Raw genomic sequence first — 276719 nt, 5'->3', positions numbered from 1 at the left:
CCTTGTTCTCTGCCTGGCAAGGGTGGGGGTAACAAGGTGCTCATTGCAGGAGCTTTTGAGCCAGGATGAGCCCGGAGAAGGAATTTCAAAAGATAATGTCATCAGTTAAGGCAGAGACTGGCCATTTTCACTTCTTTTGTGGTGGAATGTCATCAGTTAAGGCAGGGACCAGCCATTTTCACTTCTTTTGTGATTCTTCACTTGCTTGGGGCCATCTGGATGTATAATGTAGGTCACAGGGGATACGATGGCTTAGCTTGGGCTGAGAGGCCTGACACTAGCAAGGATTTTTTTTCTTCATTCGGAAAGCATTCAATGCTAGCAATATTGTCATGAGATGGAGCATTCTCATACATGGTTAGTGAGAGAATATTTTGTCACTTGGGTACATTAAATATGAAAATATAAAAGAAAAAATTTAAAAAGTATTTTGGCACAAACCTTTGGTAAAATTTATCGAGAGCCTTTGAAAAGTATTAAATCTTTAGTCATGGAAATAATCATAAAGAGTAAAGTGCAGTGACTGATTCACAGATGTTCATAACAGCATAGCATTATGTCCAACAGTAAGAAAGCAGCTAGCCACACTGAAATATAACTACAATCGAATAACATTTTGACATTAAAAATAATTACAAAAATGTTATAGGCAACGGCACAGAACATCTTAAGTGCAAGTACAAGTCAAAAACAGTACATACATAGGATCTCAACAGTATAAAAATAAGCACAGAAGAGCATCTGGTAGGGAATACACTAAAATAGTAGTAGTTTATATTTCTGTGGAGTTGTATTTTTCCTATATTTCCCAGTTTTTAATAATAAATGTTTTTTTAGGTTGAACTTAGCAGTGAGCTATAAAGATTCCCTGCTACCTCTTAATCAGCCTCATCTTGGAAGTCAGAGTAAAAATTTGGATTTTCTGTTTACTGTCCCAAATACACGGGTGCACATGCACACACGCACACACACATTTATACACTTAAAATTTCAAGCCGTGATAGACATTCTGGTTAGGTAAATTAAGCAACCCCCTTGCCCCATCTTCTATAATGGTCAATCAGGATACTGAATCAGTCTAGCTGGTTCTCACTTTCCTCTGACAACTGGTCTAATGTTGAAACTCTTGGCTAGATGGGGCAAGAGTCTTGCAGGTTCTCTCGTGGATATGCTGAGAGGCTATGGATACCTCTGGCTATCTCTAAACAGCTAAAGGAATATGAAAGTATAGAAAGGTGAATCCAGCTAGCAGCAAATGACATAGAATCAACTATGTTGTAGGTTTTGTGGGAGCAACTCATTCCGGCAGAGTGGTACAAACACTTCCTTTACGAATTATGAGGACTACCAAGAAACACTCCTGGTGGGTAACAGTGGGATTTGGGACTCATAATTGGAACCTGACATAAGATCTAATCAGTGTTCATGTATTATATTTTAACAAAATTATTGTTTCTCATAATATGTCTTCAATGGACAAGTTGATATCCGTTGACTGGGTAATCATTGTAGTTGTTTCTGGATATGAGCTTGACCCAATAGAAATGTAGTACTCTTAATTCAATCTTTAGAGAATTAGGAGTTTCTGACACATTTGGCCTTTTCTCCAAATGGGTATTAACAAAGGGAATTCCCCTCCTCATCATGGTAATAACCTTTCAAAGGAGCATTAACTCCCTGCTGTATGCCCCCTTCCAGAGTCATACTGTCATATCTGTATTCCTCATAAAGCCATTTAATCAGAGAAATTATGTTCGGGAGGCTGAGGCAGGAGGATTGATTGAGCTCAGGAGTTCAAGACAAGCCTGGGCAACATGGTGAAATCCCATCTCTACAAAAATTAGCTGAGCGTGGTGGTGCATGCCTGTAGTTACAGCTACTTGGGAGGCTGAGGTGGGAGGATTACTTCAACCCAGGAGGTCAAGGCTGTGATGAGCTGTAATTGCGCCACTGCACTCCACTCTCCACGGCACTCTGGGTGACAGAGTGAAACTGTTTCAAAAAAAATTTTTTTTAATTTAAAAATAATTTTTTAAAACTAAAACCATTGCAAATAATTGCTAAATACCTCAAAAACCGTGAACAGAACTAGAATCTGATAACCTAGAAGGTTGTGCTATACAGCAGTGGCCCCCAACCTTTTTTGGCACCAGGGGCCAGTTTCATGGAAGACAATTTTTCCCTGGATCCGGGGGGTGAGGGGATGGTTTCAGGATGATTCAAGTGCATTACATTTAGTGTGCACTTTATTTCTATTATTATTACAGTGTAATATATAATGAAATAATTATACAACCCACCATAATGTAGAACCAGTGGGAGCCCTGAACTTGTTTTCCTGCAACTAGATGGTCCCATCTAGGGGTGATGGGAGACAGTGACAGACCTATCAGGCATTGATTCTCATGAGAGGTGACAGCATGCTGGCAGCCCTCGCTCGCTCTCTGTGCCTCCTCTGCCTGGGCTCCCACTTTGGCGGCACTTGAGGAGCCCTTCAGCCCACCGCTGCACTGTGGGAGCCCCTTCCTGGGCTGGCCAAGGCTGGAGCCGGCTCCCTCAGCCTGTGGGGAGGTGTGGAGGGAGAGGGTGAGAGGGAACTGGGGCTGCGCCCGGCACTTGCTGGCCAGCTGGAGTTCCGGGTGGGCGTGGGCTTGGCGGGCCCCACACTCGGAGCGGCCAGCCGGCCCTGCCGGCCCAGGCAATGAGGGGCTTAGCACCCAGGCCAGCGGCTGCAGAGAGTGTGCTGGGTCCCCCAGCAGTGCTGGCCCACTGGCGCTGCGCTGGATTTCTCACCGGGCCTTAGCTGTCTCCTGGCAGGGCAGGGCTTGGGACCTGCAGCCCCCCATGCCTGAGCCTCCCCCGCCTCCTTGGGCTCCTGTGCAAACAGAGCCTCCCCCACGAGCGCCACCCCCTGCTCCACGGTGCCCAATTCCATTGACCACCCAAGGGCTGAGGAGTGCGGCGCACGGTACGGGACTGGTAGGCAGCTCCACCTGTGGCCGGGTCTGGGATCCACTGGGTGAAGCCATCTGGGCTCCTGAGTCTGGTGGGCACTTGGAGAACCTTTATGTCTAGCTAAGGGATTGTAAATACACCAATCAGCACTCTGTATCTAGCTCAAGGTTTGTAAACACACCAATCAGCACCCTGTGTCTAGCTCAGGGTTTGTGAATGCACCAGTCGACACTCTGTAGCTACTCTGGTGGGGACTTGGAGAACCTTCGTGTCCACACTCTGTATCTAGCTAATCTAGTGGGGACATGGAGAACTTTTGTGTCTAGCTCAGGGATTGTAAACACACCAATCAGCACCCTGTCAAAACGGACCAATCAGCTCTCTGTAAAACAGACCAATCGGCTCTCTGTATAATGGACCAATCAGCAGGATGTGGGTGGGGCCAGAGAAGAGACTAAAAGGCTGCGTGAGCTAGCAGTGGTAACCCGCTGGGGTCCCCTTCTGCAATGTGGAAGCTTTGTTTTTTTGCTCTTTGCAATAAATCTTGCTGCTGCTGACTCTTTGGGTCCACACTGCCTTTATGAGCTGTAACACTCACCGCGAAGGTCTGCAGCTTCACTCCTGAGCCAGCCAGACCACAAACCCACCAGAAGGAAGAAACTCCGAACACATCCGAACATCAGAAGGAACAAACTCCAGACACGCCGCCTTTGAGAACTGTAACACTCACCGCGAGGGTCCACGGCTTCATTCTTGAAGTCAGTGAGACCAAGAACCCACCAATTCTGGACACATAAGGAGTGTGCAATGTACATCCCTCACATGCACAGTTCACAGTAGGGTTTGCCCTACAAATCCCACCACCAATCCAACAGGAGGAAGCGCTCAGGTGGTAATATGAGCAGTGGGGAGCAGCTGTAAATACAGATGAAGCTTTGCTCACTAGCCCACAGCTCATCTCCTGCTGTGAGGCCCAGTTCTTAACAGGCCACAAGCCAGTAACCAGTACTAGTACCAGCCTGTGGTCCGGGGTTTAGGGACCCCTGCTATAGAGGATACATAGGATATTTTGTCAATTTAATCCTCAGTCCAATCCAGTGAGGGAGGTGTTCTTCTTTCCGTATAGGTAATGACATAACTGAGGCTTGGAATAAATAACTCGTCACAGACCTTTCTTAACAAGTGGAAAGAGTTGGTACTTAAACACGGCTTATTTCTACTCCTTAATCTAGTCTTAGTTACTCACAACAGATATATAAAAGGTACTGTGTAGATAAAGATGAGGAAACAAACCCAAATAAAGAAGTTATCTGTAATGAGGCCAAGTGAAAATGGTTTCTATATTAAATACCCCTATTTTCTAAAAACTGAGTGATTTTCTTGAATGACAGGATTATATGTAGACCATTATGCTTACTCCAGGGAATTTCACGCAAAGTGAGCCATGGGGACTCTGGTTTTCTATGGTTACTTTACTCACTACTCATGCTGCTTGACCTCAGAGAAGACAGAACAGCTGCAGAGCGTTCCTGAAATGAGGATTGTTCCTGCTGGATCACGAAGTCCAAGCTGATGGTACACCTGCCACTCACAGACGAAGTACCCAAACTGCTAACTTCTCAAGAGACTTCGTGTACAACTTTGGAAAGCGGGAGTTCTGACCCAAACTTTGAATATGCTTGATTTCAGAAGATAAGAATCAAACTATATGTTGCAATTTCTCATAAAACATTAAAGAGGTAACTTAGTGGTCCACGAAAATTTTAGTGATGTCCATGTAATTGCGATGTTATCTTTCTTACTAAATAACAAATGGCCTTCATTGTAACATGAAAATCCATGCCACTTCTCATTTGTGCCTAAAAGTTATCAAAAGGCTTTTCATTTGATAATATTTTTATACTTTTGGATTTCAAAAAGCAGTGGTACAAGCTGAGTGGGGTTAGCTTTTACACTAAACTTCTCATTTTACCAATAAACAGTTTAAGCGTTGATGTGTAAGTAACAGGGTCGGGGTCAGACAACTGTAGTGACCAAGCCAGGATTGGGTTCCAGCCTTTGGAATCTCACTTCTGCTTTCTTTGAGCCCGGGGCTGTTTATGTTTAATTGATTGGAGTCCAGTGTGTCTGATGTAGAATGGGGGCTCTAAGAATGGTAGCACTTACCTGGTAATTACCTATTCCACGTGTTTTTCCTATATTAACAATTTTAAACCTCACAGCAAACTATGAGGAAGAAACATTTGATATTACCCCATTTAAGATAGGGGAGCTAAAGCACAGGATATTACCATACCTAACACCATGAGCAAAAGATTTGGAGTTGGGCAGACTGCTCCAGAGTCCATGCTGTGGTCAGCCACTGTACAATCCTGCCAGCAAATGGGAGAATTGAGATGTGGGAAGTGAAAGAAAGTGGAAAGACAGAAGGTAAAAAAGGAAACAAGGGAAAGGAAAAAAGAATTTTAAAAGGTGGAGGGCAGTAAAGAAAGAAGGAAAACAAAGCTAGAAAATGTAAAGAAAAATCTTATATTTGTATTTTGAATATTGATAGACATTTTCTAGTTTTGCATCATAAATTCCCAACAACGTATTTTGTATCTTTTATTTTTTTCATATACCCGCCTTTTCCTTCCCCTCCTCCACAAGATAAGGTAGTGAAGCCTGTTTTTAATGACTTGATCTACTTGAACTGAGTGTGTTGAGAAAGGTTTGGTTATGGACTTTGTGGCCTGTTGATTGGGAAATTAACAAGAATAGTTGATTTCACAAAGACAAGATACATTTTAGAACCAAGTAAAGGTCATACTTGAAGTACTGTGATTTTGAAGCCCCTCAACCTATGTTTTGCTTTAGATACTTGAAGCCAAATCATAAGGTTGGGTTTTAAAAAATATTGAGATACAACTGACATACAAAAAAACTGCATGTATTTAAAGTGTATAATTTAATAAATTTTGGCGTGTACACCCACGAAACCATCACCACAGTTAAGGTAACAAACATTTTCATCACTTCAAATGTTTCTTCATGCCCCTTGGTAATCTCTCCCTCTTGCATCTCTCTCTGCAACCCCATTCCAAATAACAACTGATCTGCTTTCTGTCATTATAGATTACATTTTCTAGTATTTTATATAAGTAGAATTATGTGTTATATACCCCTTTGTCTGACTTCTTTCCCTCAGCATAATTATTTTCGGACTCATCCATGTGGTAACATGTACTAATAGTTCATTTCTTTTCATTTCTGAGTAGTATTTTATAACAGAAATATACCATAGTTTGCTTCTCCACTCATCTATTGATAGACATTTGGCCTGTTGCCAGTATTTGATTATAACAAACAAATCATCTATGAAAATTCATATAAATGTCTTCGAATGTACATATACTTTCATTTCTCTTGGATAAATACCCAGGAGTAGGAAGTATGGTAGATGTATATCTACCATTATAAAAAACGGTCAAACTGTTTTCCAAAGTGGTTTTACCATTTCACATTCTCACCAACAGCGTCTGACAGTTCCGCTTGCTTGACTTTCTTGACAACACTTGGTAGGGTCAGTCTTTTTCATTTTAGCTACTGCACTAGGCATGTAGTATATCTGATAGGGAGTTTAATTTGTATTTTTCTAATGACAAATGATGTTGAGCATTTTTTGGTGCATTTATTTGTCATCTGTGTATCTTTTTTGGTGAAGTATCTATTCAAATATTTTGCCTATTATTTAAATTGAGACGTTTTGGTTTTTGTATATAGTTTGGAGTATGGCTTGAACTTTATTTGTTATAAGTTATTTGGATATCTAATTATTTCAGCATTTACATTTACAAACTTGCAATCTATCTAATACTCTATAACATATCTAATGAAGTTTTGCCTCCAAATCTGCTGAAAAGACTGTTTTTTCTCCATAGACTTGCCTTTGTACCTTTCTCAAAATCAGCTTTCCATATATGCATGGGTCTGTTTCTGGACTTTCTATTTTGTTCCATTGATCTATTTATTGATCTCAACACCAATACCACATCATGTTGATTAATGTAGTTTTCTAGATTTGAAACCAGGTAGTGTTACTCCTCCAACTTTGTTTTTGTTTTGTTTTGACTGCTCTAGGTTATTTGCATTTCCATGTGAATTTTAGAATTAGTTTTTAAAATTTCCATCAAGAAAAATGTGGTTGTGATTTTTGATTGTGATTACATTGATCAATTTCAATTGACATCAGTTTTAAGTCTTGCAACCCATGGATATAGTATACCTCTTAATTTATTTAGGTCTTTAGTTCCTTTCAGCAATATTTTGCAGTTTTCAATGTACAGGTCTTTCACATTCTTGTCAAACTTATTCCTAAGTATTTCATATTTTGATGCTCTTATATATTATATTTTCAATTTCTGATTTTTTATTGTATATAGAAATGCAATTGTGTACACTGATCTTGCATCCTGCAGCCTCTTTAAACTCACTTATTTCTGGTAGCGTTTTTGTAGATTCCATTAGATTTTCTACTACTGTGATTATATCAGTTGTGAATAAAGACAGTTTTACTTCTTTCTTTCTAATCTGAAGGTTTTGTTTTGTTTTTGCCTTATTGTACAGGCTAGAACTTTCAATACACCATGGAATAGAAGAGGGCAAGCATTCTTATTTTAATTTCTGATCTGAGGGGAAAGCATGCCATTTTTTGCCATTGATCACAATGTTACCTGTAGGGTTTTTTTGGAGATACCCTTTTTCTGGTTGAGAAGCTCTCTTTTGTTCTTATTTTGCTGAGTTTTTTTTTTATGGAATTAATACTGAATTTTGTCAAACTTGTGTTCATTGAGATGATCATATGGTTTTACTGTTTTAGTTTATATGATGAATTATATTTGAATTTTAAAATATTAAGACAGCCTTGCATTCCTGGGATAAAATTAACTTAGTCCTAATGTGTTATTCTTTTTATTGTATCAGTGGATTTACTAACATTTTATTTTAAATTTTTGCATAAATATTTACAACGGATATTGGTTTGTAGTTTTCTTGTAAAGTCTTTTTCTGGTTTTGGTATCACAGTAATCCTGGCTTCAGAGAATGAGTTGAAAAGTACCCTCCCTTCTTCATTTTCCTTAAAAACTTTATGTAGAATTGATATCGTTTCTCCCTTAAATGTTTAGTGGAATTCACTCGTGAACCCATCTGAACCTGGAGTTTTCTTTGTTGGGGGAAGTTTTCAAGTACAATTTCAACTTCAGTTCTTTTAAGAGATACAGGGCTATTTAGATTATCTTTCTTCTGGAGTGATCTTTGGTAGTTTGTATCTTTCAAAGAGTTTATCTATTTTTCTATTTCATTTAAGTTGTCAAATTTATTGGCACAAATTTAATAATATTCCCTTATTCTTTTATTATCTATAAAATCTGTAGTGATGCCACCTCTCTCATTCTTGATATTCGTAATTTGTGTTTTCCCTATTTCCTGTTTTGTATATTTCCTGTTACCCTACAGGTAACATTATAACCAATGGCTGGAAGTTTATCAATGTTGTTGAGCTTCTCAAATTAACAGCTTTTGGGTTCATTGATTTTTCTCTTTTTCTATTTTCTATTTCATTGATTTCCACTCTCAACTTCATCATTTTCTTCCTTCTCTTTACTTTGGGTTTTATTTACGCTTCTAATTTCTTAAGGTGGGAGCTGAGGTCATTGATATAAGACTTTACTTCTTTTCTCTTTTTTTTTTTAAATTATACTTTAAGTTCTGGGATACATGTGTGGAACATGCAGGTTTCTTACATAGGTATACACGTGCCATGATTGTTTGCCACACCCATCAACCCATCATCTACATTAAGTATTTCTCCTAATGCTATCCCTCCCCTAGTCCACTTCCTTTCTACTATAAGCATTTAGTGCTATAAATTTCTAAGTACCACTTTAGCAGTATCCTACAAATTTTAATATGTTATATTTTCATGTTCATTCAATGAAAAATAATTTCTAATTTCCATTTTGCTTTTTTCTTTCATTCATGGGTTATTTAAAAGTCTGTTTCGTTTCAGGTTTTTTTTTTTTTTTTTTCAGGTATCTTTCTGTAATTGATTTCTAATTTAATGCCATCATGGTCAGCAGTTTGTACGACTTGAATCTGTTCAAACTTGTTGAGACTTGTTCTGTGGCCCAGAATATGTTCTATTTTGGTAAACATTCCATGTACACTGAAACAGCATGCATATTCTTTAAAGGTGAATTACATCAAGTGTCTTTCAAGCCCTCTACCTGCTTTGGTCTCCCCATAGCCTCAGCTCTGTCTCTCCTCAGCACGAGGAGATTTCTGGACTCCTTTTGTGTTTCTGCTCCATACACAGACCTGGATGCTCTCTCAAAGCAGTAAGCTGGGACAATAAGAAGGTTCATCTTGTTTGTTACCCATCTCTCAGGGGTCGCTGTACTTTCTTTCTTGCTGTCCAATGTCTTGAAAACCATTCTTTTTATATCGTGTCCCTGTTTTAGATTTTGAAAGCCAGAAGTTGTAACTTTTGAAAGTTGTAACTTTGTAGCATTGTAATATTTTAAAAATCTGCTCCTCACCACACTTTCCAGTCCTATAAACCATTATTTTATAGATTAAAAACACCTCGAAAGTATTACATTTCTTTTTAAAACAAGTTTTTATAATGTTTCAAATGCTTCCACTCGATAAAATAAAGCAAATTGACATACTTGTACTATGGAATTACTTATTAAATTAGACATTGGTTAGAGCTCTGAGACAATTTTTTATTTGTCCATTTTTCAATAGTAACCTTGTGCTTTGACAAATAAAATTGCATGTGGAGAGTTAAATTATACTTTTCCTCCTTCTTGAATACTTTATATTTATACAACCCACCTAATTTAAAATTGGGAAACCTAATTGGGAAAATAATCTGCTGAAAATCGCATGTGGAAATGCCATTGGAAATTATTAATGCCACAAAACTGTGGCATTAATAGCTAAGCCCTAATTGGACTGCCACTCTCAGACAGACTGGCCCCACCATGTAGAGTGTGGAATTCATCTGGAGCCCAACATTGACTGTCCTGATCTTTAAAACATCCCAGATATAACGATAGTGACTAACTTCCCAGCCAAGCCACTAATTCATTTATTTATTTTGTCTCTGTTTGAAATGCATTTTATTTCCCTTGTGTTCTTCAGTCCTCAGAGCTCAATGTACTTTGCAATTGTAATTAATCAAACATTTATTGAGCTAAAATTATGGGGACTATCCAGAGGCTGATCCAAATTTCAGGGACCCTGAAGCTTACACAATTTGGAGAATCTTTAAGAAAAAGAATACAAATTACAAACACAAAATTAAGTATGAAAGTGACTATTTATTTAGAATGCAAAAGACAGCATGACAAATTATAAAATTTTCAAAGCTGACAAATACTACAATTATCACATCCAGAAAAATAACATTTTATTATTATTTATTGACTGCATAGTACATCTAGAATACTTTCTTTTACTTACTCTTTGTTTGCTTCATCATATGGCATTAATTTTAATGTCATTTTCTATTGAAAGGATAGAGGATGAAATATTGTTTTTTCCACTAACACAATTAATTGACATTTTTCTTCCTTATTATGGATCATTTAGAAAAGCTCCTCTCAGCTTCACTTCTTGCTAGTAATGGCATGTAGCAACTTCCTCAGCAGCCCTTCTTCCCAGGGTGAGCCCTCCAAGAACTCCAGCCCTTCGAGCCTATTAAGCTGGGTGCAAATGGCTGCGCTGCAGCCTCTGGTCCAGCTCTGCCTGCTGCAGCCCCTGGGCCAGCTCTGCCCAGCCTCTGCACCTCCCATTCCTACCCCCATCTCACCTCCAATTGTGGGAGGGTCCCAGTAAGAGCCTTAGTCATTGTGGGCTCTGAGCAGGGAACCAAGCAAGCCCCTTTTTATATCCTTCTCCTTGGGGGTCAAAGTCAGGGTCTGAAGCTCAATGCAGGCCCCCAGAAAAAAGCTGTAACTGGAGCCAGCTGATGTGGAGGTTGGAAATTGCCTCCTGACCATCCCCAGAGCCAAATCTGCCATGGCTCTCTCAAACCACTTTCCTGAGGCTGCAGCTGTTTTTATGTGGGGCAGGAAGGCAAAGAACAGGAGACTGGGCGGGCACATATCCATGCAAATAAAGTCCTGTGAGTAAAAGCAGACTAACAGCAATATTTTCCCATCTTCCTCCACAATGCCTACAGTATAAAGGCTGAAGTTCTCAGCAGGCCTTTTGTGTACCCCACGCTCCCACCCAGTCTGCCTTTCCAGCAGATCTCCAGCATCCCCAACTGCACACACACACTGTCTACATTCCAGGCACACGGGATTGAGTGCTGCTTGAAACCCACCTGGCACTCTTCTGCCCTTTGCTTGGTTTTTATTCTGCCTTTGGGGCCACCTTCCCCCATGCCCACTCATGGAAATCTCCCTTCCCACTCAAGGCCTGGCCCAAGGGATGGAAGTTTTGCCACAAAACCTTCTGATCCACATAGCCAGTTGTGCTCTCACCCACCTCAAAGCTCTGGAGCATTTTTTTGCGTCTTCGTTTAGTTTGACCTACCCTAAGATCTTCAATAACGTGAGGACAAGGACCTCGTATTATTTACCTTTGTATCTCCTGCCTGGCAGCCTGTGCTCAATTTGTTAAACCAAATCAAACAACTCAAGAAGAAGAAAAACATTTCACGTGTTCCTAAGTTTCCTTTAAAAAAAAAAAAAACTAAAAGTAATTTCTACCCTCAGATATGATGTGACAGGGAGAGAGTGGAGAAAGAGGGAGAGGAGGACTAGGGAGCAGGGAGAGTGGAGGGGAGGGTGGGGCAGGAAGTGGGGAAGCCTAGCAGATCAGGCACAAGAGATAGTGTATTACTCCGTTTTCATGCTGCGGATAAAGACATACCCGACACTAGATAATTTATAAAGAAAAAGAAGTTTAATGGACTCAGTTCCACGTGGCTGGCGGGTCCTCACAATCATGGCAGAAGGTGGAAGGCAAAAGGCACGTCTTACCTGGTGGCAGGCAAGAGAGAATGAGAGCCAAGCGAAAGGGGTTTTGCCTTATAAAACCATGAGATCTCATGAGGCTTACTCACTACCACGAGAACAGTATGGGGGAAACCTCCCCCGTGATTCAATTACCTCCCACCAGGTCCCTTCCACAACATGTGGGAATTATGGGAGCTATAATTCCAGTTGAGATTTGGCTGGGGACACAGCCAAGCCGTATCAGACAATGAGTCTGTGACAATGCCAGCACCAGCCTTAGACCAAATTCATGACACTCTTTTACTCCCCACAAAAACATGACAGATCTGTGTGCATTCTACTTTATTTTTTACTGTTACACCCTTCATTGGATGAAGTACACACCACATATGAAGGTTAATCATTGTATCATTTCTCTGACCCAGTTGCTTGCTTTTGTCTTGAAATTATAATTCTTATCCCATTTCTAGGCTTCAGTTCCCAGGCTGTTGTTTTAATAATAAAGTAACTTCTGCAACACCTCAGTATGCAACTTAAAAAATATTTAGTGCAGTCACAGAGGATCATTCTTAACAACCTGTTAAGAGTATTGGAAAAGTAAAAGATGACTGATGATTTTTATTGCTTTAGAGATCCAGTCCTTAAAGTGAAAGCACATATATTATGTTTACAACATGTTAAAAGTTTTCTTTTAATTGTAAAAAACTGGCTTTACATGGATTTTTATTAAACATTTAATTTTTCAAACTGTTACCACATCCAGTATTTCAGTGAAACCTTTTTACTCACTAAGATAGTTTAAGAAAATGATATCACCATCATTTGACCATGGAGAAAAGTGGTACAAAGGTTAGATTTGCTGAAGGTCACACACTTTGTTCCAAAGACAGTGAAGACTAAGCCCAGGTGGCTGACTTCCAGCTCTGGCCTGCACAGCAAGAAAATAACCACATTCAGAGCCATACAATGTCTTAAATTATTTAAAATGTAATGTCCTTAGGGAATTCTTGATTGTTTCCTTTTCCTTTGTTTTCATTTTTCTAAAAAGTGCTTAAGGCAGCTAAAAAAGATAGACTTCTAAAAAAAAAAAAAGACTTCTTGAAATTTGCTTAATTGGCCAAGAACATTTGTTTAATTGGCCAAGAACATTTAAGTGTCTCCCATAGGGAGGGAAAATGGTTCATTGGAAAGGAAAACAGTAATTTAAGATGGGCCTTGGATAGGAAGTTTGGTTTCTAAATGAGATAATTCATGGGAATGGCCTAGTAAGGTGCCCTGTACTACTTAAGGAACCCTTATTTGCACATGATGCTGGCCATTTCTCCACAAGAGAGTTGCTCATAGTCATACTTTGTTTCCCTTTTTTTTTTTTTTTTTTTTTTTTTTGAGATGGGCTCTTGCCATGTTGCCCAGGCTGGAGTGCAGTGGCCATTCACAGATGCAATCATAGCTCACTGCAGCCTTGAACTCCTGGGCTCAGGTGATCCTCGCACCTCAGCCTCCCCAGTAGCTGAAACTACAGGTCCCTTTCCCACCTCCCAGCCTCCCCTACCAGTGCTTTGTTTCCTTTTTTATTTTGATGTAATGCTGTGAATTTTCACTTCTACAGAACTGTAATTTACATTTCATAAAGTAGTTGAGATTATGATCTACCTAACTGTCACAAATCCCCTCCCGCAAACAAACTCTTCCATTTGTCTCCCTGAACTGGCCAGAGAAATCTGTGGGTGAGAGGAAAGTTTATCTGGGTTTTCCTACATTCACTCAACCAAGTATTAGTGACTATTATTAACACCTGGCTTCTTTACAAAGAGAAGAAATTACTGGAGGTGCAGAAGCAAAAGATGCACATCCTCATTTGAGCTCCCTTCTCAGTTTCAAGGCTGAGCGTGCTTCCTGAGCAGACGCCTTCCTCGGGATGCCCGGAGCCCATGAGGAATGCAGTGACCTAACGCTCCCGGAACACAATAATGAGACCTCAACTTAAGTTTCTTGCCCAAAGAAGGAGCCCATAAATTGAGTCAGGTCTCAAGAGAATCATACAACAAAGCAGATTGTGCATAACAATGCCCCTGCCTATCACTCAGCCTCAGTCTTCTAAAAAAGAAAAAAAGTGAGTGCTCTCTCTCTCTCACTGGTTTACCTGTCCCTAAAACCCATTCATAGAAAGAGTGCCTCATTTTCTTTTTACATTAACTTTATTGAGGTATAAATTACATACAGTAAAATGCACAAACTTTAATTGTACAGTTTGATAGGTTCTGACAAATTTTCACACCAGTGTAACCCCTACCACAACCAACATATAGAGCACGGCCATCACTCCAAAAACTTCCCTTGGCTTCCTTCCCCTCACTCTCCCACCTACCTGCAACACAGCCTCAGGCAACCACACATCTGCTGTCACTATAGATTAATTTTTTTACAATACCATATTAATGGAATCATAGAATGTTAACTGTTTTAAGTCTGTCTTCATTTGCTGAACATTTTTGAAATTCATCTATGATATTGTATATATCAATAGTTCATTCCATTTTGTTGCTCAGTAGTATTGCATAGCTTGAATATCCCATAATGTAATTATAAATTCACCTGTTTGGGGTTGTTTACAGTTTGACATTATTATGAATAAAGCTGAAATAAACATTCACATACAGGCTGGGCACAGTGGCTCATGCCTGTAATCCCAGCAGTTTGGGAGGCCGAGGCAGGCGGATCACCTGACATCAGGAGTTCAAGACCAGCCTGGCCAACATGGTGAAACCCCGTTTCTACAAAAATACAAAAATTAGCCAGGCATGATGGCGGGTTCCTGTAATCCCAGCTACTCAGGAGGCTGAGGCAGGAGAATGGCTTGAACCCGGGAGGTGGAGGTTGCAGTGAGCCAAGATTGCACCACTGCATTCCAGCCTGGGCAACAGAGCGAGACTCCGTCTCAAAAAATTAAAAAAAAGAAATCACATATAATTATTTCAGCAGACATGTTTTTATTTTGGGTCGGGGGCAGGGGAGGGGAGACATAAAAACCCCAAAGTGGCATTGTTGTGTCACACAGTAAGTATACATTAGATTTATAATAAACTGCCAAACTGCTGTACCATTTTACATTCCCATTGAAAATATATGAGAGTTTCAGTTGCTCCATGTTCTCGTTAACACTTGCTATGGCCAGTCTTAGTCTTTAATTTTAGCCATTCTAACAGACATGTAGTAGTATCTCACTGTGGTTTATTCATACTTCCCTGACCAGTGATGTCAAGCATCCTTTCATGTGCTCATTTGGCTTCAGTGACACCAAATTTGAAAATTCTACAGCCAAAAGCACCTTTGTTAGTTACTAGTAGATTTTTACTTTCTCTTTCTTGCCTTAACACTGGCAGTACATAAACTAGCTAAAAGTAGCTCTCCTTTCCTTCCCATCCCATGGTGAGATCATCAAAACCTTCAGAAACCCCCTTTATAGAAAGTCAAGCAGGCTTGACTAGATTAAGCCTGTGGTCTCAGAACATTGTTGGTGGAAGGGGGATGAAATCATGTGTCCTTCTACCTCTCTTGCTCTGCTATACTTAAAGAAACTCCTAGTGATACAATCCCAACAATCAGTCATGAGTTCTCTGACCTTTCACAACACCATCTATGTTTCTTACATTGTTATCCAATTCTATATTTTTTGAATTGTTATCTACTCCATATGGACACACATTCATTCTCCGCATAGATTAAAAGACTACATCTGATCTTGCTTCTGTGCTTTCATAGGGCTCAATAAATACTTTTAAAGTTGAATTGAATTTGCGATATTCACTATATAATTAAGAGAGAAAATTTGAGATCAAATTTACTCTAGATTTCACGTCAGTCATTTCATGGGAATCCAAACTTTCCATGTCCAGGAATTCATGAGATTCCTCCCCCAACCTCCTGCTCTTGTTGACAATGTAAAACAAACCACAGTTAGCCTGGGAATTATCTTTACGGAATATATCAGCATATTGTTTTGAGTTTTTGCACTGCATGTATTAATCAACCAAGAACACATGTTTTGGTTCAGTAAAAATTTGCAGAAAGCCAGACATCCCATTAAAAGAATCTGTTGATGTTTATCCCCCCAGCTAGCTTTTCCTATTTTGTAACTACAAAGAATATTAGTGTTTCTTTACTTTTCAGAATCATGTACTCAGAAAGACTTCTAGCAGTGTCCTCGACAGGAAGTCACCACTGTGCTGAGGCAAGGCAGTGGGTCTTTAGGAGGTCAGGTTTCTTCCCACCCTTTGACTGCTCTGCCTGTAGATGTGTCAGCTCTTATCCCACTTCTGCTGAGAAGAGCATCCTTCAGCCGTGACACTAAACTTGTGTGAGGATGATCCAGAGAGGCTGGGCCCAGGCCACATAGGCTCACCCTCTACCACTATCTTGGACATATTAGGTTCCTGCATGATGGGGAGATCAGGAGGGCTAGGGGAGCCTAGTTATAGTTGCTTTATTGGAACTGTCTGGCATAGAAGAAGACATTCAGAGGGCTATAAAGATCAGACTTTTTCAGAGGCAAACAGGTGAACTTCCAGTGATTTATTCTTAGTTAACCAACCTTCAACCAACTGATAAGGTAAACAGTATCCCTAATGCTGATCCTAAAGCATTCGAGATCCTGAAGTATCTTCAGCATTATCAAAAAGGATTAAATTGTATTGTGGTAAACAATGATATTTTAATTTTAAAAATTTATTATAATCCTCTAAACCTATGCTCTCCAAACTTTCTTATTTTATGCTTGAATCAGTTTTAAAAATTGGCATCCCCTAATATATTTATATTTATTTATTTATTTATAAATTATATGTATTAATACCCTACTAAAATTTTCATGATAAAACATATACAAATATAAAATATTTTAAAGGGCAAGAATGTTTTCTTGATTTTAAAATCTCCTAAAGTAGAAATAAAGGAATACTGTTTTATTATTTTAAAAAAAGCTTTTTATCTGAGCTCATCATGCCTACTAACAAAGTATTTAGAAGCATTTATGCTGAAGTAAGGACAGGAAAAATGACACTGTCACTACTATTATTGAATATTGTTCTAGAGATACTAGCTCTAATTAGAAAAGACAAACAAATTAGAATATTTGAAAGTAATACATTAACAGAGTATGGTAAGTATCATTTATGTTGGCAAATAAATTCACGTGTGAAAAACCTGAAAGAACGAACTACGAAACATTCTTCAACAATAAAAGAATAAATATATAGAAATCAGTAGCCATGACAAATACAGATGACAGCCAGTTAGAAGGTGTACTGGAAGGTAATGCCTCATTTACCCTAAGAGTAAAACAAGATCAAATATCTAGGAATAAATATAAGAATCATGTCTGATAGGCAAGCAGAAATTGAAGGAACCCCAAAAGTTTGAACAAATAAAAAGACACACTATATTTTGATTAGGAAGACAGCATCCTAAAATTATCCAATATCCTTCAATTAATCTACAAATTTGATATAATTCCAATACAAATACCAACAAGATTCTTTTTATGTTCTAAGGTTCAAATGGAAAATCAAACAAGTAAGAGTAGTTGTGAAAATACTGAAGAAGTCAAGCAATGAGGGGCAACAATACCTACCAGATAAGAAAAAATACATAAAGCTATCATACTCAAAGAAATATGAATGAATAGACAAATCAGTGAAATAGAATATAAAGTCCATAAATACATCCTAATACACATAAAAATGTATATGATAAAAGAGGCATGTAAAATGAGTTATTCAATAAATGAGTCCCTGGAAGATAAGGAGGGTGGGAAACAGATAGGATAGGCTATGAATTATTAAGCAACTGGTTTATATCTAGTTTAACCAGCAAGATGCAGGAGCATCTTCGACTTAGTTTTCTCATAGCACCATGATGTCCACAAATCCACTTACAAGCAATAATTCTGTCTTTCCCAATGTTACATTCCAAGCATTCACAACCGTATCTGGACACAGAAACTCTACCATGGTACCAAACAGTAATTACTCTGCAGAGGTAATAGGTGCACACACTATTTAGGTCTGAATACCATAGCAGGGAAAGGTATGCCAGCTAGGAAGGAAATAAAATCTCAGGAAAAACGAGGGCAAGTAGAAAAAAAAAAAGATGAGAGGAACTAAATAGCCTCACTGGGCACATACTCATGGGAACCCTGCTGATGTTGCCCAACTTGAAGATAAAGAGATGCCTATGATATAGAATCATGAAGATCTCATCTCAGAGAGATCCGTGATATGTCACCCAGGAGCATCCGTCACCTGCAGGAGCACTGTACCAGGAAACCAGAGGCATGGTTCTGTGTAATCTCGAGCAAGCTAAGTGGCCATGATGAGAATGCTTCTTCCTGCTGTGCCCAGCTACAGGATTTATGTAAGAATGACACGAAATGACAGATGTGAGTACACTTTGCAGCTCTGATCAGTGGTATCCTAATAAAGACGAATTGTTAGCTTTGAGTTGAGCCTTGTTTGTAACAGGCACTCACTTCACTGTTGTTGCCTTTTATGTTCAGGAGTCCTGCATGATATGGACTCCAGGATAGCAAGAGTCCACATACCCCTCCCCAAGAGAAATTAAGCTGGGAGCCATGGAATTATCATCATCTCCTTGCCACCCTGTCCAACTGCAGGTCGTGGGAAGCTGAATTTACCCTGTGAGACTTCTGCTTCATTTACATTCATCTTGGCAGGCAGTGGGGGGTCGTGGGGAACCTGCTGAAAGACAGAGCTCAAGCCAGAGCATGACAGCAGTGAAGGCTTTCTTACATGCTGAACTCACATCAAAGCTCTTTTCTTCTGTGCTGACACATGTAACTCTTTACCAGTCTGATGATAACACATACAGAGACAGACCCTCGGGTTCCTGCTGGGGAGAAAACACAGCCAGAGATATGCTGTACTGAGCTGGGAAATACAGTGTTCTTTCTGTTAAAATCTGATGGGACAGTAACTAGGCAAAAATCCACTGTGCTGGCTACGGTACAAAGATGACCAAGGCTGTCTCAGGTATCCTGGTGGCTTTATTGTCTATTTCCAGGAAAAGAGTAGGTAGGGATCAAGAGCAAAGAACATGGGAAAATGTGCTGCTTTGTCATTGCAGTTCATTTATTTCCTAGAAATTTTGGCTTCTAGGGAAAGGCAGCATGATATAAAAAAGAAAAAGGTACCGGACTCAACCTGATTTAAATCCAGACCTGACACTTTGCTACCTGGATGAACTTGGGTAAGTGACCTAAGCTCTCTAAGCTTCAGTTTCCTCATCTGTAAAATGAGGATGAAATTTTCTATGCAAGATTTTGTAAGGAAGATCAAATAAATGGACATAAAGCAATTGACACATAAATATGGAAACGATTTCTCAGCTTTCCTCCCTGAGGGACAGAGACTCTTCAGGCTACTTAAATTCTCCCCAGACTTTTCCAAGTTGCTCTTTATCCTCATACCCTGGCCACACCACAAAAGCTGCCCACATAAAAGAACTTGGTGAAGACTTGCTGACTATTCCCCTAAATTCTGCTTGTTTAATAAACATCTGCAGAGCCAGGCTCAGCAATGGGCTCATTGTGGAGAATCCCAGAAGTGTGTGGCAACACCAAAGGAATTTTCTGAAAGTCCCAGGAGAGAGAAACTGTCGTTCAAGTCATCACATAGCAAACTGCCCCTAACACGTGCTGCACACACATTAGGTGGTGACTCAGTTTTGGTGTTTGACTTGAGTCTTAAAACATAGTTCAGAACCTGATGATACTTCCCTGAATTCCCATTTTTAGTGTGAAAGTGTGTTCAGCTTCCCGTTGGCTATTGGGAGCTTGAAAGAAATTCAAGGAAGGAGACCCACAGACTGCTTATAAAAGATACTGCGTGAGCTTTATGCACTTCGGCTCTTTTAATCCATTCCACAAGGCCATGATGCCCATTTTACAGATGACGAAACTCTTTCTGAGGTTAAGTAGCTCACACGGTGCCACAGCTAGCGACTGCGTGAGCTGAGTCACATCCAGATCGTTCAGTATGAGAATTTTAAGAGAAGATAAACATGTGATTCTCTCGAAACTCGGTGTTCTGTAGCCTGCAAACGTCTCTGGAGCCTGGTGTTTGCTTACTTTGCTTGCAAGCCTGACCTCCGGGGCTCCTGCCATCTTCCTTCCCTCTTCTCACCTCCATTCTCCCCTTTCCCGAACCGTTTCTTTCCCCCATTCCTTCCCCATCTAAACCACAGAAAAGCACTTCCAGGCTCCATTTCAGCCAGCAAAAATCTCAAGCCCAGGGGAGGGCTTCCGGGACTTTCCACTGGAGGCTCTTAGACTTAGACGCAGCGTCCTCTCCTGGAGGGAGCGCAGCGTTCCCCGGGCGCAAGGGGGACGCGGTCAAGCGAGGGCGGACGCCGACTGCGAGTCTCTTTGTGCAGCACTTTGTCTTTCTCTCCCTTGGGGTGTTTTTGGGATTCCCCAACAATAGAATGAGCTGAGTTCTGCGTTACTGATTCAGTTATCTCGGTACAAGGCGGAAAGTGCCAGGAGGAAAACTGATACCCCGTATTGAGCAAGCTGTTTTCTGGGAAACTCCGAACTGTCTCCTGCACGGTTCAGGCCCGGTTACCGCTGCCTGCAACCCCCGCCGCGGAGCCAGCTGCGCCTGGAGCTAAAGCCTCAGCTTTTTAAGGCATGGTTTGCACTCTTTTATAGTTGCTGAGCTACGCTAGCGCCAAACCAACCACTCATCATCAACCTCTATTCACAGCATCTAGAATAAAACCTGCCACATGGCAGGCACCCAGTAAAAGCCTTTTGGAATCGGAATAGAAGGTGGGTTGATTACACTGGGTGCTTCTCACAGCCCACAGGGTTGGGACTGACAAGTATTCCGGCATTAGTAAGGGCAGAGACACTTTGGGCTGGCCAGACCTGATCCTGGGGAGGATCACCGGGTCATTTCTTGGCATCTCCCATCCCATCCCTGCCCTGATAGGTTTCGCCCCTTTCAGCAATCGGAGGGCCAAGCTGGTGGTTCCCATAGAGGTGTACCGCCTGGCAGTCAAACAGGGAAGGGTGTTCCCTTCTGCTTAGTTTTGATTTGAGCTTTGCAAGTGACAATGAAAATAATATTTTTGAGCAACAGTTTAAAAGCCAGACGCTATACACACACACACAGAGAGAGAGAGAGAGAGAGAGAGAGAAAGAGAGAGAAAAAATGTTCATGGATTAAGATTATATATTCATATAATTTTAACTATATTCATATGGATTAAAACTAATCCATATGATTATGGTAAAATAATTTAGTCACTTGGGATTGTCCTTATTTTACAAATGAGAAAACTATGGCTCAGAGAGGATAAGGAACTTGCCTAATTTCACTCTACCGGTGAGTCACAGAAATGGGATTCTAACTCACACTTGGCTGGTCCCGAAGCCCATAGATCAGCCTCGGATGGAAGCCAACATAGAGTCTTTTCAGTTTTTCCTTGGCACCCCCAGGCACTCCATCTTCCCATTTCTCAGAAGTCGCTGACCCTTCTTTTATTTAAGGAGCACAGTCGCTGCTATCTACAGCCCCCGCTTCTCTGGGAAAATACAAAAGGTTCTGATATATCATTTCTGCTTTGATGGGAACATTCACCCTCGCCCTGATTTTGTCATTTTTCTGCCTTTTCACTCCTATCATTAAGTAGAAAGCCCTGACTCCACCTGGAGATAAATTAGGTTTGAGAACAGAAGAAGGAAGTTGTCTCTCTCTCCCTTGCCAGAAAATCACCCAGTGTCTGAGGCTGCAGAATGGGTTCCCTGAAGGTGCACATGGGGTCAGAAGTGACAGATGGGAAGGGTGCCAGGCTGGCCCTGCCCTCCCATGAACCTAACTTTTCCAGTGTCGCCATCTGACCCAGGATGTCAAGAATCGGACCGTGCCATAAGGATTAAATGAAACAATAAGCACAAAGGTACCCAGGACAGTGTCTGACAAATGCACACTGTGTTCCCTACCTGCCCCTTCCTACTACTTTTTAGCATCTCCTCCTCTTTGGTTTTCTCCTGTTTTCTTCTAGAAGTTGTATAGTTTTGAATTTTACATTTAGGTCCATGATGCATTTTGAGTCAATGTTTTTGAACAGTATAAGGCCTGTGTCTAGATTCATTATTATTATTATTATTATTATTTTGCATATGGACATCCAATTTTTCCAGTACTACTTGTTAAAAGACTAGTCTTTATTGAATTGCCTTTTACTATTTGTCAAAGATCAGTTGACTATATTTGTGTGTCTATTTCTAAACTTTCTTACCTCTTCCATTGATTTCTGTGTCTATTCTTTTATCAATACCACGCTGTCTTTATAACTTTATAGCTGTATAGTTAGTTTTTGCTATGGTCTGCATGTTGGCATCCCCCTAAAATTCACATGCTGGAACTTAATGCCCGATATGATGGTATTAAGAAGTGGGGCCTTTGGAGAGTGATTAAGTCATGAGGGTTCTACTGTCATGAATAGGATTAGTGCCCTTATAAAAGCAAGCTCCCTTGTCCCTTCATCATGTAAGGACACAGCAAGAAGGTGCCATTTATGAAGCAGAACAAGTCCTCACCAGACACCAAATCTGCTGGTACATTGATCTTGGACTTCCCAGCCTCCAGAACTGTAAACATAAATTTATGTTGTTTATAAATTACGAGTCTAAGGTATTTTGTTGTAATAGTCAAACACACTAAGACAGTCCTGAAGTCAGGTAATTTTAGTTCTTAACATCATTCTTCAGTATTGTATTGGCTATTCTGGGTATTTTGCCTTTCCATATAAACTTTAGAATCAGAGGGGCACTATCTAAAAATAGTTTACCTAGATTTGGAGTGGAATTTCATTAAATCTACAGATCAGGTTAGGAAAAATTAACATCTTAAACACTATTGAGTCTTTTAATCCATGAACATGGGATAGCTCTTCATTTATTTAGATTTTTTATTTCTTTCATCAGAGTTTTGTACTTTTGCACATATAGATTGTGTACATATTTTGTTAGATTTTTACCTAGGTATTTCATTTTTGTGCTATTGGAAATGCTATTGTGTTTTTAATTTCAAATTCCAATTGTTTATTACAAGTACATAGGAAAGCAATTGACTTTTGTATATTAACCTTGTATCCTGCTATAATTGTTTATTAGTTGAAGGAGGTTTGGGTTCATTTTGGGGGGTTTTCTACATAGCCTAACTTCTCCGGTTTCACCATCTGACCCGGGATGTCAAGGATCAGGCCTTGCTATAAGAATTAAATGAGACAATCAACACTAAGGCACCCAGCAGTGTCTGACAAATGCACACTGTATCTACTACCTGCCCTCCTCTCCTACTACTTCTTAGCATCTGTTCCTCATTGATTTTTTCCTGTTTTCTTTTAGAGGTTTTATAGTTTCAAATTTTATATTTATAACCATGATGCATTTGAGTCAGACATGTCGTCTACAAAGACAGTTTTATTTCTTCTTTCCTCATTTTTTTTTATTGGTTTTTTTTTTTTTTTTTTTTGGACGTTTTGTACTAAGTAGGACTTCCAATATGATGTTGAATAAGACTGGTGAGAGGAGACATATATACTTTGTTCCCAATCTTGAGGAGAAAGTACCCAGTTTCTTACCATTAACTATGATGTTAACTGTAGGCCTTTTGTAGATCTTCTTTATCAAGATGAGAAAATTCCTCCTTTTTACTGAGAGTTTTTGCTGAGAGTTTTTATCATGAATGGGTGTTGGATTTTGTCAGATGGTTTTTCTGCATTGATTGATATGATTATATGAATTTTCCTTTTTAGTGTATTAATGTGATAGATCATATTAATTAATTTTCAAATGTAGATTAAGCCTTGCAAATCTTGAATAAACCCCACTTGGGCACAGAGTATGGTTGTAGTTTTTTTTATACAGTGTTAGATTCAGTTTGCTTATATCTTCTTAAGGATTATTTTATCATTTTCATAAAAGATATTGGTTTGTTGTTTTTCTTTCTTGTGCTCTCTTTGTCTGATTTTGGTACTTGAAAATGCTGGCCTCACAGAATGATTTAGGAAGTGTTCCTTCTGTATTCTACAAGAGATTGCAGAAAATTGGTATAATTTTTTCTTTGACTGTCTGGTACAATAACCAGAGAAACCATCTGAGTCTGTTGCTATCTGCTTTGGAAGGTTATTTATTATTTATTGCATTTCTCTAGTAAATATAGGCCTACTTTAAATTATTTATTTCTCACTGTGTGTGTTTTGATAGTTTGTGTTTTTCAAAGAATTAGTCGAGTTCATCTAAGTTATCAAATGTGTAGGCAGAAAGCTATTTATACTCTTTCTTTATTGTCCTTTAAATGCCTTGCGATCAGTACTGATAAACCCTCCCCAAACTCTGATATTAGTCATTTGTATCTTCCCTGTTTTTTCTCTTGGTGAACCTGGCCAGAGATTTATCAATCTTATTGATCTTTTCCAAAACCTCCCCCACACACACACACACACCACACACACACACACACACACACACACACACACACACACACACATCAGGTTTTGGTTTAATTCATTTTCTCTATTTTTCTAACAGCAGTTTTGGTTTCTTCTCTAATTTTTTTTTTCTGCTTTCTTCTGGCTTATATTGTTTTTCTTTCTCTAGTGTCATAAGGTGGAAGCTTAGATTGCTGATTTTAGATCTTTATTCTTTTCCAATATATGCATTCAGTGCTATAAATTTCCCTCTAAGCACAGCTTTCACTGCATCCCACAAGTTTTGATTAGTTTTCTTTTCATTTTCATTTAATCCAAAATATTTTAAAATTTCTCTTGAGATGTCTTCTTCAATTACTTTGTTATTTATACATTTTAAATTTATTCCTAAATATTTGAATTTTCCAATTATCTTTCTGTTATTCATTTTTAGCTTTATTCCATTATGGTCTGTGAATATGTTTGTATGATTTTTAATTTCTTAATTTGTCAAGGTATATTTTATGGCCTAGAGTGTGGTCTCTCTCAGCGAATGTTCCATGTGACCTAGAGAATAATGTATATTCTGCTCTATTGGATGGAGAATTCTATATCATTTATATCAAGATGATTGCCAGTGCTGTTTAAAGTTAGCTATATCCTCACTGATTTTCTGATTGTTTTATCAGTCTGTTGTTGAAAAGATGTTGAACTATCCAGCTATAAGAGTGGATTTGTCTATTTCTCCCTGCAATCTTAACTGTTTTCGCCTCACATATTTTGACAGTCTGTTGTTATGTGTGTACACATTGAGGATTGTTATGTCTTCTTGGAGAATTGTCCCCTTTAAAATTATGTAGTGACCATCTCTGTATCTCTGACAATGTTTCTTAGTCTCAAATCTGCTTTGTCTGAAATTAATATAGCTACTGCAGCTTTTTAAAATTAGTGTTAGCATGATACATCTTTCTCCATCCCTTTACTTTTAATCTGTGTCTTTATATTTAGTGTAGGTTTCTTATGGGCCACATATAGTCAGATCCAATCCACTCTGACAGTCTCTGTTTTTTAATTGGTATGTCTACTACGTCATTCACATTTGAAGTGATTGTTGATATTGTTGGATAAATATCCACCTTGTTTGTAACTTATATATTCATTGCACTTGTTCTTTGTTTCCTTTTTTCATCTTCCCCTCTTCTTCTGCCTTCTCTGGCTTTGAGTATTTTATATGATTCCATTTTCTCTCGTCCTTTACTATATTATGATTCTTTCAAGAAACATTTTTATGGTTGTCCTATGGTTTGCAAAATACATTTGCAAGTAGTCTAAGTTAACTTTCAAGTAACACTGTATCATTTCATGGGTAGCACAGACATCTTTTAGTAATACATTCCAGATTCCTCCTTCTTATCCTTTATAACATTGCTGTCATTCATTTTCCTTATCCATATGCCATAATTGCCCAATACATTGATGCTATTATTACTTTGAATAGTTATCTATTAGATAATTAAGAATAAGAAGAATAAAATGCCTTATTTTACCTTCACTTGTTCCTTATCTGATGTTCTCCTTTCTTTATCCAAGTGTCTGATCTATATCATTTTCCTTCTCTTTTAGAAATTTCTTTTAATATTTCTTACAAAGGAGGTCTACTGACCTTGCAATAGATGTTAAAATATTTTACTGACCTGCCTTGCAAGAAAATTATCCCAGTTTTTGTTTGTCTAAGAAAGTCTTATTTTTTCCTTCCTTTTGAGGGATAATTTCACTGGATACCGAATTCTAAATTTGTAGTTTTTCTTTTTTTCTTTCAACACTTTAAATATTTTACTCTACACTCTTCTTCCTTGATAAGAAATCTGATGTAATTCTTATTGTTGTCTCTCTACAGGTAAAGTATTTAGTTCCTCTGACTTCTTTCAAAGTTTTCTGTTTGTCTTTGGTTTTCTGCAGTTTGAATATGATATGCAGATTTTGTTTTCGGTATTTATCCCTCCTGGTTTTCTCTGGGCTTCCTAGATCTGTGATTCAGTATCTGTCATTATTTTGAAAACAGTTCAGTCATTAGTACTTCAAATATATCTTCTGCCCTTTTGTTTCTTTTCCTTTTGTTATTCCCATTTCCCATTATGCATATGTTACACCTTCTATAATTGCCTCACAGTTGTTATATGTTCTGTTTGGGTTTTCTTTTTTTTTTTCATTCTTTTTTCTGTTTGCATTTCAATTTGGTGAAGCTTCTGTTGACATGTCTTCAAGGTCAGTGATTCTTTACTTGGTTGTGTTCACTCTGCTGATGAACTATCAAAGAATTCTATATTTTTGTTACAGCGTTTTTGATTTCTGGCACTTCCTTTTGATTCTTTTTAGGGTTTCCAGCTCTCTGATTATATTACCCACCTATTCTTGCATGTTGTCTACTTTTTCCATATAAAGTGCTTTATATAAATATTATGAAATTCCTTGGTAATGCTAGTATAATGTAGGAGTAATGCCCAAGTAAAACCGTAGTCCTAGTATAATAGGTTTAATTACTTGATTTGGCAAGTGACACATCCAAATTTGTGTAGTAAGAGCTGTGGTGTAATATAGCCCCATGCATTCAAGCTCTTATTCTAGATATTTTTTTTTCCGTTTTATGGTATCAAATAGTAATAACATGATTATTTTTGTCCTTTTTGTCAAGAGTAGGTTTATATAACTCTGTATGTTAATTTATTAAAAGAGAAAGATCCCAATGTATATCTAAATTTCATTTGAAAGTGCAATAAAAAATACATAATTTAAATAATATTTTGGCTTTAGAATGCAGGCTCCTGATGAAAAGTTCTGATTTTCTTCTCTGTATATGCTTTTCTTTTTATTTATTTCCCTATAAAAGAAAATTAGTAAGGGCTTTTCAACAGTCGAACCAGTTTTGCATTTCTATGACTATCAGAGGAGACAATGCCTGTAACACTCTTACACTCTTAGCACAGGCTTACAGAAGAAACTGCTGCATAAATGTAGGCTCCTGTTATACATATTAGATTTATAAATTCTATGCATATGTTTTTAATCTTGATGTTTGCATCTCATCTCACCTAATCTTTAAAAAGGAGCAGGCAACTTCTTCCTCACCTTTTAGAATGGTGGAACAAGGAGCTTTAGAAATCCTCTTCCCAACCACCCTCCACCAAAATAATGATAAAGCTAGATAAAATTGTAAAAAAGCCATTTCAGAATAAAATGATCAAGGAAATTGATCAAATACATAAAAAAAATTAAGAAGCATTAGTTAGAGTAAAATCACTAAAGCTTAGCTAAGAACAATGAGCATCTGAAGCATTTTTGCCTGGAGCTGCTCCCAGCTCTCCCGGCCCTTCTCCCCCAGCTTAGTTGGTATGAGAGTTCTACCAGGGTGGGGCGAGCAATAAAAGCTAGTAGCTTCACAATTGATGCTGCAGACTTGATTTGGAACAAAGCATGGCAAAGCATGTTTATGAACAATAAGTGTTGCTGTAAACTGTGACCTTGGTGGAAAACAAACATGAAGGCCAACATTGCAACTAGCCCGAGGTTGTGATCCTGGTTCAGGCAAGCAACAGAAAGACAGACTACCCAGAAATTTATCAGGATGACTCAGGGAATGAGGTCGCCATTGTAGGTTCTCATATATTCCTGGTAGTCTGGAAAACTGCACACATACCCAAGGCTACGCATCCACTCAGACCAGAGATGGCCCTAGCTATTCACATATCCCTGACTGAATATGAAGTTTTCCACATGCACAGAGAAGACACATAAGAACTTTCAAGACAGTAAAAGTCTGGGGAAGACTTGTAAACTGTCTGACCTTTGAGTACATATCCCAACCCACTCAAAGATTCATTACCAAAGGATATAAGCCTTACTGCCTGCAAGTATTTGAGCACAATCTCTAACCCATCATCAGCTGACTGCTAAACTATGCTGTTCCAGGGAAACCCCAAAGAAACCATGCTTTAAAATAAGAACAATAATAATATTTTTAAAAACTGAGTGGAGATAGCGGCAGCAGAGAAAAAAAAGCAGAAAAATATCTGATGAAATAATGACCAGAAATGTCCAAAATTTGATGAAAAACATTAGATATCTATGAGGCTCAAAGAATTTAAAAAAAGATAAACAAAGAAATCCACATCCAAGAGACCCACATGCTAAGCACATCATAGTCAAATTGTTAAAAACTGACAACAAAGGAAAAAATCTTAAAAGCAACAAGAGAAAAAAAGACTTCTTATATTCAGAAGAAAAATAATTAATAGCTAACTTCTCATTAAAAAAATAAGAGTCCAGGCCCGGTGCGGTGGCTCACGCCTATAATCCCAGCACTTTGGGAGGCTGAGCTGGGTGGATCACAAGGTCAGGAGATAGAGACCAGCCTGGCCAATATGGTGAAACCCCGTCTCTACTAAAAATACAAAAATTAGCCAGGCCTAGTGGCGGGTGCCTGTAGTCTCAGCTACTCGGGAGGCAGAGGCAGAAGAATCGCTTGAACCCAGGAGGCGGAGGTTGCAGTGAGCCGAGATTGCGCCACTGCACTCCAGCCTGGGCGACAGAGTGAGATTCTGTCTTGAAAAAAAACAAAAAAGAGCCCAGAAGATCAGAGGAAAGTGGGAGGAAATATTCAATATTATGAAAGGAAACAACTGTCATTTGAGAATTCTATATCCAACAAAGCTGTCCTTCAAAAATGAAGACAAAATAAAAGACATTTTCAGATAAACAAAGACAGAGAGAATTAATTGCTAGCTGAGTTTCCTCAGAAGAAATACTATGTTTTTAGACTAAAAGGAAATGACATCATATGGTAACTTAAATACACATGAAGAAATAAATAGTACTTGAAAAGGTAAATACGTAAGTAAAAATAATTCTCTATAAATATGTTCGTATAAAGATTTGTATGTGAATATTCAAAGCAGCAATATCTATAATGACCAAACAGTAGAAATAATACAAATATCTATCAATTAGTGACATTAAAAAAGTAGTATATCCGTATAATGGAATATCATTCAACAACAACAAAAAATGTACTACTGATACATGCTACAAAGTAGATGACTCTTCCTAACATTATGCTAAGTGAAAGAAGCTGGATGCAAAACAAACAAACAAAAAACACATATATGAGTTTTTTGATTTATGAACATGAGATGTCTTTCTTACCACTTAGGCCTTCTGTGATTTCTTTAAACAATTTTTTGTTGTGGTTTCCAGAGTATAAGTTTGCACTTATTTTGTTAAATGTATTCCTAAATATTGCATTCTTTTCTATGTAAATGGAAAAAAAGTTTGACTTTCTGTATTTTAAACTTTAAAATAAAAAAAACCTCTCCCATGACGGTTAACTGTTTGCATCTCATGGCAAATCCTTGAGTTCCTGAAGTGAAGTCTTTATAGCAGATATGTGTGGCTCTTCTTTCTCTTTTATCATCCCAATCTCATTCATTTCTTCTATTTCCTTCTATGTCTTCATTCCACTCCTTCCTTATATTGTTTACTGCACTTGTGGGAGACAAAAATTTTGTCTGCTATTTCTTACCTAAAATACTCTGATCACTCTCACTTTAATCAGAAAACTCACTGAAATGAAGGATTGAGGTTAGCCGGATGTGCTGATTACCTGAGATGTAACACAACTTCCTTTCATTGAAATCAAAGTTTCAGATCTATCATTCTAAACTTCATTTCTCCTTCTTTGGCAAGTATGTTTGTGTGAAATCAGTTGCTGAGATATATAGGAGGCAGTAAAATTGGCTTTGCTACAGTCCTCCCTGTCTGGGACTTCTGTATGTGCTACATTTTCTTACACTCCTTCTTCCTAAAGGTAGAGTGAAATGATTGGGTCCATTTCCATTTGAGTGTATACAGCATGTGCTAAAACATAAATCAATAACAGGCCTGGGATATGGGCCCCAGAAGAACACCGGCCTTTACTGAAGTGGCTATTTCTTAGGCAGGACTTTACAAATTTATCCTTGTCCCCATTCCCTGACTCCTCTGGAGAAAGGAAAACAGCCTCCAGGGACTTCAGGAAGCTTTCAGGATTACCTGTGGCTTCATGCTCCAGAGAGGGGCACAGGAGAGCTATTGTGTCCTAGAAATTACCTGGCATGTGAGCTGGCCCGGCCCTTCTCCTGTACAGCAGGCCCAGAGCTGATCTGTGAAAGTGTGGATCTAGACTACCTCTGTAAACAGAAACCTGAAGACTCAGAGTTGGAGTCAACACATCTGGAAAATGACCTCCGACAAACGACAGAACCACCAGGTAGTCAGGGATCCTTCCCAGTGAAATCTGCTACCTTTGGGACTGATCTGCAGAAGAAGCAGGTCATGGAAACATCTGGACTGCACCATCCCACATGGACGATAGAGAAGGGGTGGAGATTATTAGCACTGTCGCAACTTAGAGGCAGGGAGAACTACAAATCTATGAGTTGGCAAACCTGAGTTCCATGTGCAGTTGCACAAAAGATTTTAAATATGGCTTTAATTGATTGACTAACTCATTATGATCATTCCACAAACAGGTATTGAGTACCTGCTTACTGTTAGACATGGTATTTGGTGATAGGGCCATAAGATAAATTAAACTTAGCCAATGCTGTTTAGGAGCCTGCTTGTTGACATTTTAAATCATTCTGTTTATTTTCTAGTCTGTAGAATATGGAAAATATAATCCCATTTGTTTCCCAGGAAGCTGGCTATCAAATGAGTCTAGTTCCCTCATAGTTTGAGGGATTGTTTCTTATTACACGGTCGCCTAGGATGGAGCAAGTTAGACCTGGAAAGTCTACCTCATTAGGAGCCTTCCTCCTCCATGCGGGAGAAAGAAAAGGGAGTAGAAGGAAGGAAGGGAAGTTGGGAGGGAAAGTTAGGACCATCAGTCAGAGAAGCAGCATGATCAGCAAAGCTCTCACAGTGGACTGGACCATCCCAGGTCAAATGGACATCTAGAGGCCCTGTCCTGTGTCCTCGGAGATAGCACCCCAGGCTTCTCCCAGACCTTCAAATCCCTGCTAAGAGTGGAATGTGAAGGCTGTGGAAGTGATGATTTAATTCTGTGTTTTATTACCATTTTTTACACATTTCTCTCAAACACTAGATTTTCATATCCTCAGTCACAGACCATGGTTCCATGGTTTATACATCATTTTGAAATTTTTTATTGCATTTTAGAGCCAAGGTCTCACTCTGTCATCCAGCCTGGAGTGCAGTGGTATAATCATAGCTTACTGCAGCCTCAAACTCATGGGCTCAAGCAATCCTCCTGTTTCAGCTTCTCAAGTAGCTAGGACTATAGGCACATGCCACCATGCCCAGCTAATTTTTTATTTTGTAGAGATGGGGTCTTGCTATGTTGCCAGACTGGTCTCGAACTCCTGGTCTCAAGTGATCCTCCCACATCAGCCTCCCAAAATGCTAGGATTACAGGTGATTACAAGATTATTGATGGTTTATACATTTTTTATCATCTTGCTTCCCCAGCCCTGTGCCTAATACTGTCAATAATTATTATTGTTACGGCTAATTATTGCTGCATGCTTACTTTATTGTAAGTACTGTGCTTAAGCTAATAGCATGTGTTATTAACTTGAATATTTGCAACAATCAATGAATTTGGGACCTTATTTATCTCCATTTTACACATGAAGAAACAGCCACTTGAAGAGGTTCACTTGCACAAATTCCCACATTTCTACAAACTGGCAGAGAGGATTTGAACCCAAGATTTAAAGAAAAGTTTTAAGCCTACATAAAATGAACTCTGTGAGACCTCACACCGTGGCCCCACGTGATGTGCCTCCCCTCCTCTCATGCCTCCTCAGGGACTTCACTTCTACAACCAACTTTTATTTACCCTGTCTCATCCTTTTCTGTCTCCCTGCTGCACCAATCTCACCAGTGTACACACATGCCTAAGTATCCCCTATTAAAAAAAAAATAATAAAATAAAAAACCTTCCCTGACCATATATCCCCACATACAGCCCCAATTTCTCTGATTCTCCTTTTGTGTTCCTGAAAAAGCAAACAATGTCACTAGCCCATCATATTTTTTCAGGTCCCAGACATTTTTGCAGAGCCTTAAAAAGCCGATAGGGACTATGTGCTTGCTGCCAGACTGGGATGCAATATAGTTTTAGTTGGGCAGAAAAGCTGACTTAGATATCCTACCATGGTTCAGTTTCCAATAGAGCTCCTAAGACAGAAAAGGATGAGGCAGGGCAAATAAAAGTTGGTTGAGAGAAAACACAATTCTGCACGAACTTCCACATATATTAATGTAAGAACAAAGAACAATCTCATTACATGGTGGTTGTTTTTTGTTTGTTTGTTTTAGTTTGTTGTTGTTGTTGTTTTTTCTGAGACGGAGGCTCACTCTGTTGCACAGGCTGGAGTGCGGTGGCACGATCTCAGCTCACTGCAGCCTCCGCCTCCGGAGTTCAAGCAATTCTCCCACCTCAGCATCCCACGTGGGAGCTGGGATTACAGCTGTGCATTACTACGCCCGGCTAATTTTTTGTGTTTTTATTAGAGACCAGGTTTCACCATATTGGCCAGGCTGGTCTCAAACTCCCAACCTCAGGTGATCCGCCCATCTCAGAGTTGTGAAGAAGGAAGAGCAAGCTGTAACATGGCCTAGTGGGGCTGGCTGTGCCCCGAGGAAAGAGCCTCTTTAGGAAAGACATCACCAACACCAGTGACAAGGATTAAGCTAGACTTGAGGGCATGAAACCTCAATAAATCAGGCTTCATTAATCTGGAATTCATGCAACTAGGCTGAGTCTGCCAACCCTTTCTTCGGAGTCATGCAAATTCACCGTAAAAACAAAATTGTAAAAGGAGTGTTTAAGAGGTAGTACATCCCTCATATTCAACTAGAATGTGTCTGGAGGCACTGGTGAATGGTGATAGAACTTTAAATTCCCTCTGTACAATGCAATCAGGTGGAAGGAAAAATTTTGAGTGACTGTTCTTTTTTTAGTTTTTTATCTATTCGTAGTATTTGTACATGTTTATGGGGTACATGTGATATTCTGACACATATAAAATATGTAATGATCAAATTGGGGTATTTATGATATCCAATCACCTTTAACATTTGTCATTTCTTTGTGTTGGGAACATTTCAAATCTTCTAGCTATTTTGAAATATACAATATGTTATTAACTATACTCACCCTTCTGTTTTCAAATACTAGAACTTATTTCTTCTGTCTAGCTGTATGTTTGTACCCATTAACCAACCTCTCTTCATCCTCTCCCCCTACACATACCTTTCCCAATTTCTTTCTACTCTCTCTCTCTACCTCTGTGAGATTAAAGTTTTTAGTTCCCACATATGAATGAAGACTTGAGATATTTGTCTTTCTGTGCCTGACTGATTTCACTCAACATAATGACCTCCAGTTCCATCCATGTTACTGCAAATGACATGATTTTTTTTTTCTATGGTTGAACAGTATTCCATTGGGTATATACCACACTTTTTAAATCCATTCATCTGTTGATGGACATGCAGGTTGATGAATAGTGCTGCAATAAACATGGTGCAGGTATCCCTTTGATACGCTGAGTTCCTATCATTTGGATAAATAACCAGTGGTGGGATTGCTGGATTGTATGCTAGTTCCATTTTTAGTTTTTTGAGAAATCTCTGTACTGTTTTCCATAATGGCTGTACAAATTTACATTCCCACCAACAGTGTATAAGAATTCCTTTCTCTCTACATCCTCACCAGCATCTGTTACTTTTGGTCTTTTTGATAATAGACATTGTAACTGTGGTAAGGTGATATCTCATGGTGGTCTTATAATAATTTGCATTTCCCTGATGATTAGTGATGTTGAGAATGTTTTCATATACCGGTTGGCCATTTGTGTGTCTTCTTTTGAGAAATGTCTATTCAGATCCTTTGCCCACTTTTTAGTGGGATTATTTGGTGGTTTTCTTTCTGTTTTGTTGAGTTCCTTGTATATTCTAGAAATTAGTCCCTTGTTGAATGAATAGTTTGCATATATTTTCCCTCATTCCACAGGTTGTCTCTTCATTCTGTTGATTGTTTCCTTTGCTGTACAGAAGCTTTTTTGGTTTAATATAGTCCCATTTGTCCATTTTTGCTGTGTTGCTGGTGCTTTTGGAGTCTTAGCCGTAAAATCTTTGCCTACACCAATGTCCTGGAGCAAGTAGTTTTATAGTCCCAGGACCTTTATATTCTTAATGATTCTCTATAGTCATGTATGAACTTGGCTAAGGATGCTTATCCTCAGACAACTTGTCTTTTTACTGCCATCACCAGCAATTGGTGTTTTTTTTCTGGGGCCATTATCCTCAAACTTACTTTTCTCTGTTCCCAAGGATTACAGGAACTCTGAAGTCAAGTAGAAAATGTTAATGCTACTTTGACATGAGGGGGTGGGCAATGCTGCACTCACTAGCTAATGGATTCACTCCCATACACTAACCTTGCTGTCCACAGGATTCAAATTTATGCCTCAGCAAAAATCACTGTGTGGAATGGATCCTCAGTCACTAATTCCATGACTGCCAAGTTTACAGATGTCAAGGCTGCCAAATGTCAAGGCTCTGTTATAGTTCAAGGTAGCAGGTTTTAATCTCAGTTGCATCTTAATTCATTGTGAGATTTAAAGTAATATTTTTTTAAAATGTACCCACAAGTGTAAATAATTCCCATTAAAAATAAGAGTGAGGGTGGTTGACTAAAGATTATCCCTACAATAACATGATTTTCTTACTCAAATTATGATTTTTTTTGGAAGGAAAAAATAGTGCTGTCTAAATATAATTGCCAAAGACCCACAGCCTCACTTACCTAAGACCAAATATTCAACAAGTGATCATTATGACGTTATCATTAGCAGTTGGGTATTTTCAGTATTATTGGTTAAAACTTCCTGAGAAGCTTTTGAGGTTTATGGGAATGTCAAACACGCACACATTATCTACCATATGTGCCACAGCAGAAGAGAGCTTTAGAAATGCTGCTGAAGAAAGTGTATAAGCTATTTTCAAGGGCTCCAAGAAGTTCCAGTTATTTATCCACAGACACTTAAAATATTAAATTAAAAGTCTCATCTAGTCCACAAAACAGTTTGCAAAGAGCATGTTACTAAGGAAAAATTTACCTGAATGAATTTTATTAATTCCAATAGTAACTCAATTTAACTGTAATAAAATGCATTTTAAAATTTAGATCCCAAATGGTTCATATAAACGTTTCTAGGCTAAGTTGAATTAATTTTCACTATGTGAGCTGTTTGATCTTATTCAGTGGTTCTGAAATCTGGCTGCATATTAGCATTTACTGGGACACTCTGAAAAAAATACCAATGCCAGGATCCTACCCTAGAGATTCTGATTTAATTTGCCTGGGGAGAAAACTCACAAGCATTATTTTTTTCAAAGTTCCAGGTGACTCTAATGTGCAGCCAGCACTGAAAACCTCTCATTTTAAATAGTTATTTTGATAGACAGAGAGTTAGAGGCAGTAAACCTACCAAGAACGACTCATTCGTTGAATTTATTATTCAGATATTCTAGGAGTTTTATTGATTAATTTCCAGTTGACCACTTATCAGATTACTGTACTCACCTCATTCCTATGAACTATACTAGTAGATGCCCCACACTCTGAACACTAATGGCCAGTGGGCTAATCTTGACTTAGCCTGTGCACTTCTGCTTCCTCAAGTTGAATTCTGTTTATCTAGAATCATTTGGATTTGTTTTATGAGTATTATTCCCAAAATTACATAATTTAATTTATTAAATAGTATTAAACTCATCAAATAATACTGTGAAAATAAAGAGCTGCTGTACTGATGAACACAAAAAAGATGAATGCTTTGGAAAGACTCAGTAAAGTTGACATGCTAAAAGTATTTTACTGTTAGATTAGGCAACTATAAAACATTGGAGAAAATATAGAACAATCTTAAAAATTCTACATTCAAACTGATCTGCAAGTATTTTTTAAATTTTTGCTCCACTTTAAATACACAGAAACTACACATCATAGGTGATGCATTATGGATATAGTTCACTTAAAAAAAATACCCCAAATTCCAAAATGGAGATGCATGGTTAAAGAAAAGACTAGAGTCTTACCTCACAAGATTAATAAATGAATGCATTTTCCTCCATGTTTATTGTTCCCTCCTGTGTGCTTTGTTGCTCCAGGGTTCAATTCTCTGTTTCTTTTGGGTCACTCTGTGGCTTGCAGCATGACCACCTACCCATTTATGAATTCTCTTCTCTCTTCTCTACCATCTTTCTTAAGGAACATTTCTGCCATGATTTGCCAGCCAGCTCCATGCAGTCAAACTACCCAGTGCACGACTCTGGACACCTCACTACTGGACCACCCCTCTTCAAGCCCACACTCAATATAGAATACAGCACAGGACGTGCTCCATAGTAAGGGCTCTGCTCTCTCAAAAGGACAGGGGGACAAAGGGCTCCAAGTGTCCCACTAGGAAATTATTTGGATATCATGTTATATTTGTAAAACTAATAAAACACATTCAGAAAGTTACCAGAAATATCTTATGTACCATAAACCATATTTTTAGAACAGTATATTATCAGTTTTGTATTGCAAGCATTGCTTATTATATCTCTGAGATGTCTTTCAAATCCCACTCCTTCTCTATTTCCTCAGTGAGGCCAGGACCAGGTCTACTTTCCCTCTTGCCTAGATGATTTCATAGCCATCCCCCCTTGATGATCCGCCTAGTTTCACTCCTTCCCTCTAAGCCATTGTCACATCTTGCAGTCAAAGTTGCCGTTCTAAAGCACTTGCCTGTTTTAATTCGTCCTGTGCAACCCACCCCAGGATCCTATGGGAAAAAAAACCAGACTCCTCAACCCAGCATGTAGCCTTTGCAGCCTGCCTCAACCTACCTCCCCAACCTCACCCTCACCCTATATACATAGCTGACCCATCTGTTAAAATGTCTTTGGCTCTTAGAACCAGAAATAGAAAATCCTTACTCAACTGTGTCCTATAAAGGAGGAAATTAGTTGCCTCACTTTGGAGGAAAATCAGAAGCGTAGGAAGCTCTAAGTTAGTTTACTTAATGGCTTGATGACCCCATCAAGGACAAGATCTTTGCATCTTTTCATACAGTCATTTTTGAAGTATCAGCTTGGTCCTCAGGTTAGCTCCCTTCTTGACTACAAGATCACTGCAGGAGTCACATCCAGACACAATAGCATTCGACAGAGGAGGATGCACTGTCTCTTACTTGTGTGTGTGTCTTTTAAAGAATAAAGAAACCCTTCAAGCAGCCCTTCAATAGACCTTCCCCTTGCAACTCATCAGCTGGAATAGATTGCATGCCCCTGTCTACACCAATTACTGCAAGGGGAATAGGAATTTTATGATTGATTTAGGCTAGTTAGGATTTACTCTGAGTTGAGACAGAGTCATCTTCCCTGAAGACTGGATAACTGGAAAGAAATCAAGGTTCTGTTAACAAGTAGGGTGATGGATATTGGGTAGACATTAACAGTACCTGCCACACTCCCTCACCCTGACACACACACAAATACACAAACACACTGCATGCAAACACATACGTGTGCTCCCCATCTCACCTGGATCATTGCCACCTCCAAGCACATCACATTCATTCAAACAGATATTTTATTACTGAGCACATGGGACGGGGCAGCACTGTGCCAGGCACCCGGGACCCAGTGGGGAGCAGGTCCTTTCATCACGGAGGGCGTTGTCCAGGATCCTCTCATCCTCCCTCCCTGATATTGTGTCTCTCTAGTCAACCCCTAAGCATCTAGGCCCAGCTCATAGGGCATCTCCTCTATGGAGCCTTTCCTAACCCTCATGTCCACACAGTCTCTGGGAGAATTACGTAGTTCTTAATCGTTGTTCCCAAAGCACTTCATACACACTTACTACAACATCAATCACACTGTGTTGGGGCATGCCGGTGTGTCTCCTCAAACAGGAAATGAACACCTCTGCATCAGGGCATGTGTTTATTTTTATAACAGTTTTATCTTAGAATAGTATCTACTAGTGCTTAACAATGCTTAGAGACATAATAGATGCTGAATAAATGATGGCCTGGATGATCTGAATGTATATAAAACTATATTACACTTGATTTACTGTGCTCGGCATGTAAGAACATATAATAATTCTCCCAAACTTATTTCAGGGTGTCCCATGTGACTAGATAAGAGGATGAATTTTGTTTGATTAGGTGCATTCTTAGGCTATGTGTAAGAATTGTGAAATTATGACATACCCCTAAATGATATAAAATGATGGAGACCCAATTAGGAAGAAGAACTTAATTAAGCAAGGGTTTTAAGTCCTGAAATTACAAGCTTTTTTCAATTTTGTTTTAGTTATGTTATTACACTACATGGGTCTGATTTTTTCCTTCCATTTAACTGCTGCATTCTCTAGTCTATGCTAAAATGCCTCCACTTGCAATATGGAATATTGCCTTTGTGAAAAATGCCTTTGACCTGTTTCTGCTTCCTAGTGCCTTATTTGGGGTCTTAGCTTTGTGGGTTCATGACTCTCTGTGAAGCAGCATCAGCTGTCCAGGGCTCTAGCACAGTCCAGGGCCATTCAAAACAGAGGTGGAAATGATGCACATAGAAGTGATTTGTCAACCATAAAGTGCTTTAGAAACATGAAGAGGTTGTTACTATTACTAGTTGGTGCTGTGAGAAATAGATGGTGCAGACCAGGATCGGCAAACTTTTCCTGTAAGAGCCAGGTAGTAAATATTTCAGGCTTTGCAGGTGCCGTGTGGTCTTTGTTACAACTACCCAACTCTGCTGCTGTAGTACAAAAGCTGCCATAGGCATTACAGTCAAATGAGTATGGTTGTGCTCCAACATAACTTTATTTATGGATACTGAAATTTGAATTTCATAAAATGTTCATGTGTCATAAAATACTTTTCCTCTTTCAATTTCTTTCTACTATTTAAAAGTGTAAAAATAATGCATAGCTCACAAACTATGGAAAATGGGTGGTGGACCAGATTTGGACCATGGGCCATAGTTTGCTGACCTCTGCTGTAAACCACAGGAGATTCATCTTACCAAGATGCTGGTAGCCAATGGAGCCTGATATAGAAACCACTTTATCTGATATGGTTTAGATCTATGTCCCCACTCAAATCTCATGTTCAATAGTAATCCCCAGTGTTGGTGGTGGGGCATGGTAGGAGGTGATTGGATCAATGGGCAGAGTTCTCATGAATGGTTCAGTACCATCCCCCTTGGTACTGTATAGTGAGTGGATTCTCATGAGATCTGGTTGTTTAAAAGTATGTAGCACCTTCCCCCTCCCTCTTCCTTCTGATCCAGCCATGTAAGAAGTGCCTGTTTCCCCTTTGCCTTCTGCCACGATTGTCAGTTTCCTGAGGCCTCCCCAGAAGCAGAAGCTGCTGCTATATACTTTCTGTACAGCCTGCAGAACCGTGAACCAATTAAACCTCTTTGCTTTATAAATTACCCAGTCTCAGGTATTTCTTCATAGGACTGTGAGAACGGACTAATACAGAGCCCATTGAGGCTATCTGAACAGTAGCAGAGTAACTACCCAGGAAAATGTCCGACTCATAATAGCAGCATTAGAAAGCCACCTTAACTCTTGGAAATTTAACCTTTTTTCTTTGGAAATAATTGTGCTCCTCACATGCCTTGTTCTTTTGACCTGAGTTTATTTTCTACTGGAGATGTTGACTTCTCTGCCTATGGGAAAAACCCAGGTCAATGTGAGTCAGCCCTGTGGGCTAGGGAAGGGGGTGAAGGAGCCAGGGTGGAAAAATCTCAGGTATCTGAAAAATAACATTCAATCACTCATCATCCATTGACATAGCTCTTTAGGTCAAGCCTTCAAGCTTTGCCCTGCAGGAAGAAGCAGCATGAGGGGAAGACCCTCTTTGAACTTTAATTCCCAGCCTTGGAAGGGAAGGCTTGGAGAAGCAACGCTCCAGATTCTGTTAGCCCTCACCAGCTTTTCTCAGCTCTGCTCAGGCAGGGGACTTCAGGACCAGAAATGTGTGTGTCTGCAGGTGTGGGGGCTGCTTGTCCCAAGGCAAAGGTGAAGGACAAGCAAGAGCAGAACCCATAGAACATAAGGAACCATAGCTTTGAATTTCCTTGTTTGGAGTTAACTTTTCCACCAAAATATAACCTTATGTGGATCGTCTTCCTTACTTTTATCAAGGTGTTCGTTTTCTGTGCTTCAGAACTGAGGTTATGGGCAGTTTTCTGTTTCAGACCTACCTACTCTAAGAAGCTTTCTTTTATTTCCTATTGCGACCTGAGTTTATTTTCCACTGGAGATGTTGGCTCCTCTGCCTATGGGAAAAAGCCAGGTCATTGGAAAACGCAAATCTCTCCTTTCCTTGAAGCACATTATCTGAAACTACCTGAAAACTCTTGTGTATGTATCTTTATATTATATTTATCTTCACACTCACATACTCGGAGGAGGGGCCCCTGAATCCTCCCTGAGTATTTCTCATGATTCTTATCATAGTGTTTTACCCAAAGTAGTAATAAATAGTTACCAATTGAATAAAAGTAAAACGTCCAATAAATTGAAATGGATTCAATTATAGCAGCACTGTCCAATAGAACTTTCCACTATGATGGAAGCGTTTTATATCTATGCCTCTCACAACAGTAGCCACTATCCCCATGTGGCTTCCAAGCACCTGAAATAAGGCTGATGTGAAGAAGGAATTGATTTTTTAATTTTTTTAATTTTAATTAATTTAAATTTAAATAGCCATATGTGACTAGTGGCTACTACATTGTACAGCACAGGTCAGTAGGACAATAAACAGCTGGCTTAACTAATTTCTTTTTGTGAGTAGATTATTTGGGCAGTGATCATACCATCAGAATTTAAAATATAATGCAAACCAGTGGTTGGATAGTGTGTAGAAAATCCAGCAAGATGATTGGATATTCCACTTTCCAAGGAACATAAAAATGTCCACCCCTGTAGAGTTTATATCCTGGGAACTGGAATGGGGACGGAGACAGACAGTAAATCATCATCAAAATGTAAAGGTTATTTTATGTTATATTAACAGGAAATAAATGTTTTATGTGTTGGCAGCATAGGGAACAGAAAAAGTAGAGCAAGGTAGGCATGTCGAGGGAGCTTGTGGGGGCAGGCTAAGTATTAAATAATGTGGTCAGAGGAGGCTTCATTAGAGAGATGAGAGATGAACTCAAGCTAGACTGATGTAGGGACGTGGGCAAAGAAAATGAGAAAGGTGCTGACCTCTGCAGAGCCAAGGGCAGGTCTATATGATGACCTAAACTCCCCTACACTCTGTCGCAAAGAAAATAAGCCCTGGCGGGGCACTGAAGAAGAAGGACAGGGTTTTGTGTGTGTGTGGTTTTTTGTTGTCGTTGGTTTTTTTTGTTTTTGTTTTTTTGTTTTTGTTTTTGAGACGGAGTCTCGCTCTGTCACCCAGGCTGGAGTGCAGTGACTCGATCTCGGCTCACTGCAACCTCCGCCTCTCAGGTTCAAACGATTTTCCTGCCTCAGCCTCCCGAGTAGCTGGGACTACAGGCGTGTGCCACGACGCCCAGCTATTTTATTTTATTTTATTTTTTTTAGTAGAGACAGGATTTCACTGTGTTACGCAGGATGGTCTCGATCTCCTGACCTCATGATCCGCCAGCCTTGGCCTCCCAAAGTGCTGGGATTACAGGCATGAGCCACCACGCCCGACCATTTTGTTTTTTATTAACAAGGCCTTGATAGACGTTTCCAGAGCTATCTCTTGAAGTTAGAAATCAAAACAAGAGAGCAGGCAGGCTTGCCCGTTTTTACAGCAATCATTCCTGGAAACCACATTGGAAAACACACAGTGAAAAGTTAACCTTATTCTTCCACCGCTTTGTCCAGCCTGTGTTTCCCCACTTTTTTCCTCAATATCAGTGCCAAGCTCTAGAATGCCAACTGGATTTGCTTGCGGGCTGTGGGAATTGCAGAAGAAGAGTCTCAAATTTAAATACTGATTGCTGGGATGTGCAGTAAGAGAACAGAGGTGGCCCTTTGGCCTTCTGAATGTGAGCAGGGAGAGTGACAGGGGAGGTGCAGGAAAGACAAGCTCAGAGCATCCTGGGATTCACAAACATCCACCAGATCCAGTGGACACCAGCAGCTTTCAGTATTGTGGGTCTGGGAGCTGAGTGGTGCTCTCAAAGCTGATATGACCTGACTTGTGGGGTCCAATGGCCTAGATAATGGCCAAGGGCTGTGGGGTTAAACAATAAAGTTAGAGACAGCCAGGAAAGCATGCTGGGTACACAGTACAACACCAGGGGATGGGAGATCCCCCCCAAACAGAACACGAGGCTGCCTGCTTTTCTCAGCAACCCCACTGGGATGAGGGTGGACATCTTTTTCAATCAGATATAATAAAACTTTGACTCAAAGGCTAGACATAGTGTAGAAAATGTTCCAGGAGAAGTTCCATTAAGTGCTTAAAAGAATCAGTGTGGAGTCCTTTGGTGCACGTAAAATTAAAGAATCATCAGGCCATTTAAAATTATATTTAAAGGCATTGTTGAAAAGTATGTTAGTTCCAAGAGCCTGTTTGTTCTCTGGTTATTCTTTAGGAGCAAGTGAGTAGTCAGGGAAGTCTTCCTGAAGGAGGCAACACCAAGGAGTGGGCATTAAGGACAAGTGTCCTCCTACATCCTCCCCATGTGAAGGAAATGCAGGCACTGAGTTATCAGATTTGCTTCAGTGCTCCAAGGGGAAGATGATTGGAATGAGCTCAAGAGTCAATGGCAGGGAATGGTCTGGACCCACCAATGTCATCGGCCAAGCCAGAAGCCAGTGCTGATTATGGGCCAATGTCATCTGCTGTGGAGTGCGCTGAGATTATTTTACTTCAGACTGCCCTGATTTTGTGACCATAAGGATCAATTTAACGAATTGCAACCCTCTTTTTTTTTAAGGTAATTATATTATCTGGTAACTCAGTGCCTGTATTTCCTTCACATGGAGAGGATGTAAGAGGAAGCTTGTCCTTAATGCCCACCCCTTGGTGTTGCCTCCTTCAGGAAGGCTCCCCTGACTACTCATTCTAAACAGTGCCCCCTCACACACAGTACACAGACACACACACACACACATACACACATACACACACACACACACACACACACACACACACACCACTTATAATTAACTGAAATCTTATTTTCTCTCCTGCCACCCATCCCACTAGAATATCAGCTCCATGAGGTCAGGGCCTGGGTGCCTTGTTCATTATTATATCATCAGTGCCCCAAACAGTGTCTGCCTACTAATAGGTGCTCAATTAACACTTATGACATTGAATTAAAATTGCCTCGGCTGGGAGGTTCCAGCTGTTGCTCATCCCAAAGGCTGGTGTTCTGCCTCCTGTTCTGCTCTGAGAATCTGGCACCACTTTACCTCTCCTGCAAGGACTTCAGCACAGGCCATGATCCTTGTTCACATCTCTAGGCCTGACCTTCTTTGTTCAGTGTTGCCATCTCGTTTCCTTGTCTGCCAGCAGCTGCCGTGCTACCTGCCAACTTCAGTTCAGCTTCACTTAAGTTCATTTGCACCAATTCCCCTTTAACATTTTTTCCAATCACTTTTCATCACTTTTTGGTGTAGTTGTGTGAATTTTAACACATGTATACATCCATGTAACCACTGTCACAATCAGAAAACCTTCCAAAACTCCACCAGGCTATCCTTTTGTAGTACCCTCCCTCCCCTTTAACCCTCGACAACCACTGATCTACTCTTCATCATGACACTTTTGTCTCTCAGAGGCTGTCGTAGCAATGGAATTGTGCAGTGTGTAACCTTTTGAAGCTGACTTATTTTACTCAACATAATTCCCTTGAGATTCATTCAAGTTGTTGTGTGCATCAGTGGTTCATTCTTTTTTATTACCGAGTAGTATTCCATTGGGTGGATGTAGCAGATTTTGTATAACTAATTGCCCTTTGAAGGAAATTTAGGTTGTTTTCAGTTTGAGGTCATGATGAATGCAGCCGCTGTAAACATTCATGTATAGCTTTTCTGTGAATGTGTTTTCATTTCTCTAGGATAAATATCCAGGAGTGGGGTCATACTGTAGCATTTTTTTTAATTTTATTATTATTATACTTTAAGTTTTAGGGTACATGTGCACAATGTGCAGGTTTGTTACATATGTATACATGTTCCATGTTGGTGTGCTGCACCCATTAACTCATCATTTAGCGTTAGGTATATCTCCAAATGCTATCCCTCCCCCCTTCCCCCACCCCACAACAGTCCCCAGTGTGTGATGTTCCCCTTCCTGTGTCCATGTGTTCTCATTGTTCATTCCCACCTATGAGTGAGAACATGAGGTGTTTGGTTTTTTGTCCCTGCCATAGTTTGCTGAGAATGATGGTTTCCAGTTTCATCCATGTCCCTACAAAGGACATGAACTTATCATTTTTTATGGTTGCGTAGTATTCCATGGTGTATATGTGCCACATTTTCTTAATCCAGTCTATCGTTGTTGGACATTTGGGTTGGTTCCAAGTCTTTGCTATTGTGAATAGTGCCACTATAAACATACGTGTGCATGTGTCTTGATAGCAGCATGATTTATAATCCTTTGGGTATATACCCAGTAATGGGATTGCTGGGTCAAATGGTATTTCTAGTTCTAGATCCCTGAGGAATTGCCACACTGACTTCCACAATGGTTGAACTAGTTTACAGTCCCACCAACAGTGTAAAAGTGTTCCTATTTCTCCACATCTTCTCCAGCACCTGTTGTTTCCTGACTTTTTAATGATCGCCATTCTAAATGGTGTGAGATGGTATCTCATTGTGGTTTTGATTTGCATTTCTCTGATGGCCAGTGATGATGAGCATTTTTTCATGTGTTTTTAATTCAAGATGGATTGAAGACTTAAATTTTAGACCTAAAACCATAAAAACCCTAGAAGAAAACCTAGGCAATACCATTCAGGACATAGGCATGGGCAAGGACTTCATGTCTAAAACACCAAAAGCAATGGCAACAAAAGCCAAAATTGACAAATGGGATCTAATTAAACTAAAGAGCTCCTGCACAGCAAAAGAAACTACCATCAGAGTGAACAGGCAACCTACAGAATGGGAGAAAATTTTTGCAACCTACTCATCTGACAAAGGGCTAATATCCAGAATCTACAATGAACTCAAAGAAATTTACAAGAAAAAAACAAACAACCCCATCAAAAAGTGGGCGAAGGACATGAACAGACACTTCTCATACTGTAGCATTTTGCACTCTCCCAAGCAATGTATGAAAGTTCCAGTAGTTTCACATCCTCCCCAGTACTTGGTATATGTTACCAGTTTTGTCATTTTTAAAAAAATTTAGCCACTATGATAGGTTTGTAGTAGTATTTCACTGTGCTGCATTTCTTATGAAAAAAATTTAAAAATATATTCCATCACAGAAAACAATAGTGAATCCTGTTTGTGTGTGTGTATGTGTGTGTGTGTATATATACATACATAAATATATATCTATGAAGTACACACAATCACATGCAGAGATATGTACTAAATCATGTAAAATATATTGCATACTGTGAGGCTATGGTTTAAAAAATTGGAAGCCATTGAGTTGGCATTTCTGCTTTCTTCATAGTGACTAAGCAGAAACCTAAAAACCTTGAATAAGCTCAATTTGTAAGCAAAGAGAAGAAACTGAGATTAGGGGCCGGGTGCAGTGGTTCACACCTATAATCCCAGTACTTTGGGAGGCCGAGGCGGGTAGATCAGGAGTTCGAGACTAGCCTAACCAACATGGTGAAACCTCGTCTCTACTAAAAATACAAAAATTAGCCAGACATGGTGGCATATGCCTGTAGTCCCAGCTACTCGGGGGGCTGAGACAGGAGAATCACTTGAACCTGGGAGGCGGAGGTTGCAGTGAGCAGAGATCGCACCATGGCACTCCAGCCTGGGTGACAGAGTGAGACTCCATCTCAAAAAAAAAAAAAGAAGAAAGAAAGAAAGAAACAGGTTAGACTTCAAGAGTACCAATTGAAAACTGAGTCATGGAGAAGGTGAAGAGATCATCAGTGCTGAGAAGCAGGCGCGACAAAACTCACTCCCCTTTTTTCACCCGTGCTTCTGTATATACAATATGATTCCATAACAAAATTGTTGGGACTTAGTCCCTGCTTTTCAATGAATATACCATCGAATAGCGGAGATATGATGTAAACACAAATATGACTACGGGAAGTATTGAAAAATGAGGGTAGATGTCTTTTTCCTCATTAAAAAAAAAATCTATGTAATGCATCTCTCTCCCAAGAGGATATATTTCATTTAAAAATAAAGAGGTCATGCCATGTGTTGGTGGGGAAGTGGGTACAGCTTCCCCTCATGCACAGCTGATGGGAGTGTGGACAGATTTGGCATTCTGGAGAACATGCAATATTTAAATTACATAACGCACTCACTTGCTGACCCAACACTTCTAATCATGCGTATGGCATGCATTACAAAGTTTACATAGGAGGGCAAGTAAACACATACCAAGCTGTTCCTTGCTGCATCATTTAGGGACTCATAAAGTTGGAAGTTATCCAGGTATCTATTCCCAAGAGAGTGGATAGAAAAAATGTGGTGGATAAGTACCATGGAATACTAGGCAGCAGCTATAAGCTATGGAATTACACAGGGATGGAGCTGAGAAAAGATTAAGCAACAGGATGAGATATGTACAGCACTTACATAAAGTAAAACATATATATTCAAAACAATAATACAAATTTTGCTGGAACACGCAAACAAAAAGTGCATATTAAGCATATTGTAATACTTATCCATTGAGAGAGAGAGAAACAAATGTAAGGAAATAGGAATAAATTTAAAAAAAAAAAAAGAAAAAGAAAGAGGCTGGCTGATTTTTCGGGCTTGCTCAATGACTCTTAGCTCTGACCCAAAGGGATCTCAGTGCTGTTAGGCTTCTGCTGTATAACATTGTCTCACCTGAAGGGGCCTCAAATGATTCAAAACTAGTTCTGGTAGGTCCAGTCATTCTGTTTGCAAAGGCAAGATTCCCATCAAAAAAGCTTGTTTCGTGCCTTGGTTCTTCTCTCTCCCTCTGGCCAGTGCTCACGGGCTCTGAGAGACAGAAGGGTTCTGATGAGCCACATACACCAACACTTAGGTGATGCATGGCTATCAGATGGACAGGCCATGTCCCAGGAAACTGGACCAGCCTAAGGATGGCCCTGGCTCCAACAAGGATCCTTGGTCCAGACAGCTTCTAGGACAGATGTTTTAGGATTATAAGACAAAGCATGACTGCTTGTTTGTTTGGCTTTTGGTTTTGCCTAAAGAACAGTTTAAAGGGGCTTTTCTCAGAAGAGAGCAGTGTGGTGAGGATTCCCGCACAATGTCAGTTACTCCCTGACTGTAGTGTGCAGTGTGCCTTAGACAAAGGAAGTAAATTGCTTGCGAAACTCCCAGGATCTTATGGCCTAAAAAAATAGACGGACTACCCTATAAATCCAAACAGGCACACTGGGAAGGGACAAACTAGAGTACAAAGATAATGGGCTTTGAATTAGTTCATCTCCAGGGAAAATCTGGATGAGAATACTTCTAAATATATAATTTTGGCCCATTACTTTATCGCATCCCTCTGAAGACTGTTGGGCAATAATGCATTAGAGTTTAGCACAGTGATGCAAAAATTGTAAGTGCTCAACATATTTTAGTTCCATGTCTTCCCTCCATATCTGACACATGTTGAAAAGTGTGCATGAAGAGCACAGCATTTGTCCTCAAAGCCTGTATGTCGCTTAGCAGAGGTGCTACAAGCATGAGCTGTTACCCATAGCGTGTCCATACCTATGTAAACTAGATTATTTTCCTCCATAATTCCAAGTTAAAAAAATTGCTTTTAAATGTATTTGAATATATTTAATTTTTTTCTTCTTTCCTTTTCCCTTTCTGAGATTTATAACTAATAGACTGAAACTGGAGAGCAGAGAGCATGTGAGAGTCACTGAGCCAAAAAACGGAGAGTTAACAGCCAGTGAACTTCTGTTGCACTGGTGCAGAAAAACAGACTGGCGTTGAGGTTGAAGAAACAACCTCTGTGAGTTTCTAACAACCACGCCTGTCTTACTTATGTCCAAAGCTGCATTCATTTCCCACCGTGTACTCCGGTCTTATACTCTGTTGGATTGATTGGGTAGAATCCAACTCTGCTAGACAGTTGTGCAAAAACTGGCCCCAATTATAATTATTTAAAGGAATATTTTTCCCATGAAAATATTTCCTTCACTTATTCTTAACTGTCCTGACATTTCCAAGATCCTACTGTCATACATCTGGAAAACTAGTGAGTATTCTCTTAAACCACTCCATAGCCATACCTTCTGGCTGCTAAAGTGAGGTTCCCACGCCAAAGTTTCAATGCCATTTTGTGCAATTTTTACTTCTTTTCCTGTTTTCACAGTAATAGGAGCTGTAGTCTGGAAGATAAAGAGCCTTTGGTACCGCAAGCCCTGTCATCTGTGAGTGTGGCACAGTGAAGGCCTGGAGAGTCATGACCTAGGCCCTGTGAAGTCAAGTCTTTTTACCAAGTAAAAAGATTGGCAATAAAATATTTCCACATAGTACATGACAGAATACTTGTACCCATCTTATTTTATTGGACATTAATTGCACTTATTAAGGCACATGTACCTTTAAAAAAATGAAAGAAGAAAATAGAGAAAGGACTGGTATGCGGCTGAGGAAGAAAAATGTGTACTGCATTCTTTAGATGAAGCAGAAATCGATCAGCAACTTAAAGTCGCAATCTATTCAATCTTTCAACATTGCAAATTAATTCTCATTTGGCTTGATTGTTCGATTGAAATGTAACCTCCCTGCTGGTTCTTAGAAATTCAAAAATATAGAGATTAGAAATTTGGTTGATGAAAACCTACGGGGAAAAAAAGCATGTGGCCTCGGCCTGAAATGTAGAATGGACAAATAAAATGTTTACAGTGCAATATTTTAATTGAATAATCCATAGTAATAGTTGAAATAAAGTAATACATTAGACTATATTTGCTACAACATAAAACTTCATAACAAGATTATGAAAGTGACTTTTATTATTTTGGTAATGGTGTCCCAGTATAAGTAATGAGATACAATTTTTTTTTAATTTGGTATATCAAACAGTAAAGGCTACATATAAATGTTGTTTCCCCAGAATGTACTTTGGCTACAACTATGCACTGTAGCTATTATGCACACACTAAAAGCATTCATGATAAAGTACAAAAATGAGAAAAGATTAAATAAGAAGGTATCCTTGAGTTATAAATGTCTACTAAAGTATACCTTTTAATCACACAGTTGTGTCACAGCTAAAAACACACAAATTAACATATACTGCTCTGCAACTATTTGATCTAATATAGATCTACTAGGAAAATATTAAGGCTGTAGTAATACTTCACAGGTAAAGGCTAAGTTCTGGGACATGAAAGCTTTTAGAAAATTCACAAAACAAACCTGAGACATCTTTTTGTTTTGGAAAAAAGCAATTTGCTTATAGAGTCAAAGCTTTGACATACAAATGAAGCATTTAATAAACATTATACTTTAATGCAATAAACTGGAGTAAAACTTCTGACTTTAATGGTTGTCAGCAAATACATTCTCTCTCCGGTAGAAACACAATGAGGCTTTCTGATTAAAGCAGTAATCTGATTACTCCAGCCTCCAAATTCAGTTATTTTTATTCGTTTTTTGTTTTCTTTTCCTTTCTTTAACTAGGTTATAAGCATATTAAATAAGCCAGGTAAACTCCAAGCACCTTACTTTCTTCTATATAAACACAGCTTTCCTTTTGCCGCAAGCATCTGATGACGACTGGGCCTACATACGTAAAAACAGATTATAGCACATCTGGACCTGGTTGACATAATGAGGCATCCAGATTGGTTCATGATTATTTTTGCTGCTACACATTTCTCAATCTAAAAAAATAGGCTACAGCAGCCCAAATTCACTGTCTCGGCCTTGGTGGGGCATAATATTTTGGAATGGCAAGTGCCAAAAAATTTAAATGTACTGGGCAAGCCTGCTTTGTGTAGTTGACTCTAATGCCTTTAAAAATACTGGCATGATTTTTTATATTCAAGAAGTACAGCTATGAAATTTTAAAATAAAATTACATGAAGTTTTTTAATATTCCAAACCACAAAACAGATCTGCTATGTTGTAGACTTTTTTAATAGCCTATTTGAGATTTAACTCTGCTATGCCAAACATCTTTCTTCTAAATGTCCATGCTTTGAATTTTGTGCTCCAAATTAATTAATTCAGAATGAGTGGGAAAATGTTTAACTATCTTTCCTTCTTTTCAGTGTTTCTCTCTTTTCTCTTACCATCCCCCCCACCCCACACACACATACACACAACTATCATAAACTCCCTTTTTAAAAATTTTGGTACAAAGATTCCAAAAAGCTTAATAAAATGTAATAAGCACTTAGCACTTAGGACACTGTAGAACTTTCTTTGGAAGTTTAATTGCAATGAACTTTAAAACTTGAAACTTCAATTCACTTTTCTAAATGTGAATGCATACATTTCATTTGAGCTTTATGCTTTCCCAGCTACCAAAGTAATTGCCATCTTAAAAAACACAACTGACCTCATCTCCACTGTCTTTTCCAAACAGCTTCCAAGACTATCTTCTGATTCTGACTTTCCAAAAAGCAGACATTAATGTTAACTTTCAAAAAATCATCTAGAAGAGAAACTTGGTCAGTTGTAATGGGAGTTCTGTCCCCAACTCTTGTCACCTCGTAAAAAGAACATCCAGGTAATTCATGGCATTTTCCATTATTCATTGGGCAGACACAGCTTAGATTTCTCTGCCTTCCACAGGAGAATGTTCAGATTTCCACTAACTTCAACTGGAACTCAATAATCAGAATGGCTTTAAAATTTAGTTAAAATTTAAGCATGCCATGAATTTGGAATTTTAATATATTAATTAGGTTATTTTCAAAACAAGATTCTGTATTATAAATAGAATTTCAATAAAGATGTTATAAAAATAAGAACACATCTTAGGATCTAATTTTGAGATTCACCAAAATTTGAGTGAAGAAAACCCTGCTTCATTTCCATGTCAAAAATAGGTGGTTGATTTAATCAAGCTCATTTTTAGCACACTTGGTTGCATTGGTTGTACTTTTCAATTTTCAATATTATACAAGGCATATATTATTCAACCTTTTCCTGAACAAGATAATACTAATATACTGCTTACGGACAGTTAAGTAATATATTTCACACTATTTGGTGACTTTTTTTTTTAACCTATGAGACTTACTGAAATCAGTACATTACGGTCACCTAATTTAAAGCTTGGCTGGCTTTTTTTTTTTCTTTGCTGATAATTCAAATTCTGTACTTTGGCAAGCAAAAGAGGTACAACATCACCTTGGAGTTTTACAATTTAATAATGCATACTTTAAAATTCATGATAAATCATGGAACCCCACTATACTCACTAATTCAACTATTGATTTCTTTTTGAGCAACTGACTTTATGATTTATCCTTAAAAGTAAGGAAGTATACCAGAAGGCAAAAGGATAAATCCACCCATAAATACTAGAGTCTAAGTTATTTTCCTGAAAAGGTGAAAAGGGAATTTCTGGTCTTTATCTTTTCCCTTATCACCTTCAATCACACACTTTACACTGAAATTACTTGTCTCTGTCTCTTCAACAGTATACTCTGAAACTTTGTTTAATATACTTTTTGTCTATTTCTGCATATGGGAGACCAATCTTGGATTCCCACCAAAAATGGCCTGGTTACCAAAATACTTCTTTATTCAATAGTTTGGTGTAAGTGTTTGGGTGTATGTGTCTGTATGTGCATTTTAACTCCAAAGAATGCTACCTTCAGAAATAACCAAGATGCAGTATGTGTATAATAATTCATTGGGCCCTTTAAGTCTTTGACTAAAAAAAATCTCCCAGAAGCTCCTGCATAGCCCACTACTCATGAAGAACCGCTGGGTATGGAGCACACCTCACCTGATGGACAGTTGATTTATGCTCACCTTAAACGCTAATTGAGAAGCAGCACAAAAGAGGAACTGGACAAAAACTGAATTTTACTCCTCATCTCCGAAGATGTGAATATTTCTAAAATTTCAGCTTGCCTCTTGCTTCTTATTGGCAAGTTTCCTTGGCTTGTAACTTTTGGACAGCACTATCAAGGAGCTCCATGGACTCTCTGAGAGTGACATTGACTTTAAATGACTTGGGTTTAATGGTTAGACCATAACTGAAATTCATTTTCGCAGGCTCATTTGGGTTGGCCCTGAAATTGCACTGGTGAGCCAGGATGGAGATGAAGAGAAAAAGCTGCATCTTAGAAAGTTCTTCGCCGATGCACCGCCTTTTGCCCACTGAAAAAATCATCACTCTGCTGGTCAGGTCCTTGTTGATGAAGCCGTCCTTGTCCAAGAATCGAGCTGGATCAAAGTTCTCCGGGTTAGGCCACTTCACTGGGTCATGATTCACAGACCACTGGTTGACAAAAACCACAGTGTCCTTGGGAATGTGGTAGCCGAAGACAGAGGTGTTGGCAGTGGTGGCATGAGGAATAGTGACAGGCACAAAGCTGGAGAAGCGCATGGCTTCATAAAGGAAGGCCAGGACATAGGGCAGGTTGGGCTGGTCACCCATACAAGGCAGACGGTCCCTCCCCACGACCTGATCCAATTCTGCCTGCACTCGAGTCTGCACATCAGGATACCTGTTTGGTGTTTAATGTGGAGAGAGAAAAGCAAGTGAGCAAAATTCTTATTTCATCTAGAAAGCACATTATAATTTATTTTAATTCCACTTTTCCTTAAATAGGCTATCTAGCTCAGTGACTAAATTAATATTTCTGGGAAAAAAATCTAAAACAGCTTCCTAATTTCTCACTAAATTACAAGATGGACTTTAAGAATTATATTTCCTATAATAGGCCTTGCATGACTAATGCTGTCTTTCCCATTATAAGTCAAAAAACTCTTTAAGTTTTCCCAGCCTCAAAAAGCACAATAGTGGATAAGGCCGACTTTTCCATTGGGTACTGCAGGGACAGTGCCTAGGGCTCACAACACTTTTTAGGGGCCCATGAAAATATTTTTACGTCTTTTACAATCTTCAGACCTAAAAAAACTCACTTTTAGGTAGAAGAAAATATTTTCATACATCATTTTAATGCATTCATCTTTATATCAGGGTAGTCATGAAATTTAATTTTTAATTTTTTTATAGTATAAGGAATCTACAAAGGCAAAAGCACCCAGGGCCCACGAAAGTTACAATGTGAAAGTAAATTTTTTTTCTCCCTCATTTCCCTGGACAATTCCAACAGACATGCTGTTCTCATTTTATACAAAGATAATTGGTGTCCTGATGGATAAAGCTACATACTGTATTTTTTAAATTTAAAAGCAAATACCCAATGTTCATAAAATTATGGTACAAACTGTAGTACTTATTCACTGTTGATGATACAAACTGATACAATCTTTTTAAAAAACAAAATCTTAGTACAAGGCAAGAGACATGAAGGTAACCTCTTCCCGCCTCATTTTAAACCCAGTAATCCATGCCCAGAAATGTATTTTCAGAAAATAATTTAAGAGATACAAAAATATGTAACCACAACAGGACCTAAAATTCTAAAAATTAGCCAGGCATGGTGGTACACGCCTGTAGCCCCAGCTACCTGCCAGACAGCGGCGGGAGAACTGCTTGAGCCCAGGAGTTTGGGACCAGCCTGGGCAAGGTAGTGAGACCCTGTCTCTGAGGTAAGTAAATACATAAAATTAAAATAAAAATTTTAAAAATGCAATCAAGGCCAATGACCAACATTAAAGTTCAATAAATGATTATATATAACTATACATAATCATGGCAAAATACTATGTAGCCATCAAAAATTACCAAAATAAATATTAAAAGATTAGAAATGTCCACTACCTTGAGTCAAAGTGTTAGAAGTCAAAAAACATGTAACTGATTGTTTGCAACTCCGAAAAAAAGGTATACACGTATGTGATGAAATGGAGTTATTTTTAGAATCGCTTCTTCAACATTATATTGCAGGAGTCTGCCAGCTTTTTTCATAGAAACATGTATGGTGGGGAGAGCCAGAGAGTATCTATTTTAGACTTTGTGGACCAAACCCTCTTTGTTGCACTACTCTGCTCTGCCTTGTGTTGTAGAGTGAACGCAGCCATAGACAATGTATAAATGAATGGGCATGACTGCGTCGATAAAACCTATATACAAAAACAGATCGTGTAATTTGCCAAGCCCTGTCATACTGTCTTTTCACTAAAAAGGAAAAAAAAGTATCAGCATATTGAATTGAAAGTGACCTCCAAATTGTTTTATTTCTTTTTGCCGCCTAATTGGAGTACTCGGAGAACTATTGTGGTTCTAATGAAAAACAAAGGCCGTTTCAAAAGTTAAAATGCCTGTCTTGGGGATGCACAAAAACCTATGGAACCTATTCCGGGACTTCCTTTCCCCTGATCTCTGGTTGACTTTTCTTTATTCGATTTCTGCCTCTCCCTCACCCACCATGGGTGTTTCTATGATTTTAATACTAAAAAGCCATTTTAAGTATACAGAAACTTTTAGTTTGTGAAGGTAGCTGTACAGTATCTAAGGAAATATAGATTGCAGTGGATTTTAATAAGAAAAGAGTCATTCTCTGCCTTCCAAACACCTTTCTGTGGCGCCTGCAGATTCAGCATCTCCAACTGCTCACTTGTGCTCCAAGAAATGACACAAAACCAGGATTTCTGGTCTCTTCGGCAATGAAGATTTGCCTTGCGAAACATTTGCCCCTAGGGATAGTGTTTCCACAGTAAATACTACAGGCCGCCCAGTTAAATATGGATTTCAGATCAACAAGGGCTAATCTTTTAGTGTAAGTATTCCCGTGTGAAACTTACTTTTCTTTTGCCAAATCTGGCAACCCGACACCAGGAACCTGTTGAATCCGTGCTTAGTAGAGACCAGCGTGGGCATCAGGGGGTCCGCTAACTGAGCCAAGCGCAGGGGCCAGAAACGTCTGCAGGCGCCTCCTGGATATCCCATCTGCCTTTCTGAATGCTACTCTGCACTCGTAAAAGTGACTGCTTCTTGTCTTCTACCCCGGCATTTCTCAAACTCCTAGTGCGGAGGTTTTATAAACCTAGCACTGCCCTCTAGTTGTGGCCGCCTTCTGAAAGTTTCTGTGCGGGTTACCTGTCGGCTGGCCCGGCCTCCATGGGCTTCCTTGGCCTGGAACAAAGCCCTGACGGGCGGCCCGCTTTTAGCGCCAGGGCTGGGCGGCCTCGGATCCACGCCGAGGACTAGCCTAGGAGAGGCTGCTGTGTTTAACATATTTATGACATTACCTTTTCTTTCGGAACTATTCCAGTTCTGCTTGTACTGCGCCAGGGAGAGAGATATCAGGGCTCATCTCCAAGCACTTAAAAACTCTTGTTTTTCCGAGGGGGTGGAGGGGTCTTTGCAAATGTGTTCTCACTCGCAAGCAGGGGAGGGGAGGATAGAGACAAGATAGGAGACCGAAGGGGTCGGGGCACCGCTGGGTGGGGCGCGTGCGCGTGTCTCAGCCCTCACTGTCAGTCCCTTTACCGACGCGATCTTGGTTTTGAGGGGTGGGGACCTGGAGCGAAACCCCAAACCCGGGGCGCTGCTTGCAAACTCAGCATATTCTGTCTCTACTCCGCCTTTTTCAGAGGAGAAAAGACCTGGCCCACGCCTCCCAGAGGCTTTACCTGGTGAAGAGGAGGAGCAGCCACTGCAGCGCGGTGGACAGGGTGTCCTGGCTGGCGCCGAAGATGTCACTGACAGTGGCCGGTACGTTCTCCAAATCCAGCCGCGCGCCACCATCGTCCGAGTCCCCGGCCGCCTTCTTTTCCGCAGAGAGGATAAAGGCGTCCATCATGTCGCGGGGGGCGGCCCCGGGCCGAAGGCTTTCGCAGTGCCTCAAGAACTTGTCCAGGATGAAGTTGCTGAAGTTGCGGTTGAGCTGCTCGAATTCGCGGAAAACGGTGCGCACCGGGTTGGGGAAGTACTGCAGCCAGGGCATCACGTCCACCAGGCTGCCCGCGCCCACCGTGCGCCCGAACTCTTCGTTGTGGCTGAGCAGCTCACGGAACTCGGGGTCGTCGTGGCTGTAGCGGCAGCCGAAACACACGGCACTCATGACGTTGGCCACGGCCACGACGGTCAGCGGCCTCGGGTCGAGGAAGGCGCCGTCCGCGCTGCCGCGCACCAGCAGCGCCACCAGCTCGCGCGCCTCGCTCAGCACGTGGCCCTCGAGGACTTGGCGGCTGCGCGGCTGGCGCGTGAAGAAGTTGCGCATCATGCTGTGGGCTGCGCGCCGCTGCACCTTCCAGTGCTCCGAGTAGTGGCCGAAAGCCATGCTGCGGCCGCCGGACACCACACGGAAGGAGGCGAAGGACGGCCGGTCGGCGAAGGCCGAGCCCTGCTGCACCAGGGCCTGGTGGATGGCGCGCTCGCCATTCAGCACCACTATGGGGCAGCTGCCCAGGCGGATCTGGAAAACGTCGCCGTAGCGCCGCGCCAGGCGAGCGAACGAGAGGTGAGCCGCCTGGCCCACCGCCGCCGCGTTTCCGATCAGTGGCCACGCAAACGGGCCCGGGGGCGCGGACCCGAGCTGCCGCCTCCGTTGCCTCAGCAGCCGCTGGCCCACATGCACAGTGGCCAGCACCGACAGGAGTAGCAGGAGCGTGGTCTGCTGGATGGACAGCGGGTTTAGCGGCCAAGGGTCGTTCGGGCTGAGGCTGGTGCCCATGCTAGGGACAGAAAGGAGAAGGCGTGACACTCAGGGGTGCAGAGACAGGAGCGGGCGCCCCACGCCCCTACCTCAGCCTCTGGGGACTGAGTGCCGTTGGGTGGAGAGGTCGGAGCTGACTCTCTGGAGAAATGGCCGAAGACGCCCCTTCCCATCCCCAACCCACTCTCCCTTGGAGAAGAGAAGGGGCGTGTTTCCACCTCGCTGTAACCCAGCGCCAAACCCTTCCCCTCCCCGCAAGGCGCGTAACGGTTCCTGCAATTTGGGGACAACGCTGCGGGCATCGAGGCGGTGGCGCTTGATTTCCTTTAAAGTACCTACCACGCCACCCGCTACCTGCAATAATCCATCTGAAGAGGTCGCCGGGCAGCGGCTCGGCAGACAGACTGACCTGCGGGGAGGTGCGGTTTCCAGTGGCGCGGGACAGCCGGCTCCGAGAAGGAACTGGGACCTTTGCCTAGGGCAAGACGTCAACAGGAACCCGCAGGCCCGGCCAGGACACCTGCTGCCCTCACTGGAAGCTTTAACTCCCACTCGAGCCTCTTGGCGTCGTCAGTGCCAGGAGCGCTTGGATTGGGATGGGGACGGAGAAAGGTGCCTCGCTCGCCGAGCCCCGCTGCACTTGGGGAACTGGCAAAGTCGAGGTTTCCTCACAGCGTTGAGATTGAGACCGGGGGTCGGTGAGTGGCGTCAATTCCCATGCCCTTGCGGCTCTCACAACTGGCGTCGCAGAAGCGCTCGCTCCCACTCCCACTCCAGAGTCAAAGCGCGCCATCCCGCTCCTCCGGGTTTTAAGGACTGGGTAGAAGGAGGGCAGCGCGACCTGGCAGGGCGGGGCCTGCGGGGGGCGGGGCGCGCCGCACACCAGGCCGCTTTGACCCGGACTCCCGTCCAGGCGCACCGGCTGGCCTCCGAGCTCTACCAGCAGGCTTTCATGGGAGCGGAGGTGCCCACGTTTCCATTGTGCGGTAACCGCGCTTCATCACAGCCACCTCCAATCGAGGCCGCACGGTGTCCCCAGAACCACGCTCGGTACAACCTGCCCCGGCCGCTGCGCTCGACTTGGGAGCGCGCCCCGCCCCGAGCGCACGACCTCCCTTCCCTCTCCGCGACTTGAGCTTGCTTCCCGGAAAGCCAGTGTAGTGGCAGCGGTTTGCCTCACAGCGCCCCTGGTTGGTTGTTTAAATTTTATCTTAGGTTCTCGCAAACAAATTGCCACCTCAGTGGAGGCTCTTTGGCGTGCTAAATTTTTTCCAGTTCTTGCGGCGAGATCAAGAATCCCTAAAAGTAGCCGCTCCCCCGCCCCGGGGCCCCGACAGTGCTTGGGCACACAAAGGCTCCTGGGGCGCAGCTGGCCCTGAGATTTCCCGCGTAGAGGCCACTCCAGGTGGCGCCGCCCGCTGGTGGGCGCGGGGCCGCCCAGGCTGCGATGGAAGCCGTTGGCGCAGGGCGGGGAGCCAAGCTGGGGCGACTGGGGGGGCCTGGGGGAGCTAGCGGGGCGGGACCCGAGCGGGGCGGAGAGTGGCGGGAGGAGGCGAATCTCCGCGCTCCGGCGAACTTTATCGGGTTGAAAAGTTTCTGCTGTCGCCTCCCCTTTGCGTGCGGAGCTGGGCTTTGCGTGCGCCGCTTCTGGAAAGTCGGCTCCAGTCATATCCCTGGGCGCTGCCTGCGGCGGCCCCTCCCGCGCTTCTCACGGCACCTGACACGCGGAGGCGGTGGCCGAGGGTGGGGTGCCGGCCACCACCACCCTTGGCGTGGGGTGCCGGCCGCCACCACCCTCGGCTGCGCACGCACAGTCGCGCCTGCCAGGCCAGCGAGGCGGACGCTTGGGCCACCACCCGCAGGCCGAGCCCGGGCGCGTATCGCCACCTCGCCGCGCACCGGCGGCTCTGTGGTCTTCCTGGGCGCGCTTGCGGTCGCGAAGGGGGCGCTCCCTTTATAAGGGAAGCCGGAGGCGCTCGGGCGGGGGTGGCTTCCCCCGCCTGGCGCGCCCTTTCCTACATGCTGATGCATAGGATTTTCAAGACAGCTAAGAGAACAAGGACTTCACGAGGCGGGGGGAAGGGCGAACTCGAGGGAAGAGGTGGGATGTATCTAGTTAACCAGGTAGGAATTGTACTGGCTTCATCAAAGGATAAATATAAAAGTGATAGGTTCACCAGGGACAACCCTGCACTTTGAGCTCCACTCGCGCTGCGAATCTCGTGCTATTATTGACCTGTTTGCAGATGAATAAACTAGGGTTCAGAGAGGTTGCGTGACTTAACCCAGGTCGCGCAGCCATCAAGAAGTGGAGCCAGGGCTTGAAGCCACCAAGTCCCACTCCAGATCCTTCACATAAGTTTACACGGAAGAAAATTGCAGATAAGAGGCCCAAATGCCTTCTTTCCTGCCTCCCTTAAAAAAAAAATGCACGTGGGGCTAGGCACAGTGGCTCACGCCCGTAATCCCAGCACTTTGGGAGGCCCAAGCGGGCGGATCACTTGAGGTCAGGAGTTCGAGACCAGCCTGGCCAACATGGCGAAACCCCATCTACTAAAAATACAAAAGTTAGCCGGACGTGGTGGTGCACACCTGTAATCCCAGCTACTCGGGGATCAGGGGGGAAGGCAGCAGAATTGGTTGAACGTGGGAGGCAGAGGTTGCAGTGAGCAGAGATTGCACCACTGCACTACAGCCTGGGCAGCAGAGTTTAAGTGAGACTCCGTCTCAAAAAAATTAAAAAAATCAGCTGGAAGAACTTTTTAATTATTGTTTTTGTTTTCATAATTGAGAATTCTGAAAATAGCAGAGAAGAAACAGTATGCTAACCCTTTGCAATTAAATTGCTTATGAGGGAGGCCAGGGGAGTGTGCCTCATAGCTGACCCTGGAATGGCTGATTACATTGTAAAGAAACACAAAGGAGTGTCTGAAGAGAATCTGACTTCTTGAGAGATTGAAACCAGCAATCAATTTGCTGACCTGATAAAGAAATGTCTTTTCGTGATGGCTTTTTTTATTTTTATTTTTATTTTATTTTTATTTTTGAGATGGAGTCTCACTCTGTCACCTGGGCCGCAGTGCAATGGCGTGATCTCGGCTCACTGCAACCTCCGCCTGCCAGGTTCTCCTGGCTCAGCCTCCCAAGTAGCTGGGATTACAGGTGCGCACAACCACACCCGGCTAATTTTTGTATTTTTCTAGTAGAAATGGGGTTTCACCATGCTGGCCAGGCTGGTCTCAAACTCCTGACCTCAGGTGATCCACCAGCCTGGGCCTCCCAAAGTGCTGGGATTACAGGCATGAGCCACCGTGCCCGGCCTGTGATGCCTTTTATCCGGTATCTTTTGAAAAGTTTTCTGGAAATGATTTCACACACCATGATGGGGAACTTAGATAGTGATGGAGTTTTAGTTTTTGAGCAGTTGCATTGGTTTAATAATAAGCATTGGTTTCCCAGAGGTGAGTTGGCCTACATAGCCTTTGAAATGAGTTTCATAGCAACCTTCCCATGTCCAGCTTTAGCAAGATCCTTGCCTAATAATTCAAGACTCTGGTGCATGCATCAATCTCTCATAGACTTTAATTTAGTAGACGGGAATTATCTATGAACTAATGCCAATCCTGAGCTGTTGACATTCCTGAATGCCTTTATCACAATACCTCTGCCAGAATGAGAGCAGATGGAAGTTGCCTTTAAGTAAATTCCTATTTTTAAAAAGTATAAAACGGGGTTGTTCCTAAGACCTCCTGTCCAACTCCTCAATAATGCCATCTAGTTTTTAGATCAACTAGATGCACGCTTTCCTGCCATCGCAGATAGATCAGATATATCCTCCAAGCTGTAGTTCCTTGGGCTCAGCTCTTTTTCTAGGACATGACTCAAAAATCAGAGGAACCAGGTTGGTAAGTGCTGTCAGAAAGATAAGCCCTTATCAGTTATGGCAAACCAAAATGACTGGCTATGGTAACACTTTTTGCAGAGAATCTTCAAGCCTGGAGTTCTTAGGGCTTTATGGTGCAAACTTCATTGAATGCCCCATCCGGTACCCTGATAAGGACTTTGGATAAATCCAGAGCAGCCTGTTGGCACCCCGACCCAACTCAAAGCAGAGCCCTGCCTCTAGTGAGAATCTATGCAGGCTCTTTAATTATCATCACAACTTCTCAACCAAAGCAGGGACCTAAGGCCCAGGAATCTCCTTTCAATCAACACAGAATATGGGCATTCTGCCCTCCCAAATCTCAAACTTGAGTTGTTTGTTGCAAATAACTTTCAAAAAGAACAGCTAAGCTAGAGGGATAGTTTAAAGTAGAGAGAGGTTTAAAATATCTTATATTGTATTGATTCGAAGGAACAACTTAAGCTTGTTTAAGCAGAACAGGAATGCACTGGCCCATGTGCAGAGAAGGATAACTGTGATGCTTCACAGGATGCAAGGACCCAGGCCGCTCTACCGGCTCTCTGCCTATGCTGGTCTTTGCTTGGGCTTTCTCTCTTTGCATGGCAAGGAAGCAGCTTAAAATTAACAAAACAAAGAGACAGAGAACAGCTCTCTTCCAGGGTCCTAGAAGGACTCCAGGGGGCCAGGCTGGCATCAGGTTTTTATCCTGTGGGCAAGGGCTTGTTCTGTCATCAGAAAAAAAGAGATGGCAGAACATGCTAGGAAGCCAAAGAGCTGACCCAGTCCACTCCATGTATACATGTCTGCCCACTGGTTTCTTTGGGTTGGAGGATAACCTAAGGAAACCCAAAGCCATTATTGTTATTATTATTTTAAATCAGCAGATACATGCATTGCCCTTAGAGCCAGTAGCCCAGAAAGCTCTGCCCTTCTGCTGTCAGGCTGGAACTCAGTTTTCTTCATGGTCTTCCTCTCTAGTGTGACCCCTAAGTCAGTTTAATGGGTAGCCACTGTGCTTTTCCAGTCATCTCCAAACACACATACCCACAGGCATTGAGGAGAGTGGAGGAGAATAAGCCATCTCTGGTAGGCTCTTGACATTTGGGTGGGCAGGATTCAGTCATCAGGCACATGCTGGTAGGCAAGAGGAGCAGAAATAAGGAGACACACCAAGTGGCTGAGGGTGCGATAGAGGGAGGAACTGTAGGATAATGCACACCATGGGCTGGACCATGAAAGGAATCTTAGGAATTGATACCAAAACCCTGTGCCTCACCTGAAACGCTCCACTTCCTTCCTCCTGGCAATACACAGGCAGAGAACCACAGAGCTAATAGAAAGGTATTTTATCTAATCTCAGAAGCCATCATTTGTAGGATGCACCCTTATTTTTATGTACTAACATAAAGAAAGGAAGCTACCAATTATAATTGCATCATCGACTCTAAGATACATCCAGATTTCGGAGATGTAAAATGGAAAGTTGAGGGTATGATTTGGAGCTGACAAAGCATTATACATTTCATGCGCGTCCGTGTGAAGAGACCACCAAACAGGCTTTGTGTGAGCAATAAAGCTTTTAATCACCTGGGTGCAGGTGGGCTGAGTCCGAAAAGAAAGTCAGCCAAGGGAGACAGGGGTGGGGCGGTTTTATAGGATTTGGGTAGGTAAAGGAAAAAGGGGGGTTGTTCTCTGGCGGGCAGGAGTGGGGGTCACAAGGTACTCAATGGGGGAGCTTTTGAGCCAGGATGAGCCAGGAGAAGGAATTTCACAAGAAAATGTCATCAGTTAAGGCAGGAACAGGCCATTTTCACTTCTTTTGTGGTGGAATGTCATCAGTTAAGGCAGGAACCGGCGATCTGGATGTGTACGTGCAGGTCACAAGGGATATGATGGCTTTGCTTGGGCTCAGAGGGCTGACATTCCTGTCTTCTTATATTAATAAGAAAAATAAAACTAAATAGTGGTAAAGTGTTGGGACAGCGAAAATTTTTAGGGGTGGTATGGAGAGATAATGGGCGATGTTTCTCAGGGCTGCTTCAGCGGGATTAGGGGCGGCGTGGGAACCTAGAGTGGGAGAGATTAAGCTGAAGGAAGATTTTGTGGTAAGGGGTGATATTGTGGGGTTGTTAGAAGGAACATTTGTCATTTAGAATTATTGGTGATGGCCTGGATACAGTTTTGTATGAATTGAGAAACTAAATGGAATAAGAGTAGGAGAAAAACAGGTATAAAAGGTCTAAGAATTGGGACAACTCAGGACATCTGATTAGAGAGTGCCTAAGGAGATTCAGCATAGTCCTGCCAGCAAAGATTATTTATTTACTTCAAGAGTTGAGAGTGGCAGTTTGGGGATAGCACCAGGAGATACCAGCTGTGATGGCTTGGAGAAACAGCGTAAACCGGCAGTGTAAATAAGAGCAGGGCGTGTATGAGTAGTTGAGAACAGTGAATAGGAGTATGACTAGACAGAAGATAATAGGCATGAGAAGTTTTTTTGGGGCACAGTCTAAGTTGGTCTGGTGTCTGGAATGAGACTGGGGCCTAATAAAAAGGAGCGTCTATACAGGAGCTCAAATGGGCTGTACCTTGTAGCATTCTGAGGACAGGTCTGACTTCTGAGAAAGGAAAGTCGTAAAAGTATTGTCCAGTCCTTTTTAAGTTGGTAGCTGAGCTTGGTGAGGTGTGTTTTTAAAAGACCTTTAGTCCGTTCTACTTTTCCTGAAGACGGAGGACCATAAGGGATATAAAGGTTTCACTGAATACTAAGAGCCTGAAAAACTGCTTGGCTGATTTGACTAATAAAGGCTGGTCTGTTATCAGACTGTACAGAGGTGGGAAGGCTAAACTGAGGAATTATGTCTGACAGAAGGGATGAAATGACTGCGGTGGCCTTCTCAGACCCTGTAGGAAAGGACTCTACCTATCCAGTGAAAGTGTCTATTTAGACTAAGAGGTATTTTAGTTTCCTGAATTGGGACATGTTGAGTAAAGCTAATTTGCCAGTCCTGGGGAGGGGGGCGGCAAATCCTCAAGCTTGATGTGTAGGGAAGGAAGGGGGCCTGAATAATCCCTGAGGAGTAGTAGAATAGCAGAGGGAACACTGAGAAGTTATTTCCTTGAGGATAGATTTCCATGATAGAAAGGAAATGAGAGGTTCTAAGAGGCGGGCTAGTGGCTTGTACTATAGCATAGCCTGCCTTTGCTGGTGTGTGGCGATTAGGCCTGGTGGAACTGCCATCAATAAATCAAGCGTGATCAGGGTGAGGAACAGGAAAGAAGGAAATATGGGGAAATGGGGTGAATGTCAGGTGGATCAGAGAGATACAGTCATGGGGGTCAGGTGTGGTATCAGGAATAATGTGGGAGGCCGGATTGAAGTCCCGGCCAGGAACAATAGTAATTGTGGGACTTAACAAAGAGTGAGTACAGCTGAAGGAGCCGGGGAGCAGAAAGTATATGCATCAGGTGTGAGGAAGAAAATAGATTTTGGAAGTTATGAGAAATGTAGAGAGTGAGTTGAGCATAGTTTGTGATTTTTAGGGCCTCTAAAAGTATTAGGGCGGCGGCAGCCGCTGCATGGAGACATGATGGCTAGGCTAAAACAGTAAGGTCAAGTTGTTTGCATAGGAAGGCTACAGGGTGCAGTCCTGGCTCTTGTGTAAGAATTCTGACCGCACTAACCATGCCTAGGAAGGAAAGGCATTGTTGTTTTGTAAGGGATTGAGGTTTGGGAGATTAATCGGACACGATCAGCAGGGAAAGCACATGTGTTTTTATGAGAATTATGCTGAGATAGGTAACAGATGAGGATGAAATTTGGGCTTGACTGAAGTAATGGGGGCTGTCTGTGAAGCCTTGCGGCAGTACAGCCCAGGTAATTTGCTGAGCCTAATGGGTGTCAGGGTCAGTCCAAGTGAAAGCAAAGAGAGGCTGGGATGACGGGTTCAAAGGAATAGTAAAGAAAGCATGTTTGAGATCCAAAACAGAATAATGGATTGTGGAGGGAGGTATTGAGGATAGGAGAGTATATGGGTTTGGCACCATGGGGTGGATAGGCAAAACAATTTGGTTGATAAGGCATAGATCCTGAACTAACTTGTAAGGCTTGCCTGGTTTTAGGACAGGTAAAATGGGGGAATGGTAAGGAGAGTTTATAGGCTTTAAAAGGCCATGCTGTAGCAGGCAAGTGATAACAGGCTTTAACCCTTTCAAAGCATGCTGTGGGATGGGCTATTGGCATTAATCGGGGTAAGGGTGATTAGGTTTTAATGAGATGGTAAGGGATGCATGATCGGTCACCAAGGAGGGAGTAGAGGTATCTTATATTTGTGGGTTAAGGTGGGGGAATACAAGAGGAGGACGCAAAGGAGGCTTTGGATTGGGAAGAAGGGCAGCAATGAGATGTAGCTGTAATCCAGGAATAGTCAGGGAAGCAGATAATTTAGTTAAAGTGGCTCGCCCTAATAAGGGAATTGGGCAGGTGGGGATAACTAAAATGAGTGCTTAAAAGAGTATTGTCTTCAGTTGCCACCAGAGTTTGGGAGTTTTAAGAGGTTTAGAAGCCTGGCTGTCAATACCCACAACAGTTATGGAGGCAAGGGAAACAGGCCCTTGAAAAGAAGGTAATGTGGAGCGGGTAGCCTCCGTATTGATTAAGAAGGGGACGGACTTACTTTCCACTGTGAGAGTTACGCGAAGCTCGGCGTCTGTGATGGTCTAGGGGGCTTCCGAGGCAGTCGGGCAGCATCAGCCTTCAGCCGCTAAGCCAAGAAGATCTGGGAAGCAGTCAGAGAGCCTTGGACCAGAGTTCCAGGGGCTCTGGGAGTGGCTGCCAGGTGAGTTGGACAGTCCGATTTCCAGTGGGGTCCCGCACAGATGGGACACGGCTTAGGAGGAATCCTGGGCTGCGGGCATTCCTTGGCCTGGTGGCCAGATTTCTGGCACTTGTAGCAAGCTCCTGGGGGAGGAGGTTCTGGAGGAACGCCTGGCCGCTGCGGTTCAGGCGTTTGGAAGTTCTTGTGTGCTGGAGATGTGGCTGGGGTTTGTATCACAGTGGAGGCAAGGAATTGCAACTTTTTTCTATTATTGTACACCTTGAAGGCGAGGTTAATTAAGTCCTGTTGTGGGGTTTGAGGGCTGGAATTTAATTTTTGGAGTTTTATTTAATGTCGGGAGCAGATTGGGTAATAAAATGTATATTGAGAATAAGACGGCCTTTTGACCTTTTAGGGTCTAGGGCTGTAAAGTGTCTCAGGGCTGCTGCCAAAGGAGTCACGAACTGGGCTGGATTTTTATATTTGATGAAAAAGAGCCTAAACGCTATCTAATTTGGGATAAAGAAAAAGGAGCATTAACCTTGACTATGCCTTTAGCTCCAGCCACCTTTTTAAGAGTAAATTGCTGGGCAGGTGGGGGAGGGCTAGTCACAGAACGAAACTGTAAGCCGGACCAGGTGTGAGGAGGGGAGGTGATAAAAGGATTATAGAGTGGAGGAGTGGAGGCTGAGGAAGAATTGGGACCTAGCTCGGCCTGGCGAGGAGCAGCCTGGGGAAGAGGGGAGAGGTCAGATGGGTCTGTAGAAAAGGAAGATTAGAAAGACTCAGCGACGCTTGGGGTTGGGACTGAGGGGACAGGTGGGAGGGAAAGAAGGAAGATTTGGGATGAGTTGCATTGGGAACAGAGACTAGAGAGGGACCAATGTGTAAAAGAATGCCTGGATGTCAGGCACCTCAGACCATTTGCCCATTTTACAACAAGAATTATTTAGATCTTGTAGGATGGAAAAATTGAAAGTACCGTTTTCCGGCTATTTGGAACTACTGTTGAGTTTGTATTGGGGTCAAGCGGCATTGCAGAAGAGAATAAGATGCTTAGATTTTAATTCAGGTGAGAGTTGAAGAGGTTTTAAGTTTTTGAGGACACAGGCTAAGGGAGAAGAAGGAGGAATGGAGGGTGGAAGGTTGCCCATAGTGAAGGAAGCAAGCCTAGAGAAAAGAGAGAGTAGAGACATGGAGGGAAGGGGTTTGGGGGTTCTTACCTTCCAGAAAAGCGGGAAAGGGGTTGGGGCATGGAAATAAGGGGTTGGGGCACAGAGAAGAGGTTGGGGCACGGAAATAAGGGATGGGGGCGCAGAGATAAGAGGTTGGGGTGTGGAAATAAGGGATTGGGGCACAGAGATATAAGAGGTTGGAGTGCGGAAATAAGGGATTGGGGCGCAGAGATAAGAGGTTGGGGCATGGAAATAAGGGATTGGGGCACAGATATAAGAGGTTGGGGCGTGGAAATAAGGGATTGGGCGCAGAGATAAGAGGTCGGGGCACGGAAATAAGGGATTGGGGTGCAGAGATACGAGGTTGGGGTACTTGCCCCTCCTCTAGACAAGCAGGACTTGCCGCTCAGGGTGAAGGAGAAGGGGTTGGGGATTTCTTGCCCCCCCAGAAAGGAGGAGAAGGGGTAGAGACACGGAGAGAAGGGGTTGGGGTACTTGCCCCTTCCCCAGAAAAGCGAGACTTGCCGCTAAAGGTGAAGGACCAAGGCAGGCTTCCCTGCATGGTCTGACACCTCTGAAACCTGGGTGAATAATCATTGCAGTCCCTGCAATGATTAAACACCAAGGGAAGGCTGCCTTCCCAGTCCCTGACCGGCGCCGGAGTTTTGGGTCCACGGATAAAACGTGTCTCCTTTGTCTCTACCAGAAAATGAAAGGAATTGAAATTAAGAGAAGGGAGAGATTGAAGAGTGGAAAGGAGAAAGTGGTTGAGGGACAGGGAGAGAGGTTGGAGAAGAGAGTAAGAAGAGGCCGCTTACCCGATTTAAAATTGGTGAGATGTTCCTTGGGCTGGTCGGTCTGAGGACCTGAGGTCGTAGGTGGATCTTTCTCATGGAGAACAGGAGGACGGGATTGCTCTCCCAAGGGAGGTCCCCCGATCCGACTCATGGCACCAAATTTCATGCATGTCCGTGTGAAGAGACCATCAAACAGGCTTTGTGTGAGCAATAAAGCTTTTAATCACCTGGGTGCAGACGGGCTGAGTCCAAAAAGAGAGTCAGCCAAGGGAGACAGGTGGGGCCGTTTTATATGATTTGGGTAGGTAAAGGAAAAAGGGGGGTTGTTCTCTGGCAGGCAGGAGTGGGAGTCACAAGGTACTCAGTGGGGGAGCTTTTGAGCCAGGATGAGCCAGGAGAAGGAATTTCACAAGACAATGTCATCAGTTAAGGCAGGAACAGGCCATTTTCACTTCTTTTGTGGTGGAATGTCATCAGGTAAGGCAGGAACCGGCGATCTGGATGTGTACGTGCAGGTCACAGGGGATATGATGGCTTAGCTTGGGCTCAGGGGCCTAACAATACAGGCTGACAAGGATTCTTTCTTTGTATTAAGCACTTTCTAGATTTCTTGGAGTGGTTAGCACCAAGGGTATTGGCTACCAATCCTCATTTCTATTAATATTACTTCATGTAGACAAATGTAGACAATTGATGTTTTCTCAATCCTAGGTAAAGTTGGTGAGAAGGTGATTTAGAAGATTCTGCTATTTTTATTGACCTAAATTAATCTAAGAAAAGATAGTCACTTGCTAAGTAGTTGCAGCTTAAAACAAGTTTCCTACTCCTGCTCCCCTTCCAGTCTCATTGCCCATGAGCTCTGTCTGGTATTAGTGAAAGCCACAGAAATACATGTAGTGAAAGCTACATGTATTCTAGTTCCTTCACCAAAATGCATATTTAGAGGTAAAGGGGTGCAGTGTCTGCCACTTACCCTCAAATGGCTCAAGGAAAAAATAGAGGGGTTTGGGGAGAAGGAGAGGGAGGGAGAGGAGAATGAGAAAGTAAATGTGGTCAATGTTAATTGGAGAATCTGGGTAAATGGGAGTTCTTTGTGATTCCTTGAAACTCTTCTGTAATTATATCAAAATTAAAAGTTAAATATAAGAACATAAAAAAAGATCTTCCCAACATTTTGATCTCACATTGCCTTCTTAGCTTCTCTTGAGGGTTTCTTGTAAGCAAGGACAGTGGAAAGAAAGTGGAATTAGTCTGCTGTTCAGGGTCCCGCATCTGATGTGTCACTCCTGGAGTTCAGGACTAATAAAAAGTTTGTGCTCAATTGCAGTCTTTCTCCTCAGCACTATGGATTATAACCTGTACTTTCTGTGGCGTCCTTGTTCTTTGAATGGCTTAAGTGTATCTTGTCTCTTTTAGGCTTTCTTCAATTCCTTTTGAAAGCAGAAGAAATATGATATAAGGCAGTGTCATGCCCTTAGTTCTACTGTGCCCCTGTGTTAAGGTGCATAATCTACTCAGGGTTCTATGTGCTTCATAAATGCAGCAAATGGTGCTGTGCTTTAATGGTTTTTCCCAGCATCATTCCCAGTTCTTTCCTTCAGTTTGCTTCCTTCTGCCCTTTTCCTTCCCCTTGCTTCATCCTTCTTTGTTCTCTCTTTCTGTCTCTCATTTTCCCTTTCTCTGGGTCCACTCCTATCTTCCTCACCCTCATTCCCTCAAGACCTCCACTCTCGTCTCAGGTGCCCCCTTTTCTGTTCTGCTGTCTCCCTTCCTCTCTTCATTCTCTCTCACACAGAAGAGTAGAGTCAGGGCAGAGGGGAAAAGAGTGAGGGAAATAAGAAGAGGGAGCAGAGAGATACAGCAACTAAGAAAAAGAAAAAGAAAAAAATACCCAGCCCTGGGGCTAAAAGATAGTCATGGTGGTCAGTCACTTTGTCTGGGCTCTCAACTGGTGTACTTACCTCTCCTGCTCAATGTTTGAGCATGTGCCTCTGCTGCTTAATATTTGTGGGGTGAAGCTCCCACCGACTTGGCACAGTGATGATTCCATACGAAGGGAAGGGACGCCAGGGTCTGTGGTTGTTTTTGTACGTTTGTTCTCTGAGCTTCTACTACCACCTACTCTACTTCCTGAAATAAACTTTTCTCTCCTTTTCCTTCTCCTTCTTCTTCTTTCTTTTTTTTCAGAGTCTTGCTCTGTTGCCCAGGCTGGAGTGCAGTGGCACCATCTCGACTCACTGTAGCCTCCACCTGCCATGTTCAAGCAATTCTCCTGCCTCAGCCTCCCCAGTAGCTGGGACTACAGGGGTGCACCACCATGCCTGGCTAATTTTTGTATTTTTAGTAAAGGCAGGGTTTCACCATGTTGGCCAGGCTGGTCTCAAACTCCTGACATCAGGTGATCCACCTGCCTCGGCCTCCCAAAGTGCTGGGATTACAGCCATGAGCCACTGCGCCCAGCCTGAAATCAACTTTTCTAACAGTGAAAGAGGGAGCCTACTGTCCACAACTTTGGTCAATAGGGAAACACTTTACTTCCCTAATTCTTTGACCAACCATAGAAAACCTTTAGGCAGATGAAGGATACTAGTTTTCCTTTTTATTTTCATTTTCTAAAAATAAATATTTACCAGGTTACCAAGAAAATACATAAAGCAACAAGTAAAACACCCCACCACCAAAAGAATGTACATTTGGGCTCAGCTAAGATCACAACATCTAGCCATGGACATGTTGACTGGTACAGCCTTCAGGTTTTTGGATGTTTAGCATCCAGATTCTAGTCTTTCTTTCTCTTTCTCTCTGTCTCTCTGTCTGTCTGTCTGTCTGTCTCTCTCTCTCTCTCTCTCTCTCTCTCCTTTCACCTCTTAGTTTTTAGCATTAGATCTGCATTCCCTCACAGGTTTTTTTCTCTTTCCACAAATGGACCAAAATTCCGGTTGAAAACTCTGGGTGTATCCAGGGTTTGAGAAAATAATTGATAGCTAAATAACTTAAGTGGTTAGTCCTCCCCTGCGTGATCCCAACGGAGAACACAAAGGCTGGATAGTTATACGTCAGCTTTTTTGACCATTGACTCCCAACAGGATTTTTCCCTTCTACTATTGAAATTATCATTTCTCAACTGTTGTCTGTTCTATTGTTGGACTGCTTTGGTTAGAAAGCTCTAGATGCTAGAAGGTTCTTCCCAATATTAAGAAAAATTCTGGAGTGAACTTTCTTGCCTTCTGGTAAATCTAGAGCTATTCTTTGGAGTGACATAAAGCAAGACTCATTCTCCTTTCCTGTCACATGTTTGAAGATGGAATTGTGCTGCTTCTGAGCCATCCTTCCACCAATTAAAAATGCCCCAGTTCCTTATCTCTGCCTTCTGGACAATGTGCTTTTTCAGTATGTCCATCTGAGTATGGGCCTGAAACTGAACATAGTATCCCAAATATGACATTCTGTCTAGCCCAGGGGGGTGTGGTTACTTCCCATTAGACATAGTGTTACTTTCAATGCAAACAAAGTTTTTGCCCTGTTTTAATATATCTGCATCCCACTATTAAAACATCTATATTCTACTAAGATTGTGATAAACAAAAATCTTCATCCTTTAATATAGGACTTGGTAGCTGGCTGAGTCTTCAGTTGTACTTGTATTATTGATTTTTCAAAAAAATACTACATGTGAGATTTTACATTTATTTCTATTAAATGCATCTTGTGGCTTTAGGATGGTGTTCTGGCCTACAGAGGCCATGTTGATACTCCCAGGAGCACAGACTAGGACAGGACAGGAAGACTATCCAGGGAAAGCATGGCCCAGTCTGGACTACTTCTAGGCAAAAATCTTTGGACTGCGGTTTATGTTATATAGTTGCATCATTATACATCCAGAATATTATGCATATTAAATTACTTTTCTCTTTTGGCCAGATATTTATTCTTAAAACACACACACGTAGTAACATAGATTCTTGTTGCAAGAGAGTCAATCAGTATATAAAAATATGCAGAAAAATGAGAATAAAATGAGAAAACTCATACTCCCACCCCTTCCCAGAGTAACCATGGGTACCATGTGCCTTCTATTTATGTACATGCATACGGTTGTACATATAGATAGATAGATCTACTTCATGATTTTAAACTACTGCATGGTATGACCATGACGTTATTATTATCATTACTATTATTATTGAGACAGGGTCTTGCTCTGTCACCCAGGCTGGAATGCAATGGTGTGATCTTGGCTCACTGCAACCTCCACCTCCCAGACTCAAGCAATCCTCCTGCCTCAGGCTTCCAAGTAGCTGGGACCACAGGCTCATGGCAGCATGCCTGGCTAATTTTTGAGTATTTTTTAGAGATGGGGTTTTGCTATGTTGTCCAGGCTTGTCTCGAACTCCTGGACTCAAGCCATCTTCCCACCTCAGCCTCCAAAGTGCTGGGATTATAGGCGTGAGCCACTGCACCTGGCCAACATTATTTTTTTCAACCATCAACGGCGACTTAGATGGTCATTTGTGTTGTTCTCAACTCTATTATTAGAGACTCCACTGCAGTGATTTCACTTTTCTGTGCAATTCTGAATCCATTTGCAAATGTTCCCCCAGTATTGATTCTCAATAGAAATGCTTGAGCCATAGGGATATATGCATATATGCTATATCCTCACTGTCTTCTAAAAAGGTTTGCCAATTCCCATCTCTATGAACCTTGGCTTTGTACCAAGTAGAATGTACCTAAATACTTTCCCTTCTATAAAGGATGCTTACTTTGACTTAGGTTTGCCAACATGGAACAAAACAAACAAAACAAATTTTACTTGTCTTTCAGACCTATTTCTTCTCTTAAAGAATACATATGCCTGTGTTCAGATGATCTCCTCTTCCTGACAAATGAGGGAAATCCCCAGATGAAAGCTGATAAAACATTAGACGGGGGTAATTCCGGATCTCCACATCCCTATGGAACACATCACAGAAGCCAGGATTGGAGAGCCAACTCCACACACCTCCATATCCCCTCCTAGATGAATGGCAATTCTTTGCAGGCCCTGGGCGCAGGCCCAAATGCCTTCTGGGCTTGTCTAATCCTCCAGAGGAGATCAAAGGCAATACAGCCAGCATACCCAATCATTAGGAGTTTGGCTTCTGGGACCAGGTACTCTTGGGTGTGAGCACCAGCTCTCTTATTTATAAGCTGTAACCTTGGCCATGTTATTTAACCCTTCTGAGCCTGACTTTCCTCACTTGTACAAGACAGGTAATATACCAACCACAGAGGGTGGTTTTGAGGATTAAATGAGATATTGATTGTAAGAAAACAAATAGCATAGTTGATGGCAGAGTGAGCACCCAATAACAGTTAGCCATTATCATTATTACTACTACTTACTAAGTCCTTACTTCTGTCCAGTAAAATCCAAGGCATGGCAAGGACTTGAACCTCGCAGGAATAAAAACATGGCCCACTTGGTTCAGCGTGACAGCTCTCAGGGTGGCGTGCCATTACCCACCTGCAAATTCCTAACAGCCCAAAGTGGCACCAGTCACTTCCTCCTTGCGTTTCTCAGGCAGCACATTGAGTGGCTGCTAGCATCACTCCAGAGCCAGACTGAATCTGAATCTGGCTCTCCTACTTACACCGGAGTGACTTCCATGCTAGAAATCACTTCTCTGGGTCCAGCTTACACTTAAGTGAATGGGGATGTAAAATGGAGACGATACCAGTACCGATTATGCAGAGTTGTGGTGAGGACTGAATGAACTAATACATGTAAAGCTGTTAGAAGGGTGCCTGGCATGTGGTGGGTGCTCAGGCATCATTAGCTGTTATCATTATTCTGTGGGAGGCCATTTGCCGCTGCCTTAAGAAGGCTGATCTCACAGAAACATCTGCTGTTGGCAGAAGAGCTCAGCACCAATAGCCAATTTGTGTTTCTCTCCAACTCCCAGATGGCAGCTCTGCAGCACTTTCTCCTCATCTAATTTCTCCTCACCCAGACGCGCTCCACATCAGGACCCTTAGGTAGTACAGAGACAGTTCTTTAGGCAGGGGGATGCCATGTTCCCAAAAGAGCCTGATGAGGCCATACTAGGCCTCTTCCACCAAGCTATGCTTTCGGTCAGTCCCTCTGTGACTGTTACGGATGCTTTGTAGCCCTGTGGCAATGAGGCTCCAGGACAACACTCATGCAATTCCCTGCCGAGGAGAGTTCAGAAAACTCCATGCTGTGCAGTGCAATTGGGAGGAAACTCAAGGGAGTGCTGTCGTGGGACCTCCCGGTGCTGATTTGTACAAATGAAGCAACGCTATCCAGCTTCCCAGAAAACACCGCCTTTTTTTCTTACATTACAGCTCTGAGTCAAAGTGTACTGTGGCCTCAGACCTGGGGCATACAGCCCATTTGGCAGCCACAATGAGGGAAACAGCCTACTTCTGGAGCCTGTACCAGAAGGCAGAACGGAAGACTCTCCCTTACTAAATGCCAGGGAGGAAATTGTCTCTAATGCTCTCCAGTCCAAAATGGAAAGTTAGATTCAATGGTCTGTACTCTTGGGCTGACTAACCTCCGTTTTTCCTTTTCCCATTGTGCTGAGTCAGCCACGGGTGGGTTGTGCATTTTAAGGGTTTGAATGCAGAAGGAAGGAAGGCTTCCCAGTTTCTGAGCCTTGAGAAGGTGGCACTGTGGCCTCCAACCAGCAGCCATGCCCCCAGGCACCTCATTCTCCTACACTATTTCAGGGACTTTCTGGTGCAATAAGGATGTGACTGAGCCCTGAGCCCCCAGGTTACCAGCCACACCCCAGTGGAATCCCGGGAGCTGTGGGGTGAAATGGAACCCTCTCCCACAGCAAGTGCACAGAAGGGACTCAGGGCTGGTGGGAACCTCCATTTCTGCCCTCATTTACTCTGGACTCTGAACCTAATACCTGAGGCTTCCTGCAGCAAATCAGAGAGGTGAAGAGCAACTTACACGTATCTTTTTTTTTTTTTTTTTTGAGACAGCGTCTCTCTATGTTGCCCAGGCTGGTCTTGAACTCCTGGGTTCAAGGGATCCTCCTGCCTCAGCCTCCTGAGTAACACATGTCACTCAACAAGGAATAAACACCACAACGATTTTGAGTACCACAGTCGGAGCGCTGTGTCCTGCTAAATGTGAGGAGCATTCTCCTCTCTGATGTTATCATCATAAGGCCAGGGCCTGTGGCTTAAGCTCCTCCATTCCCTTAGAGTCTCCCACACCACACAACAAGTTTGGAGACAGAGAAAGTAGCTAATATTTCCCCCTAAGTGCCAGGCACTGTTTTCTATTCTTTACATTGACAGTTTCATTTATTTCTCCCAATCATCCTAAAAATATTGGTATATTTAGCCTGCTTTATATACAAAGGGATTAAGGCTCAGAGACAGTAAACTATTTGCCAAATGTCACAGAGGTTGCAAGTGAGAGGGGTCAGGATTTGAATTCAGGTCTGCAGGCACCAAAGCCCATCTATACCACACCAGTGCACATTTGTTGACTCACTTCCTATCATCTTAAGTCTTACAGAAGCCCCACCCCTCTAACTACAGTAACTGTAGAGGTCTCTAGTACTGTTATGCCTATTAGGGACCTGGGCCACCCCACTGCCTTCTCCTGCCCTGTGAGCTTACTCCCTCTAGGAGCCCAAGACCACAACAAGCGAAGCCATCTCGTTGCCAGAGCCTGATGCAACTCACACCCTCTTCCTCCCCTCCCCGTGCAGAATATCGTTGGTATCTGCCCAGCAATTTAATCTCCACAATTTACAATCAAATCTTGGGATGGCTTAGAAAATCTTCCTTTAACACAGTGGCTGGAACATGCAGAGAGTTGGCATTCAGCCTCCACATGGGCTTCATGACTAGATCTGCTACACTCAAACCCATTATATTGAAATTACCATAAAATTCACACTATTCCAATCCTCAGAAATGATGGTTTTATTTAGAAGTAAGTGAGCAAAAGCAATGATTTCATAGGCCCCAGTGCCAAAATCTTAGCTCAGTGTTTCTCAAATGTTTTGTTTTCAGAACCTCTTCAAAGTCTTAAAAAATATTGTAAAGTCCAAAGAACTATTGTTTAGCTAAGTATCTATCAATATTTATAATTCTAGAAATTAAAGCTGAAAAACTTATAAAATATTTGTTAGTTCATTAAAAATAATAAACCTAATACATGTTAACATAAATAACATTTTGTGGAAAATAACTAGTTTCCAAAATCACAAATATTTAGTCAGAGTGGGCAGTTTTAAAAAAATTGTTAGAAATCTCTTTAATTTATGACTTAACAGAAGATAGCAGGTGACTCACATCTGTTTCTGCAGAAAGACCCCCCAGTAAATTTGTAAGAGAATGAGAGTTAGAAATGCAAATAATGTTTTATTCCCACAGCTGTAACCTTGTGGGTTTCCTGGAAAGGGTCTCAGGGGCCATCCCGAAAGGGTGCCTGGACCACACTTTGAGAACCATTGTCTAAACTTAAGAGTGTGTTTTTTGGGCCGGGCGCGGTGGCTCACGCCTGTAATCCCAGCACTTTGGGAGGCCGAGGCGGGTGGATCACGAGGTCAGGAGATCGAGACCATCTTGGCTAACACGGTGAAACCCCGTCTCAACTAAAAAATACAAAAAATTAGCCTGGCGTTGTGGCGGGCGCCTGTAATCCCAGCTACTCAGGAGGCTGAGGCAGGAGAATGGCGTGAACCCCGGAGGCGGAGCTTGCAGTGAGCCGAGAGAGCGCCACTGCAGTCCGGCCTGGGCGAAAGAGCGAGACGCCGTCTCAAAAAAAAAAAAAAAGAGTGTGTTGTGTGTGTTGTGTGTGTGTGTGTGTGTGTGTGTGTGTGTGTGTGTGTGTGTGTGTGTGAATGTCTCTTCATCCAAGAAAAATCTAAATGGGCTATTGTCTTGGCGTAGGAAGTAGGTGAGGGTGCGGTGGATTTCAGAAAAAATAATGTCCCAGTTACCGATTTTAAGAGAATAGCCCTGAGACAAGTGTGGGCGCATTGAAACACCACTGCAACCCTCTAAACTATTGCAGAGTTGCCACCACCAGGTGTCTGGCTAGAAAGATGTCATCTTCCCAAGACAGCTACCTGCCCAGATGATGTGCCTTAGCCCCAGGAAGGAGGAGGAAGAAGAGGCAGACAGAATGATGCCCAAACCCCTGCGGCCCGGAGACGAGGTGGTGCCTGAGTCAGGAAGCTGGGAGAGCCCAGCTCAGTGGAAGAGGCATGTGGATCCCGGTTAGGTGTGAAGCCAGGAGGGCTTCTTAGCCACAGCCTGAAATCGAAGCCCAGGATCGAGCCACAGTCTGAAATTTTTGGATGGCAACTCTGCCAATTAAACCAATGGTAACAATAATAATGTACTGTCATATATGTAAGAACTGCCATATATGGAGCATTTTGAGCCAGGCAACGTGCCAAGCACTTGACAGAAATCATTTCATTAATCCTACACAGCCAACCCTTTGAGATAACCATTGCCCTCATCCCTTTTTTACAGAGAAATAAAGCAAGGCAGGAAGAGTTGGAGTTATCAATCAAGGTCACACACACTATGTTGGTTGAGCTGAAATTTGAATTCAGTTCCGCCGGGCTGCAAAAACTCTCTGCTGCTTCCCAGCTGCACCAGCTAGGCAAACTCCTGCCAAAGGAAATCTCACAGTTGGAGTGCAGTAGGCATAGATTTCTCCTACTTAACTTGGGGGAGGCTGTAGTCACAGCGAAGGGAATACTATTGTGTCCCATGGGAAGAAACATGAAGACGGAGTGGACGCTTCATTCCTACTCCAATCAGCCATCTGGAGGGTTCAGGGCTGAATTGTAGTGGGGGCATCACAAAACTTAGGGAGGTGAGGAGCCTCCCTTAGGGAGGTGACAGCCTGAGTACATGGCCCCCAAACTTTCAGATCCCTTCCTGCACCCCTCCCCACCTAGCTCTGCACTTGGCATTGTTGCTACTAGCCAGGAAGTCTGAGATCTGCGCAAACCCCGCCCTTCCCCGCCGCCCCCCGTAAGCACTACCATCCCTTCAAAGTTCAGACGTGGGGTCCTTTGGAGCCCTGCTCCCTAGAGGATCGCCTGGCACATGGCCACCTCCACATCCCACCCCTTCTGAGCTCAGCCTCCCAGAGGTGTGAACTTCTTACAAACACACACTATCACCCAATTCCCTGGAAAAACAAACAGGACAATTGTGTGAAAATTCCATTCTAAGGCATCCTCCCTTCTCTGTAACCAGAGGCTCCAAGGAGTTCAGCATAGCACGAGCTTTTAATTTGCGTGCAGACGAGCACAAAAGGCACAACCGGATATACCTGTTATTTCCCAATGACCTGAGAGCCCGAAGTTTATGTTAAGCCTTGGGTTATGGCACAGCTTGCACGCAAGGCTCTGCAGCTCCTGCAGGCAATTGAGAGGTGGTGGTGTACAGGACAGAGGAACGACTCTGAAGTGACAGCACATAATTTAATTCCCCCTAAGCTTTCCAAGCATGCAGACTGTTCCTTTTTTGTCAGCGTATAACCTAAGTGATTTGTTCTACTCAGGCAAGAAATGTCTAATTTAAACCACATTGCAGCTAAGCCCTTAGTGAAGAAGGAGAACTCCTTGAGGCTTAGCCGTGCGTGGTTAGGCTGGTGGCAGCTGAGGCAAAGCAGACCCCTTTCAGCCCCTGTATTTCTTACTCAGGTCATGACTGGAGATACGTGGGTTGGGGGGGCTCTAATCACCACACTCACTCTTCTGTCTCACACTTCATCCCTCGTGAATGGGTTTAGTTTTAGTAAGAATGTTTACAGGAGAGTGTTGGCTACATGTCCCCAACATGCCGGGTTTGAGTCCCATCTGAGCCACCAGGAGTTGGGTGACTTCAGGGAAACCTCTTAAACTCTAACCATTGTTTTTTCTTCTCTGAGAAACAGGACAAATCGGTAGTGGGGGTGCACAGATTGGCACATTTTCGTGGCAAGCGATCTGGCTTAGGAAGCAAGAGATCTGTGCTCTAGCCTAGCTTTGTTCCTAACTAGCAGTGGATTTGCAGCAAGGAACTTTTCTCTGGGCCTCAATTTCCTCATCTGTAAAATAAGTAGGCTGGATGAAATGGTCTTTAAAGTTTCTTCAGCTATAAAATACTATGTATGTCTTAAATCACTTGGAGTTTGACAAAATAATAGTTATAATAATTTTAATTATTATTGTGATTTCTTCCTACAATCCCAAAGATTTCACTAGCCATGCAAATCTTTTAAAATTCTTCTTTAAAAGTACTTTTCTTGGCCTTACTGACATGAAACAAAGAAGGATTCTAGGCCCCCAGATGGTAGGATTTGGGGTAGACATTCTGTGTCTGTCTCATTCCCCATGGAATTATCAAATTTACCCTCTAGCCACGCCAGACTGCTAAATGGTCTCTAAGTATAGCTACATTTCAAGGCTGTTTCCTCAGCCAAAAATGCCCCTTCTCCTTGTCTGCTGTGAAACTCCCTTCCTTTTACCCTCCTCTTTCCATTATGGGACAGTTTTCTCTTCTGGGCTCCCTTGAGCACTTCACACTATTATTCCATTGACTTCACGCTGTTATTTTTGGTTTTGTATTCAATATATCTTTGCTCAACTAGACCCTCAGGAACTCTGTCATCTGTACCACCCAGCCTCTCCTTCCCAGCCTTCCCCAGCACCTGGTACACATTCATGGAAGAATTAACTTTTGAACCCTGTGGATTTCATCACAATAGGATAAGAATGCTGCATGGGTTGAGGATAGACGTTCACAATCTGAGATGAGCAGTGCTAGCCCCAGTCCCCAAAGGAAACCTAGTTAGGGTGGTGATTAGAGACATTTTGAACAATTACTTCAGGAAAGGATCAAATTCATTGAAAAGCTGCTTATCTTAGTGAAAATGTTGTAACTATGGAAAGACATAAAAGACAAAAGGTTCATAACTGTATCCTTGGAAGTGCCTTTTTTTAAAGAATAGGAATCATCTCACCAAAGTATTTGAAGAAGAATGTGTGTGGTTGTTTGCATGTAGCTGCCTATAGTTAAGAATGTTACATATTTCATTTCTCCCAGGATCACTCAGCCTAAGAGAAGAATTCGAGGTTACTTTTAGGGAGGAAAGGACATTTACACTGGGAATTCAATCGATGGTAGTTAAGCGTCCTTTTTCTTTAATAATTGGGATAAGTATGACACATACAACTTTACATAGCATGCTCGGGGAGTGAGGAGAGAAGCTAGAGAAGACTGAGATGAGTGAAATGCAGGCTTGATTGAGAAACTAAGCAGAATTTCTACTAACAGTGAGGATTGAGGGAGAAGCGTTCCTGTAATGGAGGGGAAATGAATAAAACCTCGACTCCCAGCTCGACAGGGGCCTTTCTTCTCCTAGCCAGCTGGAATGCAAGCTTTAAAAAAAAAGGAAGTGTGGGGAGGGCTATTTTTTTTAATAAGACATCTCAGAAATGATCATGAACACAGTAAAGCTGGTTTTCAAAAAAGGAAAGTGAGAAAAGTAGTGACAACTTGAAGCTGGTATTTGAGGAAGAAGGAGAACTTCTGAACCCATGAAGAGAGTATACCCGGTTTGGGTGGGCAGGACTCCAAAGCCTTTAGGATCGATGGACCAGAGAAATGAAAATGCAACAAGAACAGCTGTGGGGAAAAGGCAGAAGGGGGGTAGGAAGCGAAGAGGGTGTGTACTTTTCCTTTCTGATCTGAGAAAGGGAAATTTTGTGCTGGGAAGAGTTATGCGGGAGGAGGAAGGAAAGGCGCCAGGAAGGCCTGGAAGGTATATGATGTCTGACCTTATGATCTCCTGCAACAATTTCTACACCGATTGTGTCCCTTCACCTCTGCTCTAAAAATGTTGTTAGGTAAATATCTGTTTTATTAACATTGTGAGAAATTAGCCTCGTTTACAGAATTCCACAAAACAACTTGCAATAATGAGAGGCTGCTAGGATGTAGGTGATACTAGGAGAAGCAATGCCTTGTCTGAATTCCCAGGGCTCTGGAGGCACCGCTTTGGGTTTAAAATCTTTCCTTAGTGACCTTGAACATAATGAAATAGGAGAGAACGTTGATCTCAGAGTAGTAATAGCACAAACCACAGCCTTAATGCCCAGCAGGCTTAGTTGGCTGGAATAATTAGCCTAGGAAATGTATGACTTAAGATGTCCACACAGTGGCCCCCACAAAATCTGAAGGGGAAACAAAGAGAAAGCCAGAGAGCCTTTCATAGAAGGGAACCAACTGCGTTTACATGCAAAACATCCATCTCCTGTGGCTACCTAAGAGCAATGACTCTCTGGGGGTGGAATAATTTATACATGTGTAAAAACATTTATTTTTCTACGTATTTACTTCAAGCGTGTGTTAAAATATCTGCAAACAACTCCAGACCCCCTCCCCATCTTATTTTTATCCTAAAGGCAGTGTTACATGGATATCCAAATGTTCTGAGAGGACAATCTTAAATATACAAAAGAATAATAAATAAATAAATAAATAAAAGATTTCCTAATTTGTCACCATTTGCATGCTGGAAACCGACAGCGCTAACTTGGGTAACATCCTTTTAACTCTGATTGAATTATATGTTAATTCCTTGTGGTGGTCTTAGATTTCAGACACTATTAGCAAATTATGGAGGAAAAGCAAGATCGTATGATTCATGAACTATCACAGCAGCAACAGTTTCTAGTTTCACCCATCCTCTGTGTCATGTGATATGTTTCAGAAACTCACTTAAAATTGAGAAAATAAGCCATTCCTAATTGTACTTAAGTAAGGAAATAGCTCATTTATGAATCTAAGAAGATTAAAGAATATGGCTTTAGTGTGTTTGTTTAGAATTTATGCCAAAATTTTGTTCAGAAGCATAAATCTGGTTTTTTTCTTTTCCTTAAAAAAAACTTTAATAAAGCCAAAGAAAGAAAGAAAGGAAAGAAAGAAAGAAAGAGGGCTCCACATTGCAGTTTCAGCACTAAGGGATCCTGACAAGTAATTCACCTCTGCTTTGAATGTGGGATTTTTGCACTCTATGATATATACCTTTGGAGTGGTTTTGTTTTCTTTGTGTTTTTTTTGTTTGTTTGTTTTTTGTTTTTTGTTTTTTTTGTGTGAGACAGTGGATTTTTTTTAATCCATCATTGCATTATTGGAGTTTTATGTGATTTAATGTATGAAAAGTGAGGCTATTCTCCAACTAGTTGTTTGGGTTTCTGTAAAGTTCAATTTCCACAGTTTACCTCAAGAGGTCTTTTAAAAATGAAATTTCAAGCATATTGCTTGATATTCTTTAACATGTTCTCAATTAATTTGCAATAAAGTCCAGCCCCCTTCCTATTGCACACTATTGTACCCTTCCTGCCTTTTTCATGCACTGCTTTCCACCCACCCTGGCTTCCCGGCTTTGCCTCCAACGTCAGAGTGATTTCTGGGCTTGCTTTTTTTTTTTTTTTTTTTTTTTTTTTTTTTTTGCCTGGAAAGTTCTTCTCTGAAGAACTTTCAAATGGCTGCCTTCTTCATGTATCTCCTCTCGGAGCATCATTCCCTGACCTTCCTTTCTAGGGCTCTGAATCCACCCCATTGCTGTCTATCCAGTCAGTCTCTCTTTTCTAGCTGGCATCCATCACAAGCAATCTGCTTATCTTGTTTTTGGTGAGTTTATATCTGTTTCTACCACTGGATTATAAATACTTCCAGGATAGAGATCTAGTTTATATCACTCACCATTCTCTTCCCTTAGTGCCTGGTATGTAGTAGGTGTTCAATAAATGTGTACTGAAAGAATGGATGAGTGATATGATATTGATCTGTACCTATTTTTTCTTTTTAGTCTATCTTTGTTGAGTTTTGGTATTGATTTTATGTGTCAGTACCTGAGAAGGAGAGAAGTCCTTGAGTTGTTTCGTAAATGTGGCTCAAGTGAGATGCTGAACAGTGCCAGCCATGTGGACTCTGCCACAGTGAAGGAGGAAGGTAGAGAAAATGGGTTCCAGTGTGTGTGTATGTGGGGGTGGGAGGGGTGTGTTGATTTAGGGGTGTACAGAAAATGGTGGTGTGCTTCATGCCTTTTTTTTTTTTAAGAATGAAACCAGGACATCAACTGAGCATATAAGAGGGGAAAGTGGTGCAGTAGGGTTAAGGCATAATGAAAAGATTTAGAATTATCCTAAAAGAGTAGGAAAGCAAACCACGTAGAGATGTATAATAGAATTCCAGTGTTGAGTTTCCATTTTATCGTCATGAATTTGAAGTGAGACAGCTGGAATTTGGGATTTCCCTAACACTTGAGCTGGGAAGGTAAATTGTTAATCACTTTTATGGAGCCAGTGTCCTTTGACCAAGCAATCCTAGTCTAGGAATTTATCCTAAAGACAATTGGACAAGTTTGAGAAAATGCATATACAAAGTCGTTTAACAAAATATTTTATTATAATTGACAACAAATAAATGGAAAGTACCTAAATATTCAGCAATATGGGATTGGATAAATTCTGAAACATACAATGGGATATTTTGCAGCTATTAAAGACTGTCTGTCTATATTCATTGATATGATGAATAGGTATGATGAGTTATTGAGTGAAAAAATGCAGTTTTCAAACTAGCACATAGTGTAAAACCCTTTTTTAAAAGTCATTTACACTCATGTATTTTAGCATAAAGAAATACATGGAAGGATGTTCACCAAAATGTTAAATCTTCTCACCCTCTTCTATGTATCTTTTTGAATTGGGTGAAATGTTCTATAATGAGTATTTGAAAACAGAATAAACAGAAAAAAAAAGATTTAATTAGATCCCATTTGTCAGTTTTTGCTTTTGTTATTGTTGTTTTTGGTGTCTTTGTCATGAAATCTTTGCTAGTTCCTATGTACAGAATGGTATTGCCTAGGTTGTCTTCCAGGGTTTTTATAATTTTGGGTTTTACATTTAAGTTTTTAATTCATCTTGAGTTGATTTTTGTATATGGTGTATATACAGTCTTCTACATATGGCTAGCGAGTTATCCCAGCACCATTTATTGAATAAGGAGTCCTTTCCCCATTGCTCGTTTTTGTCAGTTTTGTCGAAGATCAGATGGTTATAGGTGTGCAGGCTTATTTCTGGGCTCTTTATCCTGTTTCATTGGTCTATGTGTCTTTTTTGTACCAGTACCAGGCGGTTGTGGTTACTGTAGCCCTGCAGTATAGTTTGACGTGATGCTTCCAGCTTTGTTCTTTTTGCATACAATTGCCTTGGCTATGTAGGCTCTTTTTTGATTCCATATAAATTTTAAAATAGTTTTTCTTTCTAGTTCTGTGAAGAATATCACTGATAGTTTGATAGGAATAGCACTGACTCTGTAAATTGCTTTGGACAGTATGGCCATTTTAATGATATTGATTCTTCCTATCCATGAGCATGGAATGTTTTTCCATTTGTTTGTGTCATCTCTGATTCCTTTGAGCAGTGTTTTGTAATTCTCATTGTAGAGATCTTTCACCTCCCTGGTTAGCTGTATTCCTAGGTGTTTTATTCTTTGGTGGCAATTGTGAATGAAATTGCATTCCTGATTTGGCTTTCAGCTTGGCTGTTGCTGATGTATAGAAATGCCAGTGATTTTTGTACATTGATTTTATATCATGAAACTTTGCTGAAGTTGTTTATCAGCTGGGATCTAATGAAACTTAAGAGCTTCTGCACAGCAAAAGAAACTACCAACAGAGTAAACAACAGTGATCTACAGAATGGGAGAAAATATTTGCAAACTATACATCTGACAAAGATCTAATATTCAGCATCTATAAGGAATTTAAATTTACAAGAAAAAAGCAACCCCATTAAAAAGTGGGCAAAGGACATGAACAGACACTTTTCAAAAGAAGACATACATGTGGCCAACAAGTGTATAAAAAAAGCTCAATATCACTGATCATTAGAGAAATGAAAACCAAAACCACAACGAGATACTATCTCACACCAGTCAAAATAGCTACTATTAAAAAGTCAAAAAATAACAGATGCTGGTGTGGTTGTGGAGAAAAGGGAATGCTTATACACTGTTAGTGGGAGTGTAAATTAGTTCAACCATTGTGGAAAGCAGTATGGCAATTCCTTAAAGAGCTAAAAACAAAACTACCATTCGACCCAACAATCTCATTACTGGATATATACCCAAAGGAATATAAATTCTTCTACTATAAAGACACATGCACACATATGTTTATTGCAGCACTATTCATAATAGCAAAGACATGGAATCAACCTAAATGCCCATCAGTGGCAGATCAGATAAAGAAAATGTGATACATATATACCATGGAATACTATGCTGCCTTAAAAAAAACCAGATCATGTGCTTTGCAGAAATATGAATGGAGCTGGGGGCCACTATCCTTAGTAAATTCACGCAGAAACAGAAAACCAAATACCTCATGTTCTCACTTAAAAGTGGGAGCTAAATGATGAGAACACACGGACACAAAGAGGGGAGCAACAGACATTGGGGCCTATTTGAGGGTGGAGTGTGGCAGGAAGGCGAGGATCAGAAGAAATAACTTTTGGGTACTAGGCTTAGAACTTGGGTGATGAAATAATCTGTACAGCAAACCCCCATGACACAAGTTTACCTAGGTAACAAACTTACACATATACTCTTGAACCGAAAATAAAAGTTAAAAAAAAGAAAAAAGACTCATCTGTATAGTGCTCTCTCTCTCTTTCTCTTATTTGGTTTATTCTCTTCCTTATCCATTGCATGCATTAACCCTTTAGAACTTCTGGTGTTCTGGGGACCCTGAAAGATCAGCTAGCAGGATTATTGCCGGGCTCAGTGTAGTGATGCAGAGGCCTCCACCGGCAATCCTGAAGTTGAAAGAGAATATCCACCTCCCTTATGCATAAGGGATAGATTTGGGGGTGGCACTGAAGGTCTTTCATTTTGCTGGCAGCCGTAGCAATGCATTGATTAGCAGGAGAGGTTTTCTCTCTAATGAGCCAGAAACTAACACTTGTGGAGTTCCTGCTATACACCAGCACTGTGCAGGGTGCTTTACATTTAAAAAATAAATCTGGGCCGGGCGCAGTGGCTCAAGCCTGTAATCCCAGCACTTTGGGAGGCCGAGGCGGGAGGATCACAAGGTCAGGAGATCGAGACCATCCTGTTTAACACGGTGAAACCCCGTCTCTACTAAAAATACAAAAATTAGCCGGGCATAGTGGCAGGCGCCTGTAGTCCCAGCTACTCGGGAGGCTGAGGCAGGAGAATGGCGTGAACCCAGGAGGCAGAGCTTGCAGTGAGCCGAGATTGTGCCACTGCACTCTAGCCTGGGCGACAGAGCGAGACTCCATCTCAAAAAAATAAAAAAAAAATAAAATAAAAATAAAAAATAAATCTGTTTAATCTTCACAGTAATTCCACAACGAAAAAATTGTTATCTCCATTTTATAGCTGAGAAAAAAATGAGGCACAATGAAACAAAAGCACTTGCATAGCACACAATATAGGAAGGAGTGGAGTGAGAATCTAAAGTCAAGCTTACAGCATGCTGTTTTCAAGGCAAAACTACTTTCGATTTAAAATCATATTCTTTTCTCTCCCCAATCTCCTCCAGCTAGCGTTTCATCCGTGTGGATTTGTCAGGAGACAAGGAAAATCAAATTTCCAGCAATGCGTATCTAGTGTTTAACAATCACATCATTACGCATGAAAAAATTTTGAAGCTTGTCAGATCACCATTGTATGAAATATTTCCCACTTGGGACCATACAGCTCTGTATTTTTCTGATCACTTACAATTTTTAGGATCTAATCTTTATCCCAGAGACCCAGATCTGTGTATTCTGTATTCTTTTGTACCCTGTGTTATTGCTTCACCAAGAGTATACTCCAGGTGATTTTTTTGTGTGTCCTTAATTTTGTCATTTTGTGGTCATTAATAACATCGGTTAACAATAATATTATTAAACTGTCCACTACAATGTGCGTTTGTGAGCACTGGCAACAATTTAGCAGAACAGAATGAGTTAGATTCCCAATTGTGGTAGATCACGTGGAGTAGTGAACAGAGCACAGAAACTCCAGATCCTAATTCTTGATTTCCTGGCAGTGATACCTTCCCATTCCATTACATAAGGTATAAGTGGCAGAAGATCAGGGAGAACCATAGGGCTGTAAGATATTTTATAAGTTGTTAAATAAGGGGACACTGCTTTATTTGGGGCATGTCACTCAATCTCTTCAACATTGTGTTAGGTAGGTATCATGAACTAAATTGTGGCCACCCAAAACTCATACCTCAAACCCCGGGTACCTCAGAACATAATTGTATTTGGATATGGAGTCTTTAAAGAGGTAATTAAGTTAAAATGAGGTTGTTAGAGAGGGCTGTAATCTAATATGACTGGTATCCTTATAAGAAGATTGAAAACACAGATGTGCACAGAGCAAAGACCACGGGAAGACACAAAGAAAACAGCCATCTGCAACTCAAGAAGAGAGTCCCAGAGCACATTGTGATCTCTGACTTCTGGCCTCTAGAATTGTGAGACAATGAATTTATATCGTTTAAGCCACCAGTCTGTTGTACTTTGTTATGGCAGCCTGAATGGGCCAATACAGTGAGGTTCCCTGGAAGACTTTCAGATGGGGACTTGCATGCAAGAAGTTTAACAGGGAGAGCTCTCAAGAGCAACCCCCGGAGGGAGCGAGTGAGGAAAAGAGAATTGGGCAGAGAGAGAAGCTGACCTCTGATGCAGCTGCTACAAGGTTCTCAGCTGATCCTAGGGTTCTAAGCTGATCCTACAGGGTGTTCTGGAGCTGGGATGGCCCCGTAGAGTTGCCTGGAATCAAGGCAGGGCCCAGGGAGGGAGATAACCTTGGCAAAGGCAGCTTCCTTCAGCGGGGGAATTCCCAGTGAGGGACTCAATTGTGGCTGTTTGCAGTGGGCACTGGACAGCTGGGGAGTGAGTTTCTCTGCCCTGACGAGGGGTCTGGGTGACATCTCACAGCATCCATCGCAGACCTGCAGCTCCTAGTCTGCAGACCAGGATAAGCACAATGCCTGTGCTGCATTTCCCCGCAGGCGGCTGTGAGGAGCTAATGAGATAATGGATATGAAAATGCTCTGCAAACTGTAAAGACTATCAATATGCTGTTATGCATCATTCTCTGTTGCTATCCTGTCCTTTCACCTTCCCCAGGCCGGAATGATCACATTTTCTCTTTCCCTAGCTTTATTCCTGGGTCACTAGCACAGGGAAAAAATAAGAAGAAAAATCAGAGTGGAATTCTGAAAAACAAAGGTCCTGTGCTTTTCTGCCTAAAATATGTACAATCCTCAGTTGGCACTGTCAGGAATGGGGACCGCCCTCATGGAGAAGTGGCACTTCCACTCCTAGCCAGCCTCTGTGTGAGCTGGACTCTAAGGTCAGGAGAATGAGGAGGCCGTGAAGGTCTTGGCCGTCTCTTTTTCCCCTCATCTCTACTGGGACATAGATCGAGACAGGAACCCGTAAATCACCTTGGAGTTAAATCAGGGGAAAAAAGAAAAGCCCTCTCAGGCAACAGCATTTCACAGCAGCAACAGGAAGTTGTAGGGAAAAGAGAAAAGTCAAAACTCAAGTGAAAATCTGAGTCATGGTTCAGAGAGGCCACAAATACCTTTCTTATGGAGAGTCAGAAGAGAGAACACAGAGAAAACTGAGAGGTTTTTTTGGTTTTTTTTTTTTTTTTTGAACTTTTTAAAGGAGAATTTGTTTTTAATCCTGTGAAGCTAGTAAACATCTCTTTAAAGAATGTGTGTGGTCACACAAGTTGAAGGGCTAGAAAATTACCTCCTCACAGCCCAGATGGTTTTAAGTGGGAACAGATAGGAAGGAGCGTGAGTTAAACCTCCCACCCACACTACAGGACTCTGCTGTTCCAGCCGCTTTCCTCTGCCACTAGCTCAGGAAGAGCGAGGGCTGCCTCTCAGACACAGGGAGTTTCTGCAGGCTGACTTCAGGCACTCCAGAATGAGGTGTCCGTATTTTCCTAAGTGCTGAGGGTCACCCTTCCTCCTCCTCTTTATTAAGATTCTCTGAACCACTCAGGAATTGATACACAAGTTAAAAATAAATTACTTAGGCAGATAGTGAGGGTATAGAAGTCCTTGGTAAGGTTTTCCTTTTAATGAAAAGCAGCCCCAAATACTTTTCCTTTCTAACAAAGAGCAGCCTGTGAAATCAAGCTACAGACATAGATGCCAGCAGAGGAATACCACCTGTTCAAAATGGCGGTTCCATCTTCTCTTCCTTTTTTTTTTTTTTTTTTTTTTTTTGGTTAGTTAGTTTGTTTTTGTTGTTGTTGCTGTTGTTTGAGACAGAGTCTCGCTCTGTCGCCCAGGCTGGAGTGCAATGGCATGATCTCCACCATGCAATGGCATGGTGGAGGCTCATTGCAACCTCCACCTCCCAGGTTCAAGCGATACTCCTGCCTCAGCCTCCCAAGTAGCTGGGATTATAGGAATGCACCACCATGCCCAGTTAATTTTGTATTTTTAGTAGAGACGAGGCTTCACCATGTTGGTCAGGCTGGTCTTGAACTCCTGACCTCGTGATCCCCCTGCCTCGGCCTCCCAAAGTGCTGAGATTACAGGTGTGAGCCACCGCGCCCAGCCCATCTTCCTTTTCTCTGTGCCAGCCACGTGTACATTAAGGAACAGACAACATGGCGCCGGTCAAGTGGAAAGCTCTTTTGCATAGTAAGAGGAGGGTGAGGTAGGCAGCCTTCCTCCTGCTATGTAAACATCACACCTAATTGAACCGATCTGTGGGCCCTATGTAAATCAGACAGCGCCTCTTCAAACCTGCCTAAAAATTTGGAGAATTCCGCCCCAGCAAGTCTTTCCCTTTCAGAAGCCCCGCTCTCTGGCTAGAGAGAAAGCTGTTCTCCTTTCTCTTTCTTCTGCCTATTAAACCTGCGCTCCTAAATGCCTCCTTTGTGTCCCTGTCCTAAATTTTCTTGGCGCCAGGTAACGAACCCTGGGTATTTACCCCAGACAACGAAGCCGCTTCAGAATGACAAAACAACAGACATGGGGACTTCTGGCAAACAATAAACCACAAATGAACAGAGAGAGATTAGAAAACAAATCTAACCACAGCAGAGGAGGAGGGGAGAAAATGGCTTCTCTTCCCAGAAACACAGGAGAGACAGAACGCAGGCTGCCCTGTTCTGCGCTTGCTCCATTCTCCAGTAACATACCGTCCTGGTGTAGTGAGACTTTTCGCATTATAGGGCCCAACTAGAGATCCAGTCATTTTTACTTACGCTGTGAGCCAAGATTCTGAGTAAATAGGTTTATCTTGATTGTAGTTAAAGTGTCTGGTTGAGCACATCCTAACATGAATATTATACCAACAATAAAAATCGTGGAAACGTGGGGAAATGTCCACGATATCTTCATAACTTAAAGTAGGTTAGCAGTGCATTGTCAACGTAAATAAAACAGTATATTGAGTGTGATTCCAATATTGAAAAACAAAGAGCACTAAATCTGCCAAGTTCAAAGACCAGAGTGCCAGATGCAAAATGTTAAATGTTTCTTTCTGTGATGGGATTATTTTTTTCTTTATATTTTTCTGTATTTCCTGATTTTTTTCTACAATAATCATGTTTCTACTGTAATCTGAGATACAAAACATGAGAAAATTTGGTCAGATGAGTTGTTCCAGGATTGTGATTATTTCTCCACAAACAGATGCTCCTCAACTGATAATGGGGTTTTGTTCCTATAAGCCCATCATAAGTTGAAAATATCGTATGTCAAAAATGCACTTCATACACCTGACCTACTGAACATCGTAGCTTACCCTCGCCTACCTTAAACATGCTCAGAACACTTAGATTAGCCTACAGTTGAGCAAAATCATCTTATGTAATTTATTGACTACCATACCGAAAGTGAAAATCGAATGGTTGTGTTGTTCCTTGAAGTATGGTTTCTACAAATACACATTGCCTTTGTGCCATCATAAAGTCAAGAAATTGTTAAATCATGAGTGAGGGATCATCTGTACATTCATACACGGTATTAATACATGGGGGTGTGTGTGTGCATGTGTCTATGCATGTAAATGTGTGTTTCAAAGCTCTGGGGTACTTCTTCCTTCCCAGCTAGGAGCCCCTTTTCCTCTGCTGAGCTCTCGAATCTTGCATAATTGCACACCACATTTCTGAAAAGACAATCTCTTGGTACAGCACCCCCAGCCTTCTACCAAGGGATTCCAGCAGATGTTCACTCCCAGCTCAGCTTGGATAGGGCCACCAAGGAGCCTGCCTTTGGTCTCCACAGTCACTTCCTGAGGTAAGATTGAAGAGGGTGGGAGCACCATGGTTTGTTGACCTCCAGCTCTGCTTGTATCTCCTTTGGCAGAAGGGGTCCCAGGTGGTGCCTACATTCTAGATTTTAGAGAGGACACCACCTCCAGAGAGCTGAACCCAAAAACTGATGAGCTCCAAAGACGTGAAAAAGGACAGACCCTGCCAGACGAGCACCCTTAGGCTGTTGGCACGGAACTGAGGGAGGAAACTGGGACTACCCGCCTGATGTTGCAGCTTTTTTATTCTCCCCTCATCACTGTGAGAGGTCTGGACTTCTTCTGACATAAACAGCCTCCTTTCATCAAAGGATCGTGCCATCCTTTCTATTTTCTAAGCATTAAAAGGCAGTTTAAACAGATCAGTGAGTTAGGCAAACGTTTATATTCTCCCTTGCCCTTTTCTTTTTGCGTCTGGTAGAATTTCTCCTGTTCTATTGTTGATCTCTTTGTAAAAGCCCGTACATTCTTAGCTGCCAGGGCATGTCTTTGGAAGCATTACCACATACCTGTGAATGATTAATAAGCTGTGTTTGGTTAATAAGCAACATTCAGCTCTCGTATTAATCACAGATTTTTAAAGTTAGACACAGCTGGTGACAATTTAGTGACACAGGGTCAGCTTAGCTTTTCTTGAGCATTAGCTCGGAGGAGAGGCTGAATGCTGCCAGATGTCACCAACCAAAAAAAAAAAAACCTAACTGGGTCCTCAGAGAGGACCTGGGGGATGCAAGTGCACACACACACAAGAGCAAGAGATCCCTGTTCTTTTCAAGGACTCCTTTTCTGGAGGACTGTCACCTCTAGAGACCCCATGCTTCCTCCTCATGGTTATAACTTTCCCCAACTCTTCAAGTGTCTAGAGAAAGCACATTTTCTGAACCAAAAATCAGGGTTTATTGATTGGCCATGAGTCCCAAATTAAGAATGCCCTGGAAAAATTGGAGAAAACATTGAGGCATTAGCGGCATTCTGCATAGGCTATATTTGTTCAGCCACATTGAATAACTTACTCTATGCTTAGTACCTCCAGAGAGTGGGGTTACAAAGAAGAATACCCACTGTCTAGTGGGCCTTCACTGGTGTGTGAAGCTCCTCTGGGCAGGAACTCAATGCTGATTTGTGCAGGTTGCAAGTGGAGGGTAGGCCGTGCTCAGCTGGGCTGATGGTTTCCCCTATTCGAGCCCTTCCTGGCACAGTGTGTCTCCTCTGATTTCTCGTTCCCAGAGCCTTTCCTCAAGTAGGGATTGCAGTTCTTGCTCTCAGTTCCTTCAGCTAGAGAAGTGAGGTCCTTTCACTGGCCCTCTTCAGATCCTGTTCTTGAGCTCAGTCCAACAGGACACCTGGCTTCTCTGTTCACATAGGATCTTCTTTGGGCCAGGCCAAACTTTCCTCTTCCATCTCTCAAATTGGCCCTTCCCTCTCTCAAGGACTGGCTACTTCTCACGGCCCTCTTCTTCATCTCTTCATTACTCCCAGTCTGACAGTGGCTTTGCAAAAATCTTTCACATTTCTCCTCACCATGGTCTCTCTATCGTAAATGAAGATCCAGAAATGTCTTAATTTATCTTTAATGGATAATATAGAGGGTGATTCCTGTCTTCAATCAAAGAGAATGAGGTATAAGGACAATACACCCAGGCCATTTCACCTACAAATGCTGACCTTACAAAAGACCATTGGTTGGGACAGGTGAGTGAAGGTCCTAACCCAGGGCTTCTCTGTGCTGGGAAGTCACAGTTTTTCTTTTCTTTTCTGTCTTTTACTTTAAGTTCTGGGATACATGTGCAGAAAGTGCAGGTTTGTTACATAGGTAAACATGTGCCGTGGTGGTTTGCTGCACCTATCTACCCATCATCTAGGTTTTAAGCCCCGCATGCATTAGGTATTTTTTCTAATGCTCTCCCTTCCCTTGGCCCCCACTTCCCGACTGGCCCCAGTGTGTGATGTTCCCCTCCCTGTGTCCATGTGTTCTCATTGTTCAACTCCAACTTATGAGTGAGAACATGAAGTGTTTGGTTGTCTGTTCCTGTGTTAGTTTGCTGAGAATGATGGCTTCCAGTTTCGTCCATGTCCCTGCAAAGAACATGAATTCTTTTTTATGGCTGCATAGTATTCCATGATGTATATATGGCACATTTTCTTTATGCAGTCTATCATTGATGGGCATTTGGGTCAGTTCCAAGTCTTTGCTATTGTAACTAGTGCTGCAACAAACATACATGTCCATGTGTCATTATAGTAGAATGATTTATAATCCTTTGGGTATATACCCATTAATGGGATTGCTGGGTCAAATGGTATTTCTGGTTCTAGATCCTTGAGGAATTGCCACACTGTCTTCCACAATAGAACTAATTTACACTCCCACCAACAGTGTAAAAGCATTCCTATTTCTCCACAGCCTCGCCAGCGTCTGTTGTTTCCTGACTTTTTAATAATCACCATTCTAACTGACATGAGATGGTATCTCATTGTGGTTTTGATTTGCATTTCTCTAATGACCAGTGATGATGAGCTTTTTTTCATATGTTTGTTGGCTGCATAAATGTCTTCTTTTGAGAAGTGTCTGTTCATATCCTTTGCCCACTTTTTGATGGGGTTGTTTTTTTTCTTGTAAATTTGTTTAAGTTCCTTGTAGATTCTGGATATTAGCTCTTTGTCAGATGGATAGATTGCAAAAATTTTCCCCCATTCTGTAGGTTGCCTGTTCATTCTGATGATAGTTTCTTTTGCTGTGCAGAAGCTCTTTAGTTTGATTAGATCCCATTTGTCAATTTTGGCTTTTGTTGCAATTGCTTTTGGTGTTTTAGTCATGAAGTCTTTGCCCATGCCTATGTCCTAAGTGGTATTGCCTTGGTTTTCCTCTAGGGCTTTTATGGTTTTGGGTTTTACATTTAAGACTTTAATCCATCTTGAGTTAATTTTTGTATAAGGAGGGGGTCCAGTTTCTGTTTTCTGCATATGGCTAGCCAGTTTTCCCAGCACCGTTTATTAAATAGGGAGTCCTTTCCCCATTGCTTGTTTTTGTCAAGTTTGTTGAATAGCAGATGGTTGTAGATGTGTGGTGTTATTTCTGAGGTCTCTGTTCTGTTCTATTGGTCTATATATCTGTTTTGGTATCAGTACCATGCTGTTTTGGTTACTGTAGCCTTGTAGTATAGTTTGAAGTCAGGTAGCATGATGCCTCCGTCTTTAATCTTTTTGCTTAGAATTGTCTTGGCTATACAGGCTCCTTTTTGGTTCCATACGAAATTTAAAGTAGTTTTTTCTAATTCTGTGAAGAAAGTCACTGGTAGCTTGATGAGAATAGCATTGAATCTATAAATTACTTTGGCCATTTTCATGATATTGATTCTTCCTATCCATGAGCATGGAATGTTTTTCCATTTGTTTATGTCCTCTCTTATTCCCTTGAACAGTGGTTTATAGTTCTCCTTGAAGAGGTCCTTCACATCCCTTGTAAGTTGTATTCCTAGGTATTTTATTATCTTTGTAGCAATTGTGAATGAGATTCACTCATGATTTGGCTCTCTGCTTGTCTATTGTTGGTGTATAGGAATGCTTGGGATTTTTGCACATTGATTTTGTATCCTGAGGAAGTCATAGTTTTTCTATGTGCAGTTCCAAAGCCCCTGAAGAATGATTAAAGAGCAAATCACTTTCTCTTTTGAAGATTAAAAAGAGACTCCTTTTTAGCAAGATCAGAGTTAACAAATTGCTGGCCCCATGCCCTTTTCTACCCATGTGGAGTCCTCGCCTTGCATCAAAAAGGGCAGCTAACCTGCAACAAGGGAGCAGCCACTGCCAGGAAGAAATGCCTTTGTGCCTTCCCTCTTCTTGCCCTGCTGCCTTCTTCCCAAGTCAGCACTCCTCTCTTCCCTTTCCACAGGCTTCCTCTTTCCCCTCTTAGGAAAAAAATATAATATTGGATCGGCTGTGTGTCAAGCATCTGAGGTTCTCACCATAGCTCCATTACTACCAGTCCGTGTGACTTGGGGAATGCTGCTTACCTTCTTTGAGACCCAGTTTCTTCATTATAAGATAAAGAGCTTGCTAGGTGAGCTCTGTGACTCCTTTCTACTTAAACATTTTGTGATTCTGCGTTCTTAGACTTTGTAATAATTCTCTCTTAAGGTATTTGTACATTAAGTTTTACATGTCATTGTGGAATGAACAGATTTATCTCTAGTTACAGAATCCCAAACTTCAGCAGAAGGTGTAGGGAGAACCAAAGAGGTGAGGGATAAAGAAAGGGGCTCCCCCAAACCATATCTCTCACTCATCTTGTTCTTGAATTACCAGCCCTCTGGCAGTCAACTTTCTTAACTGGCTTCCTTCTGGAGCCCAGATTTGTTTTTCCTTGCTCTCTTAATCTCTGTTTACTATTTTCTATAGAAATTACTTTAGAGAGAAACCCTCTTCCAATTGTATTTAAATCCACCCCCCAAATATAATTTATTCTCTTATGAAGCTTTGAAATGGAAACTTTTCCCCAGAAGTAACCAGGCATTGTGCAAAGTTGCATCCATTTTGAATACCGAAGCAGCTGTAACAAATAAGAGATGACAAATGCCATTGTGTAATTTAGTTCTTCATATCAGTTTGTCATTCTGACTCCTTTCTATTTAACTAGATGCTTTGTCAGACTTTGTAATCTAACCATGTGAAGGGCAGTGAATAAAGGATTAACAAAACCCTTTCCAGTTTTGCATGAGCATTTGATTTTTGGCTAACTTCCTAGCTCTGTTCCCATGGAAACCTGATAAAGGAAAGTACAAGTGGGCCCTGATTGGTAAATCCTATCTGGATTGGGAAAACTATAAATACCAGAGAAGAAGCCATATTTTCGAGTTTCCCTAAGTGCAGTGACCCTTGTAACTGGCATGACCTTGAGAAGACCATGAAAGTTATGGCCATGGAGTTCCTCCAAGAGATATTAGCTGCTGTGAAATACAGGGCCTCTCATATAGTGTGGCCTCCACACCCCACTGATGTGAGTCTCATTTCTTCACAACTCAGTCCACATGGGGGCCAAAGAGAATAGCTTCTGCCCACTGTGTGGATGGCTTTGTGGTCTGCTGCGAGGTCCCGCAGAAGAGGAAGTCTGGATGTGCCCTACTGACATGCTCTGCCTCCTGGCCTATGAATCTTCTGGGTCAACTGCTGTCTAGAGTGGGCCTTGGCAGTCTTGTGAGTTTGCATGTTTAATAGAGCTTTATGAGACCTCCTGGTGGGTCTTGTGGATGGAGGTTTTCACTTATACTGGTTTGAATGAGTGCATTTGCCTGTGAAGCTGTGAGCATGAGACAATGTCCAGTCTTATGGTTTTTACTAATTGCCAGTTTTTCTTTACAAATTAAAAAATAATTTTGTAATGAAAATTGGCAGGTCCCACTTGAGAATATTATACTAAGTGAAATAAGCCAGTGACAAAAAGACAAATACTTTTTTCCACTTCTCTGAGGCACTCAAATTCATAGAGATGGAAAGTAGAATACTGTTTGCCAGGGGCTGGGAGAGGAGGTAATGGAAAGTTGCTGTTTAATGGATGCAGAGTTCCACCTTTGCAAGATGGAAAGAGTTCTGGAGATTGGTTGGACAACAACATGAATGCACTTAACACTACCGATTGTGCACTTGGTTTAAAAACTGCACATTTGTAAAATGGTTAATGTGGCAAACTTTATGTTATATGTATTTTACCATAATTTAAAAAATTTTTTTAATTGACAGTTTCCTCTAAATATCACACTTAAATCATGTTTTCAATACACAGACTAATTCTAAGTGTTTCCAAATTTCCTTCTAAGTAATATAGGAAGATTTTGTGTTACTTTTCCAATTTCATCTTGCAACCATGGTTAAAAATCACTACTATTTACTTCTTACCATTTGATCTGTTGACAGTTTCAGCCATCAGTCACTGCTGGCTCCCACTTCATTTAGCTATCATGCCCCTCACTAACACAAGATCGCCGTCTAGGGGCCAATCGTAGAACTACAGGCTACACAGAGGAGAAGGGAGCCAGGCCACCTTTCCCATGCATCCCACTCCTTGAACAGAAAGAGCAACTAAAAAGGGAGGCAGGAGTTCTAAGCACCATCTTTTTTTCACCATTACAGTTTCCAAGATCTTGCTGCTATGAAAATAAAGATCTCCTAATATTTATAGTACTTGAGGTTAGAATAGTCTTCTAGGTAGAGTACTAATATCTTGCTGATAAAGCTTTTGATGCTGAATCCTTGGTTATTCTCTTAATATAATATCTTCTGTGCGAATAAGGCTAAAATTCTTGCATACACTCTTGTACTCACTTAGGAATGTAATAGAGCAGTTTGGGAGAGTGACTGAATGCTTCTGCTTTTGGCAAATTTGCCACAAAATCATATTATGCAATCACAGGGTCACAGAACATTAGAACTTAAAGAGCTTTAGAGGCCCGTGGTCTCTAGCAGACCCCTTTGAGAGTCTGATAAAAATTAGAGGTTTACGTACCATAAAATGCTATTTCGCACAAAGCTTTGAATACCATTTTAAAATTTCATCATAGATGAAGAATTCCAGCTTGAATCCCACCCCATAATTTGGAAGTGAAGTTTCTGAGAAGCATCCTATGTGAAGAAGCAGCTAAACAGAGGGGACTGGGAGTCAGAACTGGATGTTGGAAAGAGATGTGATCCCACAGACAGTGTAATGCTGGGTTGGAACCAGCCCTGGTCAAACCCATTCCCCCGAGTGCACATGTGTTCCAAGGAGAAGCTTGCTGGGTAAGAGAGCAGCAATTTGCCCACCAGAGGCCCAGATCTCCTGGGAGAAATCAGCTGCCATGGAACAGGAGTTTTTCTTCATGCTGGAAAGGGAAAAGAACATGAATAAGTGGCAATCCAGAGACAGCCAGAAGGAACCTGGACAATGGCTCACCGGCTGAGCAGAGATAGAGTTGCAGTGGGTGGGTGGGGCGGGGGCGGGGGGCGGTTGACAGCAGCCTGGATTGTGAGAAAGGAGCACGAAGAAATAATAATTGAAGTAGCAGAAGGTAGCAAGGGGTGCAGACCAAGAGCACAGGCACTGCAGAGAGAAGTCTGGATTATTTGTGAGGACTTTCCCTAGGGACTTCTAGAAAGAAATCACTAGTGAGGTCTAAAAGAAGACTGGACTTCCAGTGTGGTGATAGGAACATTGCTCTTTGAGTTCTTGCTACAAATGGGGAACTTTGATTTGCCAGGAAACAAAGGGTTCAAAGAACCAATTGTGATATATTTTGGCTTAAATCCCCCCCACTGAAATATGACAGGAGTCAAACTGGGGTACCAGGTAAGTCTTGTGAAGGTGCTGCCTGGGGAGTACCCAGCTGTCTGGCACTTTCATAATATCTTTCTGAACCTCAGTTTCCTCATCTACGAAATGGGATTAGGACTTGTTGAGCATCAAGGTTCCTTCTGACTTGAAAAATCTTCTGATTCTATGACCAAATTGGAAGGCCTGGGTTGGGCTCTCTTAGTTCTTCAGATTTAAATGAGTCATTTCTGAACTGTTGGCATAAGGCCTATCGTTTTCACTCAAATATTCCCTTGAGGCATCATTTTTTTTTTTTTTCAAAATTGGGAAAGCGAAGGATACAAGAAGTTGGAAGGAAAGCCCATGAGAGAAAAAAACATTTACTATAATTAAGAAAGAAAATTAAACAGATGATGATCAGAACTGGGGTTATAAATTAAAGTTAACTGATTCCAAGAGTGTACGCCATCAGAATTCGGTCTCATAACTGGAAATTTAGAGGCAGGGCAAGCTTCAAGTTTGCCTAATTCAGCAGTTCCAATCCCATTTCCTTGGGATTCTCAGCTCTGCCTCATCTGTGTTGTTTAATTCTCAGGCTGGGGATAACATGGCTATTGCAATAATAGGGCCAAGCTTGACAACATCCAGAGGGAGAGACTCTCTTTTCCTATGGCCCTCTCTTAAAGGTGGAGAATTTTCCAGAAGCCCCAGCAAACTTCCCCATAAATCTTATTAAACCTAATTGGTCCATATGCCTATTCCTGAACCTCTCACTGGCAGGGGGATGAGATTATACTTAGACAATTTAGGCCTAACCTGGAAGTACAAAGACTGCAATGGGGAAGGGGTGAATATTTGAAAAAAATCAGGGTTTGTTGGAATGAAGTGAAGAATGGCTGCTGGGCAGACAGTCAGCGGTATCTTGTCAGAATCAGCTGTTGAAATGCAATGGGGCGTATGACCATGCTCCCCATTTAACAGATGGAGTAGTTAGGCCCAAGGTCCCACAGTTGGGTTAGAGCTAGGGACAAAGACCTTTCTACTCAAAACCCGAGGCTTCTCTATGTACATTTCAAAAGGCTTAAATTTTGGCTTATCTTTTTACCCAGAAAGTCTACTTCTGGGAATTATTATAAGGAAATAATGGGAATAAAGAGTTAGAAACAATAATTTTTACCCCAGTATATTTTTGTGAAAAAAAAATGGGAATAATGTGAAAGTCTAATAGTATGCAATTAGTGAAATCAATAATGGTACATACATACAATGGAATACTATGCAGCCATTACAATTATACCATAGAAGAAAAGGCAATGGCCTGGAAAAATGTTCATAATATATTGTTACATAAAAAGTAGGCTATAAAACTGTTGTTAAACAAAACAGATCTAGAAAGATTAAGAGATGTATACAGCAACATTTTACCTGTAGTTTCCTCTGCATGATGGAATTGTAGATGATTTTAATCTCTTAGTTTGTGCTTCTTTTTTCCAGATTTCTTTGGTTGAGGATATGTAACAAAGAATATCTTTGGTGAGAACATTGCAATCAGAAAAAATGTCCGTGTAACCATTTTTTTAAATTAATTCTATTTTCACTAAGAACACTGATTTTCAGACATAGCTATAGGTATCACGGGGTTCTATATGGAATTTCTAGAAATACAGTGGGGAGTTCATAGCAACAGCCTTCTCAAGGCCTGTCTTCCATGCCCACGAATTCCTAGGATAAGAAACAACACTCGGGAGGTTTCTAAAGTTCCTGACCTCAACTGCCCTCAGAGAGGGGTCATTATATCCAGGGCAATGTTAGTGAGCCACAGTATGTGCGTTGGGAACCATGTAGAGAACAAGAAACTACAGATGCTTTTTAAGACACTTATGAGAATAGTTCTTTCTAAAGTTTAAAGTCCCTGGCACATATTTGGTGCCTAATACTGGCTAAATAAGGAGATGTTGGCTGTGCGCAGTGGCTCACGCCTGTAATTCCAGGACTTTGGGAGGCCAAGGCGGGTGGATCACGAGGTCAGGAGATTGAGACCATCCTGGCTAACACGGTGAAACCCCGTCTCTACTAAAAACACACAAAAAATTAACCGGGCATGGTGGCGGGCGCTTGTAGTCCCAGCTACTCCGAAGGCTGAGGCAGGAGAATGGCGTGAGCCCAGGAGGTGGAGCTTGCAGTGAGCCGAGATAGCACCACTGCACTCCAGCCTGGGCGACAGAGTGAGACTCTGTCTCAAAAAAGAAAAAAAAAAAAAGATAAAATTACCAGAAAATATTAAACAGGTAAGTATTTATTTACCTGTTTAAAAGAAAAATTACTAGAAAATATTAAACAGTGAAATGACCAGTGTGTCCTCAGCACAACACCTTCTACAAATTATATTAGGAGTAGAAAACAAGGCAGTGGCTCACACCTGAAATCCCAACACTCTGGGAGGCTGAGGTGGGTGGATCACCTGAAGTCAGGAGTTCGAGACCAGCCTGGACAACATGGTGAAACCCCGTCTCTACTGAAACTACAAAAATAAGCTGGACATGGTGGTGGGCACCTGTAATCCCAGCTACTCAGGAGGTGAGGCAGGAGAATCACTTGAACCCAGGAGGCGGAGGTTGCAGTGAGCCGAGATCGCGCCACTGCACTCCAGCCCAGGCGACAAGAGCAAAACTCTGTCTCAAAAAAAAAAAAAAAAAAAAAGGAGTAGAAAACAGAATGACTCTCAGGCACTCCACTTTTTCTGGAGTTGTTCCTGGGTCTCCTGACCACCCAAGTCTGACTGAGTTCTCCCACATTTATCCCAGCTGTCACGGATGAGAGGCACTTTCTCTTCTGCTGACCTTATGGCTCCTGGTGATACTGTCTCCTGCACAGATGGAAAGTACCCAGGAAACAGCATAACAACAACAACAAAAAATCACATTTTTCAGCTTCAAAGCAAACACCAAAGTTAAAAGCCCAACGCCTGAAGGAATTTAAGGACCAAAGTTATTTAGGGCAGAAGCTAAAAGGAGGTGGCCTACCCCCTACCCACGGACCCCAGGCTTCAAATAGGTGAAGGTTGGAGGCTGCCAGGCCCTGAGCAAGCATCATCAAAGAAGAGCACATCCAAGAGTACCCCAGTGCTCACTCTGCTTTGAAGACAAACAGCCCTCCTAATTAGAAACAGCTTCATTCACATGCCAGATGTCCATGCTTCCCTTCCAATTATTTTCAGAAACATCATAAAGAACCATTAGCGGCAGTACAAAATATCCTGGGTTGTTTTTTAAAAGAATTTGTCCATTCTTATGAGTTCAGTTTGATATGAAGAAAATTGCAATCCGCTTATTCCTAAGAGGTTTTTGGAGCAGGAGAGGGACTCAAGATAAGGATGTGTAAGGATTTGATCACCAGAAATACTACCACATATTTGGTTTAAGCATAAAGAACAAGCATCTTACAAAAATGTTAGCCAAATGTCTCTTTACATCACACACACACACACACACACACACACACACACACACACACACACACGATTAGTACACCCTGAGCATTTGTCTAAGGATAACATGAACAATCAAAAGTTTTTGGAAGCAGAGGATCTAGATCATGAGTTATAGTTCTGAACTCTGTGTTGGTCAGACTACTTCGAAATACATTGTCCACTTCAGGAAACCACATCTGGAAAGGGACATTGACCAATTCAAGAAACCCCAGAGAGTGGGAAGAGCACAACCATGGTGGACCATAGACTTCTTTAGGGCAGCGTCTGTGCCATGCCTTTGCTCACCCCCACTGCCCTGGCACAGTGCTTTATACATAGACCATGCCGTAAGATATTTGTTGAATAAATGAGTAAATAATTCATATGTCATGCATAATTGTTGAAGGAAGTACAGTTGGTTAACTCAGAGAATAAAAGGTACAGAGGACATGACAGCTCATGTCACATACCTAAAGGGGTACCACAGAGAATAGGGAAAAGATGTATTCTCTCTTGGTCTTTGGATCAGAATGAAGACTATTTAGTGAAAGCTACAGGAAAGCAGCTTTGACCCAGGATTATTATTATTTTGTGTATCCACCATAAATAACTGTGTGAGGCTCGGGTACATTCTCACACTCAAACTTTAATTTGAGCATTAGAGGGATATAGAAAGAAATTTGGGCTTGTGGCCAGATTAATAACTTGTTCAAGAAATCTTTACTGAGATAGTGCCAGAGGATGCTGAGAAGCAGGGTGAATAAGTAACCAAAAAGGCAGGGTTTCTTCCTTTTTGAAGCTTCCGGTCTATTCAGGAATGCAGACAAGTCAGCAGGTAATCACGGTGTGCACAGGTGAGATGGACTGTGATAAGGGAAGTTCGGGCGCCTCCTGCAGTGGGTGCTCCAGCATCCCAGGGGGCTTAGATGAAGCGAAAATGGGGGATGTGATAGGGGTGGAGGATGATCCAGCATGCATATGAGCTCTAAGGCAGGACAGAGTGGCACTTTGGAGAACCCTCCACAGTCCTTAAACCAGCCCCACTTCCCACTTCCAGTTCTACCCACTCTTGGCTTAGGAAATTTTCTCCTCTTTTTGCCCTGAAAATTAGCCTTGGTGGCTGAGTTTTGCTTTTCAGGTTCTCATTGCTAGTGTTTATTTTGAGGCTTAGTGACCATCTCATTCCTACTACTGGCCCGCAGTAGGGAATCAGACCTTTAGTAGACACGGAGCTCTTCAAATACAGAGTGAACTTGGGGCATCTGATCATGTGGGTCAAGATGAACACTACACGAGCAATAGCACAGAATACAACTGAGAGCCACATGTGAGTGAAGCTGTACTCGAGTACAGAATGACAATACTGACATTCAAAAAGCAACAGGATGATGAGAATGTTCTGGAATTAGAGGGTAGTGATAGTTACACAACCTTGTGAATATTACTACTGCACACCTTAACATGGTGAATTTTATGGTACGTAAATTACATCTCAATAACATTAAAAAAAAAAAAAGCAGCAGCAGATGGCTGCTGGAGGAGGCTGAGCTTAAATACCCCTGGTTACACTTCCTCCTTTCCTTGTATTTACTGGAAGGAGAAGGATTTGTCCTAAGATGAATACTTTTTTCATCTTCAGAAATTCCTGACAAGCTACTACCCTGTCAAGGCATGAAAAATTTGATTAGTGCTGACTTGGTACACAGTCTATTAATTAGTACCTAAATAATTGCATGTTGCCTCTGTGTCATGATTTATAATTGTATGCATGCTTTGATCTTTCTCATCACAGGCAGCACTGAGAAGTGAAGGAATATTTGGGAGGATCAGAAGCTTGGTCCTGATTTTGCCATCAACAGGAACTTGATGACTTCAAGGGAGTCCCCAAACCCTGGGTTTCTGTTTTCTCAACTCTAACATGAGGGGCTAGATGCATCTGGTTTAGTTAGTCTCCATGATGGTTTAGTTCGTCTCCATGATCCTGTGAATTTCAGATGTTGAAAATCTTTGGAAAAGCCCTGAAAGATGAACAGGTAGGAGTTATTGTCTATATTTTACCCATGAGGAAACTAAGGACCTGGGAATCTAGAGGGCTCATTAGCTTTTGAACCAGTACTAGAAATGAGTTCATCTGAATTCTGGTCCCAAACTCCTAGCATGAGAGAAATGTGGACCTTTCTTTCCAGGAGTTTAGCATGTAGGAGGTATTCAGCTGGTGAGGGATTAAGGCAAGGTTACAGGTTCTTGAGAAACATAAGCGACACAGACAAGAACATCAGAAAGGGCCGCTGTGACTCGGGTCATGGCTGCCGATGGAGCTCGTAAGTCAGGAGAGGTTGTTTGCTGAGAAGCTTGCATTCCCTAGAGCCCAAGTGGGTGTTGCCAGGAAACCCTGAGTTTTCCAACTTGGCAATCAGTGCGCAGCTGAGTTTTTATAGGAAATTGCCCAGCTCTTTGGAAATTGTATGTGGTATAAATATGGTTTTGAAATTCTATATATTAGCTTAGCAAAAGGCGGAAATATTTTGAAACCCATGGATTTGGGAGATCTGCTGGCATTGCTATTAAAATGACTTTCAGCAGAATTGTACACTGTGACATTATATTGCTCAAAATGACTCAATTTTCTAATCTTTGAGACTTCTTAAAAAGAAATGAACCCCAAGTAGAGTGAAGGTGGACTGCAAAAAACAGCTTAGTCTGAATGAAAAAAATTCATTCTTGGCTCTGCAGCTAAGAAACTGGCTGTGTGTCCTCAGACAATTCACTTAATGTCTCAGATCCTCAACTTCTTCAACTGCAAATAAAGGGGTTAGAGGAGATCATCTTTAAAGCCCAACTCAGCTCTAACATACTATGATTGGATACCATACACTTGTCCACATTCTTTTCTCTAGCACTTGGGGATTTCTGCTCTTCCAGCCTTTACAAATACAACCTTTCACTGTCACACTCATTCTTCCTTGTCCTTAAAACAGAAAGCCCCGGCATAGTCTGATGCCACTTCTGAGGGCTATAGCAAGTGGCATCTAGTGTCTCTATAGTAACTATCTACACTCCTAGGGAAAATTATCTCACAGAAGCATAAAGAGCCTGACCTTGTCTATAAAGACAGTAAGGTATAATGATTAAAAGAATAGGCTCTAAAGTCAGGCAGACCTGGGTAAATCTGCCACCTACTAGAGAGCTTGGGCAAGCAAGTTCACCATGCCTGGTACCTAGTGAGTGCTGTGGGCCTCTATTCTGGAGGGACAGCAGGGCCTTACGAAACCAGCATGAGATTGTAAATGCCTTGCAGGCTGGATTTTCAAGAGGAAATGCTACCCCCTTTTTCTCCAACATCTCTGGCAAAATTGCTAACCCAAAGGTACTAGGCCCAGCTAGTTATGAAGGGGATGGAAGTGATCTCTATCCAAGGGAAGAACATTTGAATTGATGTTTAAAGGAGTTGTTTAGATTCTTATGAAGGAATAGAGGAAGAGTAGAGGCAAAGACAGAGAAGGGGATGGATGAGAATAAAGAACAAGAAAAGAAGCAGTAGGAGACAAATGAGAAGGTTAAAGCTGATAATTTTTCCTTTATGATAAAAGGAATTTCTAAGCAAATTCTAACCATTTTATCAAGAAGAAACAAATTCACTAACATATTTCTGCTTAAAGAAATGCATGGGCATTTTCTTTGCATGTGGAGTTTGTTTAAAAATTAGGCATTGAATGCTTTTTAAAAAATATCTAGATCTATTCTGGACATGCACATTTCAATTGATAGATAGATCAAAATGTCTGATTTTCTTACTGGTAACTTGGCACCAGTTGCCAGTGGCTTCATATGAACCTATCAGCTGCTGTGGGATGGCAGAGCAGTTAAGAGTCCAAGACTAGTCCACGCAGGCCTGCAGCTCCCACATTCTGATGCATCAAAGCCACAGCAAGTTCCTAAAACATGGGCTCTGGATCCAGATGCTTTTGGTTCAAATTTTCACTTCATTATTTCTCAGATGTGTGACTTATGGCAATTACTTACTTCTCTAAGGCTCAGTTTCCACATCTGTAAAATAGGGCTAATGATAGTATTTGCTTCATAAGATTGAGGATTGAATGGGATAATGCACTTAGCTCAATACTCACCCATAAACTTTTTTTTTTTTTTTTTGAGACAGAGTCTTGCTCTGTTGCCCAGGCTGGAGTGCAGTCGTGCGATCTTGGCTCACTGAAATCTCCACCTCCCAGGTTCAAGCAATTCTCCTGCCTCGGCCTCCCATGTAGCTGGGATTTCAGGCACACACCAACACCCCCGACTAAATTTTTTGAATTTTTAGTAGAGACAGGATTTTACCATGTTAGTCAGGCTGGTCTCAAACTCCTGGCCTCAAGTAATCCACCCACCTTGGCCTCCCAAAGGGCTGGGATTACAGGCGTGAGCCACCACTCCCAGCCAACAATATTCAATTACATACTCAATTACTATGTTCTTTTTCTGGTAACTAGAATGTAGGATCTTATGATTGGCCCCAAGTTCAAAGATATGGGCAAGTAAGTATAATATAAGAGTGTAGATACAGATTTTGTAGGATATATGCCATGGCCTCTGTCCCATATCAATTTAATACCTATTTTCCAATGTAATGCCCTGAAATCCCAGAAGAGAAAAAAAGAATTTTTTTCTAACAATTAGAAACATGATTAAAAAAACTATCAAAGGTATATTCATTCAGCCATGCAAATTGTAAAACCATAGCAATCATTCTATTTGTTTGGTCACAGTTTAAAAAAGGAAATTTGCTATAAGAAAAATAAATACAAACAAACACAAAAAGAGTTGAATGTCACCTGCAGAAGAAGCACCAATCCAACTATTTTACCCTGCCCACATTCACCATGTTTCTCACAATTGCCTATAAAAAGTAGTCACCATTTATTGTACCAGGCAGTGAGCTAAGTGCTTTATGGACCCTGTCTCATTTAACTGTCCCCAGAGTCCTATGAGTAGGTATGTTAGTGCCATGCCCATATCACGGATAAGGAGATATGCCAGGTCAGAGAGGTGAGTTGGGATTCACACACAGCAGACTTGCTCCAGGGCCTGTGTTCTCAACACTGCATGGTGCCGCTTCTGATCTGGATTGTTAAATCTCAGCACCCAGCACTCCTGGCTTGGGTAGAAGGGAATGGGCCCAGAGGTGCTGAGAATGGATCTCATGTACACCTAGGGTCGAAGTTGGAACACAGAGTATGTGGAGAGCCTTGGCTAAGACTGAAGCCGCCATGATGAAAACCAAACTCAAGCAGTCTTGTTTTTTAAAACCAATGGGAGTAGTAAAGTATAAATGTAAATCTCAGTTATCTTATCATGCCACCCTATAGGTGTTTCCAGTAGTTACTTTAGAGCTATCAAAGATACATCTGAAATAATGGTACTGTGTATATACTTGAGTCCTCTTCCCCAGCTTGACACTCCTAGGAGTCAGGTGTTCTCTGGGTCAGATCATTTGCCCACAAACATAGCAATATGCCTAGCCTTCTCATTATATAAGGTCCCCATTATATGGGGGACCTTATATAATTTCATCATATGGATGAAAAATGGGATTATTTTATTATTTGACTCTTCTCTCTAGGATTCAAAGTGCTTTTATTTATAGATTTTCATGATTTAACCAATTCACCCAAGAAGTAGGAAGAGGGCAGCTTTATTATTTTCAAATTGTGGACTGAGAAACTGAGATATGCAGAAAGAAATAAAGCTGCTCTGCAATTTGGAAAACCATCTGTGATGCTATAAAAACGTCTCACTGTACTCTCAACCACATAAATCACTATTTTTATTGCCTTCTCTCTGGATGAGATGTGGCTTAATTTGAGAGAGCTGTTTATCATTTGGCAAGCTGAAAGAACCTAATTTCAAGTCTCCATTCTAGTGGGTGGTAAGAATAAAGGGAATTTGCTTTAAGGGAAGAGGAAATGATAAGAATGGGAAGGAAACGGTTAGACCTAAAAAAATCGATTTTGAAACCCTTTGGATTATCATGGATTTAATTTGCCAAGCATGGGTGAGGGGTCACATGGAATGGGTTTGAATTCCAAGGCACCATTATGACCACTCACTTAATGTTTCTTCCTACCACTCCCATTCTACAGTGAGCCCATGATTAAGATAACAACAGCTTAAATGAGTTAGTGCATAGTATGGTTTGGCTCTGTGTCCCCACCCAAATCCCGTGTTAAATTGTAATCTTGAGTGTTGGACGTGGGGCTTGGTGAGAGGTGATTTGATCATGAGGGTGATTTCTAATGGTTTAGCACCATCCCCACAGTGCTGCCTTATGATAGAGTTCTCAGGCGATCTGGTTGTTTGAAAGCATGTAGCACTTCCGCTGCCCTTCTCCTGCGGGGCATGTGAAGGTGTGCCTGTTTCTCCTTTACCTTCTGCCATGATTGTAAGTTTCCTGAGGCCTCCCCAAAAGCAGAAGGCTTTACAGCCCACAGAACTGTGAGCTGATTAAACATCTTTCTTTATAAATTACCCAGTCTCAGGTAGTTTTTATAGCAATGCAAGAACAGACTAATGAAGAAAATTGGTACCAGAGAAGTGAGGCATTACTACAAAGATACCTGAAAATGTGGAAGCAGCTTTGGAACTGGATAATGGGCAGAGGGTGGAACAGTTTGGAAAGCTCAGAAGAAGACAGGAAGATGAGGAAATGTTTGGAATTTCCTAGAGACTTGTTTAATGGTTTTGACCAAAATGTTCATAGTGATATGGGCAGAGATGGCCAGGCTGATGAGGTCTCAGATGGAGACGAGGAACTTATTGAGAACTGGAGTAAAGGTCACTCTTGCTATGCTTTAGCACAGAGACTGGTGGCATTGTGCTCCTGCTCTAGGGATCTGTTGAACTTTGACCTTGAGAGATGATTTAGGGTATCTGGCAGAAGAAATTTCTAAGCATCAAAGTGGTCAAGATGTGGCCTGGCTGCTTCCAAAAGCCTAACTCATCTGCATAAACAAAGAAATGACCTGAAAAGGGAGGCAAAGCATAAAAGATAGGAAAATTTGCAGCCTAGCCATGTGTTAGAAAAGAAAAACCCATTTTCTGGGGAGAAATTCAAGCCCAATACAGAAATTTGCGTAAGTAAAGAGGAGCCAAATATTAGCAGTCAAGACAATGGGGAAAATGCCTATGAGGCATTCCAGAGACCTTTGGGGCAGCCCCTCCCATCACAGGCCTGGAGGCCTAGGAGGGAAAAATGGTTTCATGGGGCCAGGCCCAGGGCCCTGCTGCTTTGTGCAGCCTTGGGACATGGCACCCTGCATCCCACTTGCTCCAGCTAAAGCTGTGGCCAAAAGGGCCCCATGATACTTCTCAGACTGCTGCTCCAGAGGGTGCAAGCCACAAGCCTTGGTGGCTTCCATGTGGTGTTAAGCCTGCAAGTACAAAGAGGATAAGAGTTGAGGCTTGGGAACCTCCACCTAGATTTCAGAGGATGTATGGAAAGGCCTGGATGTCCAGGCAGGAGTCTCCTGCAGGGGCAGAGCCTTCATGGAGACTATCTAGTAGGGCAGTGCAAAGGGGAAATGTGGGGTTGGAGCCCCCACACACAGTCCCCACTGGGGCACTGCCTAGTGGAGCTATGAAAAGAAGGTCATCATCCTCCAGACCCCAGCTTGCACTGTGTACCTGGAAAATCCACAGGCACTCACATCAGTCCATGAAAGCAGCCACAGGGGATGTACCCTGCAGAGCTGCCCAAGGCCTTGGAAGCCCACCCCCTCCATCAGCATGGCCTGGGTGTGAGACACAGAGTCAAGATTATTTTGGAGCTTTAAGATTTAATGACTGTCCTGCTGGGTTTCGGACTTGCATGGGGCCTGTAGCCCCTTTGTTGTGGCTGAGTTCTCCTTTCTGGAAATGGAGTATTTACCCAATGCCTGTACTCCCATTGTATCTTGGAAGTAGCTAACTTGTTTTTGATTTTACAGGCTCATAGGTGGAAGGGACTTGCCTTGTCTCCAATTAGACTTTGGACTTGGACTTTTGAGTTAATTCTGGAATGAGTTAAGACTTTGGGGGACTGTTGAGAAGGGATGGTTATATTTTACAATGTGAGAGGATATGAGATTAGGGAGGGGCCAAGGGTGGAATGGTATGGTGGGGCTTTGTGTCCCTACCCAAATCTCATGTTGAACTGTGATCCCGAGTGCTGGAGGGAGGGTTTGGTGGGAGGTGATTGGATCACAGGGGTGGCTTTTAATGGTTTAGCGCCATTCCCCCAATTTCTTAGGAAATCTGCTTGTTTGAAAGTGTGTAGCATCTCCTTTGCCCCTCTCCTGCTGCTCATGGCCTGTTTCCCCTTCACCTTGTGCCACGATTGTAAGTTTCCTGAGGCCTCCCCCCAGAAGCAGAAGCCTGTACAGCCCACAGGAACCATGAGCTGACTAACCATCTTTTCTTTATAAATTACCCAGTTCTTTATGGCAACATAAGAATGAACCAATAGAGCGCATCACTAGGGTAGCACAAAGGAGAGGGCCCAGAAGCAGACGAGAGATAAACAGCTCATTTTTTTCATCTTTCTCAATGTTTCTTGCTCACTCTCTGTTGTTGGCATCCATTTTTCATTTCATCCCATTTCCTCTTTTTTCCCTTTCATTTCCTCATTTTGGGACAGCAAGAGGTCATGTTCTTGCTGCCAACAGTTACGACATTTTCAGTAGTCATGACAGTCACAAAGCCAGGGCTGGACTTGTCCAGAAGTCTGATCTGCAGCAGGAGGGAGTCTGTAGTGTGCAGGGGGTCTCCAGCTGTCACTTAGATCCCAAGCTGCCCCTTCACTTTTAATTTTGCTGATGGTGGCTTTTGTCAAAGGCAATTTAAAATTTAAGGCTAGGTAGTCTAATCTGTCAATCTTTTCTTTTCTTTATGGTTTCCAGGTTTGTGTCTTACTTAGGAGGGCCTTCCCAATGCTAAAATTATATATATATAAACAGATATACCACAATTGCCTAAACAGAAATTTGGGCAAGCTGGCACATTTGAAACAGGGCTGTCTCCTAAAATTTGGAACGTGTGGATAGCGTGCATATGCTTGGACTCTAGGATTTACTTTCTCTGGAAAAATCCGTCTACCTTCCTCACTCACTGCCTCTGCCTCCCAGCTCCAGCCTAGCCATTTCATCTTATGGTGGGGGAGCACTCAGTTGCTAGGGCCAGAAACCCACTCAGAATAACTTAAGTAAATGGGGATTACTTGCACAGTGATAACGGAATACTATGAAACCCAGTTTGAAGAATTGCACCTGGATCACTGAAGGGCTAGAGTCTGGAGCTGCTCTTCCTCCTCCCTTTCTCTCAGTTATCTTTGTCTCTGCTCCATCCTCCCCCTTCGTCAAGCATACTCTGTTACCACATGTCCTTAAATGACTGTCTAACTCAGTCCTTGAGCCCACAGAATCTTGTGAGTCTAGCACTCACAGATAAAAAACACCCTCAGGCTTTCTGTGTCCCAACTCCAAGTTCTACATAAAGATGTCTGATTGGTTAAAGTGGGTCATGTTTAAAGTGGGTCTACTCCCAATTCAGTTATTGGTGGCCAGGGCCATGAGCCACATGGTTGCCCCTTGGGGCAGTGGGCAAGGTAAAGTTCACAAGATGTGGTGGGGAGGAAATGACCACTGTACCTCTGTGGTCCAGTTCCCACACCCATATTGTGATTTTTGCTCCCCTTCAAGTTTGCCCTTGATGTTGTCTCTAACTGAATTCTGTTTTCTCCCATGGTTAGATTTATACCAGATCCAGGACCTTTTAGGGAGGGCTGTGGTCCTGTCCCCTGGGGGAAGCTCTGATCTAAGACTACTCCCTCATGGAAATTAAGGAGAAGGGGAAAGCCTAGGCTACAGATGGAGAAAGATGAGTCATTCCAGCAGCCATGGCCAAGGGAACTCCTGGAGACGTAGGGACTGTTTATGTGGCCACTCACCATCATGCAGGCCCCCAATGGGGGAGAGGCAAGGAAGGACATAGAAAGACTGCTCAAGTGCATTTCTGGTTTTGCTTCCTACTGCAAACGACTCTTGTCATATGACTGGGGGAGTGTGGTGGTGGCAATAAGCAGAAAAATTTGAGTCTAAGAGTTGCTTTCTGAATTCTCTTATTAGGGTCAATGTAGTCTAAAGAAGTTGACTTTTGAGAAGATAAATCTTTTCTGTTTTCTGCAGCCAGACTAAGGATTTAGTGGCGAATGGTAGGTGGGAAAATAGTGGGACTCTGACTGGTCATACGGCCTCTGTGAGGCTCAATTCTTTCATCTCTAAAAGAGAGAACTGTCTACCTGGTAAGAGAAGATCTTTTGGGAGCCCACTAAACTCTAACATAATGTTATTATACAGTAAGTTCTCACTTAATGTCATCGACAGTTTCTTGGAAACTATAGCTTTAAGCAAAAAGATATAACAAAAGCATTTTTTTCTCATCAATGTTATAACAAAACGTTAAAGGAAGTGATATTATTTATGAACCTGCTGTATGTTGTTTTGCTTAAAGTTACAGATTCCAAGAACCTATCGATGACATTAAGTGAGGACTTACTGTACTAGTATCATTTATAACTTATAAAAATGACTTAATTAATATACCACAAAATATGCAGCTTTCATGTTAGAGACCAGATAAATATGAATATTTTGTTAAAATGTCTCTCTTCTCTACTTTACCAGTCTTCACCAACCTCCTCCCTCCAGAATATTCCTCCAGAATATAAAATGCCTCATCAACATGAGACAACAGCAGGAAGCACCCATTTGTAGTAATCCTCTGTATGGAGGAGGCTGTTACATAACCACAAAGGCACAAAGCTGCAGTTTTGAGAACATCTTCCCACGCCAGTTCTAAACATTGACCTCAACTATGGTTGCTAACACAAGAATCGGCACTGGTGAGTTTTGAGCCATCAATCATCCTTTCCTAACATACGATTCTTTTGGAAAAGTATGTGAGATTGGAGATTACCTGTGATGGTTTGGATTTAGATTTTGCCTCAAGGTTTAGGCAATGGTAAATAGGCAGGAGTTTAATAGGAATTAAGGTTATTTGATAATTCCTGGGCCACTGCAAATAGAAAGTTTGGCAATTTTGTCTTTTGGGCTGCTTCTGATTGAAGGCACAGGACTGTTTCATGAAGTTCTGAAACATGAACCGGCTGTATCTGCGTCAAAGTCAGTGGTAACCAGGTTAATAGCACTGATAACCATGTTCATTTTACAGGAAACACAAACATGAATCACTTGTTCTTACTTTTCTTTTACAGTGGTCTCAAATAGTCAAGACCCTCTGCTGGGAGGAGCTATCCTGCTCTTTGGAAGAAATGGGCATGCCAGATGCCTGGAAGATCAGAGGCTCACATTCCAGGTGGGTCACCCTGGTTCTTTTCATCAGAATCAACTAGAGAGATGGGCTCCCTCTCCATCCCTACCCAGGGGCATTGGCCAAGCTGAAAGCAAAGACAATCCATTGCCCCCAGGAGAACTGGTCTTACTCTAAGTCAGTGGCCTGCAAACTGTTTATGTGGATGTCCGGATAGTACATTTTTTGCCTGTGTGGGCCTTCCAGTCTGTCTTAGTTACTCAACTCTGTGATTTTTGAGCAACCATTAGACAGTATGTAAATGAATGAGTATGGTCCCATCTGGCCCTCCACCCACAGGCCATAGTTTGCTGACTCCTGCAAGAGTAAAACCCTTTATGAACTAGAGAGTTCCAGGCTTGAACATGGGTCCAGAAAATGTGGGAAGGCAAACCTCACACATTTGTGGTTGTGTGCCTCCTAAGTGCTTTGTGTCAGTGTTGGCTTCCAATTCCTAGGAAGGGCCTTGGGCACCAACCGTATGTTGACCCAGGGAGAAAAGGACTTTTGGGAGTGAGAGTCAGAGAATGGGTACCACGTACCCTTCAGATCCCTCAGCTTTCAGATTGACACAGCAACAGATCATAGTCTCCTAAATTCTCTGGCTTAAAGCATGGAGCCACACTTATCCTGCCAGGCTGGGGCCCCAGTTCTTAGATGAGGCTAGCAGTAGCCATGAGGAGTGGGCATGTGGCTAGTACAAGAGAAGGAATGCTAGGTGGCACTTGGTCAGCAACTTTCCAATATTATGTTTCTTAATTGTATCACCAAATGTGTATTATGGTCCTGTCTTTTTTTTTTTTTTAAATTATTATACTTTAAGTTTTAGGGTACATGTGCACAACGTGCAGGTTTGTTACATATATATACATGTGCCATGTTGGTGTGCTGTACCCATTAACTCATCACTTAGCATTAGGTATATATCCTAATGCTATCCCTCCCCCCTCCCCACGCCCCACAACAGTCCCCGGTGTGTGATGTTCCCCTTCCTGTGTCCATGTGTTCTCATTGTTCAATTCCCACCTATGAGTGAGAACATGGGGTGTTTGGTTTTCTGTCCTTGCAATAGTTTGCTGAGAATTATGGTTTCCAGTTTCATCCATGTCCCTACAAATGACATGAACTCATCATTTTTTAGGGCTGCATAATATTCCATGGTGTATATGTGCCACATTTTCTTAATCCAGTCTATCATTGTTGGACATTTGGGTTGGTTCCAAGTCTTTGCTATTGTGAATAGTGCCGCTATAAACATACGTGTGCCTGTGTCTTTATAGCAGCATGATTTATAATCCTTTGGGTATATACCCAGTAATGGGATGGCTGGGTCAAATGGTATTTCTAGTTCTAGATCCCTGAGGAATCGCCACACTGACTTCCACAAGGGTTGAACTAGTTTACAGTCCCACCAACAGTGTAAAAGTGTTCCTATTTCTCCACATCCTCTCCAGCACCTGTTGTTTCCTGACTTTTTAATGATCGCCATTCTAACTGGTGTGAGATGGTATCTCATTGTGGTTTTGATTTGCATTTCTCTGATGGCCAGTGATGGTGAGCATTTTTTCATGTGTTTTTTGGCTGCATAAATGTCTTCTTTTGAGAAGTGTCTGTTCATGACCTTCGCCCACTTTTTGATGGGGTTGTTTGTTTTTTTCTTGTAAATTTGTTTGAGTTCATTGTAGATTCTGGATATTAGCCCTTTGTCAGATGAGTAGGTTGCGAAAATTTTCTCCCATTTTGTAGGTTGCCTGTTCACTCTGATGGTAGTTCCCTTTGCTGTGCAGAAGCTCTTTAGTTTAATTAGATCCCATTTGTCAATTTTGTCTTTTGTTGCCATTGCTTTTGGTGTTTTAGACATGAAGTCCTTGCCCATGCCTATGTCCTGAATGGTAATGCCTAGGTTTTCTTCTAGGGCTTTTATGGTTTTAGGTCTAATGTTTACGTCTTTAATCCATCTTGAATTGATTTTTGTATAAGGTATAAGGAATGGATCCAGTTCAGCTTTCTACATATGGCTAGCCAGTTTTCCCAGCATCATTTATTAAATAGGGAATCCTTTCCCCATTGCTTGTTTTTCTCAGGTTTGTCAAAGATCAGATAGTTGTAGATATGTGGCGTTATTTCTGAGGGCTCTGTTCTGTTCCATTGGTCTATATCTCTGTTTTGGTACCAGTACCATGCTGTTTTGGTTACTGTAGCCTTGTAGTATAGTTTGAAGTCAGGTAGTGTGATGCCTCCAGCTTTGTTCTTTTGGCTTAGGATTGACTTGGCGATGCGGGCTCTTTTTCGGTTCCATATGAACTTTAAAGTAGTTTTTTCCAATTCTGTGAAGAAAGGTATTGGTAGCTTGATGGGGATGGCATTGAATCTGTAAATTACCTTGGGCAGTATGGCCATTTTCACGATATTGATTCTTCCTACCCATGAGCATGGAATGTTCTTCCATTTGTTTGTATCCTCTTTTATTTCCTTGAGCAGTGGTTTGTAGTTCTCCTTGAAGAGGTCCTTCGCATCCCTTGTAAGTTGGATTCCTAGGTATTTTATTCTCTTTGAAGCAATTGTGAATGGGAGTTCACTCATGATTTGGCTCTCTGTTTGTCTGTTATTGGTGTATAAGAATGCTAGTGATTTTTGCACATTGATTTTGTATCCTGAGACTTTGCTGAAGTTGCTTATCAGCTTAAGGAGATTTTGGGCTGAGACAATGGGGTTTTCTAGATATACAATCATGTCATCTGCAAACAGGGACAATTTGACTTCCTCTTTTCCTAACTGAATACCCTTTATTTCCTTCTCCTGCCTAATTGCCCTGGCCAGAACTTCCAACACTATGTTGAATAGGAGTGGTGAGAGAGGGCATCCCTGTCTTGTGCCAGTTTTCAAAGGGAATGCTTCCAGTTTTTGCCCATTCAGTATGATATTGGCTGTGGGTTTGTCATAGATGGCTCTTATTATTTTGAAATATGTCCCATCAATACCTAATTTATTGAGAGTTTTTAGCATGAAGGGTTGTTGAATTTTGTCAAAGGCCTTTTCTGCATCTATTGAGATAATCATGTGGTTTTTGTCTTTGGCTCTGTTTATATGCTGGATTACATTTATTGATTTGCATATATTGAACCAGCCTTGCATCCCAGGGATGAAGCCCACTTGATCATGGTGGATAAGCTTTTTGATGTGCTGCTGGATTCAGTTTGCCAGTATTTTATTGAGGATTTTTGCATCAATGTTCATCAAGGATATGGGTCCAAAATTCTCTTTTTTGGTTGTGTCTCTGCGTGGCTTTGGTATCAGAATGATGCTGGCCTCATAAAATGAGTTAGGGAGGATTCCCTCTTTTTCTATTGATTGGAATAGTTTCAGAAGGAATGGTACCAGTTCCTCCTTGTACCTCTGGTAGAATTCGGCTGTGAATCCATCTGGTCCTGGACTCTTTTTGGTTGGTAAGCTGTTGCTTATTGCCACAATTTCAGCTCCTGTTATTGGTCTATTCAGAGATTCAACTTCTTCCTGGTTTAGTCTTGGGAGAGTGTATGTGTCAAGGAATTTATCCATTTCTTCTAGATTTTCTAGTTTATTTGCGTAGAGGTGTTTGTAGTATTCTCTGATGGCAGTTTGTATTTCTGTGGGATCGGTGGTGATATCCCCTTTATCATTTTTCATTGAATCTATTTGATTCTTCTCTCTTTCTTTCTTTATTAGTCTTGCTAGCGGTCTATCAATTTTGTTGATCCTCTCAAAAAACCAGCTCCTGGATTAATTTTTTGAAGGGTTTTTTGTGTCTCTATTTCCTTCAGTTCTGCTCTGATTTTAGTTATTTCTTGCCTTCTGCTAGCTTTTGAATGTGTTTGCTCTTGCTTTTCTAGTTCTCTTAATTGTGATGTTACGGTGTCAATTTTGGATCTTTCCTGCTTTCTCTTGTGGGCATTTAGTGCTATAAATTTCCCTCTACACACTGCTTTGAATGCGTCCCAGAGACTCTGGTATGTTGTGTCTTTGTTCTCGTTGGTTTCAAAGAACATCTTTATTTCTGCCTTCATTTCGTTATGTACCCAGTAGTCATTCAGGAGCAGGTTGTTCAGTTTCCATGTAGTTGAGTGGTTTTGAGTGAGATTCTTAATCCTGAGTTCTAGTTTGATTGCACTGTGGTCTGAGAGACAGTTTGTTATAATTTCTGTTCTTTTACATTTGCTGAGGAGAGCTTTACTTCCAAGTATGTGGTCAATTTTGGAATAGGTGTGGTGTGGTGCTGAAAAAAATGTATAGTCTGTTGATCTGGGGTGGAGAGTTCTGTAGATGTCTATTAGGTCTGTTTGGTGCAGAGCTGAGTTCAATTCCTGGGTATCCTTGTTGACTTTCTGTCTCGTTGATCTGTCTAATGTTGACAGTGGGGTGTTAAAGTCTCCCATTATTAATGTGTGGGAGTCTAAGTCTCTTTGTAGGTCACTCAGGCCTTGCTTTATGAATCTGGGTGCTCCTGTATTGGGTGCCTATATATTTAGGATAGTTAGCTCTTCTTGTTTAATTGACCCCTTTACCATTATGTAATGGCCTTCTTTGTCTCTTTTGATCTTTGTTGGTTTAAAGTCTGTGTTCTCAGAGACTGGGATTGCAACCCCTGCCTTTTATTGTTTTCCATTTGCTTGGTAGATCTTCCTCCATCCTTTTATTTTGAGCCTATGTGTGTCTCTGCACGTGAGATGGGTTTCCTGAATACAGCACACTGATGAGTCTTGACTCTTTATCCAATTTGCCAGTCTGTGTCTTTTAATTGGAGCATTTAGTCCACTTAAAGTTAATATTGTTATGTGTGAATTTGATCCTGTCATTATGATGTTAGCTGGTTATTTTGCTCGTTAGTTGATGCAGTTTCTTCCTAGTCTCGATGGTCGTTACATTTTGGCATGATTTTGCAGCGGCTGGTACCGGTTGTTCCTTTCCATGTTTAGTGCTTCCTTCAGGAGCTCTTTTAGGGCAGGCCTGGTGGTGACAAAATCTCTCAGCATTTGCTTATCTGTAAAGTATTTTATTTCTCCTTCACTTATGAAGCTTAGTTTGGCTGGATATGAAATTCTGGGTTGAAAATTCTTTTCTTTAAGAATGTTGAATATTGGTCCCCACTCTCTTCTGGCTTGTAGGGTTTCTGCCGAGAGATCCGCTGTTAGTCTGATGGGCTTCCCTTTGCGGGTAACCCGACCTTTCTCTCTGGCTGCCCTTAACGTTTTTTCCTTCATTTCTACTTTGGTGAATCTGACAATTATGTGTCTTGGAGTTGCTCTTCTCGAGGAGTATCTTTGTGGCGTTCTCTGTATTTCCTGAATCTGAACGTTGGCCTGCCTTGCTAGATTGGGGAAATTCTCCTGGATAATATCCTGCAGAGTGTTTTCCAACTTGGTTCCATTCTCTCCAACACTTTCAGGTACACCAATCAGACGTAGATTTGGTCTTTTCACATAGTCCCATATTTCTTGGAGGCTTTGCTCATTTCTTTTTATTCTTTTTTCTCTAAACTTTCCTTCTCGCTTCATTTCATTCATTTCATCTTTCATTGCTGATACCCTTTCTTCCAGTTGATTGCATCGGCTCCTGTGTCTTCTGCATTCTTCACGTAGTTCTCGAGCCTTGGTTTTGAGCTCCATCAGCTCCTTTAAGCACTTCTCTGTATTGGTTAAATTTTTTTCAAAGTTTTCAACTTCTTTGCCTTTGGTTTGAATGTCCTCCCGTAGCTCAGAGTAATTTGATTGTCTGAAGCCTTCTTCTCTCAGCTCGTCAAAGTCATTCTCTGTCCAGCTTTGTTCGGTTGCTGGTGGGGAGCTGCGTTCCTTTGGAGGAGAGGCGCTCTGATTTTTAGAGTTTCCAGTTTTTCTGTTCTGTTTTTTCCCCATCTTTGTGGTTTTATCTACTTTTGGTCTTTGATGATGGTGATGAACAGATGGGTTTTTGGTGTGGATGTCCCTTCTGTTTTTTGGTTTTCCTTCTAACAGACAGGACCCTCAGCTGCAGGTCTGTTGGAGTACCCTGCAGTGTGAGGTGTCAGTGTGCCCCTGCTGGAGGGTGCCTCCCAGTTAGGCTGCTCGGGGGTCAGGGGTCAGGAACCCACTTGAGGAGGCAGTCTGCCCGTTCTCAGATCTCCAGCTGCGTGCCGGGAGAACCACTGCTCTCTTCAAAGCTGTCAGACAGGGACATTTAAGTCTGCAGAGGTTACTGCTGTCTTTTTGTTTGTCTGTGCCCTGCCCCCAGAGGTGGAGCATACAGAGGCACGCAGGCCTCTTTGAGCTGTGGTGGGCTCCACCCAGTTCGAGCTTCCTGGCTGCTTTGTTTACCTAAGCAAGCCTGGGCAATGGTGGGCGCCCCTCCCCCAGCCTCGCTGCCGCCTTGCAGTTTGATCTCAGACTGCTGTGCTAGCAATCAGCGAGACTCCGTGGGGTAGGACCCTCCGAGCCAGGTGCGGGATATAATCTCGTGGTGCGCGGTCTTTTAAGCCTGTCGGAAAAGCGCAGTATTCAGGTGGGAGTGACCCGATTCTCCAGGTGCCGTCCGTCACCCCTTTCTTTGATTAGGAAAGGGAACTCCCTGACCCATTGTGCTTCCCGAGTGAGGCAATGCCTCGCCCTGCTTTGGCTTGTGCACGGTGTGTGCACCCACTGACCTGTGCCCACTGTCTGGCACTCCCTAGTGAGATGAACCCAGTACCTCAGATGGAAATGCAGAAATCCAATCCATCTTGAATTAATTTTTGTATAAGGTGTAAGGAAGGGATCCAGTTTCACCTTTCTACATATGGCTAGCCAGTTTTCCCAGCATCATTTATTAAATAGGGAATCCTTTCCCCATTGCTTGTTTTTGTCAGGTTTGTCAAAGATGAGATAGTTGTAGATGTGTGGCATTATTTCTGAGGACTCTGTTCTGTTCCATTGGTCTATATCTCTGTTTTGGTACCAGTACCATGCTGTTTTGGTGACTGTAGCCTTGTAGTATAGTTTGAAGTCAGGTAGCGTGATGCCTCCAGCTTTGTTCTTTTGGCTTAGGATTGACTTGGCAATGTGGGCTCTTTTTTGGTTCCATATGAACTTTAAAGTAGTTTTTTCCAATTCTGTGAAGAAAGGCATTGGTAGCTTGATGGGGATGGCATTGAATCTATAAATTACTTTGGGCAGTATGGCCATTTTCACGATATTGATTCTTCCTACCCATGAGCATGGAATGTTCTTCCATTTGTTTGTATCCTCTTTCTTTTATTTCATTGAGCAGTGGTTTGTAGTTCTCCTTGAAGAGGTCCTTCACATCCCTTGTAAGTTGGATTCCTAGGTATTTTATTCTCTTTGAAGCAATTGTGAATGGGAGTTCACTCATGATTTGGCTCTCTGTTTGTCTGTTATTGGTGTATAAGAATTCTTGTGATTTTTGCACACTGATTTTGTATCCTGAGACTTTGCTGAAGTTGCTTATCAGCTTGAGGAGATTTTGGGCTGAGACAATGGGATTTTCTAGATATACAATCATGTCATCTGCAAACAGGGACAATTTGACTTCCTCTTTTCCTAACTGAATACCCTTTATTTCCTTCTCCTGCCTAATTGCCCTGGCCAGAACTTCCAACACTATGTTGAATAGGAGTGGTGAGAGAGGGCATCCCTGTCTTGTGCCAGTTTTCAAAGGGAATGCTTCCAGTTTTTGCCCATTCAGTATGATATTGGCTGTGGGTTTGTCATAGATAGCTCTTATTATTTTGAGATACATCCCATCAATACCTAATTTATTGAGAGTTTTTAGCATGAAGGTTGTTGAATTTGTCAAAGGCCTTTTCTGCATCTATTGAGATAATCATGTGGTTTTTGTCTTTGGTTCTGTTTATATGTTGGATTACATTTATTGATTTGCATATGTTGAACCAGCCTTGCATCCCAGGGATGAAGCCCACTTGATCATGGTAGATAAGCTTTTTGATGTGCTGCTGGATTCAGTTTGCCAGTATTTTATTGAGGATTTTTGCTTCAGTGTTCATCAAGGATATGGGTCTAAAATTCTCTTTTTTTGTTGTGTCTCTGCCAGGCTTTGGTATGAGGATGATGCTGGCCTCATAAAATGAGTTAGGGAGGATTCCCTCTTTTTCTATTGATTGGAATAGTTTGAGAAGGAATGGTACCAGCTCCTCTTTGTAACTCTGGTAGAATTTGACTGTGAATCCATCTGGTCCTGGACTTTTTTTGGTTGGTAAGCTATTGATTAGATTATTGCCTCAATTTCAGAGCCTGTTATTGGTCTACTCAGAGATTCAACTTCTTCCTGGTTTAGTCTTGGGAGGATGGATGTGTTTGAGGAATTTATCCATTTCTTCTAGATTTTCTAGTTTATTTGTGTAGAGGTGTTTATAGTATTCTCTGATGGTAGTTTGTATTTCTGTGGGATCGGTGGTGATATCTCCTGTATCATTTTTTATTGCATCTATTTGATTCTTCTCTCTTTTCTTCTTTATTAGTCTTGCTAGCGGTCTATCAGTTTTGTTGATCTTTTCAAAAAACCAGCTCCTGGATTCATTAATTTTTTGAAGGGTTTTTTGTGTCTCTATTTCCTTCAGTTCTGCTCTGATCTTAGTTTTTCTTGCCTTCTGCTAGCTTTTGAATGTGTTTGCTCTTGCTTGTCTAGTTCTTTTAATTGTGATTTAGGGTGTCAATTTTAGATCTTTCCTGCTTTCTCTTGTGGGCATTTAGTGCTATAAATTTCCCTCTACACACTGCTTTGAATGTGTCCCAGAGACTCTGGTATGTTGTGTCTTTGTTCTCATTGGTTTCAAAGAACATCTTTATTTCTGCCTTCATTTCATTATGTACCCAGTAGTCATTCAGGAGCAGGTTGTTCAGTTTCCATGTATTTGAGCAGTTTTAGGTGAGTTTCTTAATCCTGAGTTCTAGTTTGATTGATTGCACTGTGGTCTGAGAGACAGTTAGTTATAATTTCTGTTCTTTTACATTTGCTGAGGAATGCTTTACTTCCAACTATGTGGTCAATTTTGGAATAGGTGTGGTGTGGTGCTGAAAAGAATGTATATTCTGTTGATTTGGGGTGGAGAGTTCTGTAGATGTCTATTAGGTCTGTTTGGTGCAGAGCTGAGTTCAATTCCTGAGTATCCTTGTTAACTTTCTGTCTCATTGATCTGTCTAATGTTGACAGTGGGGCATTAAAGTCTCCCATTATTATTGTTTGGGAGTCTAAGTCTTTTTGTAAGTCACTAAGGACTTGCTTTATGAATCTGGGTGCTCCTGTATTGGGTGCATATATATTTAGGATAGTTAGCTCTTCTTGTTGAATTGATCCCTTTACCATTATGTAATGGCCTTGTCTCTTTTGATCTTTGTTGGTTTAAAGTCTGTCTTATCAGAGACTAGGATTGCAACCCCTGCCTTTTATTGTTTTCCATTTGCTTGGTAGATCTTCCTCCATCCCTTTATTTTGAGCCTATGTGTGTCTCTGCACATGAGATGGATTTCCTGAATACAGCAGACTGATGTGTCTTGACTCTTTATCCAATTTGCCAGTCTATGTCTTTTAATTGGAGCATTTAGTCCATTTACATTTAAAGTTAATATTGTTATGTGCGAATTTGATCCTGTCATTATGATGTTAGCTGGTTATTTTGCTCTTACAGTTTCTTCCTAGCCTTGATGGTCTTTACAATTTGGATGGTTTTGCAGTGGCTGGTACCGGTTGTTCCTTTCCATGTTTAGTGCTTCCTTCAGGAGCTCTTTTAGGGCAGGCCTGGTGGTGTCAAAATCTCTCAGCATTTGCTTGTCTGTAAAGTATTTTATTTCTCCTTCACTTATGAAGCTTAGTTTGGCTGGATATGAGATTCTGGGTTGAACATTCTTTTCTTTAAGAATGTTGAATATTGGTCCCCACTGTCTTCTGGCCTGTAGAGTTTCTGCGGAGAGATCAGCTGTTAGTTTGATGGGCTTCCCTTTATGGGTAACCCGTCCTTTCTCTCTGGCTGCCCTTAACATTTTTTCCTTCATTTCAACTTTGGTGAATCTGACAATTATGTGTCTTGGAGTTGCTCTTCTCGAGGATTATCTTTGTGGTGTTCTCTGTATTTCCTGAATTTGAATGTTGGCCTGTCTTGCTAGATTGGGGAAGTTCTCCTGGATAATGTCCTGCAGAGTGTTTTCCACCTTGGTTCCATTCTCCCCATCCCATCACTTTCAGGTACACCAATCAGACATAGATTTGGTCTTTTCACATAGTCCCATATTTCTTGGAGGCTTTGTCCATTTCTTTTTATTTTTTTCTCTAAATTCTCTTCTTGCTTCATTTCATTCATTTTGTCTTCCATCACTGATACCCTTTCTTCCAGATGATCGCATCAGCTACTGAGGCTTGTACATTCATCACATAGTTCTCATGTCTTGGTTTTCAGCTCCATCAGGTCCTTTAAGGACTTCTCTGCATTGGTTATTCTAGTTATCCATTCGTCTAATTAATTTTTTTTCAAAGCTTTTAACTTCTTTGCCATTGGTTTGAATTTCCTCCTGTAGCTCGGAGTAGTTTGATCGTCTGAAGCCTTCTTCTCTGAACTCGTCAAAGTCATTCTCCGTCCAGCTTTGTTCTGTTGCTGGCGAGGAGCTGCATTCCTTTGGAGGAGGAGAGGCACTCTGATTTTTAGAGTTTCCAGTTTTTCTGCTCTGTTTTTTTCCCATCTTTATGGTTTTATCTACCTTTGGTCTTTGATGATGGTGACGTACAGATGGGTTTTTGGTGTGGATGTCCTTTCTGTTTGTTAGTTTTCCTTCTAACAGGCAGGACCCTCAGCTGCAGGTCTGTTGGAGTTTGCTAGAGGTCCGCTCCAGACCCTGTTTGCCTGGGTTTCAGCAGTGGTGGCTGCACAACAGTGGATATTGGTGAACTGCAGATGCTGCTGCCTGATCCTTCCTCTGGAAGTTTTGTCTTAGAGGAGTACCGGGCCATGTGACGTGTCAGTCCGCCCCTACTGGGGGGTGCCTCCCAGTTAGTCTACTCAGGGGTCAGGGACCCACTTGAGGAGGCAGTCTGCCCATTCTCAGATCTCAAGCTGCGTGCTGGGAGAACCACTACTCTCTTCAAAGCTGTCAGAGAGGAACATTTAAGCCTGCGGAGGTTAGTGCTATCTTTTCATTTGTCTGTGCCCTGCCCCCAGAGGTGGAGCCTACAGAGGCAGGCAGGCCTCCTTGAGTTGTGGTGGGCTCCACCCAGATCGAGCTTGCGGCTGCTTTGTTTGCCTAATCAAACAACTAACTCTGCCATGGCCGGCACCCCTTCCCCAGCCTCGCTGCCACCTTGCAGTTTGATCTCGGACTGCTGTGCTAGCAATGAGCGAGACTCTGTGGGCGTAGGACCCTCTGATCCACGTGCGGGATATAATCTCCTGGTGTGCCGTTTGTTAAGCCTGTTGGAAAAGTGCATTATTAGGGTGGGAGTGACCCGATTTTCCAGGTGCTGTCTGTCACTGCTTTCTTTGACTAGGAAAGGGAATTCCCTAACCCCTTGCACTTCCCGGGTGAGGCGATGCCTCGCCCTGCTTTGGCTCATGCATGGTGCGCTGCACCCACTGTCCTGCACTTACTGTCTGGCACTCCCCAGTGAGATGAACCCGGTACCTCAGTTGGAAATGCAGACATCACCCGTCTTCTGCATCGCTCACGCTGGGAGCTGTGGACTGAAGCTGTTCCTATTCGGTCATCTTGGCTCCTCCCCCGTCCTGTCTTAAAGAGAAGAAATATGAGTCTCTCCTGCCTGACAGAAAGTTCCAGGCAGCAGAAGCATGACCTTGGCATTATGGCAGACAGAGAGGTGTCCTTTTCTTGTGCCTTTCCTTCAACCTGCCTGACCCTGGCTCTGCTCAGCAGTGACCCGTGCTCTCTTGACCACTTGTCTCCAGCAGACCTGTGATTTGTCCACCTTGCTGCATCCTGGGCTGGTGGAACTACCTTGTTTGGGGCTTCTCCTCCAGGGGTTCACCCAAGTTTAGAAAAGCAATAAAATAGCCACCATGCTGACCAGCCTATCCTTTTAACAAACGTCTTTGAAGCTACCATGTTCTAAAACATTTTCAGCATGTTTTGAAGCTTTTTATTATTACTATAGGGAACACTCTGAAACTAATGCTATGGTTATAAGGAACTCGGAGCCATCCCCAATATGATTCCATTTCCCAACGAGTTCAAGAAACAGAATCCAGGCACGTCGTATATGAACAATGCCAAAAGATGCAACCAATACAGCAAAACTTCATGGTGTTAGAGACATGAAGGAGGTTGGAAATTACCCTCTAAGTTTGTTCTTTTAGCTCATTATTTACTTTTAAAATACTGCTTGTGCAGAACCCAAGGACAGCTGCACATTTATTGCACATTTATATTCACTGCTTCCTGATGATATTAAATGTAAACGCCTGCAGCAGGGTATTGGTAAACTGTCCAGGGGAAGCACAAATTAGAAAAAATACAAAATAGGCTTCCCTGAGCCCATGAATTTACCATATCAGGAATATGTAAGACACATTAATTAGTTCATTAGTGGGCTCCAAGACAGACATTGCAGATGGTGGGGAAGGTGGGGGTGGGGGTAGGTGGGTGGGCAGGCACCACTGACTCAAAAGTTATTGTGTGTGGGACACTTTGCCAAACTCTGGGGCCTGTGTGGGTTGAGGCACATATGTTGGGGCCTCCATCAGGGCTGGGTGGAGGCCAGGGCCGGACACAGTGGTCTGGAGCTGAGTAGTACAACGCACAACTCCACAGGAGCCTCAGAGTTTAGCACGTGTGCAGGGTAGCATGTTTGGGCAATGTGTGTCTGTCTGAGAGTCTTCTACAGCTGAGAGCCTGGGGTCCCCAAGGAAATAGGGTGATGTCAGCAGGGAAGAGCCAAAAACGCTAATCAGCCTTCAAAATTCAGCATACGCTAGGGACCTCATGATTCCAAGCAGAGAAGCTAAAAGAAATGCAGTTCACCAAGGCATGTAGTTCAGGTGCCTTCTCCCAGGACCTATGTAGCATTGAGACTTTCCTGAGGTCCTTTTAATTATGCAATTATCAAGCCTCTTTTGAAGATCTTTTAAAAATGATTTTTCTTTTTGCATTGTCTTTTGGTTTTCAAGGAAACATAGGTTCTTTGGTGAACTGTTTTATAACTACAGCATTTGCTGTAAGGAGGTGTTCGTATTCTCTTAGTGTAATAACATCAAGAAGCTGAAAGAAGTCCGAGATCTCTAGGAGGGAAATGGCTTCAGAATATGCCCCTCAGGCTACCATAGATCTGACACCCCAGAAATATTTGGAAGACAGACTGGAGTTAGATTCCATAACTCAGGCTATGTGGCCTACCTGCTGGGGCTCCTATGGCCTTCCCTACCTCCACTCCCCAAGTTGTGGCAGAGAGCCGCTTCCAAATTGTCCTGGGTCTGATTAACCTCAGTATGTTAGAAGACAGGGGGTTGTCAAAGGCCAGGAAGTTCTTTGCTGTCTCTCATTGTGCTGCAGTTGTTGAAGCCTGGAGTACCAACCGGGATTTCAGACAGCTTGGATAATGTCCCTTCTGGTTCTGCAATGGGTTCTCTTATTTGATGGGTAGCTGAGAAAAAGGGAGGCAAGGGGGCTTTAGATCTTCTGGAAATCTTGATTCTTCAGAGTTGATTGACTCATCTCTTCCCTGGAGTCAGCGACAGGCAAATTCACAATTTCACTCAATGCTTGCACTGAATAGCTAAAAAATGGCCAGTATTCTGGGCTAGAACCTGATGACAGAAAGAGATATGGAAGGAAAACTGTGTTCTACCACAAAGTAGCAAAGACACATTGCCTTGGTGTCAACACACTTATACTTAAAGCTTGGTTCTGCCATTTATAATGAAGTTGAAGTGACCTACTGCTAATTGTTAACTTCTCTGAGTCTCAGTTTGCTCATCCATAAAAATAATGCCTCAGTGTTGCAGTGAAGGCTTAGTGACCAGCAGGCAGCTAGACATAGTAAGTGGTTGGTGCAAAGTAGCTGCTGTTGGGCTGCTTTTCATTCGGTTTAAGTACTCATCTAGAACTGATGCGCTATTAGATCTATTTGACTGTCCTGTGAACAAAAGATAAATTGTTTCCTAGGAGTATTTTATTTTTCTAAGCTAAACACTTGATGCATATGAGCTTACCACTTGCATGTAATTTTCTTGTTTTGTATAAAATAAACTGAAAAACCGGTTCTTTTTTTGGCTGAATTTAATCATCAAACCTATTTTTAAAATGCTCTTTGTGTATTTTCTTTCCTTTTTATAAAATTCCTTTTGGTATTTAGGAAAATGTTTAATTTTGTTCTAATGGTTACCTTTGTAGTACTCTTTATTACCTTTTTAAGAATTTTTTAATCTTTTACCATATCTTTTGGCTATTACTTATAGTGTAAATTCAATGATCTTATTCTACTTTCTTACCCACTTCTCCCATTTTAAAAATTGTACTGTTTCTATTCTGTTAGAAAACGCAATGTTTAACTACCATTCTTATACCCATATCTCCAACCTTGTGTTAGTCCTAGATCTATATATGAAATGAATGCCCACCTTCAATCCTCCTGCTGAAGTGTCTGCAGTCAGCTCTTAGTTGAATAAAGTACACTTAATTCTGCAGTGGATTCGTCAGGAAGGACACGTGGGCACAGTATTCTTGTGTTCTTTCTTCTTCAAAACTGCTTTTCTATATTTTTAACATTTGAAGAACAGCTTGGCTAGATATAAAGTTCTTGACTTGCATTTTCTCAAGCTTCTCAAAGTGCTGCTTCACTCACGTCTTGCTTTATATGTTGTTGTTGAGAAATCCAGTGTCAGCCAAATCCTCTTCTCCTTTCAAGCTATTTTATGTTTCCTCCAAAAGGCCATATGGATTCTTTTCTTTCTCTTTAAAGCTTAGCAGTTCTACTAGGATATGCCTCTGATATAATAATGCCAGGTTAACTTTTTCAAGTGAACCCTTTCACTTGTAGATTCAATTCCTGATTTATTTCCAGAAAGTTTTCTTGGATTATAATTTTAAATAATAGTTATATTCCATTGTTTTGCTCTCCTCGTTCAAGAACTCCAGTTGGACATCCTTGGCTGGTCTTCCACTTCTATCACTTTCCTCTGACCTTTTTTCTTTCTTTCTTTACCTCCCTTTTGCTCTCTTGTTTTTTCCTGCTTTCCTTCGATGCCTTTTGTTAAATTTCCATTTAAATTTATACTCCCTTGGGCCTCATAATTTTGTCTACATTTCTGGTATGATTTTGCCATTTTCTTTGATATTCTTCCTATGTTCAATGACTATCATTTCATTTCTTCCTTTTCTTCTTTCTTGATCTATTTGTGTTGCTGAGTTTTATATTTCTGATTCAGTTTTATATTTCTGATGCTTTTTACATATCTCCAAATTCTATTTTGAGGAAAATTAATTTTTGTGGGAGTATTATGTTACAGTTTTCCTCAGCTCATCGTTCCCCCCACCACACCCTGCCCCTGAGGTGAGGGAGTATTTTCTTCAGCTGAATTACCTTGGTTCACTTTTTACAACAGTTTTATTTGGATATGACTGCTGTTTTTCTGTACCTCTTCATTCTGTGGAGAGAGTTCATCGTGTGACATCAGCATTTCCTTTCAGTTCTGCCCTTTTCTGTGAAGTTTCTTTTATGGAAGATGTTGATGGTGAAGTTAGGAAGAAAAAGAAAGGGACTACTGTGTCTTTTTTCCTAGAAAAACTAATTTTATCTTTTCTTTTTTCTTTCCTTTCATTGCTATTTCACCGAGGAATACCACCACTTCTCTGTATCTCATTCTCCCTAACAAGCGGTGCTTCTCCAGGGCTGCCACTTCTGGGCCTCACTCATTTCAAATCTTTTCCCTGCAGCTGGTGGTGTGAACTTCCAAATTCCAAATTGTGTAGAGCATTTCTTAACTTAGTTGGGCTTTGAGAGTGTGCATACCTTATGTAAGTCCTTAATGCCCTCTACTATTTTTGATACCATTCTTTAATACTTCCCTACTTCACTTTCCATATCCATAGGCTTGAAGCAGTAGGCAAAAGGTAACTGTTAGAATATGATGCATTTTTCTACTTGCTGATCATTTACAGCTTGTAGTATTCTCCAATTCTTAGTAATGCTAAAGCCATAATGTTATTTTCTGTTTTCACTCTATTTATTTTAAGGGTTTTTAAAGTTTTATGGGGAGATTTGAAGTCAAGCAGCTGCCATCATTTTCCATTCCTGTTTGGTGTTCATTGAACTTCTTGGATTTTCATGTTGATATTTTTCATCAAATTTGGAAAAAATTTTGACTGCATATTTTTTCAAAACTTTTCTATCTCCAATCTCTATTCTTTTTTTTTTTAATCTCAAATCTCTCTCTCCTCTTTTTCTGGGGCTTTAATTACATTAATATTTGAACCCTTAATACCATTTCACAGATAACAGAGACTACCTCTCTAGCCTTTCTTCTCTTAGCTTCAGTTTGGATAGTTTCTACTATTCTGTCTTCAAGTTCACTGATCCTTTCTTTTTCAGTGTCCACTGTGCTGCTAAGCCCATCCAGTGAACTTTTTATTTCAGATATTTTATTATCATTTTCATTTCTCTACTGAGAGTATCCATTTGTTTACTCATTAGGTTTATCTTTTTATTTAAACCTGTAAACATATGCATAATGGCTGTTTTAAAGTCTTCGTCTATTAATTCCAACATCTCTGGGTCTGTTTCTATTTTTTGTTAATTTTTTTCCTGGACATAGGTAACATTTTGCTACTACTTCACATATCTAGTAATTTCTGATTGTGTGCTGGTTATTGTAAATTCTTGAAACTCCCTTCTCTTGGCTCCTGTGACACAATGATCTCTGGGTTTTCCTACTACTTCTTTGGGATTCTGTCTACCTTCTTTAACACTCATTATCTTCTACTTGATTTTTAAATGTCATAGATCCTCATGGCTCAATCTTATATTTGATCTTTTCTCACACTATATTTTCTCTTTAGGCAGTCTCATCTACACCCTATGCTTCAATCACCACCTACACACTGATGATTCAAAACCATATAAATTCAGTTGAGACCTCTTCTTTGACTAACTTCAGACTAATTGCTACTTGTTTCAATAACACATCTATCTGTGTCCAGAACCAATATTGTGATTTCTCTGGCCTGCCTGCATGTGCAAACACACACACCCACCATATGAAATAGGAAACTTCTTCTAGTGATATAAATTTCAGTGAATTACACCACCATCACTTCAATTATGCATGTTTGAAATACAGACACTTTGACACTTCTTCCTTCCTCCTTCGCCATATATATTCCATCTTGCAATTTTATTGATTTTAAACTTCCACTTCTCTCCATTGCCATCTCTCTCTGCCACTATCCAGTTTTTAGCTCCCACCACCTCTCACTTGCATTATGAAATAGCTCCAAATTTATTGTGCACATCTAATCTTTCTGTCCCTGCTATAATCCATTCTCCAAATCATTGCCAGCATTACATTTTAGAAATGCAAATCTAATTCATTCTCTCTCTGTATTTGTCTCTCTCTCGCTACATGCACACACACACAGTTTTAAAGAAGGCTAAATTGTTGTCCATTGCTTTTTGGATGAAAACAAAAATCATTAACATGGGCTGGTCCCTACCTGACTCATGTTACCATGCTTTCCTTGCTCTCTCCTATCCCTCTCTGTTGTCTTGGTTCTATCTGTTCTGGATTTCCTGGAGTGTATCTGCCTCTGGTCTTTGCCTGTTAAATGCTCTTTTCTCTCCTCATCACCTCCTCAAAACCTGAAATCAATTGTCCTTTTCTGGGGGGAAGCCTTCCCTGAATTCCTTGGCCAGTCAATCTCACACTTACGCTCACAGTGGCACAATGTACCTCTCATTTGTAGTCCCTATAACATTTGTAATTTCACATCTATTTCCATGATTCTTTCATTCAGGTATGACACCCCTACTGAATTATAACTGTCATGAAATCAAGAATTGTGTCTGTTTTGGCACATTCATATTTCCAGTATCAGTCATAGTGTAGATGTTTAATAAATATTTACTGAATCAGTGAATAATGAATAAAAAGTACTCTTCCATGAATCTTTCTTACACTCACGCTTAGCTGTCACTCTACCTTTCTAACAAATGGCCTAAGCAGAGGAAGATGCTAAAGGGGCTGCTAAGGCAGCAAGAAAATCAAGTAACACAGAAACAGTCAGTTGGTTCTTTGCACTTAGGATTCTCAGAAGAATTTTTTGCTTCTGCCTTCAAAATTAAACTGGAATATTAAAACTGATCTTTTGGTCCCTGGAAGATGAAGTACAAACCATCATCAAAAAGTATCTACTGTTGGGACTGGTGACTCACTTTGTCCTTCCCTCCTGTAAGCCATGAGAAGGAATCAAAATGATTCTGTCATCAAGAGCATCACAAATCCTGGATCTTCACCCGATTTTTAATGCTTCACGTCTAGCACAAGCACTTTCATTTTCAAGGGATTCCATACTATATTGTCTAGCCCCTGGCTGGGTTGGGATATAGTTATCTTGGTGGCATAGGATCAGCATGTGTAAGAGCGGGATATTGTTGGGCACTGTATTGAAAAGAGTAACCCTGGGAAGGTGAGGGTGATTATTAAGACCAACTCTGAAGCAATGACTAGTGACCAGAAATGAGTTGATGTCAGAAATTTCTACAGAGATGGTGATAGCTTATAAAGGTGAAAATCCAGTAAATAGTCTGGGGTTTAAAAACTCAAGTAAGGGATGAAACAAGGGATGACGCAGAAATTATGTGTAGTAGAAAAGGCAGATGTCAGGGGTAGAAATACATCACCAGGCAAGTAAGGCCAAGTACGTGCCCATCTGGAACACAAGGCAGAATCTCTTCAGTAAGTTGGCTTTATTGGTTTTAGTCATTTTTATCTATTGCTGATGCTCATGTGATACTTTGTTTCTTGGGTGAATTTCAGTATCTCAGACAGACACATACAAGGAGAAAGAACAGAAGTTCTTAGGTAGTTTTTTAGTAATAGAAGTTCTTAGATTTTTTTTTTTTTAGTAAGAAAGAAAAGTGCTGGGAGAGATTGATCATTCCTTATACAAAGGCCTTCATTCCTCACAAAAATAGAACTTTCAGTCAAGAATTTGGTCCTTTAAAAAAGAAAGAGGAAGAAAAGAAAGCATGAGCTCTATCCCTCTTTTGACTAAATACTACCACTGACTTTCCTGTTTAGAACTAAAGGCTGTCTCTTGTTCCACAGGTCAAATGCATACTTTTTAAAATGCCACTTGACCCCTTGGGTTCCCCATTCTCAGTAGAAAAGCAAAATGGTCATTAATTTATTTTGACATGCAAACTTAGCTGAACATTTTTTGGTGATTCAACCCCACAGATGTAAAGTGAAAGAGTGCCAGGAAAGCAAGTGAGAGCCATGAGATTACCACAAGTCTGTGAGCACATTTTTTTCAAGGCTTACAGAATCCCAAAGCTTGCCCTTGCTTCAGGAAAAAGAACTGGTTGACACCTGAGAGGTTTTAAGCCACAAGAAGCTGAGGCCCGTTGTGAGAAGGGCAGGGACAGTGGGGCCAGGCCACATGCGACGCGTCACCCACCTCCTGCCTCACCTCCCCCACTGAGATGTCTGCTGGGTGGGAGGAGGCTTATTGCCAGAGAACAGTCTGGTGTTTTCTGTTCCTGCTTCAGGAAGTCCCCCTTCTCCTGCCACCCCCGCAGCTCCTCAGCCTGGAAACAACTTTTAGAGAGGAGAAGGGAAGCAAAGCTTTCAAAAGTAGATACCTGTGGGGTTTGAAGGGAGGTGCCCCTTGTTCAAGTATTTCTCCCCCAAAATTGAAAGGACACTTCAGATTCATTCATTTTAGTTTTGATGTATTTTCAGTAATTAAGAAGCCACTAAGAAAATTGACCCTGGGAAGACAAATTCCTGAAGCTGAGTCAGATACAGCCAGCTCTTACCATACCATCTGACCCTCAGTTCCCTCTGACCTCATCTCTTCCCACCTCCTCTCTGTCTGACTCAGCAGTGGCCACACAGGCCTCCCTGCTGATTCGAGAATGGCTCCCACCTGAGGCCTTGGGCCCCCCTCGTTTTCGCCCCCACATACCCATCTGGCTTCCCCTTCACTGCTTCCAAGGCTCTGCTCAGAGAGCATCCTGTCAGACCAGTCTTTCCTGGACATGCTGAGTGTACCCTTCCCCTATTTCATTTTCCTTCGTGGCACCTTTTACCACCTGATATGTTCAATGGCTCTATGTTTGTTTGTAGTAAGTCTCGCCTGACTAAAATATAAGATCCATGCGAGAAGAGACTTTCTGCTCTACCCTTGGCACATAGTGGGTGCTCAAAAAATATTCAAGTGCTCGCTTCGGCAGTACATGTACTAAAACTGGAACAATACAGAGAACATCATTAGCACGGCCCCTTCACAAGGATGACACACAAATTTATGCAGCATTCCATAATTTCGAGAAATACAAATCAAAACCACAATGAGATAACATCTCACACCAGTCAGAATGGCTATTATTAAAAAGACAGAAAATAAGAGTTGCTGGTGAGGCTGCAGAGAAAAGGGAAAGCTTATATGCTCTTAATGGAAACACAAACTAGTTGAGCCACTGTGGAAGACAGTCTGGAGATTTCTCAAGGAACTCAAAATAGAACAACCATTAGACCCAGCAATCCCACTACTGAGTATATACCCAAAGGAAAGTAATTCATCCTATCGTAAAGACACATATGCTCATATGTTCATTGCAGCACCGTTCACAATAGCAAGGACATGGAATCAACCTAAGAGCCCATCAACAGTGGATTGGAGAGAGAAAATGAGTTACAAATAGACCATGGAATACCATGCAGCCATAAAAAAGAATGAAATCATGCCCTTTTGCAACATGGATGGAGGTGTAAGGCATCATGACCTCCATAAATGACCTAATATAAGAACCTAAAACAAAATATTGCATGTTATCACTTGTAAGTGGGGTCTAAACGTTGAAGACACATGATCATGAAGATGGGAACAATAGGCACTGGGGATCACTAGATGGGGAAGGAAGGGAGCAGGGGGCATGGGCTGAAGTGCCACCTGTTGCGTCCTATACTTATTCCCTGGGTGATGGGATCATTGGGATCCCAAGCCTCAGGGTGATGCAATTTACCCATGTAATAAACCTGCATGTGTACCCTTTAATCTATGATAAAAGTTGAAATTAAAACATAAACAAATAAAATCATGAGTACTGTTTCAAAAAATATATTTGAGGAAAGAAGGAAGGAAAGAGCGATGGAGAGATGGAGGAAGACTAAAGGAAGGATGATGGCCCTGAGAGAATAGAGCACAGGCCAGGGGTGAGATACAGAGTGAGATGGGAGCTGAATGGGGTCTCTGAAACTAGACATGGAAGACACCAAAAGAAACATTCCTACTTCATCTTTCCCTGTGCCTGGGATAATTTACTCCTGGATGGTAAAGATATGTCTTGGTTTCATCTGTGTTAAATAAACCTGCACAATGTTACAAGCTGGCATTGCTTCATAAGCTTGACCTTAGCTTTCAAATAGGACCTTGATCATTGCTCAATGACCAAGTCACAAAGTTGCCTAATGATATTGGCCCACAGCCATGTTATTGCAAACATGGCAATGACTGGCCAAAACCAGGTGTGCTCCTTACATTTCTGCCCGGGTGATACTCTCAGAGAGCTCCTCGCCATGAGAACTAAGTCACTCTCCCAGTGCCAGGAGCCAGGACAATTATGGGGCTTTCCCTATTGTGTGTTCTTGCTGCTAACCGGCTCCCAGGCCTAGGCTTCTGAGAAACAGTGTAGGCACACAAGCTGCAGATCTCTCCTCACTTTATTCTCTCTCCCCTTCCCCAAACCCACAATAGCCTCTACCATAGTGCTTATTCTTTTGACCTGTTCTGATCTGCTAGCCTAACTAACTATTCCCCAGCACCTTTAGGAAGATAGGTCTTCCCTGACCCTCAGTCTGAGGTCTAGAGGCCCTTCTGCCTTGCCTCACAGGCATCTTCCCTCCTCCCCCGTCTCCTAGACCAGTCCAACAGCAGCCCGTGCAGCCTCTGAAGTCCACTCCCAGTGCTAGCTGATGGGAACCCCATGGGCTCCTGTCTGCTATACAAATGGAACAGACTTTCTTCAGAGGCAACCCCAGCTGCCCCACTGAAGCTGGTTGCCACAGTGATTTTCAGTCTCATACCAGATTCTGATCTCTTCTCTTGCCCACCTTTGGTGCTGCAGAGTGGATCATCTTGTCTTATACTCAAGTCATCACTAAAATTTATAGAAAAAGCGAGAATTTAAAAAAAAAAACACTAAAAAATCACCTTGCACGCATATACCTCAGAAGGCCTTTGGCCTAATGATAATGTGTGACATTAAGGCAAATAACCAAAAATATATAATTTTTCTATTTATTTCTTTGAGTGGGCTCAGTTGCAGATATATGAATCTGACCAGGGTCCTGATCACTTCCTGCTCCCAAAGACCACCCTTTGAGCCTGTAAGATCCAAAGTCAACTCAGTGGATTAATGTGCAAGTCTAGCCTGAGCCAGTAAGACATGGTTCCCTCTAAGATGCCGGGAAAGGACCTAGGGCTTCCCTGGGCTCAGCTCTTAGGTAAGCCATGGCCTGGCCTGGCCTTTTAGAGGTTGTGCAAGACCAGCCTCTGTGATCTGCGAAGGCCCTGAGTCCCAGACATCGTCTCCAACACTGACCTAGATCCAGTGCCAGCAGGACAAGAAAGTCCCCTCTGCTTTAACCTTTACATGAAAAGAAACTTTGAAATGACCAATCCACATTTTTTTGTTTGTTTTTTTCTGCTTTCCACAGCCCTTTCCTGTCTGTAAAACCAACCTCCTCTTCTTGGCTCATCAGAACACTCATTCTATTTTATGGAATAAAGTGCTGCCCAATTGTAGAATCAAAAATACAGCAAATTAATGTTTTTTATATAAAGTTTTTGATACATAATAATTATACATATTTATGGGGTATGTGTGATATCGTGACACAGCCATAGAATGTGTAATGATCAAATCAGGGTATTTAGGATATCCATCGCCTTGAACATGTATCATTTCTTTGAGCTAGGAACATTTCAAATTTTCTCTTCTGGCTATTTTGAGATACACAATATGTTTTTGTTAACTATAGTCACCCTACTTTGAGGCTGAATACTAGCACTTATTCCGTCTAACTATATGTCTGTACCTATTAACCAACCTCTCTTCATCCCACACACCCTTCATAGCCTCTAGTAGCTACCATTCTTTTCTCTACCTCCATGAGATCCATCTTTTTAGCTCCCACATATGAGTAAGAATATGCAATATTTGTCTTCCGGTGCCTGGCTGATTTTACTTAACAAAATGCCCTTCCATTCCATACATGTTCCTGCAAATGATAGAATTTCATTCTTTTTTATGGCTTAATAGTATTCCATTGTGTGTGTGTGTGTGTGTGTGTGTGTGTATCACATTTGCTTTATCCATTCATCTGTTGATGGACACTTAAATAGTGCTGCAATAAACACGGGAGTGCAGGTCTCCCTTTGATATATTGATTTTTTTTCCTTTGGATAAATACCCAGCAGTGGGATTTCTGGATCATATGGTAGTTCTATTTTTAAGTTTTTGAGAAACTTCCATAGTGTTTTCTATAATGGCTATACTGATAAATGAATTTAACAAGGTTGCAGAATACAAAATCAACATACATAATCAATAGCATTTCTACATACCAATAATTAACTTGCTGAAGAAGAAGTCAAGAAAGTAATCCCATTTAAAATAGCTATAAAAAATTGTCTAGGAATAAATTTAATCAAATTTAATAAATTCTTTCCGATGAAAGAAATTGAAGAAGACACAAACAAATAGATATTCCATGCTCATGAATTGGAAGAATTAATATTGTTAAAATGACCATATTACCCAAAGTAATCTACAGATTCAATCTCTTATCAAAATACCAATAACATTCTTCACAGAAATAGAAAAATAATCCTAAAGTTTATATGGAACTACAAAACACCCCAAATAGCCAAGCAATACTGAGTAGAAAGAACAAAGTGGTAGGCATTACACAATCTGACTTCAAAATATACTATATTTGGTTACATATAGTAACCAAAATGGCATGATATTTAGTATAAAAAGACATATAGACCAGTGAAACAGAATAGAGAACCCAGAAATAAATCCACGTATTTATAGCAAACTGTTTTCAACAAAGGTGCCAAGAACGTACACTGGGGAAAAAATACTCTCTTCAATATACGGTGTTGGAAAAACTGGATATCCATATCCAGAAGAATGAAATTGGATCCCTCTCACCATATACAAAAATCAACACAACATGGATTAAAGACATAAATGTAAGATCTGAAACTATAACACTACTAGAGGAAAACACAGGAGAAATGCTTCAGGACATTGATCTAGGCAAAGATTTTATGGCTAAGACCTCAAAACAAAAACACAGGCAACAATTAAGATCTTTAAACCAAATTTGTTGTAATTTTGTCTTATGACACTAGCAACACAAGTGAATTTAGAACCATTTGTCTGGTCACTTACCGTAGAATTAACCACCTTCAAAACATGTAATGACTTTACCACTTAATCCCTTACCATTTTGTTATGGTCAGGGATACTGTGGGCCAGGTATTCAATAAGGACACAGTAGAAATGGTCTGTCTCTGTTCCACAATGTCTTGGACCTTAGCTGGAAAGAAGCAAAGGCCAATGGTTACTTGATGGCTGGGAGCAAATATCATCTCAAGGCTCCCTTCCTCACAGGTCTGGTTCCTATGCTAATAGGACTCAAAGACTAGGACAGGTGACTCATTACCCACCCATGGCCTCTATACATGGGTTGGTGTATTCACAACATGGTGGCCTAGGTATTCAGACTCAAGGCTCCAAGAACTAGTGTTCTAGAAAACTAAGAGGAAGCTGCGTCACTTTTTATGATTTAGCCTCAGAAGTCAAGCAGTATCACTCTCCCTACTCTACTGTTTGAACAATTACAAGCCCACTCAGATTCAAATGGACTCCACGTCTTGATGAGGGGTAACTAAGGTCACACCGTAGAAGAGTACAGACGATAGGAGACATTGGCCATCTTTGGAAAATACAATTTGCCACTCATCATGTGTTAATGCACAAATGAGGAAGTGCTATGGGCTCTTCTCCCCTCCTCAGCTCACCCTGACTTCTGTGTTTCCAGTCCTGATTATTTATAACACATGTTCAATATAACAAGGATGTTTTGAAGCCCAAAGGAGTGAATCCTTCCCTAGCGTTTCAAACCAAGATAAGGAAGAAGTGGAAGAAGACATTAAGACAGGCAGCTCTAAGGAACTATCCAAATTACACTAGGTAGAGGCCCTGCAGATGTTTAACTTCAAGATTTCCAGAGGCCACGTGTGTGTTAGTATCAGAGAATCAAGTTTTTATTCTCAATAAGTAGATGTTGAGAATATACAGCTGATCCCCACTATTTGAAGATTTTTGCATTTGTAAATTTGCCTACTGACTAAAATTTATTTGTAACCCCCAAATCAGTATTCACAGAGCTTTTGCAGGCATTTGTAGGCATGCACCAAGTGGCAAAATATTGAGTTACCTTATGTGCACGTCAACAGACGAAGGTGAACAAGGCAATACTCTGCCCTCTTGTTTCCATTCTCATACTGTAAACAAGTGACCTTCTATGGTCAACCTAGTGCCTTATTTTTCAAACTTTTGTGGTTTTGTTAGCAATTTCACTCTCTAAAAATGACCCTCAAGTCTAGTATTCCTAAAAACAATAAGGCTGTGATGTGCCTTACAGAGAAAATACATGTGTTAGATACACCTTGCTCAGGCATGACTTAAAGTGCTGTTGGCTGTGAGCTCAGTGCTGATGAATCAACAATATATATTAAGTAAGGCATCTTTAATCAGAAACACACATAAAGTAAGGTTATCTATTGATCAGTTGGCAAAAATGTAACTAGAGGCTCACTGGAACCTAAACCTGCATTTCCCTTTGGAGCAGTGGTTCAATATTTGCTAATTCATTGTTTGCAGTGACTTTATAGAGCATAACTTATATTACAAATAATGAGAATCAACTGTACTGTAGATCAGGACTTTTATAAGCCCTGGAGATACAGCAGTAACCAAGCAGACCAAAATCCGTGCTGTCATAGAGTTTATATTCTAGAGGAGAGGGGAAAACATAAATGAAATAAGTAAATAAAAGATATGTATGTTAGAAGGTGATAAGTGCTATGGGAAAAAATAAAGCAAGTGATGGGAGGTGGGAGTGGGTATTCAAGGTGGCCTTTTTTGTTGTTGTTACTATTGTTTTCTGTTTCTTTACCCAAAAAAATGGTCAGGGTGGACCTCAGTAAGAATCAGATAACAGTTGAGACAGTTGGTGAAAGAGATGAGGAAGAACACTAAGCGATCTCCTAGAAGAGAGCAGAAAGAACAACCAGTATACAGGCTGAGGATGTAAACAAACCCGCCATGTTGTGGAAACCAGGAGGAGGCTCACGTGCCCAAAATGGAGTCAGTAGGAGATAAGGTCAGAGAAGTAAGAAGGTGTCAACTCAATAGGGCCTGGCAGCCCATTGTAATGACTGGGGCTTTCACCCTGAGTGAAAGATGGTAAGCATCCAAGGGAGAAACAGGAGAGCAATTAAAAGAGTTGCAAAAATCTAGACTTGGAGAGTAATTACCACCAATTATAAGAAGTGGTCAGGTTCCAGATGTCTTCAAAGGCAGAGCCAACAGGATTTGCCAGTGGATTGCACATGTAGTTGTGAAAGAAATGATGTTGTCAAACATGACTCCAAAGTTTTTGGCCTGAGAAGCTGGAAGTTGCCATTCTAAGACGGAAAAGACTGTAGATCAAGCAGGTTCTGGAGGGAATTTCAGTTCTACTCATTTTAAGGTGAGATGTCTACTTAATATCCAAGTGGAAAAATAAGGTAGGCAACTGGATATACAGGGCTGGAATTCAAAGAAGTCCAAACTGGTAATATACATTTTGAGTCCTCAGCATAAAGATGGAATTTAGAGACATGTAACTGAATGAGACCACCAAGGAATCGGTGTAGGAAGAGAAGAGGTTGAAGAATGGAATCCTGAGGCATTCCAGTGTCAAAAGAAGAAATTGAGAAAAGCAGATTGAGAAATGTGGCCTCCTGGAAGCTGGATGAAGACAGTCTTCCTAGAAAGAGTGAATGATTGCTATGTCAGCATGCCCAGAAGTGGGGTAGGATGAGGACTGGGAAGAGAGAAAGTCCTGATTTGTAGAGTTTGCCAATTTCCATGGCGAAAATACTCCCACCAGAGTTGATTTCAAGCTGTTAATGTGATGTCACTGAATGCAGAGTTTAGAAGAGATGCACACAATTGGCTCTCAGGAGATATTGCAAACTGATCTCAGCAGACATTGCAAGCTGATCTCAGCACACCCCTGACAGCTAGTGATATCCATTGCCTCAGCAGGCTTTGGCATCCAAGAGGGAACTAACTGCCCAAGCAAGTCTGAACCTGGCGTGGCTGAATCTCTGTCATCTGGACAGGGCCAAGCAACACTTGTCTTCAATATGGTAGGCTGGCAACTTTCTCAGAGGGCAGCCCAAGCTGGGCTGGGCAAGAGGGGCTCAGAGAAGGATGCCATGGTCCTTGCAGCCAGACTCATGCTAACTTTTAGCAGAGTGCATTTCAGTAATGAACAGCCTGAGGGATGGCCCCTCAGCCAACACAGAATGCAGACCTCTCCGCAGGCTTCCCAGATCTTCCTGAGCACGTCTTTGGTGTCTGATTCAACAATGAGAGGGTCTGACTAGACAGATTTAAGTCTCAGATGGACTTACTGAGCAAGTACACTAAAGTAATCTGGACACTTTAACAAATAAAAGCATAATACTCTCTCTCAAAGAGTTGTTAAAACAAAATCTGATGAGAAACCTTCTTGGAAATAAGTCTCCAGGCTTATGGGAACCTTGTTTCCAAATCTGTTAGTATTCCCGCCCACATCCTGAGAATTCTCTTATGTTCTCTCAGACTCCAGACCCTACTTCATACATTTCCTGCTGCCTAGACTTTATCTTGACTGGCCTGATTACTGATACCATTTGGTTCCAGCCACTTAATTCCCAGCAGCCTGAAATGGCCTCATCCCTAAAGCAAAATACCATCGGACTAGGAGGAACATCAACCTGCTTAATTTGTGGGCTCTGCCTTTCATTTACACACAGGAAGAATTTTCCAAGGAGGTTTTTTTTCCCTTCCCTCTCTGGAAGTCTTTAAATGTGAGATTTTCATTTTTCATAAAATAATAATTAACAAACATACATCAATTACCTACTGAATGCAGCGCACCATACAGGATTCTATAAAACATACAAAGAATAATTAGATGTCTACTTATAACGTAGTTGGGAAATTTGTCATTTTCTTAGATAAAATTCTGACCAATGTGAGTGCCCAGTGAATGTCTCAGAAACCAGGTACTGGAGGACAGTGAGACACAAGAAGCCCACAAAGCTGCAGTCTACAGGATGGATAAGATCAAAGGAAAGGAAAAGGAATCTCCTGTTTGCTTGCCACTTCTTTGTGCTAGAACTGTTTAAGACACTACATCTGTTTAATTACATCGCAATACTTCCTATTGCTATAAAAAAGGATTTTCATACTTCTATGAAAAGAGAGTGTCATTCCTTTTTACAAATGAATCACAGAGTGGTAAAGCACTTAACCAAAATCCACAGAGCCAGTCAGTGGCAGAAGTGGGACCCCAACCGAGGAAAAGATCTCCAAAGTCCTATGTTTAACTCTTACTACCACTTCACATTGCTTCCCTTAGACTGAGGAGTCAGTTGAATTGTGCCGCCCCTCTTCCCAAAGATACGTCCCAGTCCTAAATCCCTGTATCTGTAATGGGATCTTATCTGGAAATAGTATTTACAGATGTAATTAAGTGTCTTGAGATGAGATTATCCTGGAGGTAGGGGCTGGACTGAGGAGCCAAATCCAATGACTGGCATCTTTAGAAGAGAAGGGAAAACAGACCCAGAGACCCAGAGGGAGGGCCATGTGAAGATGAAGGCAGACGTTGGAGTTCTGCACCCCCAAGCCAAAAACACCAAAGACTGCCAGCACCCCGCAGAAGTCTGGAGAAGGGCATGGAATGAATTCTCCTTCAAGCCTTCAGAATGAACCAACCCTGCCAACACCTTGATTTTTAGACTTTTGACCTTCTCAACTGTGAGAGAATAAATTTCTGTTGCTTTAAGCCACCAAGTTGTTGTGATTTATTATGGCTGCCCTAGGAAACTAATACGGACAGTCAGGATGAGGTCAGTCTGCACAGAGACATGGGGGAAGAAAGAGAAGAAAAGATCACGAAATGTGACTTCTAAAGCTGAGCCAAAATAGGGTTCCTGGGAAGAGGGAGCTATGCTCTTTTTGCTGCCAGTGGCAAGTCCTGAACTCCCATATCTTGGTTTGATTCCAACTAGCGTGTCATAAACTATTCAGTTTGACTCTGAATGCTAACATCTAATCAGTTTCCTCAGCTTGCTGGTTTTGCTGGTTTCTATTGTTTGGACAAGTTTGAGCTACACAGACACAGCTCCTGGTATACTTGTCCTCAAATATCAGAGAACATCGAATCATTCAGGTGCATCTTTGTGAGCACACTGAAGAGATAAGCTTCTGAGAAATAAAACTGATATCATTGGCAATGCCTACCATTGGTCAAAAGTAACTTCCTCAATAGCTCTTGGTGGTGCCTAGTTCTGTTTTTACATGGAGGCATCAGATAAAATGCAATGATTCCAATAGAATTCAGCTGTCATCACCCATTAACAGGTCAGTTCTGAGGGAAGCAGCTCTCTGGGGATTTCTTGTGGAATGAGAGAGGAGAGAAAACTTTATAGCCAAAGCAAAACGCAAAGAGATAGATCTATTTGAGAATCCTGGGCATTCAGGAATGTTAGCAAGGAATTGAGGAACAGACTGAAATGAAGATGACAAGGAATGAGAATAAATCATGGTTATGTCCAATTTTTTGTGTGTTGGTGTTCAAGAACCAAAAGTAGCCACTTACTGAATTCTGATTCGAGCTTACTAAGGACCTACTAAGGACAATGTACCCCATTAGGTGGGTGTACTAGAGCTATAAGGATGAATGAGTTCATCTGCTCATAACATAAGGAGGCAAACTTTGGGGGTTGGGGGACGTATATGTTGTGAGTCAGAGTAGAGGAAAGAAAAATGATGTCATATCCCTCAGCATCTGGGAGGTGATCCCATCAAGAGTGCAGTGGAATTTTTAATGTTGAGAACTCCATGAAGTTCTGTAACCAAGTACCCCCCATTTTTTCTAAGAGATAGAGAATGAATTATTTTTTATTTTCTCTTTTCTCTTTCCCCCTATTCCCCTGTTCCCCACTTCCTATTTAGCTCTTTAGAAATGCAATGATAATATTTTACCTTCCCTCCACCAGACATTCCTACAGGGCAAGCTTATCTGACTATGTGCTTACTTAAAAGCTCCAGGACAGAACTCTGTCCTACCAGGAGATTTCCTCAAAAGATGACAGTCAATACGCAACCTAAAGTACGCCCATTATGAAATCCTCTCCCACCTGGAGAGTATCTCGAGACAAGGCCACTTTACAACCTAGTTCTGCCCGGGATGGTGCCAGCTCGACCACCTGGTAGATAAGGACCACCTGGTAGATAAGGCACAAATCGAGTCATGCAGAACCCCCACCTGCTCACGCCCTCCCTTGCATGCCATTCATGCCAAGTCCCCTTTTAAAAGTTTCTGCTTTCTGCTCCAAAAGCAAAGTGGTACCCATAAGGCAGGCAGCCTGTGCTTCCCTAAGCTAGCTTTGGAATACAAAATCACATTCCTTATACCAGACTCCGCTCTTGTTCATTGGACTAAGCAGGTGGCAAGTGACTCAACCTGTATTTTGGTTACATTTCTACTGAGAGGAATCCAGGGACACCAATAACAGGCTGAGAGTTGTCTGGCTGCTCAGAGCTCCACACAAAGGTCGGGTATTTGTCAGAGGAGGAAAAGTGTGGCATCTTTATATAGACCAGGGCTCACCGGCATATACTTTGCCATTTCCTGGGAAAGGAAGCTTCTGGCTCCTGGAGAAATGGCAGAAACTTCAACAGAGGATTGGTGAAGTCTTTTGGTTTATGTGGCCAGATAGTACAAGGTTCTTATCAGGAAGAAAAGCACACAGTGTCTTTCTTCACTCCTTTGGGTTTGGGAAACAAAAAAAAATACACCAAAGGCAGTGAGGCCACCATAAAAACCAGAGTGGGGGCAGAGGACAGGATGCTGGGGAATTCAGGGGAAGGGCTCTTCTGAGGTCTGAGTTTCCCTGTATCTGCGCATTTATCCCAACTGAACTTTTCCACGGGAGTGCTTCTGGCCTCCTCTCAGCCTAACCTCCCCACCTCTCCACATCCTGAGCAAAGGTTCCATGTGAATGAGCCCAGATGGAAAAACATTGGAGGAGTTTTTCTTTGTCACTACAGGCAGGAAGAAAATGGCAAATGGAGACAATTATTTGCTGAATTTGGTCTCCGTAGACTCATACTTTTTGCTCAGTTTTCATTATTTGAGGATAAAAATTGCTTTTAGGCCTAAGAGACTCAGCTAACTGGACAATTTTTCAGTTCATTTTTGAGAAGTAGGCATGGCCTTGGGAGAACATTTTTTTACCCTCTCCGCACTCTCATTCCATCTCAGATACAAATATATTAAGAAAATGAAGCCAACTGAAGCAGAGGTCAGGAGTGAAAGAAAAGTTGATATAAGAGCTTCAGCAACAGCAGCTGGCCCCAGGTACTAGCGGCTGATAAAGGAAACTCTGGGCAGAAGAGCCTGAGATGAATGGGATATTAGTGAGAGGAGCTGAGCCGGTCACATAGCCAAGTTTTGCAGGAGGAAAAAAGAGAATGGGAAATTAATTATAATAAATTCCTCCTAAAACCCTGAGAATTGGAGACAACACATAGGCTATTCAGAGGGCGATTTCTCCTAATTCTGCAAGGTCTTAGAGTGCTTCTTACACACAACAGAAGGTACGAGAACCTCTGCCAAGCATATGGAATTGCCAACTTCAAGTCAGGAGAACTTACTTGTGAGCCTCCTGGAGATGGTTATGTGGACACAGATGATGGGTTTTCTTTCTGTTTAGTAAGGAGTTCAGTAAGGAGTAAACCTATGTTTGTTTGGTTCTCATACTTGCCTCTACTCCCTGCTGATATTTCCCTTGGCAGAAAATGAGTGCACTGACCAAGCCAAATGCAAGCAATAAATCCGGTGGCACTTTATATTGTATTAACTCCAGAGAGGAGTTAGAAGGCCTCAAGACAATCATGCCTATCGTGATATTGGAGGTTCACTGTTTGGAGGGCAGACCAAAACCTGGAGGGGTCTAGATACGAGGATCAGAGGCTGAGAAAGGGTACTGGGGTAGGGAGTGACTCCAACTCTGCTTTCAGCCACCCTTCTCAGAGGACGGTGGGCAGACCAGCAAAACCATTCTGGAGGGAAAGCCAAAAAAATTAAGGTTCCAGGAAGGCTGAAAATGAAGGCGGCCTTTTCTAATAAAGTGAACAGGATCAAGAGGCTGCCAAATGCTGCTCACTCCAACCCTTTTTATTGGCAGTGAAGCAAGTCAAATACTTACTAGGAACACTAGCCCTTTCTTAGAAGCGACTCTTGTTGAAAAAAACATCCTGTGCTTTGCGAAGTGATTTGTCCCTGAAGAACTCCATGAGTAAAAGAGACTCTAGCTGTGACTTTGGCCAAGTCAGGTGGTCTTGCTACTGATGAGGGGGCTGAATCCTGAGCATTCTCTTTGATACGGAAAATAAAATGGACTAGGGGAGAAGGTATAGAACGTAATGCACTAGGGATTTTTGGAGGGGGGATAATCTCTGGGCAGTTCCCTACCCTTGAAACCTAGCCTGGAATGGGCTGTCACCTCTGTGCTATTTATACTAAAACTGAATTGGCCTTAGGGATGGGATGGAAAGTAATTAGGATTCCCTATTACCTGATGATTTTGAACCCAAACTATTCCCTTGTGGACACAAATGGGTATGGTGGAGTCAAATGCATTCAGTGAATTCTTCCCCTATTGTTTTAATCAAAGCACCGATTTTAGCACAGACTCATGTGCCAAACAAACTATTGAAAAACTACTGTGATACACATTTAATGAGATGATCTAAAGTGTTTCTGGGGGCTTGTCATGGGACTGCTGAGGTGGTCTCCAGGGATGCTTAGAGGAAGGATATGGGAAGTGAGACATGTGGGTTGAATTGCCCCACTCCTAGTAAGGCTGATAAATTGAAAAACCAAGGTATAGAAGTGACCTTTTACATTCTGGGGCAACTTTTCATCTGTGCTTAACGAGAGAAATGAAAATCGGATGGATTTCCACTGAAAATTTCATGTCACGGTTTCATGTGAATGATCTAATACCTAGCTTTCCCCACGAGCCAGTGAATTATATATCCAGCTGTGGAAACTGAAAACACCATGAGGCTGCTCATGTTAGGCACCTGCTGTAGAGAAAAACCTTTCGCATTTGGGAGGAGGGGCAGAAGACTTGTTTGTAAAACAGCCTGGTGTGATGCTCTTTTCTGAGCATTTTTCTCTTGCTCTCTCTGCCTTGCCTGAGTTGTCTCTTCTCAGTGACTTTAGGAGACATACCTTTGGGCTATCTTCATAAATCTTTTGCTATGAATCAGGATTTGTCATTAGGGTTTTCACTCATGCCATTTAGGATACTGAAAACAAGGGTGTACTTTTCAGGCATTCTGTCTTACACCTGTAGGTCACAAGTCTTTCATGCCTATGGTATTTTGTTACAGTCTATATGGTTTACTGTTGCATCTCTCAATCCATTGAAGGCTATTCCCTAAAAACTTCTAGGCATGGAGTAAATGTCAATTACAAATGACCAGAATTAAAAACAAAAAACTTCTAGGCAGGTATGTTACAGCCCATCTTCAGTTCTAGGGGAAAGCTGGGATAGTTCATAAAATAATTCTGTCTGATTTGTTTCTATGAGAATCTGTGTTTAGGGTATTTTCAGGAGAGAGGAATACACTTACTTGCTCTAAGGCCACACATCTTAAACCGAGATACATCTACTCTGGGAGGTTTGCAGCTGGAGTTTTCAGCTAAACTTTTAAAAACTTTGTTTAAAATGAGTTGCTTTACATTGGAACTTAATATCCTCAGTGGGTTGAGATCGACATTCTGGGAATTGAAATTGTGTCTGGAGAAGAGAAAGGAGCAATGATGCATTTTGCAGTAGAGGCAGATGGGCTAGGCAGGGATGGGGGAAGTCTTCTGAAAGGAAAGCAGTGAACAGTTGGGGAGGGGTTCAGAAATGGAGCTAGGGGACCAACAAGAGAAAGGGTGGCCTACATTGGGATTTTTCTAGCTGCAGCATAAATCTAGTACATCTTTTTATATTGAAACTAAATACAGATATGAAATAAAGCTTCACCTGGCAATGGCCTCATGAGTGTTGGGCAAAGCTGCCTTGTTCTGAGGCTGTTTCCTTCAGGCACGGGCTTGGGCTCCTCTTCTCATTCCCTCAAGCCCCCCTCTCTCAACTCAGGTGCCTTTGTCAGCTTGACATAAGATCCTTTAATAAACCTAATGGCAAACATCAACGGGAAGCAAAAAATCCAGATCTCAACTATGGCATGAATAGTTGCAAAAGATCTAACTAAAGCCACCCAGCCACAGTGTGGCTCCCTTTCTGCACAAGTATTCTTGCTTCCTAAAAAAGGACCAACCTGGCTGGGAACGCTGGCTCACGCCTGTAATACCAGCACTTTGGGAGCCTGACATGGGTGAATCACGAGGTCTGGAGTTCAAGACCAGCCCGGTCAAGATGTGAAACCCCGTCTCTACTAAAACTACAAAAATGAGCCAGGTATGGTGGCGGGCACCCGTAATCTCAGCTACTCGGGAGGCTGAGGCAGGGAAGTGCTTGAACCCGGGAGGCGGAGATTGCAGTGAGCCGTGATCGCGCCACTATACTCCAGCCTGGATGACAGAGCATAAAAGAAAAAAGAAAAAAAAAAAAAAGGACCATCCTATACCCCATTCTCCGCACCAGTCATTCAGGTACTGGACAGACCTTAGTCTTAAAACCAGCATGCCTGGAGTGGGCTCTTACCCTCTATGGGCCTCAGCTATGGGGGAAAAAAAAAAAAAAAAAAAAAAGCGTTAAACTAGGGACTCACCAAGGGCCCTTCCAGCTCTAGCTCTCTTCAATTCTACATATAGCATTAAAGAATTTCAGGATGCATCTCCCTGGCTTGTTGTTAGTCTCTTTTTACTTTCTCCAACTTTCCCTAAAGCAGGGAATAGCAAAGAAGAGCAAAGAAACTTGGTGCTGATCTGCAGAGAGAGCCTCTCCTCAATCAGAGATTCTGAGCCAAGGGGTTTGTGTGACCTTTGGAACTCAACCACAAAGCCCTGGAAGAACTGGTTACCACCAGGACCCTAGAGAACAATCCCAATATAAGCCACACTTTCTCTTGTTGTTCTCCTATCTCCATTTTTGAACCTCTCCCCAACCTTTTACTGCCTTGCCATCTAAGTCCACTGTAAAAATGCAACATTTCTCCTTTCTCCTCTCTGTCCCAGGCAAAATTTCTATTCCTAGGCTGTTGATCTCAATCTGCTAAGAATATTATGTTCTAATGTAAAGCAACTCTTTTTAAACACAGAGCTCAACTCAAAACAATCTTCAGTGATCTACCAAAAAGGAAGATATTTTGAATAAGAGACTTCCTTCAGATGAAATCAGTATAATTAATTCAAATCCCATCCATCCTCTCTTTATATAATCAAACTTCGCAGCAGGACAGAGATAATATGGGTTAGCCAAGAAGAGAAAAGTTTTCAGTCCTAGAAGAAAGAAGGTCTCTGCTATCACCTCATAATAGCTTTGGGGCTACTCCCTCCAAGATCATAGAGCTTGTCAGCATAAATCATAGAGGAGCTGTTTGCATGCAGCAGAGGGACCCAGAGTGCCACCTGGCATGGTCCAACCTAAGAACCTAGGTGAGAAGCATGGGAAGCCAGGGGTTGCCATGAGAATAAAGGTAAAGAGACACAGTTTGTCTAATTCTTGGGTTTGCTTGGGGTCAGCTCTGCATGTCGAAATACCCCCTTCCACCAATTTTCTAGGCTTGGCTTGACTCCACTTACACTCCCGTAGATTTCAGCTATCATCCCTGCTTCCCTCTTGGGAATTTTTTTTTCCTCTTGGGAGTGTTATTTAGGCTGGGGAGAACTTAATGCAATCATCATGTTGATTCATTTTCACAAATACTTATTAAATGTCTGCTTTTGCACAGCTCTGTGGAAGGGCCAGAGTGGTATATAATGCATGATCTCTGACTTAAAGGAACTTGAAAGTAACCTGTGCCCTAACTTTGTTACCGACAGGAAATGATTTTGGAGGTTCTGGGAGAAGCAATCTGTTAGGTTGGTGCAAATGTAATTGCTGTTTTTGTCATTAAAAGTAATGGCAAAAACTGCAATTACATTTGCACAAACCTGACACTCCTGACACCTGAGAGCCAATTGCCAATCATTCCAGGATACACTGTGTGCACTTTGCTTTCTCACTGCAATCTTCTTTAAGCATTCATCTCTCTCTCAATTTCCATCTAATTGAAACTGTGGCAGCAGCATTAGCAGCTGGTGGTGGTGGAAGACCTCCTGATTCCAGAAATTTCCCAGGGTGGCCCCCTACAGTTTGGATCTGCTGAGGAGCATGTGGAAATTCAAAGGCATGCTCTCTTATGGAGAACAGTTTGTTGGCAAAACATTACCCGTTTGCTGCAGATCTGTAAACTGAAGTAGACCTGTCTTTCTCGACACATTAAAAACTGGTCAAAAGCTTCACTGGCTAATTAGGTTAGTGATATGGTTTAGCTGTGTCCCCACCCAAATTTCATCTTGAATTGTAGCCCCCATAATCCCCACATGTCATGGGAGGGACCCACTGGGAGGTAACTGAATCACAATGGCAGGTTTTTCCCGTGCTGTTGCCTTGACAGTGAGTAAGTCTCACCAGATCTGATGGTTTTATAAAGGGCAGTTCCTCTGCATATGCCCTCTTGCCTATCACCATGTAAGACATGGCTTTGCTCCTCCTTTGCCTTCTGCCATGATTATGAGGCCTCCCCAGCCATGTCGAACGGTGAATCTATTAAACTTCTTTTTCTTTATAAATCACCCAGTCTCGGGTATTTCTTCACAGCCATATGAAAATGGACTAATACAATTAGTTGCAAAATTAGGTTAATCACCTTCTCATTGAATGTACCTTCATCACATATATATAAATGATATATAGTGTACTTCATATAAAAATGATTTGTTATATATACATATACATATATATATATATAATGGTTTGTGTACCTTCCCTGAGAATGTGGGCAACTGGAGAACTCTGGCCATGGGTGCAAAAGGGCCTCCCTTGCTGTTCCATGATGGTGCTCCCTCAGGCCCCTCTTCATCTCTCCTCTCCAGCCCCTCACCCTCTGCCTGGGCTCAGGCCCTCATCTTTTTCTTGGATTACCTATTCCAACAGCCTCCAAGCCTGTCTGCTGCAAATCCAGTCTGTTTACAACTTACATCTGACCATGTTTCTCCCCTGCCTCAGACCTCCCTGAGACTCCCCATTCCCCAGAAGAGAACATCTGAGTAGCCTTACAAAGTGCTATCTGCCTCTTCAATATCACTTCTGCCAACCTGCTGCCTTGCAGATGGGTAAGAAGTCCCTCACACACCCCAAGCTGTTGCTCAGCTTTGTGGCTTTGCAACTGCTGTCACCTTTTGCCCTCTGCCTATGCTTCATTTGGTTAACCCTACTCATCCATGAAGGCTCGGCCAGGGGACTTCCCTGGCTGATTGCTCCCAAAATATGCTGTGATGGATAGCACCATCAGTGCGCTTCCATGAGGTATCGTAACTAACTGTGCAATGGTTCTCTCCTCACCAAGGACTGTGAGATCCTAGAGAACAGGGAATGGGTATTAGTCATCACATCCCCAACATTAAGGACAGTGATTTTGCCCCCCAGGGGATATCTGGCCATGTCTGGAGACTTTTTGGTTGTCATAACTAGATGGGGGTACTACTAATTCCAACTAAGTGGAGGCCAGGGATGCTGTTAAACAGCCTCCAATGCACAGGACAGCCTTCATAACCAAAAGTTATCTGGCCCCAAACCGTCAATAGAAATCTTAATCTAGGACAAAGACTACAAACTTAACGCTGCTTAATGAATGATAAAGTGAATATATTTTACTGAATGAAACTCTGCCCTTAAGTAAGGTCCACGTGACAATTGTTGGATCATGAGAAAGAATTCAAGTAAATGTACTCCTTCTTTAGAACAAGTAATGGCATAAGCCTAGTCTTTTATTGTGGATTTAAGTTTGGCTCCAGTTAACAAGGTATTTCACGTATCAACTGAGCAACTAGGAATAATATACCGAAGGCTATTCTCTACACAGAGTAAGAATTTCTAGACTGAAATAAAGTCAGAATGTCAGAAATAAAACAGGTGTTAAAAATCATCCAACTCGAGCTACTGATTTTATAAATGAACACTCCAGGTCCTGCATGATAAAGTGACTCCCCAAGGTCACCTAGCTAGGAGTGACAGGGCCTGGGGCCAGTGAAAAGAGAGCTTGTGTTATGACTTCACCAGAAATGAATATGAGACTACTGGGTCCATCTCTGGGATCCTAACAGAGATTAGGTCAGGGCTGGGGGTTTGGGAGAGGAGAAGAGAGAAATAGAGATAGCTGGGAGGTAGGCTTTGTTACATGTCTTGGTTTCTTTCCTGAACAGTCGGACCTTTCCTCACATCTCATGGCTACTGAATTTGAGGACTGCCTAGTGCCAAAGTCTGTACCTTGATACTTTAGATCACACACAATTCAAACTTTTCCACCTTCTGGGGTCTCTCACTGGAAACACTATTAAAATTTTGGGCAAGACAATTCTTGTTTGCAGGACTGACTCTTTGGAATACCTGGCCTTTGCTCACTAAATATCTGTTGCATCTCCAGGCATGATTATTAGAAAACAAGCGAGGATATTTTCAAATGCCACCTAGGAGGGTGGTACTGCCTCATTTTCCTGTCCCTTCAATTGAGGATCACCAAAGACCAGTTGGCAGGGTTGCATTTGTGTTGAGCAAACTGCATCTTGGTCAGCACAAGAAAGCAATCAGAATGATGGATGAGAATGGTCTTAATGACCACCTTCACCAAAATGACCTGTGTTGTCTGTTAAAAATAAAATTCTCAGGCCCCACTCTCAGGGAGTAGGATGCAAGAATATACATTTTTAATAGTCTCGCCTGGTGATTCTCATGAACACTAAAAGTTTAGAACCTCTGCCTTAGCAGTAGCACTCAACCCTGGCTCATATGAGAATTAATGTTTAAAAATGCCATTGTTCAAGCCCTACTGTCAGAGATCCTCAGTTTCAACTACAGTGAAGCCCTAGCATTGCATGTTTTAAAACCTGCCTAGGTAATTCTAATATTCATCTAAAGCTAAGAAACACTACCATTATGAAATCTTGCTAGTTAAGAGGAAACCACAAATTAATCCCCTCACTTTCGGGTTAAATGCAAGAAACTTAATGTTTTCAACCTTGGCTGCACCCTTAGTGAGATTTCTAAAATCGTAGTGCCACACCCCATGCCATTGATATCAGAATCTTCTGAACTAGGACCCAGGCTTCAGTGTTTTTTAAAGCTCCCAGTTGACTCTAATGTGCAGCCAAGTTTGAGAACCATGGATTCAGAATATTTTCCTAAATTCTCCCATAAACCTCTGCTCTTGGCTTTTATCTTTCCTCCTATCCCCTAGTTCAAAAGTTTGAGGTTGTGGGGGTCAGGGCAAGAATAATAAAGGGAGAAAGGACAAGATTCAATCCAATCCAGTTCTTTTCTCCACTTAATCCCTGGCTACCACTGACTCGGCACTCTGGGAGTAAAGAGCAGTGGAGAAAGCTCTAGACCTATTGGTGTATATTTCCAAGAGGAAGATCCTTGGACCAGCATCAAGTTTGCTTTTTATCTTGATTCTTCCCTGAGGTTTCTAAATATTGTTCCAGCATAGGAATTTCAGCTTTTATTCTTTTCCAACTTTTCATTTATATGGCATGCATGGGTCACAGAAGCAATGGAAAGTTGGAAACCATTGCCTTCTAATTAGCAGATGTCTCAGTGGCTAACATTATTTGCCAGTAGCAGTGCCAACGCAGCACTGGGAAAGTTAATTACTGTCAACAGTCCTCGAGCCTGTTTTCATAACTGATAATGACTGTTAATATGTCACCACTGAAGTTAGAGACTCAGAAAAGTCTTTTGTCCTAGGACTATTAAATGTCATGGAAGAATAACCCCCAAATTTGCATTTGGGTAGATAAAGTTCAATGTGACTGGCTGGGCACGGTGGCTCATGTCTGTAATCTCAGCACTTTGGGAGGCCAAGGTGGGTGGGTCACGAGGTCAGGAGTTCAAGACCAGCATGGTGAAACCCCAGCTCTACTAAAAATACAAAAAAATTAGCAGAGCACGGGGGCACATGTCTGTAATCCCACCTACTTGGGAGGCTGAGGCAGGAGAATCGCTTGAACCCAGGAGGCAGAGGTTGCAGTGAGCCAAGATCGTGCCATTGCACTCCAGCCTGGGCAACAGAACAAGACTCCAACTCAACAACAACAATAAAAAAGTTCAATGTGACCTTTTTAAAAGAAATGTTAAATCTGACCCCAGTTGCTAAAGGCAGAAGAATAACACGAGATTTGAGACCAAGCCAGTTCCTGTTTGACTATTTTGACCCCATTTATAGTCATGTCAAATGTCCCCCATTTCTGCTGGCTCCAGCCCCATCTTGTTGCTGCTTCCTTGAGATGTGAGGAACGATCATTCTTTCTTCTGTTCTAGGCCAGGTCCCAGATGCTGACAATAAAACTGTCTAAGTCTGGAGTGTTATGGCTCCTAGTGTTAGGTTCTTTCAACACACACCACACACACATGTTTTCTGTAAGGTGCATCATTTGCAATGGGCTGGTGGACCCTGATATCGAGTTGGGGGTCACCAGTACATGTTCCCCTTCCCTAATGGTCAGTAGTCCTGCCCTGCCACATGGCCTTAGTTAGGACCAGATTTGACCATCAGATAGTTAAATAAATCAGAACTGCAAATCCATCAAGATCCTTTCTCCTTATGTGAGCTTATGTCTGCAAATAGATATGTGGTGAGGATGGGGGGAAGAACACAGCCTGACAACATACAACAATAGCATCCATGCCTCAAATCAAAAATGCCCTCCAGTGGGTGGATACTTGCCTGAAAACTGCAAGCCCCAAAAGAACCACTCAAATAGTTCTACCCAGATTTCCAGACATTTCCCAAGTGAAACAGCCTCTTAGAACTTAAAATGGGAACGTCAAAGACATTAATATCTCATTCCTACCACCTACCGCTTAATCAGTGTGTTGCTAAGCCCCTTACATATGAAATCTTACTCAGTCTTCACACAACCCACAGAGGGGGACAAGATATCACCATCCCTACTTAACAGAGGAAGAAATGCGCTGAAGTTTACACAATTAGGACGTGTGAGGATATGATTCAGGGTGTGTCTGGATTCAGAACTGCACACTGCACCTGCTGTGCTTTATTGCATTAGCTGCTGCTGCTGCTCTGACCTGGGCTGACCTTGCAGTGAGTCTGGAGAAACCCCTTGCCATGTTTCTGTGTTTTCATCACAGTTTCTGTCACTACTTTCTTGACCTTATCACTCTTACAGTCCTGGTCCTATTCTGTCTGAGATGGGAGAGACCTTTGCCAACCAGTCTCTCTGCTCATTAATTAGGTCTCAAACATAGTGTCTTTGTGTTCTAGTCTTTCTATGGTGCCCTTGTATTATGAACATAAAAGTTAAGCTTCCAGATCTCTCACAGGTACCCCATTTTCTCCTCCCTGTGCTTCTCTGAACTTGTTTCCCTAACCACAAACAGAACAAGTTCTCTAAAGGTTGAGTCAGAAGAATTTTTGTAGTAAAGAGGACATTGAAAGGGGATAGGTCTACTAAATGTCTTGTGTTAGGGTTCTCCAGAGAAACAGAGAAATATGTGTATATATATATTTCTATATATATGTATATATATTTTTATATGTGTATATATATATGTGTGTGTGTGTATATATATATATATATGGAGATTGTTATGTGAATTAACTCATGCAATTACAGAAGCCAAGAAGTCCCACAATATGCCACTGCAAGCTGGAGACCCAGGATAGGTGTCATTCAGTTAGAGTCCTAAGGCCTGAGAACTGTCATGGGAAGACTTTGGATTCAGCCATGACTCAAGTGTACCACTGGACTTTTCAGTTACATGAGAAAATGCATTGTCTTTCTCTTTAAGCAGTTGGGTTCATTTTCTGTCACTTGGAGGTGAAGGTTCCTAAAGACTACAGCATTCTTCCCATGGATCATTGGATGGCCTCATGCAAAAGTGTTGCCCGGACACTGTGTGGGACAGATGAACCCAAAAGCATTTCTTCCCTAATATGCACCCCAACACCCAGAATCTCGTCTACGCATGAGAAACAGCTTTGTAAATAGTAAACTAGGTGTCAACATAAAGTCACATTCCTATAACTCAGTGTGAATTGACCTTCTTGATATGAGAGCTGAGTGAAGACAGAGAATGTATGAGGCTTTGGGTACAGGTTCCTGAGGCGTGCTCAAATGTGTGTTAAGAGAAAAGACTGGAATAGGGAAAGAGAGAAGGAATTGATGGATGTTAAAATGAACATATTAATTTTGCCTGTGGGCATGTTTCCATTAATTGGCTTTTGGATCTGAACCAAGAATAGCAGAATTGAAAACCTAATAAAAACAAAACCCATGAAGAGAAGAAAAATTTTCATAATAGCGCAAGTGAGAGTAATGACGTGAGCTAATCCAATTTGAAGTATAAACAAAGAAATTGCTTCACGCAATGAGACTGACTTATTTTGTTTCAGAACTAAATACCACGAAGTAGAGGTTAGGTCAGGGAATCTGGCCTAAATATATGGGGGGGTCAGGGAGATGGAGGTTAGTCATTCCATTGGAGGACAGAAGAAAAAGGAACAAGAAGTTCTTTTATAGTGACTGACCATAAAGTTTTGAAAAAAGAGGTATTCAAATAGCACTTTAATCCACACTGCATGTTATGAGAGGCTATGGGGAGATGTACAATTTAAAAGCTCACTAAAAAATGGCAAATTAAATTTCATTTTCTACTTACGGTTGATAGACGTGACTTTTCAAGGTCAGGCATATTAATTGGCTTTCAGATATTAAGCACTGTAGAAAGAGGGGACATTTTTAAACTTTCCTTTAAAATAGTGGTTTCCATCATTTTTCATGTTATTATACACAAAGAAAGTGACAATTTTATGGCACTACGGTAAATAGACTAGGTCATTTGAGGCAGAGATTGCTGGCCTGGGCCACCCCAGGTCCACCTAGACTCCCCAAAGACTGAGGAATACCTATTTTGTATACAAGTGAGCTGCATCCACTAGTTAAGAAGCCAAATCAAAGACTGTCTATGAGGCAAAACATATACTGCAGCCATTTGGGGGAAAGAACAAAGCACTGAACTAGAGGGCAAAGACCAACATTTTGGTTCTAGCTCTGCCAAGTGTAGGACACTGGACTGGGCACTTAACTTCAGTAAGCCTCAGTCTGCTTGTGTACAAAACAGAGTAAAAGATTTCTTGCATTTCCTACTTTACAAGGTCAACATGAGGATCAAGAATACCATGTTCATAAACATCATGTACAACCATAGAGTCCTATAGAAATGTGTGGCCTGATGATGATAATGAGTATGACATTTTTCTTCCTAGTCCTACCTCCATTTAGACCACCCTTCCTTTCAAGAGTCCCCTGCAATGGACAGGAGTTGACACCAAGGAGAACAATACAGCTGCTAAATCTCAAGTGGCTAGGAGCACAGAGTGTGGGAAGCTATTCTGCAGCTGTGTTTTTGAGTTGGGCCAAAGAGCTAGTGGGGTTTTGGCTTCCCAAGTACCTCTGTTGAAACTCCCTGGGGAATTTTGCTTTATGAAATTTCCAGCAATTGGAGATCCCACTGGGTTGGTGAATAGAAGCCTAAAGGGCTCCCTGTTGGATGAAAAAATGTGTTTGAAGTCTGCTGGGAAGAGCTGTAGGAGGGAGCTGAGGGTTCTTCCACGACTCCACTGTGCATTGACAGAAGCTGTCCCTACCACTGTTGATTGCCAATTATTTTTGTCTCCAGAGCCAAAGAAAATATATTTGAATTTGACCCATCTTTCACTAGGATCTACAGATGGTGAAATATTAATGAACAGGTGGGTTGCACAATATTCCAAGATTGCATTAGAATTGATTTTTATAGGCTAAATTATTAACACCAGAGTTGCTGACATATATTCTCACATGATTAGCAAACCCAGAAGCCTTAATATCAACACAGAATACATTCAGAACCATCAAACACAACATCTACTTTGCTGGGAATAGAATACTAGGTAAAGGAATGGAGATCTCACATAACACTCCTCTGAAAATAGGGACAGCTAATTTTGTAATGGATTGCCAGCAAAAGCTGTGACAATGCCTACTCTGGAAGTCTCTAAATTTCTTTTCAACCTGAGAAGAGTGTTCCATGATATTTACTGGAGTAAGAAGTGATGGAGGAGGTAGAATAGTTCTGGAAGTCAGGTCTCTAAATAGAACAAATCTTGGGATCCTCCAAGTTTCAGTCTATGCATGGAATTATGTTTAAAGAGGCAATATCTAGTGGCTAAATAATAGCTAAAATTGTTCCAATCATGACTTGCACCTCTCAAAGATCATTATTCAAGTAATGCTTCTATCCTTTCCTCCAGCTCAGTGTTTCCTGAACTTCCCCTGCACTGATGCTCTTGCTTACCTAAGCCTCTTCTTCAGCCTCTTCTCCATCCCTGGACAATTCAATGCACTGCATGGACCTTGCTTAGATTCTGATTTGAGCAAACCAACTCTTCTTCTTCTCCTTCTCCTTCTCCTTCTCCTTCCTCCTTCCTTCTTCTTTCAGATAGCATCTCTCTCTGTTGCCCAGGCTGAATGGAGTGGTGCAATCACAGCTCACTGCAGCCTCAACCTCCTGGGCTCAAGTGATTCTCCCACCTCAACCTCCCCCAGTAGCTTGTACTACAGGCACTCAACACCGTGCCTGGCTAATTTTTGTATTTTTTGTAGAGACGGAGTTTCACCATGATGCCTGGGCTGGTCTCAAACTTCTGAGCTCAGAAGTGATCTGCCTGCCTCGGCCTCCCAAAGTGCTGGGATTACAGGCATGAGCCACCACACCTGGCCTCAAACCATCGTCAATGCAACACTTTGAAGACAATAAGGGAAATCTGAATTTGGATAGTGTATTAGATGATACCAATAACATATTATTAGTTTTGATAGGTGTGATTAATGGTATTGTGTTTATGTAAGAAAACACCACTATTTTTAGCAATCAACACTTAGATACAGAAAGGTAAAATGACACAATTCTGGGATTCGCTTATCATACATCAGCCAAAATAAAGGAGGAAGGAAGGAAAAATGTACAGAAGTAAAAGTAGGAAAATACTGATAATTCCGGAATTTAAGTGATTGATGTTTGAAGTCCAGTACTATATTCTCTATTTTTGTGTATGGTTGAAATTTTTCCTATTTCCTGGGAAAATTTTCCTTGAAAAAATTTTTAAAGAATTTTAAAAATTCTTTTCAAAAGAGAAAAAGAAGGACTGGGGTGGTGGATCATGCCTGTAATCCCAACACTTTGGGAGGCCAAGGCAGGCAGATCACTTGAGGCCAGGAGTTCGAGACCAGCCTGGCCAACATGGTGAAACCCCATCTCTATTAAAAATGCAAAAATTATCCAGGCAAGTTTCCACACACCTGAAGTCCCAGAGAATCTCTTGAACCCAGGAGCCGGAGGTTGCAGTGAGCTGAGATGGCGCCACTGCACTCCAGCCTGGGTGACAGAGCGAGAACTTGTCTCAAAAAAAAAAAAAGAAAAGGGAGAAAGAGAAAAGCAAATGCAAATATCTTCGAACGTCATAAGAAAAGGCAAAAGTAAATCCGATAAATATATTTTAAAACAATAATAAAAGAGGCATTTTGTTGACAGATAAATTCATGAAACAAGACTGACTTTTTTGAATGCCATTCATAGAACTGCCAGGTCAGCTCTGTAATGTGAGGTATATTTCAATGCAAAATACTGAAATTATAAAAACAGGATTATGCACGCAAATGTTTCAAGCCTTTATAATTTTTTTAAGTCCGAATGGCATAGGTCCATTTATAAAATATTTTTTGAATTTATATTATGATTTAAACTAGCAATATCCTATTAATTAACTTATTTAAAATTCATAAGGAGACAAGTTATTTAAAAAAAAACACTCTTGAACTGAGTAAAAAATAGCACGAAGTGAGGTTCAGCTCTGGGGAGAAGGGAAGTTGTGCTAAAACTTTTCAAAATGGAATTTAACCTCAGACTTTTAAAGCATCACTTTCTGTAAGGATTCACGGCTTTCCTCCCACACTGTCTGGTCTGGGGCCAGTGTCTGGAGTAAAGTATTGCTACTCCTAAATGAGATTTTAGAAAGTAGCATAGTTTCTGAAAGGAGCAGCCACTGGAAACCAAAAACTTTCTCAGGGTACTCAAACGGTTTGAAGAGAACTGATATTTGAAAACGGAAATCCTTCCATTTGTGACAACATGGACAAACCTGGAGAACATTATGCTAAGTGAGATAAACCAGTCACAGCAAGACAAATACTGCCTGATCTTTTGTATATGTGGAATCTAAAATAGTTAATCTCCTAGAAGCAGAGAGTAGAATGGTGGTTGTCAGGGCTGGGGTATACAGGAAATGAGGAGATGTTGGTCAAAGGGTACAAAGCTTCAGCCATGCAAGAGGAGTTAGTTCTGGAGACCTAATATACAGCGTAGTAACGACAGTTAACAATACCATATTGTAGACTTGAAATTTGCTACAAGGGTAGATCTTAAGTGTTCTCACCACAAAAGAAAAGAGGCAGCTATGTGAGGTGATGGATAAGTCAACTAGTTTGATTTTGGTGATCATTTTCCAATGTATACATATATCAAAACATCAAGTCATATACCTTAAATACATGCAATTTCTATTTGTCAGTTATGCCCCAATAAAGCTGAAATTTTTTTAAAAAAAATGAGAACTGATGTTTGCATCCAGTTGCTGCTAAAGGCACAAATTTTCTTTAAAAACTATTCAATGATTTTCCAGCTCTTACAGACATACTGGGAAGAAAAAAGTTAAAATAAAAACTATTTGAGAAATTTGGATTGAACTACCTCATCCTGTATGAGGTAAGGCCAATGTGCAATCTTGCATTGCTAATCACTCAAGCAGAGTGCTCAGAAGCTGGGAAACAGGCTGGGGTTAAGAACATTGCTTAAGGAAGAATAATTAGATCCTTTCCGTGTCTCATAGCCACAATTTTTTTCCAGCTTTGGCTGTTGTTTGAGCAAGACCTTGTGTATCAAACATTGATCTAGCCAAGTGGCTTAGTGGAGAATTTGCTCAAATTGGTTTTTTAGTATCTTGTTGGCAGAAGGGGAAATGACTGCTTGAATGTTTCAGCCTTAATGCTGACATGTGGTGACTTGAAGCCAGGTGAATGAAGGTTCCTCCAGCTAGAGAGGTAAGATGAACATGCAGGACCAGGAAGAAAGCAGGTCATCATGTTAGACAGGTGCAATTATGTGCAGAGACTATAAAAGAAGAGAAAAAGACATTTAGTCATCAGAGAGCAGCCATTCAAGTAAGACCTTGAAGGAAAGGGAGGGTGAATCAAACAGAAAATATAATGTAAGCAAATGCACAGAGGCTATACTGTGGAAAGGATGTGGGGAAGAGGGAAGTGGTCCATTTGACTGGAACAGAGGGTAAATTTAAGGCAGTAGGAGGTCATAAGACTTATGGAAAATTTGGAATGCCAAAATGGGACTGTTATGTGTTAGGTTGATACTGGGTGGGGGCACTGAGGATTTTTAAAACGTGATCAGAGCTGCCTTGTTGAAGGTAAACCTAGCGGTGGTAAGTCAAATGAAATGGAGTAATGAGAGAACAGGTGGTACTAATCACTACCAGTACTGAGTGCTTTGCAGATGCTACTTCATATACATAATCTGATTTAATTCTGATAGCAAGAAACATTATTAGCCCACTTTACGATGATAAAATTGAGGCTTGGGGTGATTAAACAACTTGCTCAAATTCACACAGCTAAAGCAGAAGAGGCAGTGTTTTAATTAAGACACAGGTACCTGCCCTTAATCACTATGCTTGACAGCTTCTTAAGCTAGAATGGGTGGTAGGTGACTAGGGTCTGAATTAGGAAGTTGGAGATAGTAATGGAAAAGAGGGATCAAATTCTTAGAGGTAGGATAGGCAAGACTTCACCAACAAGAGCCTATGGAGGTCTGTGATTTGGTGGCTGCGTGAAAAGAAGAATGATACTGTTACTAACCTAAATAAAGAAACCAGAAGAAAGACTTGGCATCGATTAAAAGATTATTAATATGGTTTTAGTTATATTGAGTTTGAAATGCCATTAGTAGATCCAGTGAAAATGTCTATCCAGCCATTGGAAATGTAGTTTGGTTGCTAAAGAGGGGAGATGGAGCTAGAAAGAGAAACTGAGGCATCATGTGCAAGCAATAGAGGGGCAAATACGCAAGGGAGGGTGGCAGAAGAAAATCATCCCAGGTGTTTCTTTTCTTCTTACTCAGCTCGGAATAGAGATGACTTCTGAGTTTTTATCTACTCCCATTCAGGAATGAAATGGAGAAATGTAGGTCAAAATTTTACAAAATGGTCATGTAGAATAATTCTTTGACTTCCCATCTCTGGGAGGAAGAGAGGCAGCTTTAGTAGAAGTGTGAAGATTCTAAGCAAAATTTAAGTAAAATTATTAATTTTTTTAGAGATGGAGTCTTGCTATGTTCCCTGGGCTGAATTCAAACTCTGGGCTCATGAGATCCTCCCACCTCAGCCAAGTATCTGGAACTGCAGGTGTGCCTCACCACTCCTGGCTGTCTAACTAAAATTATGAAGGGCGACCCATTCTCTCTTTACTTTCTCTTGCCCCAGAATAAGACAAGAATGCCAAGGCCTGGTCAGTATCCCAGGGTACCACCGCCAGTGCTGGCCAGAGCAGGCTCTGAGAGGCTAACACAGGCCACAGAGCCTAGGGCCTTGTTTTGGAGGGTGAGGTGAGGCTTAAAGCTGGTAGGATAGGCGCCCTCTGAGACTCGCCATCTGAGAAGTCAGTCAGTTCTTTATTAAACCATTCTAAACAACAGAAAGTGCAGTGGGAGGGCAAGATTCCACTGCTGAATTCTTCAGCAGGCCCTGCAAATGAATGACATGGTGTCAATGGGAGGGAAAGTGAAGCAATAAACACAGATGGTGTTTGTGCAATCTCATCTGGGTCAAGGAAATCACCTCATCACTCTTCTTTGATGGGCAGATTCCTATCTCTTAGTTTACCATTTTCCTTACTAATTCCCTCAGCTCCATCCAATGTGCATTCTTGTGTCAAATTGCATGTTCATGAGTATATTACATGTTCCTGTTGTGAGTATGCAGGGGTTACCATGGGATGACCCCTGTGCTATGAACTTGGAACCTTAAGAAATTAGATTGCCTTTTAAGAATGAATCAGAGAAGAAATACAGGAAACCACTTTAAATAACAAATGTGTTCCTAGGATAGCAAGATTTGACTGGACCCTGACTGATGAGATTACTATACCTAAAGAAAGAACACATTCGTGAGAAGGAGAGTTCTGCTCAGTTATGAACAAAGCAACTGCATTCAATAAATATTTGTTGAGTACCTACTGTGTTCCAGCAGTGAGCTCACATTCTAGCTGGGGAGACAGAAAACAAATAAATGCATTTATAATTGGATGTCTGCTTGTGATATGTGTGTATCCCAGGCAGAGGGTCCACAGAACAAACAACAGCATCTAGTGTGGCTCAGAGATGTGCTCACTCAAGTTCTATGCCAGATTTGAGAAGCCTGCTTGAATCTAACATCCCAAATCTGCATTTCCAGCACTTGGGTGACATTTTGACCTACCTAATAGCTCTCGGGTTGATTTCTCCTGTGTGACTTTCATGAAGACATACATAGAGGAAAAAAAGCACATATCAAAAGTACTCAGGTCAATGAATTTTCCAAAGTGAGCACACCTATGTAGCCAGCACCCCAAATCCCTCCTTATATCCCCTTTTACCACCCCTACCACTGAAATGTAACCACTATCCTGAGACCAGCACCACAGGTTTGTTTTGCCTTTTTCTGAACTTTATATAGATGGAAATATACAGTTCATACTCAATACATTCTGCATAGATTCTTTGATTCAATATTACATCTGTGGGATATATTCATGTTGTTGTTTGTATTGGTGTTTTGTTCTTTTTTCATTGTCAGATTTCATGGTATCACTACATCACAGTGTATTTTATTTAAATGGACATCAGGGTTATTTCCACTATTCCACTATTCTTTTAACAAACTATTTTTCTGCAGGAATCTGTTAGAAGTGGCTTCTGATGTTTGCAACTAAGAATCCTGCCTGATCCACATTTGTTTTAATTCTAAATTTGTATTGGATTACCTAGGTTTTTTATTGATTAAGAAATCAAGTGAAAATTTCGGGGTTTTTGTAGAAATTCTTCTTTTTAAACTACGCTTTTGAAGACATAGACATATTTTTCATGAGCTATTTGGCAACGAAGATCTACTTACTCTGTTTCAACAGTGAAGCCTAATGATAAAAAATAACATTCCATGTAGATAAAAACTGACTTCCCAGCTTAAATACAGCACTTTCTGGAACTACAGCTATAACTTGTGTTCTCTTAGGTTGCTAAACAAGTTGGTTAGGAGCTTTTCTCCTCAGGGTTCAACCACATGACTGCTTCTGGGCAGTTCGAGTGGTTTTCATCCTGATTGCACAATAGCAGAGGTTTTGAGGTTGTGGTTTTCTCCACATTGCCCATTTCCCTGGCGGCCACTCTCAGGAGCTGTGAAGAGCTCAATTTAAAGACAGTCATGTCAGTTATTCATCAATTACTGGGATCTTTTCATTTTTTAAGCATATCATATCAACACCCCTTTTGTAAGAGTATAGCCTGTCTGAGTGGGGCTGTAGGAGAGAAGGGTATACCTCTCTGTCATTTCATCATTTTCTTCTTTGTCCGGGCCATATCAATTGCCAATGCCTCATTCAAGGCCTGACTTTTGAGCAATGAGATGGACCAGCCAGCAGTCATTCCTCTCAGTGATTCAAGGAGACTGACATTTGTAATAACAAGGAGTTAGTGAGCACTTAGTATGTATGCCAAGATTCTTAGTATGGACACCAGGGATCTGCAGAGCAAGCATGTCCATTTCATTAAAACCAATCTCTCCACTCGTGCTCTGGATACCATCCCCTTGTCCTTCCCAAAGACTTTCCTCCTGCAATAAACCCTTCTCTCCCTAACATGATCAATTTCTCTCTCCCTCCTGGATCATTTCCATGAGAAGTCAGATGTGTTCTGGTGCCTACTTTCCAAAAAAAAACATTCTCTCACATCATTGCTCCCTCCAGACACAATCCTATTTCTCAACTCTTTCACAGCATGCCTTCCTGCAAAGAATTGTCTGTAGTCACTGCTCCACTTCCTCACCTCCTTTTCTTAGCTCAGCCAACTCTGGTTAACTTCCTTCTCTCCATGCCCCTGAATCTGTTCATTTCAAGGTCATGAATAACCTCTTTTGCCAAACGCAGTGGCCAGCACTGTGTCTTCATCTTATTCAACTTTCGAAAATATTTGACATAGTTGATCACTTCCTCATTCTTAAAGCTGTCTCCTCTCCCAGTTTCCATGACACCACTTTCTCCCCTTTTCCTCTGACTTCACTGGCTGCATTGTCTCAGGCCTTTTTGCTCGTTTCTCTTTCTCTGATCTCTCCTGGAATGACTCCAGGCTCTGTCCCAGATCTTCTTGTACTGTCCATCTATAAGCTCTTTGTAAGTGAGCTCATTCAGTCTCATGTCTCTAAATACCATCTACATACTGATGGCTCTCAAAATTAAAATTTCTGATCTTGATTTATCTGACCTATCCCCTAAGGTCAAGTTCTTATATCCTACTGACTTCTCTATATCACTACATGGGTGTCTAAGAAGTTTCTCAAATGTAGTATAGACAAAGGTCTTGGTTTCCCAGTGTCCATCTTTGCCTCTCTCTGTTCTCCCTCATCGTAGTAAACAGCAGCAATTTTCACCCATTGGTGAAGGCAAACATTTAGGAGTCATCCTTAAGTTCTCTCTCCCTCACTTTCCCAAATGAATCATCGGCAAGTCCCATTGGCAACAGTTTCATGTCAAGAGTTAATTTTAAGAATCTTTTATTCAATTTAAACTGACAATTTTTAAAAGTTTAGAAAGTGGGAGAGAAAACGCCCATGTTTTCTCATAATCTTCATAATTATCATTTTAATAGCACATGCTGTATCATTGAGTAGACATATCCTAATTTACTTTACGGTCCCCCAATGTTGTATCTTTGGAGTCTTCTCACATTTTATTTCTATAAACAATTTTCAATGAATGTCTGCATGCCTATATAGATGTTTTATTTTTGTTTTTAAAGTAGAGAAGCTGATTTTTGCTGTTGTTATTGTTGCTGTATAAAAGACCACTGAGTGATTGCCTTTGTTATGCAACAATAGAGAAATAAGTGTCTATTATTCTGGTGTTCAGGTAAAGTAGAATTCTATCAAAATTGTCACAAAATTGTCTTTGATGAGAGCCATCATAGTGCAAAGTTGATGACTAAAAGGAGATGGTTAAGTTGTCTAAGGAGCAAGGCCATAGGAGAGAAGAAACTTATATTCAAAGCTTCCTCCCACAGTTCAAAGTTAGAGAAACCTGAGAGGGGTGTACTGGTATGACCACCCGAGATCCCATCGCTGAGAAAGATAATGGCCCTGGAGACAAAGAGTGATGAAGAAAGACAGTATCCAGCTGTGATGCAGATGAAACATGCGGCATGGTTGCACTCACTATGCAGCCAAGGCTGGAAGCCACTCTGGATCCAGCCACTCTGGCACAGCGTTCTTGCTCCAGGAAGGACAACTGAACATGGCCACACAGGCCTCACAGCTGGCATATGGAGGCTGTTAATAAGCTAAGCTTGAGGATTCAAAGGACTCTTGTAGCCTGTGCTGGATCTAGCAATGACCAGTATGCCAGTGGCCATGGATGCCAAGGCCCATGTTCAATAGTGAAACAGGTGCTAGCAGCAGAAGCAATAGAAATGGAAACTGGGAGATCTGCTGTGGATGAATCTCATTATCTTCTTTCTCTGACCCTCTTTGGACTAAATAAACTCCCAGTATTCTTGACCAACAGAGGTAGGGTTGGAACAGAGCCTCAAAAGTCATCATTAGACTTCCTACTAATAGGGCATTGGAAGTTCAAGCGACTAACTAGGAAACAGGTTAGTATTTGTACCCCTACACTGTGGAACAGATTACATACCATTTGCTCTATTTGGCATCCTTTCCTTAGGCTAGATTCCCAGAAGAAAGATTACTGATTCGAAGGGCATGAACATTTTTATGACTCTTGGCCTAAATTACTAGGCCAAGGTTTTTTCAAAGGGATGCACTAATTTTCACTATTTCCCCACACCCCTTCAGGTGATAAATAATTGACTTGATTTGTTTACACTGATGCCAAGAATTCTTGGGAAGAAGGATCAAAGGGAAAAGTGGTAGCCCATGGTGGGGAGGCCACACTCAGTGCAGTTGTGAAGTCAGCAGCATTTTTAAGCCCATTCATTGCCAGTAGCCCTGAGATGAGCATTCCCAAGCTGCTTCCCAGGTCCCTCCTCCACTCTCTCAGGGACATCCATTCTGTACCAGCCCCCTCAGATACTCATGCCCTTGCCCTCCCTTCTCCATGCTCATTAAAACCAGCTTAAAAGCAGATATGACATCAGTCACTTACCTTTTCATGTGGCTCTAAATCAAAGTGTCATCTCTCCCAAGCACATGCTTGCATCTTAGCTCTGATTGAGGAATGAAAAGCTTTGTTCTCTGTTAAAAGAACTTTGAGCTTAGATGCCCCAGACTGAGAAATCCACCAAAAGCTGGACCTTTGACTTGAGGGGCAAAGGACCCCCATAGTCAGGCTGTGATTTGAAGAGCATCAAGAGGCCAGAGTTTCCAAGTTGGGACCCAGAAGGTGGGGTTGGCAGGGGGAGGGTAGGAGCAGCTGGAGACTCTGCTCTACCAGGGGAATACGGAGGTGGGGACCAATCCCAGGGTAAGGAATGAAAGTAGGAGCCCCAGAAGCTGAAAACATACTTCAGCGATGTCAGCATTTTACCCAGAGCCATTCCAAGGTGACCATAACTCACTTAAAAGCCTGAAAGCTGTTTTATGCCAACTAATAAAGCGCAGTTTAATAAAAAAATTGTCAATCATTTTTATATAAAATGTATTTGGGGCATGAATGGTTTTGATCTTTTATAAAGTCAAAAGCTTTTAGTGCTGCTCATGGTTATAATCACTGCATGAGCCTGGGCAAGCCTCACAACCTTGCTGGCCTTGACTTTCTTATTTATGAGCTATAGACAATTACACCCAGCCTGTCTGCCTGGAGGGCTGGTGAGAGTGGTGAATTGAGTGTTCAAGTTGAAAGTAAGAAGTGGTCTTCAGCAGTTGACTCCAAGCATTACTTATGATCAAGATCTAATTTCTAAGAGTCCAAAATAAATAACAGGTAGAATTGAATGCCTTGAGCTTGTCTAGTGCTATGGAAGTGTAGCTAATAGCCTATAGCCTAACCGTGTAAGATACTAATTGGAATATAATACAAACCCCATGGAGAGTAAAGGACAAAGAGAAATTAAAATAAGAGGCAGGAAATAATAAAATGATATTAAATTTGGACATGTGCCCCCAACTCATCTGTAGAAAAATCAACAAAGCATAAATATCAATGGGAAAACCTAGCCATAATTACTCTAAAAGATATAGAGACAGGAAATTGGATAGGAGTTTGCAGTGTTGTTTTGGGCTGCAGGGATGGCCCTGTGTGCCTGCAAAGGGAAATGAGAGTTTATCTCTGAATAATCAGATGGAATTGTACATCAAATAAGGTTAAAATTGGTCATAGTCATCTATGATTGCAGTGGTTTCTATGTTCTCCAGGTCAGTCCACCATCATTGAGGAGACGTGGGTGCGGAGAAAGGGGTCAGGTATGTGGTCAGACATCTCTGTGGGATCTCTGCTGCTAACTAGCTATGCCACATTAAATATGTTTTAACTTGGCTGACCCTCCAGTTTAGCTCAACAAAATAGAAGAAAATCTCCCTTTCAAGGCTGTTGGAAGGACTACAGATGAAAAGTATATAAAGTTCCCAGTAGATGGGAAATATCAAATAAATGTCAGCTAGTAGCAGCAGCAGGAGCAAAGATGAAGGCCGACTCCTGAGTTTTCAGACTCCACAGATTCCAGAATCCTTCTCTGCTCTGAGTTCTCAGTCCCACGGTTCTGATGCATCCACCTGTGCACCTCACCGGCAATCAGTGGGAGCCTGGGAATTGTTAACTAAGAGGGGCTTGAGAAGGCAATGAGAGAGGAGCAGGAGGAGGTAACCAGCCACTCCACTGAAGCTGTGTTTAGGTGGTGGATATGATCTGCCAGCGGCCCCTCAGCCAAAACCACCAATACAAATCCACGTAGACAGTTTCTTAAACAAACTCAGTAAAATCAAATCTAGAATATCTCCCCCTTTCAAACAATGCATTCTCCCAGTGCCAAAGTACAGCACTTTCTTAGCATATTCCTTCTACAAATGATGGCGCAATGCAGTTTAAACACATACTTTGCCAATTCTTTTTAAAATGTAGACTTATATGATAATTTTAATCACATGCTTTCCCAATTATTACATGTGTATGTTTATATGGTAATGTTAACCACATGCTTTGCTACATGCTTGCTGTGAATGATGTTTTATTTTATTTTTAGAGACAGGGTCTCAATCTGTCACCCAGGCTGGAGTGCAATGGTGATCATAGCTCACTGCAGCCTCGAATTCCTGGGCTCAAGTGACCCTCCCACCTCAGCCTCCCACGTAGCTGGGGCTCCAGGTGTGCACAACCACATGTTGCTGATTTTTAAATTTTTTGTAGGGATGGGGGTCTCACTGTGTTCCCCAGGCTGGTCTTGAACTCCTGGCCTCAAACGGTCCTCCCAACTTGACCTCCCAAAGCACTGGGATTACAGGCCCAAGAACCACACACAGCCTACTGTGAGTGATTTTAAGAGAAGCTGTTAGAGATTGGGGCCCTAGCATCTCATTAAATCACTGGTTGACACCACCACAGCCTCCCAGCTCTCAAGCAATTCCTAGGAAAACAGGAATTCATCGGGAAAATATTCTTGATCCTGATACCAAAATTAACAAAGGGGGCTGCTTCTTGTGTTGTATTCTCAACAGCAGAAATGACGGTTGTGCCCATCAAAACCCCCAGAGACCCTGACCAGCAGGGAACAGCAGTAGCAAGGAGATAGGAGAGAGGGGTGGTATAAAGAGTTTACCTTCTTTATTTTTCTCTATCCACAGTTCCTTTACGCGGAAAGCTATTTACAGCAGCCACAGTCTCTGTTTGGTTTGGCATGACACTGACTTTCTATGGATAAGTCAGGATCTCATGTCCTCATCTAAAAATGGTACCATATTGAATGATGCTTTACCTTCATTTCCCTCACTTCACTGGTTTTGGATGAGCATAGGGGCACCTTTGGGTCAGAGTACTTTTCAGAGAGGGACAGTCAATAAAAAGCCTTCGTGTATAACTAGTCCATTTTCATGCTGCTGATAAAGACATACCTGAAACTGGGTAATTTATAAAGAAAAAGAGGTTTAATGGACTCACAGTTCCACATGGCAGGGGAGGCCTCACAATCATGGCGGAAGGTGAATGGCACGTCTTACATGGCAGCTGAGAAGACAGAATAAGAGCCAAGTGAAAGGGGTTTTGCCTTATAAAACCATCAGATCTCATGAGACTTATTCACTACCATGAGACCTGTATGGGAAAACTGTCCCCATGATTCACCTATCTCCCACCAGGTCCCTCCCACAACACGTGGAAATTATGGGAGCTACAATTCAAGATGAGATTTGGGTGGGGACACAGCCAAACCGTATCAGTGTGCCCAGAGAGAGAGTGGGTAAGAGGAATAGACCAAAACTTGAACTATGAGAAAGAGAAGTAAGACGGTAGGGAAGACTGTAGTTCAGAATCTGTAAGTTATAACTGACTTCTCACAGCCTGGCAAAAAATTGGAAGCTGGAGTATAGGACATAAATTCATGAGGAGTAGCAATTTTAGCTAAGTCGAGAGAAAAGCATTGAACTTCAAATGAAAATAATGTTCAAAGAGGTGAACATGAAGTTCATTCAAGATGTGGAGGGAATTATGAGCAGGGAGATGCATGCCAAGAGAAACTAGATGGTATTTGAAAAAAGTGAGATTCAAATTAAGATTCACACACAGAGAGAGAGAAAGAGGGATAAAACAAAAATATTTTAATGGTTTCCTTTTCCTGTGGTCTGCTTTAGAATTCACCCAAAAGCCAATTGTTTCTGTGGTTATTCAAATTTTGTTTCTCTTCTCACTCCCTCCTCTTGTCTATCCTCTGATCCCCAGCATTTGGACAGAGTAAGAGAGAGGAAGTAAAACTCAAATCATTTTACTTTACTTTTTCTTGGCCATTTGGCTAAGAGATGTGTGGGGTGAAGAGGTGCTTGTGGCCAAAATGTGATTTGTAAAATGTGTGGGTATTTTTTGTTTGGTTGGTTTTGCTTTTAACTGCTATACTTATGTTACCCCAGTTTACCACATCCAGTCCTCTTTGGGCACAAAGGGAAAGACTCAACAAACATTTGTTGAGTGGCTTGACTCAGCTTTGCTCCTTCTCCTGAGTATTCTTCCGTGGAGTTTTAGCAACTTCCCATAGGAAATCCAGGCTAAGGTCTGATTCATCCAGTCCTGAATAGTGTGTTAATCATGAATTGGATACAAATCATGAATTGGATACTACTCAAGAGGATAAGCTGTTTTCAAACATCTTAGCAGTAAATATTTGCAAACCAACAAGAAACACACTAAATACAAATGGCGTTTCTCAATTCATTAGAGCAAGCCTGCAAGAACCTTGACCTGGGAGTAGTGAGGCCACTTTCTCAGCCACTAGTTCATGCCATTATATATACATACCAGTTTTAACGATACATTATTTTTATAATTTTCAATGTTTGAGATTATTCATGAACCTGAACTGCCCTTCAACCTTTAAATCTGAATAAGTGAGGTTTTACTATGATTTACAAAACCATAAAACAAGGCAGAAAGAGGTCTGTTCATCTAATAGTGGCTGTTTGTTTCTCCTTTCCTTTTTGGAGAGGAGGGAAAAAAAGAGCAAATGTCTATCGAGCAAGATGACGTAGGGCTGGATAAAAAGATAAATGCTTCTGAGGTGTGTAGGGATATTACAAATGTGATTTGGAAGAAAGACAAGATCTGAGGGGGTGGGAAGTTCAGTGTAGAAAGTCTCTTCTATCAGGACATGGATTCTAATTCTCTCCTACCACACTGGGCATAACCATCAGGGAATTTAAAGTCCCTTCCATGCCAGGCATGCCCCATCACCTAGGAAGAAACTCAACCCATCAGCAGGCATCCAAAAAGGCGTCAGCCAGGTAGGGTCCCAAAGAGCCCCACACCTTGGGTTATTTGGGAAAATCCCAAGTTATTTAGAAGACAGTGTACCTCTTGCCTCTACCCTTGGTGGTAAACATTGCTTCAGAGTCACACACACACACAAAGATAAGCTTTTTTCTCAATTGGAAACTGGAAAGTTGAAAGAGGAAGTAAAGAGAAAAAGAAAGACATACTATACTCCAGGAGTCCCACATTTTCAGAAACTCTTCACCTGTGAATCTACATTTTACTGAGTTCACATCTGCCTTCTGAAGGGTAACCACTCTTTACCCCCCAAATTCAACTCATTACTTGTTCAACTTTCACCAAGAGTTTTGTTTTTTTTTTTTTTTTTGAGACAGTCTCTCTCTGTCGCCAGGCTGGAGTGCAGTGGCACGATCTCAGCTCACTATAAGCTCCACCTCCTGGGTTCACGCCTTTCTCCTGCCTCAGTCTCCTGAGTAGCTGGGACTATAGGCGCCCACCACCACGCCGGCTAATTTTTTGGTATTTTTAGTAGAGATGGGGTTTCACCGTGTTAGGCAGGATGGTCTCAATCTCCTGACTTCATGATCCACCTGCTTTGGCCTCCCAAAGTGCTGGGATTACAGGCATGAGCCACCGTGCCCAGCCGACCAAGAGATATTTTGAAGAAAAGTCTCATAAAAGCATAAAATTTTATATATGGCAAAGGCAATCAACATCTATAGAAAACTGATAAACACATATGGCTCAGAGGAAGAAATTTCCGTCTATGTATTATTTACTATTAAACTTACTATGGCTTATAAGGCCTTGATCATCTAAACACTTGTTTCGATTTTTCCATTCTCTTCCTCTCCTCTTCAGCCTTCTTGAGATTGTGGGTCATCTCCAGGGATACTTCTCCACAGTTCTACTATCAGTGTCTAAGGGATTCAGGTTAGGGCAACACACACAAAAAGTCAAATTCAGTTATTCAAGCACCAATTAGATAATGAACATCTGCCTGCGGTACTCACGACATTCTGGGCTAAATATTCCCCCAGAGAGAAGAATAAAGGAGTACTCAGTGGGTACTAATGTCTGGTCTGTGACATGACAATGCAGTGAAGATTAAGTTCCATCTTTACCCATTCACCATTTATCTCCCAATCTCTCTTCCCAAATCATTCTTTTTTTTAAAAATTATACTTTAACTTTTAGGGTCATTCTTATCTTCTTCTCATCTCTTACCTGTTTTTTCCTGACCCTAATTCCTCAAAGAAGCTTAATTCACTTCTAGATCCCCTCCTTCCACCATGAATATAAAGAAAATAACTATATCTAGTTCTTTCAGATGTTCAAATTGACTTGATTGCTAGCTGAAATCAAAATTGACCAGCTGAAGTGGTTTTCAAGAATGTTAATTCTTATTCTGACCACTGGATTAGCACAATGGGCCATTGTACACATAAGTACACCCACAAGGCGGTCAGTAAAATAGACAATGCCTAAAGCTGTAGATACACTATATACATGGCATGAATCTTTTATTCATTTGTTTAGTCTACAGCAGGAAGCCAACTGCCTCACTTCAGGCCAGAGGGAGAATGCTGAGATATTGTACGAATACATGCAATTTTCCAAGCTTCAGGAAATTTGAACTGAAACATTGACAGGAAAGAGCCCATAGTACACTTGCATGTTGAGCTGGTGTTTAAACTCTTTTTCCCATGTAATGAGCTCATATCCAAAATGTTGACTCAACATGCATGAGGACTTGGCAAGTCCTGTGGGGAGGAGCGCCCTGTCACGGGAAACAGGAGAAAAACAAGGCCGGTTCAGCACATTCTCTCAGAGCACACAGGCCTTCATGGGCCAGAGTTTCTGTTATTAAAAATAAGAAAAGAAAAAAACAGAGAATGTCTCCTCTTAATCCCGCAATAACTCCAAGAAGATAATAAGTCAACAGTCACTTTTTTCATGGCTACCTACTACAGAGTGTCCTAGTAAAATATATACTTGATACATTAATATACGCTTTAAAAAGAAGAGCAGTTAGACATTAACCAATATCTGTTTTGGTTATGTTAAAGTCACAAATGTTTAAAATGCCCATCGTTTCACAGTCAACCACATATAAGATATATCTTGCTTTAATAAGTGTATTTAACACCTAAAAGTGCCACTCACTTTCCAGGGCACACTCATCTGAGGGAGTTTGTAGAAGATGCAGTGCTCATGGGGCCCTAGGTTGTTAGCTCTGAGGCTGCCATGCTTCATTCACCAACATGTATTCCCCTACAACTTGGGCCCAGCAACAACAGATTTACTATATAAGCCTCCAATACTTCCTGAAAAAGTCCTTTCCAAATACCCTCAAAAACAAACAAACAAACAAAAACAGTCCTCTTTCTGTGTTTCAATCAAGGCTATAAGTAACCCATGTTAAAAAGCCAGGATGGCTGCAATGAATGGAGCACACAGAAGGCCTCCTGAGCAGTATAGACTTTATTTTTCCATCGTGGGGCTCCTGTGATTTTTAAAAGTCTGTTTGAAGATATTAATTTGGCAGGAATGAGGAAGATGGATTCAAGGGATTAGGAACTGTAGGGAGATGTAGCAAGTGGATGAAGGCCTGGACATGAATAATGTTCACAAGAATGGGAAGGAGGGAAAGATTAAAAGGGAAGTTTAGAAAGAAGAAGTGACAAGCCTTGGTAACGGAGCAGATATAGGAGATAATGAGGAGAGAGGAGTTGGAGTTGGATTTGGTGAGGAGAGATGGAGTTGGAGTTGGATACAGTGACAACTTCAAAGTTTCTATCCAGAGGCTGGGAGTGTGATGGGCCATTGACAGAAACGGCAAACCGAGAGCTGGTTTGCAATGGATCAAGATGAGGGTTGAACTCAGAGATTCTTAAATCTAAAACATCTTAGAAGGCACCAAGCCCAATTTTGTACTTCCTTTCTGTATATTAGAGACTGAGGCCCACAGAGGAGAGGAAAAGGACCCGTTGAAGGTCTTAGTTAGTTGGCATGGAGCAGACACTAGTACCCAGTCTTTGGTCTCTTGTTTCTATGCCTATGATCATTATTCAATTGTCCTGTGCATAAGCTAGAAATCTTTTGATTGCGAGTGATGGAGAACCCAACCCAATTTGACTTGAATAAGTAAAGGAATTTATTGGCTCTTACAACTGTAAAGTCCAGAGGTTTCAGTTGAGGCATGGTCCAACAGCTCAACAGTTTCACTGAGCACCTAGTTTCCTTTTGTCTAATCTCTGCCCAATATTGTTCATAGTTCCAAGATGTTCACCAAGAGGTCCCTGAGCTGTGTGCTTTCTCATTTACATCCAGCAGGAAAGAAAGAAGGTTTTTGTTCTAGAATTCCAAGCAAAAGTCCTGGGATTCACTCTAATTGGATTTGCTTGGTCATATGTCCACCCAGGACCAACCACATGACTGGGGAGCCAAATGTGCTGATCTGGGTCACATGTTCCACCCCTGGAGCCCCAGGTGGAATCAGATTCCATAGAGCCAAATTGATTCCCAAACTCCAATGAGGGCTGCTAGGAAGAAAATAACAGAAGCTACAGCATCAACCAACAAATGTCTATTACACATTGTTTGGCTAAATCTCCTTCTGTTTTTTCCATAGCAAGTTTATGACTTTTATTTTTATTTTATTTTATTTTTTTTGAGATGGAGTCTCGCTCTGTCGCCCAGGCTGGAGTGTAGTGGCACGATCTTGGCTCACTGCAAGCTCCGCCTCCTGGGTTCATGCCATTCTCCTGCCTCAGACTCCTGAGTAGCTGGGACTACTGGTGCCCACCACCACACCCGGCCAATTTTTTGTATTTTTAGTAGAGATGGGGTTTCACCATGTTAGCCAGGATGGTCTCGATCTCCTGATCTCGTGATCCGCCTGCCTCGGCCTCCCAAAGTGCTGGGATTACAGGCGTGAGACACCGCACCCGGCCTATGACTTTCATTGTTAGATACAATGATGAAGTGGTTTGTCCACAAGTTTTAAAAATATACAGAAATCAGAATTGCCATACTCACCATGGAAAAAAGGGAGCACAGCTTTAACAAGAACATTTTAAAGAGAAAGAAAAGTAATTAGGGTGAATAAATTCAAATTTTAGACAAAGTCAGGCGTGGTGACATGTGCCTGTAGTCCCAGCCAGCTACTTGGGAGGCCAAGGTGGGAGGATCCCTGGAGCCTAAGAGTTTGAGTCCAGCCTGGGCAACATGGGAAGACCTTGTCTCTTAAAAAAAGAAAAGAAAAAATTGGTAAATGTAGCCAAGTCTTTGTCACTAAAATATATTCTAGGCAACATTCTTCAAAGCCAAGCAAAGTCTGTGGCTGCTGTGTGCTGGGGCTATTTCCTCTCAATTCAATCATGGGTTGGGTTGATGGTTAATAACCCTGAAATATAAGGTCTTTTGTCAGTCTGGCATCAATGATGAGTGGTGTGACAAGGCTTGGTGTATCACTGATAATTGCTTAGAAATGACTCCACACTACCCAGTTTTTTGGTGTATTTTTCAACAGTATTGCATAAGAAAGTCTTTAGCAACCACTGGTACATGCTTCTGAGAAGCATTTGACCACAGAATATCTTAGATTCAAAACACATTGCTTTGTGGGAAGAAAGGCACCACCCAGCACACACACCCATCCTAATTTTGAATGGACTTAATTTCTGAATTCTAGACACTGCCTCACAATGATATAAAAACAACAAGAGCCTCATTAAAACCCCAGAGGCTGAGCCCACAAACAGGAATTCATAGAGTCTCTAGGAGAAAGATATCTGGGCAACATTTCTAAATTTTGAGCTGTCTGGCTGGTTGAGACAGATGATCTGATGGCAAGAATGATTTGCAAAAAATTCAACACTGACCAATCAGAGCAGACAGTCTAAACACCAATTCTTACAAGGCTACCTTCCTTACCAGTTAAATATCAGTCCTGCCTCAGAGAAAGAGAAGATCTAAAGAGGAAAATCTACACAAGATTGTGTGTGGGCCAGAAAGGCCGCCGTGAATGGTGAGAAGGTGAGTCAATCCATCCATCCTAAGTCAAAGAATCCAACCAGTTCCATGGAGGAGGCACAGAGGAAAAGAGGAAGGAACAAAGTGGAAGAAGAAGAGAATGAAGAGGTGGGAAGAGATGGGCAAGGATGGGAGAGCAGAAGCCAATCAAGAGAAGAAGGAAAAGCAAACAGAAGAGAGTAGAAAGGAATGGGGGCCAGAAACAAGCAGGAATCATGAAGAGTGGGGAAAGGAGAGACTCTGGAAATTCAAACAAGTAGAGGAGTGAAAAAAATAGTGATGAAAGGTAAGAAAGGTAAGGTAGGAGATGTGTGAAATTGCAATAAGAAAAATGGCAGTGTTTATACGTGATCATTGAGTCTTACTTGCATTACACTTACACTGTGTAATGCAGGGCTCAGAAAACTTTTTCTCTAACCAGTCACATGGTAAATAGTTTAAGTTTTGTGGGTGGTGCAGTCTTTGCTCAGCTACTCAGCTCTGGTGGTTTAGCATGAAGACAGCCATAGACAATAAGTAAACAAGTGGGTGTGGCTGTGTTCCAGGAAGACTACGAATACCAGTGATGGGTCAGACTTGGCCCATGGTTCATAGTTTGCTGAATCCTGGTATAATATAAATCTTCTGCAGACAAAAGTGCTTCTTACACTTTCGGCACCCACAACAGCTAGGTACACAATACCAGGTATGTTACAACTGCATGGAAAAGCCACTTTATAGGCCAAATAGCAGCAATTTTCAATGGCTTCTTTTTTTTTTATAACTTTTGACCTACAAAATGTCAGTTTCCTGTGATGCCACCTACCTGCTACTAGACTGGCCATCTGATCCCCACTGGAGAAGCCACAGTCATAGGGAAGGAATATTCCATTTGGGGACAGATAAAGTCAATGAAAAGATAGATGTTCTCAGTACAGCCCAGGCCAGCATGGGCAAAGGTGGATACTTAATGTCTAGTCAGCTTGCGCTGCCATGACAAAATACCACAGATTGGGGACTTAAACAACAGAAGCTGATTTTTTCATAGTTCTGGAGGCTGGACACAAGATGAGGGTGCCAGCATGGTCAGGTTCTGGTGAAGTCTCTCCTCCTGGCTTCAGACAGCTGCCTTCTCATTAAGTCCCATATGGCCTTTTCCTCTCTCTCTTCCTCTTCTTTTAAAGCCATTCATCCCATCATGAGGACCCTACTTTCATGCCCTAATCTAACCCTAATTACCTCCCAATAAATTTCATCTCCAAATACCCTCACACTGGGGGTTAGGGCTTCAACATATAAGCTTGGGGAGGGGGAGATACAAATATTCAGTCCATAACCCTTAAGAAAGGCCTTTCATTGATTTTCATCTTAAACAAAAATATTCTTACGTTTTTTTTCTGGAAAGGAATAACCAGCCTGTATGACACTCCTTGGGCTCCACCTCTCACCTGGATATATTACAACACTGTGCATAGGAGAGATTCACCAGATAGCTGATAGAGAACTTTACATTCAGTACTTAAAGCTTTCATAGTGTGAGACAGAACTCCATCCAGCATAGGAAATAGCTCCACAGAGTTTTGATCTGAGCCACATACTGCCTCAGAGATCAGAACCCAAGCAAAAACTCTGCCTCTTTAATTCATACCCTCCCTTATTTCCTCACCTTGGGCTCTTCAAATGCCCCCAGCTTGACTGTGGAGCTGGCTTCCTCTCCAACCATCATTAATTTCCCAGAGGGGCCTGTGGTGCTTGGGAATAGCTTCGGTGATGAGAGGCAACAAGGTCTAGCCAAGCACAGCTCTCCAGGTCTTGAAACATCCTTAAGGCCTAAGCCTAGTATCATAGACACGGGCTTATTCTAACCCCAGACTCAGACCTCTAACAATGACCTCACTTCCACTTGCTTCTTTTGTGATTTAGAAGAGCACCTTGCAGCCTCTGAAATGCGCAGTTCTTGCTTGGTGAAGGGTTCCTGTTTTAGGAAGCCAGCACTACTATTTCATTGCCTCTAAGGCACAATGCAGGGCATTTGAGGTTGATTTTGTGGTCGGTTTGTTTCCTTTATTTTCATTTGTTACCCAGCACCATGCCCATATTTCCAAGTTTGTCTTGGCTCCTGATTTCAATCATTCTTTGGGCACCAATGGCTTTCCCAAGTCATTTACCAGGGTAGCACAAGATGCCTTATAAATTACCATAGTAAAGTAATGGCCCCAACAGGTATGCTTTTGAGGCCACATGAGGAGATACACAGCTGCAGGATTCCCTATCAGCAAAGACTGAATGATGTCAAACGTTCAGAAAAGGAGAAACTAAGTGGGTGTAGCACAATCAATCACTTTGCATTTCAAGGTGTACTTGCAGCTCTTATGGGAAGGGAATTCTCTGTGTCATTTTCCACGTAAATAAAGTAATGAGACCACTTTGTTGTAGCAAAGAAATTCAGTTTGTTTCTAGAAGCAGATGTGTGTGCATGGGTGAGTGGGCATGTGCATATTTGCTTTAAAACATTTTCCAATAACTGCTGACAACAGCAACCTGAAGCCTCCAGACACCCAGTTTCTCCCCATCCTGAGATGATCTTTTTGCTCCTGGAGCAGCATTGACGTGTTCCATAGGATCATCCCTGTCCTCACTGGCCTGACCTCTTCAGTGACCTGAAATCTGCATTTCCTGACCCTTCCTCCTGGGCCTCTTCTTCTCAGTTTCTCTACTCTTGTCACACAAAGTTACTCAACACCCAGTAGGAGCTTATCAGAGCCACAGTACCACGTTCCAAGGGCAAAGAAGGAGAAAGAGCTCCACATTTACATCCCAGCCTTGGATTTAAGCCTAGAGATCTTCCCTCCTCTACCCTCCCACCCCCATCACTTCCCCTTCCAGCACCCATCATTGCTCCCCCTGGTTGAACCTCGTCCTTGTGAAGGCCAAGTGAAAATTTCCCCTTTGCCCTCTGAAGGTTTACTGAAAATCACAGGCAAGAGGTAGATTAATAGGAGAAAAGGCATGCAATTTATTGTTAATGTGTACACGAGAGCCTTCAGAATGAAGACCCAAAGATGCAAAGAAATTGTCCATCTTCAACAAAGTATGATAGCTTAGGTTCAGTAAAGTATGGACAGCCATGTAGAAATATGATTCGACAAAAAGGCTATAATCTAACGCTAATAGACTGAGTGGGGATCCAGCAAGGCCTGTCTGCCTAGGTTCCTCTTGGCCTCTGTTCAGCATCCCTTCCTTCTGGTTATGGGCAGGACCCTCACTGGAATGGGGGTCTTATGACCTACAGTCAAACAAAGTAGGCCAGATAATTTCTTTGTGGCCAGTTTTTACGCAGAAAGGCAGGGGAATGTCAGAGTAATATTTTTAGGTTTTATGGCTGGCTTTGGAGAAAGGGGATCCTGGTTTCTATGACTCACCTCAAAGATTCTAGTTTCTATGGCTAGCCTAGGTGGAGACTGGGACTGAGACAGGAGGGCAGGATAAGGTCAGGGCAAAACTTTTGCTTCCTTTGGGGCATTGCTTTCTAAGTCCAAACACTGTTTTCTGCGGCCCACTGCTCACCATTTTCCTTCATGAGGAGGAGAAAGTCTCAGTTTACTAAACTTTTCTAGCCTCTGTTCCTGCCTCTATAAAATGGTGATAATACAGTTGTGCTGTGTGCTCGCCCGGGGCTATGGTGAGGAATCAATGAGGAAATATACAAAAGAGCCCTAGCACAGAACCTGATTCATCACTGATGCTCAGTGAGTGTTCATTATACCCCCCCAACACCTCTACTAACCATGTTGACTGTGACTAAAGTAAATGTAGATTGGCAAGTCACACTCTGGATTAAAGCTTCTCAACCCTGATGCCTGACACAATCACCTGGGAGCTTTAAAATGCACCATGCCTGGCCGCCACAATCATCTCTTGCCCTGAAATATCCTGAGGGTTTGGCCTCCCTTGTTCCTTGTTTTGATATTAGGCAACATTCCTAGGCCACCAGAGCAGCTATTTGATTTTCTTATTCTTGTCCTTCTCTTTCTCCCTTTTCCACTAAGTTTTGGGGATAATCTGTTGCACTGCAATAGATACCTAATACAGTCCTCTTTTCACCACGTGGCATTCTGATGTCCCTGACTTTCATAGATATTTCATTTTTGCATGACTTTTCTTTCCCAGAAATAAAGTGTTCATTAAATTTGCATGTCCTGATGCATTCATGCATTATTCTTTAATTTTGATATATTGGCCTGATCTGTTAGCCTTCTTAAAAATGAATGTGGCCAGGCATGGTGGCTCACGCCTGTAATCCCTACACTTTGGGAGGCCAAGGCGGGCAGATTACCTGAGGTCAGGAGATTGAGACCAGCCTGACCAACGTGGTGAAACCCCATCTCTACCAAAAATACAAAAATTAACTGGGCATGATGGCAGGTGCCTGTAATCCCAGCTACTCGGGAGGCTGAGGCAGGAGAATCACTTGAACCCGGGAGGTGGAGGTTTCAGTGAGTCAAGATGGCGCCACTGCACTCCAGCCTGGGTGACAGAGTAAGACTCTGTCTCGAAAAAAAAAAAAAAAAAAAAAAAGAACACTTTCTTTAGTAGTAGTTGCTTCTCATCAGTGGAGCCATGTTGAGATTTCATCTCTTAAGAAATGAAAGATGACCTCCCTCCTTAGAATACTGAATAATTCATCAGGGCAGGGTACACTGTGGAGCTCTCCTGCTACTCCTGATCTCTTGAGCCCCATTCCTTCCTAATTATTAAATGGCACAATGCCAAGGAATCCCTCCTGCTCCTGAAACAGACTTCTCCAGGGGCGTCATGGCTGACTCTTAGGTCCCTCAGTTTATTCTCTCCTGCTTGTGCAGAACGAAACAAATACAAATCAATATTTTAAAACAGACACATACTTAATATTTTTTAAAAGCCAGAATATCTACGTATACTAATTTGCTTGTCTGTTATATTCACCTCTTTTTGTATGATAGCTATGTTTTTATACACTTATCTCATTAGAGTATTACACCAAACTCATAGCCTTTCACAAAAACAACTTGCATTAATGAAGCCGTGATTGCCTTTTATTTGATGTTCACATTTTCACAGTGGGGCTAGCAAAAACTCCTTTAAGTACTGCCTCTGATATTCTCGAAAACTCCTTTTTTTCAGTCCACAACAAAAAGATGTTCCAAGCCATCCTCGCTTTTTTTTCCCCTAAGACTGCAATTAACTAACTTCCAAGAAAATTTGATTGCTTTGAGAAAAGAATAGCATCAGAAATCACAATCCAAGCTTCTCACCTGTGCATCAGCGTGAAGAGAAATGCTGGTCCTTTCACTACCGCCACTTAGGGCCTATTTTGTGACAGAGCCAGTAAAGATGTTTTCCAGAGTGAGGAATTCCTACTGATTTTCCTTACAGAATGTATTATGTTGCTATATATTGTTTTAGTCAGCCAGGGTCTCTTAAGAAAAATAGAGTGAGTATTACTAGAAAATCTAAATGTGGGTAGATTTCCAGTCAAGCAGCTAGGCAGAGGCATCCAGAGACTCCCTGTGCTCAGCATAGCGTTGTGCAGCCTTGCAGGGGGATGCCTTGGGAGAAGGGAGCAGTAGCAGGGCTCACAGCTGGCTCCATGGCACTGCCTGTGGATCTGCATTTCCTTCTGTTAGGATTAATGCTTTGTCTCCAGTTTATTTCTTTTCTTTTTTTTGAGACAGAGTTCCGCTCTTGTTGCCCAGGCTACAATGCAATGGCGTGATCTCCACTCACCGCAACCTCCCCAGTAGCTGGGATTACAGGCATGTGCCACCACACCCAGCTAATTTTGTGTTTTTAGTAGAGATGGGGTTTCTCCATGTTGGACAGGCTGGTCTTGAACTCCCGACCTTAGGTGATCTGCCCACCTTGGCCTCCCAAGATGCTGGGAGTATAGGCATGAGCCACCGCGCCCGGCCTATCTCCAGTTTATTTCTTAGTCTCCAAATTTGTTACTGGACTCTGAGCAGCCCTGATGCACTGCTGTAGAGTGCCAATCTCCCAGTTTGCTCAAGACTGAGGGGTTTTCCAGGATCCAGAATTTTCCATTTTCAAGCTGGGATTGTCCTGGGCTGACTAGAATGAGATGGTCACCAGGTCACCAGTGAGCTAATAGCAGAACCACTCAAGGAGCTCATCACCTCCTGCACAGAGCAGGAAAGAGACACTCTGCCCTCTGCTCAGCAGAATACCAGAGGACAGAATAAAAATATATTTGGGACTCACTCAGAATCAATGGGAACTTAAGAGTCCCGCTGCAGTGCAGACAGATTCTTCAGTGCATAGGGCCAAGGTAATTACAGGCAAAGCTAAAAGAGATTGTGGTAAACATATAGCTGTGAACAATCGTCTTATTAACAAAGTCCTGGTCTAGCTGTAAAGCCTGGTTTTCCTTCTCTATCTCAGAGAGCTCTGTGGAAGGTAGTTGGTAGATCTGAAAGTCCACAAGCAGATTCTCCAGGTGCAAGGAGAAGTATATAGAGGAAAGCCTTTGTAAATCCACACTCAGAAACTGGGCCTCACATTAGAGGTCAAGTTTAGGTGGGAGTGTATTCACAAGTACCCTCATGCATATTGGTTTTACTATTCTACACTCAGAGCCTTGGCTACCCAAGAGCCAAATGTGTCCATGAACTCTGGGAAGATCCTGCGAAGGCCAGACAATTCCTGGGGCATTGTGTGAAGCTAGGAAGCCAGAGTTGGAAGGGTCCCACTCTGCCTCAGCCCTCACATGACCTGGTCCAACATTGGCTTAAAGATGAGGAAAACTGAGGCCTAGAGAGGTAAAGAGACTTACCTAAAAGGCATGGTTGGCCACTGTTAAAGTTGGGATTTAAAACCCAAATTTCCCAACTCTTTGCACTAAATAAATTCTGCAATGCTGCTTCCATTGCAATGAGAGTTTGAATACTGAGTGTGAGCTACTTTTCTGGGCTTCTAATTTCTGAGAACAAAGTTTAGCAGAGGAAGAGAATCATGAAATAATTCAGTTCATTTCATGGGGCACCAATAGCATTCAAATACTTTCAGTCGAGGTCATGTTCATCCACAGCACAGCCTTGACCTTAGCAAGAGCAGCAGGCAGATTGAGTGGATTCAATTCCAAGATTGTCTCCTATTTTGTCTCTTTAGGCTTAAATGCTTTAGCACCATTTCAAGGGAGAAAATTCACATCACCGAGGACAAAAAAAGCTGTCATTCTTTCTAAACACTAAACTTATTGTCATCTTAAGGTCTTGACTGTTGGTGTTCCTTCTGCTTATTTACATTCACATGGCTTCTTCTTTGTCCTTGGTCAAGTCTCAACTCAAATATGATTCCCTCCAAAAAGCCTTTCCTTGTTACCCCAATTATAGCAGTTTATAATCAGCCCCAATCTTAACTCATCTGTAGTGAATTAAATAACATCTCCCAAAAATTCACCTCCACCAAAGCCTCAGAATGTGACCTGATTTGGAAATGCCATCTTTGCAGACATGATTAAGCTAAGGATTGGAATAAGATAATCCTGCATTAGGGTGGGCCCCAGATCCAATGAGAGTGTCCTTAAAGTCCTCCATAGCCTAACTCCAGGCTACCTCGCCAGTGTGGATTGTCTACACTGACTGCCTGCTCCTGGAAAACTGATCTTCCTACCAACCAAACAGCTGGCTTCAGCTTCGCGCCGTGCAAGTTCCTGCCACATGCCATTTCTCTACCTAGGAAGTTCTCCCTCCTTTCACCTGAACCTGTCCAAATGTTACTCTTCCTTCAAAATAGGGCTCCAATCTCAAAATTTCTGCTCCCATGGGGTCTTTCCTGATGCAGTGCTGCCGGGCACAATGTCAGGAGACTCCAGCACCACTGTTTACACCACCCTTGTGTGTGTGTGTGTGTGTGTGTAAGTGGACCTCCAATGGACTATGTGCTCCTACAGAACAGGAGCTGTATTTTGAAGTTGTTTTGTTTGTCTACTTGTTTTGGTTTTGTTGTTAGTGTTCTTTTCTTTCCAGGCCTTGAATGCTCTATGGACTATGTGACAATATGTAGAATAAAAGGCAGATTGCTTGGTTACATGAACAGATTAATAGCATGTTACTTCGCTCCACCCTAAAGCAAGTCCTCTCAGCCACACCCCACTGCAATGCAGTCTACATGTGACTTCTTGGCCATAATTACCAAATGGATTCAGAGGCAGAGAAGAGGGAAAATGGCAAGTCCCTTTTCTCAGGCTGCTGAGATAATTTGCTTAGAGGACTTAAGAGGTAGCTCTTTAGGATTCCCAGAAATAATTGGGGAAATATTTCAGGGTCCCACACAATCAGGGAAGATAGTCAAAAAAACTCACCACTTTACTCTGAGGTCACTGTTGCTGCCATCATCACCCCAGAGTTGTTTCCTACTCTTGGTTATCTGGAGTCACACTGAGCTCAAAACAGATGGCCCTGAAACTGCTCTCTGAAGCAGTGAGCACCCACCTTCTAAACACACAAATATGCGCATGCACGCGTGCACACACACACACACACACACACTTGTATGTCACCACTGAACTAGTAACCCCAAGCAAGCTGACCAAGTGCTGTTCTCCTGAAGTTTCAGGGATTTCATTGCAGAAACACAATTTACTTTTATGAGCAGCACTTCTGTCCCAAGGCCTCAGACTAAGCTGGTAAGTACTGATTCCAGGACAAAATGTGACCCACATCCCGAAGTGTCCTACATTCCTCTTCCTGCCCCTTATAGGTTCTTTACCTGCAAACTCTCTCCCTCTTGTCCAAAACATTTTACCTGCCCTGTCACCTTTGCATGATCACAGGTCCTTCGCATTCCACAATCAGTTATTTCCGTACAAGGTTTGTTTTATCACTTTGAACCTTAAAACACAAGGAACAAAATTTTACCCACTGTCACACTGAATCTGTCCATTGTGAGATGCTACACCACTGAATTTTGGTGTGCATCCATCCAATTGGAAAAGGAATGAATGTGAAAGTTTCATTTAAAGCACTCCTTCATGAAACTCTCCGTGCATCAAATAATTGAAAGCCCAAACCATTGATCAGTTAGTAAAGCTGTGAAGCCCTCTCAATTGTCAGAAGCAATTTGAAATTGAACTGAAAAATATCTCACGGTCTCTTAGAAATAGACATGAATTGTGGTTTGTAACCCAATGTGGAAATAGTTACGGAGAAAGTGATAACCTCTTGTGAGGTGTGTGCGCTCTTCTTCCAAGTTCTTCGTTCTAAGGTCAGAGGGCTGATCACCTCACTGCTGCCCTACATAGTCCCCTCAGTGCCAGAAAATGCTCACTTACCACCAAATTTATTTCCAAACTGTAGTTTATCAGAATATAATTTTATTTTCTGAAAGAAGTGCTTCAACTTTGTGTATTGGCACAAGATAACTATAAACAATACCAAAGAAAACGGTCCCCTATAATCTGGCCATTTATGGACACAGCACCAGAGGGAAAAAAACTTTAAACATAAATTAAGAAAGTTCTCTGTAAGAGCTCTTGTTGAATTATAGCTGACAACAGTACACACAGCACAGTCACGCCACTGAATTCTTTCCAGCTCCAGCTCCATAATTCACCCTCTCCCACATGTCCTCTATTCTTGAACTTAGAAGACTTTTCTCAATAAGGGTCACTAAGGGGATCCCAGTTGGGAATAGAAGAACAAAAAAGTTTAGTAACTATTCCAAGAGTCATAACATCGTAGGCAATAAATGCTGCATTTAAAGACTACAGATTTAAGATTGTGAGCAGCTTCTACCAGACACTACATTACCCTGGTAAAGTCACCTGCCTTCTTTGAGCTTCAGTTTTCTCATCTGGCAGTTGTTCAATGGGTTTAGTCATTTGCAATCATTTTTATTACCTTCTAAAGTCCCCTTTAGGTACTGTGATGGAGAGGTAGACAGACAGAAAGATGATAGATAGATAGATAGATAGATAGATAGATAGATAGATAGATAGATAGATGATAGATAGGTGGGAAAGCCTTAAAAACTCAAAAAAGTAAGGAAGGATGATCCCAAGAAATAAGAGGAACCAGAGCTCTTCTCCCTGGGTCTGAGAGAAGCTGGCCCAAGCCATCCTTCCCTGAGTCCTATCCTGCTCCTGCTTGGACTTCCCAGGACAGAATCCTCCCTGCTATGTGTGAGGCAGCCCCAGGCCCTTTGTACTGCTCCAGAGGTCTGGGGAGCAGTGTTCGAATGGGAAGAAAAGCATCCAAAAAAGAAAAACCAAACAGCCAATGCCATAAATATATAAATGCCCTTGAACTCTACTGAGAATTCCTCTGTGCCCCAATAGTTTCCTCCCCTCCATGTGGGTTATATTCTATTTTCCCAGGCATGGAGTAAGGGAGAAGAATAAAATTGGAGCTGGGTGGTGGGGGAGTAGCCTGGAAAAGACACTTATGAATGCAAAGAGGCCACAGATTTCATTACCAGGTGAGTAGTATCATCAGCTCCCGGTCCAATGCTTACTCATAGCACAAGCTGATTAAATGGTTGTGGAGGAAGGGAGGGAAGGAAGGAAAAAAAGAAGGAGAGAAGGAAGGAAGGAAAATTGGTTCTTATGCTTTCTACTGGAAACTTTTTATCTATTCAAGGAAGAATTAATTTTTGATGTTTACTGGCTATATATTTTGCACTCTCCACCTTGCCACTACCACATATTTATACTGTGACCAACCTAGCTGAAATGAACTTATATTTTAAATGAGTCATTTTGCAGAGCAAGTAATAAATCAGCTCTCAGGAGTGAGGAGCTCTCAGCAGGCCATACTGCTCCATGGCCAGGAGGGATTATTTTAGCAGTATCACACTAGGATTTCTGAATTTATGCCCTTAATTTATGAGACATTCATTGCAGGGGCTTTCCCAAGTGTTATTTTCATAAACAGCAGATTAATATAGGGGCTTTTTCTTGCATTTCTTTGGAAAAATCTTGCCCTCATGTAGAATATTCAAGCTCTGCTACCTATAAATAACCTAATGTCTTTCCTCTGGGCTGTTGTCCCTTAGCCTTCAACATCTTCTAGTCTGAAGCAAAAATCATGCTTAATTTTGTTTTGCTATCTTTCTAATACAGTAAGAGCTTCAGGTCAAAGAACTGAAGAGAATGTGAGAGCTTGACCCTATGTTATGTTTTTAGTTATTTGTAGATTTTCCTTATGCACTTGCCCTACTGTGGAATTTTTCCTCTTCATTCCCTTATCCCTATTAGGATTCTACCAATTTATTGTTCTAACCTTGAAGAAACAGCTTTTTATTTACCTTCAGCTGTAGGTGGCCCACCAGGTGTCAACAACTGTAGAGTTCCATCAAGAGTCATGATTTTACAGTTACAAGTCAGAGGGGCCTTCACAGATCCATCAGGCTCAACACTGCCTCCTTAGTGAACCTGTGAACCACCCAAGATGGCTGGTCATCAGTGTTATCCTCTTCCTTTTCCAGACAACTATCTTTAAAAGAAAAAAAAAAGAGTGTCTTTGAATGTATCCATTTTATCCCCAAATAATCTTGTTTAATAAATTCCTTATTAGGCCAAATCCAATGTGCTGAAATATCTGCCAAGCATGTCATTCTACACAAAAGGGATTTGCAAATAGCCAGTAGTTGGCGTGAAGAAAGGACATGTGAAAGTGCTGGGTGTGGAATTTCCCATCCTCGGCCGGAGGTCTACTACAGCTCGCTGTTTGCAGATCTGGGCTGAGCTATGCATCACATTGTTCATGAAAGAAAAAGCAACTGTTCTCCCCAGTGCCCCTTCCCCGCTCCACATGGCTGCGATCAGCAGCCCCAAGACCCTAATTGCCACAGCCTATTAGAAATAATGAGACTTACATGGCAGAAGGCAAGGGTAAAAGCGACATCTCGCAACACGAAAGGTTAATATCAACATATACGGCTAGTGAGTGCAAAGGGCACCTCAGTTGGTGGCTCATTATGGCGGGCTGACCCATAGGGAAAGTGTCATTCTGCAGAGAGGCTTTCTCAGGATGTGGCAGCAAAAGTTACAAAAGATAAGGACTTGCCTGTGAAACGCACTCAACTAATGAGAGCTGAAGATTGTTTGAAATATTCCGATGACCTCACAGATGGGGGATGCTGATTAAGATGGCTACAGGAGGCTCCTTTCTTGTCTGACAGCCCATTGAGAAGCTTTGGTGAGATGTGACTAACAGGCCGTGAAGGTGTCTCCATCTTCTCTGACATGGTCCATGCTTTGGGCAAAACAAACATGAAAAATAAGTCTGAACTGACACACATGTTTGAATTTAGTTTTCAGAGCCATATTTGGGGGAAGGAGCACTGGTGGGGCCGTCAGCGATGATTCCTTTATGGTAAAGGGTGTTCGTGACTACTTGCGTGACTAATCGCATGACTGCGCTGGGGGGTGAGCCAACGGCAAATTGAGGTCTTGAACACTTGACAGAACAACCCCTGTTCTGTGGGTGAAATTCTATAGAGCTTCATGCGTAATTAAATGAAAGTTTCACAAGAGTCTACACCTCAATCATTTAATGCCGATATGTAGCACAAAGGAAGGATTTTTGTCACATCAAAATACATCCATGAAACAATGGAGAAATGTCCCAAGTTTTCAGAGTCAGAGATATTCACAGAAGAAACCCTGGAGTTCTCTTGACATTCATTTAGTGCCTGGGACTCTGAAAAGAGATCACCATTATGCTCTCCTCTACCTCATACTAGAGGTGAGGATGAGAGCGCACCTCATACTGCTTATCTTAATTCCTCTCCCAGGACAACTGGAAGGAACACCTATCCGTTTGCCATGTCGCTAAAACAAAAATCACTCGTGTCTTGCAAAAACAGTTCAGATCTTTCTATTTAAAGGCTTATCACTATATTAAACAGGTTATATTGGAGTTTTGTCATGAGATTTAGGAACATTTCTTTCAAGTCTTTCTAACTAGTTGTTTTAGTTATTGATTGCTGAATAACAAATTAACTCAAAAATTAGTGACATCACAGTAGAAAATAAAATTACATAAAGATTTTTATAATGAGATTTAAGAAAGATTTTTCAAGCTTTTCTAACTAGCTGTACTAGTTAATTAATTGCTTTATAACAAATTGCCACAAAATATGGTGGCATCAATGACAATAAACATTTATTATCTCATATAGTTTCTATAGGCAGCCTCATAAGGTTGCAGTGCAGATGTTGACCAAAGCTGTGATATCATGTGAAGGTTTGTCTGGAGCTGGATGATTCCTCTCAATTTGGTTCGCTCACATGTCTGGCAAATTACTGTTAGTTTTATTCAGGAGGCCTCTGTTGCCACATCAGCTTCTCTATAGAGCTGCCTGCATGTCCTCACGACATGGGAGCTAGCTTCCCCTACAGCAATAATCCAAGAGAAAAAAAAAACCACAAATTCTTTTTTAACCTAGTGTCTAAGGTCATGCCCCACCATCTCCACAATATCCTAGTGGTCACACAGGTCAGCTCTATTCAGTGTGGGAGGGGAATACACACAGGCACGAATACCAGGAGGCAAGAATCTCTGGGAGCCATCTTGCAGGCTGGCTATCACATCTATTAAAAGTATTTCTTAAAGTATCTTCACCTGACCAAAAAATATAAAAACTATGATCATCGATGTGATCGGCAAAAAGTCTGCAAGTGAGACAAAATCAAGGAACTCGATGGTACACTTTGAAAAGAACGTATATTCCATTTGACTGAAAATATTTTCCTGTACTAACTGATACGTGTTTACATGTGGCACCTGTAAGACCAAAGTGAAGACATGAATTAAGAGATTACTCAAGAGAAATTGATTTTAGTAGATAAACAAGGTTTTTTGAAACAATTTGCTCCCTTTTGATCTCAAGAGCAGGATTTTTGGCCTAAAGCATCTAGAAAACTGCAGTCTTCCTTTTCAGTGCATATCCATGGAGTAGTCTACAACCATTCACCAATGTGCCAGGCATAGGGAATTCAAGAGCAACAAGGTGAAGAAAATCTTAATCAGCTGATTGAGAATCCATTTTATGGAAAGATCCACCTCTTTGGGGAAATGGACTTGATATTTAGAAACTAAAACAATATAAAAATTTTCAACAATAGAAGGACAGAAATAGGATATGAATTAAACACCAAGCCTGTGGTAAATTTGCTTTCAGTGAAAAAGATGTAGAAGAGGAAAAAAAATAAGGAAGAGGCGAAAGGAGAAAGAAGTAGCAGTGGACGTAGCTGAGGAGAATTATTTCCAGCTTTTGAAACCAACAGTTGAACAATTGAGACTTATGGTGGTTTAGCACTGAAGTCAAAACATCTTGTCTCCCATCCCAACTTCTATGACCTAAATAAATGCAGAGAGATAGCATATTTATGGATTACAAAACTCTATATTGTTAAAATGGCAATGCTGCCCAAATTCCTCTCAAGATTCAACACAATTCCAATCAAAATTTCTATAAGCATTCTTATAAAAATTGACAAGCTGATTCTAATATTTGTATGAAAATTCAAGGAACCTAGAATAGCCAAAGTAATTCGAACAAAGAACATAGTTGAAGGACTTACTCTATTTGACTTCAGTACTTATTATAAAGCTATAGTAATTCGTTCTGTTTAATATTATGGTAAAGGTAGGCATATAGATCAATGGAACAGAATACAGTCCAGAAATAGACCAGTTGATTTTTGACAAATAAGCCAAGGCAACTCAATGGGGGAAAATGAAGTCTTTTTAATAAATGTCATTCAATAAACTAAGTATCCATATTTTTTTTAAAAAATCAATCCTACTCCCTACCATACACAAAAATCAACTAAAAATATATTCCACATCTTAATGTGAAATGTGAAACTATGAAACTTCTAGAAGAAAACACAGGAAAAATATTTGAGATCTTAGGGCAAGCAAAAGATTTCTTAGATATGACACCGAAATCACTATCCATAAGAGAAAAAATGTTGGTAATTGAACTTTATCAAAATTTAAAGCTTTAACTCTTTGGAAAGCACCAATAAAAAAACAAAAGATTCATAAAAATATTTACAACATATTTATCTGGTAAAGAACTCACATCTAAAATACGTAAAGAATGCTTAAAACTCGACAAAATGTAAACAGACTTTTGACCAAAGTCAAGATATGAATGGACAATCAACACATGAAAAGATGTTCAACATCATTTGTTATGACATATGTATACATTGCAGATTAAAACCTTAATGAGATACCACTACACGCCCATTAGATTGCCTAAGATTAAAAAGATTGAACATACTAATCTTTTTACCAAGTGTTTGTGAGTATGGGGAAGTGGAACTCATATACTAATGAGGGGAATATAAAATAGTACAATAATGTGGTTTGACTGTGTCCCCACCCAAATCTCATCTTGAATTGTAGTTCCCGTAATTCCTACATGTCCTGGGAGGGACCCTGTGGGAGGTAATTGAATCATGGGGCGATTTTCCCCATGCTGTTCTCATGATAGTGAGTGAGTTCTCACAAGATCTAATGGTTTTATAAGCACCTGGCATTTCCCCTGCTGGTACTCATTCTCTCTCCTGCTGCCCTGTGAAGAGACCCCTTCTGCCATGACTGTAAGTTTCCTGAGACCTCCCCAGCCATGAGAAACTATGAGTCAATTAAGCCTCTTTCCTTTATAAATTACCCAGTCTCAGGTATTTCTTCATAGCAGCATGAGAATGGACCAACACATCCAACCACCACCAAAACAATTTGGCAGCTTCTTAAAATGTTAATTATACACCTACCTTGCAACTCAGTCATTTCACTTCTAAGTATTTAACCAAAAGAAACTAAAATGTACGTGCACACAAAGATTGCACATGAGTGTTCTTAGCAGCTTTATTTATGATAGCGCAAACTGGAAACTATTTATCAACAGGTGAATAGATAAATAATGGTATCATATCATACAATGGACTACTATTCGTTAATTATAGTGATGAACTATTGACATAAGCAAAATGGCCAAATCACAAAATCATTATGAGTAATGAAAGAAAACAGACAAAAACAGACAATACAGAGTTAACAATTCATTCCTGGGCATGAACCCAGAGAATGCATATAACCACTAAAAACATTTACACAGGAATGTTCAAAGCAGCATTATTCATATCATCCCAACATGGCAAACCAACCAAAATATCCATCAACAATAAAATGGACTTTATAAATAGTGGTATGTTCCCATAATAGAATATTACACAGCAGGGGTCCCCAAACCCCAGGCCACACAGACCAGTACCAGTTTGTAGCCTATTAGGAACCAGGCTGCACAGCAGGAGGTGAGCAGTGGGTGAGCAAACATTACCACCTGAACTTCGCCTCCTGTCAGATCAGTGATGGCATTAGATTCTCGTAGGAGCACAAACCCTATTGTGAACTGCACATGCAATGGATCTAGGTTGCATGCTCCTTATGAGAATCTAATGCCTGATGATCTGAGGTGGAATAATTTCGTTCCTAAACCATCACCTCCCCCAACCCACTGTCCATGGAAAAATTGTCTTCCACGAAAGTGGCCCCTGGTGTCAAAAAGGTTGGGGACTGCTGTTATACAGTAAACAAACTACCTCTACATGCAAAAACGTAGAACATTACAAACATAATGTTGAATGAAAAAAGATAGTCACCAAAGAGCACAAAAGTTCAACTACATTTATATAAAGTTCAATACAGGAAAAACTAATTCATAATGTTAAAAATTATGATAGTGCTTACTATTGGGGTGAAGTGGATAGTGACTGGAAAAAGCACAAGAGGTGTGTCTGAAGTGCTGGTGATGTTCTGTTTTTTTTATCTTGGTGCTGGCTACAAGAGTGTGTTTGCTTTATGAAAATTCCTCAAATGTACACTTATTATTTGGTACATTTGTCTGCATTTATGTTATATGTCAATAAAAAATGTACCCTGTAAAATCATCTTTTGTGGTTAGATGATGCAGTTGAAATTGAAAATGATGGGTTTTGTGGAAATACAGATGTTCAGCCAACAGGAAGAAAAGTGACGTATACTTGGAGTTGACAGGATATTACTGGAGATAAATATGTCATTCCTTACAACAGTCATAGATAATGATAAAGGCAAAGGGAAGAGAAAGCTAAAGAAGGAATCTTGGTGAATGTTTACCTGTAGGTGTTGGAAGAAGAAGACAAAGAGATGGAAAAGGACCAAGAAATGCATGCACATAGAAGCCAGGCTAAAGAATGCTTCAAAGAAGAGACAGGGGCAGCTAATCATCAACACAAAAGCAGCACAGTAGTTAAGAGTGTGGGCTTTGGAGCCAGAATTTCTGGATTCAAATCTTCCAATTTTCATCTATAAAGTGGGGCTATTAGTTGATACTACTTCATAAAGTTAATTCATTTGAACAGTGGCTAGAATGCTCAAAAAGATGAGGAGTATAAGAAAAGGTTGCTGGGTTTAGTAGTTAGAATCAGGCTACAAAGTATGGTGAGAAAGTAGATGCAAAAAGAGGATTTTAATGAGCAGCCAGTGTCCGTCCAAAAGGCCACAAATTGATTCTCCAGCTTTCTAATATGACACTAGAGTATGTCCAACCTTTCTAGTTCCAAAGTACTCACTTGTGGAGGCTAGATTGGCTTAGGTCCCCATTAGGAAGGGACCTCAAGTTATCTGATCCAGAAAGAAACACTGGTTTTTTTCAGTTTTCTGGGAAGTTTGAATGCAGATATACTCACCTTATAGAAGTAATGCCTGGGGTGAGTTTCTGTTTCTCAGGTTAAGAAGTTTCTCCAATAAAATTCATCTCAGAAAAGAGAGAGGAGGAGGAGTCCTAAGTAATTATCCATAGAAGGCCAACTAACAGTTCTATCTAAAGTTTATTTTCCAGTGGTGCCACTGATTGGAAGGCCACTGGCTGAAATGCACGTGATGTAACTCAGTATTGCAAGTTGAGTCCTTCAGGGTTTCAAGTAAGGATGAGACTGGACCACAACCACAGAGAACTAATGTAAAATCCAAAAGATATGACATTGTGAAGAAATTACTACACTGAACACTGAGCATAAATTTCTATGTTCCTTGTAGAGAGTGCCAAACAGTATATCACAAAATTCATTTAAAAATATTCTTTGACTTAAAAATAATGTATCCTAAAAAAGGATACATTTATCCTAGAAATTTATCCTAAGGCAGAAGTTCAAAAGAGGCCAAATAAAAAGCTGTATGTAATTTTGCAGTGTTGGTTCTAATAGAAAAAAGAAGTAGCAGTAATAACCAATAGAAAAAAAGTTTTTAAAAATAGGCCTGAAAACAGCGTAAGTATTAGTGGCTATCAAAATAGTAATTATGAAGTCTATATAAACACATAGGGAAATGTTTATTATATTTTAAAATATAATAAAGAAAAAACAGGAAATAAAAAGGTACATAGACTGATTACTATTTTGTACAATATTGTATACATGTTGACAAGAAATCAAAAGGCATATATAAAAACAAAAAAAAATGTCAGGAATAGATAATAAGTGGATAGTTTTTTCTTTTCTCAAAAATGTGTCAAGACTCCTGCTTCCAAACTAACACAGGAACAGAAAACCAAACACCACATGTTCTCACTCATAAGTGGGAGTTGAACGATGAGAACACATGGACACAGGGAGGGAAACATCACACACTGGGGCTTGTCATGGGGTGGGGGGCTGGGGAGGGATAGCAATAGGAGAAATATCTAATGTAGATGATGCGTTGATGGGTGCAGCAAACCACCGTGGCACATGTATACCTATGTAACAAACCTGCACGTTCTGCATTTGTATCCCAGAACTTAAAACATAATAAAAAGGTTTTTTTTAAAGTGAACAATTGAAGAAAAAAAGAAGACTCCTGTTTCCAGGAAGATGAAACAGATATGCTTTTCTCATTCCTCTAAGTACAAGTGAAAATGCTGGATAGTATATATAAAGCAAACGTAAGAACACTTTGAAAGGCGAAGAGAAGACAGTAGAACAGCTAGAGACAGTGATACCCATAGAAAAATATGGTGAGTTCCATGGGTTTTCTTTTTGCCTCATATACTCCAGACTTGGAACTAAAGAAGTAGGTAACCTAGAAATGCCAACAAACACAGACCAAAAAACACCCCCAACACAAGCTTACTCTCCTCAAGCCAAAGGACTAAGAAAAGAGCCGCACAGAAAGACAAAAAAACTTTTAGATAATTTAGACAATAACCACTCTACCCTAGCTAAACCTCACAAAAATAAACAAACAACAACAACAACAAAAACCTGTGAGCCCATCCTCACCCACACAGGCAAGGGCAAGTAAGAGCCTAGATTTCCACCCTTGCAAGGCTGTATCGAGGCACTCCAAACCTCTGCCAGGGTGGTATTAGAGAGGGCCAAGAAGGGAACTAGGACTTTCATCCCAGCTGGCCAATAACAACCCACCTTCCTCCCTCATGGTACCAGTGGACAGCTTGTAGAGAACATGAACTTCTTCCAGTCCCACCTGGCAGTAACAAGGCATTTCTCCCCATAAGGTGGTATCAGTCAGGTAGAGAGTTGGGACTTTAATCATCACCCAGCAGTAATGAGGCTACCCTTACCACAGTGTCAGTGGAGACAACATGGAGAGCTGGAACTCCCTCTGCCCAGCAGTAATGAGGAGCCATCCTACCGAGAATTCATAAAGACTGAGTGGGGAACCTAGACTTCTATCTCTACTTGAAATTAACAAAAGAGCACTCTGCAACCTTTCCCTGACACAGTGACATCAGGGAAAGCCAGCCAATATTTTGCCAGCTAAACCAAAATATTGGAATAAAATCCAGAGTCTGATAATATAAAATGTCCAGATTTTAACTTTAACATTTACTCATCCTACCAAGAACTGGAAGTATCTCTAATTGAATTTTTAAAGATAAACAATAAATGCCAACACCAAGATGAGAAAGCTGTTAAAATGTTTTCAACAAAGATTTCAAAGTAGTCACATTAAAAATGCTTTGACAAGCATTATAAACATACTTGAAATGAATACAAAAATATAAATTCCCAGCAAAAAAAAAAAATGTCAGGAAAGAAGTAAAAGAAATAGAGAAGAAGCAAATGAAAATTTTAGAACTAAGAAATAAAATAGCTGAAATAAAAAGCTCAGGGGATGGGCTCAACAGCAGAATGGAGAAGACAGAGAAAAAAAATCAGTGAATTGGAACATAGAACAATAGAAATTACTTAGCAAATAGAGTGGGAGAAAATATGCATAAGGCCTCAAAGACTAGGGGGACAATAACAAAAGATTTAGCATGTATGTCATCAGAGTTCCAGAAGGAGACAAGAAAGAGGGTTGAAAGAGACCACTTGAAGAAAACAGGGCTGCAAATTTCCTAGATTTGGCAAAAAGATATAAACCTACCTCTGAAAGCTAAAAATTAAAAAAAAAAAGTTTGAAAGCAATTAGAGAAAAATGACACCTTACCTGGGGGAAAACAATTAGAATGCCAGCAGATTTCTCATCAGAAAACATAGAGGCCAGAAGGAAGAGGCATAATATTTTCCAGGGGCTGAAAGAAAAGAACTGTCAACTGAGAATCCTATACCTAGTGAAAATATATTTCAGGAATGGAGGGAAAACTAAGGCATTCTAAAATGAAGGGCTAAATGAAGTTTTCTGAACAAAAGAAAAATAAAAAATAAGGAACTTGGAACATCAGGAAGGAAGAAAGAATTCAATAAACAGTAATGTGGGTAAATAAAATAGGCTTTCCTTCTCCTTATGAGTGTTCTAAATTATGTTTGATATTTGATATTTATAACACTGCCTGACAATGTTCTAAATGTGTGTAGAGAACATATTTAAGACAATTATAAACAGATAAAGGGAAAGGGGTATAAATGGAGGTAAGGTTTCTATATTTCACTCAAACTGGTAAAATGACAGTAACAGTAAACTGTGATGAGTTGTGTATCTAATGTAACACGTATGACAGCCATTTGAAAGGTTAAACAAAGAAATACACTTTAAAAATTGTAGATAAATCAATATAAAATTCTTTTAAATGTTTAATTCATAGGAAGGCAGGAAAATGAAAGCAGAGAAATGAAAAACAGAACAAGCAGACTTAACTCTATCGATAATTACATGAACTGTCAATGGTCTGTATATAGCAATTAAAAGGCAGAGATTGGTAAAGTAGATTAAAAAGCATGACCCAACTATATTCTGTCTACAAGAAACTCACTCAAAATAATATATAGGCAAGTTGAAAGTAAATCACATATGAGATGTCACACACACACCTATCAGCATGATTAAAATAAAAAATAGCAATGCTGCCAAATACTGGCCACATGTGTAGAAACTGGATCATTCATACATTGTTGATGGAAATAGAAAATGGTACAGCTATTCTGGAAACAGTTTAATGGTTTCTAAATAACTAAATATGCCACTGTCATACAACCCAGCAATTACCCTTCTGCACTCCGGGGCATATCATTTATGCCAGAGAAATGAAGGCTCTTATTCACACAAAAACTTGTACACAAATGTTTATAGCAGTTTCTCTCATAATAGATAAAAACTGGAAACAGCCCAGATGTCCATCAATGGAAAAATTGTTAAATAAATTGTAGTACATCCATATGATGGAATACTACTGAGAAATGAAAAAGAGAATAATCTTCTGATACATAAAACCTAGATGAATCTCCAGAAAATTATGCTGAATGAAAAAAGGGAAGTCAAAAAGGTTGCATACAGTATGAGTCCATTTATATAACGTTTTTGAAATGACAAAATTATTGAAATGGAGAAAAAATTAATGTTGGTCAGTGATTATAGAAGGGGTAAAGATGGGAGGAAAGTATGTATGGCTATAAAAGGAGGAATCTGGCTGGGCGTGGTGGCTCACACCTGTAATCCCAGCACTTTGGGAGGCTGAGGCAGGTGGATCACCTGAGGTTAGGTGTTCGAGACTAGCCTAACATGGTGAAACCCCATCTCTACTAAAAATACAAAAATTAGCCAGGCGTAGTAATCCCAGCTACTCAGGAGGCTAAGGCAGGAGAATTGCTTGAACCTGGGAGGCAGAGGTTGCAATGAGCCAAGATCACACCATTGCACTCCGCCTGGGTGACAGAGCAAGACTCTGTCTCAAAAAAAAAAAAAAAAAAAAAAAAGGAGGAATCCTTCTGGTGATGAAAATGTTACATATCTTAACTCTATCAATGTCAATATTCTGGATGTAGGATTATATTATCATTTTTAAAATGTTACCATTGGGAGAAACTGGGTACAGGACACACAAGATTTCTCTGTATTATTTCTTACAAGTGTTTATGAATCTATAAGTTTCCAAATAAGAAGATTTTTATGTATCACATTCCTTTTTATAGCAGACCCTTGACATTTGAGAATAATATGTCCAAACCTTCAAGAATCCTCAAATACTGGAAAGAGGGCATGTTTGCATAGGCTTTCTCTCACATCACACTTCCTGTAGCATCATGCATTCCCTGTACACATCCTCATACCACCTCATCACATTTCAGCTTTTACTGGTGCTTCCTCCTCCCTTTCTGTTCATTTTCCACAACACCATCCTCATTCCTCCAGAGCTACTAGACACAGAGAAAATCAAGAGCCTGGTGCTGCTGCAGGGAGCAGGTGCCAGGTCCTGGGCTGCTACAATCCATGCCTCAGTAAAATGCCAAATTACCACCAAGCATGAGCTTCCAGGGAGGCTCCTGATCAGTGAGAACCACAGTGCTAAATCTAGAGATGCCAAAGGCATGCTGTATCACTCTCTTGATGATTATTTCTCATAAAAGAAAAACCAACATTAGTGCCTTTCCACAATCAAAACCTCACCATAGCATCAGGACAAATGACATATGCTGGCGGCAACAGGAAATTAAAAAAAAAATGAATGAATCTTCCTATTGACTCAGACTGATGCGGAGTGGCAGACCTCAGCAGAGCAGGCTCAGAATGACAGCTTAGCAGACCTGGTGCAGTTATGCATGGTGCCTGGGTGGCTGTCACTGAAGGCCCTTTGAGTACCTCCCCAGATGAAGCCCCAGCTGGATGCCTGAGCTGTTTTTTTAACCCTAACAAGATCTGTCATTAAACCTTACTGGAGCCTGACTTTGCCTCTTTCCCTCCAGGCCTTTCTAGTGGTGGTCAAAGGTCACGTCATCCTTCAACACAGGCTTCTGGGCCTCCGGCTTTTGTTCCCCAGACCGCATAGTGATGATGGGCAAACAGCCTCTTGGCCCTTGGAAGACACACATGAAATCAACGAACCATGGTCCTTAACAAATGGGCCCCTTCAAGGCCAGCCAGCCAGCTACAACTACTTATGATATTTACAGCTTTCTGTCTGCACAGATTAAACCCAGGGAATGAAAAATGGACTCCTTAGTCTGGTAAACTTATGTCATTCCTTATTAAGACAAATTGAGAACAGAACTAGATTTTGTTGAGAAACAACTTCTGCTTCTAAAAACAATCTGGGGTGAGAATAGGAACATTTCTGGGGACAAGGACTTCTTATACAATATTAGTGTTTGGTGACAGTGTTTTCTGATAATTTCATAAACACACTGTGTTGTTTTCTAGCAACAGAATATATTTTGGCCAAGAACAATATTTATCACTTATTTATTGTCAATTAGTGCTGTAAATAGACACCTTGTGAATGCATTCCTCAGCAAAGAATCAACATGAAAGCAATAAGACCTTGGCAGCCCAAGTTATCATTTTTTTGTTTGAAATGTGGACATTTTTTCTGAAGACACATCAGCACTTTGGATGCTGAGGCTGAGGGAAGTGTTATCTCATTATCTTTTCAATCTAAGAATCATAGATCTAAGGGCAGTGAATTTTGGCTGGGTAACCCTTTTTCCAAAGAAAGCATATGCACGAGCTCAATGCGTTGATTTAAAACCAGAAGTGCTTTGATTCAAGTTAAGTAGGAGGCCAGAGCTTGGCCTGATCAGCAACTGTACCTGTCCATGCCCACCCCATCCCACAGCCCCCACCCAAGAGCCTTCCTTGAAGAGGTTCTATAGAGCATAGCTTGAAAATCAGGTCTGTCAAATATGTCTGGAACTAGTTGCCAGAAGATCAGGGTGCCAGATGAACCTTCTGCAAAACGATGGAGCTTGGGGAAGCGCCACAGTCCCACTGTGCCTGGTTTCCTTATCTAGTAACACAACTCTCCTTTTCTGCTGGCCCCAAGGAGCTATAATGAGAATGACTATGGAATAGAGAGGAAAGTGTGTTGATAAGCCCATGTGTGGGGGTTATAGCTCATAATAGCTGTTATTTTAAACAACTTCATTGATGTAATTCACATACCATACAATTCACTCATTGAAAGTGTACAATTCAATGGTTTTAGTATATTAACAGAGTTGTATGAACATCGCATTCAATATCAAAATGCTTTCATCACACCAGAAAGAAACCCCATACTCATTGGCAGTCACTCCCCATTTCTCCCCAGCCCACACACAGCCCCAGGCAACCACCAATCTACCTTTTATCTGCATAGATTTGCTTATTCTAGATATTTTGTATAAATGGAATCATGTAATACATAATTCTTTGTAACAAATTTTTTAAATTTAGCATAATATTTTCAAGATTTATCACTATTTTATTTCTTTTTATTGCAAAATAATATTCCATTTCAGGGATACACCCCACTTTGTTTATCCATCTACCAGTCATGAACATTTGGGTTGTTTCCATATTTTGGCTGTGATGAATAATGCTGCTATGAATCTTCATGTACAAGGGTGTTTTTTTGTTTGTGTTTGTGTTTGTTTTTGTGGACATGTGTTCTTATTTATCTTGGGTGCATACCTGGGAGTAGAACTGCTGAGTCATGCAGTAGCTCTGGGTTTAACCTTTTGAGGATTTACTAGGCTGTTTTCCAAAACAGTTGCACCATTTCCCATTCCCACCAGCAATGTATGAGGGTTCTAATTTCTCCACATCTTGATCAATATTTGCTATTACCCATCTTTTTGACCTGCCTTTTTGTACTCACCATGCTACTGAGTGCAAAGTAGTATCTCCTTGTGATTTTGATTTGCATTTTCCTGATGGCTAGTGATGTTCAGCATCTTTTCATGTGTTCATAATGGGTCTTTACTTTTTAAGATAATGGCAGGAAATTTAACAGAGAAAAGTATCAACATAGATAGAACTCCACAAGCACCAATCGTTTTCTATGTGTCAAATGTACTTCTCACTTGAAGACTGGAAAATATTTTTGCTTAAATTATGACAACTGTCTGTCTCCTCCAGTATCCACCCCTCCTTCCCAAATCACCTAACGCCATTACTATGTTTCAAATTGGGCCAAACTCTAATGCAAGAAAGATGTTTTCTTCATTATTCTGAAAAACAAATGAGCTCCAAGACCTAGCCAGTAACTCACTTTCTCAACAAATGCCAACATACCAGATCATCCAAATGGCACAAGACTGCCACTCCTCACAACCCTGGAGGGCAGGATTCACATGGCAGTCTATGTGCCTAGCATCCATGGGAGGCAGGCCCCCCACAACACACCTTTATTGGACTGCATCCCTGTGAGTAGTTCTTTGGTCAATCATGGGAGTGGTTTTGCACTGGCCCAGTGGGCATCTACATGGTGGCCAGGTAGGGTGTACGGGCAGAGTTAGACTGGCTTCATGGATCTGTTCTGTTTACCTCACCATTGATTTAACAGGCTTGCCTAGAGGAGTGGCTACCCCAACATCTACAGAAAGTACTTCCTCAGTCACAACTAGTTACTGATGACAGCTCTGTACAGTGATTAGGAGCAACAGCTAGCACTGACTCTTTGATCAAGGAGTCTTGATCAAAGCCCTTCCCCATCTTCTGCAAGCTCCATGATCTTACAAAGATTCCTTTATGCTTCTGGATCTTAGTTTCCTCGTCTGTGAAACAGTGTGGTTGATAATACATTGCTCAAAGAGTTGTTGTGAAAATTAAGGCAACAATGTATATAAAACATTTAGCAGAGTGCTTAGTACATAGTAGGTCCACAGCTGGTGTTTTTATTATTTTTATTACCAGCAGCCCACTATTCACAAGGATTTCTGGCTTCCAAGTCTTCATATTAACTGTTCCCTTTGTCCAGAATGCTGTTTCATACACTTTTCCCAGGTAATTCCTACTAATCCTCTAACCTGGCTTATAGGGACCCCTCCCGGAACACTCCCTTCCCTCTACTCCCAAGAGTAGGTGCCCCACATATGAGCTCACAAGCTCCAGATGGTCCATATCACCCTGTCTCCAATTGCCTGTGTGCTTGTCTGCACCAGCCAGCAGACACTGGGCTCCCGCAGTTGGTGGGAACTCCATCAATATTTGTCCTCGTTTTGCCTGTCCCTGAATCTGAGTAGCAGCCTCTTTGCCATCCTCAATGCCTCCTTCAAAGGAAAAGAATCTAATATTTTCTGAGTGTTCACCGTGTGCCAGTAATTTCCCTATGTTAGTTCATTAATTTGCCTAATAGAAGATTGGGTGAGGTAGGCATTTCCCTGTTTTTAGGATAAGGAATCAGTGGCTCAGGGGGTTAATTAACTGAATTAACTAACCACAGTTTGCCTAAGGTCTCACAGGCACAGGGCTGAGGCTGGCACCCAGAGTCAGTGTTTTTGCACCACATCCACAGAGTTTTGCCCTGTCTTCCTTACAATTCAGTCCCAATTCAGCTACAGGGATCCACAAGCTCACTCAACTACTTTCTCTCTTTCTTTCTTTCCTTCCTTCCTTTATTTTTCTTTCTTTCCTTCTTTCTTTCCTTCTTCCTTTCTTGCTCTCTTGCTTTCTCTTTTCTTTCTTTCTGTCTCTTTCTTTTTTATTTGACTTATAAGCTACAAACATTTATTTCTCATAGTCTGGAAGCTGGACGTCTGAGATCAGGGTGCCAGCAAAGTCGTGTCCTGGTGAGGGTGCTCCTCCAGCTCGCAGACTGCTACCTTCTCCCTGTGCCCTCATAGGGTGAAGGCACCTCAGCTACTTCTTGTTTGCTGTTATCGGCTGCCTGAAAGAATACATTTTTCCCTCGTATGGTTTATTATAAAAACACCCAATACTTTACTAAAATGTGCTCCATCTGTCTAGCTGGTTTGGGATGTTTAGGAGGAGTCAGGGACAAATCCTCCCTGGGGGCCTTTCCCAGGGAGTGCTGAAGTCTGGTAGTCAGAGACGGGTCCTCTGGGGAATCAGAGGAAAGGTGGAGGTTTGGCAGGGAACAGCAGACAATGGCTGTGGTTGTGCCTCTCGCTGATGGTTTCCTGAGAGGCTTTGCAGTTTGAGCTGTTACACATCTGCTCTGGGTCAGTGTCCCCAGACCTTCTCTGTGCTGCCCCAGCCCTGCCAGCAGGCAGGCCTATTCACGAGGAATCACATGGGATTGTAAACCCCTGGGGCTTGGAGGCACCTCTCCTCCTCATGCGGAGACTGTCATAAAGGTGGCTGCTTCCAGGGAAAGGCTGTGGCTGTACACGAGGACTCATTTTGCTGTCAAAATGAAGAACTCCAGAAGCGCACATGTATTTGGCAGTGCATCTGCTATTCGCCAGCATCTGTTTTGTGCAACATGATTGTTAATGAACTGAAAAGGATCCTGCTGCTGCTGCTGCTGCTGTTATTTTGAGGACACAGGAAGCAAAATCAGGAATTCATTTGTTCCTTAGTTTGTTCAACAAATCTGTACTGAGCACCTCCTCTTTGCAAAGTAAAGAAGAGAAAAAAATGAGATGAGGTTATGGTCTGGGACCTCTAGACAAGTGTTGGGGGAAAGGCTGTATTTGTGAGTAACTGTCGTATCTGTGCATCTCATGCACATTGAGCACTCAACAAAGGAAGGGACCCAGCTACAGCAAATCGGTCTGCATCGAGGAGGTGAAGAGTAGAATCTCCGCAGGCCAGCAAGCAACAAAAAGCACTCCAGGTGGAGGGAAAAGCATTAACAAACGTGGAGAAGGGAAAGCAGAACATATGAGAGAATTGCAAGTGTTTTCTTTTTGACTGAAACAAAATTATATGAAGGAAGGAAATAATTCTGGCAATGCAATTGGAGCAGGATCCTAAGGGCCTTGAATGTCACACTAAGAAGTTTGCAAGCCACCAAATAGCTTAAGTAAATGATAGAGTGTCCTGACTGGGACTATATTTCAGAAAGATAAATTTGCAAACAGCATACAAGATGGACAATGGTCAAGGTGGGAGAGAATAAAACCAAATATAACAGAATCTGATAAGAGGCTTGCATCAATCAGCATAGACTTAATTATATTATAGTAACAGACAACCCTCAAATCATAGCAGCTGAAACAATAAGGGTTTATTTCTTGCTCACGCTATATGTCACTTGTGAGTTGGCTAGAGGCTCTGCTCTTCATACCCTCTCTCCCAAATCCAAAGTGTCAAAGAAGCTAGGATTGCAAATACTGCCAGATGCTTTGACAGAAGGGAAGTTACCTCATACCGTATACGAAAATGAACTCAAAATGGATCAAAGATCTAAATTTAAGAGCCTAAATTATAAAACTACTAGAAAAAAACATAGGGGTAAAGCTTCATGACCTTGGATTTAGCAATGGATTTTTAGACATGACATCAAAAGTACAAGCAATCAAAGAAAAAATAAATAAATGTTAGACCTCAACAAAATTGAATACTTTTGTGCTTCAAAGAACACCATCAAGAAAGTGAATAGACAACCCAAGGAATAGGAGAAAATATTGACAAATCATATCTGATAAAGGACTTGTACCTAGAATATATAAAGAACTCTTATAAGTCAATAACAAAAAGCCAAATAACCCAATTTGAAAATAGACAAAAAAACTGAACAAGTATTTCTCCATAGAAGATACACAAATGGCCAATAAGCACATGAAAAGATGTCCAACATCATTAGTCATCACGTAAACACATGCCAAAACCATAATGATATAGCCACTTCACAACCAATAACAGGGCTGTAGTTTTAAAAAGTCAAATAATAACAAGTGTTGGTGAGGATGTGAAAGTATTGAAACCTTCATACACTGCTGGTGGAAATATAAAATGGCACCATCACTTTGGAAAACAGTCTAACAGCTCATCAAAAATGTAATCATAGACTTTCCATTTGGTCTAGCAAATCCACTCCTAGTTATATACCCGAGAGAAATGAAAACAGGACAAGGCATGGTGGCTCGTGCATGTAATCCAAGCATTTCAGGAGGCCAAGGCAGGCAGATCACTTGAGGTCAGGAGTTTGAGACCAGCCTAGCCAATATGGCAAAACCCCATCTCTACTAAAATACAAAAATTAACCAGGCATGGTGGTGTGTGCCTGTAATCCCAGCTACTCAGGAGACTAAGGCAAGAGAATCGCTTGAACCCAGGAGGCGGAGGTTGTGGTGAGCCAAGATTGCGCCACTGCACTATAGCTTGAGCAACAGAGTGAGACTCCGTCTCAAAAAAAAAAAAAAAAAGGAATAAAAACAGGTCTACACAAAAACTTGTATGTGAATGTTCACAATGGCATTATTCATAATAGCTAAAAAGAACCCAAATGTCCAACAGCTGATGAATAAACAAAATGTGGTATATATGCACAATGGTATTTTATTTGGTCATAAAAAAGAATGAAGTACTGATACATACTACAACATAGATGAACCTTGAAAACAAGTGAAAGAAGCCAGTCACAAAAAAAGCGCATATTATATGATTCCATTTATATAAAATGTCCAGAATAAACAAATACATACAGATGAAAGTAGATTAGCTTAGGGCTGAGGGGGATGGGGAGATTGGAGGGAGACAGCTAATGTGTACAGAGCTTCTTTTTGAGTTGATGAACTATTCTTAAGTTCATTGTGGTGATGGTTGCACCACTTCATGGATATATTAAAGCCATTGAATTATACTCTTTAAGTGGGTGAATGGTATGGCATGTGAATTATATCTTAATAAAGCTATTACAAAAAATGGAAGTGAACATTGCCTTAGAGCACTTAATGTTCCTAAAAAAAAAAATGGCTTCCAATTTCATCTAGCTGAATTGTATATTAGGCATCCTTATATCCCACAGAAGGACCAGAAGTGCATGCCTGGCCTTTCCTCGTTTCTGTACACATAAGAAGAGTAAGCAAAATGTTTGCACTACCTCTGACTTCAGCCAATACCCAGGGCCTTACTGAGGGTCCACCCATTATACTCATTGGACTCCTAAGGATGTCTGTTGTCCTGGATGAAGAATGTAACAGGGCATTTTTGGTGGCTTATCAAAAGCTGCTATTCCCAACACCCACTGCTTGGTACAGAACTCTGGAGGAAAGAGATGGGAAATGTTAATGGGGCTCAAGATGCTTCTAAGGAGGAAATGGACCATGACCTGCAGCTTTTCCCTTAAGGAAACCAATGTTATTAGATTCTTTGTAATATACTGAGCTTTAACAGATGTTCTCAGTCAAGAAAGGACACCAATTAGAATCTCAACAGGTGTGAAAGGAGTCTAGAACAAAGACTGGCTCAGGGGCAGGCCCTTGGCTGTGGTAGAGGGAATAGTAGAGACCATCCAGGTGTCCCTCATGGTCCCAAGACAGGAGCAAGCAGGATGGTAAAGAACACTCACGGACTTAGGTGTCTATACGGTGGAAAGCCTCCTAAGAAGGACAATCTAGAATTCCTGCCCAGAGCACACAATAAAGATACTGTATAAAATGGTATGACTGAGGCACAGCTTTGTTTGCTGGTTCAGGATATTTAGACCTCATGCTTAACTAAAACCCTGCCAGCAAGCAATTCTCCAATGCCAGTTTTAATGAGATATCACCTGTTAATTCTGTAAAGATAATTATCTTCAGTTGAATTTAAGATTAGCATTGTGATATTACTGGAAGCAGCATGAAATGTATATCTACCTTCATTATTTCTGGAAGAGAAATTGCAGATAGAAAAAAACTTTTTATTGCCATAATCACTGCAGTTGTTTATTGAATGACAGCAAGTCAGTACTTACACAGGCAGGCTATCCACATCGTATGGGCCCCTGTATTAGTCCATTCTCGCATTGCTTTAAAAAAAATACCTAAGATTAGCCGGGCGCTGTGGCTCACGCCTGTAATCCCAGAACTTTGGGAGGCCGAGGTGGGTGGATCACCTGAGGTTGGGAGTTTGCGACCAGCCTGACCAACATGGAGAAACCCTGTCTTTGCTAAAAATACAAAATTAGCTGGGCCTGGTGGCATATATCTGCAATCCCAGCTACTCAGGAGGCTGAGGCAGGAGAATTGCTTGAACTTAGGAGGCAGAGGTTGTGGTGAGACGAGATTGTGCCATTGCACTCCAGCCCGGGCAACAAGAGCGAAACTCTGTCTCAAAAAAAAAAACAAAAAAACAAAAAACAAAAAACAAAAACCTAAGATTGAATAATTCATAGAAAAGTAAGGTTTAATCGGCTTGAGGTTCTGCAGGCTATACAGGAAGCATAGTGGCTTCTGCTTCTGGGAAGGCCTCAGGCAACTTACAGTCATGGCGGAATACAAAGGAGGAGCAGCATAAGGAGCAGGAAAGTGGGAGGGAAGTGCTACACACTTTTAAACAACCAGATCTGCTGATAACACACTCACTCACTATCCTGAGAACAGCACCAAGGAGATGGTGCTAAACCATTTATGAAGGATGCACCCCCATGGTCCAATCACCTCCCACCAGGCCCCACCTCCAACACTGAGGATTAAAATTCAACATGAGATTTGGGTGGGGACACAGATCCAAACCCTGTCAGCCCCCAACATAAACATGGTTCTGTCTGCTTCAGGGAAGATCCTTTTGCATGTTCCATAGCTTGTTCTCAAACTGCCCATATGATAACTCAATTAATCTCCACTTTTCCATTTTCAAACACCCAAGAAACCTAAATCTGAAATTGTTATTTGACCTCATGATCGTAAACACAAGCACTAACACTGAAATCATGAGATCATATCTAAGGATCTTCTACAGCAAAGGTAGGAAATTTTTCTGTAAAGTGCCAGATGGTAATTATTTTAGGCTTCATGGGCTATACATTTTCTGTCACAACTACTCAACTCTGCACCATAAGACATTATGTAAACACGTAGGCATGGTTGTGTTCCAGTAAAACTTGTTTTACAAATAAACAGGTGGTGAGCCAAAGTTAGTCCAAGGGCCATAGCTGGCTGAGCTCTGTCTAGAACACCCTTAAATTGCCTTAAATTTTATATAGTAGTCTACCCTTATCCACAAGGAGTATGTTCCAAGACCCCCAGTGGATGCCTGAAACCTTGGATACTACGCAGTCCTATATATACTATACATACTGTTTTTTCTGTATGTACATACCTATGTTAAAGTTTGAGGTATGACAACAAAACCAGCACAGATTTCTTCTTCCCTCTCCACAATTTCACAGATAGAAGGTTGGTTCTCACTACAGATCCTAGCAACCTCAGCATATAATTGTTTTTCTTTCCTTATTAACTCAAGGACTTTTACCTTTTCACTTAAAGGAAACACTCTACCACTTTACAACATCTCTTTGGCATATCTGAATTGCCAGCGTCAGTACTCTTGTACTTTGGGGCCATTATTAAGTGAAATAAGGGTTACTTGGACTCAAGCATTGTGACACCATGACAGTCAAGATGTGGCTACTAGTTAAGTGGTGAATACATTGTGAATATGCTGGACAAAGAGACAATTCACATCCTGGGCAGGACAGAGCAGGATGGCTCAAGATTTCATCACACTACTCAGAACTGCATGCAATTTCAAACTTATTGTTTATTTCTGGCATTTTCCATTTAATATTTTCAGACCATGGGTAACTAAAGCCACAAAAAGAAAAAGCACAGTTAATGGGGGACTACTGTATTATAATTAAAATACAAACATAAAATTGTAAAATTATCTTACAGAACTCTTGAACTTTTGAGAAGGTGGATCTAGGGACTTGTTTGAGAAGTGCTTGCCTGAGGAAGCCAGAATATGGATACACACCAGGAGAGGAGAACTTTGACACAGTTTGTGAGGCAAAGTACATACTGTGAAAATGACCTCAGATGGCCCCTGAGGATAAAGGTTTGAATTTGCTATGCCTGTGGCCCCCGTTGGGTCTAGTGTAATGTCTTAGCAACAGAGGGTGCTCAATAAATGACAGTCAAATGGATCAAGTAAAAATCAACAGAGGACTTCCAGTTTAAGCTCTTACATGTAAAGAGCTTGGAAGTCATCACTCCTGTCTTCACAATGAAAAAAAAGCTGAACAAATGAAAAATCAACAACTTTTTTTGGAACCATCAGAGAAGTGAAATTGCAGGGTAAATCGCCCATCCCATAATCTGGAGAGACTGGTGAATACGGAAAATCACAGCCGAGATAAGCTTACCTGAAGCAGAAGCCACTAGAGCCAGTAACTGGGAACATTTTGATGGTAATTTTGAAGAATTGATGGAGGCAGAGTGTGGACTACTTAAGGTTTAAAAACCCTGGGGGCCCAGCCTTGGGGTGGCAGTATGGATATGCAGGCTTTCCTGGTTTTTACCTCAAGGATCTCCAGCAGGTCCTCACAGTGCAGAATGAAGGAAAAATCTCTAGTAGTGGAGGGTAAACAATAGGGGAATACAACAGGGGAAAAGTAACAGAGGGGAACCATGCCCAGGGCATCTTCATAACAAACGCCTGTGCTCTAAGAGAAAGCACTTTACCAGAGCCCTGTCTGGTCTAGGGGAAGAGAAATTAGCCAGTTCTAATCCCCTCTGGGTTTCTTGTCTCATAGAAGGAAAGGGAAAGGGCTAGGAATGCTTCTGAAGGTCACAGTCCGGAGATTCAGGCCCACTTTCTTACAAGGGGGGATTTAATCTTAAGATTATGCAATGCTTCCCTATTCCCACTCTCCTCATGTCAGCAGGGCTCTAGTATAACAACAGTGCAGTGCAGCAGAGAGAGCTGCACAGCTCAGATTCCATTTAAAAAGGAGTTCTTGGGGAGATGTAAAGACAACAGGAAAGAAGATAAAGGAAAGTGAAGCCTCTGGCACCCACAGCTACAAAAGGCATTAAACACAGCCCAGCTCCTAGCCTGTTACTAGAAAACTTCACTCTAAAAGTCAATTATCTCAGTTTCTTTACCTAGCACATCATGTCTAGCTTTCAACAAAGAACTAAAAGATATACTAAAAGGAAATTTTTTAAAAACACAGGCTAAAGAGACAAAACAAGCATAAGAATAAGGCTTGGTTATAACATAGATTTTGAGATTATCAAATAGGGAATTTAAAATAGCTATGATTAATAAGTTAAAGAATCCAAAGGAAAGTTAGCCAACATACAAGAACAGATGAATAATGCAAACAAGGGATGGGACATCTAAAAAGAATCAAAAGGAAATCTGAGAAATCAAAAATATTGTCATAGAAATGCAGAATGCATTTGATGGGCTCATCATTAGACTGAACACAGTTGAGGGAAAAAATCAATGAGACTGAAGAAATGTCTATAGAAACTTCCCAAAACAAAAATACAAAGAGAAAGAAGGATGAAAAAATATGAAACAGAATACCCAAAAACTGTAGGACAATTACAAAGGGTATAACATATGTGAAATGAAACTGGTGAAAGAAGAAAAAGAAAAGGGAACAGAAGGTATATTTGACATAGTAATAGCTGAGAAATTCCCAAAATTAATGACAAACACCAAATCACAGATCCAGGAAGCTCAGAGAACACTAAACACGTTAAATAGCTAAAAATATATACTTAGGCATATTGCACTGCAGAAAACCAAAGATATGGAGAAAATTTTGAAGGAAAAAAGTTAACCTGTAGAAGAAGAAAGATAAAAATCATATCATGCTTATCTTCAGAAACCATCCAAGAAAGAAGACAGTGGGGTGAAATATTTCAAGTATTGAAAAAAAAAACAAAACACCAACCTACAGTCCTGTATCCAGTGAAATATCCTTCAAAAGTGAAGGATAAATAAGACTTTCTCAGACAAACAAAAAACTGAGGGAATTTGTTGTGAGTAGACTTACCTGTTCAAGACTTGCCTTGCCTTGCCTTCCAAGTGAAGGAAAATTATATAGGTCAGAAACTCAGATCAACATTTTAAAAAGGAAGAGCACCAGAGAAGGAACAAATGAAGAAGAAAGTAACATTCTTCATTTTTCTTATTCTTAACTGATCTAATAGATGACAATTTGTTCAGAGTACTAATAGTAACAATGTACTGGGTGATTATAATGTATGTATAAGTAAAGTAAACAGCAGCAATGTTATAAGGGAAGGAAGGGAAGAACTTTGAATACTCTGTTATAACAAAACTGCACTACCTAGGAAGCAGTATACTATTATTGGAAAGTAGACTTGATCAGTTGTAAATGTATATAGCAAACTCTAGGGTAACTACTAGAAAACAGTTTTTAAGATGTGTGATTGATATGCTAAAAAAATAGAAAAATTTATAGCATTATATCCATATATTAGAAAAGAAGAAAGATCTAAAACCAATCATCTAAGACCCCACATTAGGAAACTTAAAAAAGGAGAGCAATATAAACCTAAAACAAGCATAAAGAGTAAAATAATAAAAATTAGAATAGAAATCATGAAATTGAAAACAAATTAATGGAGAAAACAACAAAACCAAAATCTGGTTCTTTGAAAATGTCTGTAGAACTGATAAACTTCTAGCTTAGCTAACCAAGAGCAAAAAAGAGAAGGCACAGATTACTAACACCAGAAATGAAAGAGGGATCAATACTACTAATCCCATGGACATTTAAATGATACTTTTAAATATGTATGAACAATTCTATGCTCACAAATTTGGTAACTTGGTAGAAATGGACCAATTCTTTGAAAGACACAAACTATTAATACCAAAACTCACACATGAAGAATAGAATATCTGAATAGGGCTATATTTATTAAAGAAATTTAATCAACAATTAATAACTTTCCAAAAAAAGAATGCACCATGCCCAAATGTCACCAATAAATTTTACCATTTTTAAAGAAATAACAATTCCCTGCAAGTTCTTTAAAAAATAAAAGCAGAAGGAACCTTCCTAACTTATTCTATGAGGTCAGCATTACCCTAACACCAAAACCAGATAAACGCATTGTAATGAAGAAAAACTTAGACCAATCAATATCTCTCATGAACATAGATACAAACCTTCCAACAAAATACTAGAAAATCAAATAAAACAATATATAAAAAGAATGATACAATATGCCTGAATGAAATTTAATCCAAGTATGCAAGCTTGGCTTAACATTTTAAAACCAATTAATGTAATTATAACATTAACAACCTAAAGAAGAAAAATCTTATGATCATATCAACAGATGCAGAAAAAGCATCTGAAAAAATTCAATACCCATTCATGATAAAACTGTCAGCTAACTAGAAATAGAGGGAAACGTTCTCAACTTGATAAAGAACAGCTACAAAAAAACCCCACAGCTAACATTTTATGTAATAATGGAAAACTAGATGCTTTCCCACTAAGATCATAAATAAAGCAAGGATGTCTCCTCTCACTGCTCATATTCAAAATCACACTGGAAGTCATAATTTGTGAAATAATAAATAAGGAGATAAACATTATACAAATTATCAAAGAAGAAATAAAGCTGTCTTTTGTTTGCAGATGACATGATTGTCTACATAGAAAATCCCAAAGACTCAACAAGATCAACAACAACAACAACAAACCCTCCTGGAACTAATAAGTGATTATAACAAAGTTTCAGGAAACAAGGTTAATATATAAAAGACAAATCTTTCCTATATACCGTCAATGAACAATTGGAATAAGAAATTAAAAGCACAATACCATTTCCATTAGCACACACACACACAAGGAAATACCTAGGTATAAATCTAACAATATATATACAGGATCTGTGAGGAAAACTATAATATTCTGATGAAATAAATTTTAAAAGATAGAAATAAATTTTAAAAGATCAAAATAAATGATATTTAATCATCTATAAATATCCAAATTTACACATATATAAATTTACAAAATATTTATCTGTAAATTTGGTATTTAAATATTAGAGATATTCTATGTTAATAAACAGGAGGAGTTAATATTGTTAAAACATTGATTATTTTCAACTTAATTTATAGATTCAATGTACTCCAAATCAAAATCCCAGCAACATATTGTGTTGCTATCAACAAACTGCTCCTAAAGTTTATATGGAAAAGCAGAAGTTTATACGGAAAGGCAAAAGACCCATTTATTATTTTATGAATTAGCCACAGAATACAGAAGAAGAATAAGGTAAGAGGACTGACACTACCCAACTTCAAGCTCCAGTAATCAAAATGTCTTGATATTGGAGAAAGTATAGGCAAATAGATTAGAACAGAATAGAGTCCAGAAATAGACCCACACAAATATAGTTAACTAATCCTTGACAAAGGAACAAAGGCAATTCAGTCAATAAAGAATAGTCTTTTCAACAAATGATGTTGGAAAAATTGAACATCCATAAGTAAAAGAAAGAAGAAGGAAGGAAGAAGGAAGGACGGAAGGAGACGGAGGGAGGAGAAGGAGGGAGAAGAAGGAGGGAGAAGAAGGAGGGAGAAGACGGAGGGAGAAGACGGAGGGAGGAGAAGGAGGGAGAAGAAGGAGGGAGAAGAAGGAGGGAGAAGACGGAGGGAGAAGACGGAGGGAGAAGACGGAGGGAGAAGACGGAGGGAGGAGAAGGAGGGAGAAGAAGGAGGGAGGGAGAAGGAAGGTAGGAAGGAAGGAAGGAAGAAAGGAAGGAGCAAAGACCTGAATCAATACCCAACTTAAAAAAAAAAACCATATAGAAGCACATGAAAAGATGCTCAGTATCATGTGTCCTTAGGGAAGTTGCAAATTAAAACAACAGTGAGACACTACACACCTATTAGAAAGGCTAAAATACAAAAAATACTGACAGTACCAAATGCCGGTTAAAACACAGAAAAACAGAAATTGTTGTTTCTTGCCAGTGGGAATGCAAAATCGTACAACCGCTTTGGAAGACCATTTGGCAGCTTCTTCCAAAGCTAAACACAACCTTATCATACGTTCCAGCAATCATGATCCTAGGTTTTTGCCCAGTTGGTTTTAAAATTTATGTCCCCACAAAAACTTACAAATGTTTATAGCAGTTTTTGCAATAAGTAAAATCACAATCACCAAAAACCGGATGGCCTTCAATAGGTGAACGAATTAAAAGGTAGTAGTGGTTGGGCGTGGTGGCTCACGCATCCCAGCACTTTGGGAGGCTGAGGCAGGAGGATCACTTGAGGTTGGGAGTTCAAGACTAGCCTGGCCAACATGCAGAAACCCCGTCTTTACTAAAAATACAAAAATAAACCGGGTGTGGTGGTGCATACCTGTAATCCCAGCTACTCGGGAGGCTGAGGCAGGAGAATCGCTTGAACCCAGGAGGCGGCAGTTGCGGTGACCCAAGGTGGCGCCATTGCACCCCAGCCTGGGCAACAAAAGCGAAACTCCATCTCAAAATAATAATAATAATAATAATAATAATAATAATAAAAAGTAGTGGTATAGCCATACATGGAATGATTTTCTTTTCATAAAAAGAAATGAGCTATGAAGCTATAAAAAGGTATGAAGAAACCTTAAATGCATATTGCTAAGTGAAAGAAGCCAGTCTTAAAAGGTTACATACTGTATCATTCCATCTAGATGGCATTCTGGAATGGCAAAACTATGGAGATAGTAAAAAAAAAAAAAAAAGTCAGTGGTTGCCAGAGGTTGGGAGACAGAAGGGGAAGAGAGATGAATCGGTGAAGCACGGGGGATTTTTAGGGCAATAAATCTCTTCTCTATGATACTGTAATGATGGATATATGACATTATACATTTGTCTAAACCAACAGAACTATACAACACAAAGATGGACTTCAATGTAAACTATGAACTTTAGTTACTAATACTGTATCAGTATTTTTTCATTAACTGCAGCAAATGTTCCACACTAATACACGGTGTTAATAACAGGGAAATAGTAGAACATGTGGGGAGAGGAGGTTCTGTACTATGAGCTCAATTTTTTGGTAAATCTAAAACTGTTCTAAAAAATAAAATCTAATAATCCCTTAAAAATCAACACGGTAAATTGCCACATGTAAGATTCACAGAATAAAAGAATGATTTTACAAAAAGAATGATAAAGATCAAATAGTTTCAGAGCTAGCAGAGGCCTTAGAACTGGTCATCCTCTCACCAAATCTTCACTGGGCAGTTACAGAGTGTCGCTGTCTGCATGAGGCACTGCAAGTATAGTGAAAACTAAGACAGCCCCTGTCACAATATAGTATTAAGGGAAAAAGTTCAAATGATTTCATTTTTGATGTGTGTATGTGAGAGAGAGAGAGAGAAAGAGAGAGAGAATAGAGGTAGGGAGAGAACATTGAGAGGAAGCTCACCAAGACATGAACAGTAGTTATTTCTGGATGGGCTTTTATTTCCTCTTACTAGTTTCTATCATTTTATAGTGTTTCTATGATAAGCATGCTTTGCTACTGTCATAAGAAAATTGAATAATAAAATGTTCCTTTATTCTAATGATGGCACTTCAGAAAATGCTACCAATGAAGTAAATTTGAAGTCAGGATTATGAAAGTAAATGAATTGGAACAGGTGGGTGAGTAGCCGGGACGAGCCATTTCTCACAGGGAAGGTGCACAGCAGGGAGCCCCATGCACTGCATGAAGTGTGTTTGGCAGCCACAGAGGACAGGCTTAGCGGCTCCCTGGTGGATTTCACTCAGTGGCAACAACACTTGACCACCAACAACTATGGCAAGGCAGCTTTGCCATCCTGATAGTTTTTGACACTAATTTCTACTGAGTTTCCTCAAAGAATGTTTCACAGAAAACTAGTTCTCAAAATATTTGTAGGTAGAATTCTATTAAATTAAACAAAACTAACACATTTATAGAAGAACATACCAAAGCATTTATTATTCTATGATACAATGAAAACAGAAAGTACAGTGTTTCCCTAATTGGAGAAAAAGTAATTCTCCCTGCTTTTCCTTTCTTTCCTTCTTCCTTTATTCTTTCTTCCTTTTTCTCTTTCTCCCTCCAGTGGGGACAAGAGAATTTCATGGAATGGGTGTCATTTGGTACATACCTAGAGAGCTGTTACTCTGCCAGATGTCACACCAATGGTTTATGGGCTATGATTTATTGTGTTTGTCAATATAGCTCTCAGTATTCCTACCACCAAGCACAGCAGCTAGCACATAGAAGGCTCTCAATAAATACTTGTTAAATAAGTGAATGAACTCTTTTTCCAGCTGGAACCATGGAGGATGTAGAAGAGAAGAAGAAGAAGGTTCCTGCTATGCCAGAAACCCTTAAGAAAAAGGGAAGGAATTTCTCAGAGCTGAAGATCAAGTGCCTTTGAAAGAAGTTTGCCTAAAAGATGCTTTGAAAGGCAAGGAGGAAGCTTATCTATGAAGAAGCAAAGCACTATCACAGGGAATATAGGCAGATGTACAGAACTGAAATATGAATGGCGAGGATGGCAAGAAAAGCTGGCAACTTCTATGTACCTGAAGAACCCAAATTGGCATTTGTCATCAGGATCAGAGGTATCAATGGTGTGAGCCCGAAGGTCCGAAAGGTGTTGCAGCTTCTTCGCCTTCGTCAAATCTTCAATGGAACCTTTGTGAAACTCAACAAGGTTTCAATTAACATGCTGAGGATTGTAGAGCCATATATTGCATGGGAGTACCCAAATCTGAAGTCAGTAAATGAACTAATCTACAAGCGTGCTTATGGCAAAATCAGTAGGAAGCGAATTGCTTTCTTTGACAGATAACACTTCGATTGCTCAATCTCTTGGTAAATATGGCATCGTCTGCATGGAGGATCTGATTCATGAGATCTATACCGTTGGAAAATGCTTCAAAGAAGCAAATAACTTCCTGTGGCCCTTCAAATTATCTTCTGCATGAGGTGGAATGAAGAAAAGGCCACCCACTTTGTAGAAGGTGGAGATCCTGGCAACAGGGAGGACCAGATCAACAGGCTTATTAAAAGAATGAACTAAGGTGTCTACCATGATTATTTTTCTAAGCTGTTTGGTTAATAAACAGTACCTGCTCTCAAATTGAAAAAATAAATAAATAAAAATAAATAAACAAATAAGTGAATGATTGAATTTCATTAAGAAAAAATGAATTACTACAAAACTCTGTACTTTCTTATCTCACCTAGATTTGACTTGCACTTTCCTACAGAGAAAAGAAGTCACCCAGGTTCACAATGAGCAGCCCAACTTGGACAGTTTACCAAAGCACAGAAGAATTCAAAATCTAGATCTTCTCACCAGGACTCTCTCCAGTGGCTCTCCTACTTGCAAATGTAATCATCCTCCCAGAGGAGAGTCAGGGACAAACCAGAGAGTGAGTTTGTTGTTCATCTTGCAACACCTCTTTCAATGAATCTAACTTGCTTCACAAGAGTCCATTGGGAACGGCCCCCCAAAAAAACAGTCGCTTGGATTATTTAAGTGAACACATGACAGTCAATGCAATAAGGCCTTGCCCTCCCCACTTCCCCATCAAAATTTAGCAAGGACATGGTTTTTCCAAGGGAGAAAGGAGCATAGTCTTGTAACAGCTGTTCCAGAGAATAGACCGTACATGGATTAAAACTAACTCAAGTCAAGAAGAAATTATGTACAGTCTTATAAAAGAGAGATGCGTCTTGAGCTGAGAAAGTGCATGTTCCCTCAAATATTTTCCTGCCCCCACATGCTTAGCCCCTTCAGTACTTGGTGTCCCTACCTTCTGCCAGCTTCTGACCCTGAGGAATGATCAAACCTCGTTTTTCTAGGAACTGAAGGAGATCTTTAGCCCCTCAAAATACAGCAAAGGAAGACTCAATGCAGCCAAAATTCAAGCCTAAATTTTGAAATACAAATATTTGAACTGATCATGATGTCCACGTCCTACACAAATACAACTTTCTTTTAGAAAAGAAACCCCTGCTGGTTGTGCTGTAAGTATTTTAGGCAGAATGCTTTTAAGTCTAAAGCCATTTTAAACTCTCAAAACTTTATACATCCAAGGAAAGCAAACTGAAAGTGAGCATCACTAAGTTTACTCTTATTTCTAAGATTAATCTCAACCTCCCTGGATTTCAACACTCACGCTGTTGTCCAGACTACTAGATGCAGCTGCAACTAGGGATTTCTTAAGTCACATAGGGAACCTGGACTAAATTAATCTGGAAGGATATGTGCCATTCCTAAGTTTGCGATTTCCTTCACTATGTTTAAAAAAAGGTTATTAGGTACTAATGCTGCACAGATTTTCTAAATACTCTATTTGCCAGTGGCAGAGCCAGATGTGGACCACATTAGGAGAGACATGCGTGACAGCGTTTTGCTAAATGTCCGTGATGAATTTTAATTTGCAAAGGGGAAAATTATAGCTGTGTGGTGCCAGGATAATTTCCTCCAAATACCACTCCCATCAGGTCATTTTCTCCTGTGACTCACCAGCTCCTTTTGAGGAAAGCCTAAAGTCTGGCATTAGAGGCCTCAGTCATCTGCTCTTCCTCCAGACTATCCCAAAGGATCCCTGTATGCCAGGACCACCTCTTGACTCTCCTTCTGCGTATTTTGCTTGGGTGGCTCCCTCTGTCTGGAATACGTAGCTCTTACACCCTTCAAAACCTGGCTCGAATCTCATCATTTTCAAGGAGGCTTCCCTCCCCAGCCTCCCTCCACTGATTATTCTCCTGTATTTGGCATTCACTGCAGGTATCCATAGTTGTCTCTATGACTGTTGGTGGTGGCCACTGGAAAAGCTCAGCATCGAATGTGAGGCCCCATAAAGCAAGTGTAGGGAGCAGCCTCCCTGGGGGCATTTGCACACTTTCCCCTTCCCCCTTCACCGTATGTCCCATCCTTGATTTTGCTTTGCTTTTTCATCTGCTTTGTTGTCTTGATCTATTTTTAAGTGATATCTTAAGTCCTTTCTGAATAAGAATAGAGTGAACATGCGAGTCTTTGGACTACGTTGGCATGTGTTTTTTTCCCAGCACATGTTCTCTGTGAATGTCTGAGCTTCCACTACTTCATACACTCCTCTAAGAAAAAAATAATCATCTCAGAAGCAAGATGTCTTCCTCTGTTCTAATTTCTGGAACTAACATTTTTTGTTTTTCCTTTGATTAAAAGAATATGTGTGCAAGACCCCTTATGTAATGTCACCTACAACCCAGAATTATCATCCCATGTTACACATGAAAAAGCACATAATCAAAAGACTCAACAGACAACCCATAGACTGGGAGAAAACAGTCGCAAACTATGCATCCAGTGAAGGACAAATATCCAGAATCTATAAGGAACTCAAACAAATCAGCAAGAAAAAAACAAATAATCCCATCAAAAAGTGGGCAAAGAACATGAATAGGCAATTCTCAAAAAATATACATGAACAGCCAACAAACATATGAAAAAAAATGTTCAACATCACCTTACTCCTGCAAGAATGTCCATAATTAAGAAGTCGAAAAACAACAGATGTTGGCATGAATGTGGTGTAAAGGGAACACTTTTACACTGCTAGTGGCAGTGTAAACTACCACAACCACTATGGAAAACAGTATGGAGATTCCTTAAAGAACTAAAAGTAGAAGTACCATTCGATCCAGCAATCCCACTACTGGGTATCTACCCAAAGGAAAAGAAGTCATTATATGAAAAAGACACATGCACATATGTGTTTATGGCAGCACAATTCACAATTGCAAAGATATGGAACCAACCTAAGTGCCCATCAACCAACAAGTGGTTAAAGAAAATGTGGTATATATACAACATGGAATACTACTCAGCCATAAAAAGGAACAAAATAATGCCTTTTGCAGCAACTTGGAAGGAGCTGGAGGTCATTATTCTAAGTGAAGTAACTCAGGAATGGAAAACCAAATATAGTATATTCTCATAAGTGGGAGTTACACTATGAGGATGCAAACACATAAGAACAATATAATGGACTTTGGGGATTCTGGGGGAAGGGTGGTAGGGGCGTGAGGGATAAAAGACTACATATTGAGTACAGTGTACACTCCTTGGGTGACAGGTGCATCAAAATCTCAGAAATCACCACTAAAGAACTTATCCATGTAACCAAAAACTGTATCCCAACTATTGAAATAAAAATAAAAATTATTTAAAAAATACTAAATGGTTGACCCAAAGTCACCCAGCTTATACGGCAGAGTCAAGACTTGAACCCAGGCCAACCTAACTCAAAATGCCTTGACTCTGTATTCTCTAAAAGTGTCTAGCACCAAAACAGACACCATGAAGTGTCTAGCACCATAACAGGCACTCATTCATTATTGAAGTATGACCCAAAACATTTGGTACAGAATTGAATAAAACCATGAAGGCAAAGCTATTGAAAATTGAGCTTGCAAAATTGGTAGAATTGGCTTCATGAAAAACTGAAGAGATTCTAATTAGGTCTATCAGAGAAAGACAACACAGATCTACAAAACATTCTGGATGTGGGTGAACAGAATACTAGAAGAGATGCTGTGAGCTGATGTCCATGTTTGAATCCAAAGAAAAATAGATGGGCACACTGGTTTAGATTTATAGGTCCAGGGCAAACTGATCCAACTGTGGAATCACTGAACCCCCCTTGGGTTTCAATGAGGGTACCCTTGGTAGTTACTTTCGGTCCTGAGGGGTTTGACAAAATGGGACAGACAGGGTTTTTACATCTGAAGCCAGAATACAGAATCTTTGTTCATTGAGGATCTTCATACATGTTACCTTATCTAATACTTTCCCTAACTTCCCCCAGGGTTTCATGTTTGTTATATTTACACATGGTCTTATAACGACGTGTCTATGTCTATCTTGCCACATTGCCCAGGCTGGTCTCGAGCTCCTGGGCTCAACCAGTTCTCCCACCAGAGCCTCCCAAAGTGCTGGGATTACAGGTGTGAGCCACTGCACCCGGCCTAGTTCTCAAATTATATGGAGGAAGAAAGACCTAAGAGTAAATAAAGCACTCCTGAAAAGGAATATCAAGACTTATTCCAAAGCTAAAATAACAAAGACAGTGCTGTACTGGCACAGAAATAGACAAATTGCCCAATGGAACAGACTAGAGAAACAGAGACAGAGAGAAAGAGAGAAGGGTGGGTACTTGAGGATGGAAGAGAAGGCACTGCGGATGACAAGGAAACAATGAACTCTTCAATAAACAGTGCAAGGCCATTGGTTACCTACATGGGGGGGAAAATACTGTGACTAATCCCTGCTTTGCACCATGCAGAAGAATCAAATGCTAGTAGATTTAAGATTTAAATACACAAGGCAAAAGTCTAAAACTTTTGAAGGCAACATGGGAGAATATCTTTAGAACATCAGAGAGGTGAAGGTTTCTTAAAGAAAACACAAAACTATGAAAGAAAAATAATAAATTTGGCTACATTCAAATTAAGAACTTCTGTTTAACAGTAGACCCCATGAAGAAAGTGATCAGAAAAGCAACAATGTAGGAGAAGATATTTGCAATATATATAACCAATATAATCTACAAAAAGATGATGTATTTTTTAAAATCTTTTCAAAGTTCAATAAATAAGTTAATAAATACACAGTTCACAAAGCAGAAAATATGAATAGCCCATAAATATATAAAAGAATACACAACCTCATTGGTAATTGCAGAGACACTAAGATACCAGTGAGACTTTTTTACCCACTGGATTGGCAAAAATTAATAAGGCTGATATTGTCAAAAACTTGGGCTGGGTGCAGTGGCTCAGGTCTGTAATCTCAGCAATTTGTGAGGTCAAGGCAAGTAGATTGCTTTGAGCTCATGAATTCGACACCAGCCTGGGCAATATGACGAAACCACATTTCTACAAAAAATACAAAAAACTAGTTGGGTGTGGTGGTGCACACCTGTAGTCCCAGCTACTTGGGAGACTGAGGTGGGAGGATGGCTTGAACCTGGGATGCAGAGGTGTGGGGTTTCAGTCAGGATGGTGGGAGAAATTGTAAAATTATGGGAAATAAATACAAACCCTCTTGGAAGGCCTGGAGGTCTGCATGAAGTGTTTGGCTGAAGGCAGAATTCTCTTAAAAGCTTAGGGCATGGATACATAGGAATGTAGAGTAGTTTATCTAAATAGCTTGTTTATTCATGTGGTCCTAAGACCAACATTTGGTCAACCACAGATGCATGATTGCTCTCTACTCAGGAGGTCAGCAATGTCAATTACCCTCTAGTGGTTTTTACTCAAGACCTTTGTCATCTAATCTATACTGAATAAATGTGAGCTTCGCTGACTGAATGGAGCCATGGCTGCTACTCTTTACAGAACCTTCCTTGGTGTCTGTGAGGGGCCCAGACCCTTAGCTGGACTGACAGGCAGAATATCTGTGTCAGTGTACATTATTCATCCGTTGTTGGGTCAGGGTCTGCAGAACAAATGCCCGCACAGAGGTTGCAGTGAGCTGAGATCATGCCACTGTGCTCCAGCCTGGGCGATAGAGCCACACCGTGTCTCAAAAAAAAAAAAAAAAGAAAAAGAACTTGGAAAGAGTATGATTCAACTGGAATCTTTATTCACTCTTGGCAGGAGTCTAAATTGGTATAACCCCTCAGAAAAAATAAGTTAAATATATTCATATACCTTATAGCCTAGCAATTCTACCCTAGAGAAACCCTCGCACACGTGCACAAATTTATGTGGTTGTACTTCTAAGTATAACCCTAGAGAAATTCTTGCATGTGATTTACGTATGGGAATGTTCACAGCAATATCAAAATAATAACCAGAAACAACCCAAGTGTCCAAAGTGTTCAGAGAAAGAATAAACAATTATTTATAACTACTCACACAATAAAATGCTAGAGACAGTAGTGAAAATAATGAACTACATGCAACATGGATGAATCTTAGAAACAAAATACTGAGTGGAAAAAAAGCAAATGAAAAGAAGACTGCATGTAGCATAATACCATTCTGATAAAGTGGACACAATCAAATAATATGTTTCTTAAGGTTGTCTACATATGTGCTAAATTATTATTTTAACCAGGGCTTTGTAGAAATAAAATTCGGAAACCTGGTTACTTCTAAGGACTTGCAGGGGATGGCATAGGAAAGGAGCCCACCAGCTATAGCAATGATATTGATCATGTTCTAGTTGAAGGACGACTCACAGGTGTTCTTCCTGTTATTACTATGCCTCATCCCTTAACTGTGTGATACTCACATTATTTTGCATATATCAGCTATTACATAATAATAGCAAATAAAAATAAAAGAACAGGCAAGGCACAGTGGCTCACGCCTGTAATCCCAGCACTTTGGGAGGTCCAGATGGGTGGATCACCTGAAGTCAGGAGTTCGAGACCAGCCTGGCCAAAATGGCGAAACCCCATCTCTACTAAAAGTACAAAAATTAGTGGGGTGTGGTGATGAGTGCCTCCAGCCCCAGCTACTCAGGATGCTGAAGCAGGAGAATCGCTTGAACCCAGGAGATGGAGGTTGCGGTGAGCTGAGACCACACCGTGGCACTCCAGCCTGGGTGACAGAGCAAGACTCCATCTCAAAAAATAAATAAATAAATAAATAAATAAATAAATAAATAAATAAATAAATAATGGCTGCAGTTTTATGATAGTCTCAAAAAAGAAAAACAAAAAGAATAAAAGGAAAAAATCAGGTGTCCAGGCTTTTCTGAGAATACAGAAACAAAAGTCTTTCAGTTACTCACAATTTTTCCATACTCACCAACACAGAATGTCAGAAGTGGACCCCAGCAAGGCCCTGTAGACCCATCACTAATTAAGTAGATGAGGAAACGGAAGCTCAGGGATAATACGTGACTGCTCCGTGATCACCTGGCAGAGCCAGGAGCCAAACCCAGGTCTCCTGATATTTCTTCTCTTAGATCAAGTCCCCAGGCAGTGCCCTTCAGTCTGGTAGATAATAAAAAGAAAACTCCAGTCTTCTTTATCTTTGTATCTCTAAGACCTAGCAAAGGGCTTAATAATTTGTTGGCCCTCAAAATGTTTTGTTTCTGAATATTATGGAATTCCCATTGGATTCGTCACAAGAAGTCCTCAAAGTGGTAAAAATTCTCTCTTCTGGTTCGGTGGCTTCAAACCAAGAAAAGGTTCCTGGAAGCAAGACAGAAGAAACTATCGGCCATATCACTAATGGGCATTGCCAGAACTCATATGTGTGGGCATACGGGAGGAGATCCCTGCGGCAGGCAGGGCTGCGTTTTCTAGCCGGTTCCAGCAAGCCAGCCTCGCGTGACTGACTTCTTTAGTTTAAGGTGCAGAACTCAAGGGAAAGGAGCCAAACCCTATGAATGTGTCTGTACTGCCTCCAAGGCAAGGAGTGGCCAGGATCTGTGCCTTGCCTGTGGAATGAGCAGTGGAAACACTCTCTTCCATTATGTCTGCAGAATAGGCTGGCGGGTGCCACATTACGTTAGTAAGCTCCTAGCAAGGCACGTGGCTTCCATCTCACTTCATTGGCAGCTTTCCTGAACTTCAGGTTTCCCCGGTCCCTGATTCTAGGAGTTAAAGTTCCCTCTGGTATCATTATTCTTCCTCCGTGGGTTTTTCTAGACCTCCCCTATCCCCAAGGGTCTGAGGCAGGGCCCTGGTTTGTAGCTCCTATCTGGGAGAATGTGCAGCCAAGGGTCACAAAACAGAGCTGGGGGACTGGCCTCCCCCGAGGGATGCTGGGTCCCAAGCGTCCAAAGGTGCCCTGATTTTCCCACCTGCAATGATCAGTAGCCAAGTTCTCTGATTTTATCTCAACCCTTTCTTGAGCGCATTGAGTTGAATTTTGAGTCTTTCCATTCATGACGTGTCTCCCTTTATTCAAATCTTATTTTATATCCCGCAATAAAGTTTCTTGTATTCTTCATCAAATCTCCACATTCCTCAATAACTATATTCCCAGATGTGTTTCATTTTGGGTGACTTGGGCCAATAGTCTAATGAGGCAAAATAATGGGCTGCTTCTGTCCTGAGATGCCCGCTGGCTGGGAGCACTAATGATGACTTAAGGCCGAGATGCACCAGTTGTTTATGGACCATGGATGGCTTTTCTCCTGGGATGAAGCTCTACCTTCCTGCAGGTTGTACTAAGACCAGTTGCTTGTTTGTGATTCTGGTTTGTGCAGGTCACTCCCAGGGGTCTGTGCAGTGGGAGCCTCAGCATGGTTTCCCACATGACAGTCCTGCCAAGAGCAGGGGTGGCCACCCCAGCTGGTCACTGCACCTTGGCCCTCTGCCTACTACATGCAGAAGGGGCTGTGAGCAGGTAAGAGAAAAATGCTTTCTTCTCATCTGAGGCTCATGGGTACCTGCTCTTGGGAGCACCAGTGGCAGGTGCAGCTCGCAGCCGACTGATGTCCTCTCCCTTCAATCCAACAAGTGCAGCTTCTGAACTTACACCTCCTCTGTGGAGCTTTCAGGATACGGAGGGCCTCTGGCTTTGAAATCAGTTTCACTTGGATGTGTAAAGCCCAATTTACATACTTTACTTATCTTTGTGTTGTTTTGTTAAACCGAGTTTTTAATTCCCAGAAATTGCGGGCTTCAACTTCTGTGCCTGGTTTTTCATGTTGCTGATCTTGATGGTCCACCTTTAAGACCTGCTGTCACAGGAACTGTCATCCACACACGGGACACCTATATGTGCCAGAAGACGTCGCACTCCGGTAGGCCCGGCAGCCTAAGTAGCTGGCAGAGGGAGGGCAAGGTCTCTGTGACTGGGGGAGGCAGACATTCAGATGCTTGTGAGGGCTCTGCCAGCCCTGCTGCCATCCCCACTTGTCTCCTTCGGGCATCCGTCTTTTAAAGAATGTAAAACAGCCTACTCCTTTTCAACTGCTTTAATGTTTCATTCCTAATCCTACAGAAAAATTCCCTAATGTTTCACAAAAATAACATAACCTTGGCAGTGTAAAGTACCAGACATCAGGGTAAAAAGTGGAAAGAGCACTGGGCATGGGTTCCAAAGAGCTGTGCTCCAGGCAGATGTTCCTGAGACAACCTACAGCATCTCAGGCAACCCAGGGTCCCCTTACACTTTGTCCCATATGATTTCACGAGAGCAGTAACCCCTACATAATAACGTGGGGTGAGACCAAATGACTTGGCCAAGAGCTGTGCAAATCTTATGTATTATAGACTAATATAATACATAAGATAGCAAATAATATAGCAAATGTACCATAAATATCTCACTTCAGGACAATGATTTATTTAATGACTCCCAACAGACAGAATATAAGAGAGTCTTTTAACACTAGAAAGTGACAGCAAGAAAAAAACAGTAATACCAGTTCCTATTTATTGAGCACATACTACATGCCAGGCACTATGCTAAGGCCTTCACATGAAGTATTGTATTTAATCCTCAGGCAGGTAATTTTATTCACCTATTTTTTAACCAGAGAAAAGAGAAAAAATTAAGTTTAGCAAATTTTAGCAAGCTAAGTGACTTGGCCAAAGTCACTCAGCTTCTAAGTGGCAGAGCTGGGATTCAAACTCAAAATATCAAAAATTTGAGTCATGCCCCAAGAAACATCGAAGCTGTCATGAAGAATAAAACATAACCATGAATAAGACATAGTCACAGAAGAAGAACAAAATTCATCATATTTACAAGTCAACAACATTTTATAAGGTGTACTGTGGGCATATACCATCGATTTATCCAATGTCAACGGAACCAGAAGAGGGGCAGAGAGAGAGAGAGAGGGATGACTGATAATTTGGAAAGACATCATGGAGAAAATGGTCTGTTACCTGTGCCTTGAAGGATGAGGAGTATTTCAACAAATGGAGGAGAGAAAATGTATGTCCCAGGCAAAGGCAGGTGAGCACGAAGGCTCGGAAACAAAGCACATGTCGGGTAACATATTTTGTGCAGCTGGAATGTAGGAAAAGTAAAGGGAGACATGGCTAAAAGCAGAGACTGCTAATTGTTCTCTAGTATTCATTTGTCCCTCTTCCTTTTAGTGAGAAAATCCCTCATTTTATCTTGACATGCGACTGCCCAGCAGAAGGCTACCATTCCCAGCCTGTCTTGCAGCGATGTGTGGCCACGTGACTAGGTCTGAGTGCTGGTCCTGGAGCTGAAGTGATGTGCTATGAAACCACTGCCCCAGGACTTCCCTCTTTCCCCTTTCTCCGGGATGGAAATGGTGACAACTAGCGCAGCTGCCTGGGACCCAGATATGGCATCCACAGGCAGAGGGTGACAAAGCTGCCCACCCACACCTGGACACTTACCTGTAGACACATGGGAAAGAAAGAAGCTTTTATCTTATTTAAGTAATAGTAATTGGGATTCTGGAACAAACTCCAGAATCACAAATATTTACGGTCTGACCCCAAATAATACAGGGCCCAGTCTTATAGGGCCTTAAATTCCATGGCAATATTTGGAAAATAGTTGGCAGGCAAAAGGGTGTCTTGGTTTGAAGCATCCGTGCTCACACAAAGAGGTAGCATCACAGTTCTCTTAAAGAGCACTAATGTATTAATGGAATGCCTTTAGAGCAACTGAGTTTTAGATTATGTTAGAGCTAGAGCTTGAGGGTCAGGAAAATGTGTTTGCCAGGATCTCACAGCACAGGGTAGTACTGGTTTTATTGAGAGAACTTTGCTTTCAAAACCATAAAAAGGGAAAGGAAAGTATATGAAATATGTGTCTGAGCAAAATTCCACAAGAAATTATTTGCCCTTGAGCTTCACTGAAGTGCTGTTCCCAGTTATTCTGGAATAGGATTAATCCAAGGTGGGCAAAGTTTAAACCAATGGTACCCAAGTAACATCCACCATTTTTCTTCTTCCATGTCAGAAAACAACAACAAATTAGACCAAGAACTAAAGTAAAGTCTGTCTCATCTATGTGCTTTTAAAAGAAATGGGTATTTCAGATAAGTTAATTTTCCAGACAGCTGAAGGTTAAGCTCCCTTCTGTTACTTTATCATTGGCCAACAACAATTAAACTACTGCTACTGTTTTCAAGATGATTGTAAACAACTGCAAACACAGGCACTAGACTGCATGCCAGCAATCATCAGAAGATGATCCTCTGGGTAATCAGAACCAGCATGCTTAATTTCTTTTAGATTGCCATTGTAACAGAAACACAACATTTAAGCATTTTCTAGAGAATGCAGGATAAATCTGTAGCTTTTGTGCTTGAGAAATCCAATTGTAAGCAAAAAACATTTTGAGAAATGTGGTCTATTAATTAATCACTGCTCTTTCATAAATATCACTTTATAAAATATATTCAAGACATTATTCAACATGTGTTGTGTATTAAATATTTCTACTACACAGACTTATTCCCCATGGATCTGTGCTGAGGGAGGAAAAATTTAAATGAAAAGCAAAAGTTTGTAGTTCTCAAATTGCACCTAAATCAAATAAGCAAAAAGTCGAGATACTTTCACTGGAAGATAAAACAGTCCATTGGTTTACAAAGTACTTGCATTCTTAGAAAACTAGTGTATTTTACCACCATGTATAAAAGTATTTGTGTTTATATGTAAAATGGAGTTCACCTCTAGGTTCGGGCACTTACAAATGGTTTTGTACCCACATGAATTTGTGGTGGAATATTAAAAAGCACAGGATGGGGTCAGGCATGGTGGCTCACGCCTGTAATCCCAGCACTTTGGGAGGCTGAGGCAGGCGGATCACTTAAGGTCAGGAGTTCGAGACCAGCCTGGCCAACATGGTGAAACCCCATCTCTACTAAAAATTAAAAAATTAGTTGGGTGTGGTGATACATGCCTGTAATCCCAGCTATTCGGGAGGCTGAGGCACAAGAATCACTTGAACCCAGATGGTGGAGGCTGCAGTGAGCTGAGACTGTGCCACTGCACTCCAGCCTGGGTGACAGAGTGAGACCCTGCCTCAAAAAAAAAAAAAAAAGGCACAAGACGGTGCTCTGCATAGCAGGATGACCAGCATCCCTGAGCCCACCTATTAAATGCCAGCAACACTTCCAATCATTGTGAAAGTAAAATCACCCCTCGCCAAAACTCTCAAAATGCTTCCCTGGGGGCAGTTGCACTCCCTCTGAGTGAGTACCACCATCAGAGTGCCTCGTCCAAAGCGCTGTCTTGATTCATTTCCTGAGGCATATGGCAGTGCACCTGCCGCACCTCGGCTTGGACATGTGCACTGGAAAACTGGCAAGGGGAGGTGTTCAGACAAATTGTCAGACTTGCTGCTGGCTTCAGATTAGATGAGGCGCTGAGCCTGAGTGTCTCACGCTCTCAAGGAAAGCATTTTTTACATCACTGAACTGATGCAAGAAAAGAGGTGGAAAGAGGAGGAAAGCATTCTCATGGTTTGGGCCTCCTCAGTCAGCCTTACCTGCTCAGGGCCCCACAGCACTGGGTAGAAGAGGTAATGACCAAGTGAATTTTAGCCACAGTGATAGTGAGCATTAGGGACACAGGCCATCACCCCCAAAAGCTCTTTTCTTTCATTGCCTAAGGGAGAGCAAGGAGTGTGGTAGGGAATTGCAACAGGCAGGTGGGGCTGGAAAGGTGGAATGTTAAATTCTCCTGAGAGAGGAGAGGGCAGAAGGCAGAAAGACAGGGACATGAGTTGCCAAATCTGAAAAAGTTTGACTGGCATCTTCAGGTGAAGGCAGGGGATGTTTTCTCTGCCCTCCTGTTTTAGGGCAGCTATAGATGGCCCAGGTTTAAAGAGTATTGTGGACAGGAAGGCAAAGGAAGGCAGGAGAGCCCTGCAAGCTGAAATCCTCCCGAAGAATGAGGTCTCCAGCTAACTGGTAATGAGGTAGGAGGCAGGTTGGGCTTGACTCCCAACCAGATTTATAAGACTGGCCAAACCAGGAAGAGGTGCAGAAAGCTCCTCTCCATGAGACACGCCCACCAAAGCCATGACAACTTACCATTACCATAGCAACATCCAGTAGTTACCGCCCATTTTCTAGCTATTTCTGCATAACTTGCCCCTTAAGTAGCATGTCATTAAAAGTGGATATAAATATGATTGCAAAACTGCCCCTAGGCTGCTACTCTCTGCATGCTGTTTATGGGGCAGCCCTGCTCCACGGAAGCTGTCACACTGCCACTGCCTCAGTAAAGCTGTTTTCTTCCTCCACCTGTTCGCTCTTGAATTCCTTCCTGGGCAAAGCCAAGAACCTGCCCTGCATCAGTAACTCTAAAAATAGCCTAGGTTAGCTGAAACCATAGCATTCCAAAGATTCGAATGATTCTAAGCTAAATGTGCAGGTCTGTACGTCCTCAGGAAGGAAGGGAGATAGGCTGGGAATCTTGCATGGAGGAATGACTAGCTGTGAGATGCCTCTGAATGTAAGGTTTTCCTTCCTGGAGTCAGTCTAGCAAGGTTCGTTAACCACTAAGAAGTAGAAGAACATCAGTGATACAGGCTCCAAACCAAATTCGGCCTTTCCTTGCTTTGCTTTCTGAAGTTCTATCATCTCTATCTCTATCTCTATCTCTACCTCTATCTATCTCTAGCTCTATCTCTAGCTCTATCTCTACCTCTACCTCTATCTATCTCTAGCTCTATCTCTACCTCTATCTATCTCTAGCTCTATCTCTACCTCTACCTCTATCTATCTTTAGCGCTATCTCTTGTTCTCTCTCAGCATTTTTTCAGTTATTGAAACTAGTCAGCCAAGATTTGTTTATCATGCTTTTGGTAACGCTAGAGGAATAGAAATAGCATTATTTGCTATGGGATGATTTTTTCTCCTTATTTTCAAAGATCTGTGCACAAATTGGAAACTCTGCAAATTAATAGCTTTAAATTCCAACCTGTAATGTACTGAATGCTGTGGGGCTCTGCCTAGACCCCCACTTCAGGAACAAGGCTCATTGCCCCAGCTTCTGGGGGTGTTATCTACTGATGCACTCAGTCAAAGGGAACTGCCTCACCCAAAGCTACAGGGCCTCCAGGGAGGCAGCAGGTATGCAATGGGTGATTGATGCAAAGGGACAGAGGCCTGAGCCCTGGGCCTTAATTTGGAACATCTGTGAAGGGCTTTTCCAGCTCCAGAGCTCCCCACGTGATAGGCTGAGGCCTCTTTCAATTGCACCACTGTTCACCTTCTCTTTCTGCCATCCTGCTTTGCTCACACCCTAACAGATATCTTTCCTGAGACCATTCCCTAGTAAATTGCGTGCACACAAATCTCCGTCTGAGAGTCTATTTCCTGGGGAACCCAACCACAACAGCAGATGTCAGGAGTGGTTCAAGGTGACTGACTCTAAAATAGGATTTAGAGCTGGATAACCCTCTGGCTGGCTGGCAATGAGAAGCCCATCGATGATGGTGGGGGGTGGGCTGAAAGACCCTGGCATATGGTAGCAATGCAATTGTCGTTGATTTTTTTATTTGTTTGTTTTGAGACAGGGTGTCACTCTGTCACCCAGGCTAGAGTAGAGTGGTACGATCACAGCTCATTGCAGCCTCAACCTCCTAGGCTTAAACAATCCTCCCTCCCGAGTAGCTGGGACTACAAGTATGCACCACCATGCCCAGCTAATTTTTTATTCTTTGTAGGGATAGGGTCTCGCTATGTTGCCGAGGCTGGTTTCAAACTCCTGGGCTCAAGAGATCCTCCTGGCTTGGCCTCCCAAAATGCTGGGATTACAGGCATAAGCCACCACGCCCAGCCTCGTTGCTGTTTTTTTATGTCGCTGTTCATAAGCTGGAATGGAATACAGATAGAAGGGAACTCATGGGTGGGTAGACTCTTTCAGGCATTTGAGAAGTTCATGGGAAGCAGTCATTTTGAGAATTATAAGAATTATGGCCATTTCTGGGAGATATTGGTTAATCACTAATTTAAGGCAAAGTAAGAAAGCCAGAAGTCCTCCTTGACAAATTGTGAAGACTCTGCTCACCTGACATTGGAAGGCAGAAAGAGCTGAGGCTCAGACCTGGGACTCATTGATAGGAGTTCAGGAGTTCCAGAGAAGGTTGAAATCTCAGCCCTAACTCATCTGATGATATTTGAGAGGGCCTGACCCACAGATGGCTGTGGAGGTGGATAATAGTGCTTGGCATCCCCATAGGCAGGATAGGAGGGCAGCCTAAAGAAGTAGTGCTCAGTCTCTACCACCAAAAGATATTGAGGATGGACCATCAGGAGGCTGAGGGTGCCCAACTCAATTAAAAAGCCATGATCTCTTCTGGAGCTGAGCCAGTTTTCAGACCTGGAACCCATTTACTAAAGATGACGCCAAGGTCCAATAATGAAGACCTTGCAATGCCTTGGCAAGTATATATGGTAATGATTACCTCATTTCTTCCCCCACAAAGCACTTACACCCATTCGCTTGGGTAACCATACACAGAAATAAGGACTATACCTCATCACTTCAAGGACTGTTGGACACAGGGTCCAAATTGACCCAGGGATACCACCCACCACCCCAGCTGCCCACACACAGATTGTTAGACTGAGTGCCAGGTCATTGATAGAGGCCTGGCCCAGGTCTGTCTCACAGTCCATCCACTGGGCCTATGTACCCTCTAGTTAATCCCTGGTCCCTGAAGGTAGAATTGAAGTGAACACACTTGGTAGTTGACAGGACCCCCTTATTGATTCCTTCATCAATGGGGTAAGAGCTACCACAATGAAGAAAGGCAAGTAGAGGCCTCTGAAAATATTCCTTCTACTCAGACCAGACAGTAAATCAAAAACTATGTTGTATCCTGAGAGAAATGGCAGAGTGCTACCCTTAAAGACCTAAAGGATGCAGGGGTGGTAAGTCTCCTTCACATCCCCACTGAATTCACCAGTCTGACTCCTGGAGAAAACAGATGGACCCTGAGGATGACATTTGGACTACCAAAAACTCAACCAGGTAGTTGCTCACTTGCAGTTGCTGGGCCTATGTGGCACAGTGGCCAGGGCACATGAACACGGCCTCAGGTATCTACTGCACAGCTCCTGACTGGTGGGTGTGTTCTTTTCCATCTGCATTAATTTTCTACTGCTGCTGTAAAAAATTGCCACAAATTTAGTAGCTTGAAATAGCACAAATTTACTATCTGACAGCTCTGTGGGTTAAAAGTCTGACGTGGGTCTCCTTGGGTGAAAATCAAAGGGTCAGCAGGGTTGCATTCCTTTCCGGAGGCCCTAGAGGAAAATCTACTTTCTTTTTCCAGCTTCTGGAGACCACCCGCATTCTTTGGCTCATAGAAAGCCAGTAACATTGCATTTCTCTGATCATTCCTCCATAGTCACACCTCCCTCTAACCCCAGCTGGGAAACGTTCTCCAATTTTTAAGGACCTGTGTAAATATATAGGGACCACCTAGATAATTCCTCTGTCTCAAGGTCCTTAATCGTATCTGCAAAGTCTCTTGCCATGTAAGTTAACATATTAACAGATCTCTGGGATTAACATGTGGACATATTTGGCGGGGGGTGAATTATTCTGCTACCCTATCAGGAAGAATAATCAGAAGCAGTCCTATTCATATGGAATCAACAAGTATATATGTTTGCCATATATTTATGGAGCAACAATATACATTTGCTCGATAGCAGTGTTAATTCTCCTGCCCTTTGTCATAATATAGCCTGAAGGGTATCACATCGGTTCACTATATCTATGACATCATATCAGTCATATGAGCTTAGCAAGAAGGGAGAAGTACATTGCAGGCCTTGGTAAAACAGGCACTCTAGAGGGTGGGAGATAGAAAAACCTATAAAGATTTGGAGACTTGCCATGTCAGTGAAGTTTTCAGGGTCTAGTAGTCTGAAACATACTGGAATATCCCCTCCAAAGTTAAGGACGAATTACTGCATGTTTTACCTCCTGTTAAGAAGGATGCATAACACCTGGTCCTCCTCTTCAGGTTCTGGAGGCAGCATATTCTACACATGGAAATACAGTTCTGACCAATTTACTGCATGGCACAAAGGGCTACAGGCTTCGATTAAGAACCCAGAAGAGGAAAGAGCTCCACAGCAGGTCCAGGCCCATGTCGAGCAGAACCTCTGCTACTAGGGATACCTCTGATGGATACCTCTGATGGAAAAAGACACCATGTGGAAATTATGTCAAACTCCAGTGGGAATATCACAGTGTAGACCCTCTAAAGTTCTAGAGAATATCCAGACTATCTTTAGCAAAGAACTATACAATCCTTGAAAAACTGTTTCTGTTGGGCAACATAGTGAGGCTTCATTCTACAAAAAAATTAAAATTAGCCAGGTGTGGTGGTGCATACCTGTAGTCCCAGCTTTTTGGGAGGCTGAAGAAGGAGGATCCCTTGAGCCCAAGAGTGTGAGGTCACAGTGAGCTATGATGGCACCACTGCACTTCGGCTTGGTGACAGAGTAAAACCCTTTCTCTAAAAATAAAATAAAATAAAAAATAACTGTTCCCGGCATGCCACTGGGCCCTGGAGGAGATGAAGCACCTGCCTATGGAACCCAAAGTGACCCTGAAACCAAAGCTATGCATCAGGAGCTTGGTACCATTGGACCCAATAAGCCATGAGGTCAGGCCCAGCAACCATCCATCTCAAGACGGAAGTGGCCCATAAGGACAGAGGGCACAAGCATGCTGCATGTGCAGGTGGCCCCAATTCCCCAGTCATCCACTGCTTTTACACGAGTGCCTCTCCTCAGCTCTCAGTTATGTGCACAGGAAATGGGGCAGAGCAGAGTGGGATAAAGAAGGATTCTTTATGAGCAGCTGTCAGAGGAAGGAAAGGGCCAAGCTTGATTCACAGATGAGTCTGCTTGGCACATGGGTGTAATCTGAAAATGTTTCAGGCCTTCACAATAGCCCTATCCAGGTGTGGTCCTGAAAGACAGTGGTGAGGAGAGAACTTGCCAATGGGCAGAGCTTTGGGCAGTACACCTGGTCATCACTTTGTTTGGAAAGAGAAATGAAATGGCTCAAGGTAAGAATATATAAACACTCATGGGCAGTGCAGAATGGCTTGGCTGGTTGGTAAGGGCTCTGGAACGACAAAGACTAGAAGATACGGGACAAGGCAAAAAGACATGTGGAAGACCTATGGTAGTGGACACAAAGTGTGAAAATCTTTGTATCACATGTTAACACCCACTCACCTACCACAGACGAGATAATAAAAAACAAGTAGACAGAATCATTTGACCAGGTGACGTTAGCTAGCCTCTATCACCAACCACCCAAAGGCTGGCACAATGGACTCATAAATGAAGTAGCAATGGTGACAGCGATGAAGGCTATGCATGAACCCATTTTCGTGGGTTATATCTCATTAAAGCTTATCTAACCACTGGCATTGCCAAATATCCAAGCTTCTAGCAACAGAAATCACTCTGGATCCCTGCTATGACACAATTCCTCAAATACATCCACCAACAATTTGGTGGCAAGTTGATTACATCAAGCCCATTCCACCCAGGAAGGAACAACAATTCATCTTACCTGGAATTGACACGTATTCTAGGTAAGGGTTTGTCTTTCCCATCAACAGGACTTCCTTAGCCACCACCACTATCTGAGGGATTCCAGAGTATTTGATCCACTAATTTGGAATTCCACGTAATATTGCATGTGACCTAGGAACTGATTTTATAGCTTATGTTAAAGGAAGTGCAACAATGAGCACATAACCATGGGATCCACTTGTACATTCTGAACCATGCAGAAGCTGCCAGCCTGGTATGACAATGGAATGACCTTTTTAAAGTGCAAAAGATGTACAAGCTTGGAGATGCTCCCTGGGAAACTGGAGTGGCATTCTCCAGGACTCAGCATGTGCCCTAAATCAATAGCCATTATATTGTGCTGTGTTTGCAAAAGATAGAATACATGGTTATGGAAATGAAAGGGAGGAAGGAGCCCCAATTATAATCATCTCCAGTGACCTACTTAGAGAATTTGTGTTTTCCATCCTCCAACTCTAGGCTCTGTATACCTAGAGGTCCCAGTTCCCAGGAGGGCAACATCTCCACCGAAGGTGACAGCAAGAGTCAAACTTTAAACTACAAATAGCCTGTCACGCTAGCCTCCTTATGTTAAGAGATGACCAGGAAGGAAAGGAGGTGTTATTCTCACAAGGGCAATCGACTCTTACCATGAAGAGATAGGCTACTTTCACACAGTGAGGACAGAGAAGAATGTGTTTGACAGGCAAGTGATCCACTGGGTGGCTCTCGGTACCTTCTTTTCCAATTTTAATAATAAATGGGCAAGTGCAACAGCCACAGCCTGAAGAGGGCATGGTGACCTGGAGTTTGGAGCTCTCAAGAGTGAGAGTCTGGGTCACCTCACCAGATAAGCCACCTAGATGAGAAAAGGAGCAGACCAAGGCTGAGGGGCATCTACAATGGGTGGTAGAAAAAGGAGACAATGAGCACCTCTGCAGGTGTGAGACCAGCCACAGCTTCAGGGCATGTTGTTTGTCCTTTTAACCTTCTTATCATAATTTTCCCCAAAAAAAGAGATTAAACAGGTTCCTGGACGAACTTTCCCAGATGGAGCAGACTTACTATGCAGAGCAAACGGATCCAAAAACCAAAAGATAGACTCTAGTGGATGATGTGGTAGACCACTCAGATGTCCCTGTCAGGACCAAGACACTCATTCCATCATCTTCCAGGAATGTCAGCTGCTGATGGCTTATAGGAATTGTGTTGGCCAAGGGGGTCCCCTCCCCAGGATTTGTGCTAGGCCAAAGGTTATGTTCTCTCCCCACTGGAGTTCACATATAATGATTGTTGGCTGCAAAGGTATGAAGGCATGGCCCCTTTGATTCAGTTCAGGACATGTTTAAAGGGTCATCCCAGCTGCAAAGCTCCCTGCAGATTGGCTGAGACCTCTGTTACTACTGCATCACAGTTCACTTCCTCTTCCTGCCCAGCCTTGGGTGCCTCAAGGCTCGTAGCTGTTGCTCCTCAAAAAGTACCTGAGTGCAAATGTCTGTCTCAGAGGGCAATTCCTAGGGAAACCAATCTAGGAATCCTAACGTTTTCAGGAAAAAAAAAAAAAAAAAAATCACATGATCATCATAAAATATTTCACTTTTTAAGCCTTATCTGGCTTGTACACAGTTAAATACACCATAGTTTCTGAAAGGCTGAAAAACAGTGCCTAGGAATATCACTTTTGGGAAATAGACTTGAATTCTTTAATTTACATAAGCAACACATGCACAGGGTTTGTGAAAATCTATTCAGATTTGTATGTATTATATTGAGTTCTGTGGTCACGTGCCTCATCCAATATTTGGCTTGTAATAAATTCTCAAAATGATAGCTAATTCCATTTTCATCATTGTCTACATCACCATCACTTGGCATCTTTTTTGCTTGCCTCGTTACCTGATCCTCATCACCTTCTCTACTCTCCTGCTGCCACACAGCATTCAACTGGGCATTCTGCTCCCACTCCAGCTATCCCAAGGGTCATATCTGTCCTCCTACCCCGTGCTCATGGTTCGCCTCAATCCCACTTTACCCTGCAAATAAGATGAGGCATTATGCCTTGCTGAGATGGCACAATTGCCTCCGTTAGTGCCACAAAATATAAACCCCCCCAAAAAGCTTAACATGATTTTAAAAAACAAAATCCAAGTAAGCAATGATTTGCCAAGAGGAATGTGAAGTTTCAAATTTATTTAGTTTCCACAACTCTTTATAAATCTCATTTGTAAACTTTCAAAAAATATATAGTCATCCCTTGGTTTGCAGAGGATGGTTCCATGAACCCCATGTATACCAAAATCTGAGTCTTGCAGCCTGGCCCAGCAGAATTCACATATAAGAAAAATTGGCCCTCTGGATAGGTGGGTTTCACTACCCAAGAATACTGTATTTTCCATCCACATTTGGTTTAGAAAAACCCAAGTATAAGTGGACTCTTGCAGTTCAAACCCATGTTGTTCAAGGGTCAACTCTACTTTATTACTTTATTGCAGGTTTTGTGGGGTTTTTTTTGTTTTGGGTTTTTTTTTTTTTTTTTTTTTTTGAGACAGAGTCTTGCTCTGTTGCCCAGGCTGGAATGAAGTGGTGTGGTCTCGGCCCACTGCAACCTCCGCCTCCCAGGTTCAAGTGATTCTCCTGCCTCAGCCTCCCGAGTAGCTGGGATTACAGGCACCTGCCACCATACCTGGCTAATTTTAGTATTTTCAGTAGAGACAGGGTTTCACCATGTTGGCCAGGCTGTTCTGGAACTCCTGACCTCAGGTGATCCACCTGCCTTGGCCTCCCAAAGTGCTGGAATTACAGGCGTGAGCCACTGCTCCTGGCCTATTGCAGTTTCTTAAAAGGCAATTCATTTTAAGATAGAGCTATAGTTAATAATATGGAAATATCTTTAATACATATTAAGTGGAAAAGCAGATTGGAGAACAATATGTTTAGTATAATTCCATTATGTATATCTTTTACATTGTTTACATCTGTCATACCCATATTTATTTTTGTTCATTTGCTCTTTCAGAGACCTACATATATAAGTTAAAATGGCCTAGTATTAAAATGCTTTTTCCCATTTCTCCTTATTTTTTTGCTTGAAAATGTTGATATTATTTTCAACATTTGGCATTTAGCCATTTTTTTAGTCAGTCTTCCTGAATTTTTAAATTTTAGTTACGCTCTTATATATGTCATAAAATTGGGTTTTGTCTTGTGATATATCGAAAAGTCTTTTTGTTTAATTGATAAAAGCAATGTGTCTCATTTTTATGTTTTTGTTTTTATTGCCTTTGTAAATATTTTATTATATAGAATCTGCTGTATTTGTGTTGTATGTTTCTTCTCATAATTAAAAACATGTGTGTTTTTATCCTAGAGGCTACTTTTATAATTCAAACTTCATCAGATACCCTATAACTCTATATTCATAAGATCTATCAATTCCCTCCTGTGATCAGTAAAAATAATGACACAGGATTTTCATCTTTGTCACTTTGCAAGCCGGGGACCTCTAACCAGTGACACCCTGCCTGGGCCTTGCTTAACCACACTACCTGCTGCAGGAGATGGCCCTCCCACTTGGCCTGCCTGGGGCCAGCCCTGACTTGCGCACTTCTTGAGTTCTCCAGTTCTTGTCCTGTGCCAAGAAGAATGAGGATGTGCTGACAATCAGAGTGAGCAAGGTGGGGAGTTTTATTGAGTGACGAAACAGCTTTCAATGGAGAGGGGACATGGCGGGGTGGGGGGTCTCCCTACCTGAAGGCAAGAGAGTCCCCTCAATGTGGCTGAGTCCGGGGCTTTTATGGGTTCAGAATGGGGGAGGGGCAGGCCATAGGTAATATTGGAAAAGGCAACATTTGATTGGTTAAAAGGCATTGTTCAGAAAGAATCAATCAGGAAAGGGAGAGCAAACAAGAACAGAAGTTCTCACTCTGGGTTGTGGGTTTCATCCTGGACCAGCAGTCCAGTCTTTCAGCCCTCAGGCTGTTTTTGGCTTGAAGGTTGGGTTTCACTGGGGACCCACCCTTGTCTGCCTAGGCATTTGGCTGCCTCCTGTTGCTGCTATCAATAATCATTCTATTTCCTCCCTTTCTCTACTCCTGATCACTCTCTTATTAGTGTTTTGTTTGTTTGTTTGTTTGTTTTGTTTCTTGGTTTTTTTTCAGACAGGGTCTCCTTATGTCACCCAGGTTGGAGTACAGTGGCACAATCACGGCTCATTGCAGCTTCCACCTCCCAGACCCAAGTGATCCTCCCACCTCAGGCTTCCGGAAAGCTGGGGCTAGAGGCACATACCACTACGCCTGACTAGTTTTTGTATTTTTTGTAGAGACAGGGTTTCGCCATGTTGCCCAGGCTGGTCTGGAACTCCTAGGCTCAAGCAGTCTGCCTGCCTCAGCCTCCCAAAGTTTTGGGATTACACATGTGAACCACTACACCTGACACTCTTTTAGTGTTTACCTTAGAATTGTTACATACACTTTTACTACTTAATTTGTCAGTTTTAAATAGCATCCTTTATCCCAGGGGGTCAACACATTTATTTTGTAAAAGATTAAATAGTAAATATTTTAGGCTTTGTGATTCAATCTTTATCACGACAACTTAACTGCCGTTATAGCACGAAAGCAGCCATAAACAATCTGTAACAAATGAACATGGCTGTGTTCCAATAAAACTTTATTTATACAAAAACAGGTGGTGGGCTAGATTAAGCCAGTGAGCGGTAACTTGCCCATCCCTGCTTTAATGTAGCAATTATAGTAAGCACTTATATAACTTTTCACCTTCTTTCTCTTGTTACTTTCCAACTTTTGTTAGTTACATATGGTTCATATCATCAAGGAAAATAATATTTACATTCTCTTATGTCACCCTAATTTCCATATTTATCTAGGTCTAGATTCTACAGTTCAATGGATTCATTCAATGTTCACCACCAATGTTTTTATCAGTTTTCCAGGCTTCTTGCAGTTGAATATACTCTTTTATCTAGTAAATTACTTAAGAACAGTTCATGGGAACTATATTCCCTGAGTTCTTGGATGTTCAAATGTTAAGTTGCCTCTGTAACTGAATAAAAGATTGGCTGGATATAAAATCTGCAAATCAAACTTTCTTTCTGGGAGGATTTTGGAGTCACTGCTGTTCTTTGTTTGTTTGTTTTTTGAGACAGAGTTCACTCTGTAGCCCAGGCTGGAGTGCAATGGCACAATCTCCACTCACTGCAACCTCTGTCTCCCGGGTTCAAGTGATTCTCTTGCCTCAGCCTCCCAAGTAGCTGGGATTACAGATGCCCGCCACCACACCTGGCTAATTTTTATATTTTTAGTAGAGACAGGGTTTCGCCATGTTGGCCAGGCTGGTCTTGAACTCCTGACCTCAGGTGATCCACCCACCTTGGCCTCCCAAAGTGCTGGGATTACAGGCATGAGCCACCGTGCCCAGCCTGTTTTCTAGCATTGAATGTTGCTGTGGAGAAACCAACGATCAGTCTGCTTATGCTTTATACATGACTTGATCTTATTGCCTGGATGATAAAACATAGCAAAGAGTCTATACAGTGAAATATTTACGGAAGTGGTCAAAACAAAAACACAACATAAAATAACAGACTTATTTCTTGTATAAATTAAAGAAAAAGACTTCTAGACAATCTCACAAAACAAAATCTAATTCCATCTATTGTTCATTTTGTTTATAAGAAAATAACTAAAATGTTTAAAATTTTAGGAAGGTTGACTATAAAATAATGGCAAAATGCCAAACAGAAAGAACATAGAGGTTACGATTATGAACTCAGACAACGCTCCCAGGAGTCTTTAAATAGAGTTGAATTGCAGTATATTTATTAAGATCTGTCTTCATGTGGATCATTCTTGGTCAATTTTCTCTGAGACCCTGTTTACTTTTCCATTAAGCACATTCAAGTCACTTATTGCAGGAAGTTGTGTTGAATTATATCAATAAATTTGTGTTCTGTCCCATTAATTTCATAATTTTTCTCTTGGTCCTTCACTTATTCATATTTCCTTTCCCTGTCTTCCCATTCCATCATTTTCTTTCAACCTTTTTCTTTTTCACTCTCAAATTTTTGTCTTTATTTTTTGTTTTTAAAGTGTTTGCTTTTTACTTTTTAGAAGTTTTGCCTTTTTCAAATAAGCATGCCTTTACTTTTTATACTTCAAATCCTTAAGATAATATAGTACTATAAATGAGACTATTTTTAAAAATCTATACCTCAATTTGTAGAAGGATAAAACTCATTTTATGGAAGGTAAAAGGTAAGAGTCTGTTCTAAGAGTACACAGGCTAATAGTGTCTCCTAGCCTTTGAAATCCTTTTTTGTTTTGCTCAGATTTCTCATGTATATCCTCTACAATCAACAGTGTCAGTTTTCCTTCATGTTCCTTCCAACAGAGCCCTAATTTCAATTATAGGGTCTGTTTTCGTTTTTGTTTTAAATTCTAGGCTCTGTGCTTGTTGGGGATGATAGATGTTTGACAGCTTTCTCGCTTTCTTCTAATGTAATTGGTCCATATAGATATGTTATCATCCCTTGAAATTTATTTGGTAAATTATATTAGCCCTATTTATATATTAGCAACTTTTAATTCAACACATCTCTCCCTGATCTTTTTGTCTCTTTGCTTTGGGTCCTTGGTTTAATTACTTTTAAAATTAATTCTAAAATATTTGTCTTTTTTTTTTTTTTTTTTTTTTTTTTGACAAGGTCTCACTCTGTGGCCCAGGCTGGATTGCAGTAGCATGATCGTGGCTGACTGCAACCTTCATCTCCCAGGCTCAAGAGATCCTCCAGGTGCGGTGGCTCACGCCTGTAATCCCAGCACTTTGGGAGGCTGAGGCCAGTAGATCACCTGAGGTCAGGAGTTTGAGACCAGCCTGGCCAACATGGCAAAACCCTGTCTCTACTAAAAATACAAAAATTAGCCAGGCGTGGTGGCATGCCTGTAGCCCCAGCTACTCGGGAGGCTGAGGCAGGAGAATCACTTGAACCCAGGAGGCGGAGGTTGCGGTGAGCTGAGATTGCGCCACTGCACTCCAGCCTGGGCCACAGTGAGACTCTGCCTTAAAAAAAAAAAAAAAAAAGAGAGAGAGAGAGAGAGATCCTCCCACCACAGCCTCCGGAGTAGCTGGGACTACAGGCATGCACCTCCATGCCCAGCTCATTTTTTTGTACTTTTAATACAGACAGAGTTTCACCATGTTGCCCAGGTAGCTCTTGAACTCCTGGGCTTAAGTGATCCACCCACCTCGGCCTCCCAAAGTGCTGGGATTACGAGCCACTGTGCCCAGTCATAATTTTTTTTAAATAGACTTTATTTTTTAGAGCAGTTTTAGGTCCACAACAAAATTGAGCAGAAAATACAGTATTCATATATAGTCCCTGACTGCATGTGCATATAGCCCCCACCCCACTATCAACATCCCCCACAAGAGGGATACACGTGTTATAAATGATGAGCCTACAATGACAAATCAATATCACTCAAAGCCATAGTTTACATTAGGCTTCACTTTTGGAGTTGTACATTCTATGGATTTGGACAGATATATGGCATGTATCTACCATTATACTATCATAGAGAGTAGTTTCACTGCCCTAAAAATCCTCTGTGCCCCGCCATTTCAGCCCTCCCTCCCCCAAACCCCTGACCACCACAGATCTTACTACTGTCTCCATAGCTTTGTCTTATCTAGAATGTCATATAGTTGGTATCATATGAAGCCTTTTCAGATCGGCTTCTTTCACTTAGTAATATGCATTTAAGGTTCCTCCGTGTCTTTCCATGACTTGATCGTTCATTTCTTTTTAGCGCTAATTAATATTCCATTGTCTAAATGTACCACAGTTTATTTATCCATTCACCTACTGAAGCATATCTTGGTTGCTTCCATGTTTTACAGTTATAAATAAAGCTGCTATAAACATTTGTGTGCAAGTTTTTGTTCATTTGGGTAAATACCAAGGAGCATGATTGCTGGATCGTATGGTAAGAGTATGTTTAGTTTTATAAGAAACTACCAAACTGCCTTGCAAAGTGGCTCTACCATTTTGCATTCCCACCAGCAATGAATGAGAGTTCCTATTGCTCCATATCCTTGCCAGTATTTGGTGTTGGCAGTGTTTTGGATTTGGATTTTGGCCATTTTAACAGGTATGTAGTGGTATGGCCTTTTTTTTTTTTATTTATTTTTTTATTTTTGAGATGGAGTATCACTCTGTTGCCCAAGCTGGAGTGCAGTGGCACAATCTTGGTTTACTCCAACCTCCACCTCCCAGGTTCAAGCGATTCTCCTACCTCAGTCTCCCACGTAGCTGGGATTATAGGTGCCTGCCACCATGCCTGGCTAATTTTTTGTATTTTTAGTAGAGATGGAGTTTCACCATGTTGGTCAGGTTGGTCTTGAGCTCCTGTCCTCAAGCAATCCATCCACCTCAGCCTCCCGAAGTGCTGGGATTACAGGCATGTGCCACCATGCCCGGCCTCATTCTTTTTTAATGTCATAGTTTTATGACATGGGCTGCAACATTCTTCTAGAGTCTGCACTTCATTTGATATTTGTTTTTCCTACTACTTTCCTTCTTTCTTCTTGTAACATCTTTGTATATTAAAGATCCTGTGATGGCTCCTTTTTTATTACTTTTTATAGAAACAGTTGATTTTTTTTTCCTGTATCAGCTTTTTGCTTTCTTACTCATGTGATTTTCCTGTATTAGCCAACCAATTATGCTGAAAATGGTGACACAGAAGGACAGGGCGAAATGGGGCAACTCATAGTTCCTTTTCCCTTCAGTTGTTCTTTTTCCTTTTCTTTTCTTTCAAAAAAGAGACAGGGTCTTGCTCTGTTGCCCAGGATGGAGTGCAGTGTTGCAATCATGGCTCTCTACAGTCTTGAACTCCTGAGCTCAAGCGACCCTCCCAGCTCAGCCTCCAGGGTAGCTAAGACTACAGGCCTGCACCACCACGCCAAGCTAATTTTTAATTTTTTTTGTGGAGATAGGGTCTCACTATGTTGCCCAGGGTTGTCTCAAATTCCTGGCCTCAAGTGATCCTCCCCTCTCAGCCTCCCAAAGCACTGGGATTACAGGTGTGAGCCTGTGCACCCAGCTCAGTTTTTCTTTACTCATCAGTAAGTCAAAGGTACAGACTGTTGGTAGAAAGTCCTCATACAAAAAAATGAAATGAAAACAATCTGAGCTCATTTTGTATAGCATTTCCATTGTTCTGGCAAACACAAAATATATATGAATATACAAACTGAGAAATATAAATTGTATAATTTTAGTGATTCTGCATAAAATTTAAATGTTCTTCTATTTACATTTAAAATTGCCATTTTATGCTAATATTAAATTTTAATTTTTCTTTTCTTAGAACAACAATAAATTTTAAAAACTTCATGACAAGTCGAGAGGGAAAGTACAGAGGAAAGGAAGGAATTTTATGTTTTAGTAATTTTCACGTCATTTTTCCTTGATTTTTGAAGGAGGGCCTTGCATTTTCAGGCCCTGCAAATTATGCAGCCAACCTTGCATAGGAGGTTAGTGCTGGAAAGACCTTAGAGATTATCTAGCTCAATCCATTCATCAGACACGAAAGATGGACTGAGAAAGATGAAATGATATTTTGCTTAGGAAATTAAAAGGGGAGAGTAGGATGGGAAAAACTTCCTCCATCTTCAGATCTTCAGGAGTGAACTGGGGTTTCACAGAAAGACACTAAGTCCACGGGGAGCCGCACCTCTCAGATCTGTCTCTTTGCAGGTTCTCTAACGCCCACTCCCTCCCATGTTGATCTGGGCTTCTCTCACATTAGAGAGCAGTAGAGCCAAGTACCCAGCATCCTTTGCAGCTGCTGCATATTTTGGCCCCATGTCCACCACCCTGGGTTTCCCCCTGTGGGTGTCCTTCCCACACATTCAACATCCAAGCAAGATCCTACACCACCAACAGAGTCCTGCCAGCCCTGGGCACCTATGGGGACTTCCAGTGGACACGTGTTCTATTCTTGGGAACTTTCGGTTTCTAAGAAGTCCACAAAGCCTTTAAAAGTTTGGAAAAAGAGTTGAAAAGAATTGTAAGAGGTTGGATTTAGAGGAGAACGGGGAGTCCCGATGCAATGCCCTGAGTCTTCCTCCCTTAGACAACTTTTTCCTTCCTATGAAGACAGTATGCAAGGAAAAAAAGAGAGTGCTAGAACTGAATTGGGAACAATGTAATGTCTTTTTCTATTGCTCTGGCAAAATCCTTGCTGAGAAACTGAGAAGTGTTGATTCTGAAAGCTTTTTTAGAAATTCTTTCCAAGGCAACTTGATTCAATAACACATTTAACAAGAGTCTTTTGTCAGACATCCTGTCCTCTGATATTTTAGAAAACACCACACCCACACACACACACACGTGCACATGCATGTATGCACACACACTTTATTTTCACTTTTCTTCCCATCCAGCCCAAGGCATGCCCAGAGCACAGCAAAGCAACGCTTGCAGCTTTGAAAGGACACCATGTCCTTTCAAAACATGATTTTGAATTCCATCCTGCCTTCTCTCCACCTACATTAAAACTCTTGAAGGACATTTTCTTCTAATGATATCTTTTTTGGGACCTCTTCATGTTGCCTGCAAATTATCTCTTTTCGAATCACAGCGTTTTGGGCACAGACCATGACTGCCCACGGAGTGATGAAGCAGACCGGGGCTGTGGTTACAGAGTCAGAAAGAAGGGTCTCCTGCCCCAGGGACCACCACACCCTCTCCCAGCATTCAAGCTGCCCAAGCTTTCTCAGAAAACATCTTTCCAGGCCATCACCAGCAGCGGGTTTTACCAAAAACGTCCCACTCTCTGGCTTCCTTGCTGATCTGTGGGCCTTGCTGGATCCACCCGCTCACGCACGGCCCTCCCCACAGACCTCTGCCTCGGCTGGATTCTTCCCTTCCACTGGCTCTTATGTGCTGGACTTCTGGATTCTCATTTGCTTCCTGAATTTTGTCGCCAGGACTCAGAATTCAGTCCTCCTGTCCAGTTCTGCTCTTGCGAGAGCCAACTCACATGCAAGCCCTCAAATCCTTCCTCATTGCTCTGAGGCTGGTTCTGGAGCACTTGGGCAGGTCCTGTATTCTAGCATAGTATCATAGTGCTTGCCTCCCCCACTAAACTGAAAATCAGGGACAATGACTCTTTCTCCAGGCCTCCTCTTCTACCCAAATGCCTGGTGCTGGACTGGTATGCCGGCACACATTAGATGCTCAGTAAATAATTGCTGTCTAAAACAGATGTTCTCCACTGCAAGCACAACATTCCTTGTTAACATACCTGCACAAAAACCCAGAAAACAAATGTGGTTGTAACTTTGATTTCAGTTTGACAAACGTCTTTCAGTTGTGTTTCCAGAACGCCTCTTCCATCAACTTCAAAAGGCTGTGAACCGGGAGGTTGTCACACACGTAAGATCCAAAAAGCCACGTGGACTGCTCTGCCCAGCTGCAGGGCACTAGGGGCTGTTGTTGAGCTCTGAACAGATCCTGGGATTATTTATAATTGAAAATCAGACTCCAAGAGCCTTTAGAGTCATGAAGGAACTTATTATTCTCCTTCCCCACGTGCTTCTCCTCTGTTTTTCCCACCTCCCCCTCTGACCTGACATCCGACCACACTCACAGCAGGCTCTTCAGATCCCCCAGGCCTCAGAGCACCTGTGCTTGGCAAACAGCCGCCTTCCTGCTGGACTGAGACCCGCAGACCACCTGCACGCCCACACATACCCTTCTGACTGCAATGGAGCATCAAAGACTGACAGCGAGGCGGAAACTCCGCCAGGGCTGACTTATTCCCAGGCTTATCTCAGCAGGGGCCTGCAGAAGTGGGGACAGGGAATTGAGGCCACTGTGAGTTTTCGGTGTAAGCTTAGTCCCATTTCCAATCCACATGATCACCTCCCTGCCCCCTCCCCCTCCACATTCTTGGCCTGAGCCAGTCCCTCCCGTGAACACAGCAAAGGCCAGGTGACCAAGAAAGTGGAATAATAAAGGATTTTAGACTGGGGGAGGCAACTAATGATCTTCTAAGCCAGTGAATAAAAAACTGTTTTAGCTGCCCAACCCTTTCTTCAAAAGAACCTTATTGGAAAGTCAAACAGGGAAAACCTATAAAAATCCAGAAAGAACAATCCACACTTCTGCCCTCTGGTTTTGCTTCTATCAGGCCATGATGTTTTCATCATTTTACTCTTCTGCCTTAGCTCCCTTTCATTCCTGACAAGCAGAGGCCTCTGACATCTCTGAGCCCAAACATGGGTACAGCAGTGCCTCTGAAGCCAGCAGTGCCAGACCAGCAGCAGAACTTCTCTTGCCCATCTGGGAATGGTGTTTACCGAAAACCAGAGAAAACAGGCACATTGATGAGTGCATCAGTTAGAATATTCTTTCTTGAGAGTGGCTGAAACCTGTATTAGTTTGTTCTCACATTGCTATAAAGAAATACCTGAGACTGGGCAATTTATAAAGAAAAGAGGTTTAATGGGCTTATGGTTCTGCAGGCTGTACAGAAAGCATGGTAGCATCTGCTTCCAGGGAGGCGTCAGGAAGCTTCCAATCATGGCAGAAGGTGAAAGGGGAGTAGGCATCTCACATGACAGGAGCAGAAGCAAGAGAAGGACGTGGGGGAGGAGCCACCTACTTTTAAACAGCCAGATCTCACGAGAACTCACTCACCATCATGAGAACAGCACCAAGGGGATGGTGACAAACCATTCATGAGACATCTGCCCACATGATCCAATTACCTCCCACCAGGCCCCACCTCCAGCACGGGAATTACAGCTCAACATGAGATGTAGTGAAGACACGGATCCAAACCATATCAAAGCCCAATACAAATAAGTTTAATTAAAATGGGGCTTTATTGGAAGGATAGTGGAACATCCACACACATACCTGGGCTCCCAGTAACTAGAATCCAGCCTCAGTGCCATGATGATCCCTCTTTCTCTGTCTCTCCTCTCTCATTCTCTCCAGTAGAGATGAGTTTTCTCTGTGTGACCACAAACATAGCCTCTGGGAGCTCTAGATTCCCATCCCTCCAGATTCCCATCCCTCCAGACTCCCTGAGCCAAAAAGCCCTCACCACCAACTTCTTTTAAAACAATCCTAGGAAAGCCTCTGATTGGTCCAGATTCCACCATGTGCCCATCCCTGAACCAATCACTGTAGCCAGAGGGATGGACACATGTTCTCCCCATGGCCAGGATGCAGAGTTCTGGGATTGGCAGCTCCTTCCGGGCCATCAGCAAGGACACCGGGAGGAAGTAGTTCCGTGAAGAAAGAAGGGCTTCTCTTAGATTGATGGCGAACGGCACAGGTTCTTAATATTTTGATAGAGACTCTCTTGGAAACTCCTATAAGCGAAAAGATGCCTTAACTAAAAAGATTGTACCTTTGACTTCAGAATCAAAGTAACTGTAACTGAATTCCATAACTAAGAATTTAGACCTCCTGTCCAGTTCTCTCTATTGCTCTTGCAAGAACCAGCTCAAATGCAACCCCTCAAGGCCTTTGTCATTGTTCTGAGGCCTGTTCTGGAGCATTTGAGCAGTGCCTATATTCTAACATAGTATCTGATCTAATTAATGTTTGCCTCCTCCACTAAACTCTAACACAGGAACAATGAGTCCAGCTCCAAGCATTAGAGGCTGGGGCAACAGAGCCCTGCAGAGCTCCTCAGGCCACCCGCAGAGGGAGCCCCCACACTCCTTCCCTACACACCAGAATTAAAAACCAAACATTAGCTGGGAGTTCATGTGTTGCTTTTCTTTTGAGACTTGATTCAACTTGAAAGGACTCTTCGTCTTATCTTGTGCAAGTGAGCAAGGGGAAGAGTGTTGGTTCTGTGGTGCAATAAATACCTTCTCATTATGAGAAATGCGATGCCCCTCTCCACTTAGCCATTTGGAAACCATAATCTGACATTACAGAAGCTTTTCTTGTGAGACCAGAGATATCTGAACCACTTCTCTTTTCAAGCAACTTCAGCTAATGGCTTTCCATGCTATTAGTGGAACAAGTCCAAGCTATCTTTGATTTGTGGTCGCTTGATTGGGTCCTGAAAGGAGAGGCTCTGCTTTGTGAGGAGGGATAATTGCTTGGGAATCCTGCAGAGTAATTTAATTCCTGTGCAGTTAGAGGGACCACAAATTTGGAGAAACTTAACTCCTCTGGAGAGATGACAATATATGCGAAGGTTCCTCTCCACCATATGGGCCCTTCCTTTCCTCTGACAGCTCACTTCAGCCCTTTCTGCCTCACAAATTTTCCTGACACTGGGAATGTTTTCCTAGAAAAGAGGAGGTTCTTCTCAGATCCTGCCACACAAAGCCTGAGGCCACTTAGAAAATGATCCAGCTGCACAGCCTAACAGGTCAAACCACCGTATCCTTAGGCACAATGTCATCACCTAAACTCTGTGAATTTCAAACTCACTCCAGCAACCAGTAGGGCAGTCAGAGTGGGAGGGTAGTAGTGTGTGAGGCCAAGAAATTGACCATCCTTTACTGATAGGAAGGGAGAGACCAAAGCTGCCTGAACCTGAGGGCCCACAGGCCCATTATAAGAGTCTTTGGTACCATTTGAACCAAAAGAGTTGATAGATCACTGCTATGGATATTCACAGGTTGAAGGAAAGATACCAATGAGATCGCACTTGTTTTGACGTTGGAAACCTAGCTTCATTTTCAGAACCAGAACAACCAAAGGTTATCTGAGGCTAGGAAGGGACTTTTTCTTCTCAATAAACTTTCTGTTTTGGAATAATTTGAGAAGTACAGAAAAGTTGCAAATATAGTAGAGAGAGTTCCCATATGCCTTTGACCCAGTTCCCACTAGTGTTAACATCTTTCATTACTATGCTACATTTGTCAAAACTAAGAAATGAACATTGGTACAGTACCATCAACTAAACTGCAGACATGATTCAGATTTCATCAATTTTTCCACTAATGTTCCAGGATCTCATCCAGGATCCCACATTGAATTTAGTCAACATGTCTCTTTCATTTCCTCTGAGCTGTGATAGTTTTTTAGTTTTTCCTCATTTATCATGACCTTCACAATTTTGAAGGATACTAGTCAGATATTTTGTAGAATGTCCCTCAATTTGAGTTTGTCTCATGTTGTCTCCTGGTTAGACTAGGGTTATAGGGTTTGAGGAAGAAAAGCCAAAGGTGAAGTGCCTGGAAGAGATTTTTTAAAAGAAGAACAGGTAGATCAGAAGTTACAAACTGACTTATCTTCAAGCCAAATCCTGTTTTGTTTGTTCCATCCTATGTTTCTTAGAAATGTTGTATTAATTTTGTACTGAATTTTTCTAATTCACATTTCCAGTGTCTCTTAAAAAATAGAAAGAGCTAGTGACTCCAGGCCTCCGAGGTAGTCAGAGGTGGGCACTGAGAAATGGTTGGCCCCTCCAGGGCTGTGTCTTCTTTGGGTTGCACCAGTCCTGTGGCCTACTCAGCATGGAGGTCCAGCATCAGCTACCATTGATCATGTCCATAATGCTGGTTTTCTTACAGTAAAAAAGAATTATCTATATTTCTATCATAACAGAAACAGACCCTGTATTAGTCCGTTTTCATGCTGCCAATAAAGACATACCCAAGACTGGGTAATTTATAAAGAAAAGAGGTTTAATTGACTCACAGTTCCCATGACTGGGGAGGCTTCACAATGTGGCAGACAGTGAAGGAGCAAAGTCACGTTTTACAAGGAGGCAGGCAAGAGAGCTTGTGCAGGGGAACTCCCACTTATATAACTATCAGATCTCATGAGACTTATTCACTGCCAGAAGAACAGTATGGGGGAAGCCACACCCATGATTCAATTATCTCCACCTGGCCCTGCCCTTGACATGTGGGGATTATTAAAGTTCAAGGTGAGATTGGGGTGACACAGCCAAACCGTATCAGACCCAGATAATCTCACCCTTCAAGAGGAGTAAGGCAAGAGCAAGAAATGTGGGGAGCTGAGTCTAAGGAAAGTGCGTTTAACAGGAAGTGGTGTGGATGAACTCTCTAAAACCTCCATGTGACTCCCTGTGACCACTGTCTGTGTGACATGGTCCTCAACTATTTGGCAACAGAAAAGAGAGATGTGGGTCAGGAGGGAAACCAACTGTAAAGGAAGTGGATGGATGAAGGGAAAGGATGATGAAACTTCCACCTGCCCTGACTTCCTCCCAAGACCTTTCTCTAGGCCAAATCCATATCACCTCCCAGGGATAGCCCTGTGGCCTGCTAGGACACAGCCATCTGGCAGGGTCTGCATGGCTGGGCCTCCTCTGGGCAGGGATTTCCAGTGCTGCCAGTTCCACCTCAGAAGCCTGTCAGAGGCATGGTGAGGGTCTGCCTGAGGTCTCCCCTACTCTCCCGCCCATGGTGCCTGTGAATGAGATGTGCCCTGTCACAGGAGCTAGACTTCTGAGCCCCAGTCACCCCTTCCCAGGAAAAAATGGTGACAAAATCCCCAACTTCTCTTCTTTCTCATCCTCCTCCCCTTTCCCATCCTGCCCCAAGACCCTAGCCTTGAAAGCTTTAGGATCTGCCTAGAATGTGCCCACAGTGGGTGCCAAGGCAGTGACCAAGCCAAGTCTCCAAGCACCCACTCATATGATAAGGCCTACCCAGTACACCACAAAAGCAGACCTGGGGCAGGACGGGGGGTGAGTGGGTGGGGCAGTACCTCAAGTGAAAGGAGTGAGCACTGGACCAGGAGTCTGAGGATCTGGACCCCAGTCCTTGTTCCAGTGCAGTGTGGTGCTAGGCAAATCACTTAACCCCTCTGAGCCTGCGTTATCTCATCTCTCAAATCAGGTGACACTTTTACCTGCCTTGCCAACCTCCTGACTTCTGGGATATGTAAAGATGATCAAGCCTGACTCATTCCCCTTACTCCCAAGCCCAAGTTATATCCCTCTCTATCTGTCCACAGCAGCTCAACTTTCTCCTTCACTGCACTTACATCACATCCCCACTTACTTGTTAAACTTGCACCCCTGCCATTAATAAAATTGCCTTGGGGACAACATACACATATTTAGACATGGGGCCTAGTGCAGTGATACCTGTTCCAGGACTTGATATAGGACGTGCTCAAAAAATGTTAAATGAACAAATGAATTCAGCAAGCAAGTAAATAACATAGTGTGTGTGAATGTGTCTTTTCAACTATCAGGCTTGATCTAAATGTAAAGGACCAGGGATGAGACCTAACTAGTTCCTGGGTAGCTGACCTGCCCTGGCTCACAGCCAATGCCAATTACCTGCCCCTGCCCTCCAGTCAAAAATGATTGGATTTGAGGTTGACACCTAACTCAAATCTGTTCATCTATTGGCTGACAAACTGCCAACCAGACTCTTCCAGTATTTGAACTGTCACAGAAATAATAAATCATGAGATGAAAGTAGGTGATTGAACAGAAACATTATGTAGAGTCATGGCTGGGACAGCCATATTGGTCCATTATACTAGAAGCAACCAAAGAGAGAGGAGACAGAGAGACAGAGATGAGCGAGATCATCTGAGCCTTAGAATTGGAGAGGAGATCTCAGTTCCCAACATTCCAGTCACATGTCCAGTCTGACTGTACTTTGTGTCTTGTCTTTGGAAGTCTGAGAGATTTTCCCCTGACATTGTAGAAGAAATCCTTTGCTTAGGCTGGGGTTGGAATGGGGGTTGGAGTATTTGTTCCTTACACTCAAATAATCTCTCATTAAAACACTGGGAAAACAAGATACAATCTCTTACTAACAGGTACAATCTTATCTACAAGGAGAAGAAAAAGACACCCACAAGGGCTGAGGCACATGTACTCATTGGAGGCAGGAGTAAATATGAGGGCCCCCCTCTGGCCCAGGGCAAACTGAATCCCAAGGCTGATGGTGGGAGTGGTCATTCTCTGAGGATTTCAAAGATACTTCTCTTGGATGAGCAGGGGAGGTTGAGCCAGAAACCAGGAAAAAGTTCCAAAGAAATAAAGCGTCAGCCTGACATGTTATTGCTGGAGCTGAGGGTCAACAGTTGGTGGCCAGTGTTGGAGGCAGCCTCTCAGGACCCTCTGCAGAGATTGGCTGACTTGAAGGGCTGGGAAACCCATCAAACCAAGAGATGGCCAAGCTCACAGTAGGCCAAAACGCAAACAAATCATATGCACAAAGCAACATAACTAAGAGAAGGAGACATGGCCAACTTTGGGCATAATCACTGGGATCCTGGTAAGAGTAGATTTCTCATCCAGAGCTGTAAGTAATTCAGATGGTATTTGTCATAAAATTATGAAACACTGTGGGACTTGCGGTTTCTGTAATTTGTCTGCCTCAGAAGAGCTAATGTTTATTGATTTTCTTCTGTACAAGGCAGAATCATCCATTTGGTTTGCCAGTGTTGAAAGTTCTCAGGTTTCTGGAAGAAGCATGAACCAAAAGAATTAAAATGAGTATCTCTATATCAGTTTTCTTCCTAGTTACAGAGAGTGAATATTGCTATAATGAAAGCTTTCACAAACATCCAAAATTTAATTCTTTTGCAAGTCCTCAGAAATTAAAAATGATGGAAGGAAATAAGCATTTATTGAATACCTGACATGTGTCAGGCAGTGAGCTAGGCCCTTTCACAAATTCACAGCAGTGAATTTGATCCTTTCAAGACCTCCAAGAGTTATTGTACTATTTCACTGAAGAGAAAACTGAAGTTTACAGAAACTAAATAGCTTGTCCAATGCCCCACAGCTGTTATGGAGTCAGACTGAGATTCTGACCCATGTCTGTCTGTCTCAAGTCCCTAATTTTTATGTGTCATCATACTGCCTTTCTATGACTGGCTTCCCCAGGGCCTTGGGAACCTAAAGAGCCCATGAAGTACTTAGGCTGCTTGTGGGGCGCTCATTCTTGACTTACAGTTTCACGTGAAACTCTTGGGGTAGAAAGGATGGGAAACATGGAAACTCCTTTTATTAATAAACTTTTTCTAATATGCTATTTTTAATTTTTTTTTTCCCGAAATGGAGTCTCACTCTGTTACCCAGGCTAGAGTGCAGTGGCGCAATCTCGCTCACTGCAAACTCTGCCTCCTGGGTTCAAGGGATTCTCCTGCCTCAAGGGACTACAAGGCCACCACACCTGGCTAATTTTTGTATTTTTAGTAGAGACAGGGCTTCACCATATTGGCTAGGCTGGTCTTGAACTTCCGGCCTCAAGCAATCCACCTGCCTTGGCCTTCCAAAGTGCTGGGATTACAGGCATGAGCCACCATGCCCTAGATTCATATTTTTAATCCACCTGGAATTTATTTTTGAATGGGATCTGAATTAGAAGGGTTTTATTTTTGTCTTAAGGCCTACCCATGTATGGTAGTACAATTTGTCTTTTAAAGTATCCTTTTCCCATTGAATTGAATATGTTACCTTTGTCATTCATTATGTTTTTATATTCATTCACTCTACTCCTAGACTCTCTTCTTCTCTCCACTGGTCTATTTTAGCACCAGTTCCTTACTGTCTGAATCCTGTAGCTTAGTTTTAAATTTAACTACCTGGTAAAGCAAGTCACCACTCTTAACTCTTCTCAGACACTTGTTCTTCCATATCATCTTTAACATCTTTTTGTCTATTCCTCTCCACTCACTGAAAATAATCATTTTTATTCCAATTAAATTTAATTATATTTGTATATTAATATGAATTATAAACAAGAATTGGCACTGTAAATTAAATCTTACATTATAAATTTAGTGTCTATTTCTTCAGTTATTCGATTTTGTCTTATGTCTTTTAACACAATTTTATGTTTTTTTTCAAGTATGTCTTTTACTCATCTTATTGGACTCACTCCTGAGTATTTTGTAGTTTTTGTTTCTATCAAGAATAAAATTTTTTCTTATTTTCATTTCTAACTGGACATGCTCATTTAGAGAAAAGCTATTGATTTTTTATATTTCTCGTATTCAGCCATCTTAATTCTCCTCTCCATCCTGGTAAGTTACTTAAGTCACTAAGTTCTAACAGATTATCTAAGTAACTGAATTATGTTTATATTTTCTGCAAAAAAAAAAGAGATAATTTATTTTGTTTTTCTCCAATATTTTACACATTGTACTATTGCATTATTTAAAACTTCCAAAACAATACTAAATAATGGTAACAAGGGTGGGCACCGTGGCTCACACCTATAATCCCAGTACTTTGGGAGGCCGAGGCGGTCAGATCACCTGAGGTCAAGAGTTCGAGACCAGCCTGGCCAACATGGCAAAACCCTGTCTCTACTAAAAATATAAAAATTAGCTGGGTGTGGTGGTACACACCTGTAGTCCCAGCTACTCAGGAGGCTGAGGCAGGAGAATCGCTTGAACCCAGGAGGTGGAGGTTGCAGCAAGCCCAGATTGTGCCACTGCACTCCAGCCTGGCCGACAAAACAAGACTCCATCTCCAAAAAAGAATAATAATAATGGTAATAGCAGGCAATCCCTTGTTCCTGATTTTAAAATGGCTTCAGTATTTCATAGCTTGCTATAGTTATTATTATGTTTAAAAAGTTTTATTCTCCTATTTTACATGAAGTTTTTATTAGTAATTTTTAAGTTTTATGAAATGCCTTTTATCATCTACTGTTATAATAGTTATTTTCTCTTTTCATCTGTTAACCTAGTAGATATATTTTGCTGATAAATACTCTAATTTTAAACTATCTTTACACACCTAAAATAAACTTGATTCAATTTCTATGTATTATTTTTACAATTTTCTATAGGATTTATTGACTAATTTTTGCTTAGAATTTTTGCTTCTGTATTTGTAGATGAAGTTGCCTAGTTTTTTCTATCTTTATCATGCTTTAGTATTAATTATTCTAGCTTTATAAAATAAATTTGGAGCTTTTTTCATATTTTCCTGTGGCCTAGGATAGTTTAAATAATAGCCTGCTACTGTTTCATGGATACTGACACGACACTCCTAAATCAGAGACAAAAGACTATTTATTACTCACAGCAATAGCAGTAGTCAGATATCAACATCTGTGCACCAATTTCCTAAGCCCTATCTCCCCAGGCCGATGTGAAGAGAGACAGCTGACACCTGCACACACAGAAGGATGGATTACAGGAGAGGCATCCTGAGATTAGGAATCTGACTGTTTCATAATAAGCATGAAGCATAACTACTCTTCACTCCAGAAAGAGACACTGTTATCTTCCAAGGTTGTAAGCAAACCTACCCTTTACTCTGAAGAGAAACACTGTCTCCATCTTCCAAAGTTATTTACTACACTAACAACCTTGAAAAGATAGTCCAGGATAAGGGACAGTCGGTATTTCGCTCACAGATGCACAAAACGGTAAGAGACCCATGAATAATTATTTCCCAGCGATGCGTAGCTGAGGCTGAAAGGACAAAACATTAGTACTTATTAATTATTAGACAGTGGGCATATGAATGTCATTACACTATTTTCTGACTTCTGAAATAGTTTTTAAAACATCTCCCCCTTGGCCGGGCGCGGTGGCTCACGCCTGTAATCCCAGCGCTTTGGGAGGCCGAGTCACTAAATTTATTTAAGTCACTGATCTCAGGCAGATCACCTGAGATCAGGAGTTGGAGACCAGCCTGGCCAACATAGAGAAACTTCGTCTCTACTAAAATACAAAAATCTGCCGGGCGCGGTGGCTCACGCCTAATATCCCAGCACTATGGGAGGCTGAGGCAGGCGGATCACGAGGTCAGGAGATCGAGACTATCCTGTCTAACACAGTGAAACCCCGTCTCTGCTAAAAATACAAAAAATTAGCTGGGCGTGGTGGCAGGCACCTGTAGTCCCAGCTATTCCGGAGGCTAAGGCAGGAGAATGGTGTGAACCCGGGAGGCAGAGCTTGCAGTGAGCCTAGATTGCACCACTGCACTCCAGCCTGGGCGACAGAGCTAGACTCCGTCTTTAAAAAAAAAAAAAAAAATTACCTAAGCGTGGTGGCACATGCCTGTAATCTCAGCTGCTCAGGAGGCTGAGGCAGGAGAATCAATTGAACTGGGGAGGCGGAGGTTTCAGTGAGCGGAGATCGCGCCATTGCACTCCAGCATGGGCAACAAGAGCGAAAGTCAGTCTCAAAAAAAAAAAACATCTCTCCTTTGTACCCAAAAAGAAAAAGAAACGAGACTTGTCTAATAAGGGAGTAGTTGCCTCAAGATTTAGTGGCTGTTCCAATAAAATATGGGTAACTTCCCTTCAGGAATATTGAATTTGATGGCTGGGGCAAGGTAGGGGCCTTTTAATTCAAAGAATCTGCAATGTTAGATGGTCAAGTTAGAAGGTATTCCAAAGAGTCCCTTAGCTATTCCTACTTGGTACCTCCTCATTTCAACGCATTCATAGGTGGATCAGGAACAGATGATTGGAAAACTCTCGGAAATCTCTCTTGCTCTCTCTCTGTCTCTCACACACACACACACACACACACTACTCAAACACAATTACCAAATAAATCGTGCCGGGCGTTATCCATGTTTCTCTAGACTTTTTTAATGAGGTCAATGGGAGGGCTGTTATTTATGATCTTAAAGCACTGGTATATGGAAAACATAATGGACATAGGAAAGTCAATGGTGAGCAAAAGAAAATGACCCTGTTCCACAGAACTGACTAGGTGGTGGGGAAGATAAATAATTTGATAGAATAACAAGATGTGATTGGATCCCAGATCCACTAGAAATTGATTTAACCTCACCTTCCACATGTACTCATCCACTAGCTCCCTACGACGTCATAATCTGAGAGAGTAAGCACAGTTTTCTTGTGATTGTTTCTAAGAGAGTAATAGAACAGCAGGGCCAGGGAAACCTTAGATTAAAAAAAGACCCAGCAGGACACTGGTTAACAAAAGGTGTTTGCTTAGGTGACTTCTCTCTCTAGCTCAGATTTTCCTTCACAAAAGAAATTCAAACATCTAGCTTCATACCTCAAATAAATACTGCTTTAAAGCACCCAGCAAATCTAACATAGCATTAAAAAGTCCAAAATTAGAAATATTCTTTTGAGGTCTCTGCCCAAAATGCAAGACCAGCATCCCCAGGACCTTCCTCTCTCCTGCCCCTTCAAACATCATGCAGACAAAATTCTTGTGGACATAACAATATATAAAATACACACACACACACACACATTTACTTTCTCTATGTATCTGAAAATTTCCCCTTATTCACTCAAAGTCTGAGAATGTATGGGGGGGGCTCTTATTGCTGAAAAAGACGAAAGATTTGCTAACGAGAATGATGGTTTCTTTATCCATACTCTTAGCAACAATAAAAATGTGGCTGCAGTTCAATTTAAGCGAACACCTAAATAAAAATTTAGACTTATGTAAAGTATTAAATTAATATTAAATCAATTTAATAGTCTTTATTTTTGAAAAGAATCAGAGTAGGCCAGGCTGCGGTGGCTCACACCTGTAATCCCAGCACTTTGGGAAACTGAGGCGGGCAGATCACTTGAGGTCAGGAGTTCAAGACAAGCCTGGCCAACATGGTGAAATCCCCATCTCTACTAAAAAATATAAAACACCTGTAGTCCCAGCTACTCAGGAGGCTGAGGCTGGAGAATCATTTGAACCTGGGAGGCAGAGGTTGCAGTGAGCTGAGATTGCGCCACGACACTCCAACCTGGGTGATGGAGTGAGATCCTGTCTCAAAAAAAAAAAAAAAAAAAAAAAAAAACAGTAGAATTATTTTATTTAGCAACCTCTCCTAGCAACTATTTCAGAAAAATATTTACTCTGAAAGATGAAATGTACCTGCAGTTCATTGTTTTTCCCCAGATTTGATCCCAGGGATACCTAAAATGAGATAATGAATGAGCATAAATGCAAAACCAGATCCTAGTTTCCTTTGAAAGCTGGACTAAGTAACAATTACAATCAGCTACATCAGATATGCTGAGCTACCGCAAATGATTTTGAAAGATGGGCTTCATCTGCCCCCTGCTGTACTCTAGGTAAATAACAGGACTTATTAATTTAGCATTGGTAGACAAGATTATTTGGCATCCCTCGCTAAAATGTAAAGGCTACGGCAAAAAAGACAGCACGTGTTTCACCACTGTGTCCCCACCATGTAGCATAGTACCTGGGATATAGTAGGCACTCAATAAATGTGTTGAACAAATGAGTATACAGGTAAGGAAAGTATGCTTACAGACTGAGTAGGCATAATACCAAGTTTTACAGGCCCAAGAAAAAAATGCAAATGTTTTGCAACGTTCATATGTTTTTGAAAATAACTTGGTGCTCACCGAGTATGCATTGTCAGCAATTCAAACTTGCTATCCTCTAATAATTCCACTGGGCTGAAAAACTAATTAGAATATTCAGACTTAAAGATATACGTAAATTTTCTAAATGTGACTATCAAGCAATAACTTTTTGAGAGCTTAGAATCTGAAAGCCATAAGGTAAAAAACCATCCAATTGTCTCCAAGACGGCAGAACTTGCAGAGATCACGCAAAGTTCCCCGTGCCATCTCCCAACCCTTGCCCCAGGTGACCCCTGCAGCTGCCAGCCCTCCAGTGATTATCTCTATCTCTCTAGGATTAGTGAAGGCACAGATTGGAAGATAGGCATCATATTTAATTGGGGGTACATTTATTGAATATGAAAGAAGTCATGCGAGGGCCAAGATTTCAACATTTCATATACAGGCATACCTTGGAGATATTGAGGGTTTAATTCCAGACAACTGAAATAAAGCAAACACCACAATAAAGCGAGTCACACAAATTTTTTTGTTTCCTAGTTCATATACAGTTATGTTTACATGATACTGTAGTCTATTAAGTGTGAAATAGCATTATGTCTAAAAAAATGGATTTACCTTAATTAACAAATACTTTATTGCTAAAAAGTGGTAACAATCATCTGCGCATTCGGCGAGTCTTTTTGCTGGTGGAGGGTCTTGCTTAATGTTGATGGCTGCTGACTGATCAGGGTGGTGGTTGCAGAAGGTTGAGGTGGCTGTGGCAATTTCTTAAAGACAGTGAAGTCTGTGGCATCAATGGATTTTCCCTTTAATGAAGGATTTCTGTCACAGGTGATGCTATTTGATAACATTTACCCACAGCAAAACTACTTTCAAAATCGGAGTCAATCCTCCCAAATGCTGCCACTGCTTTAATCAACTAAGTGTATGTAATATTCTAAATCCTTTATTGTCATTTCAACAATGTTCCCAGCCTCCCCACCAGGAATAGATTTCATCTCAAGAAACCGCTTTCTTTGTTTATCATCAAGAAGCAACTCCTCATCTGTTAAAGTTTTATAATGAGATTGCAGCAATTCAATTACTTCTTCAAGCTTCATTTCTCATTCTAGTTATCTTGCTATTTCCACATCTGCAGCTACTTCCACCACTCAAGTCTTGAACTCCTCAAAGTCATCCAGGAGGACTGGAATCAACTTCTTCCAAATTCCTATTAATATTGATATACTGACCTCCTCCCATGAATCACGAATGTTCTTAATGGTATCTAGAATGATGAGTTCTTTCCAGAAGCTTTTCAATTTACTTTGCCCAGATCCATCAGAGGAATCATTATCTATGGTAGCTATACCTTACAAAGTATATTTCTTAAATAATAAGACTCGAAAGTCAAAATGACTCCTTGATCCATGGACTGCAGAATGGATGATGTGTTAGCAGACATGAAAACAATATTAATACATATTCTTATACAAGTCCATCAGAGCTCACAGGTGACCAGGTGCATTGCCAATGAGCAGTAATATTTTCAAAGGAATCTTTTTTCTGAGCAGTAATTCTCAAGAATGGGTTTAAAATATTGAGTAAATAATGCTGTAAACAGGGGTGCTGTCATCCAGGCTTTGTTGTTCCACTTACAGAAAACAGGCAGAATAGATTTAGCATAATTCTTAGCGGCCTTAGGATTTTTTTTTTTTTTTTTTTAAGACAGAGTCTCACTCTGTCACACTGGAGTGCAATGGCACCATCTCGGCTCACTGCAACCTCCACCTCCCTGGTTCAAGCATTCTCCTGCCTCTGCCTGTAATCCCAAGTAGCTGGGATTACAGGCACCCACCACCACACGTGGCTAATTTTGTATTTTTAATAGAGAAGGGGTTTCCCCACATTGGTCAGGCTGGTCTCCACCTCCTGACCTCAAGTGATCCACCCACCTTGGCCTCCCAAAGCACTGCGATTACAGGCATGAGCCACTGCACCCGGCCAGGATTTTCATAATGGTAAATGAGCATTGGCTTCAACTTCAAGTTGCTGGCTGCATTAGACCCCAGCGAGAAAGTCAGCCTGTCCTTTAAAGCTTTGAAACCAGGGATTCATTTCTCTCTAGCTATGAAAGTCCTAGATGGCATCTTCTTCCAAGATAAGACTATCTCATCTACACTGAAAATCTGCCGTTTAGTGTAGCCACCTTCATCAGTGATCTTTGCTAGATCTCTTGGATAACCTGTTGCCACTTCTACTTTAGCACTTACTGCATCACCTTGATTTTATGTTATGTAATAGAGATGGCTTCTTTCCTTAAATATCATCAACCAACTTCTGCTAGCTTCAAACTTTTCTTCTACAGCTTCTTCACCTCTTAGCTTTCACAGAATTGAAGAGAGTTGGAGCCTTGCTCTGGATTAGGCTTTGGCTTAAGAAAATGTTGTGACTGGTTTAATCTTCTATCGAGACTACTCAAACTTTCTTCGAATCAGCAGTAAGGCTGTTTTGCTTTCTTATCATTTGTATCTTCACTAGAGTAGCACTTTTTCTTTCCTTCAACAACTTTTTCCTTTGCATTCACAACTTGGCTAACTGGTGCGAGAGACCTACTTTTTGACAAATCTTAGCTTTCAACATGCCTTCCTCACTAGGCTTAATCATTTGTAGCTTGTGATTTAAAGTGAGAGACATGTGACACTTCCTCTCACTTTGTGGGGAAAAGAGAGATCAGACTGTTACTGTGTCTTTGTAGAAAGAAGTCGACCTAAGAGACTCCATTTTGTTCAGTACTAAGAAAAATTCTTCTGCCTTGAGATGCTGTTAATCTGTAACCCTACTCCCAACCCTGTGCTCACAGAAATATGTGCCCTGTCGACTCAAGGTTTAATGGATTAAGGGCTCTGCAGGATGTGCTTTGTTAAACAAATGCTTGAAGGCAGCATGCTTGTTAAAAGTAATCACCACTCCCTACTCCCAAGTACCCAGGGACACAATACACTGCAGAAGGCCGCAGGAACCTCTGCCTAGGAAAGCCAGGTATTGTCCAAGGTTTCTCCCCATGCGATAGTCTGAAATACGGCCTCGTGAGAAGGGAAAGACCTGACCGTCCGCCAGTCCGACACCCGACACCCGTAAAGGGTCTGTGCCGAAGAGGTTTAGTAAAAGGGGAAGGCCTCTTTGCAGTTGAGATAAGGGGAAGGCATCTGTCTCCTGCTCATCCCTGGGCAATGGAATGTCTTGGTGTAAAACCCGATTGTATATTCCATCTACTGAGATACAAGAAAACCGCCTTAAGGCTGGAGGTGGGACATGCTGGCAGCAAAACTGCTCTTTAAGGCATTGAGATGTTTATGTATATGCATATCAAAAGCACAGCACTTTTTTCTTTGCCTTGTTTATGATGCAGAGATATTTGTTCACGTTTTCCTGCTGACCCTCTCTCCACTATTACCCTTTTGTCCTGCGATATCCCCCTCTCCGAGAAACGCCCGATAATGATCCATAAATACTAAGAGAACTCACAGACTGGTGCTCGCCATGGGTCCTCCGTATGCTGAGTGCCGGTCCCCTCGACCCCCTTTTCTTTCTCTATACTTTGTCTCTGTGTCTCTTTCCTTTCTCAAGTCTCTTGTCCACCTGACAAGAAGCACCCACAGGTGTGGAGGGGCAGGCCACCCCTTCATCACTTGAACACTTAGAGGTCATCAGAGAGTTATTAATTGGCCTAATTTCAATGTTGTTGTGTCTCAGGGAAAAGGGAAGCCTGAGGAGAGGGAGAGTGATGGGAGAAGGCCAGTGGTTGGAACATTCGGAACACACACAACATGTATCAATTAAGTTTGTCATCTTCTTTGGGCACAGTTTGTGGTGCCCCAATTACAATAGTAACATCAAATATCACTGACCAGAGATCACCATAACTGATATAATAATAAAGAAGACGTTTGAAATACTGCAAGAATTACCAAAATGAAACAGAGGCACAGACTGAGCACATGTTGTTGGAAGCATGATACCAATAGACTTGCTTGAGGCGGGGTTGCCACAAATTTTCCATTTAAAGAAAAAGCGTCATATATGCAAAGAACAATAAAGCAAGGCACAATGAGATGAGGGGTGCCTGCCCCTATCTATGCACCTTCGTTGGAGCAGCCTAGGCTTACCTGAGGAGTCAACACAATTTGCATGTGTGGGGCAATACTTAAGGGAATATAGGTAAGTAGCAATGGATGTGACATAGACAATGGCTAGAGGACTCCACACAAGGGAAATATCAAATGGGCCTGACCTCTCAGGCATGAAGAAGCTGAGCCTTGGGAGACATGGAAATGAATCACCTACACAGAACGTGAGCATTTCACACTGGGGGAAGTGAATGAGTAGAGACAGATGGAGCACTGAGCATGCCCTGAGATGCTCTGGAGAGAGAAGCGGCTTTTCTTCTGTTTGATAAAGTTGATCCCACCTCGCTTTTTTTTTCTTTTTTTTTTTTTTTGAGACAGGGCCTCTCTCTGTCGCCCAGGCTGGGGTGCAGTGGCCAGGTTGGTTTCAAACTCTTGGCCTCAAGTGATCCGCCCACCTCGGCCTCCCAAAGTGCTGGGAATCCAGGCAGGAGACACCGCACCCAGCCCCACCTTGCTTAAAGACTCTGTAATAGCTACCTTAATGATATGCCAATTTTCCTCATGTCATTTCTACTAGACCTAAAACTATAATTATATCCATTTATCCCATGAGGCCAATTACAAAGTCGAACTCTAGAGAAAACACATACCAAAACCAAAAAAAAAAAAGCTTTTCAAATTTTGCTTATTTACTCAGAAAACCTGAGTAATACTATTCGTGAGAATGGATTCTGTGGATGATAGATCATGCTAGATTGGGCTACATTGTAACAAGAATTCACTTTAGAGATTCCAAAGTTAAATGATTAGGCAAACTAGGAGAGGTTCTAATGGTTTGCCGTAGGACATAATTCTAATTATGTCCTAAAATCTGGACTCAATAGTGACCTACACTAAATAAAGATGAGATGTCAGGAATTCCTGAGTATAATGTAAGAGACTGTCTCCCCAGCCACTCCAGTGCCGCTTGATACCTTCAGGAACCCCATCATCATGGAAGGAGGAATGGAGGGGACACTTGGGCTCAGCAAACAGACTTCACACCGAACCTAATCTGCCTACGACCATGGCTGAGAGTCCAATCTGTCAACTCTGAGCTTCCAGTACGGTGCAGGAACCCAAGGAGATTAGTTTGGCATCTGGTTAGAAGGTTACAAAGAGCCGGGCGCGGTGGCTCACGCCTGTAATCCCAGCACTTTGGGAGGCCAAGGCAGGCAGATCACCTGAGGTCAGGAGATCGAGACCATCCTGGCCAACATAGTGAAACCCCATCTCTACTAAAAATACAAAAATTAGCTGGCTGTGGTGGCGTGCGCCTGTAATCCCAGCTACTCAGGAGGCTGAGGCAGGAGAATTGCTTGAAACTGGGAGGCGGAGATTGCAGTGAGCTGAGATCACACCACTGCACTCCAGCCTGGCAAGAGATCAAGACTCTGTCTAAAAGAAAAAAAAAAAAGGTTACAAAGAACCGCTTTCATCACAGAAAGGCTGCAATTTGTCTCCACTGAGACACTCATTCTGGCTATGGATTAGATTCCCCTGCATGGTATCCTTTGCAGACGTACTGAATACCTTAATCATGACCATAATATTCCACCCAAAGGTGCTTTTATTTTATTTATTTTTGAGACAGAGTCTGGTTCTTGTCGCACAGGCTGAAGTGCAATGGCACGATCTCAGCTCACTGCAACCACTGCCTCCTGGGTTCAAGCAGTTCTCCTGTCTTAGTCTCCCGAGTAGCTGGGATTACAGGCTCCTGCCACCATGCCCGGCTAATTTTTTTGTATTTTTAGTAGAGATGGGCTTTCACCATGTTGGGCAGGCTGGTCTCGAACTCCTGACCTCAGGTGATCCGCCTGCCTTGGCCTCCCAAAGTGCTGGGATTACAGGCGTGAGCCACTGCACCAAGCCACAAAGGTGCTTTTTATGAAGAAATTTATTTTACAACGAAAGTAATAATGCAATAAGCCAGTGCTCACAGGATGTATGGCAAGACCAGTGAATGCTTTTGCTGTGAAGCAGGTAACTTTATAGAATGGCAGAATGGCCTTCTGAACTCTCCAGTACCAGCCAAGAGACAGCACTTTGTAAAACTGGGTGTTGTCCTACCACGTGCAGGACACATGCTCTTAACAGGAATCGAATGGTATTTCGCCAACAACCAGAATTTATGTCTGGGTATCAATAAATAAAAGTGAGTGTGACAACTTCCACTTTAGATTTTTTGATCCAATTGCAAAATGTTTGTTTGCCATCCCTGTGATTTTAGATTCTGCTAGTTTAGAAATATGAATGTCCAAGAGACAAATGTTTCATCAGAGGAACGCTTCTACCAGTTGAGGCTGGCACTCACCATTTCAGGCTCCTTACACAAAATCACTAAACAAGCAAATAATGGGTAGGGGCAGTGGGGAGGGGCAGTGTTACCATTTTATCTGAGGTCATTGATCCTGAGCATCAAGGGAAAATAGGATTTGTAGTACATGAAACAGGCAGGTAGGAATGTTTGGAAATTAGGGGATCCTCTGAGGGCTCTTCTCATACTGCCTTGTTTAATGGTGAAAGTTACCAAAGGACTAGAGCAACCCTAGAGAAGCAGAGGACCATCAAGGGCTCCAATCCCTCAAGAATAAAGGTTTGGGTCACTCCACCAGGTAAAGCCAAAGGTGTGGCTAAGGGCAATGGGAACAGGAGATAAGTAAAGGTCAACTATGGCCTTATTTTTCTCCTTCCTTGGTGGGTTTTAAATATATAAGTATGTATACTAATTCTTTTTATTCTCCTTCATCCTTCTCCAATTATTCTATATAATTGGTCAGTTACTTTTACAATTATATATAATTTTCGGGATATAAAGATGGAACGGTAAACATCAAACAAAAATCTTGAATTTAGAGCTAACTGCAATAAATTGGGATCTGGGGCTTCCTCTTTTGAGGAGGGAGTAGCATGTTTTGTATAAGGGATAGTTGCATGGCTGTTCAGGTTGGAGATGTGAAGATAGAGTAAGGGTCTATGTTGACCTTGCACAGCCAGAAAGTGAACTGCAGGGAACTCTGTCATTTGAGCCTATTTTGAGTCTTTCAAACACACTCTCCCCACTTTACTCACTCCCCAAGTGTTAATCCTTCATCCCTCATATAGAATAATTTTTATATAGTGCATTGAAATTAGGCTATCAACAGGTGTATGAGCTTCTACCAATCAGAGATACATACACAAGACTTTATTTTGAAAATGAGTTTTCTATGGCTAGGCGCAGCGGATCATGCCTGTAATCCCAGCACTTTGGGAGGCCAAGGCAGGCCGATCACCTGAGGTCAGAAGTTCGAGACCAGCCTGGCCAACATGGTGAAACCCTGTCTCTACTAAAAATACAAAAATTAGCCAGGCATGGTGGCGGGCACCTGTAGTCCCAGCTACTCGGGAGGCTGAGGCAGGAGAATCACTTGAACCCGGGAGGCAGAAGTTACAGTGAGCTGAGATTGTGCCACTCACTCCACTCCAGCCTGGGCGACAGAGTGAGACTCTGTCTCAAAAAAAAAATGAAAATGAGTTTTCTGAGAAAGCCCAAGACAGGTATTTCACTGGCTCAGGGGCAGCAAAGGCAGCTTGGTGATGAAGTCAGTGGTGATGGCAGCTGTTTCCACCACCCACGGCAGAGGCTATGTTATGGCTCCAGTTCTTTTACATGCTCAATTTTGAGGTATGGTTCTGGGAGCTTTCCAAAAAGGTAAGCCTAGCTTCTCTAAAACTTCTGTGAGTTTCAAATAGCCTTTGTGCTTCCCTTCCTACTTAAATTATCTAGCATGGATTCCACTGTTAGAACAAGGAAGGCTGATGCATATAGGAAAGTTTCATAGCTGTGCGCCTGTGGACAATTGGCCCTGCCTCTCTCAGCCTCAGTTTCCTCATCTTTGAAAACTTTCAAGCACTGTTGTAAAAATTAGAAACGTTACAGGCAAAGTAACTTATATCTAGGAAATACTTACATCATGACTTCTCAATTCATCAAAATATATTCAAAGTCTACTTCTTTTCATGTGACCCAGGATCATTATTATCTTGCACCTGGATTATTTCAGTCACTTCTTAATCTTTTTCTACTCTATCCCCTCCTTACCCTCAAGTCTATTCTCATCACAATAGCCAAGATGACCCAATCAAAATTTAAGTCCACTTCAGTCACTCTTTTGCTCAACGTGACCTAATGGTTCCCAGTTTCCGTCCTACTAACAATTCCTTTCAACAGCCTACAGGACCTCCAAGGCCATGCCCCCTAATACTTCCCCGATCTCATCACTTTCTGCCCGTTGTTCATTCCCTCCTAGTCAGACTCACCTCCTTCCTATCCTTTTAACATGATACCCACACTCATTCTGCAGGCCTTAGCATGCCTGTTCCTTTTCTCTGGAATACTCTTCCCCAAAATATTTGCATGGCTCATTGCTTCATCTCCTCCAAGTCTTTGCTCAAATGTTGCCTCTCAAGAACGCTTACCCTCACCATCCTATTTCAAATAGTAAACCCTCGCACCCCCAGCACTCCTCATCCTATTCTATTTTTTTCTATAGCACTTACCACATTCTAACAAACCACTGAATTTACTTAATTACATTTTTGCCTGACTTTCTATAAAGACTGACATTTTTGTCTCTTTTATTCTTTGACATTTCCCTAATGCCTGTAACTAGTACCTGATAAATATCTGTGAAATGAATAAATTGATCAAATGAATAATTATTGCTCCTACAACTGCTATCCTCCTGCATACAACATATGGTACCATATAAATATTTGGTATTTATATATGACACATGGTACCTAATAAATACTTGTGAAATGAATAAACTGAATGATCAAATGAATGAATGAATGAATGAATGTTTCTATAATTGCTGTATTACTACTACTGCTACTACCACTACTGCAGCCCTCTTCCTTGGCCCTTCCAACTTCATTTTCTACATTCACCTTGAAAAATTCTGCCTGAGCAAGAAGTCAGATTCAGAGCAGGAAGTTACTGAGCCAACAGCATAATCTTTCCTCAGGCTCCTACAACTGTAATGATAACTATCTCAAGAACACAAAGCTTTTAATTCTGAAATGCAATTTTGTTTGGGAGATAGGAGAAAGAGAAGGTAAAAGGAAGGTACTGGGTGTTTTCATTTGTTTGTACTAAAACATGCCCTGATCAATGAAACCTAAAATGATTCATGCTAGATGTGCAACTTGTAAAGAATTAAGAGGTGAGGTAGATGGATCCCCCTTAAATTTTGAGAAAATCAGTGATGCATAGAGCTCATGCCACCCAACGGGGCAACGCACATGAATACTAAGTTCAACCTCTTGTAGTGGATGGTCAGGGACATTGGTGATAACAAAGATATTCATGAGACAACTGGGGAAATTTGAATGCTGACTGGATATTTGATATTAAGTAATGATCTATTATTTTAGGATAAAGGTATTGTGGTTACTGATATATGCTGAAGTATTTATGATAGAAATGATTTAATACCTGGGATTTCCCTCAAAATAGTCAAGCTTCAGATGGGGGGAACGGAAGTGTGTAGATAAAACCAGACTGCATATGTGCTGATAACCATTTAAACTGGGTGATGGGTACATGAAACTTCATTACACTATTCTCTCTACTTTCATGTTTGAAAATCTTCATAGTAATGTCTTTAAACATCCTTTTAAATCTACCAGGCTATAGGTAGATTTAAAAATTTTCTGACTGACAATTGGTTGAGTTTATCTGAAGACCTGGGATAAACAGAAAGGAAATGTCTGGGTTAAGATAAAAGATTGTGGAGACCAAAGTTCTTATTTGCAGAGGAAGTCTTCAGGTAGCAGGCTTCAGAGAGAATAGGCTGTAAAACGTTTCTTATCAGACTTAAAGTCTGTGTTGATGTGAATGCCTGAGAGGTTTAATGAGGCATGTCCGACCCCCACTTCCCATCATGGCCTGAACTGGTCTTTCAGGTTTAATTTTAAGAGTGCACTGGCCAAGGACAAAGTCCATTCAGATAGTTGGGGGAGGCTTAGAATTTTATTTGGGGTTGACAGCTGAGTACCTATTTCAGAATTGTGGTAATGCAGTTGAAGATACTCTAGTCAGGGCTCTCTGCTCCTCCCATTTGACAGACAGCCATATCTTCTCGTGTAGCACCAGCCACATCCTGAGATACCACGGTTAAGGTGAAGGCCAGAGTCAACAGATTTGGCCCCATTGGGCACCAGATCACCAGGGCTGCTTTTAACTCTGGTAAAGTGGATATTGTTGCCATCAGTGACCCCTTCACTGGCCTCAACTACATGGTCTACATGTTCCAGTGTGGTTCTACCCATGGCAAATTCCATGGCACTGTCAAGGCTGAGAATGGGAAGCTTGTCATTAACGGAAATCTCATCACCATCTTTCAGGAGCGAGATCCCACCAAAATCAAATGGGACAATGCTGACGCTGAGTACATTGTGGTGTCCACCGGTGTCTTCACCACCACAGAGAAGGCTGGGGCTCACTTGCAGCAGGGAGCCAAAAGGGTCATAATCTCTACTCCCTCTGCTGACGCCCCCATGTTCATGATGGGTGTGAACCATAAGAAATATGAAAACAGCCTCAAGATCATCAGCAATGCCTCCTGTACCACCAACTTCTTAGCCTCCCTGGCCAAGCTCATCCATGACAACTTTGGTATTGTGGAAGGACTCATGACCATGATCCACACCATCACTGCCACCCAGAAGACTGTAGATGGCCCCTCCAGGAAACTGTGGTGTGATGGCCACGGGGCTCTCCAGAACATCATCCCTGCATCTACTGGTGCTGCCAAAGCTGTAGGCAAGGTCACCCCTGAGCTGAATGGGAAGATTACTAGCATGGCCTTCCGTGTCCCCACCACCAATGTGTCGGTCATGCATCTGACCTGCCATCTGGAAAATCCTGCCAATTATGATGACATCAACAAGGTGGTGAAACAGGCATCAGAGGCCCCTCAAGGGCATCCTGGACTACACTGAGCACCAGGTTGTCTCCTCCAGCTTTAACAGTGAAACCCACTCTTCCACCTTCAATGATGGGGCTGGTATTGCCCTCAATGACCATTTTGTCAAGTTCATTTCCTGTTATGACAATGCATTTGGCTACAACAACAGGGCAGTGGACCTCATGGCCCACATGGCCTCCAAGAAGTAAGACCCCCAGACCACCAGCCTCAGGCCCTCAGCTGCTAGGAATCCCCTATTGCACTAGGTCTCCTACCACACTGAGAATCTCCCCTCCTCACAGTTTCCATCCAGACCCCCTGAAGAGGGACGGGTCTAGGGAGCCCCACCTTGTCATGTACCACCAATAAAGTCCTCTGTGCTCAGCCAAAAAAAAAAAAAAAAGATACTCTAGTCAGCAGGATTCCATGATTTTCACCAACAATATTCAGCTGCTAGGTATAGGTACAGGTAGAGACTTAGGTTTATAAACAGAGCTGAAGTTTCATCAAGTGGTACACAGGGTAGCTAAGGATATTTATAAAGGAATGGTTGTAGTGCTGGACCACTGCATCTTAGCTGAGTAAGAAGGCAAGGAGATGAGGGCAATATGTATGAACAAGCAGTAGGGTGAAAGGATAAGGCTTCAATGAGATTAGAGGATTGTTTGAAAGGAAACACTGCAGTCAATGAACTGAAAGGAAGCCATAAAATCTAGATTTGGGAGGTAGTAATGACATAGTAGAAGGGTATGACTTATGAATGAGTAGACATGGAGGACAGGAGGTCTTTTGGGAGCTGAAGAAATCAAGGGATGGGATGGGTCATTCATGTGGCATTAAGGATCCAAGAATGACCACAGAAGGAACAAGAGAAAAAGGCTGGAAGCCAGGTGCCAGAGTTATCAACGAAGGAGGTGGTGTGGTAGGGAGGTCAGTAGATTGCCCACAGTAAGTTGGGGTGACAAGTGGAAAAGTCTGATAACTTTAAAGAAGCTGTTTTATTTGTTGTTTAATAGAAAAAAGACTTGAAAGGGTGCAATGGAGCAGAGGAACATCACCTCTGTTAGGACCGGCAGTAGCTAGGGAGGGAGAAAGTGAGCCTTGAGAGGGCTGCAGGGGAGACATTCTACTAGGGGAATAGAAGACACCAGGGTTTCAGTTAAAGTGAAAAATGAAGAGAATGCACACACAGAGAAAAAGTGTTTCGGCAAATTGCTAATAACAGACCATGGATTATAGAGAACACAAAAGACAGGTGTGGGAGGCCATGGAAGAGTTGAAGGTGGGGTTAGATTAGGTAGTGGTTCTCAGTCCTAGCTGCACAACAGAATCATCTGGGGAACTTTTGAAAGTATTGATGCCTGCACACAGATCAACTGAATTAGAATCTCTAGGGGGTAAGGCTAGGGTATGTACAGCCCAGTAACCACACTTTCAAATACAGTCATCCCCCAGTATCCATGGGCGATCAGTTCCAGGATCCTTGTGGATACCAAAATCCACAATGCTCAAGTCCCTTACAGAAAATGGCCTGGTATTGGCATAGAAGCTACACATATTCTCCCATATGATTCATATCATCTCTAGATTACTTATAACTAATACAATGTCAGCGCTATGAAACTAGTTGTTTAGGGAATAATGACAAGGAAAACAAGTCTGTATTGTACATGCTCAGTACAGATGCAACCATCCACTCTTTTCAATTTTCCAACCCAGGCTGGCCGAATCCATGGATGCAGAACCCACAAATACAGAGGACTACTTACTTGTACACACTAACACAAGTAACAGATGAGAAGGGGGAAAATGGCATCAGTGTTTATCTCTGATGAGTACATCAAAATCTTAAGGGTGAATGTCTTTATACTTTCAAATTTTCTTGTGCATATTTCAGATTGAATTTTAAAAGGGGGCTTTTGTTTATTTGAGGGGGATTGCTTAAAGAAAGGGGTTTATAATACAGTCTCAATTTCTACTGTTTACACATGGAATTTATTTGGTCTGTCTGACCCAATCTGTTTCTGGTAAAGGTGCATGAAATGAGCTTTGAAGAAATATCTAAAACTTAAAAATAAAGGAAAAGGCAGTAGATCATGTCCTTTCAAAGTCATACAGGGACATTGCTTAACATGCCTATCAAGAAGGCTTCTAGGCAAATTGCTGAAGAAATTTATATATTTCTTTATGTACTGAATCCTAGCAGATTGTGTGTGTATATATAGTGTGTATATATATATACACACACACAATGAAATATTATTCAGCCCTAATAAAAGAGATCCTGCCGTTTGTGACAAGGAACCTAGAGGACGTTATGGTAAGTGAAATGAGTCAAACACAGAAAAATACTGCATGATCTCACTTATGTGTGGAATCTAAAAGTAACAGAAAGAAAGGGGAAAAAAAATCAAATACACAGTAACAGAGAGTAGGATGGTGGTTACCAGGAGCAGGGGAAATGGGAAGATGTAGGTCAAAGGGTAAGTCTAGAGATCTAACGCACAGCATGAGGACTACAGTTAATAATATTGTATTGTGTATTGGAAATCTGCTAAGACAGCTTTTAGGTGCACTTAGTACAAAAAAAAAGGAGGGGGTAACCATGTAAGATGATGAATATGTTAATTTGCTTGACTATAATATCATTTCACTATATAAAATGGCATATTACATACTTTTAATATATGTAATCTTTAAAAGTTAACATATAATGAGCTTATTTTTTAATGTTTAAACATTTTTGTTTTAATTTCTAATAAGATAAATATTGGCAGATCATTTGGGGGCCTCAATTTTTAAGAGCCAAAGGGGATCCTGAGACTCAAGTCTGAGACTCACTGATCTTTATTTGTTTGGCGTTGCCATTTACTACTAAGGGCTCACATTACTCAGCATACTCATTTCAAAATGCCCTTCCCGGTGGACTACATAACTCCTATTTCTCCAATTCTGCTTTGAAACAGCCTTTCGCCATCTCCGGTTTCCTCATTAAGAAGTTGAATAAATTTTATTATGTATTCATTGTGTATTTGGACAACAGTCATGTATAATTTTAAGGATTATACTTTGATAGGAGGTACGATCTGCTGATTTATACAATTTAGTCCTGAGTTTCTTTTCTCTGTATTCAAAAGCTGATGAAAGAACAGGGAACATTATGAAGTCTCATAATCATTCTTAAACATTTCCCTAATGAAATAAGACTGCAATCATCAGCTATGTCTAAAACTATTGTGTTCCTTCACAAAAGTATTTAAAAGGAAAGAACAAGTACAAAGTTTGTGAAGCAAAATGACATAGTTTTGAAAGAAGATCCAAGCTTGAGAATGGGTCTCTAATTTGAGCAATAACATTTACTTTAATATGGAAGAAGAGCACACTATCAATCTATTGCCAAGATCTTTCCTTCCCAATACAAGCTCCACCTTCCTCCCAGGGAAACAACACAGTACAACAACATAATTTCAGCTCTGTCTGTGCAGGAAGCTTTCTTAGTCAGAAAAGTATAAAAACAGCAGGAGAAATCCATAATTCTGCTACTCATTAGGAAACACTTAACACTGATCTCAGGCTTCAGTATGCATTAGAATTATCTGAGAGACCTGGTAGAAATACAGATTTAAATTCACCATGCAGGGTGGGAGGGATAGCATTAGGAGATATACCTAACATAAAAGATGAGTTAATGGGTGCAGCACACCAGCATGGCACATGCATACATATGTAATGAACCTGCACGTTGTGCCCACGTACCCTAGAACTTAAAGTATAATAAAAAATAAATAAATTCACTATGCAATGTGGGGGCGGGGGGGTGGTGCACACAGCACTCCAGGTGACTCTAATCGAAAATAAAAAGCGAGCCAGGTGGAGTGGTGCATGTCCATAGCCCTAGCAACTTGGGAGGCTGAGGTGGGAGGACTGCTTGAGCCCAGGAGTTTGAGACCCCACCCCCATCCCTTAAA

At 41.6% G+C, this 276719-nt stretch overlaps 1 protein-coding gene, 1 non-coding gene and 2 pseudogenes across 2 annotated transcripts; 3 read left to right on the top strand and 1 right to left on the bottom strand.

Moving 5' to 3' along the window:
* Nucleotides 1-49568: 49568 nt before the first annotated feature.
* On the bottom strand, nucleotides 49569-58804 carry CYP1B1 (cytochrome P450 family 1 subfamily B member 1). Its single transcript, XM_008970893.5, has 3 exons — nucleotides 57838-58804; nucleotides 56404-57447; nucleotides 49569-53366 (listed from the first exon to the last, which is right to left on the bottom strand). Exons 2-3 carry the CDS (start codon nucleotides 57444-57446, stop codon nucleotides 52778-52780), a joined length of 1632 nt encoding a protein of 543 aa, XP_008969141.4. The 5' UTR covers nucleotide 57447; nucleotides 57838-58804; the 3' UTR covers nucleotides 49569-52777.
* LOC100989247 (large ribosomal subunit protein uL30-like) lies at nucleotides 57979-230182 on the top strand (annotated as a pseudogene).
* On the top strand, nucleotides 134035-134144 carry LOC112438937 (U6 spliceosomal RNA). Its single transcript, XR_003027254.1, has one exon. It is a non-coding gene; the product is annotated as a U6 spliceosomal RNA (small nuclear RNA).
* Nucleotides 230183-271757: 41575 nt separating the features above from the next.
* On the top strand, nucleotides 271758-274659 carry LOC100988910 (glyceraldehyde-3-phosphate dehydrogenase-like; annotated as a pseudogene).
* The last annotated feature ends 2060 nt before the right edge of the window (nucleotides 274660-276719 follow it).

This window comes from Pan paniscus, chromosome 12 (assembly GCF_029289425.2).
Source record: "Pan paniscus chromosome 12, NHGRI_mPanPan1-v2.0_pri, whole genome shotgun sequence".
Classification (NCBI taxonomy): Eukaryota; Metazoa; Chordata; class Mammalia; order Primates; family Hominidae; genus Pan; species Pan paniscus.
The sequence above is the reverse complement of the archived record's forward strand: the minus strand, read 5'-3'. Positions and strand labels throughout refer to the sequence as shown.

What these genes read in the sequence shown, in the direction of transcription:
- CYP1B1 (XM_008970893.5), bottom strand. Translation starts at nt 57,446, where the DNA reads ATGGGCACCAGCCTCAGCCCGAACGACCCTTGGCCGCTAAACCCGCTG. An exon ending in CTGCTCCTCCTCTTCACCAG is followed by an intron (nt 53,367 to 56,403) that starts GTAAAGCCTCTG and finishes AACACCAAACAG; the next exon opens with GTATCCTGATGTGCAGACTC.